This window comes from Ciconia boyciana, chromosome 13 (assembly GCF_034638445.1).
Source record: "Ciconia boyciana chromosome 13, ASM3463844v1, whole genome shotgun sequence".
Taxonomy (NCBI): Eukaryota; Metazoa; Chordata; class Aves; order Ciconiiformes; family Ciconiidae; genus Ciconia; species Ciconia boyciana.
In genome coordinates this window covers 14,042,956-14,331,313 of record NC_132946.1, presented here as the reverse complement: position 1 = coordinate 14,331,313, position 288,358 = coordinate 14,042,956, and the positions used below count along the sequence as shown (strand labels likewise).

General features: G+C 43.0%; 6 protein-coding genes across 20 annotated transcripts; 3 read left to right on the top strand and 3 right to left on the bottom strand.

The window, feature by feature from the left end:
• Positions 1–113,015: 113,015 nt before the first annotated feature.
• Positions 113,016–132,101, bottom strand: TMEM114 (transmembrane protein 114). Of its 3 annotated transcripts, XM_072878049.1 has the most exons (5): positions 131,806–132,079; positions 130,552–130,632; positions 119,955–120,092; positions 117,006–117,245; positions 113,016–113,137 (listed from the first exon to the last, which is right to left on the bottom strand). In XM_072878049.1, exons 1-4 carry the CDS (start codon positions 131,987–131,989, stop codon positions 117,013–117,015), a joined length of 636 nt encoding a protein of 211 aa, XP_072734150.1. In that variant the 5' UTR covers positions 131,990–132,079; the 3' UTR covers positions 113,016–113,137; positions 117,006–117,012. The 3 variants fall into 3 exon arrangements, with proteins under 3 accessions (XP_072734150.1, XP_072734152.1, XP_072734151.1); XM_072878051.1 differs by lacking the exon at positions 113,016–113,137 and having other exon boundaries at positions 113,313–117,245; positions 131,806–132,101; XM_072878050.1 differs by lacking the exons at positions 113,016–113,137; positions 117,006–117,245; positions 119,955–120,092 and adding an exon at positions 130,259–130,334.
• An 11,827-nt stretch (positions 132,102–143,928) lies between these two features.
• On the top strand, positions 143,929–157,283 carry METTL22 (methyltransferase 22, Kin17 lysine). Of its 3 annotated transcripts, none has more exons than XM_072878164.1 (12): positions 143,929–144,020; positions 145,207–145,291; positions 145,569–145,917; positions 148,115–148,462; positions 148,847–148,887; positions 148,973–149,117; positions 149,601–149,672; positions 150,280–150,333; positions 151,408–151,488; positions 152,489–152,591; positions 153,362–153,530; positions 155,089–157,283. In XM_072878164.1, exons 3-12 carry the CDS (start codon positions 145,788–145,790, stop codon positions 155,122–155,124), a joined length of 1,179 nt encoding a protein of 392 aa, XP_072734265.1. In that variant the 5' UTR covers positions 143,929–144,020; positions 145,207–145,291; positions 145,569–145,787; the 3' UTR covers positions 155,125–157,283. The 3 variants fall into 3 exon arrangements, with proteins under 3 accessions (XP_072734265.1, XP_072734266.1, XP_072734267.1); XM_072878165.1 differs by having other exon boundaries at positions 144,002–144,020; positions 145,196–145,291; XM_072878166.1 differs by lacking the exon at positions 143,929–144,020 and adding an exon at positions 144,032–144,995.
• A 6,682-nt stretch (positions 157,284–163,965) lies between these two features.
• On the top strand, positions 163,966–225,797 carry ABAT (4-aminobutyrate aminotransferase). Of its 3 annotated transcripts, XM_072878252.1 has the most exons (17): positions 163,966–164,094; positions 178,522–178,871; positions 188,220–188,348; positions 199,847–199,944; positions 200,800–200,829; positions 201,562–201,679; positions 208,681–208,730; positions 212,893–212,973; positions 213,484–213,576; positions 213,961–214,023; positions 215,684–215,747; positions 216,885–217,033; positions 218,571–218,708; positions 220,022–220,189; positions 220,929–221,075; positions 222,232–222,343; positions 223,643–225,797. In XM_072878252.1, exons 3-17 carry the CDS (start codon positions 188,279–188,281, stop codon positions 223,762–223,764), a joined length of 1,503 nt encoding a protein of 500 aa, XP_072734353.1. In that variant the 5' UTR covers positions 163,966–164,094; positions 178,522–178,871; positions 188,220–188,278; the 3' UTR covers positions 223,765–225,797. The 3 variants fall into 3 exon arrangements, with proteins under 3 accessions (XP_072734353.1, XP_072734352.1, XP_072734354.1); XM_072878251.1 differs by lacking the exon at positions 178,522–178,871; XM_072878253.1 differs by lacking the exons at positions 163,966–164,094; positions 178,522–178,871 and adding an exon at positions 179,849–179,863.
• TMEM186 (transmembrane protein 186) lies at positions 211,139–229,666 on the bottom strand. Of its 5 annotated transcripts, none has more exons than XR_012044969.1 (3): positions 229,502–229,666; positions 226,140–228,425; positions 211,139–211,782 (listed from the first exon to the last, which is right to left on the bottom strand). XR_012044969.1 is itself a non-coding variant. In XM_072878254.1 (2 exons), exons 1-2 carry the CDS (start codon positions 229,649–229,651, stop codon positions 227,688–227,690), a joined length of 888 nt encoding a protein of 295 aa, XP_072734355.1. In that variant the 5' UTR covers positions 229,652–229,666; the 3' UTR covers positions 225,835–227,687. The 5 variants fall into 5 exon arrangements, 1 of the variants encoding a protein (XP_072734355.1); XR_012044968.1 differs by having other exon boundaries at positions 211,139–211,779; XR_012044967.1 differs by lacking the exon at positions 211,139–211,782 and adding an exon at positions 216,367–220,569.
• On the top strand, positions 229,561–239,874 carry PMM2 (phosphomannomutase 2). Of its 3 annotated transcripts, none has more exons than XM_072878258.1 (9): positions 229,561–229,718; positions 230,178–230,289; positions 231,020–231,049; positions 231,259–231,335; positions 232,285–232,376; positions 233,107–233,206; positions 234,212–234,287; positions 235,457–235,572; positions 239,707–239,874. In XM_072878258.1, the coding sequence occupies exons 1-9, from the start codon at positions 229,650–229,652 to the stop codon at positions 239,719–239,721; spliced, it is 687 nt and encodes a 228-aa protein (XP_072734359.1). In that variant the 5' UTR covers positions 229,561–229,649; the 3' UTR covers positions 239,722–239,874. The 3 variants fall into 3 exon arrangements, with proteins under 3 accessions (XP_072734359.1, XP_072734356.1, XP_072734357.1); XM_072878255.1 differs by lacking the exon at positions 239,707–239,874 and adding an exon at positions 237,179–238,349; XM_072878256.1 differs by lacking the exons at positions 231,020–231,049; positions 239,707–239,874 and adding an exon at positions 237,179–238,345.
• Positions 239,875–241,030: 1,156 nt separating this feature from the next.
• On the bottom strand, positions 241,031–279,347 carry CARHSP1 (calcium regulated heat stable protein 1). Of its 3 annotated transcripts, XM_072878259.1 has the most exons (5): positions 279,285–279,347; positions 277,756–277,867; positions 257,819–258,011; positions 254,139–254,261; positions 241,031–241,362 (listed from the first exon to the last, which is right to left on the bottom strand). In XM_072878259.1, the coding sequence occupies exons 1-5, from the start codon at positions 279,330–279,332 to the stop codon at positions 241,200–241,202; spliced, it is 639 nt and encodes a 212-aa protein (XP_072734360.1). In that variant the 5' UTR covers positions 279,333–279,347; the 3' UTR covers positions 241,031–241,199. The 3 variants fall into 3 exon arrangements, with proteins under 3 accessions (XP_072734360.1, XP_072734362.1, XP_072734361.1); XM_072878261.1 differs by lacking the exons at positions 277,756–277,867; positions 279,285–279,347 and adding an exon at positions 277,459–277,601; XM_072878260.1 differs by lacking the exons at positions 277,756–277,867; positions 279,285–279,347 and adding an exon at positions 258,287–258,422.
• Between the last annotated feature and the right edge of the window lie 9,011 nt (positions 279,348–288,358).

Here is a 288,358-nt window from a genome sequence, read left to right as displayed (position 1 = left end):
GCCTCTTTCTTTATCCCTTTCCTGCCTGAAAGAGGATGCTAATTCATGCCACACTGTGCTACACGGGGCTCCTTGCTGCATCGCACCTGTTGATGTTTATGTGCCAAAGCACATTACGCCAACTGCAATGGCAAGGAAGGTATGACTGCAACTGCGTCTGCAAACAGGGCAGGTTCATCTCGGATCCCCCAGGAGGCTGCAGACAGAGCTCACTGCCTTGCTTGGTACCAAAGAGCAGGGCTCGCAGACACTGGGACGGGAACCCTCTTAAACACGCCCAAGCCACGGTGGGGGTGTGTACGAGTTGTTCGCATGCCTTAGGAGCCAAGGCGTATCACTCCTTTTGACCCTTTTAAAACAATGTGTTTTCTACCCTCTCTCATAGTCCAAGACAAGAAATGAGGCATTATTTTTCCACATGAGCCTTGCTTTCTACTCTGCCTGTACAATACAAGCTCCAGAAAACAGATATGTTATGGGGAGCTGTGCTCTGCCTCATAACTGATGGCTGTATGGGGAATTTGTTGCAAATGTTCGATTTGTAAGAGATGACTGGTGGTGAGCTGTATGCCATCAGAAATTCAGATTTTTTAGGTCAGAGTAGCCTTACTATATTATATCAGTGGCCTGTTTGGTTCAGAAATTATGTCTGTGACACCAGCCCGTACTAACAGTTGAAAGAGACTCTATAGGAATCATTTTTGAAAAACCTGCACACAAAAGAAAACATTTTATAATTGCTAGAAATTGTTTGTGCTATAGAGCTTGAGCCTTGAAGCATCCTAAATTAGTTGAGATTTTTTTTTTCTTTTTTTCTGACTTTGGCTGTTAGTGTAAGCATTAGCATTTCAATTCTATATATCTTTTAATGTTAATTATGTACGTGTCCAACCTTTTTAAAGATGTGTTATATATATATAAAGTGATTTATTTTTATACTAACGAATGCTGCTGCAGTGGGTACCTGAGACTAGCTGAAAACTTAGTCTGAATGATTTTGTCTTCCTTTAGGTTCAAAGGGTGTCTTTATTTCCACAGGGCGCATGCCAGAAGTGGCACACCTACTGACGATATTGTGCCAGCACAGCCCACCCTTGGCAAATGGACAGGAAAACACCACTACAAAAATAAGAACGTGAGTGTAATTGTTGTGTGTGTAGATCCAGTACACAAATACACAAACCAGCTGGAAGGAGTCTGTCTCAAACTGTTCACGCTAAATGGAAAGACGGCCATCAGCCAAATTAAACAGCTACCAGGGAATTATAAAATTAATAAAGAAAGAAAGAAAAGAAAAAGAGTAGTGATGGGCCACATAGCACAAAGCCAGCAGGACTGAGTGCCTCTTCCAGGGCACCACCACCCAAAAACCTCCACCAATGTGTTTCACTTTTTGATATACAAAGAGTCCCCACTTTTTGATATACAAAGAGTCCCCTCTTGTAGTCTGGCCATTTGTCTGGGCAGTGGTGTTCTGCAGAAGGAGCAGTATAAGCTTCTTATAGACAACCTTTTAGATCCTGTTGAGTCACAAATAACTCTTCAGGAGCTTTTTTCTTACTCACTGCTTCCCGTAAAGCAGATAGGAAAGCCACCCGGTGAAATGATCAGGCAGCATATTTCAGACAGGCAAAACTGTTTTAAGTTTGCCTACATGAGATAAGAGCCTTGATAATGAAGTTACTCACACTTGCCTTTTGCTGGACTCAACATCCCCTGCCTCAACACACGCTCAGCCCTGCCTGTGACATCCCAGACACTCGTCTGAGCTTTTCTGGAGCATCTGTGCTGCACCTTCACTGCCAGCCCAAGGCAGTCCCCTCCAGACAGGAGTTTTTCCCCATAGGTGAACTGGACCGCCCCTGCTGCAATTTAAAACGATGTACCCTTTTGTTTGGTTGCTTTGTGTATCCCGATTAGTGAATACCTACTGCACTAAATGCATGATGGCTGTAATTGTATCCAGGAGCTTGAAGAAGCAGCTGTATTTTTATTATGAACCCATTATAAACCCTGCATTAAACCATCATTTTTTTTGCGTTGACATTTCAGTTTCAGACCATTTCCTCCCAAATTGTAAACATGCAGCTCCATGAGCAGTGCAACTAATGAAGCCTGCTTTTCAATAGATTTATATCTCGTTGATTGGATTCCCTGGTGTCCAGGATGATGTAAGCTCCTTCTCAAGTTTTTATTGCAGTTAGGATTGGCCTCTCCCCTTTCCGCCCGCTCTCTACGCCTTCCCCTTGTGTATGAACTCTTTGTGTAAATGGTGTGCCATGCTGTAGTTTTCACCTTAGCAGGATCTCTTTCCTCAGTGAAGTTTGCTGTACTTGCAGATCGAGTAGACTCGATTTGGTAGCCATGCACCTCTTGAATATGGATCAGATCAGTCAATAGGTTCAGAAGGTATTTGGAACAGATGAACAAACACAGTGTAACTATAAGAACCCAGAATAAAAATACAGCTTCTTTCTTTTCTCTTTTTTTTTTCCTTAGTTCCAAGTTTGTTCCATACCCCAAATCTTTGCCTCCCCGATCAAGGTTTGGTGATGTCTCCCATGTAATAGCAGTTCAAGTGCACAGAACAAGACACCATTGCAATTGTAGGGGAAATGTATCAGCCTTGGCCCTTCTTGAAAACTGAATTCAATTATTTATTGATAAAATCCCCTTGACAGTTAATTTGCTTCAGTATTTGGCTTCCGCAGTGCAGTGTAACGTAGTGTTGGATATTGGAAGGAGAAAGAGATATAATGGAATACACTTTCTTTCTCTTACTAAACTGCACATAGGAAGAGGGTTCTTTTAATTTATTTTTTTCTTTCACTATGATGAAGCTTTCTAAAAAGCTGCCAAGTTCATTGTCATTATCTGTTTTAAAAGCCTTATGAAACACAGACAGTTCCTTAAGTTCCTTTCAAATTAATTGTATTATTGGAAAGTTAGCTTTTCAAGTCTTTTCTAGTATTTTCAAGAAGGAAAAGCTGAAAATCAAACAGGAATTTGTGTGCTCACTTGTTCTCTGGGCTTTTAACGGTTACTGCCAACTGTGATCAACAGTGAGACAGTGGATTCAGTGAAATTTATTTCAGCAAATATCTTACAAAATACCATATATTATTAAATGGAATTAGTTTCTTTCTGTTCAAAGTTCAGCAGATCAAGATTTTTCTCTCATCAGGTCCTTTGCTAAAAAGGACAAAGTGATTTGAGGTGTAGCAACCTCTACTAGCAGGAAATTATGGATAACCTATCTATAAAGAAAGCTTCATCTTAATTGGTATCCATTAGCACCCAATCCGAAGCTTACAGAAGTTAATAGAAAGTCTTGCACTAATTCATGTGGGCTTTGTGCCCACAGCCCACTCACAGGCTTTTTTGAAGTGGTCTTATTATTGTAGATGTTCTGGTCCACACAAATGTTCAACCCTTTTCTGAAACCTGCTAAGCTAAATTGTATCTACCTATTCCATACACATTGCTTAAAAAACAGAGTTACAGAATCTTTCTATATCGACTTTGATCTCCAAAATTGAACTGACAGCCTCTTGGCAATAATCACACTCATGAGATTTCTGATATTTCTGGCCTTTTACCTGGGTGGGAGAAACTGCAGTTTGCTTTCTTGTCCATCTCTGTAAGGATTTAGCTCTCTAACTTGTAGACCAGGTCTTGGAGAAAATTCTGTTGGAATTTAGCAAAGATGTGTGAAAAGGGTTTTAACTTGTGTGTGTCAGTTTGTTCAAGTCATTCAGACATCCCTAACTGTTATAAAATAAATATCGCTTTGTGGTCTTCTCAATAAACCTTGACATCATATTTACCTTTTGTAGATGATGAGACAAGCCAAAACACGAGGGAGTTGGTATATCTGGAAATGCTACACAATTTGTAGTCTTTGCTTAGCAAAATATCCATATACATATAATCTTTACTGAGGTGCTATATTATCATTGGTGTGACCACTCCGAAGGGAAGGGCTGCTGTCATCTCTGATTCTTGTAAAAATGAAGTGTATGAGCTTTACAACATCATTTACCCCATCCATATCGATTAACAAATTCTCTAAGAAAAAGAATAATATTCTTACAATAACTGTGCATTAACAAAGAATTGTACTTTTGGGATTCCTTGCAGCACATAACCTGAAATCCGTGACCAGACATTAGATCCGAAGATGGTCTTTACAGCATTTTCTGGAGTAAGGAATAGTAAGTACAGTACTGAGTATTGTAACCCAGAGAAGTTTTACTGCCATTCTGTTGTCAACAGACTATTGCACTGGCTTACAGGACCTGAAAGTTTGTCTACTGGCTTACGGGACCTGAAAGTTTGTCTAATGCCTTGTGCTAACGAGGTAGTGGGGAAAACACACAGGAAAGTGTGGCTAATCCATTTCTAAAGAAATATGGATGAGAGGATAGTATATGCTGCAAGAATGCCCGGTTAGAATAAACCAAAAAGCATTCCAAAGCTACATTCCTTAAAGTACATTTTGGGACAGGAATTTGAAAAGTAGTGTGGTCTAAAAAAGGAGTAAAGCCAAGACAGATTGTCAGTTGGGGTAAACTGACTGAGGGAAATAAAAGTAACTACCCTAATGAGCCATGGATTTTAGCCCATTGTTTTTATTAGCCTTCTTCTGAGACTGGTTTTAAAACAATGGGGAAAATCTTCTGTAGCGCCTGCATGCCTCTCTGCATTGCTCACCGTGTGCCTAGGCAAGAAGTCATGTCACCTCCATTCCTAAATTCTGATATGGGTTTTTCTTCCTTTCTTCAAGTTTAGACTTGCTGTTTGTTCCCCTGGCCCCACAGCAGCATTGGCTTCCTCACAGCCAGAGCCAGACAAAAGCTGCCACTGAGCAGAGCAGACAGCTTATTGAGTAAAGGAGCTGCTTGCTTCTGAAGAGCTGGACCTCATCCATAATTCATAGTTGCCTTTTCCTCCATGCCTTCGTCTGCCAGTCCAAACAAGAAGGCGCAACTACCCTGCATCTCCAGTAGTGAACAGCGGTTGGTGATGTTGGCCAATTATTCGCACTGCCCCAAAGGAAACTGGGAAAATCATCTTTGGAAGCACGCAGATTTTGCTTCCTGTCACCAGAAAGGTTACTTTCTTTAGTCTCCGAGGGCTTTGGTGGATCAATTCTTTTGCATGGGAAAATAGATTAAAAACATGCCGTCAGGTACACTGTGCACAAGATAGACAGATGGAGACGGTAGTATCTATCTGCTACAGGGAATTGTCAGAGGGGCACAACTCATCACACTGGTTCTTAGAGGGCTAGTAAATAATCTATTTTTTATTACCTCACATCCCCAGATTGTCAACATTCTCAGCTTTTTGCCACAGCTAATTAGACAGGCAAAAGCCTTATAGCCTAAAGAACAAGTCTAAGCTAAGCACCTGCCAAAATATCTGACTTTTTTTAAGAACTGGAATGTCAAAGAGTGAAGGGGCTGCAGATCACATTTAAACGCTTTGAGCATCAATAAGATGATTAGACCCATGATGCAAACGTTCAGAATTTCTCTTAGACTCACCACTGAGAGAAAGCAAGATAAAACTCTGATAGATAAAAACTACTGTGCAACAGTACCAAAGCTAATTATTCTGCTGAACTCTTGGAGAAATCTTGCAGGGATGTGTTGACATCATGCTCTGTGTGGCCGTTTCTGTTCAGGAAAGAAATATTTAATTCCATATTTGAATGAAGTCTCTTTGTATAAAGTATAGCTTTTGGAAAAGAATTTGTCTGAACCAAAACAAAGAATGACCTCGCTGTTAGCCAGACTTGGCAGATTTGGCAGGGAGAGGGGCTTTTTATTCTTTTTTATGGTGTTTTTTGCTTGTTTTCCCTATCCATTACTTAAAAATCCTGTTTTCAAACAATGAATATAGGAGTTTTTCCAAAGAGCTCTGCACCAAGGACGAAAGGCACCGAATGATGCCCCTGTATCAGGCTTGTCATGACCAAGGTATGCATGCAAATAGCAGGAAAGGTATCCTTGCAGTCTCTGTGTATCCTCAAGGGACAGACCAGCAGTGTTAACATCTCTGTGTCTCCGTGCCCCACTTTCTCGGTGTGCCTGTCCGAGGCTGGCTTTCACACAGTGTAGTGACTGCAGCCAACGCTGCCTGCAGCACCTTGTGGTTTTCCCCACTGAAGGAACAACTTGTTCTTCGAGACCAGGAGAAGCTATAGTGTATCTATGTATCTATAAAACTGATGAGTTATACAGTATTCATGTATTTGGAGGAAGAGATGATGGTAGAGATACTGGAGAGTAAAAATGGCTGCCAGGTTCTCCAGACCTGAATGGTAATTCAGCTTAGTGGGACTGCCACTATTTAAATAGAGTGGTGCAATCAAGCCACTGACTGCCTTTGACTTTCCATGGTTACGAGCCCTAGCACCTATTTGTGCCTTTGGAAGTTATCCCAGAATTTGCTGACTTGTGATTTCTCATCAGGGACCCTGCTGTCTCAGTTAAAGTGAATAACCTACTTTTTCCGTATATTAACTTTTAATGCAATAACTTTTTGGACTTTCATGTTTCTGATATTGCAGGGGTGGAGATGGAATGGAGCTCAAGCAAGGAAAGTCAAAATATATCATCTGCCCACACTGAAGTATAAGCATTCACCAGCTAATGCCATATATTGTTCGATGACGTTGATGTTGCTGGAAAAAAACTCTAGGACTGAAAATAGTACGGATAAAAAATTGGCAGACTGTGTGGTTTCTTTTCCTGATTGAATACAAGGTGATAAATTTCTTTTCGTTCCATTTAAAGGCAGAGTCTTGTTTTATATTGATTTACTGTTCTTAAAAAAAAAAAATTCAACTCCAAATAATTTAGGGATACAAGAGAACCCACTCCACTCTGTCAATGGATTTCCGAGTCACAAAACTTCAGGTAGCTCTTTCTTATTGTCCTCAACACTGCAAATATTCTCTCTGCTATGTAACTTCAATAATTTCTATCTACAGAGTTTTGATATATTCTGAAACTAGCAACACCTTGAGAAATAGATTAAACCTTCTCTCTTGTATGAAGGAACTCTGCTTCAAGCTCAGTCTCCAATGCAAGACCACCATATTGTTCACAGAGGAATCACTTATGCAGAGCTTAGGGTTATATCACCCAGACTATGCATAGGGAAGGATTTTTGACCATATATGTACAGATGATGTTTTATGGTAACCTTATTCTTCTACTACTGCATAAGAGTCTTTCACACAGTATATGATTTGGATACTGCTAGGCATTACAGGCTATCTAAACAGCTTTGTTCTGTAGACAGCCTACAAAATCACCTGCTGGGGAGGGGGGAGTAGGAGAGCAGCTGGGTGGGTGTCTGGCAACTGGCCAAGGTGAACCCAGCACGCATGGGTAACTCTGTCTGCATGGTCATGATTGAGAAGAAAAGTCAACATCCTGAAATTTTTCTTTCATTTTGCTAAGTTTAGGGTGGAATCATATTTAGTGCTTTTAGTTATTGTTGTTTTGAACTGAACTGTATTGAACTGAATTTTCAAAATTCAAGTTCTCTCTTTCCCCCCTTTCTATTGCAAGGAAGTGAGTGAATTCTTGTCATTATTCCTTTCTCTTTGAGATATTTTATAGTATTTTCTCTTCTTGGCAGAAATGTCAGTTAGAAAGTGGCAGAGCTCTACAGCCATGGTCTGGTTTTGCCACTTGAAGTTTATACTTCCACTGAGAAAGCCGTGAAGATTCCCAAAGCAATGATGTAAAAATGAAGGTGAGCAGTGGACAGACAGACTTAACTAAAATTGGACGTTGTATTGTATGCCCATAGCAGAAAAAGGAAGTTAAAACTGCAAAAACAAAAGACATTGTGGCCACTCTCAGCTTGCATTTTTCTTATCTCTGGTTTTGAAAGTCTGGCTAATATCTTTCTTCATTCAAGACAAGGTCTGCTTGAGATTAGGACAATACTGAGTCAGGCATAGCATGTCATGCACAAGTGTCAGTCTCCTTTGAGAAGTGCATCATCCACATGGGCAGTTACAGCAAAGGGTGGGAGAGGAATTAGTAGAAACTGAGGCAAGGAGTTGACGTGGTCTTGCTCTCAATCTCTCTCCTTCACACCTGCACACATACATATGCACACAAATACCACCCATGTATGCAGATGGTCTTTCATCCTTCCTGGTGTCTTTTCCATAGACAGCTCTGTCAACCTTTTTTTTTTTAATTAGTTAAACATTTCACATACCCAGTGAGAGTTTCTAAGGCTGACCATGGCTTGTTGTGCGACTGACACTGTGCTGCATGGCTTCCCCGTAGGTGCTGATGTTTCGGCAGAGGTGTTGCAGTGCTGCCAGGGTGCTTGGATAAAGAGCTCGGCTGTGGGGTTGTGTTCAGATTACACGCAGGGAGCCAAAGCAACAATTTATGCAGTAGGCTCTGATGCCCTTCCACCTTTCCTGGCAGTCAGGTTAAGCTATCTCAGAAATCCCAGCCTTGGCAGGGAAATCACTCAGTTTTCTGGTTCCCCTAGCCTGGAAATGCATTCCCTCTCTGCCAAGACTTGAGAGAAATGCATCCATAATCCACTGCTCCTGTTTATAGGAGCAAAGCTTGCTTTACTTTGCTTGAATTTAAATAAAGGTATTTGCACATCCCTGATGAATTTTTTCCACCTGTATTTTTATCCATAATAGACTGTCTCTATACTAGCAGTGACTGATCAATTGTTTGGGGGTTGTTTGTTTTCAAGGCAACGCGTGGGTGATTCTTGATTCACTCCTGTGGCAGAGCACGCTGTTATCAATATGTTACTTTCTTTTCATTGGGAACATAGCTTTCAGAAGGCATGTAAAATAAATGGGGTCTGTTTTAATTCAAGTGATGGTTTGGAAACGTGTCTGGTAAACCAACTTCCAAAGCCTCTTCCCCTTTGGAACCAGCCGGTGCAAGACCTGCACTTGCAAGGTCTGAGTTTGTTTATCTTTTTCTAATTAACAGGAGTTAGTCCTTCAAAGTATTTGCAGCAAGTGAAAGCCAAGAGGCTGGAATGAGTGCTCTCTGTGGTCTCAAAAGAAATGCATTTGCTTTTCAAGGGGAATAGTGAGATTAGAAAGAGGCCTGACTTGGGCTATCAGGTCTCTAAAGCAAAATCCATGCTGCAGTGGCTGCGCACTGATGGGGCCAAGAAAGTAACACTCACAGAAATGTGTGAGAACAGTGCGTTTCCTCCCCTTTGAGTTTAGCAGATGCAATGCTGATGAGAGGTACCTGAGCAGATAGAGACAAGGGCTCAGCCCAACAGAGATCAGGGGTGCCGGTACCACCCCGGAGCAGCAGTGAGGACACAGATGCAGGGCCGGAAAAGCAGCTCAGAGTCCAGCATCCCTTCAGTCCTGGGCAGTGTGTCAAAAAGTCGTGTCCTGCCACAGCCAGAGATGTGACCTCTGGCCACCCTCTCTGTATCTCCTTTTCCCCTTTCACATTTAGTTTATTTCCTTTATCTAGACATACAGACAAAGACTAGCCCTCGCTCAGTTTGTACCCTTCCTACTGCAGAGGGGTTTCAGTCTCATTTAGTGACTTTAGGCAGTGCTGAAGTTCAATGAGGAGGAGCAGGGACTCGGCTGGAAATGCCAGCGTGCCTGCCAAACTGTCACCCGAGGTATTTTCAGATGAGAATGTCTGCAGAAATTACACTGAGGCTTGGCATCACCAGGCAAAGCTACTCTCTTACATCTATTGCTGACTAATACAGACAGCATAGTCTGTCGCTCCATTAAGAAGCAGCAGCTGTACTAAAAGAAGAGTGGAATTCTTTAGGAGCAACTTTTATTACCAGAAAAGAAACATCTCTCACATAAAGAGTCCGTTGCTGCAAACTTAACTAATTTTCCTCATATTTCGTCATCCATTTCACTCTGAAGTGGTGCTTCTCCTGCCAGCGAGTGCTCACGGCAGGGACTGGTGCCATTGCCATGGAGGTATCTGCCCCGTGCCTTAGGTGAACATCACAGTGCAGCCTCTCCGGTGGGGCTGTCTGCATCGGCGGTGCCTGCAGGGCTGCCCTGCACGTGGGATAGCTGGCGCGCAGGCACCCGATCCTCTCTGCCACTGCTGCTCAGCACATGGAAGGACCCCTCCACACACCAAGCAGCAGTGGCAGGCAGGACCGGGTGCCGTCCAAGTCCATCAGTCCAAGTCTCGAGGCCAATCGCTCCAGCCGTGCAAGTAGCTGAAGTTATTCACGAGCATTGCTGAGCTCATGCTGTTGTTGGACTGCTGAAACTCAGTTCACCTTGGAAAGGGGATTTTGAATAAATGTCATTGTTCACCTCTGTGTTTAATGTCTTGCAGAAGTTTTTAGTGGGGAGGTTTTTTTGTTGTTTTATGTGTAAGGAGAGGGGGTTCCCCCCCACCCGTCCACAAGCTCAGCTTGGGATCTCAGTGTCAAGCTGTGCTCTTTCTGGCTCACACTTCATTACCGATAATAATGTTTTCTGAATGAGAGAAATCTTGAAGCTTTAGCATTTTTACCGTACAAATGTAAGGATCATCATCTCAGTTGTTCTTGCAGACCTAAATCTTCCTTGCCTGTGTGGCAACCTACCTCAGTGGCACTAACACAGCTGAGAAAAAACAAGCATGAGCCTTTCCTACCGTTACAATTTCAAGGGCATTGTCTCATCCAGTTCCAGCTTTATGTGTCGCTAACAGTGAGATTTTTCACACCAAAAATCACCTCTTCACAGATCATCCTGCAGACTTCTAGTTTCCTCCCATGCAAGTTTTTCCTGATAGTCAATCTGTATTTTACTGTTTTGTTTTGTGGGGGTTTTTTCTTTCTATTTTATCCTTTTGTTCTTAGTTTCTGGATTCCCAGGTTTCCTCCGAGGAACCATCTGGGGCAAAAATACATCTGTCGTCCCTCTTAGCTCTTACAGCTGAGAAACCTTCTAATAACAGAATTGCTGTGCTTCTGCTCCAGAGGTTTTTGGAGGATCGCTGCAGGGCTGGCTGCTCCCATTTGCTGAGGCTATCGTAGGAAATGCCTGGTCCTCTACCTACTCTCTCTCACTATGCATTGCAGTTGAAGCTGGTTTTATTGTCAGATTTAAAAAAGCAGGGAAAGGTTGCTCGTTCAGGGCAGGGCACAGGGGGTGTTGCTTGCTTGTTTGTTTGGGGGATGCCTGAAGTTTGTTTGAACATAGTGATTGGTAAGAACAGGACTACTGTAGATCAAATAAACCCTTGAGGGGTCCGGAGATTTTTTTTCTTTATTCTTAAGAATATATTAGCCTTCAGTTTACAAACAAATCACAAATTCCAGAAAATCTGAATCTCTTGCTTGAGTCTCTAAATAAATAAATAAACGTATACTCTGTTGCAGCATGTTTGGGGAGTTAGAGAGATGTTTTCATTTTCCTAACCCTGATGTCTGTGTGTGTTTGATTCTGTATTTACCTTAGCATATCCTGAAGTGTGTTTCATTATTTTGGGGAATGTCAGTGCTTTTGAAAAATTAAAATTCACACTCATATCACCTATTTTAATTTCAGTAATATTCCACCCAAGGGATGTTAAGCTATGTCACAGCTTTGTGTCCAGTAACAGCGTTTCAGGTATTTGCTTGCTGCAAGGCAGCACAGGACATTTCTTGCAATATCTGACTGGCTTGTAGAGTCCAGTATTGCTGATTTTTTGTGTAGGCGGAATAGAATAAAGGTATCCCCCTCTATAATTGCAGATATTTATATTTAGACCTGAGTTTCCTAGTCTTGCTTTGCTTGTGCATTGCCAGCAGCACTGCTGGCAGCAGTGGTGTGAATGCATTAACTAAAGGGAATACTCAGCTCTCCAGATACCATTCGTATTCTCAGTGACTAGTGATTTTGGTGACAGGACTAAAGAAGCCTAACTATTACAAAGTACTGGGAACCGAGTCTTTGGAAATCTTTTAAGTACTTTTTAGCTGGACTCTAAGAGATGTCTTACTGCTTCTGACACATGCTGGAAATTTTACTGTCTGGTTTTCTATAGAAATGAAGTGTATTTACTTTCTACAGATGATTTAGTCTGTGTGTGTGTTTTTCTTCCACTAGAAATTCCTGAGCCCAGTGACAGACCTCAGTCAGATACAAAAGACTGGTGTTTGAGCATTCCCACTAATAGTCCTAGTAACTTCTGAACTCTGCTTCAGCATGGACTTAATGATCCCCTCATATCCTCCCCAGCCTAATGAATTTTATGACAGCTAAAAACCTTAGTATAATTTAGTTGTGGGGTTTTTTAAAAAAATCCTCCAAGAGACACCAACAAATAACAAGCAGGAATTCTCCATTTCTTTTGCTGATTGAACAGATCATCTTTCTTCCGAAGTGCCCAGGGAATTTGGATCCACACAGAGCTGATGAAAAGCAGTCTTTGGCACAGCTCTCAGATATTCTTCAAGCTCTTTCAAACAGACCTCTGATTCCACCTCTTAAGTCATTTTGGTTAAATTTGTCTTTCAGAATTAATTTTAAACCCAAATAGTAATTTTCTAGTTGCTGAAATAGCCTATCTAATTTTTTTCTTCAAAAAACGTTCATCCCCAAAGCTTAGACGGAAAGAGAGAAATGCTTAAATAAGTCAAAGATGCCATTTGGGGACTAAACTATTCTCAGTATTTAAGAGGAGAAAATAACTTATTTAATAGATCTATCATCTGTGTTAGTAAAAGAAATTCACACCAAGGCATTTACGGGATTGGGGCTTTAAACTGTACATTCCCTGTGGCTTTTTGTTTCTATCTTTAAATCCTCAGCAATGATGCTTATGGCACTTGAAATGGCCCTGGAAGAACAACAGTTGGGAGAGCCCGCTTGGTAATTCCAGGTGCTCAGTTTGTAGGTGGTAAGCTAGCAAATGCGAACCCCATCCAAAATGACTGACACTCATAGCCCACACTGCACATGTATTGACTATTCTGCAAGACAGACGAGGGTATATGTACGACATTTGTCACTGTTAGGATAAAAATATGTTAATCTTTAAGGACAGGGTTTCTTTAACCAAAGTTGTCTGTAATACTTAATCAAATGTCACATGCGATAGCTGGAAATACTCCTTTTTTTGTCATTCCTAATGAATCTTTCTGCACTGTCTCTCTTGTTGTTTATGACTGCTTAACATCGACTATTGTCTTCATATATTCTGAAACTCTTGATTTTAGCATATGAAGAAAATTCTCCAAATCTTGAAACCAAAATTGTATTTAGGACAAATGCTATTTGCAATTCAACCAGCAAAGCTGGGAAATGCTTGCTCTGCTGCCCAACCTGAGTGAAGCTCTAACAGCCACCAGATACCGGCTGTGCTGAGAAAGAAATGAGGTTCTTTAGAATTCAGACTGGAAATCATCTGAGGACAAGAACGTGTGAATTTGCTTCACTTTATGCATGTTACCTGCAGTCAGACGGTCTCTGAAGAGCTATAACTCATAGCTAAGTGTTTGCAATATTGTAATACAAATACCAGGCACAGCTGTACCAGTGTGATGGCCTTTCCTGCACAGCATGGCCTCTTGCAGCAGGGCAGATGTGGATGCTGTGCTGTTGTGCACAGACCTGGGAGGGCTTGGGCTGATGCAGCAGTGATCATGCTTAGCTGGGGCTGCCCAGCGAGGCCCCACACCACGGTCCCAAAGGAAGGCAAGGAGCGTCCTCACAAGTGAGGCAGCCCAGCAGACTGAGCATCCCGTGGAGAGCAGGCTGTGAGAAGGTGCGGAGGAGGAGGGGCATGGGTAGCACCAGCGTGCCTTACTTTCTTGGCCATGCATAACTTTGAAAGGAGTTTTGCGGTTCAGCTACTGCCAGGAGTTTTACTTAATGGATAGCTACTGGTTACTTTTTGCCAAGTTTCTAGTTGAAGGCTTGGGATGTTTGAGCTTCAGGGGATTTAGTGATTTTTCAACCCTGCCAAGCCCTTTTTCCTATGAACATGACCTAGAAGAAGTGATACTTCACTGGGTCAGCAAATGGCAAACGTGAAAACTGCTAGGAAAATAATCCCTACCAAAAAAAGCTCATGAAGTTTGGTTTTGGAGTGTTTTATTATTTTTCTGTTGCTTGGTTTTGGTTTTGGTTGTTTTTGTTTTTCCCCTGCAAGGAACAATCTAGACAATGTGGGATTGCTCCCAAATCTGAAATCAATTTTGCATATCTCTGCTCCTCAGCTTTCCCCCCCCGCCTCTTCTGGGCATCTTCAGAAGGACAATGAACATAAGAGAATTGGAAGGAATGGGTAATTTGTTACAGGTGACTGAAATATGTGAGGAACATTAGATGTACTTAGTAGACAAAGGTCAGAATTAACATTTAGGTATCTGAACACATACATTTAGAGGAAACGGTGTGTTAAACCTGAACCTCTATTAACAATGATCACAAAATTCAAATAAAACATTTTCATATTAGGAAACAGAATTTTCTCACCAATTTGTTGCATGCTGGCAGTTCTGGTATCCCCATCTATTTGAGATAATCTTCAGAGAGAACCCTATTTCTGAAAACACCAGTCCCAGGTGAGCATCCACACTCAAGTGCTTTACTGAGCTGATTTTCAGACACTAGGTCTGAAGCTTTTTATTTTTACTCTGTGTGCAGACCCTGAATCCCTGAAACATTTGTGATTCACTTAGCATTAATTAATCTTGTATCCCTCCACACTGTTAGTTTCTCAATAGCTTTATTTCCTTTTTTTTCACAAAAAAAAATGAACATAAACTACACTGTATAAAAGGTAGTCACTCTGACTGGCACAAAACATGCAGAGCTTCATTTTGGTGTGAGGCTCTCGCTGACCACTGCAGCCTTTCAGTGTACTGACCCTAATCCTACAATCCCCTCAAAAATACATCTAAACCTGCCTGTCTGATTTCCGTCAAAGATTGGGATTCTCAGGTCTGGTTTCTTGGGTTTATTTATTTTGTTCCAGTTCAGCTTTTCAGCACATCACAAACACATTTACAAATACCTTGAATTATGCATTTCCCATGGGATGAAGAATCTTTAGTCTAAACCCTTTGTATTTTCTTTTCTTATATCTTATTCTGGTACTATTTCTCCCCAAATGGAAGGTAGCTGTAAAAGCTAATTTAACACAGAACCATGATACAGTCAATGGTTTCTGGGGAAAGGAAGGTAGGGGTTGCAATGCTGGGGGGTTTGGTGGTTGAGGGGTTGCAATACAATGAGACTTCTATTTTCCTCTGCAATAAACCATAAAGCCCAGAATGTATAACCCGCCAGGAATGAATTACCCACTAATTATGTAGAAGTGATCTGTGATTTGTAGGCGCCACCATCTGGGCACAACGCCTGTTTGCAACTGGAATAAATGGAATCACCTAAGAGATTATAAACTTTTTCAAGCGTAGCCAAACCTGAAAATTGTTCCTACTAATAAAACAGCATTTTTCTCTAAATAAATATATGTGCGCGTACCCCCCCAACACACACACTCAGTCTGTGAGGGTTTAGAGATGATAAATGCTAGGTAGTAAAGATGGATTAATCTTTTTTCTAAAGATTTAATTACGTCCTAGACTGTTGGGACTAAATCCACTAAATCAAGATGGAATTTCTAATCTATCAGCATGTCTATTCCAAGCATGCTGGTCTGCACCACAGCCAGCTAATCCGTGAGATATAACCCCCTGGCTCCAGGCAGTGTGGAAGCAAATGCCCATGCACGGCCGTGAGACTTCCTAGGCTGTTGATTCTTCTAGCCTTTTGGGTATTGTGCTCACTGGTTTTTTTCACCAATATCTGTTGGAGAATGAACTAGGGTTAAGTGGAAACCCAGACATCATTGTATGCCCAGGAGTTTCAATCATTTATCTGATGGTGAGGAAGGGAAGACCTTTGGTGGTCAAAGAATGACCCTTTGTGCACCCGTGCAAAAAAAGGTCTTTGCTCCCAGTGCCGCTGCTCCTTCCTGGGACAGGAGCAGAGGGTGAACCTGTGCGACTTCAGGCACAGCAGCCAGGCCAGGTTTCAGCAATTTCCTTCTGAGATAAAATCCTTCTGAGATAAAAGTCTCTTCCACAATGAACTGAAAAGACTGGGTTTGGTTTGCCTTTCTTTTTTTAAACTTTTCAATGCTTTTGTGGGGATTCCCTCTGGCAGAAGAGCTCCAGGGCACTGGTGTTTCACAGTGGTTTCCACAGTTGTGACAAGAACAAGGCAACGGACAGTTTGACCCCAAAGGTAAAATCCTGGCAGTTTTGAAGTTGATAGGACCTCCTAATGCCTCTGCTCTAGACATATTGCCCCTGCAGGGTAACCTGAATGAATAAAATATCTAATGAAATATAAGAAAAACATGGGATTTTTAAATGAGAATCACTCTGAAAACAGCAGAATCGGTATGCTGGGACAAAGCAGATCATACGCACATGTTGTTGCTGTTCCTTCCCTCCTGCTTTCTTTTCTAAAATTCCTATGGGTCCCACGAGGAGCAGGAGAATAAACCTGTTGTCAGTTTTATTGCAGAGCTGGCTGCCTAAACTGATGTCTCACTGCAACATGGTTATAAAAAGGAAAAAAAGAAAAACTGCCAAAAAGCCTTGCTGATGTAAATGATATTCCTGTTGGAAGACTCTCCAGGAAAGGGCCTGTAAAACAGGAGAAGCCTAATACATACAGCAGTATTTTCAAAACACCGACTTAAAAATTTAAAGCCCTATAGCTTTTTTTTCACTGCTGTAAGCTGTAAGGAGAGCTGCCAGGGCTCTACTCTGAAAAGGATGGAGAGAACAGACCAATATAAAGCAAAACAGAGTGGTCTGGTGGTGATATTAATTTAAAATCAACCTGTGAGACAAATAATTTTCCATATTTTGGAACACAGCCTGACCTGAAATTATCACTCACATGTTCACTATAGCTTCAGGAAACTGCCATCGCTGATGCCCCTGATTTTTAGCATCCAACGTATAACGCTCTTTCTTCTCTTTTTCTTTCACTGAGGCATTTTGATTATACAATTCCTTGTGTCATTCTGATGGGGCAGATTGTTGATACAAGTTGTCCCAGGGTCTGGCATGATTGCTCAGTCATAGGCTGCGTGTGCTCTCTTCCCAGTAAGCACTGCATTCCTTCCCAAAGTCAGGTTTGTCATGTTGTATTTGAAAATGTCAATACACTTGGAAATTTCATTAAAATCTTAACGTTGTCTTGGGTTTGCATAATTAGGATGGAAATCATGAGGATATTTTTCCCTGTGACGCTGCCTATATTTCTTCCTTATAACCAGGCAGAGAGCAATACCGATACAAAGCTAACTGAAGTCATGTACATTAAAATGAAAAATAACCAGAGAAAGGTACTGATTTCTAAATTTCCGGAGTTCAGTTTGGTTTATTTTGGGACCAACATACCGAACTGTTCATTTGTTACTTTCATTCCAACTCACCTTTCACTGATGAGATACCAGGCTTCCCAGAACACAGTTCAAGGGGTAAGTCATGTTCTCTCACAGCCCTTAATGCCACCTGTGAGCCAGAACTACTGCTTCTGTGCAGTACCAGCTCTTGCCTATTCTTCATTGCCAGTGCTTCATTCAAAGGGGATTTAATTACTGACTTTCACTGGTCTCTGCTTGAAATTTTAGGAAAAATAATGTGTAAAGATCCATTTGACCTCTCTTCTGAAAAGTAGTGATGTGAAATGAATATTTGTTGGGCTATTGATCTGTGCTCGCTCTTAAATGCACTGCAGCCTTGATAAATGCCTTTGGCCCATCCCTCAGCTGGTGTAAATTACCACGCCTCAACGAAGCAAAGCAGATTTACATCATCTGAAGGCACAGTCCTTGGTGTGTTGTAGCAGCCTGCTCTTTAAGAACGTGGCAGTTAGTGTGCCATATGTGGCATTTACAGCACATCTTATACCGCACGTGCAAATCCACAACTGGACTGTTCTGATCACCGGGTAATTCTTGGTGAAGAACGGCAAGAACCCTTGCTTTTTGTGATGGTTTTGTGATGGTTTGTGTCCTGTTTTGTGTGTTGCTTTGCTCAGCTAATGTGAAAAAGTAGAGCGAGGGTGAATTCTGGGGAGCCTGCACACCCAACAGCCCTCATGCCCCCGGTCAGGAAGACTGCCTGTGCTGCCCTTGTGCCTGCCGCTTCTCACCCGTGAGCCAAGCCCATTTCCAGAGTTATTCAGTGTGCAAGTGCTCTCACTTTTATAGGCATTTTATGACTCTTATGTTTGGAGCATATAATTTTAATGGGTGGAAACCAAATTAACTCTAAACCCCACTTGACTAGTGCTTCTTGTGAAGACAGTGGAAATTCTGTTTGCTGCATTCCTGGCTCTCCAAACCATGCTAACCTCTTGGCCTCCTGTACTTGTCATGTGCGATGGGAGTCCAGAAATTAGTGCCATTTAATTCTGCTTTGCTACAATGTGCTATTTCACAACAGTTTGGATTTTCATAAAGTAAGGAACTTAACTAAAGACCTGTAATACTCTCCCCACAACACCAGCGTGTGTGCACACTGATGGACTGAGGAATTATCTCTATTTGCAAGCTAATTGTGAAGTCTTGCAATATAACAGGGATTGTGCTGGGTTATAGAAATTCTCAATAAGACACACATGCAGACCAACTTTGAATTTTAAGAAACCTTTGTCCATTATTTGGATGTATTCCTCTGTCATTTGAGATAATCAAAGGGAGTTGGGAATAATTGATCACATATAAAACTCATACTCCAGATACCCGCCCTAGTCCTGCACGTCTCATCTCTTCTTCCAGTCCTGCTGAATACCTCTACATTGTATGTATTTCTGGATATGCTTTTACCTCTTCCAGAAGATTTCTGTTAACTAGTTGTAATACAAGCAAGAAAATGCATTTAAATGTTATATTGATTTGCTCATGAGGTACTGCAATTGTGAGATAACTATATGTTGGTAAACACTATTTGGCATCTGTAAAGTGAAAAATAGATTAAGATTAGAAAAGGCCATAAAAACATCCTGAAGCCTATTCCTGTATCTGTTGGAAAGGCTTGCAATGCACAGTTATTTCAATAAAAAGATGTGTGGAAAAGGAGGGGGGTCATGCTTCAGGTCTCCAAATATTGTAACACTTTTATTGCCATCATATTATGCATCCCTCTGTAGCTTTTCCTCTCTCAGATAGTTTTTCTGTCCTGCCTATGTTTGAATATTCACTATTTCTTTTTAGGTGCATTAATTTTACCTTTAGTTTGGTTATAAGCCAAAATAGCACATTTTGTAGGTGGTCAGGGCTCGTGGTTTCCTCATGCGAAGAATGCATCACTGCTAACTGGCTCTTTTTTTTAATGATTCTTGCTGTACAGGTGTGAACACGTGTGAAGGTGCACTACTACATGGACTTGCAGCATCTGTGGCCTGACGGTTACTCCTCTCTTACTTAATGCCAAGACGTGGTATTACTTACGTGCCCATGTCCCTATGGTATCAGCAATGTGGTCTTGCTGTCATTTGGGAGGGTACTGGGGTGGTACAAGGCAGTTTGGGTTCTTTAGCTCCCATCACAGGATGTCATTTTTTTAGCTCTGATGTAATATTCAGCTGTGAAGCAGTGGCTATGACATACAAATACGCTTACAGGAAAGTGAGTGGAAATTGTACATGTAGCCAAGGACAGCATTTGGTGGGATGAATGCACAGGATAATCCCAAATCAAAGGATTTCCGGTAGGAATGACAAGGTGCTGTTATACTTTTATTATTGGTGGCAATTTGCAGGTTTAGGGTTGTTTGTTTTTTAAACCAAGTTTAATTTTTCATACAGACTCTACCACCCTCCCCTGAGCAAGCAAGTAGCAAGATTTCCAGTTCTGCTTTTCAGTTCAGTTTAAATGAGCTGAGCCAAGCGCTCAGACCTTGGTGCAAATGTTACTTCCCATTGAGTCAGACAGCTGTAAAGGCAAGTCTGGGTTTTAAGGTCTTTCCAGAACTGAGGACTCCTCGTAGCTAATCCTTCGGTCCTTGTCCCCTCTTCACCCTTCTTAGGAGTATTTCTCACTTGAAAGTTTCAGTTCCTTTCACATGAATCAAGCTTCGGGTCTCCAGCGTTGCATACAAACAGCTCCCAGGCAACTGGGTAATCCCCATTGGCACCAGTAAGGGACGCTTATAAGAGGAAGGTTTCAGGGGGATTAAGTATGATCTGGAAATCATACAGAGAGAAAGAAAGTGGAATTCCATGGCATTGTTTTAGAGAATTGCTTTTTTTGCTAACGCTGTGCTTTAGTTAGCACAGATAGGAATACATGCTGACACTGCAGAGCTGAAGTTTGAATCTTTTCCAAACTTCCTTACTGACCAGGAGCCTTAAAGGTTTTTGAGAACTACAAAGGAACATCTGGGTAACAGAATTCATTGAACAGAAGTCTGCTAGGGCCTCTCCAGGGCTACCTGCACCCTGCTTGGTTTCCTGGTATAGATTATTTTAGAGGGGGTTTTGGCATCCATCCGATACTGTCAGATCTTCCAGCAAAGGGTGTCTCTTCTGATCTCATTCATTGTGTTTGTTCTAGTTATTTTTCTGTACACTTCCATCATTCACAGGTTACAATTCTGACTGTATTGGAGTGCAGACTGCGGTGTCTTTTACCCAAAATATTCTTTTATATTACGTACCTTTGACTCTGGTACTAGTCCCATAGTTACCCTTATCTTAATCTCCTCTATTCCACTATGCAGCAACAGGAACCAGCACAACTTGAACTTTCTCACGTGTAAACTTGCATCTAGAGTGTGCTTGTTATCCTTTCCAATTTTCAATATTTACTCTGCCAGCTGTTTATTAGAAATACCTTTCATCTTTTTAGAAATCACTTGCATTGGTCTCTTGAAAGGTACTATATCTATGATTAAATGTCTATCATGGTGCTTAAGGGAAAAGTCTACTGCTGATCTCTTGCCAGTTGTCTTTGTAGGATTTTCAAGCTATTGATCAACAAGGTTGGGAATGTCTCAGTTCAAGTTGGTATTATATTTTCTGGTGTCATCTTTAATCTTTCTGGTGTCATCTTTAATCTTTTGATTCAGATTTCCAAAATCTTGTCTTGTTAAACCATTCTCTCAAATTAGTGTCTCTCTTCATGGCATGTCTCTAATAAAGAAGTTTAATATTTTATCCACAAAGCTTTTACTTCGAATGCTTCACCTTTGTACCTCCTGTTTTCTATGACCTGTACTAAGTCCTTGACTGACACGTCTAGCAACCTGACTCTGGTTCTGGAAACATTGGTACAGACAAGGTTTGCTGCTAAACACAACTGCACATTGCCACTGTGCCGTTTCCACTGTGACAGCAGCTAAGGTACTGTGAGATGAAAACTGAGCTTTTTGCTCCAAGCTGTTGTGCTAAGGAAGAGCTTCAATACCACTTTGGTGTCATAAGCTGCAGAGCAAAGACACGTAAGAGCAAGTGGATGCTTTAGTAGTGTCAACTTAAGTCTTAGGTTTAAAACACATAGATAAGAGTCCTAGAATGGACAAGTCTATCCTTCACCTTTTTGTTCTTAATAAACAGAATTCCTTGCAGGTGTGGGTCTTTCAGGCCTGACTGGAAAACAAGGGCCTGTCTGTTCTGCCTATGAAATTAAAGTTCTCTTCCTGCATAAAAGCAGTCTTGTGTTAAACCTGGTACCTTTGGTCAAACTGCCATGTTTCTCAGTTGTGTTGGACACTATACAATCCCCTTTTATTAGTGTGCTGTCTTCCATGCAGCGTTCAGAGTTGGCTTCTGTGTATCTTATACTGCTGCAACAATAGTAATAGCATTCCTATAGGAAATCCGGAATATTTTCCTTGGGAAATGTCTGGAGCCTATGATGCCTAAACCCATGCTTGTGTAAGAGGAGAGCGGTGTGATCCTTCAGATTTACACTCGGCAGTGTGCTTGCACGTGATAGCTCTATTCTCAGAAGGCCACAGCTAACATTATGCCACTCCACACGGGGTGGGGTTTTTTTGCTTACCAGGGATGATTTTAAGAGCATCCTCAAAACTAAACAAGTTCAAATAGTCTCCTACATGTTGTCCATCATGGAGAGATTCAGACCAATAATGTGAAAGACCTAATTAGAACTCTTCTGGTGTATTGTGGTTTTAGTGATCACCCTGGTAGAAAATTTTCCTAATGCTATTTATCTTTCCACAAATGTAGACAACCATCACCTTCTCTAAATGCTCGTGACCAACATAGCTTTATCTGTTTTCAACTTAAGATGTCCTTAATGTCCTTATCCTTAAGAGGATAAACTAGCAATTTAAGGGCTTGTTAGCCTCAATTCCAATTCTATTTGGTGTGATTATACCAATGAAATTGGTATCTTCAGGTTCTAAGAGACGGATCATCATGAAGTTTGTTGCAAACTTCTGCTTCCTACTTTTTTCTGAAAAAAAATCATCTATGCAAGATCCCCCCTCCTTGGTACACGTTAGGCCTTCTCTGATTCCTCTGCTGCCATCTTAAGAGAGGAAAGCATTGCATTGCTGCAGCTGAGCTTCCCCTAAAGAAGATCTAGGAATATGGGTAGTCCATGCAGATAAATAGAAAGAACCCAAGTCTTTGCAGTCTTGGCACGTTGCACTGCTGGGCCTGCAACAGAAACTTTTGCAAGGTTGTGAGTATAGAGTTTAATACTGGCATCAGCAAGCAACTTAGCATAGTGCTGTCCCCGACAGCTTCAATTTAAGTTCCTGTCCAATGACTATGAATAATGTATAAGACTTTCCCAGGGGATGACCAGCTGTGGCGAGGGCAGCAGCTTCAGAGAGCAGCAGGATGGTTTCCCTGGGACCCAAGAGGACCCAGAACTCATGAAGATCATGTTAGGGGGAAACTTCAATCCTTTGCTTGTGCACATAAGCTACTCTGTGGTGTTTGGACTGTATGTGTCTTCAAGACACTCCTCTACGTGTGAGTATGTGTGTGTGGGCTAGTGTCCTGCTTGTGTGAAGCTGGTGTCATACTAGGTGTATGGAGTAAAGAAAGCTTACCACCTCACCTCTTAAAGGAAATTTAGTAACTGATTTATTTCACAGGGAAGGAGGAAAGCAAAACCACAAGCTACCAAAAAGAAAAGATATATGTATAAGTGACTAGGTCAATATGTGAAGCCTGTAAAGACTTTTTTTGATTTTTTCATAAAATTGAAATTAGCTGCAAGCATTTCAGGGTAATACATAAAGCAAGATGGCACAGCTGTCAAAACCAAATCCTCTGCTGATTTATAAGATTATGCTTCATAGTTACGGGAATGATCTTTGGGAGGGATGTGGGAAGAATGAAGAGGGGAGACCCCACCGTTTCTCTGAAAGAGAAAGTATGTCTTTCCCACGTGGTTTCTTGCTGCAAGCTTGCACCATGATCTGTATTTATGTGACAGACTGGTGAGTAGCTAGCTCCACTGGAGCATTTTACAAATTAAACATTGGGGCTTTGACAAATTCAAGCACAATTGGAAATGTAAAGGACACAGCTTTGGCTATCTGTAGGGTAATGCTAGCGTGTAAATAATTTGAGGAATTGTATGTGAACTTTCATGTGAAAAACAGAAATTCTGATAGATGCCTAAGCAGAAAAAAATACTAAAATATGTTTTGTATGGGTATAATGTGGGGAAAATGCTATGACAGGTTGTTTTGTATCAGAGACACTATGAACTATTAGCAGATTTCCTCCACCTCATGTCTAACACTCTGGATTAGGTTAAGTTTTCATCTAGTAAACTGAAGACGGAGGGCATGCTGCTTGATGCTCCTTGAGTAGGTATCTGTAAAGAATGGGGAGAAAACCTCACCAGGGATCAATTCAAGCCAGGCTACATGTTTCGTTCCTAAAGTTGGGGGGGGGGGCGGGGGGGGGGCATTGTTAGGAGAAAGCTTTTCACTGGAGAGAGAAATACTGAACTTCATCATGAGGGACAAGAGGAGTTACTCAATGATGTAGCCGCTGCCTAGGTATTCATAGTCTGAACCTTTCCTCAGTGCACACAGAATAAGGCACCTCTTAGGCATGAGTATGCTGACTCCTTGTTGACCCTGCTTTGAGTGGAAGGTTGGATTAGATGACCTCTTGTGGTCCCTTCCAACCTGAATTATTCTATGACTCTATCTATCTGGGTTTTTTTCAAAGCTTGCAGCAGTTGTCAGTATTCCTGACAAGTCACACTAATGTAATAAAAACTGGAAATTTTCAAGGATGGTTTATTGAATGCCCAGGAAGGCACAATTCTTCAAACATGAACAAAATTATGCTGGACATAAAAACATCCTAGTTAGAAGGAAATGTGGAAGCAGATATATATATATATATATACACACACATATATATATATATATATATATATATAAAGAACAAAAACCAAACCAAAACAAAAAAACTTATATAAAAATACAATACAGAAAGAGAATGGGGAGAGAAAGGAAGTAACAATTTGGTGGCCACAAAGATCAGACACAGAGACTGTGTCTGGATATTCATGTTACAGTTAGTGAATAATGTTTGATGGCACTTGAAAGTGGAAGAGGTTTTGAATGGGTCCAAGGAACTCCCAGAGCCTTTTGAAGCCAGAGGCAGAGATAATGAGTCTCTGCATGTGTTCACTGTTAAGCTGTTTTAGTTGCAAGATAAATCAAATGTAGAAAAAACCCTTTAAGCCCCTAGAGTTAATGTTGCAGCTGAAATAATTTCTGCATTCATTCAGATATAGGGTGCCCACTGAATCTTTGAGGTGGTAGAAGACAAGACTAAAATGGTAGTGAAGGACATCAGTCAGGATATTTGTATGGTGGTGTGGTAACTGCTAAAGCCAATCTTAGACACTGGAAGTTTTTTGGGTTTGGGGTTTTTTTTTAACAGTGCCTTGTAGGGATCAAGAGATTGCCTGCAGGATCACTCTCTCCCAGTGTACCAGGCTGCTCTTTTCAGAAGTCCCTGGCGTATTTCTGATGGCTTTCCTCTGGACCCTGAAACAGGGCGTTTATCAGAGGTTTCTCACGCACTGGAATGCAAAAGGGAGTAGGTCTCAGTTGATGGAGTTGGGGGGGTGGCGTGAGGCAGTGACTGAGGAGCTTTTTCCTGACACGGCCGATCCCTCACTTTGCCTGCTTAATAAATCAGACGTAGCCACACCACGCTACTCGGTGGTTCTTTCCCCCGTGGCAATGCAGAGTCCAGCTGCCTGCAGTATCACCGCATTGTGCAAGGAGCAAGGCACATCTGCTGTGACTGCACGAGCTTCTAGTTTGTGCGTGCAGTCCAGGGGCTGCTTTTTGCAGTTCTTTGAACAGTCTGCATTTGGTTTGTTAGCTAGTTTAGTATGAGACTCCTTCTCCAGCAGCTCCACAGGCCCATGTCATTAGCTACCTAGTCCTTAAAGCTGACAGGGATCCATTTTCTGGAACCAAGCAGCATTTTGCAAGACACAAATCTGTGAAGGTGCTTGAGGAGGGCCAGTTCCATGAGGGCAGTGAGCAACCCTTTCTGCTGCATTGGACGTGGGTTCGGATGGATAAGTCTGTTTTGCAGCTGGCTCAGTCTCTGTCCTGGGATATGGAATTCTTTGCACGTGTACAAATGATGGAATGGGAATGTTTCTGTTCATCTACAAATCCAAATTTCTCATTAAAATTGGTCATTAGTGAAATTAGTGGAAGTATCTATTAATATCTGCATTATCATTTGCAAATCTGCTGCAGGCCTACCAGTTCCAGAATCAATTTAGATGGCCATTTCTATGGCTTTGGCTATGTAATACACATGGCTGAGTTAATTCACATTAAGCATTAAACCCCTTACAGTTTTTGCTCTTTTTAACAAGTGTTAGCAACGCATAGAAGATTTTCTTTTTAATTTCAAGTTTAAGGGCTAATTTTGGCTTATTCCAATTTTATATTTAAAACTATTTTCTTCTTTAACATGTTTTTGAGGATAATCTGTTATTGAGAACACTAACGACCTTGGATATTAATTTCTAACTTTTCTTTCCTTGCGGCTGCTTGCTGTATCAAAATGGAGGTGGTACAGGGCAATGTTGGCAGCTCTTAGGCCTTTTTCCTTCGAATGGACTGATACCTAATGCATTTTCCTTTAGATTGTTTTGTTTTCCATGGTGTTCTTCTGAAAATTGCATTCCTGTCTCATCCCATGAATCATAAATTATGTCTTCTGTGTGGGTTTTAGTATATGTTTCCATTTCTTGCGACTCCCACATATAAGCGGATTTTGATTACTATTGTGCTAATATTATGATTGCTGCTGGCTGTGCTGTCTCTGTATCAGGTAACCTTATTGATCTTTATTTCACCTCAACTACCAGCAGTTTTGCTGCGCCTGACCTAATTTCAACCACTGAAGATGCTCTAAAATATTGATGTGAGCAGAAAGGTTATTTTTCTTTAACCATGACAATAAAAATAAGTCTAGCATTATCCTAGGAAGATCCAGATTCTGATAGTTTCATGTAACTGTCTGAGCAGTACAGAGGAACTGAGAAATTATATTCACTCCTGTGGAGGTTCCTGGTCTTGAGGGACCCAATATTTTCAGAGAAGAGAATAAGCACTTTAGGAATGCATAAGCACACACACGCATGGGTGTCTTGAGGACAATCCCAGATAGAGCTAGACGAATATAGATTCCTGAAGGCCAAGAAATCATTTAATTTAAATAAGAAATTTCTCCAAAATACATATTTTTTAATGGAGGTGCAGAAGCTTGGTAACAAAGTAAAACTCTCTCTTCAGCAGCACCTGTAACTACTTTTTTAAAATGCTGAAAGGCTCACTGGCCTTTTTTTAAAGACTTTTTTTTTTTTTAAAACTGCGCCCCCTCCTCCCCCCAATTTACTGCATTTGTTGGCTGTGAGCAGTGCCTGAACTATGAGGGCTGTATATTGATCGCACCAGCCTCTGTTTGCATTATTTAGCTCTTGAAGAGCATCTGCTGAGCATCCATCAGTATGGGGTGTGTGCCACCACCATATGGACTGCCAACTGCTGGTGGAGCCAGGGAGGTGCCGTTATGCTCCCATATATTCCCATACAACAATACCATTAACAGCTGGCGTACCATGGCACACACTTACTTTTGTGGTACAATAACAGCAGATTATTCATTCCTAACTACAAATGAAGATCCTTAACGGGAGTGACGGTACTGACTCAAAATGAAGTTAGGGAAACAGTGTTACTGCAACTAATCTAGCTGCGTGGAGCACTGCATGTGAAGGTCACTTACTGGAATTTTGTTCCTCCTATGAGTGCAAAAGTAGTCCTTTGGACTATTTGAATGGTCCTTCTAATACTGCCTTCTGCCTCTGGCCGAGACACAGGAAGGCAGCGACTACAGGAAAGGTTTTCTCACAGTCAGTTGGAAAGTGGGATTAATATCACAATAGCCTGATACTTCAAGGCATGCTGGTCTGCAAGCCATTCATGTAACTGTGAATACATTGTCCACAATGTATTCACATTCACAACTGTGAATACATTGTCCACCAAAAAAAAAAGGCAATTTTCTTCAAAATTCAGTAATATTTTGGCTTGTATCATGTTTTACTGCTATAAGGCCCAAAGGTCTAATTAGGTGTTGAGTGACCACATGTTTGCTAGTAGCTGTTAGAAATGTTTTGCTTTCTGTTTGATGACCATAATTCCTGCTCTCCAACTATGGGCAGAAGGCAGAAAGGATCATGTGGTTTCCTTTTTTTATGCTGTGTACGCCTTTCCACAGCCCTGAAGTTACTGTATGCTTCCAGTTCAAATTCATTCTCATGTGTTTTGCTGGATTTGGGCTTAAATGTGAATCCCTCACACTCTGGCAGGATGAGGTTACAGAAATGTTTCAGATTTTCTTGGAATGTATTTCTGGCTTACAGAAATTTGCTGACAATTTTTTTCCTTATCCTCAAGTAGCTTCACAGTGATCAGAGGACCATTTGTCCCTCTGAAGTTCCTGAGGGCCCTTGTTATGAACTTATCTTTCGTTCTTTATCACTAGGTAGCTGCCAAGGCACGTGAAGTAGCTCTCTCGCACGTAGATTTGCCAGGGGATCTCATGGTAACATACTAAACATTCATTTTTTTACACTCAGTAGTATGTGATTTATGGAGGGACCCCTGCCAAGAGAATGCACCAGTGCAGACTGTCAGAAAACGCTATTCAGATGTAACAAAGTATTTTCTCCTGGGATTCAGCCATGTAGTTCACGTAGGTAACTTCATTTGTTTCCCTAAAAGAATTCCATTTTAACTAAAATTTGTTATATGAACTCAATTAGCAGAAAAAATTATGGTTTATTTCCTATAAGCTACCGAACAGATGTCAAAAGGGAAAAACAGGCTTTGAAAGTGTTTGTCATACATGCAGCACCCATTCAGATGTTTAAAAAACTGGACGGATATTCAAACTAGCCTAGTTCCCAGAGCGAATGCCCCATTTTCCCACGATCTGACTGCTTTACGCAGGCAGCTCCATAAGCATTCAGACCCAGCTTTTCAAATGTTTCTGGGGCTGGACTCCTTTTAATGTCAGCTGGATCCAGATGCTAAAATGCCTGCTGAGAAGCTGGGTACCAGCTCTTCTGGAAGTCTGTTCTCAGCTGCAGTACTGAGCATTTCTGATGCAGGGTTGCACGGGTCGGCCTGTAGCCAACCATCCCATAATCAGAGTTCAGTGCAGGCCAATTTAGGATTGATTTTGCACTGAAGGGAAAAGAAACTATGATGCAGGAAACTCTGCTGCCTTTACTTTAGGAGAGGCAGACTAAGAGAAATGCAGTAGAAAAAAATGACTCTTTCCTGCACACGGAACCGTAAGTGCAAACATCAGTAGTGGGATATTTAACTACCAGAGCTTGGCTGCACCCCACAAGATTGTCTATAGTAAGCAGAGCACCCTCCTTGTCTAGTAGGAGTGAAATGCAGGCAGAAGTATGATTTCCAGCTACAGCAGAGAAGACATTCAAACTTGACCAACCTTGATATTCTCCCAGTGCTCTGAGGGTCATCTTCTGCCAAAGACACATTTAAATGCCCCAAAGTGCACTTGCTGCCTCTCTTGACACCCGGGTCAATTCAGAGTAGGAGGCTCCTCTAAGCATAACTAAAGGACACGTGAGTCTGGACTTAATCTGGTTCAATACCTGGTATAAATGGGCTTTTTAATAGCTTGTTTCTTTATAGATACTTCTAGTTTGTGCTTGCAGAAAAATACTTCCCAGCAGCTGCTTTAGATGTGGAGGAACATGGATATACTCATCCATTTGCTTTGTCTCTTGGTGTGACCATAAAATGAGCCAGGGAGAGGAGAGGCAGAGGAGATGCAGAGCAGGCAGTCTGGTTTCTTTCTGTAGCTGTGAATTGCTGTTTAAATAAAAGGCCAGTGTGGGAACCCCATGCCCTGTATTTTTGTAACCCCATAACTATACACTCCTTGATAAAGCTGATTTGTATACTGTTGTTGACTCATATTTGAGTCAATTTGAGATTGGTGGAGACAGCATGCAGGTTTGAATTTGGTTATAATTAATTCCTGAAGAAAAACCTAGACTACTAAACCTTCTCACTCGAAGACTTAAGGCTGCTCATCCGGTCTGAATAAGTTAGAATTAAAAAAAAACCCTCCAGTGAGGTTTTCCCAAACATAAAGGTGACAACCGTTGCTCTGGTGCCTGGAGGGTAGCAGCCCTGTCCGTATAAATGGCAGCTACAAATGGAGATACCAGAGGAAGCAAACATAGAAGTCTTTGATATCTTCTAACCTGCAAATAGGTTAATTTTTGAAAATTTGTTGGCCTCCTTGCATCACAGAAAGAATAAAATGATTTACAGCTATTTTGTCAGAGGCAAGTCATATTTCAGAAGAGGTCTTTCTGAAAGACCTCTTCTTCTCAGGCTGCCTCAGGTGTGGGACACCTTTCTGACGATACCACTACTCTCATCTCATCTGAATGTACTGCCGGCATCCACACCCCCTCCAGTGCAGCCCACGGACTCCTGCTGAATTGCTTATCAATTGACGTTTCGACCAGGAAGTTTGCGTTTCCTCCTGAGCATCTGATTCCTGCAGTCGTTGCCAAAATCCTGTCAGAGAGTCTGGACAAGGTCATGACTGCAATTCCTCTGTGGCTGGCGAAACCACACTTCTCAGCTCATTGGTAGACTCCTTAGTTGTCTTTAGGAAGGTTATCATCTCAGGGAATCGCTGCTATCAAAAAGATTATTCTTAAAAGCTGTGGAGTTACTTATTCAGTCTGTCAAGGCTCGTTACATTAGAAGACTCCATGACAGAATATCTAAGAAATTTATCTTTTTGTTCATGGAAGGAAATTATGGTCCCACTAAGGAAACTGCAAATTTAATTATACAGTAGATTTCCTCACAGACAAAATTTCCAAGGACCTCAGTATGTCAGCGCTTGCTTTCAAATCTTAATCCTCAGCACTGACTTTGGTTTTCGCTTGCTAAAACACTTCAGGTGACACTGTTTATCCAAAGCAGTTCTCTAGGTCCCAGGTCTGCACCCCTAATTCACTGAGCTGTATTTACTTCCCAAGGAGGACAGGGGATTCCTCATTTAATGTAAAGTTGGTAGAAGTGTGCTCTTAATGGCTGCGTTAAATTCTTTATTAAGCATTATCTGTTCGCGTTGAGCCGAGAGACCCATGTGCTATTCCTGGAGCTGCCGCTGACTTGCTGTGTGCCTGCAGATAAGTCGCTCAGCTGCTCAGTGCCTCACCTCCCTCATCCCAAAATAGCGGCGCTTTCCCTTTGCAAGCACTTTCCATCTGTGGTGTGAGCTGGAGTCAAGGGAAAGACTTCACAAGGTTGCTGTCATTAGTCCTGTTTTGCAAAGGAGAAACTGAGGCAGGCAAGGGCGTAGACTTACCCCAGCACTAGCAATTCAGCTCTGGACTCATCGTCCCACACCACTTCACTCACTAGGCTCGCTGCCTCCCCAGATTATTCCTTATAACGCTAATCATTGGCCTCCGATTAGGATTCACTGCTAAATTTCATGTCTTCTTCCCTGTGTCCTTTCTTTGTGTACGACTCTGACTTCTGCAATATCCGAGCAGACACTTTTTGAATAGCTGTTAGAAAGAAATTCCTGACAGGTTTGAAAAAGAGCCCCTTTGGACAGCAATTGCAAAGCTTAAGCTAATGACCTCCCAGTTGTATTTGCCTGTTCCTTTGTCTCTAGAGAGGCCTGGATTTTCCTCTTGGCTCACAATAATTATTAACAGATCTTTTTCAATTTAGGAAAGAAAGATTTAGTCTCTGTATTTGTAATTCTGGCCTTTCAGAGAAAGCCAGTATAAACAGCACTGTGTCCTGGCCCAAATCCATTCTGCATTATTAGGGTGGCATTGATTTGAGATCTCACTCCATTAAAATTTGAAGTCTAAAGCAGTTCCTGCTACAAATGGGGTCTCTCAAGGTTTATACATTAGTTTAGCCCTTAACATTGCCAAACGGTCAAAAACTAGAGTGTGTCACAAATGTTACTGGTGCCCTTCGCAAAATGATGCTTTCAAATTAGTTTCCATTTCCATACATTTACTGTAAGGTGCTACTTCCCATATGTAACTAAATAGTGATTAATTACTCCACCAACAAAGGAAAACAGATTTTGTTGAAATGTATGAATAGATCGCTCCGGTTTTCTTTTCTAGGCAAATGAATAAATATTTTCCTGTCTGCTAATTGGGTTTTTTCAAGTCACTTGCATGCTTATTATCCTGTCCCTTCCCAGTGTATCAGAAGAGAGAGGTAGATAGGAAACCCCCAGTTCCTTCCTCGGTGGGGTACAGAGGGGGTGGCCTCCCGGCAGGAAAGCACCTGCCTGCACCCTCCTCCACCCCAGCTCCCTCAAGATCTGGGTCTCCGCGAGGCTCAGTGCTGCTGAATAAGCATATGAGTAGAGCTCATTTACTTTTTTTCACTATGAATTTCAGGTTTGGAATCAAGCTAAGATTACTTGGAGCTAAGTAGACTCAGCTCTAGTCCACAGCTTGTAATATCTTTCTTTAATTTTTTTTGCTTCCCGTCAAGTATGTTCCCACTGGCACCATTGCTACCATGATCCACCCCAGGACTCTTCTCCAGGACAAGTGGGTCCTCTATGCTGACCAAAGCAACCTTAATGCTGGTATCACACTTATTCCTGTCAGATTCCCTCATTTCTGCTCAAGCCAGAGATCCTAAATGTTGAGGAAAGCTATAAGATTAGGGGTATGTTCACTGCCTCTTCCCCACATATAGCTCCTCACTGGTAACCTCTATGTTGATGAGATCCGGCCTTAATGCAGGCAGACATGTTGTCAAGTTCCCCAAAATTTCAGCCCTCCAAAATGTAGCGAAGCTGTAATTCTGGGTAGGTTTGCGTATACATGTGTTGTTTTGTTTCTTTTAAAACACTGTTATATGCTGTATGGTACGTGATGAAGCAAGAAATTCCTGAGCTTTCACTGTGTCTAGCTCATTGATTTTTAAGAGTCTGGGAGTTTGGAGCCTCTGGAAGCAGCTTGACACGTAATGTGAAACCTGCAAGTCCTGCCAATTGCCACGGAAAGGTGAGAGAGGTGAAAAAAATCATTTTACACTGTAGACTTTGGCTCATTTTTTGACACTGAGAAAACAACTTTTGCCAGCAAAAGCAAAACCTGCAGAGCATGGGGTGGGGAACAGAAAGCCAAACAGATAGAGTTGCACTAGCTGCAGTCCCGGGACCGATCGTGTGTGCCCTGTGTACCCTGGCCACCGCAGTGAGGGCAGCCAAATTTTCTCATGCAGACCCCAGTTGCTTCAGCAAGATTTTATTTGCAGAAGTCTTTGAGGCAAGAAGGTGACAAGGGCTGTCAAAGCCTGACACACTGCAAGGACAAGTGCACCACATTTCAGTGGCTGTAGCTCAGTATGGTTTCATTCAATTCAGCATTAACCTAATATTTTCTTTAACAGCTCTGTGATGGGCTTCTTCCCTTTTTGAAATTTCTCAAGCAAGATGCAATTGTGATTCTATAATCTTCCTGCTGACAGCGACCATATCATTCTTTAACCCCTACTTTCAGCATTATCCCAGTGTCAACCTTTGACTCCTACTGATAACAAACTGGTATCTTGCTGCAGCTTCAGTGATCTTAAGGACATAGGTAGGACAGGGTTTGTAAGTAGCGATGATCTCTTTCATTAGCCTAACTGGTATAGCTGAAAAAAATTAGACAAGCTTTTCAGTGCACAGATAAACAAACGCATATGCTGCACTAATAAACCAGTCTCCCTAAGGAACTCAAAGCACTCTACGGAGATGAGTGAAGTGACTCAGCCATTTCTGTGTGATTTGCTCACCCATCAAAATGCATGGAAATTTTTGTCTCTTACTTCACCAGGACCAAATTTCAGCTGCTGTGCAGTACAGTGTAGCTCCATTTCCTATCTCACTGCAATACCAGGGAGAGAGGAGCAAGATAGCATCTCTTACTTGCAGGGTGACTCCTCTGACAGTACATAAGAGGGGAAAGGAACACCAGTTCCAAGGGAGTTTATCTTATTGCATCTAAGATGAAAAATGGAAGACAAGAAGAGGAGAGGGAGCTAAAAATCGAGAGCCAAAACAAATAATCTGAGAGCAAAATATGCTCCTTTCTGTGAAAAGCCAGGATGTTCTTAAGCCTATATATTGACATTCATGTTGAAAAGTAGTTAGCCATTATTAAGCGGTTCCTGTGTTTGTACAGGAAATGGTGTCATTCACGTGCCCCGCGTTCTCTGTGTCTCTCTGTTCCCTGTCTTACTTGCCACGTTCTTCCATGTATCTGCTTTTAACAGCTTAAGATCCTTGGGGCAGGGCATTCGATGGGTCACACTGATAGTTTGAATCTGTTTCAGTAGCATCTTACTCTGTCAGTGGTCCCACTGAAGCCAGCTAGGCTCTTACTGATGCTGTTCAAGTAAAGATATCATTGCAACTTGCAGCCAAATGACTGTGGAACATTTAAATGATACTGAAGAACAAACAATTGTAAGCAATAATATTATTTCGAAGAGCAAACTAATGCTGAGTATCCTTAATGTTGTCATCCTCAGCTAGGACTCCTGGATCTGTGCATGCCATGCAAACTAAAATGTTCTTGTTTGAGAGCTTTGAGAAAACCCCACTAGAAAATACTGCAGTTGCACATATGCCAGACCTAACCATTCATATCCTAACTCAAAATCCACTGAACGGATCGTCCTGAGACATCTTTTGTTTTTCCTTCTTCAATAAGGGCAATAAATCAAGCTAAGTTAAAAATTTTATAGCTACAGCTGGTTTTGACTTATGCAAATGCAACATTTCAATCACAACATATGGGAAAAGCATATTTTTCCCTTCCCTCACATAACTCAAAAACCGCTATCCTGAGTTTTCTGAAGCTCCTCAGAAATTACTGTCTTTGGGTGGAAGCTACAGACAGGAAATACAACCCAGTAGGAACTTGTCCAATTGAAAGGCCGCTGAGCAAATGAAGAAGATGGAATCGGAGATTTTTAACTACTATTTGTTTGCTAGCAAGAACTGTAACCAGTAAATATTTACAAGATACCTCAGTTTCAAAATTATGATAATTTATTACCTGAGCTTCTCTCTAAAAGAGCATGCCTGAAAAAGTTGCAGTAGATCAGTGAGAGGTTCATTATTTTTCCAGCTCCTCTGTTGCTCATTGTGCTTAAAGCCGCTTTGTGATGTGATCTCTTTGTTGCAGACACAATTCAAAACCAGACGAACTGAATTGCTTCCTGTGGAAGTGAGTTGTCATTATCTCATCGTTTGCTTTTGAAGCGTCAGCACATCGGAGCGGCTGGGAGCACCAGTCACAAGGAGGGTTTAAAGCGTCCTCACCTGCCTGCTAGCGCAGGCTGGGCAGCTGCCCAACCGGCTTGTGAAGTACAGGGGCTGCAAAACAGCATAGGGACAGCACACACCCAAAGCTCACTCAACTCCACAGCTTTTTTGGTCTCCTCTCTCTTATTACTTAATTATTCGAGAGTTGTTCTGGAGGAACAAACCCTGCAGCACTGAAACACATCCAATTACAGGCGGCCTAATCCTGAATAAACATGTGCTAAAACCTTATTCCTGAGAACCTCCTCTACAAACGAAGCACCACATCCAGCCCTGATTACCTCCTCCTCCTCCTCGCGTGCAGGGGAGGACGGGAGGACGATGGTAGCTGATTGCGAGGGAATGGGTGGCGTGGCCGCCGAAAGCCCGAGCTTCACCGGCCGCCGCCTCACCGCAGAGCAGCACGCCTGATGGTGGAGGAGCCCCTGCTACAGCAGCCCTCGCAAGAGCACCGCTCCCTCAGCACCTTGCTTTATGAAGGGAAAATCTACAGGATAAGCCTGTTTCTGTAATTATAATGATATGCTTTATCATTCTTTTGCAATCCAATGTAAATCCCTTATGCGCTGTGCCGTGCCAGAGAAAGTAGCCTGTTCGGTGAAAGCCTCCTGGCAACAACCGAAGGGCTGGTGTTTACGTTGGGAGCGGCAGAGAAGTCAGCTTTGGGGGGGGTGCAATGAGAGGAGGGCAGGAGGTCCTTAAAACACCAGACAGGTTAAAAGATGAAGCAGATTAAGCATGACACAGGAAAACCAATCCCCACTCTGCTCCTTCAACTGCTTGTTTCAGGATCTCAGCAAATCACCCGGGTTTCACTGAGGCACATCTTCTAGGAAGTTATGGATCTCCAACCTCAACAAGAGGAAGCAAGGAAATACTTTGGTGTCCACTCTAGACAAAGGGCCTGCGTTTATGTATAACAATTAAATACTTGTGTGAGACTGTACACTAACGCACACACGTGATTTGGCTTGGGAAGTGACTGTGCCATTTGTCTGTCCCGCACTGGCAGGGTGCACGATACACAAAGTCCCTGTACGGCGTGTCCCTGTCCGGGTGTCGGTGGCAGCGGCCTCTGTGAGGAGAGGCCGGGGCTGCCCCGGGCCGGACACAGCCGGTTCCAGCCGGTTCCAGCCGCCCCAGCGCAGGGCACAGCTGAGCCCCGCAGCCAGGCCGGTGGCAACTCTGGGAAAACACGGGTAAGACAGGGCAAAGCCCTGCCCAGCTGGGAGGAGTGAGGGAAACTGTGTGAGAACCAGCCCTGCCAGCACCCAGGTGAGAGCAGGAGGAGGGGCAGGAGGTGCTGCAGGCGCCGGGCAGAGATTCCCCTGCAGCCCCTGGGGAGACCATGGAGGAGCAGGGGAGAAGTGTGAGGAGCAAGGAGTGGCAGAGAAGAGCTGGTATGGGCTGACCGCAACCCCCATTGCCCTGTCCCCCTGTGCTGGTCAGGGTGGAGGAGGTAGAGGAGATGGGAGTGAAGGAGTGAGGCTGAGACTGGGAAGAAGGGTTTATGTCTTTGTTTCTCGCTATCCAACTCTATTTTGATTGGCAATAAATTACATTAATTTTCTCCAAGTCAAGTCTGCTTTGCCTATGACAGTAATTGGTATCTCCCTTCTTCATCTCGACCCACAAGCTTTTCCATCTTATTCCCCCCCACCCCGTCCCATTGAGGAGGGGAGTGAGAGAGCGGCTGGGTGGGCGCCTGGCAGCCAGCCAAGGTCAGCCCCGCAACACTCCCCCTTTCTCACACTGTCTCCAGGGAGAGTCCAGCTGGACTCCAGGCCCAGCTAAAGGACTAATGGCTTGTGTTGGACCCTAAAGCGCTACAGAATGCAAAGCGTGTGCTTACAAGGTTGTTGGTACAGGTTAGAGGACTAACTGCATCTCAGGCTTCTTCTACACATCTCGTTAAGTGTAACGCACAACCAAACTGTGGGACTCCTTTCCTGAGGCTGCCATTTATAAATGGGTTCAAATGGAATTTAAACACATGCATAAAGGGTACAGATATTACTGCATATTAACTATTGTGGTCTGAAGGCAATTGCTGGCTCAGAAAATGCTGAAACACTGGGAGGTGGAAGTCAGGAGCACTGTCTAGAAGGGGGATAGCACACAAGGGAGTGCTCAGGACCTGCCTGCCCTGGCGGCCTGCCCTTGCAGCCTGCCTTCAGCACCGTTGTCGGCCAGTGCCAGCGGCAGGCTGCTGAGCTAGACAGACCTTTGATCCTGCAGTTTTATAGCTGATCTTGCAGTCTGATATTGAACAGGAAGGTTTTCTACAGCTTTTTTTACATCCCTCCGCTTGAATCAATGGGGTTCAGTCCCTCTAAGATGAGTTTTGGGAGTCTTTTATTTCTCACCCATAATAATGCAGGAGTCCCATTTGGGACCTGGAATTCTAAAATAATATCTTCAGAAAAGAGCGGTATTTATTTCTTATTGTCCTAAATACAAAGCATATAAAATGAGGGATATATGGATCTCTCTTTCCTTGCTGGGTTTGGTAAGTCAAGGGTTCATGCAGCCCTACCTATTTATGTCTGCGTTTATGACAGCATGGCCTATAGGCACGTGAGACTTTGCGGTGTCCTACAGGTACATGTGTGCCAGCTTTCACTAGCTCCCTGTCAGCTACCGTCCTGTGCCTGCGTGTGATGCACAGCCCTACGTCTGTAGGCAGCTGCATGCCTATGTCTGAAATGCTGCCGCCATGGGACTGCCTGCTCCTCCGCCATGTGCCTGCTCCAGGGTAGGCCTCTGTGCTGCTGTCAGCGTGAACCCTGGCTGTCTGCTTATTCCCAGCTCCAGGACCTGAGTATTAGCCCCTTTCCTCTTTTCTTCTCAGCTTTGGAAATTATCATGCTTGGGACCAAGTAGTTGTGTCTTCGTGGCTACTGTCCGACTATTGTTTAACTAAACCAGTGTTAAATTGTCCCTTTCTCCCCCCACGTTACTTCTTTCTATTACGTGTCATATGAATGCGTACACGGCTCTCATATCACACCCATGTTTCCTGGTTTGCCACAGACCTGAGGAATTAGCAACTTGCGAAGGAGCTCATCTGAAAGACCAGCTGACGCTCAGTTGGAGCAAACAGACGGTGTTTTCAGGGGGTGGCAGCTTGCACACCCTCTGCCCCAACACACACACCGCTGGCGCTGAACGTAGCGGTGCCAGAGCCCATCCCCACTCAATGGGTATCTGGTTGCAGCTCAGTGCTGCAGGGTGTAGAAAAAACTCCCCACCTTTTTGGCTTTCTGTTTTTCCCTTTTTCTTTGCTCCCTTTTTATAGAGGGCAGAATTTTCCCCACAATAGTAATATCTAGCTCTTCATGTAAGAGAACAGCTGTATTTACTTGACTTACGAGTATCTTTACTGACAGATTTATCCTTTGCATCATAAAATGCCTATTTGGGCCTTAAAAAGTGCACTGACTGCTTCTTTGAAGCTTGCAGCAATAGGCCATTCTCATTTGAAAGACATATTATTACCCCAAAACTAAACATATTATTTTACACATCCCAGCTACCCTGATTCTTTGTGCCTAAGGGCCTCTGAGCAAAAGGTGTCATTTCGAGCACACAGCAGAGAAAACTCAGTTATGCAGGTATTACGTTTCTCTGCTCCTTCTGTTCCAGAAGAGCTGTACTCACATCTCTCACCGGGAAGCTGCTGGGTTTTTCCTATCTGATGGGTAAGTTGTATCTGTGTACATGGTATTGTTATTTTTGGCAGGCACATACTTCACATTCTTAGCATGAAGAACGAGAGCTGGCAGCCAAACGCATTAACTAGCCCCTCATGTTTTGTTTTTTGCCATAAGCCAAGTCCTCGGGGAAAGCGTGTGTCAGGGTGATGCATCGCAAGGCTGCGGGGGAAAGCATCCAGGCGGTGTACGGAGCTGGGCAGCCCTGAGCAGAGACGGCTGCGGGGCCGCGGGCCAAGGGACGCAGGGAGAAAAGGGGAGGGTGGGACGAGGCTGGGCAGGCTTGGGCAAAGGCAAGGCTTGGCTGAAGCTTTATGCTGCCTGACGGCTAAATGCTTGGTCAGAGTGCTGGGGAGGTGTATGGTCAATATTGTACTTACCTTAATCCTGCACCCTGCTGCCACCAGAGTGCCAGCACCGCTGCAGCGTGCAGGCAGCCCTGCCAGGAAAGCCTCCAGCCCCAGGCACAGGGGACACCACACAGACACCCCCAGAATCCAGCAGTTTTCCAGCACAAGTGATCCACAGACCGTGGATCCCTACGGCCATAGAAGGGAGGGAGTGGGGTCCGACACCCTCCGGCTCCAGGCCAGAGTTAGAGAGATGTTGCCAGTGAACTGCTTCTGCCTAATGAACTGCTCCTTTTCTCTGCAGCAGCAGATAAGAGCAATTAAACACTAGATAGTAGATTAATGATTACTGCAAAATCGTGCTAGCTCATGGTGACAAATCTGTATAAATATTCACTACGGTGGTAGGCGAGGTGTTCAGGCAGTGATGTACCCTCTGTGTGGCAAATCATTCAAAGACGATGCAAAGAGAGAGCGTCTGGTGCTTGTCAGATTCATTAATTATCCCTGCAGATTAAATTGGAAGAAAGACCAGCTTACGTACATTACGTTGCATTTGCCAAAGGTTGTTTTGGCAAATGCTGCTGCCACCCAGCAAACAAGGCAGGCTCTGGATGTGGAATTTCCACCTTGGGAGGACGCTTGCTTTGTGGTGTGATGGTTTGCTGCCGTGGAATATCAGTTTATCTTAGAGCTGGCTTTAGTCTTTGTCTTTTTATTGGAAATTATGAGGAGAGTTATGTGATGACACATTATACCCGTGACCTCCGGCTCTCACTTTCTCTTCTGTTCACCTCTTGCTTGCTATCCTTGGAGACAGCAAGCTGGACTAAGTGGATTCGCGGTCTGATCCCATCTAAGAATGCCCATTAATAAAGAATGGAATGGAATGAAAGAAAATAAATTTCTGTCACTTACATTGAAGTGCTAGCTAAATCTTTGTGGGTTTTGAAGTGCTCTGATATACAGCCCTTAGTAGTGTTTGAGATACCCAAAGTGTAAGACATCACCTGTGCTGTAATTTGTATAAACAGGCTTGATTGTGGCCTTTTTAGTATTGCATGCAAAAATGCCTACAGACTACTGGAAGGGCAGAGAAAGTAAGATGATAACTGGACTGGGCTGAAGAAGATCTGGATTTCTGCTCTGAAATCTCTGTTTGATCAATAGATTTTACAGAGCAGCTGTATTCTGAGGGGTTTTGCCTTGAAGAGTGTTTTGATAGTGTCTACAAGAACCTCATGTGAAGCATGGGTAAGAAATTTAATAGATTGCTCTAATATGGTTAAAATCTTCGAAAATAATTCAAGGATTTTAGCTGAGTTCACATCTCAAAAGTCAATATGAAGTATAACAACGTCCTAGTGTGCAAGAGATGGTTGTTTAGCACCCTCTGCCACACCGGCTGCTGCAACATCTCTCAGGGTAGACAGGGTAGCCAAAATAATGAATTGCTGTTTGGAAATCTTGCTTTATTTTAAGTATAAACTTAACCAATGGCTCATCAATAATAACAGAAGATAGCTGGGTTTGAACCGATATCGCTTCCACCATCCAGAACATTTCATATACCTGCATTCACATATACGTATCCGTATGACAGGGAATTTAATTAGACTTATTTCTTAAAATGTCAGCTAGGTCCCCCATCAAAGGCATTTAAGTCTTTGCAATATCCTCGATAGTTTTTGGATCTGACCTATGATGAGTACAACCCTGAAAACAGACAGTCCTTGAATAGTGCCTGGTAATAAGTATTTCAAAAGATGATTGTGCCTCAGAATGAATCATTAAATCCTATAAAATGCATCTGTCACTGTAGTGTTTAAAGTCTGCTACCCCCCCATTTGCACTAATTAGTGCGGGATGAGCTGCTGCCTAAAAATTAAGAATTCTAGAATATTTAATTGATTTTAGTTCCTGTAAATACCACGCCTGAGGAGTCAGTAGTAAAGACTCATGCAAGCATGGCTCGTATAGGGACTGCATTTACGGTGCCCGCCAAGTTAGGGAGGCCGGGGCGGGGGGTGGCAGCCCTGCCAGGGCTGGGGTCCCAGTCGGCTGACCCTGTCCGAGCCACCCCATCTCGTCCTCCTCCCGCTCCCCCGACCTGCCGCAGCTCTCGCTGTCCTCACACAGCAGGTCAGCGTTTGGACAACTGTATCTCGCCCAAAGTCACCCGAGAGATGAGTTAGCTGAGCAATAATGGTCTCCTGGATATACAAGGTGTTTCAGTGCATGGTAAGTTTTCACACCCTGCTTTTTAGGATGCAGAAGTTGCCAAGGATTATGAAGTTTTACTCTTAAAAGTGACATAATGTGGAATCGTGCTTATTGCACCCCAGTGACTCTCTCCTAAATGTGCTCAGCCGGTATATAAAGATGTGAGCTTTTTTTTCACTCATCAGCTCCGAGAATTTACCTTGCATTCCTGCTTTGTCATCCATAATCTATCTGTTTTAAAGGCTCCTCTGGGCAAGTCGTACCAGGAGCCTTATTGGGGAGTGCAGTGCACATAAAGCACTGCGGCCCCTCGAGGGCTGCTCAGAGCTCCCCTCCCAGCAGCCGCGGGGGGGCATTTGCACTTCTCTCTTTGACAGTAAAAGTCCCCAAATGCCCGATGCTTTCCTGCTGTGCATGCCTCAGCGCTACTGCATCTGTCACACCCCAGCACGTATTTGGGATTTGTAATAATTATTTGTAATTAGGGACCTCTTTCCCAGCTCTGCGCTGTGTGAGTGGGGCAGCTCCCAGCTTGCATGGTGTGAACGGCCAGGAGGTACCAAGCCCGTCTGCGGCTGAGCGCGGGACAGGAGGATGCCTCACATGCTGCATTAGCCCCATTCAGTCCTCATTTCTAGCGGGGTAAATGGACCCCAAAACTCTGTTGACAGAACCGCAGGCAGAGGTAACAGCAGACACGTTTTGCAAGTCACTCCGCAGCATAGAGAGCTGAGCACCTGCTCGCAGCTTCTCAGGGAGCCGAGAGCAGGAGCATTCAGAGAGATGGGCATAGCAGAAATGCCACGTGAATCAGGCTTGTTCTTGTATTTGTATTTGTTATGGCATTTGGTTCAAGCTCTCTGCAGACCTAACCCCAACAAAGCCAATGGAGCAAAGAATTTAGCTATTTTATTTCATTTAAATTCTTGTCAGAGCTTTTTGCTTGCCTCCTCGACTTCCCCTCTCCCTTTGCTGGGACAGCTGCTTAGCTGAGCTGATGGGGCGCGGGGCTAAGAGGGCAGGCCCAATTAACTGCGCTGTGATCAGTTCTTCTGTCTTAAAATCCCACACGCTTCCAAATTAATTTAGAATAGATTCAATCATAGTCATTTACAAGGTCTGCTGCTGGGCGCTGCAAGGAGCAATTTGCTGGTGGGATTCTCATTCATTTCAATGGCAAATTGCGTAAGTTCTCCATACCATTTTCCACAGGAATAAAAAGCTGGAATTTAGACCTGATGTGGCTAAGTGCTAAATATGTGTATCTATTTACATTGAAGCATACTTCATGGTACCTTGGTGAGGTCAAGGGGCTAATGCCAGACAAGGTCATGGAAGAGCTGCTTCATTTTCATTTATCTACAGCTAGGGAGGAGCAGGCATAGACACTCGGAGGAATATGTCTTGTAGCACCGCAACCTTCCCAAAAGTCCTTACTTATACCTCCATTTCCCTAAGCTGTGACTGTCCACAAAGCAAAGCTGTCCACACCTCAGGGTGTCCTTTCTCTTTTTTCTCTTGTTACACCACTGTCTTCAGTGAATCTAAGGCCGAATGCCCACTTGTGTGTTCTGATTGCAAATGCCTTGTGCTTTGCCCTATAAAAGAGAAGTGCCCCCTTCAGACTAATCTTTAAGAAGCCATGTTTTCTTCTTTACGTCCTGCTTTAAGTATCACTTCTTCTCTACCACGTCCAGCCAAGTTGACCAGCTTGGACCTCTCCTGTGATATGGAGCAATTCCTAAATAGAAACATCTACCTTGTGAAATTGTATGATCTCCTTGCCATAACCCTTATTGTTTGATTCCCCTGCTGCCTTTTATTCCTTCAGGGCCTTTCAGCATGTGATTTCAAGAGTAAACAATCTCTTTTTTTTTTCTGTTTTGTTTTTAGACCTAATTGATGACAAAGCTCTAGTTCAGGATACGGAATTTCTCTGGACATCAACCAGCAAGAAACAGGTGCATGGGAACTGCCTTTTCAGTTTAATAATTATAATGTAATTTCTATTTTTTCATCTGCCAGGTAGCTGCTGAAGTAAGGAAAAGTTGTTCACTTTTTATTAAGCAGAAAGATTGTTAAGCGGTCTTGGGTAAGGCAGGCCATACCACTACCACAAGGAAATATTTCTTTCCCCCTGGTCCTGACTCCTTACCTCACACTTTGAGCATTCGATGGGCTGCAGTCAGTGACCTGAAGGCTGCCGTGCTGGTGCCCAGCAATGCTGTAGGTCCTCTCTGGCAGTTGGCACGCGCAAGGAGTCATCATTGCCTCAGATGTATGGACATGTATATATAGGCAGTGAAACCAGGCTCAGGTTTAGGGCTTCTCTCTTAGAAGCTCTAATGACTTCAAAGAATTCGCATCCACTTGGCTAAAAAAATGGCTAAGGGTGACTGAATGAATGTAAATGAGCCAAATCCTCATCCTGTATTTCTTTATCTGAGGAGCAGTTTATAAATTCAAGGTAAGTATATCTTTCCACCAGCTTTGCACAGTTCTACTCTCGCAGGGTGAATAAATTTTTTTGATGGGTGAGTTAAAACATCATTATTTTTTTCATTATCATTGTCATCAGTATAAATGGCAGAGGTGTAGGGTTTTTGCCCAAGCTTTTAAATTTTCATGACAATTTTACTAAGCTATTTTATACGTTATTAAGCACACTTGTGATTTGTTTCAACTTATACCTTAATGTGATGTTTTAAGTGAGTGTTCCCAGAAGAGGGCAAAGGGAGCCTGTACATAGGGGACCCAGCTGAGGCCTTGGGCTTCTCCGCTGCTGGGTGCCAGCATTGGGGCCCACAGACAGGGACGGCCAAGGTGCCTGAGAGTGCATTTTTCTTTCACTGAGGTTTTCTTTTGAGATGCTTTTGAAAATCCCAGCCTAAGGGATTAACGGTGCTGATCATTCTTGAGAATCAGGACACCTGTTTTGCTAAGACTCAAAAGCAATGGTTTTGTGAAAACAGGATCTGTGCAGGTTTCTGCTGGGAAAAAAAAAAGGCTGCAGATTGAAGCTCTTGTTTACCCAAGCACAGAAATAATTCCTTCTTGTGGCCATTTCTGGAAACCGAGGTCAATGCTTGTACTTATTTTTTGAACAAGACTTTTCAATGTGGTTTTATAGACAGCTGCTTTTTGTAAACCATTGAAAGAGAGAGGGGCACCAGGATTTCAGCACAACCCTCACAGTAACATTTTTAGAGGAGCTGAATGGGGCCCTACTCCTGAGTGAAAGTCTATTTTCATGGTATTACCCTGTTCTCAGTAGTGTATTGGCCATATTTCTTGGTAAAATACTGATTTCTGTAGTATGCAATGAAATTTGCCTGACCAAATCCTGAGCTGTACAGTTGTCTGTTGTCAGTTTATAACAGCTACAGATCTGCCTCTCTAAACTGCTATGACCACACCTTCCAAATGTTGGGTTAATGCTAAGTCTGTACCTAAGGCACAGGGGACTTTGCAGGTTTCTAATTTTTTCTTGTTTGCAAAGGAAACTCTCTGCCAATAAATTTAGATTTCTGCTTTCCCAAATTTGTCTCCCATAATAAATTTGATTTTTTCTTTTAACTATTGTCACGTAAAAAAAGGTCATCTTGCATGTACAAACTACTACTCCCTTCCCCCCAGCCCTCAGATTTCACGTAAAGGACCAAATCCTGAGCATTTCTCTCAACTCTTGCTGAAGTTAATGGGAGTTTTTCCTGCCAAAATACTTTCTGAAATGTTCAGGGACTTCAAGATTAGTTTTGAGTAGCCTTCCAAGGGCAGGATAATGCATCACGCTAGAGGCAGATGCTGGCCTCCTGGTCTAACCGGACGTGTTTCCAGTCTAAACACAGAGCTTCCCCTTACTCAGCCCGAGGATTGTTTAATTTCCACCACATTTCTCTTCCCTTCCCCATGTATTTTTGTACTAGGCACTCAACATTTGTGTTACTGTTTCTTTACAAAAGTGCCAGTTACTATCAGGCTATTCCCCTCCCCTTCACCTCAATAATTTCTTGTTTTTCTCATAAGAGATTTCAGGCAGAAAGGTTTTTTCCTCTTCTTTTATGCTGTACACTATGGTGTGTCCACCAGGCCCTTCAGATCTAAAGCGCACCATTAGAAAAACCTAACACTCCATATCCCAAATGGGTCACTTCCCAAGTCTAGTGCTGAAATCCTTTTAGCTAATACTGTTCAGGTGACTTAGTACTAAATTATATTTTAGAAAGATATGGTCTGCCCTTTACTTTTTCATGGGGCTACCATTCAGTCAATTTTAAAGCTGTAATTCTTTTTCAGGGTTGCCATGGAAACAAGTTAGTGTTCCACTGCTGCCTTGTGAAAACGAGAAGAGTGCTCATACATCATTTTACTGCTCCCGGGTCGTTATGCAGTGTGGCTGTTCTGGGCTTCTCCTCTCCTACGCACGCGTTAGCAGGGGCAGAGCCTCATGCTGGTTTAGCTCTTCTAGCACCATGAGTCAATTAGTTCAGCTGGAGTCATATTTAAAGTGTGAATGCTCCATTCGTTCCTTGCTCCTGGTGCTGTTAGCACCAATCTTAATATATGCTCCAGTTTTGGGATTCTTGGCCTTTGAAGAACAGCTTTCCTGAAACCTGGGCTTTATAGCCTGTAGTGAAAGGATGGTACTTCAAATCAAGGTTACATCCGCACATGTGATATTGGGGTTAATACCTGATTCCTAGAAGGTATAAATGTACTCGGCATAAACAGTATGCCTTACAGATAGTTACAAGCACATCAGCAGAAGACAGACTATAAGCCATGGTGGTAAATAACCTGTTGACCTGGCTGGCCATTATAACAGCAGCTTAGAGAGTGATCAAAATTAGTAGTCTTTCCTTCACCTTTCGAAATCGCTCTGGCTATGCTTTGAATAAGAAGCTTTACCAAACCCAAAACATAACAAAGAAAACCCCTCAGGTATCTCCACTGACTATCTTTGTGTGTACTAGACATTTCTGTAGTCTGTATATACATTTTAGAAAGATATCTATAAATATGTATATAATGTTAAATATGTAATCCTGATATTCCATTTATGTTCTTATACCCTGCCTAACACCACAGCATTTAAATACTTCAAGTGGTGTAGTTAACACCCATCACATCATTTTTTTTAACTTTTTCTCAGAAAAAAATGTGCAGGGGAATATTTTGGAATTTGGATTGGGTTTTTTTAAATATACCACTGTAAATGTTTGTTGGGGAAGGCAGGGACAAAAAAAAGATTGTTGTTGCTTTATGTTGTTGTTCACGCCACAGATCTGGGATTTCTTGAAGACTGGTCTTTTCTGAGAAAGCATCCAAGAAAATATTTGATTAAAATCTTTCTTATGTATTGCTGAAGCTCTGTTACCTTTTAAGATCATAAAAAATTATTTGGGGTGCGGTTGTGATGTTACTCTTTTACTAGTGTTGGTTAGGTCTGTAATTAAGGTAAGCATAGGGGTTTTTATACAGAAAGGTGCCACATTTAAAGACCAGGCTTCAAAGCACTGTTGAACGTAGACAACAAACACAGCCAAATAAGGCTCTCTCCTGTGCCTCTGAGACGAAGCACCATCAACGAGATGCATTAAGATTTTATCCTATCATCTTATCGTTAAGTTGATGGCTTTCATTTCACTGATTAATGTTGATCAGATGTGGGGCACCTCTGTTAAACACTGCTTTAGCAAAAGTGATCTCACTGCTTTTGCAAAAACTAATTAACGAATGAAAAGCATGGTGTGGAAGCACAGCATATGTGTGCTACAGCACAACAGCAAAGCTCTACCAAGTAAGCATGTGGCTCAAAGGAGGACAGTGCTCCTTGTTCTTTTCTCTTTGATTTTGTATGTCCCTTGGATCTATATCTTGCTCGTTGTAACACACAAAGAATTGGGGTCAAGGAAATTTTTCTCCTGGAAAACATTTTTTCAATTTCAGCTGTTTCTTCCATGCCTAAAGTCTATTAGGACTTTTTCAGCAGTAGATGTGCACTCAGATGTGCCCAAGCAACCTACCTGCCTTCTTGCCACCAGGGGTGTATTCAGTCAGACAGCAGTGTTTTTCCCGGCTGTGGGAAGTTACACGCTTATACCAGCCAGATTAGGAGCAGTTTCACTCCCTTAGGTACAGTCACCAACACCTACACCACTGCTCTCCTTCCAGCAGCTAGATAAAAGCCCAGAGGCAGTGTGAATCGTGGCAGTATGGGCTGCCTCGCCTGCAGCATGCAGCTGGTGGTTACTCCACCTGCAATCTGGGTCGTGAGCTCTAGGAGAAGGAATAACAGTCTCAGGTTAAGAAGTAGGCCTGGATGTCATGATTATTTCTCTTTCTTTTCTGAACATCTTCCTCCAGATTTGGTGACCTCGATCACCATGGTTCCTCAGAGTACCAACACCTGTATCACTAGCTCACAGACCTTGGCAGACCAGAGTGAAGCACAGGGCCAGGTTCTTCACTGAAGTACGTTGTCTCAGTTTCTTTATCTGTCCAGTGATATCCAATGAGATGCTGCGAAGGTTAAGACCACTTGGAAGGCACATCGACCTCACCAAACACAAGATGCTACCACTTGAAAACTGCTGTTCTTCAGAGTTATCAAGCGCTAAATATACACAAAATGGTTCTCTCTTCTAGAAATGTGCAATTCCCATGACTCTGACCCAAACACTCCTCAGATACCATGGACTGTAGTTTGGTAAATGACGTAGGAGCTTGTGTAAGGTGAACAGGCTGATGGCTGCGTCATACAGGTGCTGTAATGTTAGGTTTTGTTAAATGTTTTAGTGTTGCCCAAGCGAGTCTTGGACCCAAGAAGGTAGAGCAAGGCTGCATGCCAAACAGCCAGGCAGCAGAAAAGCTTGGAACAGGGCACTGCCAGTCCATCCGAGCTGTGAACTGAAGTTTGCCTGCTTCTATGAGTAAACTTGACCCTTATAGAAAGTGACTACCTTCATTTTATGATTGTAATGTACTAATAGCAACTCTTGGTATAACCTGCAGGGCTGGAAATAATGAGGGAACTGAATACAATACTCCCAGGGCATGGGCTTAAAGTGATAACTATTCAAGCGTAGCCTTTGACTAATGCAGTTGCTCTTGCACATCAAATAATGTCAGAAATGCCACACTTCATAAGAAAGGGCTATAAAACTTCATTGTGATCCTTCAGCCCAGAAATCCATGCTCAAAGGACTAAAAAGTGTTTAAATCTGCTGTATTACATATAGGGAAATGAACACAGGAATGAAAGATATTCCAGGTCACCTGCATTACATTAAAAATGTGTTCTCCCTGGTCAGTGTTTTTGCAATACCATGTCCACACACATTGCTTTTTTTATCTCTACAATTTTGTTTCTGCAATCTTATATTATCCAGATAAGGCTACTGGAGAGCAGCCAATAGAGTGATACCTAGAGAACAGCATGGATGCCTCTTAAAGCACTTTGAGTCTTTCGCTCCAAGCAAGCTATCTTGCAGCAGTGAGTCTGATCCATCACGAATTTAGCCATGTTGGCAGCCAGGATAGCAACAGCTGAAGAAAATGCAAACACAAGCATTTTCTGCCCAGCAAAGGAATAGGGCAGCGGAATGAGTCCTCAGCGCTGACTCTTGCAAGGAAAAAAAACCTGCTTTTGTTGTGCTTTCTGGGACAATTCCTATGATAATGATGGTGTAACAGAAATAGTCATTCAAAGGAAAAAAAAATCCATCTCAAGCGTGGGCACAAGTAGCATGTATGTTTGCCTGGTGTTTGAGCATCTAGCACAAAGTCCCAACTGTAATTTGCCATAGACTTACAGACAACAAAGCAGCTACTAACTACGCCGGCTGATTGAGGCAGGTGCTTTTGAAGGGCATGTTGGCCAGCCAGTGAGTTTAACAAGACATTACAGCCTCTATTCCAGGTAAATGGTATTGAATTCACTCAGATGGCAAGACGATGTTTTTTATCTTTTATAAAAAAACTATTCTGGTCTCTTTTCATTTTTTTCTCATAGCTACTAATAGGTATTATAAAACCATTTATGACTGATAGTTCAGGTAAATGAATTTTCCTGTTTACCAAAACTCAAAGGTGCCTACCAGTCTAAAATAAAGAGAGTCTTTTTATTTCATAAAGTTCAGGCAAGCTGTTGTTTGCAAGTTTGCTACCACTGCAAAAGCAGCACTTCCCTACATGATGGCAGAGCACATGTAGTGCTAGTCTGGCAGGTGCCTTGCTTTAGCCTGCAGTCCTTGCTCTGCACAAAGCCCCTCTCCTGTGTCCATACAGCACCAGCCTAATGGGACCTCAGCCCAGGTGCACTCTGCTGTAACAAGTAAAAACCACTCCTTGAGACCATATCTACTTCCTTTCATGGTTTTTCTGAACTACAATAGCATTTTCGAAAATGCCACAATTTGCCAGCAGTTGCATTGCATCTTAAATATCCAGTTTTTCTCTACACACGAAATAGGCAAGCTCTTATTCTACCTTAATGCCTGACTTTTGTTGATTTGTTAGTGCCTTTTGTCCTGTTCATACAATGCATCCAATTCAGCAACACCCCAAGCAGTTAGGTCCAAAATGTTATTTATTTACAATGACACTCCAAGGATGTTTTGCAGTAACTTAAAAAAAAAAAACAACCACTAAACCTGTTTGCTCCTCTCTGCAGGTTGTTGTCTACTGCAAACAGTCCTTAACCTCTTCTTCCCTCCCCAAATAGGTAACCACAGTTTGCTGCGGTTCTGGCTCCTGCTATCATCAGTAAACACCATGGCTTACTAAATCACTGTTGCTGAAAGGCATTTCCCAGACTTGTTCATGCTCCATAGGATGCAGGCAGAGGGTTCCCCTGCTTGTGTCTGAAGAGAGTCTTCTGCTGCCTCTGTAGCATTCTGCTCACTGGCACAATCAGATGGCAAAGCCACGACGACTGTGTCTCACCTATCACTTATCTGATCTGATGGAGATGGGGATTCTTGCTGCTATTCACAGGAGCAGATGATGGGCAGGACCTCACCCACCATCCCCTCAGTGCCTGCTGCCGTCAAATGCCCGGGCAGAGCTAGTCCCTGGACCCTGCTGTCACGAGCCCCAGCGCTGTCCTTCGGTGGCTTTTGCCAGCCCCAGACAGTCCCAGGGAGTGTGCTGGTGCTGCAGGACTCGTGGCATGCAGAGACAGATACTGTGGCCTGGTGTGCTTTCATTCAGGGCATTTGTTCTAAGTACAAGCAAAACCTGAAAAAACTCCATTGATGTGGGGTTTTTTTTTTCTTTTTTGACAAAATAAAAGCTTGTTTCAATGCCTTTTTTTTAAGTTTTATGAGCTGTTTGTTGCAAAATAAGCATTTCACAAGAGTGATTTCAAAAGGAAAAAAATCCATTTTAGCATCCAATCCTATCATTCCATTCCCAAATTGGGTGTATACCAGTGCTGTCAGACCTTCCACCCTCCTCTCCCCTGCATCCCACTCTGGGTGTGAAATTTCAGCAAATATTACACAGCATTTTGCAAGACATTTTCAGTTTGGTTATCCTCTGAAAACATAACAGGTTCTTTGGCTTTCTGCGTACGTCCCCATCCAGCCCAGGAGGCGGGCAAGGCTCTGCCTGGGCCGGCTGCGAGGAACTGCCACCCAGTACCTGCGGGGATCCAATGGGTGTCACAGGTTTGTTGGAGTCCGAATCTTGTTCTCACCTTTCACTCCTCTACATTTTCTTCCCGGACAATATTCAATACTGAGGCAATCGTTTGCTCTCATATTTATTACCCTTGGCTCTTCTCTGTTATATAAGCCAGCTAATTTTCAAAGTCATGAACTGACATATATGGAGATACAAGCTGGGCACAAAAATGCTCTGGGCAACGTTTCAAAGCAGTGGCAAGGCTTCTTGATGGCAGCAAAGTAAAGGCAGCCTCTCTCATTTTTCCATCTTGCAGTACCCATTGTTTTGTTTTGCTATATAATACAACGGAAAATTTATTTTACCACTAATACTTTCTATCAGTAGCGAATGAAGTAAAAAACCAACAGTGGTATCTTTCAAGGGCTGTTCTTTGAATCCTGAACATGGGCAGCATAGTGACTAAAATTCATGCTGTCCAACACTTGCTGGAGTTTACCCTAGACCACTGCCACAGAAACAGGGCTCTGCTTAGAGCAGCAGAGGATATATATACAAAAGGTATATATATAAACTTCATAAAGTTTTCTGAGTGAAATAAAACCAAATACTCCATAAGAGCTGAAAGCAGAAATCTCATTTCAAACTTTCTCTTTAGGGTAGTGGGTTAAAACCATCTAGATGGTCACATCCTGTGTATTGGTATACTTTGTCATCTGAAGAGCTGCTAAGCTACAAATAAGGGTCTAAAGTTCTTGAAACATCTACCTTTCAAACACTGTTTTTTATTATTGCTGGTTTCTTTTATTATTGCTGTTGTCTTGGCATGTACGAGGTATCATCACTGAGCAGGGTCCCACTGGGGACAATTGCTTTGCAAGCACAGACAGTGCTATAACCAGTGTGACTCAGGTGTTGCATTTCCAAGCTAGCATAAAGCTGCCACCAAGAATGTGGAGTCAGCATGGTAGAGAAAAGAGAATGACAGAGAAAACTAAGCCGTTAATCTCAAAGGACCATGTTATGCAATATTAACTCTTCAAAACCTGGTAAGGGAAAACTATTAGGAACATGATTGACTAGAAGGCTGCAGCCAGAGAAGCTTTCAAAGCATCCAACCTGGGCCAGTGACTGGAAAAATAATATCCGTATGCCCTATGAAAACAAAAGCTATACAGTAGAGAACAGCTTTATTTGCCATATGGTTCTCTTTTCCACTGACTCTTCTTATATACCATCAAGTATGTAGGGTTTTGTAAAAAATTAGTGTGTGTCTATACAGACATTTACATAAAAATGTCTCATTTTAAGAAAAACAAATCGTTCCAGACTGTTACTGGACTGAGTGCCGTCATTAAGCATTATACACTGATAGCTTATTGTTCACTTACGTGATAATTTTACTTCCAGTTATATCTGGGTAATGAATAAAGACAGTTAAGATTTTAACCTATTTTCAGAAACCAGAGTTCTATCAACATACAGTTATTTATGCTAATGAAAATAATGATCTTTTTATAGTGCTTGTCACTGAAATGGAATGATGTCCTGCCAACTGTGCATGTTTGCCAGTGGCTACAAATTAATCAGCTAAACTGGAGTGGTAATTGGAGTAAAGACAAGTCAAGGGGCAGCAAGGCCAGCTCTGGCAGAAAAGCTTTTGAAGATGAATACCCTGTTCAGCGCACAAAACAAAAGAACTTGTTTATATAATGCTGTTGTTTAATTAAATCTAAGCAGCTAAGCAGCTGTTTCATCAAGAGGTCTCTGAAGATAAATGTGGAAGGTGATGGGCAGGGGAATCAAAATGTGATTGTTTATCCGGATTGTGTTATACCGGATTACACTGTACATTTACCTCACACCTGCCTAATGAAATTATTTCATAGAGCTCCTGATTATAAACTGCAGACAGACAGCCGAGCGTAACCCCTGGCACTGCATCCACAGAAGGACCACATTTGGAGATGCTGGCTTCAGAGTTCAGTCTTTACCTGAGCACGTACAAAGCTCTACCTTGGTGGTCCACGTCTGACTGCCCATGACAGATGTCCCTGTGTACAGACACCGAGCAGGTAGGTGACATCCTCAGTAGCCTCCCTTGGTTTGTTTTGGCTCCCCGTAAACTGTAGGGTGAAACGTGGGAAGTGCTTGTGCCTTGCTTTGCTCAAAAAGCCTTTTTTATTTTACCTTCCTTTTTTCACCTTCTTAATTTCTTGCCACTTTCTCTGCTGAGGTTCTTTATTTTACCTTTTGGGCACAACTAGTAATTGCTTTGAGCAAGACATGTAACTAAGTAGTGGTCTGTGCTGCACATTTCTTTCCCATCAGGGGTGGATTCCTCCTGACAGCTACAACACCGTGGCTGGGGAGAAGCTTGCAGTGAATCATGATGGTCTCATAACGTGCTGCAGAAAAGGGATGGGTGAAACCTCCTAAAGTGCATGCTCCACGGGCTGAAAACCTTTCTGTTCTCCTTGTTGTGGTTTAACCCCAGCCAGCAACTAAGCACCACACACCTGCTTCCTCACTCCACCCCTGGTGGGATGGGGAGAGAACTGGAAGAGCAAAAGTAAGAAAATTTGTGGGTTGAGGTATGAACAGTTTAATAACTGAAATAAAATAAAATAAAATAAAATAATAATAATAATGATAATAATAATAATAATAATGAAAAGGAAAACAACGAGAGAGAGAGAGGAACAAAGCCCAGGAAAAAACAAGTGATACAACCGCTCACCACCCACCGACCGATGCCCAGCCCGTCCCTGAGCAGCGATCGCTGCCCCCCGGCCAACTCCCCCAGTGTCTATACTGAGCATGAGGCCATATGGTGTGGAACAGCCCTTTGGGCAGCTGGGGTCAGCTGGCCTGGCTGTGCCCCCTCCCAGCTTCTTGTGCGCCTGGAGGAGCAGGGGAAGCTGAAAAGTCCTTGACCGGTGTAAACACCACTTAGCAACAGCCAAAACATCAGCGAGTTATCAACATCATTCTCTTCCTAAATCCAAAACACAGCACTGCACCAGCTGCTAGGAAGAAAATTAACTCTATCCCAGCTGAAACCAGGACAATGCTGATCCATTCTGGGAGGTTCTTCCCATTCCCTACCCCTCATCCCGCCCTGATCTTGTGCCAAGAGCTACACCAATTATATGGGGCGTGTTCCTTAGCTGAGGGCTCAGAAGCTGTGGTTGGTTGGGTAGGAATGAGCAGCCATGGATAGGAGCCTGGAAATGTCATAGGAATAGTAGGAAATTGATAATTATTCATGCATACAACATTTTAAAACACACTTTTAGCCTCCACAGTTGCAAAGGAAAAAATAGAAAACATGACACTAGTCTACTGTAAAGACTGAGAAACCATAAGGCAGAGAAAAAATATGCCAGATTTTCACCTTCCCTAAGTGTCCCATGATTTTCTGCATTGACTTTGCGTAACACAAAATTCAGAATTTTGCCCACAGAGGAGTTTGGGATCTGGATGCTGAAGGCTTCCCTTGTTTTTAGGTCCACTCTGCTGCAGCTCAAATCTCATCAGTAGCTGCAGACTCCCTGCCTTGAGAGACAGGGATAGCAAGGAGCTTCGCTGACACATCAGTCCTTGGGGGGTCTGATACATACGTCTTGCCCATGTTTAATAAATATTTTGAAAGGAGTTTTCATAGGCCCATTAGTAAAAAAGGCACACTTTGTTGAAGCGTCTGTTTTTGAGATGATGAGATCCTTAAGCATTTTTGCAATACAAATAATAATAATAATTAAAAACTAGCACTGACTGAAAAAGTTCTCACAAGGGTTTTAATTTGATCCAGAAAATGATATTTCATAACAGTCAAAGCATGTTATGGGAGTATTTCATTTGGACTTCCTTCTTTTATTTTGTTCAGACTCAAAGAATACTTCCTCAATGATAGATGTGGAAGCTTTTTGCTTAGAGATGAAAAATAAATTTCCAAATTTTAATTTTCCAATCAAATGTATTACAAGCAATTCAGCTACTGCAAATCATGTAGCCATTTTCCTCTGACAAGCACAAAACGCTTACATGATGAGAAACTTATCCTATCACAGACTCAATAGGATCTTTGTTTGTCATTCATTCCTATTTAAGAACTTTCTATAGCCCTTATAAGAGCTGCCGCTGCTGTGCGTTGTTAAAGGCAGAGACCACATTGCATCCCAGAAGACACCGCAAGTCATTCCCTTGTGAATATCTTTCTTTCTTTAATAGGTCAACAATTTTGATCTGTGCTGGATGGGAACAAGACAGGAAAAAGGAGCTTACTAGCGCTATTTAAAGAATGTTTAACACGCTATTGACAAGTCAATTCTCATCAGAGATCATCAGGTGTCTTTGTGCTGTTAGAACCCAAATCCTATTTCTCTCGCCATACAACACCACTTCCAGCCTAAGAGGGTGTTTTGTGATCCTTAAATTCAATTGCCTTTCCCCAGTGTCTCGGGATGGAGAACGACAGGTACCCTGCAGCCCTGTGCTCAGCAGCTGCAGGTGTGATTCTGCTGTCCTTTGTGGCAATGAAGGTGAACTTCTGTAGGATCAGGCCTTATCTGAGTAAAGCAGTGTACCGTATCATCTCAAACTGGCACCACTGACTGCTTCTGTGAGCTTGGCCCTGTGCAGTTTTCAATAAAATGTGAGTAATTATTTTAGAAGGTGTATAAAGAGCTTATTCAAGGCACATGTTCATTAAGCTCTTTCAGTCATCATTAACATCAACCCCTAAAGGACAACAATGGTAATAATGCGATATGGGGCTGAAAACTGTGGCATTTAGTAAGAGAGCACAGTGGAGTGATTTAAAAGCACTAAGCCGCTCTTACAGCCTTCTGCTAGGGCCAGGAGAACGTGAATGCTTGGAATTAGTTAATGATTCTTATATTACACTTGGACTAATCTGGAAGCTTGGTGTTTAATTGGAATGAGTCTAGCCTTCCAGATAATTTTACGGTGATACACGAGAACGAGTAGTCATTCCAGATCAAAATTAAGAGGCAAGGTGCAAGACGTTCTCTGTTTCAAACAGCAGAATAAGCCACCATCACACAAGGGACCTCTGGTGGCCCTTCAGCTGCAGAGGAGCTGGGGAGCAGCTCTGCATGTGCGGGCGTATGGGAAAGCTTAACCCAGTGGATTCAGCAAGGAGCTAGAAGGGTGACTACACGTGGAGACTGATGTGCTCCCATTTGTTCTTCACCACAGCAGAAGAACAGGTCATATTTAACAGGCTGTTCCAGATTTGCACTGCAGTAACTGGGACCAGATTCTGTCCTTTAGGCTCCTGCATCATGGTGGTCCCCAAATCATCATGGCTCAGTGTTGTCACAGCTGTCCCCTGTGAGCTCTCAGAGACCAGTATGAGGTCCTGGACCTTTTCCTTCTTCCAGTTTGGAATTGCAGTCTCTCAGCTTGGTCTCCTCTGTCTTCCCAGCAAGGCATCAGGGCTGTAATATCTTCTAGACCAACCTGTTGTCACCCACATGATCCACTGCATTCAGAAAAAAACAGAGTAATTCTTCCTTGATCCAGAATTTGTGAACAGTAAGACTCTCTGAAGGCTTACCAATGAATTGTTTACTTCAGAGGAAAAGCAAAACACATGCAAACTTCATTTGCTTGCAGTCCTGCAACCGGAGCAGCCCAGCACAGCGCCCGCGGCCTGAGCCCCGCTGCCCTTCACCACTGCTCTCCCCGCTGCCTGAGCAGCTGCACCAGGCACGCCTGGCAGCCCCAAAGCCTGACTGCCCCCTCCTTCAGTGGGGGGCAGGAAAGGCACTGTGATTCCTGAATTCACGGCCTGGGCTTCCTCACTTGCCAAGTACACCTGACAGACCCACCAGGCATCCAAGTCCCCACCTCGCCCGGTGGCTCGAAGGACAGTCGCTGTGCAAACGCGTTCAGTTAGCTCAGTAAGAACTGCAGAAAACTGTGCCCCTACAAAGGAGAAACGCTTTGTCTGTATGAGGATTGATGTCCAAGCCCACTGGGATGCTCTGTACAATGAGAGCTAACTGGCCGTCATCCACATCTGCACCACAGGTTTGACCACTACCTGAAAAGCAGAGGCCAAGGGGCAGAGCTCACTCTGCAGGGACAGCTCTCTGGGTATTGCAAGTTTAACAAAAGTCTGGAAATGTTTTATAGAAAGATGAGGAAGGAATAGGGGAGGCAGAGGAGGACCATTGTGGACCAGAAGTGGTTGGTAACTGACAGCTGAGCCAGAAGGGAATATGCAAACCACAGTATCAAGCCCGGCTTGGGTGCTACTCCTGTGGTGCTGTCCTCCCTGCCCAGCTCCTCCAGCACCACCCAAGAGACCTGCAGACACCCTCGCCTGCAGTTGCCGGGGAGCAGCGGCTCAGCACTCCCGTGGCCTCGCTCACTGCCCCTCGCCCACTGCCACCTTCTCTCCCATCAGGATCAGCAGCAAAGCTCCTCCCGGGCATTACAAAGAGGCGGCTGCTAATGAGCATGCAGCCCTGAAGTAAGGGGCTGGACTAACAACAAAGGTGGGAAGAAACATATGCTTTCCTCAGCTCTAGCACTGCTGAGAAACCTTTTTCACATGATTGATAGGTTTCATCCACAAAGGCCTGCTGGAGCCCAGATGGAAAAGCAGCGCTACTTCCCCAGCTGCCTCATCTCACTCCCCAGCCTCAACTCCCGCCCAGTAGAGGCTGTGCACAAAAGCCACTAATCAAGTTAAAAAGCCAGCTTGCAGTGCCAGAGGAGGGGCTGGCAAGAATCATGTAAAGAAGATGAAATTCGGCAATGGGAAGGGACAAGTAATGAGGGTTAGAAGTTGAACCGATGGGTCTCTACCCGTTTGGCTGCTCCAAGGTTAGCTTCTCTTTTTTTTGTTTCCTCCGGTGTATCTTTAATATCCTCCTTCCTCTCTGATACAAATCATTGATTCCTGCTTGGGTACTCGGCTCCTGTAAGATTTTAGAGCAGAGCTGAAGGCTACAAGGTTACTGAACAACAAGCAGAACCTGCTTTATTGCCAAGCATTTAATATCCTCTTTCCAACAGTGGAGGCTTAGAGGAAAAGTATGGCATGAGCCTTCTCCCAGCATATCCGCTGTGCCTCTAGCATAAAGAAGGTGAGGAGAGGGGGTGGGTTCAGAGCCATCGAATAAGAAGACATCCTTCTCATATTAGTCCCTTTTTCAAATAAATCTGCACCTGAAAAGCCATTCACAGTCAAACAAGGCCAAACCTGTTTTCCCAGTGATGTCTGTCACTCCCAGTCTTACCACTTGCTCATTTGTTGCCCATGTGCAGTATTGGATAGTAAGTGCAATGAGACAAAGAACTAGTCCCAGAGTTGTCCACAAAATGCCTAAAAATTTGGGCCACTATTAAAAAAAAAGTATTTATAAATATATTGTGTGAAACAAGGGGTTTTCTTTTTTTTTTTCAACAACTGATGCTGGTTTTCTACCTTTTGCTTATGTTTTTTATTAAGTTCTTTGCTCAAAGATGGAATTTTTTCTTATAGAAATTACTCCTTGTCATCTGCAAAATGTTCTGTTTAGCTTTCAGGAAGGTCTTCTGCTTGTGACCTTCAAAACAGAGGTCGTGTTGTCCAAATATTATTTTAATCATTTTACTTCTAGATACATGCAGGTTTGTAATATGGAAAGCTGTGTATATTGCATATTCGCCACAGCTCGCCAGTAGCTTCACGCTGCATACCATCATTACTACAAAAAAATATACAAAATCTATTGTGATCAGTGTTTTAGGACAGGGGTTTGTAAGGGTCTGAGTGAAGAGCTGCCTTTATTAGAGAGCATGTAGCCTGAGGAATAAACATTTCAAGACAACCGTGGAGTAGATTTTGTAATACCATGAATTTGCAGCGGCTCGTGGTGCCTATAGCTCATTTCATGGTGTGATGCCTCTCAGGATACTCCTGCCCTGCCGCTCGCTGGTGCCAGAGCAGCACAGATGGACCTTCCACCCTTTACACGCTGAAGTCCCCTGTGGGGCTCTTCTCCCCGCGCCCGGTGCCTCCCTGCAGGGCCTGGGGCAGCTGCAGCCCCCAGCCCAGCCGGGGGCTCCCCATCCCACAGCAGCCCCGTGCCCGGGCTGGCACTGTCCCCATCGCTGCCCGCACGTGCCTCCGGGACACCTCACTTCTCAGAAGTCCACAGCCTTGTGCTTGTCATAATCATTCCCCAAGTTATTTTCCCATGTGTAGGGATCGGATATGGCTCTGGTTCAACAAGGTATTTAACCATCTGCTGAACTAATCAGTTCCTTCAGCTGGAATTTGCAGACTGTGATGCAGAGAAAACAGCCTGAGCATTCATAACTTCCCACAACAACTAACGTCAAACCTTTCCCAAGCAGAGAACTTGCCGACTTCAAGATGAATTTTGTGTCGCCTCCGGGGCGGCCGCTTGGTCAGTGGAGAAGCCCCATGAAGTACAGCTCTCAGCGGCACTGCCACCTCTTTGGTTGAAGCTGCAGATTGTGCTCTCAGCTCTGGAAAGCTGCAGTTCGTAGTTTCAGCTAAGGTGACTGTCACTGCACCTGAGTCACAACCCACCGCTTCTGCTTCTCTGCGGACTCCTCTACACCCAACTTCTGCTCAGCTGGGACTTTTTTCTACAGCTGAAAAAAAAGGCTTATTATTTTGAATAGCAACTCAATTGATATTCAAAACAAAGATATGTATGTAGTTTGTTGTAGCTAAACGCTAAAGATTTTTATTATTAAAAATATTTCCAGCTTACCATTTTCCATTCTTAAGGTGTTCATTTATGGATAGGCCATTATGTGCTATATTTAGCAGTAAAAGTGAATTTGAAAAAAATTACATTTTAAAGTAAAATGTGGTGAAATTTATTTACCTAGAGAAACATTTATGTAGCTATAGATCGACAGGCAAGGGAGATCATAACATCTCAGGGCGCACTTGTGTGTGTGAAAAGGTATGCATGAGTAAAAAAAGACAGCACTGAATAACATATATATATATATGTATACATAGAAATCCAAGGAACAAAGACATTCAGGCTGAAACCAATGCATATATTTTTGCTTATATTTACATTGTATTTGGAAAAGCTCATTAAAAAAGAAGACAACTAGAGAGACACAGGTGCACATATATATGCATGCCTGCACGCAGGGCTGATGGCAAAATGTCACAAACTGACTTTGCCCCTAAAGAAAAATCTTCACATATTTAATGCTGAGTGGTTTTCATTGCCCGCTGTTGAAGGCATCTTTTTCTGGTCATAAAACTATTTTAGCCATCTCAGTCACTAACAAGTGTCTATAAAATGGGGACAGTGTTCCTCCTGCTAACACTCTGAAACCTATACAGGCAGCTGCCACTGAGAGAGACGTTCTGTAAGAGCTGGATTCAGACGCTAGATATTTTCTTAGATCCTAAGCTCCTCCAAAATCAGATAATACTGTACGTCTTAACGTGAGGACTCAGACCCTGAGGCTGAATGCACTAGAAACCCATGGAAGAATTGGCGAGAACTGTTACAGATGCTCTTTGGTGAACAAATTACCAAGCTGTGCCCCAGATGAGCATCCTTGATTCATCTCTGTGTGCAGTGGGGGAGCAGTAGTTAAAACAGCAGCAGCACTTCATGGGTTAAACTAATGAGACCTGAAGACTGCGCCATGCAAATAATGATGTATCTGAATAGCTCCAGTGAGCTGAGTTAAACTACTGACACGTGTGGTTGCAAGAACAAGGTCTGCGGCTAATGCCCAGGAGAACTAGGTAACACCATGCCTGCCTATGGCTCCCTGATAATAACTGCTCAGGGCTTATATTTCAGATAGGAGCAGAAGCCTTTAAAGTCTTACATAATTCTGCAAACAGAATTAGCTGTTTTCCAAGTTTTCCACATACTGCAAGGAAATGACACTGGCTCAGGGGTAGGACATTTGTACTCACCTCGGCACTCCGGGACTTAGGGAGGGCAGCAGGTCAGGCACCCTGTGTGCCCCAGCGATCCTCGCCCTGGGGCAGGCGGCACTGCAGGCTTGGCACCGCACACTCAGAGCTTTACTCAGTTTGGCACTTTTTTACTTTGGTCTATTTTTGGGTGCCTCCATTTTTCAGGCCCACCTTTAAAGAAAGCAGATTTTTCAGACGATGAGCAATTAGCTTTTGTTGTCAGTGAATAAATAAATAATGCTTTCTAAATTGTTGCTGGTTTCCCACCAAAGTCCTCATTTATTTCTGAGGACATAAGTCCTTTGAGTTTGGACTTCCTTGCAGTTCTCCCAGCAAACGCACAAGCAATACGCCACGCTGCAGCTTGTGTGAGTGGAGCTGAGCTCTGGGCACGCTGCTGGACTGCTGAGGGTGCCACAGATCAGATGCCTGTACGTATGGGTATGTAGCCGTTTCCTCACTTGTGAGGCCCCTAAATACAATAAGCACCAGCTGGAAATGGAATGCCTATCTCAGACCTTCACTTTCTGGTAGTTACATGGGGAAAAAAATCACGTTGTTTAGTCCATTTTTGCAAAGTAAACTAAGGTAACAACAACAAAAAAATCAGTTTCCTTTGGGTTATAAATATTCCTGGGCAAAAAGCACAAGGAACTCCATGCCATGCATGATGTCCCAAACAACTGTTCAATTACAGATAATAAATAATAACATATAATAATAAATAAAAACATATAAACACACATTGACTGCAGAAATATTCATATTTTGCCATACTTAAATGGAGCTTAGTCCAACTTGCCATGGCAGATGAACAATCCTTAGGGAGCTTTAGGGACTGTTGGGTACTAGAAGGTCAGGTTTCTTTTAGATCTGGACATCCTAATTTAATTCCAGCTAAAGCCTGATGTATGAATAATTCATTAGTATTTCTCAGTTTGGAACTAAACTTCTCCGAGAATTTAGTAAGTGTGAATGTTGCTGCAGTAAACATATGCCGATTATTTTTTTAGAAGCTAGAAAATGAGGTTACTCCCAAAAAAGTGGGTAAAATAATTAAAATGTAAATTGAAATAAATTATTCACACTACTAAATTTAAATAAATTACTCGAACACCTAAACTCAATTAAGGCATGTTGTTAGTTAGAATACTCAGTATTGTATAGCAGATGTACAAAGCCAAGAACTGGCACCAAAAGTGTTCAATGTGCATGAATGTTTTATAGGTAACAGAGTGTATACCCTAAGGGCCTTGAATATTACATTAAATTATACATTTCTAATAAAGAAAATATAAATGAATATGGAACAAATGTCGACTTTCAGCTTAAAACACCGAATACTTCTTTCCAGAGCGAGCTTTACCATTGCATAACAGTTGCAATATTATCTTGTTTAATGGCTTAAACACTGTTGTCAGCTAAATAGCTGTGTGTGTATGTACGAGAAGGCATAAGTGCCATTGGCAACTGTTGTGTAGTGTTATGGAAACCATTCTAAAATAAGACCACATTTACTGTCACTTCAAGCTCTTTTAAAATTTTAATAGAAATAACATATTCAGCAGAGGAGACATTAATTTGCTGCAACTCTTTACTTTCTTTTTTTTTCTAATGGCTCACTTGCAATCACAAAAGCAAGCTACTGTCAAAACCCTGATATGGGGAGGGAATATTCCTAGCTCTACAATAGGTGCCTAGTGTCAGGAGCAGGACTGAGGGGGAGGAATCTGGCAAGCATTCAATATATTTTCTTTGCCACGGTTTTATAAAATACAGTATCTCATGTTGAAAGTTCGTGTATATATAGTATTTAAGCCTACAGCCTAAGCTCCAAAATAGAAAGAACCCTTTGTTTCTTTTTTTGGATGAAGAGGGGGAAGAGCAGCTACAAAGGAGTTTTGTTAAGGTATTTGACATGCCGTGCCATCAGTCACGTCGGGACGCACGGCCTGGCTTCAGGCGCCATGCGGGACGGGCAGTTGCAGGTGTGCAGAGTGAGCAGGCAGAGCCCCGCTGTCGGTACGCGCCCCGCGCCAGCAGCCGCAGCATCCTGCGCTCGCAGGGAGGTAGCTCAGAGCTGGGCCGCGCTGGGACTCCTGGGCAGTTTTAAAGACCGCCGGAGCCACAGCACGCTGTCGTGAAGCATGCGTTCGTTAAACCCCGCGTGGGCTGGAAGGAGCCAGTGATGTGACCGCAGAAATGCCGCTTCAGGCCAGACTGCGTGACTCGGACAGCCTGCAGGAAGTTACCAAGCAGTCCCTCTGCAAGAGCACTTTGCCTTTGCTGGCTGTTTTGCTTGTTTACATTGCTGTTCAGCTGCTGAAGATACACACGTAAATCCAAGTACTTTCAGAGACAGAGGAGATAGATACACTGGGAAAGAACTTCTGAAAGATTTTTTTCTCTAATCAGGTTCGAAGTTAAGATGTAAGCCAGTTTTGGTCCTCTGCAAAGCAACGTAACGGATATTGAACTCAGCCCTAATGGGATCTGTTAACTACCTAGCGAAGCCATTGCACATTAACCATTTTCAATTACAGCAGCTAAGAGTAAAGATCCAAACACAAGTGCAAGTGAGGAAAACAGCGTGCAGACATTTTAGTCCAGGGAACCAAACTAAATAGGGGTATTGTTTTGAGAGCATAACATCGGGCTTTAAGGAGAGGGAGCAGTGGGGAACATCAGCTTGTTCTCTCCCTCGAACTGAAACAGCAAGCAGCCTGAACCTGCTCCACATAGACACAAATACCTAAAGCAGCTTATTCTCTCAGCCAGCAGCCGAGTGAGCAGGAGTGCTGCAAAGAAACTTGCAAAATGCACCCTATTAAGAAGCCGAGCTCTGATCCTTTACCTCCAACATTAGCACAGGCTTGAAGCCAGCCCAGCGCAGAATTCAATGGGGAGAGCTTCCCCTTGACGCCAGGCAACTTTGGGGCAGAGCCCACGGGGTCTGAATGAGTCCTTCATAAGTCCTACAGACCCCGTCAGATGGGTGATAAGAAGAGGGTTAATGCTCTTTGCCTTGGCAGAGGACACCTCACAGCTGCCTGTCCTCATTTCAGGGACTGCCAGGGAACCTTGCCATGGGGGAAGGAGGAGGGAGGGGGAGTCTGTGCCTGGGCCCAGCTGGAGTGAGTTGCCATATCCCACAGGGAGCTATAAAACTCCTCTGGTGAGGCTGGCATTTATCCTGGTTTAACTCAGCAGCCAGGTCTTTCCTGTAGGAAGGATGAGGAACCTTCACCAGTGTTGTGGTTTAATCCCAGCTGGCAGCTAAGCCCCACCCAGCCGCTCACTCACTTCCCCCGGTGGGATGGGGAGAGAATCGGGAGGGTAAAAGTGAGAAAACTCAAGGATCGAGATAAAGACAGTTTCACAGGTAAAGCAAAAGCTGTGTGCACAAGCAAAGCAAAGCAAGGAATTCCTTCCCTCCTTCCCATGGGCAGGCAGGTGTTCAGCCATCTCCAGGAAAGCAGGGCTCCAGCATGCCTAACGGTGACTTGGGAAGACAAACGCCATCGCTCCGAACATCCCCCCCTTCCTCCTCCTTCCCCCAGCGCTATATGCTGAGCATGAGGCCATAGGGGGTGGGATATCCCTTTGGGCAGTTGGGGTCAGCTGTCCCAGCCGTGTCCCCTCCCAGCTTCTTGTGGCCCCCCAGCCCACTCGCTGGTGGGGTGGGGTGAGAGGCAGCAAAGGCCTTGACTCGGTGTCAGCACTGCTCAGCAGGAACGAAAACATCCCTGGGTTATCAACACTGTCTCCAGCACAAATCCAAAACATGGCCCCATACCAGCTACTGTGAAGAAAATTAACTCCATCCCAGCGAAAATCAGCACAACCAGAAAGGAATACTTCGGTGTCAGAAGTGAATGAATCAGTTTTATGTGTGATTTTTGCTTATCTTTGATGTGCTCTTGAAGAAAGGGAAAATACCTACACTGAGGACCAGTCTTGGCTTCATTATTGACCTACAAGTGGTAATAATTCAACTAATGTTGCTATATGCAAGCAAAATGAAGTTTGAACCAGTACAGTGGTGCCTTAAGAAAGTTGGCTTTATAAAGCCAAAAACCATTATGAGCAAAATCAACTAGAAGAAGGAAATAAGGCAGAAAATATGACAGTTTTGTAAGAACTGCTTAAGAATATCGTATTTTAACAGGAGAAAGAAAGTTGTATCTGTGTAAAAACACAACAGACTAAGCTCAGCATAATAAATCACAAACCTCTGCAGCAGGAAGGAAGTGAATGCAGCCATAAAACTAAGTTTTCCCAATAAGGAGGAAAAAGATGAATTTGATAGTAAAAGAGGATAGATAATTGACAGGAAAAACAAAAATGTGCAGTTGAGAACATTAATAAGGGAACAGTTTTAGCAAAACATTTCTGGAGTGGAAAAAAAACCCCTTGAAACAGACCAATAGTCTCTTCCCAAACAGAAACAATAGGTACTTCTTTTTTATTTAGTAACAATGCAAGAGAATTCAATAAAGATGTCTGTTCTGTACTGGGGAGAAACGATGATGTATTTGTTATATGATGATGGTAATATACTTTCTATTCCTACTGTAACTAAAGAGGATATTAATCAACAGCTACTGTAGTTAGACATACTTAAATCACAAGTTCTGGGTAATTTGCATTGAGGAATTTTAAAGCAGCTGGCTGAGGAGCTTTTTTGGCAGCTAATGTTGATTTTTCAGTAACCCGTGGACAGGGGAGAATTCCAGAAAACTTAAAGAATGCTAGTTCCTTGTTAGTTCATTAAAAAGTATGGGCAACATGGCTGAGATGGCAGAGGCTGTCAGGCTGACATCAGTATGGGAAAACAAAGGAAAAGCTCCTATTTAATTCAATTAACAGAGACCGAAAGGTGCATGCTACTGTTAATGCTGATCACCAAAGTATGGAACATACATCTTCTCGAGGTAACTTTAATCTTCTTAGAGAGTTTATTAACCTCGTTGATATAGGAAGAGCATTTAATAAATATACTTAGGCTTCAGTAAAACATGGCTATACAGATGACAAAATAAAACTATGAACTTAGAAAGTTTAAAAAAAAATCAATAGGTGTACTAAAAGGTCAAACAGAATAGAAAGATACACACTAACTTGGCTATAGAGTAAGAAACTGGAAAGGTAAAAGCCACCAGAAAGCAGGAACCTCTGCTGAACAAGGAAATCTATAGAACCCGAATTGCTTCACCTTTAAGCAACCCAAATTGTGTATATTCCAGACATATATTTCAAGTTGCTAACAGTGAAGCTTCCTAAGCAGAGGAACAATTTAATGAAGGCTGTGATAGTTTTCATCACTAGGAATCTTTCTATTAAAGGTGGGTATTTTTTCCATCTGAGGCTATAGTTCCACTATCACTACTGGGAGTTAATAAAGCAGACAAAATGTTTCAAGCCCAGCAGGAAACGCAGTTTGCCCCTGTGGCTCTGGATGCTCTGTTGGGCTACAACATGCATATTACACTTGGAGATCCTCACCTCTCCTAGCTTTCTTTTCTTCTAATTGCTTTTTTTCCAGCATGTGGCATTGACTCTTGCAATAGTATCCTAAAAAGTTTATTTATAATGTACTAAAAGATGCAGTCTTTGTAGCTGAACCAAATTTACAGTAGCAGCATTTTGGGTGATGAAACTGCAGTGCTCCAAGCCTTGTGAGTGATGCTTTACTTGGCTTGGGGTTTTTTATTTGAACTTAAATAGAACGATCTTACTTATTTTACATCAAAGAACGGTGGAAGCAGAAGTGACTAATTTGATTGCTCACACAGAAGCTACTCACACCAACTCCTAGAAATTAATATTCTTCAATGTTAGGAGATACAAATTTCAGCCAGCCATACAAAATCAAACCTCTTTCCCAGGTGAAATTGTGTGACTCTTAAGCAGTAAACAGATGCTGAGCATATGAGCTTTCGGGACAAATCAGCTGACCTTTAATGATTCTTTAAGCCCTTCCCTCATTTTCCATCAATAGCATATTTATTGATCACAGAGCTGGCTGGTGCTGAATTCCTCCGGAGAAATTCAGTATCAGAAAGGCTAAGAAAAATCTTTAAAGTGCACAGCTTAAATCTCTGGTCTGTTGTCATCAAAATTGAACCCCTGAAACTGCACTTTACTAACTAAAAAGGAGTCTCTTCCCTTGACTCTAACAACTTAGTATTGCAGCTTTGGCTTCCAAAGTAAAATCTGCCCTTCATTTTAAAGCTACTTGTAGGCAGAGTGACTCAGCGTGACTCCCCAAACTCCCATCGCTGTTTGGGAGCTAGGATGCATCAGTTCTTCGGGAAATTTCACTCAACATTAACCTATGAATTATGTCATCTGAGAAGACTTCAGTGAAAATGTCACCGCTGTGATGCCTTACATCTGTATAAAATTCCGGTGAAGACAGCTGCCAAATGAAAGAAATAAGGAATAAGAACAAGGAATGAGGAATATCTTCAATTTTCCCCTCCAATTACTTGGTCCATCTGCATGCATATTAGGTGTACTATTATACCATTATTGCAGAAGAGTTGGTTGGTACTCACAAAATAGTTTGAGCGCCCTCCGGCAGTAATCACTGTCTTAGGAACAAGCTGAGAAGCAGTCGCAAATTAAATTGAAAGCCTGCTGACCCTGGCCTATCATGCCAAGGCTCTACATATCCTTTTGCTGTATAAATACTACGAGACGCAATCACCCAACACACTCACATTGCGATGCAGGATGGTGGAAAACTGGAGAGTTGATTCCCAAGCAGCTCCATCACTCGATGGTCTTAAGGGTCTTTTCCAACCTAAATGATTCTATGATTCTAAATGATTCTAAATGATTCTATGATTCAACCTAAATGATTCTATGATTGTTTGAACATTCACATTCCCTTTAGATTTTAAGTATTCAAATGAGTAAGAAAAACCCATATATGCAGTATACATTGCATATATAGTTATTGCTCAACATACATACACAGTGCATACGGTACCTTATGTCGTACACCGTGTTCAGTATATATACATTGAAGTTTGCTTCTTCCACTAATGCTTAAACTCCGTTGCCTGATGATGTATTGCAATAGTACATCACCGGAGTGATGACGATCTGATGGTATATTACCATCATTTATTACTGGAATATCATCACTGGCATATTATTGCAATGTATCACCACAGCAGCAGCCAGCAGGAATATAGCTGCAAGAGAGTCATGTTATATGTTTTATTAATTCCTAAGTGATAGTTGTAGAATTAGTATGACACGGAATCAGCATATACCCTGCTTTCTTCTCATTCACATACTTGCAACATGAGCTGGTATATTTTGTTTGCTATTTTCAGCATAGCCTGTTATTTTCCAGGTGTGAATCATTTCCTTGCTGAAATTTTAGAGTGGAACTCTCATTTTGAAAGTTTTGTTAGCAATTATGAAATAACAAGAACCAAAAGAAAATGGAAATCTGATCTTGACTGTCTTGTTTTATCACCATCTCTATCATATATTTTAGGATTATTTTTGTGGCCCTGACTAGGAAATTGTTTCATATTACCCAAGGTATTATACAAAGACTTATAAAATGGACAAGCCGTTAAGGTATGATACCCATTTACAGTGATTTTTTTTTTTTTTTGCATCTGCATGTACATTTTAAAATTCAGTATCTCAGTTGCTGCCAAAAATAAAGTATAAAACCCACTATATTCCTGCCACTCAAACTGGCAAAATTATATCAGATATCTAAACATCTTCATGAAAACTGAGTGTGCTTTCTCCCATCAATGTTAATTCTGCATATCTCACTGTGCTTCGCACAAAGCAAGAGCATACTCATATTACAGTCTCTCTTCCACAATCATTGCCTGAAGAAACTCTGAAAACTCTCCTGCAAGTGGCCCCTGGAATTATTTCATTGTACCCCCAGAAAAAAAATGTTTGCTGCAAGCTTTATATGGAGTGACTTCTGCAAAGTGATCTCTGTATCAGCCTGTCTGATTCAGTCAGGAGGACTCTGTTCTAGTTAGTGATAAGGCTCCTATCTGCAACCCACTAGGATGAGATGGGGATATTGGATAACTACAGTTAGTTCTAGCTACCCACTGGAGGGTTGCATTAATCGTCTCTCTGCTACTTCTGGCCATTATCTATCAGTACATAAATATCTTCATCTTTTTTAGTATCATGTATTTTTAGGCTTAAAAAGTCTGATAGACTACTTCAAATTTCCATCTTTCATCTCTGCTATATTGTAGTAGAACTATTAGGAATGAAATTGAGAGCTATGCATGCTGTATATTTTAAAAAAATACTGAGCTAGTTTCGAGTTGCTGCACTAGCCAAGACAGTCAGCTTGCTTGACCGTGATTGTACAGGCAGGAACAGGCAACCTTGGAGGGAAGCTATGTGGTTGATAAGATGTAATACCAAACTAGAGGTAAGTCATAACAGCACAGCACCTTCTCTGGAATTAATTTTTGCCTAAACCCAGCACTGTGATAACTGTAATAAACCGCACGCACCGGAAGGTCCTGAATAGTAGAGCAAACAGAGAGAGAAGAGGTGGGGAGCAGTAGATGAGAAACGAGAGGGATACAGACTCTCTGGAGAGGTGCTGAGAAGCACTTTGGCAGGAAGCAGCCCTTTTAGTGGCACATCTGGCCGTGACCAGCTCCCTGAGAGCACCACTCAGGACTGGCCACCGTCACTGAAAGCACGGGGCATGCTAGTGATGAAAGTGCAATGTCAAAGGTTACACCAACCTGTCTTGTTGCTGGAGAAAGACTGCCAACATTTTGTTCAAATTTTCCCTTCCTCCCTCCCAATAAATGGTTAATGCTCATGTAGCAACATGTAGACCAGGAGTTTAACCCTAGCATGTGCAGTGTATTAGGTAGGACAAAAGTGTACGAAACAGCAACATCTGTTTCAAATGAGTGTTAACAAAAATGGATTTCACTCAGCAACAACCCTACCCTAGATTAGTAGTTTGGAAGCCCAGGTCCTCTTGCCTATTGTCAACTAGATTGTCCCTTGCTGAACACAGTGACTTTCCCAGGACCGACTACTACCATAACGGACATTCATTTAACCATGCTGCCTGACACGTTGAAGAGAATTCAGTAAAAACTGGTGGAGGGATACAGAACTAATGGAAATTTAATGTCTCTTTCTTCTTTTTTTGTGTGTTGGCTGGATGAAAGTGTTTAAGCTCAGCCTTAGATGTTGATGTCATCCTCTGACCATCAGTAGCTGTACTCTTCCAGTGCAGTCTGGCTTCTGTCATCACGAGAAAACATCTGGAGGACGGCACAAAATTTGGCATCCCTTCAGAAGGATGTTTAAAACCTTTTGTCTTCTTTCCCCTCAAGACCCCATGTTGTGGTTTAACCCAGCAGGCAGCTAAACACCACACAGCCGGTCGCTCACTGCCCCCCACCCCCAGTGGGATGGGGAAGAGAGTCGGGGAAAATAAAAGTAGAATTTGTGGCTTGAGATAAAGACAGTTTAATAGGACAGAAAAGGAAGGGAAAATAATAATAATAATGATGATAAAAGAATATACAAAATAAATGATGCACAATGCAACCGCTCACCACCCACCAACCGATGCCCAGCCCGTCCCCGAGCAGCGATCGCTGCCCCCCGGCCAACTCCCCCCAGTGTCTATACTGAGCATGAGGCCATATGGTGTGGAACAGCCCTTTGGGCAGCTGGGGTCAGCTGGCCTGGCTGTGCCCCCTCCCAGCTTCTTGTGCCCCTGGCAGAGCAGGGGAAGCTGAAAAGTCCTTGACCAGTGTAAACACCACTTAGCAACAGCCAAAACATCAGCGAGTTATCAACATCATTCTCATCCTAAATCCAAAACACAGCACTGCACCAGCTACTAGGAAGAAAATTAACTGTGTCCCAGCTGAAACCAGAACACCCCAGTACAAGACTCAGAGAGGATGGGTTGGGAAATGAAGGAAGGTTCTGAATGTGAGTTCAATAAGAATTAAAAAAAAAAAAATACACAACACAATTTGTACACTGCTACCATCTAGTGAATTAAAAGAAAACAAAATCTTCCTCTGAAGTAAGATGAACCATATCTAAGGGTGTGAACCTTCACCACTGAGGTCACTGGGACTTTTGCCATTGACTTTACTTGGAACAATCCTTAATGGAATAGGCCATATTAAACATCAGGCATTTGAACTTCAAGCGCAATTACAGAAAGTATCAAAGACTGTTAAATATATTTGTGATCTAGATAATTGCCATAATTTGTCCAGAATAACACTGAACCAAAAGAATCATTAGCAATTACTGCTTTAAGCCAGTGCAAATAGGTTCCACTGGATGAAAAGGCACATTTTAAGACTGGAACAAAGGGAAGCCACGGGTACTGCATTTTCTGTTTTAAATTAACTTAAACCTTAGGAAAAAGGTTCACACAGCAGCTTTGGAAACCTCAGTTCTACATTTATGCAAATAATTTCTCCATAGACTTTGGCCAGTTTGTCTTCTTGCTCTTTGGTGCTTCCCCAAAGCAGGAAGGAACAAGTCACTCCCATTCAGTCTTTAGCTCTTACTTAGTGGGCATTTTTCTGAATTAGATTGGCACATGCAAACTCATCTCACAAGTCAGTCACACTAAAATGTCAGTGCTAACATCCAGTGCTATTAAAATCCACAATGGTTTTGACGCTTCCTTTTGCAGAGTCAGCATTTTATTTGCCCCAGGGCATACTTTCACTTGCAATGTGAATCAAGGTACAAAGTGTCAGGATTAAATGATCTGTACCATACTTGCAGTACTTGATCCTTTCTTTCCTATCCTATGCCAGGAGAAATCCCTTCCAAAATGATCTGCAGGTTAGATATGAAACCAGATGACTTATCCCACTGCTCAGCTGCCCTGTGACTTTAAGCAAGATGTCTGGAGGTGCTAAATATAATCACGGCACACAGGAAAGATTAGCAGAAGAGGGTTTTTTCAGCACTTCTGAAAATGAAGGTATCAGTTTCACTGTGATTCCTTTTACCTATCTGTAAGCATAGCTAGGAAGAATGCAAGGACCTTAATTACCTAATATTAGTAATACAAATGCATTTCTATGCAATCATGCTTTAATCACTTTCACAATATTTATCATCATTAGTCTCATATCATAGTTCAGCAGACCTTAAGTGTACTCATAACTCAAAGCACCAGCATTTTACCCTTTACTTCTCAGCCTGAAAATTAGGGACATTATTTGAGGCTGAGCCTAGAATCTGATCTCACAACAGCCCTACTTTTCCTGAATTCTGCTGCGTTTATCTGGAGCCCGGATATGTTCAGAAGAGAATCTTCCTAACAATAAAGAACACCTGATTAATTTCCTCTCTCTTTTTTTGTTTGCAATTGAAATTGCTTATGTTAAAGCTAGTATCAAAACAGCTCTGCAGGACCTTCTGCAAAGCAGTTTTCTGTCACAAAAAAATTACTCTTTCAGTAATTAAATCTTCCATAAGTTTGATATTTTAGAAAGATTCCAATGTATATATCATAAAAATCATGTTTTAGAGGAAGAAAAGAGCTTTAACATTTTATCAATGTTACTTTCATTTTGAAAATAGGTTCTTAAATAGTCTATATTAGAGAACATAAAGTTGAAAGCAAAATCCAACCTTTGATGTTTTTCCTGAGTTTTCTGGAATGTAAGTTTTCATAATATAGGGGATCTCATCAAAAACCTAATTTTGATATCTTAAAATCTTCTGTGAAATCACAGTGTGTACAATCCTCCTTGCATAGTCCTCCCAGCTTCCTTAAAAAATCCTTTGTTTTGAATCATTAAGGTTGGAAAAGATCTCTAGGATCATCTAGTCCAACTGTCAACTCAACACCTCCATGCCTACTAAACCATGTCCTGAAGTGCCACATCTACACATTTTTTTGAACTCCTCCAGGGATGGTGACTCCACCACCTCTCTGGGCAGCCTGTTCCAGTGCTTGATAACCCTTTCAGTAAAAAAATTTTTCCAAATAGCCAAACTAAACCTCCCCTGGTGCAACTTGAGGCCATTTCCTCTCGTCCTATCGCTAGATACCTGGGAGAAGAGACCGACCCCCACCTCTCTACAACCTCCTTTCAGGTAGTTGTAGAGAGCAATAAGGTTTCCCCTCAGCCTCCTTTTCTCCAGGCTAAACAACCCCAGGTCCCTCAGCCGCTCCTCATCAGACTTGTGCTCCAGACCCTTCCCCAGCTTCATTGCCCTTCTCTGGACACGCTCCAGCACCTCAATGTCTCTCTTGTAGGGAAGGGCCCAACACTGAACACAGCATTCGAGGTGCGGCCTCACCAGGGCCGAGTACAGGGGCACGACCACTTCCCTACTCCTGCTGGCCACGCTATTTTTGATACAAGCGAGGATGCCATTGGCCTTGGCCACCTGGGCACACTGCTGGCTCATATTCAGGCAGCTGTCAACCAACACCCCCAGGTCCTTTTCCACCAGGCAGCTTTCCAGCCACTCTTCCCCAAGCCTGTAGCGTTGCATGGGGTTGCTGTGGCCCAAGTGCAGGACCCAGCACTTGGCCTTGTTGAACCCCATATAATTGGCCCCAGCCCATCGATCCAGCCTGTCCAGATCCCTCTGCAGAGCCTTCCTACCCTCAAGCAGATCAACATTCCCACCCACCTTGGTGTCATCTGCAAACTGACTGAGGGTGCACTCGATCCCCTCGTCCAGATCATTGATAAAGATATTAAACAGGACTGGCCCCAGCACAGAGCCCTGGGGGACACCACTTGTGACCGGCCGCCAACTGGAGTAAACTCCATTCACCACCACTCTTTGGGCCCGGCCATCCAGCCAGTTCTTTACCCAGCGAAGGGTACACCCGTCCAAGCCATGAGCAGCCAGTTTCTCCAGGAGAATGCTGTGGGAAACCGTGTCAAAGGCTTTACTAAAGTCCAGGTAGATAACATCTACAGCCTTTCCCTCATCCACTAAGCAGGTCACCTTGTCGTAGAAGGAGATCAGGTTGGTCAAGCAGGACCTGCCTTTCCTAACCCCATGCTGGCTGGGCCTGATCCCCTGGCTGGCCTGCACATGCCTCTTGAGAGCACTCAAGATGAACCGCTCCATATTTTTCCCCAGTACCGAGGTGAGACTGACAGGCCTGTAGTTCCCTGTGTTCTCCTTCTGGCCCTTCTTGTAGATGGGCATCACATTGGCAAGCCTCCAGTCGTCTGGGACCTCCCCTGTTAACCAGGACTGCTGATAAATGATGGAGAGTGGCTTGGCAAGCTCCTCTGCCAGCTCCCTCAGTACCCTCGGGTGGATCCCATCTGGCCCCATAGACTTGTGAGTGTCCAGGTGGCATAGCAGGTCGTTAACTGCTTCCTCCTGGATTATGGGGGGTTTATTCTGCTCTCCGTCCCTGTCTTCCAGCTCAGGGGGCTGAATACCCTGGGGATAACTGGTCTGACTGTTAAAGACTGAGGCAAAGTAGGCATTAAGTACCTCAGCCTTTTCCTCATCCTTGGTGGCAATGTACCCCCTGCATCCAATAAGGGAGCGAGATTGTCCTTGGCTCTCTTTTTGTTGTTAATGTATTTGTAAAAACATTTTTTATTATCTCTTACAACAGTGGCCAGATTGAGTTCTAGCTGGGCTTTTGCCTTTCTAATTTTCTCTCTGCATGACTTGACGAGATCCCTGTACTCTTCTTGAGTTGCCTGCCCCTTCTTAAGGATCTGTTTTAAACACGTTGAATACACCCTCACAACGGCTGATGTAGCATTTCACAGCAGTGCTGGGTTGCTGGCTGGTTCCCCCTGAGCCTCCTGTAGTGGCTCACCCATATTCATTTTAACTTGTACTTCGTGTTGCTACACAAAGCGTTATTTTTTCTTTCTTCAGGGCAAATGGATGGGATCTGTAAAGCAAGTGATTTTTGAAATGCATCTTAACTTCCAGATCAGCCTTTGAGAAATTAATTTCCACTTAGTTTTTGGAGTCGTTCCAGCTCATCCTCATGAGTGAAATATGGGCATCAGAAGGTGGAACAGAAAATACAAAGCTAATGATCTGGTTCATGTTAGTTAGTTCTCTCTTAATCCTTTGAAAGATTGCATTTCCCGTCTCTGGAATTTCCTCTCACTGACAGTTTTTAAAAGAAACAAGACAATATTTGCCATGCCTTATATATCAAGATTAACTCAAGAAGCAAAGATGATCTATTCACCGTCCTTATAAGCCTCTCATAATTAGGTCTACCAGCTTGCAAGGACAGGACTATCTTAGCTTTAAGAATAAGAATTCCCACTGAAATTTAAACTGTTTCCCAGAGTAAAGTTAGAAAGGACAAAGGGACTTAATCTTCACCCCTTATCCACCTGTCATTTTTACTGTCCTGAGTCATGAGTACACAAGAGCTGCAGACCTGCAGTCACTTTGCTCCTGAAAAATGGACACTGCTCCTTCCCAGCCAGCCTTGCACCACAGCTTTCTTCAGTTCTGATGTGCCCTACAGCAGGGACTACATTTGAATTTCTACATGCTTCAAGCCTCTCAAGTGTTGTAGGCTTTTCATTCAGTTTTTTTGCAAACCTGCGTTGCCTTCAGCTGAGCCATCAACAATATTTTTGCTAGAAGATCCCTCAGGAGAGGGAGGTAGGAGTCTGTGCTCGCCTTTTCAACAGTGTTTGGTGGATTTTGCATTACAATACCATGCAAGACGAAGAGCTGGTAGTTGAACTTGTGCATAGCTATATCTTGGGAGCTCTCTGCGTTTCTGTCATTAGTGGGATTAAGAGCAGGTGATGCAATGTGGTGTGGCTTGGTGGCCCATCAGTTCGATCAAGCCTGAGGAAGGCTCCCCTTCTGGGAACCTACCAGTCACTCAGAGAAGCTTGTCCTGACAGTTGAGCACCTTCCTCTTGCCCACAGGCTGCTGCCATGACACAAACGGGGGATAGCAGTTGCCCCTAGAAGAGCCGGGGGGGGTTGGTCCTTTTGAGTACCTGAAGTCCACCCATACTTGTCGCTCTGCTTTTATCCTTGTGGTGGGTTGACCCTGGCTGGACGCCAGGTGCCCACCAAAGCTGCTCTATCACTCCCCTCCTCAGCTGGACAGGGGAGAGAAAACATAATGAAAGGCTCGTGGGTTGAGATAAGGAACAGAGAGATCATTCAACAATCACTGTCATGGGCAAAACAGACTCAACTTGGGGAAATTAGTTTAATTTATTACCAATCAAATCAGAGTAGGATAATGAGAAATAAAACCAAATCTTAAAACACCTTCCCCCCACCCCTCCCTTCTTCCCAGGCTTAACTTTACCCCCAAGTTCTCTACCTCCTCCCCCCGAGCAGTGCAGGGGGACAGGGAATGGGGGTTGCAGTCAGTTCATCACACGTTGTCTCTGCCGCTCCTTCCTCCTCAGGGGGAGGACTCCTCAGTGTCTTCCCCTGCTCCAGCGTGGGGTCCCTCCCATGAGCTGCTGGACAATCTCTGCTCCAGCACCTGGAGCACCTTCTCCCCCTCCTTCTTCACTGACCTGGGTGTCTGCAGAGTTGTTTCTCTCACATATTACCACTCCTCTCTCTGGCTGGAATTGTGTAGGGTTGGGGTTTTTTTCCCCTTCTTAAATACGTTATCCCAGAGGTGCTACCACCGTCGCTGATGGGCTTAGCCTTGGCCAGCAGTGGGTCCATCTTGGAGCTGGCTGGCACTGGCTCTATAGGACACAGGGGAAGCTTCTAGCAGCTTCTCACAGAAGCCAACCCTGTAGACCCCCCACTACCAAAACCTTGCCACGCAAGCCCAATACAATCCTCCTGCTTGCTCTCCCCAGCCCCATGTCAGGCCATGCCTAGGAGAGCAGCCATTCTACTCCCTGTCCTTCTCCAGGAGCAGCCTTGCTCCCCGGGGCCGGTGCACAAGTGCATGCTCAGCACTGCTGCTGCCTACGGAAGGCTGCCTGTGGCCCAGTACAAACCCCAGGTACAATTCCTGTGGCTAGGAATTTTGAAGCACCCCTGCAAGCTGGCTGGAGTTGTTTTTGATGGATATCCTGGAAAGATATTCAGTAGAAGTGCTACCTGAACAAGAAATGAGAATTAAAATAGTATCAAGTATTTCTCCTTCTGCCCCCAAATTTCCTCTTTTGTCCAGCCAGCTCTATCGACAGAGATAGAACAATAATGTACTAATGGAAGTTAATAGCAGTATTACTGATATGCAAAGGTAACAAATGATATTTGTTTGATGCCTTGAAATGAACAGTAGAATTACAGAGCTAGCAAGATTTTCTGTTTACTTACAAATATGTATGGGGGACGGTATTTGCATGAAACCATCCCAGACATCATATTTTTCCTCTCATATTTACAGTCCTGGAGAATGTTTTCAGAGATCCATCCTCTTAAAGAAATAGCATCCTATCACAGTCAGATAAAGAAGGATAAATTTGAAGAGACAGTCTATTCAATTTTATTCCAATAGAATTGCAAGCACTTTACTTTTTTCTACTATTCAAATGTTGGGCTGCAAAATTCAGTCCAGCTTCCAGTTCTGGTACTCAGAAGCTGCAAAGAAAAGAAAATGTATTTGTTCATTTCCAAACAGTAAGGAAGATTTGGGGTTTTAAATGAATGAAAGTCTCTTGGAAACAGCTAATTTCAGTCTTCATTACTGGAGATCAAGCTTTAGCATGGAGAGACTTTCATCATTTCTCTCAAAAAAGGTAGCTTGTGTTCAGATTTTCAGAGTTTCTCATCTTTCTTCTCCCCTCCCCCCCCTTATATTATACAGCTGGTGGGGCTCTTAGACTATAAAATAAGACATTAAATCAGAGAGCCTATGTTTGTCCTACTTTCTCACTTTTCTACATTCAATTCCACACTTAATAGCAGGGAAGACAAAAGAAGGAGACATTTTCAATACTCAGACCCTAATAATATCCCTCCGGGATTACCTGCAGCTCAATACGTCATTCAAAAGCAAAGATTAAAAGTAATAGTCATGTTAATATTATTTCACAATCCACAAACATAAATCCTCATTTGTTATTCATGAGCTTATCACACACACCTCTTAAGGAGCAAAATACTGCAGCATGTGCAGAAAATGGTAACACAAAGTAAACAGTGAAGGAGAGGCAGACAACTTTATAGCTCATTTAAGGTAAAGCTATTGCAGGCATGTTTGCTAACAGAGTAGAATTGTTCCTGCCTGGCTTTGTCGATGCACCATGCAGTAGTATTTATTGTCTCCCTCATCATTACTTAACCAGATCCCAGTCCTTAAGTGCCTATATCCTAAGTGTGCTGCTTTTTTGTGATGGGTACTCGTAGACGTGACTTTTCTGTAAGGCGTCTGAGGTGGTGGAGGGCACCAGCGCCTTGCACCCCCCCCTCATGTGGGGTGGCAGACCCAAGTCTTTTACATGCAATGAATGAGATGGACTACCTTTCTCAAGGAAATTCAGAGCTAAATCAAAACCTTTTGCCCACCATCTATCAGGATATTTCTGCTTTCTGCATAGAAATGAGCTGCTGACCTTGAGCACCGCATGTTTCCTGGGCTTGTAACATGCTGCTTTCTGCACACAAAGCTATTCACAGAAAGCTTGGAAGCAGAAGAGGCTGCAAGAATCACTTGCAGGCAGGCATGGATGGGCCCCCGTCCAAACACCCCGTCGCTGGCCAGAGGCAGATGCAAATTCAGATTTTTATTTCACAAGTGATCTCCTTCAGGTGCTAACTCATCTTTAATGCCCGCTGTCTGACCACTCTGAGCTTTGAAAAGTTCGAGGCGCAGCAAGTGGCACTCTGTATGTGACGTGCGTAGACTGCTTTTGCTCTGTAGCCACGCAGTTTTGAACCACTATGCGTGAACCCCAGCTAGAGTAAACACGTACGCAGTCCTCCTGATGGTGGTTACTGTAGAAACAGAAAGAAAACTTTCACCAATGTTTCTCTCTTATTTCCCAATAAATAGCAGCATCTCCCCTAGAAACTATATCGATCGCTAGTTGTTCAAATAACTACTATTATAGAAGTAGATGAACTCTCCCCTGATAGACCTGTCAGACTCCCTGCTGATGAGAAGACTTCCATGCAATCCATATCCACGATTGCTTTGGAAGTAGACGACTGATGTTCCCTCCCTTTTCCCCCTCCAGCTATATCTCTGTAGCTTTTTTTGGTTTCCTCCGTCTATTCTTTTTTAAGCTGATGATACTTGTTTTGAGAAACTGCTCGAGTTGTGACAGAAACTTCTGAGCTATCCCAGTAATTGGCCTGCCTATGAAGAAGGGAGAGGTTGAGAATGACAGTGCAAGGGAAGAGAACCATGAAAACATCATGTCTTGGGAAGCTCCTATCATAAATAGGGTCGTGTTACGCGAGCTTGCTGTGCGTGTGCAGTGCTCTGTACAATGAGTATTTCCTCTCAATGCAATGTCTTCTCACATATTTATAGATACAGGGTTTGATTTTACATATTAATCCTATTATGCCAGTCTTTTGTATTTCTATAAGTATTGCAGACCATTTTCTCCAGCTCAGAGGAAAAGGCACTAAATACACAACTCTACTTAATTGGAACTGTTGCCAGTTTGCTGATGAAGACTCAAACACTGAAGAGTTAACCTAAGCAATCAAAATCTCATTATTACCTGGAACTACCAAGATACCTAACAGTAATCATGTCCAAAAGCATTTTATTGTACAAGGTTTCAGCAAAAATTAGCATAGGCCATATCCTCAGCTGTTACAAGCCAACAAAGTTGCATTGATTTCACTGTAGCAACATCACTTTATGGAGCACAGACTCTGGCCTGCAGTGGAGCTGTCCTAAGCGAAGACAATTTGCATTCCTCCTAAAAATAATTAATTGAAAGCTGTTTGGTAGCTTTCTTGACAGATGGGTAACACAGTCCGCTGCCTGATTTTCTGATGCTCATGGAGTGACCTGACTGAGCCAGCAAAGTTCTTAATACTTCACCACCTTGGCATCCAGGGAAAGATTCAGGCATCTAGCTTTTAAATGTGTTTTTGTTTTCTTAGCTGCTCAGTGAAAGAGACAGAAAAACAGTACTGCTTATGCTCTTCTTTTCTGGTGACAAAAGGGATGAAGGAGCACCCTCCTGAGCAGGGTTAATGGCACACAGTCTGAGCGTGGCTGAACTAGAGCTGTCAGCTTTCCCGCGCTCTTGTTCAGTCCTCCCACACCTGACCCGATGCTGCGCAGGAGGACAAGGCGACCTGCCGCGCAGCACCACCTCCAGCTTCCCAACAGCTCTCACCGCACCGAGCAGTCACCATCCTGAACCTTCCCACAAGAACAGCCAGAGGTGGGGTGACAGGGAAAATGAGTGTACTCAGCTGTCGCCTATATGTGCAGGTAACAAAACCCATAGACACTCACCTTGATGCTGTTACCTCTGTAGTTGTCCTTAAACGGTGTAGAAAACTGGTTGAGTGGTGGAAATCTATTAGATCGCAAGGGAGCTGGATACACCGATTATTCAGTTTCAAACTTTATTATATAGAGTTGAGCAACGGGGAGGTTATAAACATACTATGACAACAAAGCTTTAAAATTCTTCAGGTGTTAGCAATCTGCTGACAAGCTCCCTACTTAAACTGTCATTTAGCAATGGTTTTGGCATTGGTGTTTTCCTAAGTGTACTTACCTATTTGTCTTCCAGATAATTTCATTATCTGCCTGAGTGAGGCTCAAAGAAAGATTTATGTAAAGGTTTCTCATACCTAGACACATCCCAGTTCGGACCTGACTTTTCCAGCCCTTTCCAGGATTAAAACCAAGTGCTCACTCCCAACCTTTTCTTCTCTTCCAACATAACAGACCTCCCTTTTCCACACTTGTTTTTAAATGTAAAAAATATTGCTACTAGTCAGATAGTGGAGCCTGTCCCTCTCTTATCTTAAGAATGAGCAATTTTGGTGCAGAAATTAGTGCTTTCAGACACAAGTAAGAATCAGCAGATACATCTCCAAGTTTTTTGGTTTTGTTTCAAGTGATATCTCCTTGAAAATTTTCAGGTGTCTGGAAAATTACAATAGGTCTCCTGCAAATGAATTAATAGGCCACAGACATGTGAGGCAAAGCTAAATGCTAAATAAGATACCTCACCTAGCACTGCAGTTCATCATGTGGGTTCCCATACCTGCAATAAACCCCTCCAATCTGTGCCTGCCAATACAGCTTACAAAGTTCTCCAAGGAGGGAACTCCTGTCACAATAAGGTCAACCCTGGCACAAATGCTTTAATATTATAAAGTACTCAATTCATTTAGCAGAAAAATGGCTGCCTCTGTCTCTCAAAAGTAGAATGAGCAGGCAAGGAGTAGGTTTTTCAGTAACTAAATACCCCAGAAAGTCAGAGCTCCAAAGCCTGTGGGTGGTAATGCACTCTGTTTTTGCTAAAAGGCTACCCAGTTGCCTACGCTGTAACCTGGAAAATACTGTCTCAGTATTTGGCACTCAATTACTATTGAGGGAAGACTGAAAGATATTATTTCTAAGATATAGTGTAGTGTGGTCTCCCTGTGTTTATACTGGATGTGTTGAAGGATGGAGGGGACTGTTGCTAATGCTGTTTGAGAGTCTGACTCAACAGTGCATGGCTCTTCACGAAGTGTTGGGAGACCTGTATTTAACTTCAAAGAGGTAAAGATAGTGGTCTTCTTCCCAGGCTTGGAAGGACGGCTGAGCTCATCCTAGTACCACCACCTTAGCTGAGAATCCAGCCACCAGATTCACTCACTCAACACAGAGGTGAGCTGTGGCATAGAGACCAACAACTACTGGCAACAGGAAGAGAGCAGATCATGCTGTTCACTTACGTTGTTGGTTAATACATCAGTTACTGAGCTAAAATCACGCTGAGATTACATCTCATAACCACCCCCACCCCCCACCCCAGGGCTGGAGGGACCTCAGCATATCTGGAGTGAAGGTTGCTTCCCCTGGCAGCAAGCGCACAGCCTCCATCTAGCAGGAAGGGATGCACAGATTCAACAGGAGCTTCACAAGTGTTACAAGAAGTAAGACACAAAGGTGAAATGGCCCAGCAGCTTATGCGCTGAAGAGAGAGATCAGGAACACCAGGGAAACCAAATGAATGGAGATGGGGAACAAGTTCTGAAAAGCGAGAAGAACTGTAGGGGAGAAGGAGAGAGAAACTGTCCCTACAAAGACACCTAAATTAATAAAACAGAGGGTTAGGCCACAGCTGCAGGAAAGAGGGACTCTTTTTTTTCCCCCTACATGTAATAAGAACAATTAAAATAATTACCCAGTTAAAACAGTGTTAATTCTATGGTGACCACAACAGAGTAGCTTGGCAGCCCTGCCCAATTCTAATTTCACACAGCTTGTAATACTCTGCCACTCCTTTGGCGATGCCAGATACTGTTTTTACTGGTTGAGATGCCTGGGTTAGCAATTCAGAAAATTGCAGACATTGACATCAGAGTAGCATCCTCCGCAGAAAGTACAAGGCAGCTGAGCTTAGCCTGCCTCATTCAGTCCAAGCCCATAAGCAACTGGAGGGTATTTTTCCTGAAGGATGCTCAGTGCACCCATCCCCAAACCAATAAAATTCTTACGTACTGGCTTAACATTAACTCCAGTGAGCCTATTCACATCCTTAAATCTAAAGTCTGTATATAAGTACTTTTCCAGACTGAACAGTGGAGTGCACATCCCATGTCAAATCAAATCTTTACTACATGATTTGCTGCTTCATTTTGTGCATATTAAAAAAAAATCCCTCCAACTCTCATGTCTTTTTATGTTTTTATATCAAAATCTTATAAGATTCTTTGAGATCCCCAAATAAAAGGCTTCATATGAGTGAGATTTCAACCTGACAGGCAAATTCTTTACTCAGTCCTTGTCTGCATCAGTGGTCTGCCTTAAAAGCCAGCCATTAGCCTGTTCTTCTGTTGTGTACCTCTAGAGAGCGATGCCACATGGACGTGACTGTATGGCACCTTCCATGTGGCAGGAGCTACCAACTGACACTGCGAGAAGTCAGCAAGGAGCTCCCTGCCCATTTAATGCTCTGGGCGTTGGTGTGTGGGCAGAATTCAGCAGAATCGTACTGTTAAGCCAACGACCTCTTACAATTTTTCACAGACACTTGATAATTACAAGGGAAGACACGCTGGTATCTAGGACCGTGTTTGCCTGATGTTTGATCAGTTCACAGAAGGGTAGCAATTCCAGTTCATGAACAACAGCAATATACCAAAGTTTCATTCAATTCACAATTAACGCTCCACGCTTCAAACTTCTTCCACGAAACCCTGAATGACAGCCTAACTGGCTGTATCAGACCACAAACCCCAGTGACAGGCACCAACAAGAGCAGGGCTGCCCCACGAGGGAAGGAGAACCAGAAGGCAAGGCAGCGCAGGCAGGCTGTGCCTGCACCAACGGCACAGTTCCGCAGTGCCTGCGCAAGCAGGCAGGGCTGAGGGCGGATGACAGGGTCCATGAAGAGTCCCAGACCAGGGGAGGGGATGAGCCATGGGCAGAGAGGGAGGGTGGAGGCCCCACATGAGGATGCTCAGGGCCATTGAGGACTATTAGTGCCCCCAGGGCCCAGACGTGTAGGTGGCTGAGGTGAAAAATGGTGAAAACAAGGTCTCCAGGTTCTCACTTACCAGGCAGGTTGCCATGAAGCAGAGTTGCTGAGGTGTCAGGAATCAAGGCAGAGATCTGTAACTCTGGCCTCTATTTTAGAAAATCAGATTATTTCCATGCACTGTTTAAATTTTATTGAATTGGCTAATGGCCACAGAAACTCCTTATTTTACCTCTTTTTCTCTCTCTCCAACCAGCTTTATCTATAGCCCAAAGGAGGGGAGTGATAAGAGAATTAATATTTATTGTCATTATTTCCCTCTTTGCAGACATCAGGATAGAGACTGAATGAGGAGCAGAACCCAGAGTGCCCGCATCCCCCTAGCCACATCATTCAGTCCATGCTTGCACCCACGTTTCCATAAATAAGGATCATATTACTTTATATGCCAGGCATGATTCATCTACTGTTGATTGCCCTATGAAATTATTTCTGGGTTAGAGTTAGCCTTGGATCTTGTGAAAATGTCTATCTTGTTCAAAGCACCACAATGTTACCTGAACTGAGCTTCTGCTGGCTTGACTTCAGCTTTCAGACTTGCTCTAGGGTGGGACTGAATGCTGCCTCTTTGACATCTTCAGAAGTGTGATTTTGATGAAGAAGCCACAAGCTGAAGAAAGAAAGAAAAAGCTCCATTTTTTTTTGTTTTATTTTTAAATGTTTTCATTAATTGATGATTGTTTGAAGCAGATGAAAAAATATTGAATTTTATGTGGGAATCTCAGTGCAAAATAAGGGACAAGTAGAGAAAGGGATTTTTAGTAAATCCAGTTTGGAACCCAGCTCTGTAATTCATTTGATGATGGCCATCACATATGTTATGCATAACTGAGTGCACTTGTGTGTGCATGTGTATATAACGCATAACTTTTTAGTTTGACATATTGATTGAAATCCTTTCAGTTTGATGAATGAGTGCATTATGCAGTGAACAGTGAAACTAGCCTTGATAAGTCATTGGCAGGATTTTTCCCAACTTTTTGAAGGCATCCTCTCCCGTGGGCTAGAAGTCAGAAATGTCCTCCCAGCATGTCTGCTCGAGCTCAGTTTTTGACTGTGACAAGACAAGCCCAGGTATTACTTCAAGCCTGTCAGTTCCTCCCACCTCTTCAAATCCCTCTACACATATCCTAATATACACATGGAGGATCAAGGGATGGAAAGTCTCTCAGGGTTCATTTGGACTTGCAATGCAGCTCTTTCACGTTAATTTTCCCTTTCCTTTTTCTTCACCTCAATTCACTCTGACGTCTTGCCACAATATTGTCAGTCTCAGAGAAAACAACAAGCCAAAGCAGATGTGCTGAACACATGGTCACCAACAGGAGCAGTTCCCAAGCAAAGTTAGCATGTGAAATCATTCCAAAAGAGGGATGTCTTATCCAAAAACTAATCTGCATCTGCTCCTGTTGTTTGGTGGATTGAAAAAAAAAAACAATCTTCCATGTCTAAGTTTATAGTTTGAATTTATCCAATGCTCTGAAGTTAGAAGGGTTGTGATTTTAGACCATCCCCTCTGATACCATTATAATGAATTTCTCTTTTGTTGAATAACAGAGCCATACAACTTTTCTAGTGTTTTTTTATAAACAGTATAATATTGCAACGGCCCCTTATGTTTTGGTGTCACAGAGGTTGTGATGGATAACTCCACATTTCTGCAGGTACTCTAAGAATATGAAATCAGATAAAAATTATTTGAAAGAGAGATGTGGTTTTCCAATCAAAAAAAAAAAAGTCTACTTTGCTTCTATTGTTTCTCTGTTCATTTTCTTTGCCCTATAGAATTTAGGTGACTAATCTTAAACTGGGCTGTGAACTCATCCAAAGGCAATGTATAGAACAGCAATTATAAATTTTTACTGCTATTTCTATTCTCTTTGAGATCTGTAGTCACTGAAAATGGGACAATATGAAATAAACCCCCTGAAGAGTGAGACACATCTGGCAAGCTCTAAAGATAAGCTCAGCCTGCCAAGGAGAGAGCACAGAGTGCTGAGGTCTGGCTTGGGTCTGAAGAAAGACAAGGAGGCAACTTTCTAGCTGAATCCTGAATTTTTAGCTGAAGTTTTATACTGGGTAAGCCCATTCACTATTCTCCCTGATAGAGGCCATCACTGCCCTGCAATATAAATAGAACAGGTACACAAAAGCAAACCATAACAGTTAAAGTAATGTGACAGCAAAATCCATGCCCATGTTTGGGAGGAGGAGTGGCCAGGAAGCTCAGAGAGTCAAAACATGCAGCCTCTGAATTTATGAGGACTTGTCCAACTTCAACACAACACCCTGAGAGACTTGCCTATTGCTATGATTTGATTACCCATACATTCACATGGAGTATGCACCACCTGTTAACATACAGAACAAAACACTTCCACCAAGAGCATTTGGTAAATAAATGACTTGGAAAATATTATTAAGCTCAAAAACAACATCTTACCATGTTTGATTTGCCACCAGATGCTGTGAGATCTGAAGATGGGGGGGGGAGAGGGTCAAACAGTGGCAATGAGAGACTAAAATACAAGGAAAAGGCAAGTTTTGTTGTGAAATTATGGTCAGAAATGAATGCAAGGCTCTTATGCTACTCTGGACTATGTCATTGTCACGGTTTAACCCCAGTCAGCAACTAAGCACCACCCAGCCGCTCACTCACCCTCCCCCACCCCCCTGGTGGGATGGGGGAGAGAATTGGGAGAAAAAAACTAAAACCCGTGGCTTGAGATAAAGACAGTTTAATAGGACAGCAGAGGAAGAGAAAATAATAATGATAATGATGATAAAAAATGTACAAAACAAGTGATGCACAATGCAATTGCTCACCACCTGCCAACCAATGCCCAGCCCAGCCCCGCGCAGCGATGGCTGCCCCCCGGCCAACGTTTGTATAGTTTCCATACTGAGCGTGAGGCCATATGGTGTGGAACAGCCCTTTGGGCAGCTGGGGTCAGCTGGCCTGGCTGTGCCCCCTCCCAGCTTCTTGTGCCCCTGGCAGAGCAGGGGAAGCTGAAAAGTCCTTGACCGGTGTAAACACCACTTAGCAACAGCCAAAACATCAGCGAGTTATCAACATCATTCTCATCCTAAATCCAAAACACAGCACTATACCAGCTACTAGGAAGAAAATTAACTCTATCCCAGCCGAAACCAGGACAGTCATGTACAATAAACCTAGCCTATTCATGGACAGTAAGCACTCCTGACAGTCTTTGCCACATACCTTATGAAGGATATAGTGTCTCATTCAAACAGTAAATAATATATTAACATGATACTATTTTTTCTAGTGCATTGCCCCACATGTTGGGACAGGTTGATGTACAGATTAGTGGCAAAGAGGCAGTCTCTCCTGTTGAAGACAGCTCATAAGCCTTCAAAGGGTGTTTCTTGCTGGGAAGATGGATGCCAGTAAGAGCAGCTGGTAATAATGCCAGTTAAACTTTCACATTTTTGCCCCTTTCCTCTTCTCAAGTTGAGGAGGAGGGACTGTTAGTATAAACAAGCAATAACATTCCTCTTAAATACTGTGAGTTTAGCAAATGCGTACAGCACTTTCAGTCTTCAGGGCTCCTTCCTTTAACTGATAAACATTTGCAGGTTCCCTTTCAGAGTGACAGGTGCATGTGATTCCTGGAAAATTCAGTCAGAAATGTTAGTAACGTGCCAAAGACCATGGTTAGAAATGAGCAACGGCCATTGAAAAGAGACAGTAAGAGCTGTTTGAGTCTTCCCAGATCACTCTGCTTGGCACCTTTTCACCCTAAACTGAGTTCACAATGGGGCCAACAACCCCATCACAGTCCAGACAAGACCATCGTGCACGGTCCAACTGTCCTCCTACAGCCTGGAAAGAGAGGTAGCATTCTCCAACATCGCTATGCTTCTAGCAGAAGGGCACTCTGCTTTCTCAAGCACGGAACTGTTAGCATTGGACAACTCAGCCTTAGTATTGCTGAATTATTTTATTGTTCTTAACCTAAATCCAGGCTGCAAATTCAGATGTAGCTCTAGAAACCTGCAGTAGATTGAGCTAATTCCACTAAATGCCTTCAAAGTGAAATATGTACAAAGATGCCATTTTTTTAAGCTGATACGGTTCCCTTACGACTGTCCACAGCACTGTTACATGGTCATACCAGAGAGCACCAAAGGTGGCTGGCCAGGAGCACGTGCTTCACAGCCAGCTCAGCTAGCTACCATGCCAGTTTATTCTTTTCTGATATTTTTCCTCTCTTTTCATTATATTGGAATGGAACTTTACTCCAAATCAAACTGACTCCAACACTGACAGGGAGCTAAGACCTCCTGCAAATACATGACCGCAAAGTGGATGTGTGCTAAACAAACCTAACTATGTTACACTGAAACCAAGGCCCTCACTGGAGTCCTTGCTGTTTTCCAAGTCATAGGGTACTGCATTTGGCATCTTGGTCCCCAAGAAAGACGACACGAAGAAAGACTATTTCGTCAAGTACCCAAGTTTTAAAGTTATCTAGTGACTTGGGAAGGAGAGACTTTTTTTTCCCCCTTTTGCTTTAAAGTGAGTGCAGGATGAGGTTATATGACTAGTTGGAATCAATGCAGGTTCTTAATGATGCATGAAATGAAATATTGCTGTCCAGCGCACAGTGAATATTCAGTGTTCTGCTCTATGATAGAAACATCCTGTGCTGATCTGACAGGGGAGAAACGCCCTGCGCAGCAGCTGCAAACTCTGCCCTGCACCTCAGCCCATACTTTGTGTCAAATGGGTTGCTGTCTTCTGCTGCTACGTGCTCTTCTCTAGGCTAATACATCTGGCAGCCAGTTAAGCTCCTTTAGCCAAGAGGCAAATAGAAAGCATTTTCCACGTCATGGTTCCTGCTTTGGGAAAACAAAAAAATCATGGTCCTTATGGAATTTCTAAACAACTACATATCTTTATCTGGGACCTCTGCAGTCCAGGCCTGAATTATTTGTACATGGTACTCCAGCTTTTTGCCCTTTTAATACCTGTGGAAATATTGCCAGTTGAAGCTGGACCTAGATGGATTAAAGCACTGCTCAGTCAGGGCCAGAGTATCTGTAGTTCAAATGCTGAGTTTCTGAAAGCTTTCCTACATCAGAAGGGAGAAACAGCATGGAAAGGGTTGAGTTACTACTTACAGAAGATGGCAGGAACATACGTACCTGTAAGAGACAGACTGGAGCAAAGAGCAGGGATACAGCCTGTGAGTAGAATATAAGCTGTCTATAGGTTTGTGTGGTTTTAAAAACATGTGATGCTCTATTTGAAATAGAGCAAAACTTTCACAAACTGCTGAAAATGTAAACCACTTCAGGTCTTTTTACCCAAGAAAACTGACCAGCAAAGATATAGTAAAGTGGAACAGGACTGTCGAGTAATAGTGGCTACATAGCTTCTGAACAACAGCTGCCTTTCCAAAGGGAAAATGTCCTTCTGGATTTATGCCCACAAGAAGTATTACTCTGAACAGTTTGTTCTGCTTTAATTGTGCTTGTTTTCTTATGCAGACAAGTGGCATCATCTTTGTCACCTTGTGGAGATGAATTTGGTATAAGAGAGAGAAGAATTAGAGAATAAACAAATGAGAAGAGAAAGGTGTAGGTTTCCCTTCAGTAGATCCCATATCTCCAGTATAATTTCCTCCTTCTTCTTAAAGAGTGGACACAAGTGACCAGGGGAGACAAGCCTTTAAAGACCTAGTACCAAAACCAACTCTCTATCTGATGCATGTTGCTGCAACATTTTAGATTCGTAACCTGAGCATGGCCAGATGGCTCTGAAACACTGCAGGCAAATCCTAAAATGAAGGCAGAGAATTCAGAGGGAATCTGCATAATTTCAGAAAGAGAAGTTATTGCCCTTTTGCCTGTGGCATAACACGGCAGACTGGGGCAATTGCAGCAGAGATCTCTAGCTGTCAAAGGGTGCATCTTTGCACTGATTTCAGGGGCATCAGCTGGTTCACAGCAGCAGCCAGGCAGGACTGGGTCACATCTGGGAGGAGCACGCATGGGACAAGCAGTGGCATGGGACACTGGCAGCTGCTGCCTTTTACTCCATCTTGCCCCTATCTGCAGGACTGCTTTACCTGATAAACACTTTGAACGGTCAATGGTACAGCACCTAATGCAACAGGAGAACCTATTCCCGGTGCCTTTCATATTTAATGGTACACACAGATTTCCATATTTCTCCTGTTGATAAATAATCTGGATGCTCCTTCTCACTGGTTTTATCCAGGTACAAAGGACAGTGCAAGCTATATGCTGTGCCTCATCTTTTCTCCCGATCGGCTCTATTAAAAATGAAAATCCAGCCAGAGAAAGGACACCAAGGGCTGCTTGTTCAGTACTCCCTCTGCAATTACATGATTACACCAGGGAAAAGGAGGGACAGTGAAACCAAATAGTAGGAAGCCAAGACCCAGTAGTAGGGGAGAAGAAACATTTTTACCCCACAACTAGTGCAGAAAGTCAGAAGAGGAGCTGTTAACTGAATTGCAATTTGTTCTCTCCTCTCCCTTGTCCAGGGAAGATTGTAGTTTTAGTATCTTATCTGAAGTGTTTCAGCCAGTCTATGTTAATTCTCCATACCTTCCTCCCCACCCCCATCAACTCCTGCTCCTACACACCCGACTTCAGCTTTATCATCATCTTTTAAAGCAGCTTGAATCGCCATTTCAGACCCTCCAGATTTATGGTTAAAATTAAAGTTTTGGCAAGCTTCCGTCACTACGTTGCCCATTACTGTGGTACAATATAATGTAATTAATGTTTTTATGTTTAAGAGGAGGCACATATGTTCCTCAGCTGCTGATGAACAGATTTATAGATAACACATCTGAGTCAGTGCCCATGTTTAGACGTTAGCCTGATGGATCACTAATCATTTTCTAAAAGCTGTGCACCACTGCCCTGCTTCCCTAGATTTGCAAGCAGGACTGCGTTGGGATACCATAGTGAGATGATAGATTTCAGGTGACACAAGGGGAGGAAGCAAAACATCAGTAAATGTTTCAGCATATCTATCTCTTCATAAGCAGATGTTCTTGCTTAACACGTACCATTAAGCTAGAGTACACCGTGTGCTTTCTTAAAGAGAAACCCAGCCTGCTCAGGGTAGGCAGTTTGCAAAGGCGCCCGAGCCAGCCTCTGTTCTGGCCCCAGAAACTTAAGCTCTTATCCAAGCAAAATCCTCTCCATGAAAGAGGGGAAGCTGTAACATCCACAGTTGTACAGGAGGAGTGAACTTGTAACTTAGATGGATCCTTTCCATCTCTTGTTGCCATTCCCATTTTGATTAGACTTAGCTGAGGGGTACCAGGTTCATGGTGCTGGGACTCAGCTGGTGGCACTCACCTGGGCAGGGTGGTCCCCAGCAAAAAGACAGGACACACAGCTAGAGGTAACCAACCCTCCTGCTGCCTCGGGAAGATGTTCTTGACATCTGTCAAAGCACAGTCCAATGTCTCTGTTACAAGACAGAAGTGTGCATGTGTTTAAACACCATCAGCTTTCACGGCATTTCTTCAAACTTGCGCTGATCTAGCCAAGATAAGGCCCAGCACTGGGCTGACCTTGGCCAGATACCCACCCAGCCACTCTCCCACTTCCCCTCCTCAACAGGCCAGGGGGAGAAAAGCTCGTGGGTCAAGAGAAAGAAGGGAGATCACTTACCAATTACCATCACAGGCAAAACAGACTTCACCTGGGGAAAATTGATCTAATTTATTGCCAATTAAAAATAGAGTAGTATTGTGAGAAATAAAGACAAAAACTAAAACACACTCACATCCCATAACCCCCTTCTTCACTGACCTCAGCTTCGCTCCTTCATCCTGGACTCATGCAGCACGCATCCTGGCCCCCGGCAGCACAGGGGGTGGGAAACACGGGCTGCAATCAGCCCACAACAGCTCCTCGCTGCTGCTCCTGCCTCCTCACGCTTTTCCCTGCTCCACCATGGTTTCCCCAAGGGCTGCAGGAGGATCTCTGCTCCAGCACCTCACACAGTTTTCCTCACTGCCTGGGCAGGGGTTTGCCCTGTCTTAGACCTGTTTTCCCAGAGGTGCCACCAGCCTGGCTGAGGGGCTCGGCTGTGTCCCAAGGTGAGGCAAACGGCTGGAGCCGGCTGTGTCCGGCACAGGGCAGCCCCAGCCCCTCCTCACAGAGATCCCTGCAGCCCCCAGTGCCAACTCCTGGACAGGGACAGCCAGTACAGTGCTACATTTCCACCATGAAGTAAACTGGAACTCCATCCAGCTGGATAATTGCAACAGCAGAAGTGCAGTGGGGAAGTCAGACCTAGAGCATCCAGAAGCACAGGGCGCTGCTGCACCTTCTGCTGCACCTTCTGCTGCTTGTACCAGTCTGCACCCAGTGAGGAACTCGTTAGAAACACACTGATGGCCTTCCCTGGGCAGTGACCTGAAAGCCTGTATGATAAACATGTGTGACAAACACAGAGATTTAAGTAAGAGAAACAAATGTCTTGCAACAGAGGAAAATCGGGAGCTTCTGTCTCCTTTGCAACAGTCAAGTTTTCCTTTGGTTTTTTTGGTTTTGTTTTAGTATTTTATGGACTCCAGTGAAGGGAATCGGTAACCTAGGAACTTTCTTTCCTTTTCAGTTCTGTCCTCAGGGGGAGCAGATTGGTAAAACAGGGAGATTCAAGGCCTCAGCCCACTGCCCTGCACACTAGAAAAGGGAATTCCTCTTCTTTCGAAAGGTGCAAGACTAAGCTCTCATTGAGGGATTTAATTAGCCTAAAAAAATGTGAGTTTTCTCCTATACTTATAGCTGGGGGCTGTTTATGTATTTTGGTGCATTATCCTCTACTTCCAAGCACAGGCTGTCTTTCAGAGCTCAGTGTATTCAATCTACTAACTACGGACCTAATGGCATGAAGAAAAAATAATGCAATTTAAGAAAATCTTTGCACAGAGCAGATTTGTTAACCTACACTAAAGCCCATTCTGGGCACTCTCATTCAGAATTAAAGTGGCTTTAATTCAAGTTAGTGTTTGAGTTAAATCTAAATTAAATTTGAATTTAAATCATTAAATCTGTGCAGGGATTTAGTGTGGTTTACATAATCAATTTTAAGTTCATACCCTTCATTAATTTGGATGACTATCATCCAGTCTTTGCTTACTTAAAAATAGTTCTAATGCATTTATTAATATTATAATACTCAAACTGGGTTATTCGTGAAGAAACAGAGTTTGAGCTTTCTTTGAAGTTTCACAAAATGAGAGTATCTTGCTGAAGAAACTCATTTTGTTCTCACGCATATTAAGGGCAGGAAGGGCTTTTAATTCCACTTGAAGAGCTTCTGTGTTGTCACAGCCAGTAGAGCAGGCACAGGGAGCATGGCTCTTCCCTCATTAGCACCGGCTAGGGAGCCCAGGCTTGCGTCGCACTCGCACGGCCTCCCTTCCCAAACGGGGGTGGCATCCGTTCTGCTCCAGCGTTAGTCCCGCCTGTGCCCAGCTCACTCCATCTAGCCCTCTGCCTGCGTTAGTCCTGGAAGGGTCCCCAAGTTGGCGTTGTGCTGTGAAGACCACATTGAGTAGGTGGTAGTAGGTCTGCAAAGTCAGCCTTGCCAAAGCTGCTCCCACAGCTTCGCATACCTCCAGCCTGGCCCCTGCGCTGACCCCGCTCCACGTTGTCCTCTTCTGGAAGCAAGGACCAAATGCAACCAGGCTGGGCAAGAAACACAACTCCCACCTCCTGGAGCAAACTGCTGGACTAGAAAAAGGGGTTTATGTGGGCACTGTGGATCCATCTCTGCCAGAGAGATTGAATTGCCTTTGAAAAATGCAGCCTTCATTGTAAATTCTCTATTTTTTCCCCTTCTCCATGAAATGCCAGCCATTTTTTGATTAAAAACCCACCTGTCACCAGATTTCAGAGGAATGCAGAGTGGATTCATTTTACAATATCAGAACCAGCTGCTCACAAAAACAGCTTTCACTCTCCCAAGCTCTACTAATCATTTCAGGAGACAAGCATAGAAGAGGATATCTCAGCTGACACTGGAGAGCACAAATGTTGACACAAATATGAATCTGAATTTTCTGACAGTAGTTGATTGTGTTGCTTTAGAAGGTTTAACAGACATGCCACTCAGCCGACAAGACCCTGTTTAATGCTTCACTTTAAGTATTTGTATGATCTTTGGGGTTGTCAGTTCTGGGAATTGCGGTTCTTTGAGAGCAGTTTCGGCAATCTCCCTGTATGTTACACCTGTAAAAGTACAATGCCTGCTTCTTTGTCAGGCTGGCCTGCTGATAATCTGAAATCACATGACATCTCCTTGCAAGAGTGGTTGCTAAATCTTTTTCATGCTTTCCCTGCTTTACAGCAGCTAGTTTTCATTGGTGCCAAGTGCTTATTATGCCAACCAGGTGTGTGCAAAAGCAGCAGTTGTGTCACATGAGGATGTGTCCTGTCCACCGTCTCTGGAACTTCATCTCAGATTGCTCATGCTTCAGGGCCTCAGACTAGAAATCCCATATTAACCTGTTTTGTGGTGCTTCTAATTTTGAGATGATCAGGGAAATCTAGTTTCAAACAGTTCAAACAACATTGGAATGTTTCAGTATAGTCTTTTCTCTTTTGTCCAGCCAAAAATATTTGTCATGAATTCATAGATAGTCATAAGTCTCCTCAAATTACAGTTTGGGGCAACCAGAATACTCAGATGAAGGCTAGCCTGTTTCTAGCAGGGGTAAACTGCTGTGTTATACTTGTAAGACTGCATTTGTGTATTGCTTGCTTCTGGAGATCTGAAATTTCATGGGAATGCACTGAAAATGATTAAAAATTAAACTTTGTATCTGCTTTATATGTTCGGCATTAACATTGTCTTCCACTGTTTTCTAATAGTGATAATTAGGTGTTGCATTACTCTAGGGTATGCCTTGTAGCACCCCTGGGAAGGCTTTTATGCGCAAGATAAATACTACTGTGTACATAAAACTAAGTTTTGTTGAGATAAAGCCTCTGTTGGTTTCATTTTCATAATGTTCGCTTTCACCTTCTTCCTCCAGACCCACAAGATTCTTTTAGAATTTCCCATTATCAGCTTTTTTTATTCCTTCTACATCTGAGCTGCCGTTTATCTCAGACCTTTCATTCTGCACCAGTGTCATCCTCACCACCTGGGTGGACCTAACCAAGCAGTTAATGCTATTACACTGGTGGATCCTCCTGTACCGGACTGTGCTAGTGCACATCAGCATCGGTGAGGACGGACGTCTGACAAGCACATGGGAACTGTCACATAGGGACCCATGTCTGTTGGTCTGTAACTGATATGTTCCCAGCGTCCTGTTAGAACAAATGACTGTAGAGGCGAACTCTCCTCACAGTAAATATAACAGCAGACATTTTAAGTGCCTAACAGTGAGAGCTATGAAAAGTGCATTCAGCCTGACTCAGGGACAGGCCGGGCCATCTCTGTATCGATGAGCATCTTCTTCCACAAGTAGTCCTCATGGTCGCTAGTGCTCTTTAGTGGGGACAAGGAAACAGAAGTTTGGCTATATGTAATAATGATGATAAGAAGAAGAAGAAGGTGGGCCAATAGTGACGGATATCTGCAAGTTTTCAGCATTTCTGGACACCAAGAGATTTTCTTAGCCTAACTTCTGGTTTCCAGTTTAAAATTCCTGACTGCTACATGATAATCTGAATTCTTCACATGTATCTACACAGACACAGTGTCATAAAATGCTCTGAAGTGAATGACCATTCAGTTCTTCCCCCACCCAGAGAGATGGACATAGGGAAGCTAACTAGATCAGTTAATATTTAGTGAAGCTAGGACAAATGCAGTAAGAATACTGCTGTCAGACATGCCTATTTTAGAAATTTTTAGTTATGATTCCTAGATGTTTTAAAGTGGGTCATGTGTTCCTACTTTTAGGGTTTACAAGACTAAAAAATTCACTCTAGACAAAACTTGGTGCAGCAGTCGTACAATAAAAAGGCACCCTGGAGCTCCAGGAAAGTATCTATCTGATCTGAAGGTCTTGGCTACAGGGACACAGGGATACTAATCCTAACTTTCAACAATAGGAAAATGGAGAAAGTGATGATGATAACAAAGCTGCAGGTAATAATTGTCTGAGCATGAATTGTAAAAGTGGATCTTCACTATTCAAACCCCCATGAAAAAACCACATAGATTGCTGAATGTTATTTAGTATTATTACTATAGCTATTATTATGACAACCAGCATGAAAGTCTAGAGCTGAGTGACCACCTGCTGTTTGTGTTGATGCTCAATTTGCAAACAGTCAAGTACCATTTGGTTTGTGCCAGCTTGCTGCATTACTTCAGCCATAAAAGATATTGTGTAACCTAACAGCAGCTTTTTAACTAAAAATAGGTGTTCTGCTTATATCCAGTAGAAAACTGGTATTTAATGATTACAATACAATGTATTCAGATTCTTTCAGCTGCTTCAAGCTGAAAGAACAGGTTTTTTAGCTGCACCAAATGGGGTAAACCTCCTTAGAGGAAAATTTAGTAACGCCAGCAAACTCGGAGACAAGACAATTGGACAAATTTACTGCTGCCATAGCACTGCAAAAGGCTGCCTGTGTGACCTTGGGCAAGCCTTCAGATGTGGTTTTAGAAAGGCTGAGCATTCAAAACTCCTCCTGAAGTTACTAGCAGGCCCAGGGTCTAAGCACCTATGAAAATCAGACCCTTAATCTGCACTGTTTCTCTTTCTGATACCACACAAGGGTAAAAGGGATCTTCCGTATTGACCTCAGAGTCAGACCAGGCCCTCACTCACAGGATCCAGTCCAAATTCAAGGGGTTTTATTTTTCTTATGATGACAGATCACCCATCCAGAAAGAGGTCAGTTAGTGCAGTTACCTGAGAAAGGAAGTGTGATCTTGTGTTTAGAGGGAGAAACTGAGAGTCAGAGCTCTTGGGAGCTGCTATTATATCACATTGTGGCTTTGGGCAAGAGGCTTCACCTCTGTCTTTCAGTTAACCCGCCTGTAATACTTCTATCACCCGAGCGTGGTGATACTTAATTGTTATTTATAATGTGCTTGGGGATCACTGGAGATATAATCCTCCACAAATTAAAACCACAATCATTTGCAGCAAATGTACAGAAGTGGGAATCTGTGTCTGGGCAGACAGAAAAGCTGTTCAGATCCCCGTTGCCGCTGCTTGGGCACAGAATGTGTTAAACCGCAGCACGCAGAGACGTTTCTTATTCATTAACAGCCTTATTGTGTGATGAAAGGAAAGGCAAACTCTGCGACCATTTTGCTGATGTTAAGGATTTCATACACATAATAAATTATACGTGAACGTCGTTGCCATGCATCCATCCCAGAATTCAGCCCCTCGGGGACTCAATCATGCTGTTCTCCTGTAGCTAGGAATATCAATGCACTGAAACAATGAGCTAAATCTACGCGTATCTCATCAGTGGATGCTATGAAGATAACATAAAAGGGGAGTGAAGGAATGTGGACCTCGCTCCCTACCTGATCGGGGGAGAAGGTTACTGACCTCATCATCTAATGTAATAAACACCATCCAGGTAGGGAGCTATCACAGAGCCCTGAGCAATATGAAGCCCCGTGGAATGAGATACAGCACAGTACATGCAACTTTCATAAAGATTTCCGTGTGGGTAGTTTTTGTTTTTGATAAGAAGAAAGGAGGAGGCTGTGTGCCCAGTCGTGAAATATGGGCCAGCAGCACCGAGCCTTTTCTCACAGCACCCTCGTGTGCTCTCAGCAGAAAATGCTCTGTGTCACAAGGGGAATGCTGTGTCTTTCAGCAACACTGTAACTTGCTGAAAGAACTAATTTAAATTAAATAGGACAGCCAGTACATATTAATTAAGTATCAATTGATTCTTAAAAGAGTACTTATTGAGGGTTCTCAAGTTGGGAAGGGATAAATCTGGCTGTCATGTAATTAATTCAGAATGACACAGGCAACAAATGCATATTACATATTTTTCCTCTGAATATTAACTTGTAAAGAATGTTTACATATCCAATTAACATTTAACAAGATAACCTTATACTACGTTAATTAGCTATCTGCTAATTAAAAATGTACCAAAATTAATATAGACATTAGGCAAGTCAACTGTATAACTGCTTATGCATAAGGGGAATCAACATGAAATATTTGGAAAAGCTCTTTGAGGCAATTTTGCCTCAAACGTGAGGATCTAGACCTATTATGTCCCTGCCACTGACTCTGGAAACCAGCATCTGGCCAAAGTAAACAAGGAGCGGTGAGGTTTACTTTTGCTTATGTACGTGACTAATGACCTGCTTTCTGGCCACATCTCATCCCAGTTTTGTTGGTCTCCATGTTTTGGAAGCCTTATGAAACTAGATTGGATGCTTCTCTTTGTTTTTGATCTTAAACATGGTGGATCAGAAAAAAAAGGCATTTTGAGAGCTATGTGAAAGACAGATAAATAAAAGTGAATAAGAAACTCAATTGTTATTAAACTAAACACCTTGATTGACCTCTTAAATACATCAATACTGCAAACATCTGACCAGCCCCTGTGTACGTAGAAACATATCCTCCCTGCAGACTTACAATAAACCAACCGCTCAGTGAACAATGAAAGGAAAATGAGTGGTTGTCCCTGTGTTTTAAAGGACAGAAACAGTTCTTGCCCATTAAAATACAACATTAAATAATACTTATGTTTGTGTCTATTATTTCACTGATTTTAGCGTTTGAGCACTTATTTTGGCACCTGGGAAGAATTATATACCTCTGATGGAGGGTGGTTTTCTGAGGCAACCTGCCTTGCCTTTACCAGTAATTGCAGCTAACTGGAAAATCAAGCCTGTTTCGATGCTAAAATGGGCTGTGATAATCTGAAACATTGTAAATTGGCCTATTTTTAAATGAAGTAACTCTGAAAAGCAAAGCAGAACTAGAAAAAATTCACCAAAGCTTTGTCTCCTCTCTTGCACTTAACAGACCTCTTGCTTACAAAGGCCCACATAGTAGAATTGCAGCTTGCAGCCGGCACACAGATGTGGATAGTCATCCATGTGGATACTCCAGTGTACTGTAAACCGTCAGGAACGTGTCTTACACTCATCAGTTTAACAGTTGACTCAGTTATGTGTACTGCATGTGTTTTATTTCTGAGTGTGTATGTGCATACATACATATGTACATATACACACATGCACCTCTGAATGTTTCTGTAGAATTACTCTCTTTCCGAACTGTAGCGCTAATTAAAGTACTTTGAGATATAACTGATCTCTTTAATACCATTGCCAAGCCGTTTACATTCAAACATTACAATATTCAGTTTTCATCTGAGTTTAGTCATAATATGGATATAATTTAATCCCTTTTGTAAGATTTTTAAGACCTCTGTAGTTCAAAACCTGATAAGTTATAATAGAAGTGAAGAAGAAGAGCAAATGCAGAGCACTGAGGGAACTAAAATTTTATAAGGAAAAAATAAGAACAATTAGATAAACAATTAGATAAACACTGAGATGCACCAGTGAAAGGGAGTGGATGAAGATGCCACAGAAAGTGCGAAGGAAAGCAACTAGGACGGGAACAGGACAGGAGGTGGAAGGTATGTGCAAAAATAATGGAAAAGCTGAAAATAGAAAGCGATTCTGCAGAGTTTAAGAGTGATCAGCAGAAAGACAAGGAGGACATGGGAGAGGAAGACAGATGTCATGTTCTTGTAATGGAACTGACTGTGCTAATACCCCTGCAAAGCCTCTCAGCACACCCCTTGTAAATGAGATGTTTTCAGAAGCCTGAGAATAATCAGACAGAGTTGACAGCCTATGTGGTCAGAAAAAAAAACCTCTGGGTGGAGTCTGTGGCCCCTCTCTGTCTCCTGCTGCTCCCTGAATCTTACAAGAAAGCACAGTCCTCCTCAAAAGCATTTTCAGTCGACCTAGGTATAGGGACCCGTGAAGAAATCTGAAGATTTTCAGCATACATGCACTACCAAAGAAGGCTGTTGGTCATTCCACTGCCATATTTTCAGCTGTGTGACCAGTGACCAGTTCAATTCCAGCTCAATAAAATCCAAGCAGCAGGGATAAACAGCAGAGTTGGGCTGGAGAAGTGTAACCAGATGTTGGAAAGGTACAGAACAGTGCTGAGCCCAGTGAATAAACAGAGGCTACTAGTCAGTAGCTATGAAGACATGTTATTGTTGGTACTTTGAAGTACTTGACTTACAGAAGCATCGTTCACCACTAAATAGCATGGACAGGTAAGCTTGGCTCATGCTAGTGCAGCACCAACATTTCTTCAGGGTGAAGGAGAAAGTCAGGCTGAGCACCGAGCATCATATAGACTAGATGTTTTCTAATAGTAGAGCAAGATTTCTTGGAAGAACACGAAGAGCTAAAGGGCAAGCTGAAATTAGAAAGAGACCCCACATGAAACCATGCGAATGCAATAGGTCATTCTCAACAGGTTATGAAGAACTGAGTCTCCAGTGAAGAGGCAATGCTGCAGCTTACTGCTGGTTAAGTGCAGAGCAGGTAGAGATGCAGTGTGATATAGCGGAAGGAAGACTAGGAGTCACAGTGGTGCAGATCAGGAGCCAAAAGCATTGGCTCCAAATGCCTTGACAAATACAGAAAGGGGACAGATAGAAAAGGAGGTTTTGGCAGCACTCTCTGGAATGGAACAATTCCGTGACTGGCTTTTGGCACAAGGTGGATATGCTGTCTGATCACAAGCTGTTAGAAGGTATGATGGAGAAACAAATGCTCACTGCTTCCGTACAACTACAGACAAAAGCACTTTCATAAAAGGTGAAGGCATCATTTGGGAAATCCAGTCCTGGAGGAAAGGATATCCTTTTTAATGTTCCATGGAGAGGAAGAAGTTCTGAGTTATGTGGCTGTCTGAGATGAACATGATAGTGGACATACTACACTTCTAGCCAGAAGGAAACCATTTTTCACTTCTCTTATAGAGGAAAGAGAAAAGACACTGGGTAGGCCTTGATCTTTCTATTGGTGAGCTGCTAAATCCTGATTTTAGATTTGTAAGCATTGCATGTATTACATCGATGAAGTGCACAGCAGTTCTAAGCCCCACTTCCCAGTTTGTGACTGTTATCTAGGACTGATATCTAGGATGTGATTTGCTCTAGAGCTCAAGACTCTAAGAGCAAAAACTTTTTTTTTTAGAAGAAGGATGCAGATAATTAGCTTAATATGAGGTCTCTTCGGGCCTTAGAAGGTTTTACCAGCTTCTAGGAAGACCAGTTTTGTCCTTCACCAAACTCATTGCAAAATTCAGCTTTTAACTGTGATAGGCTTCTCATGGACTTTCACAGTATACTATAGCTCAGTGATCAGTAATACATTCTTTACTAGGAGTTAACCTAACAGGCTTTGCCTTTCTAAAAGACTGCTCCAAAACCATGGAAAACAGTATGTTCCCATTCAAATTTTAAATCACTGCAACCTTTTGAAGGTTTAAGCACCTATTTGGAAAACAGCAAGCAGGTAGCACGTATCTACATTGCTGAATTCTGTTCCCAGATTTAGGAGAGAAATGTCAGTTTACATGTGAAAGAACTGTCAAATAACTGGGCATGGGTATTGCAGTGGGGAAGAATGTTATCTTTTGGAGGGTTTCTAAATGTTTTATTACGATTGAGCCTGGTCTGAGATTTGTGATCAGCTCAGAAAACCTCAGTGTTCTTTACAGCCTCTGAACTACTTGTACCTTTGTGTGGGGTGTTCTGGTTCTCTGTATTTTGGTGTGAAATATGATCCAGGATTTTTTGGGGGGTGTTAGTATTCCACTAATTTCAGGCAGTGAGCTGAAGTAACAATATCATTTACTAGTCATTTTTTTGTTTTAATCGCCGCCAGTCTTTTAATGTGTGCTATTATTTGAGTTTCTTGGTCTCTCTGGATGCCATTTCTCCCATCTGAACAAGAGAAATAATGATAGCTACCTTACAGATGAGTTATGAAGTATAGTTATGTTCATGTTTGTAAAATACTTTCAAGACACTGAGTGTCTTGGCTTGGCTTCTAAAATGCTTTGCTATTATTAGATGTTCTGTTATCCTCTTTTCCAGAAATATACATGAACATTTTAAAACAAAGAGGGCGAGCTGCTACTCACTTTTAAAAGATTATGTATGTACATAATCTGCTAGATTCCTCACTTCTCAGCTGATATATCCACTTTCCTATACTCCTACCAATCACAAAAATTGCACAATGAGGGATTTTTGATTGTATCTCTACTCAGGGGGAAACTTTAAATGAGAATCTCCCTGGAAAAGAAGGGGCAGGAAGTGGAATGGAAAGACAGACAAATAATAACACTTTTCAGTTCTAACACACAAACATTTCTTACCTATCAGGTGTTTTTAAACCTAGAATAATTGGGAGGAGTGGGCTGCTTGGGATTTTTAAAGTGTTATTATTGCTTTTACGCAGAACTGTGTTAAAAGAAGCAATCTAAGATTTCAGGTTAAATTATGTGTGTTTCAGTGTTTTTCCCCAGAACTCATAGTAAATGTATGGTCTCTTACACCTCAACACAGAGCAGGATGACTCCTATTTGGAAGCATGATAGCTGTAGTCCCAGAGGAGACAATAGTTATTTGCTATTTATTGTTACAGACGGCTGCATTACCAGAGGGATTTAAGGACATTTAGCACAACACATGCACTCTATAACTGAGTGAACATGCCCTTTTGCAAACACATCTTCCCCTCTCAGTGCCGCCTGGAGCACTGAAACTTTCAGGCGTTGCCTTATCTGCGATTGCTGACACCTGTTCTATGGGAACAGATAATTCTAGAGGCCTGTCATTTTCTTCTCCAGCTGCCATCTCACCTTCCAGTCTCCTAAGGGCCCTGTCACCCTTAATCACAGTTTTCTTTGTGATGGAAACCACAGGTGAAGAACCAGACAGGTTCCAGACTTGCCCACAGCAGAATTGTTTTCACTTTATTCCCTGAGAAAAGGATGGGGAAAAAATGGGGAGACAAGGGCGAAAATGCAGATGTACTACAATAGACAGCTACACCAAAAGCAAATGAGCATGAATAACTCTCCTGTTGGATTTTCTTCCTCATTAAATTCTTTCTCCATTTGGAGTTCAGGTATACTAATACTCCAGGCAAGGATCATGGTGTCATAAGGTTTGGGCTGAATTAAGTACTTGTCTTTGCAAGACTGAGAAATGGATTTTCATTCAAAGCTCTCCAAACCTACGTATGCCAGTTCCACTCAGGTCAACAACAGCAAAACCCTGATTTACCTTTGTGGAGCCTGAATTCCCATTTATTCTTCAGAACTTTTCAGCCAGATTTTAAGTTGCTCATCATACATCAAACCTTTTCTTCCATTTAGGTATCTACATGAAAGCAAAAATAAAAAACAGAAGCCAGTGTTAGGACAGTGCTGGCCAGACTCTTCCATACACATACAATACATTAAATCCTTGGAAAACATGGCTGTACTGATGATGTTAAGCCTTTTGTGAAATCTAGCCCTCAATAATAATTCATTGCTTCTAAATTAGGACTTAATCTAATATACAAATATTGGGACGGTTACATGCCTCTGAGAAGATGATATAAGATTTTGTCGAGACTAGGGCCAATGTGATAAAGAATTCCTTCAAATTTCACAAAGTGGAGGTTGGAATGGGTAGAAGTTACATTAATCATTTTTCAGGTTCACTGTTTTGGCATCATAGCTCAATTGTTTTATTCTGATCAGATCCAGCATTAAATGAAGGACTCTGCAGAAACAGCAAACCTCACCCAATTGCTCCTCAAAATAATATTCAGTCCAGGTCTGCTCAGGATTTGGACCTCAGTCACCATGTCCCACACTATGATTTGTGGTGGGAGTTTAACAGTGTTTTCATTGTCTAACCTTACGTCACAAAAAGCTGTGTAGCTGAGGTAGAGAGTAATACTCTTCTTTGAATGTCACTCTATGCCATTTTTCTCTGCTGTCACATTAAAAAAAAAAAAAGAAAGGCATGTTCTGGAGTATAGTATGCCTAATTTAACAAAAACTGTAAGAATATGTACTGTGCTCCTACTGCAAGATTATGTGCATTTGCTGAAACTACCCTGTGCTTGTTAATGACTTGGTAAAGACTCCTATTACCTTCAGTGGTCTTTGGATCTGACACTAAGTGAGGCAGCATAAATAGATCAGGATTTGGAGGAAGGTTTAACTGTGCACCATCAATTTTATAGCACCTTTAAACCAATATTTACAATAGCTAGCATCAAGTGATTCACTATTTAAAATGCTCCCAAACACACTATTGACAAACCTGCAATTTGCCTTCCATCTCCAAACTCTGGATGGGTATTTTTGGCCCTAGCTTTTTTTTATATATTGACACTTAACTTTTTCAGCGCAGAATGTATATTGACGGAGCCATCAAGAGAGCAAACACATTAAACCTAAAACAACAAGCAAAAGCTCTAAATAATACAAAGCTGGACCTACAAGCATGTATGCTGAAAAGCTTTAGATAACTGGGTCTGCAAATAGATCCTCAAGCTTCCATTTGGGCTCATGTAGCAAACAAAACAAAGGCAAATCTCGCAATTATACAGACAATAACAATTTATGATGTCAGGTCAGAGCCGGACTTGGCTTCTCTGGCCCCAACCATTCAGCATTATGTTAGTCACACAAAGAACTTGAATCTCTTCAGAGCTGCCTTGCTAAAAATTGCACCAGCAAAGTCTCTGCTAAAATTTTTGTCCAGTAAAAATCAGGTATTACTGGTTTAAACGATAATTCTCAGCTCAGCCAATGGGCAAGGCAAAGCGCAGCTCTTCCGTAGCCCTGCCTGGGGAATGAACTTGCAGTCAATTAGGCTCAAGAGCCAGCGGGCACCAGGACATTATTACTCAGCAGCTGTGACTCCCCAAGGCCCCACTTTCTCTGCCAAGGCTTCTACTTGAGAGGAGAATCTGGCCCATCAATTTTGTCAGGTTTCTTTCGTCTGCTATTTGTAGGAGAGAAAACAGCTGCAGGTCAAGTATACTTAGGGCAGTACAGCAGCAGGGATCATCTTGACCAATGCATGCTACCGTGAGTTAGAGACCAAGACATCTGAAATTACACATCCCTTAGCAGCACAGGAGTAACACACAAAATGGAGAACAAAAGTTGCAGGCAAAGGTAATGCTGTTTTCTCACAAAGTCTGAAGAAGGACGGACATTTTCAGTCCTCTGCCTTCGATTCTAGACTTTGATTCACTTCTGTGTCCCTTCACTTCTTCACTCAGCTCAGCAATCTTGAGGCAACTGTTTTGATCGCCGAGCCGTGTATGTTTTCTCTTTTATAAATCATCCCTGTCTCAGTAGGATGCAGTGTTACAGCCCAGTCATTTGCTTCAGGAAAGGGTTTCCTTCCCTCTGGCAGTATGATCTCTTCTCTTCTCATGTTTGTGGATCTGGACTTATGAAATAAACATTGGTTTCGCAACCTCAGAAACAAAACTCCTTGTTCTTGTGCTGCATGAAGAAAACTGGGCTGGTTTTAAGCCTCTCAAAGGATTAAGATCACGGCTGGAGATTGCAGGACAATTTATTTTTGGAATTTTCTTCCTTTCTGTGACACAGGATCTACAGCCGCACTCAGGTCAAGCATGCAGAGGCTTAGCTTCTTCATACAGCCAGAGAGATGCAGGTATTTCTGTGTCTGCGCAAGTGTTCCCAGTGTGGGAAATGCCAGGACTCAACCTTACAAAGTTGGCATCTGATTGCTGCTACAAGAGAGGAAAAGAATGCTCTTCTCAAGTTGTAGCTGTTCTGCAGACTGGAGATGTGGGAAAGCATCTGTGAAATAACTGTAATCATCACAAATCAGGCTAGTATTATCAGGAAAAACGCAGTGGCATGGGAGGCATCATGCGCCGCACAAGCCTGGCAGGAACACAGCTATTCCATCCTGAAATTTGTCCCTCAGCTTTGCTGCTGAAACTGGAGCTAGATGAGTAAACCTGGCTTGAGTATGTCTGCATGGCACCTCAGTGTCACCCGCAGCTAAATGTTGCTTCGTCCTTATGATCCCAGAGCCATGGACTGCCAGCCATGTGATGAATTAACATGCCACCAGCAGCCAGGCTGGGCTGCAACAGTAGGATCTGGTAAGTACAGCTATCACTGATGGGTTGCAAGCACAGTATGAAAACCCATGGATGGGGAACTATTGCTTTTAGTCTGTTGAGTGCTACAGAAGATCCCACAAGGTCCCTACATTTTCTGATAAGTTTACATATGTCTTCTATTGTTAATTCCCCTCAACATCTTCTCATGTTTTTGCTTTATTTTTTATTTTATCCTTCAGCATCTTTCTTTCTACCCTCTACTGGAATTATCTCTACCAGCAGTTTCATTCCTCTTGAATTGTTTTGTATGAAACTATTTAAAAAGGAATTAAGCCTCCCCATTGCTCTCAAAACAATGTGGCAATTGCTGAAAACCTGGAAAAAAAGTCATGTGAGGAACTGGGAATATTTCTGTATTTTCAGTGGCAAGCACTGGAAGGAGGAGCTTAGTGCTAGTCAGCTTATGTGACTTGACATAGGTGTTGACAAAGCTTTCTTAGGAGTGCCGTGCTTCTAGAAAAACATCGGTCAGACCCCTGGTTGTAGCTGTCTTTTTAGGCTTAACAATCATGCTAAATTTGCAAGCTCTTTATTTCTAAAATTGCAACATAATTTCCCCTTCGCTTTAAAGGAAGAAATGCTCCAAATCTAAGAAGGTCTGCATGATGTTGCTCTACAGCAATATCTGAGCATCTCATACCTTTAATTTCAGACCTCGCAGTAATGCCATGAGGCAGGGCATGGTGTCATTGCTGCAGAACTTGAGCATCAAGAGGTTTAGTGATTTGTCACAGTTCACACAGGGCCTGTGAAGAGCAGGCAATTCCCTCAGGATCTTTGTGTCCCTGGCTAATGACCATTCCCCTTTTACACCTTTAAAGAGAAAAGATGGATAAAGCCTTTTTGCACAGGCAAATGAAAAAGCAAACGAGCAACAGGTATGGCCTCCCCTCAGTCCTGGGAAAAAAGCCCCCCTTGACTTCAGTAAGCTCCATCCCTTGGTTTGTAGCACATTTTCTTCCCTTGCTTGAAAAGGCAAATAGACTCTCCGAGTCTGCTACCTGCTCACGCAAATGAGTCTCTTTCGACTCTTCTGTGTGGAACAACAGTGACGTGCAGTGGCTGCTCAGGCAAAGCACAGCAGTATAGAACTGGGAATGCTGTTACCACAGGGACTGCTCCCGTACAGTAGAATTACATTCATACATAACAGCTACCAGTAAGCTGGGTGCCCATGTCGTGATAACAGTTTATAAATTAGTTTGGTGAAATGCCAAGTTATCATTATGTGTGTTGCAAAACCCATTTCAAGCACTAATTTATACTGTATCCTTATTTCCCATGTAACAGTGCTATTTAGAGGGTAATCACATTTTAACCTAATTTCCAAATTAGTAGAAAATATTTGTATTGACTTGCAGTGCTTGTATGGGTTGCAACTGACAGCACAGGCTAAAATCTCTACATATAATGAAAGAAAATCTGATGAAAATGATTCAAACTCTAAATGAGCTATTGAGGAGGTTTAGTAAAGTCATTTATTCAGCTTGAGGCAATTGAGTAGGAACAGTGCCATTAAAGATGGTGAAGTACAGAAACGGATATCAGTTAGTCCAGCGTCACAAAGTTAGTTAGTGGCTAAATAAGATTTTGGGGATGCATTTGTCATGTTGGAGGGACATGCTGCTTTCTAAGAGCTTTTAGTGTTTTAATGCTTGTCACGTTGTCTAAATTCCAAAGGAATTGGGAGTTACGAGGGGATTTGCTATGTGAGCAGTTTGCTCTCTGTGGGATTATTTTCTGAACTCCTTGGGGCAACTGTTCCCACAGGCAAACCCAAGACAATGGGGTTAATCACAGGGTTAGCTGGTCTTTGAAAAGACTAAGGCTTACCTGTATCAAATCCAATCTTTTTCCCAAATGGCTGACTATATGGTTCATCAGGCTTTTGGAAATAAAATGGCAGAGAAGCAGCTTTAGAAAGAGTGGGTGTGGGAGTTACTACTCCAGTAAAGAATGTAGAATTGCTCAGGGAAGGATTGATGAGCTCTAGACGGTGTGTAGGAAGAGGCCCTTGAAGTTAGAGAGGGCAGTTTGAATTATAAGACAGATATCCCAGTTGTTATGGTGACAGAGGGTCCCGATGCACTGCTATTACTGCCAAGGAGGAGTAAAAGGACTTTCTGGTGAACAGGAGAGCAGGAAAGGGAGCCCAAGACAGACTCTGAAGGGCAGGTCTGTGCCCAGGAGGGGCTTGGGAGCAGGAGTGTGGTTTTTCTGGTGGATATCTCTACAGGAAGTGGACTTTTTTCTCATTTATGTTGCTGATGTAACAGCCTCCTGGCTACCCATGCAGTGAGCGAGCCAGAGACCCCTGAGGGGGAATAACAAATCTTACTTTCAAGAGGAAGCCAGCCCAGCAGAGCTCCCTGAATAGAGTTACAGTGATGTGTATGCTGCATGCTAATGTGACAAGCAAGCGTTCACTGAAGTAGGACAATAAAGATGCTGTACTGTGCCTTTTGGTTAACCAGCCCATTCGGCAGAGATGTTGCTATTCAGCTGGATTATTAACACCAGCTTCCACTTACAGGTTCATCTGTGGCACACCACAAAAGTCAGACAGAACAGTTCTCTTTAAGACACGGTCACCGGTGATGTTTCTTCTACTTGCCTGCACGCGTTATTGCAGTGATGCCTGCAGGACAGTCAGTTACAGCTGGTTCAAACCCTCATTGCTACTGTGTGCCGAGTGCCTCAAGACTGAGACCAGTGTGTCTTGTTGATGCATCTTGTTGGTGATCAGGGGGACTGAATGATTCAGGTGAAGACGTTTTTTTCTAATTGTCACCTGTTCAGCAAAATGAAACTCACAGTACTAAGTCCTGTCATTTGGGTGTTGGCATAAATTATAGTAGCAACCTAAACAATGAATATCTGAGGCAATCCTGTGGCCTGAATCTAAAAGATATGCTTGTGAATGTCTTGATTTCTGTTGGCTGAGAAAGCACCTTGTAGCTATTTCTTTCTTCTTTTGTTTTCATCAAATATTGCATTATTCCTGAGTTTTGAGAAATATTTACACTTTTATGCTGCATACTGTATTAAACAGGTCTTTCATCTGTCTCTTCACTGAATGAAACAGGCCTGGTCTTCTCAGCTACTTATGTAGAACTTTTCCATTTTAGGGCCTTGGACCAAATCAAGGTCCTGTCATATGTGAAGTTTGCCACAGACAGGAAGGAGAGAAAGCTTCCAAGTCTGCTGGCTACAGCTGTTGCCATGCCTGTAATGTACTGTTTATAAACAGAAAGGCAGATAACTCAAAAGACTTGTTATTGCAAGTCCTACAAAGTTTGTTCCTTCTATGGATTTTGCCTGACAGTTATAAAATTCTTTTTATGTGGGGTTTTTTTGCATAATTAAATGCTTCACTGTATAATACTAGGCGAGTGGGAGCTGTGGCAATAAAAGGTTTATGATGCCAAAGGGTTTTCACAGTGCTGATGCAGCCAGCTCCAAAAGGCTGTGGAAATAGAGACTCCTCCACAGTGTAATTCAGTTCAGCCTCTCTGTATGCTGCAGGCATTACAGACAACATTAGCTTATAAATATCTGAGAAGGCCAGGTTGGATGGAGAAATATGTTAGCTCCTTCAGCAGCCAGATGTGTTGTCCAGAAGCGTAAGCCATTAGCAAATGCTGTTCAGCTACTGGCAGACAAATTCCTTTCCATACCTAGGGAGCATTACACTGAGAGAGTCCCAGCCTTCCATGACATGTGTTTGCCTTGTCCTTGGCAAAAATGAAAACAGTAAAATAATGAGCCAAAAGCTCTTCAGGGAACTGCCTGCCATCCCTCCAACCCCAACCAAGAAGTCTTTCAGCTAGCTTTGAAATGAGTGGTATAAGCGGACTATGACAAGGACTAAGATGCTACTTTTTAATACTTCACTGCTCATCGGCTCTGGTCTGCTCCAAATGAAATATTAAACCCATTAGCTTAAACCATCATGCAAACGGGACCAGGCTGTAAAGGTGGTGTTCTGAATAAATGCATTTTAATTCTCAAGAGTGATGTGAGATGACGAGAGTGTAAATACATTCAGCTTTGACAGCTTGGCTGATAAGCAGTAACTCATTAACTGATGATAACGTGCCTACTTACAGTCCTACATCCCTTCCTTTCTGACAGTTTTACAAGTATTAACTTTAGTGCCTTCTCCTCAATGGTGATGGAACCTGAAAGGCTCCTGTAAGATCACAAAGATGGGTTTTCTTAGGTGATGGGCTGAGAAGCTAGGTCACACATAACAGGAGATTTCAATCTGTCAATGCCACTTTAGTTACAGTGGGGTATGGCACTGCATCCCTCTTCCTTTCCCTCTAATACCTGACTCCACATACCTGCAGATTGTTAACCAACTGCTGTTTGTCTGCTTAGGGACTATAGTTCAGGGATGAAGGAACTATTCCCAAGTAGTGTTCATCCAACATATAAGCCTAACCACCTGATCCTGCACCACAGCTAAGAACATTTTTTTAGAGGAGCCGCTCTATCTTAGTACTTTGGCTTGGAAGAATTACGGATGTGTCTGAGTAGTCTATGCAGAGGTATATTTGTAGATCAGGAGTGGACAATGCTGCCACAGTTCCCAGGAAAGGAAGACTGAATCTAATAAATGTGAGAGGTTAGAGTTGGTCTCTTCTACTTTGACAGTTGTCGCATAGTTTCAAAATTCAACAATGTCTTGGTGAATCTCACTGAAGTTGCTCAGCTCATACTGAAAGCAGAACTTCTTGACTTTGTTGGAAAAAATGTTTTTATTGGAGAGGGTAAAGAAATTAAAAGCCACAGAAAAATGTAGCATGCTGTTTCCTGCAGAACCCCTCTTACATTTTCCGGACCAACCCTGAAGTCTGTCCCTTTCAATTGTTCAATTCTTAGACAGTCTGTCATATTCAGGAAATAAGCCATGATATAAAGCTATTTATTTTTTCTCTTATTATTTGCACCCTCAGAGATTCTATTTGATTAGTTTCAGCTTAATAATTTTGACATTTATGCCACAAATGTAAACAAAAAACAATACTGATTGATCTAATCAAAACATAACTGTCAATGGAATGGCTATAGCATCTATCTCCTAAGAACAGAAGCAGTAAAAACTTTTAAGAATGTTTTGTGATTAATTTTTTTAAAGAACAGGGAAGGTTAACAGTACCTTTCCCATCACCTGACATTTTAACTTAAGATGGGCAGCAGCTGGAAGATGTTACTGACTTGGATTCAGCAGTTTCTAGATGAGATTCTCTGAGCTATAAAATACAGGAGCTAGGGCCTAGTGAGCATGACAGTCTCCTCTGCTCTTCAAACCATGCAAAAAATAGTATGTACAGAAATTGTTTCTTTCCAAATACAGTCAGCTGCTTAGTGTAGCCATGAGATGTCAGCAGAGACCGCTGTTTCTGTGCAAACCATTATAAAACGGAAAAGGTCTCTTAAGTCAGAGCATTCAAACTATGATTACTAGCAATACAAACACCAAAGTGGGATGCGACCCAGCAGTATATACTGCCACTGCTAATATGCATCCAAAGAGTGAATGTGACAGTGATATGGCTGTTGAAAGGACTGGCAAAAAGGGAGGGAAAAGTTTGAGGGCCTAGTTAGGGTTAAAGCTGACATGTAAAACATAGGAGAAAGCTATTACAGTAAAAGAGCACTATAATGTTTTAGTAAAAGTAAAAATATCTAATTTTTTGTAACCTAACTAGAATGTAATCCAATAGTTAAAGACCTGTAACCTAAACCAGGGATGGTTAAAACTCTGTGGGTTGAACCTGGCCTTCAACGTACTTTTGTCTGGCCTCCAAGAACACCTGGCCAAATTCCTGTGAGCTTGCAGTTGCTGGGCTAACAATTGTGCCCACTTAGCAAACAAGTACTGAGTACTGAGGCACAGAGGAGTCTCTCTTGAGCATGGTTACACCAATGCTGGGGATGGTTTGATTCTCTAGTACAAAGCCAGAGCATTCATTGTAACCTTCTTGTTCCTGAGCTGGGGCAATTTAGTCTCTTAATGTGAAAATGACAGTCAGGAGACCAAGCAACATGTGTTTTTTACTGATATATCTTCGCAAACTATGAACTGCTTTGCTGCAAGGAATTTACAAAATGAACCAGAGAAAAGGATAACTGTATTTATGAAGTAGGCTCAGATTTCTTCAGATTTTGTTTTTCAGTTTTAAATCGTTTGAGATCATTGGATCTCATTTGCAAAACAATGCAAAACAAGTGATAGAATTGGAGGCCAAGATTACTTGGTGTCAATCAAGCTTGGGAAAATCTAAGTCTTTTGGATCTATCTCATGGGCCAATTCCAGTTTCCCTTAATAGCTTCAGTGGGCAGGCACTCCATGCCTTGCTGTGGTCACCTTAGTGGAGAGGTTCTGGGCAGATTCTGGCTCTCTCTGCCTGATGACCAACCAGGCAGGTTTGGTCTCCAACCTGCCTTCCTTTTAAATTTGGAAGAAGGAAATTATGAATCACGTGTGTCTGCATAGAGTCAATCAGGTCTATTGGCTTTGGATCGGTGATCAACAAATGCATGGAGCTACTTTAACTGAAGCTGTGTCTGAACCAATAATGTCCCCTTGGTCATCAGAGGCAGGTATACGGAGACATCCAAGCTGCTCTGCAGGAGCCAGCTCAGGAACAGCACAGACCCAGACTGAATCCATGTCTACATTATATTCACCAGCATCTCCTCTGAATGTCTTGTGTATCTGCAGTTTTTTCACCCTCAAGGATTCCTTTGACCTCCCCTATCCTTCTCTGTTATCCCTTGAGGAAGCCTTTAAATTAGTGACTAGTATTGGCCAGTAGCTCCGTGCACTCTACCCGCTCAAACAGTACTGCTCTGCTCAGTACATCTGTTTTTCTTCACTTTAAATGTGGCCAATTACCTATGAGTTTGCAATTCACCAGAAAGTAATGGGAACAGTCAGTGTCCTCATCTCGGTAATGCATTTTGGGGAAAATACAGCCAAGAACTGGGTATTAAATAAACACTAGTTTCAGTAAGAGGAAGAAGCTGATAAGGTCACTTGTATCAAATTACATAAAGTCCTTTCCAGGATGTTTTCTCTTTCTAGCATAATTCTTCAAAATGTTCAAGGTTTGTTTGACTATTCCAAACCATCCTTTTTTCTTTGTATTCAGAAGGAATTCCAGAGAAATTCAGGTGTTATACAAATATTCAGGAGCAGAAGATACTCTTTATTACCATTGTGACAGATACTGCAGGAAGCCAGAATGAGAAATTTAGGAAAGCCTTGGAAATGAGAATTGCTCTAATTCAATAACAGATTAATTGGCTTTCTAATTAGATTTCATGACTTGAGTATTTTCTCTTGTAGCTGCATAAGTGTCTTATAAATACCTACCACATGTGACACAGGCACTTCAAAAGCATCATATAAACTGTAGAAGAGATCTGCAGAGAAAGTTAAAGAAAAATATATGTCTTAGTTCGTCCATGTCTCTGTAAATAATTCCCAGCTCTGAGATATCATTTTATTTAATTTTACAAGATTCAAAACCACTATAAAATAACATCTGTAATAAACACTCAAAAAATAACTCAGATGGTATTTTACTATTACAGCTTACAGTAATGTCTGAGTAACATCATACAAATTCTATTATAAATAGCTTCGCCAGCACCAAAACATAGAAATATTACATTTTACATGATTCACTTAAGCACACGGAATATCTGACCTCAGTGCCAGGGAAGGTTATAGAGCAGATCATCTTGACTGCCATCATGTGGCACGTACAGGACAACCAGGTGATCAGGCCCAGTCAGCTTGGGTTCATGAAAAGCAGATCCTGTTTGACTAACCTGATCTCCTTCTATGACAAGGTGACCCGTTTAGTGGATGAGGGAAAGGCTGTAGATGTTATCTACCTAGACTTTAGGAAAGCCTTTGACACCGTTTCCTACAGCATTCTGCTAGAGAAGCTGGCGGCTCATGGCTTGGACGGGTGTACTCTTCGCTGGGTAAAGAACTGGCTGGATGGCCGGGCCCAAAGAGTGGTGGTGAATGGAGTTTACTCCAGTTGGCGGCCGGTCACAAGTGGTGTCCCCCAGGGCTCTGTGCTGGGGCCAGTCCTGTTTAATATCTTTATCAATGATCTGGACAAGGGGATCGAGTGCACCCTCAGTCAGTTTGCAGATGACACCAAATTGGGCAGGAGTATCGATCTGCTTGAGGAGAGGAAGGCTCTGCAGAGGGATCTGACCAGGCTGGATCGATGGGCTGGGGCCAATTGTATGGGGTTCAACAAGGCCAAGTGCTGGGTCCTGCACTTGGGCCACAGCAACCCCATGCAACGCCACAGGCTTGGGGAAGAGTGGCTGGAAAGCTGCCTGGTGGAAAAGGACCTGGGGGTGTTGGTCAGCAGCTGCCTGAATATGAGCCAGCAGTGTGCCCAGGTGGCCAAGAGGGCCAATAGCATCCTGGCTTATATCAGAAACAGTGTGGCCAGCAGGACTAGGGCAGTGATCATGCCCCTGTACTCAGCACTGGTGAGGCCGCACCTCGAATGCTGTGTTCAGTGTTGGGCCCCTCCCTACAAGAGAGACATTGAGGTGCTGGAGCGTGTCCAGAGAAGGGCAACGAAGCTGGTGAAGGGTCTGGAGCACAAGTCTGATGAGGAGCGGCTGAGGGACCGGGGGTTGTTTAGCCTGGAGAAGTGGAGGCTCAGGGGAGACCTTATTGCTCTCTACAACTCCCTGAAAGGAGCTTGTAGCAAGGTGGGTGTCAGTCTCTTCTCTCAAGTGACAAGCCACAGGACGAGAGGAAATGGCCTCAAGTTGTGCCAGGGAGGTTTAGATTGGATATTAGGAAAAATTTCTTCACCAAAAGGGTTGTCAAGCATTGGAACAGGCTGCCCAGGGAAGTGGTGGAGTCCCCATCCCTGGAGGTACTTAAAAGACGTGTAGGTGTGGTGCTTGGGGACATGGTTTAGTGGTGGACTTGGCAGTGCTAGATTAACGGTTTGACTTGATGATCTTAAAAGTCTTTTCCAACCTAAACGATTCTATGATTCTATGAATTTTGGCTACAAAGGATTTTTTTCCTACTCTTATAGAGCTGATTTGATATGCTTTAACTTGTAAAATGACTCAATTACACAGTCCCAACATAAGCCAACATGGAAAACGTGAAAACCAATATGGGAGCAAGTGAGAATTACAAAATTGTACTGGCTATTCACAGGATTTCTACTGCTCAGTCTATTCAGAAATTCTAGCCTTATTTCATTCTGATAACAAGAAAGGTCTGCCAACTAAGGTTTTAGACTGGGATTCAGAAACTCTGGTTTCATGTGACCTTGGGCAGTTTTTCTGCCTCAGTTCTCCATTCACAGCATGGTAGTAATAATGTTTCCTTATATCTCCAAAGACTGTAAGCTCTTGGAGGCTCCCTGACACTATTTTTTGTAAAGTAATTGGTACTGTGGGAGTAAGATCAGAGCTGAGCTCAGTAAGAGTAAATGTGCAGTCTTTAACACAAGACAATGATAAAGTTGTTCTGATGTTTAACAGAGGTAGGTAAATGATGCCCTTTGCACTACTGGAGGAAGTACAAGGGACTTGCCCAATGACAGAGTGTGCCTTGCTGACACAGCTCCTGAGTCACAGTCTTGAACTGTAATATGCTGAAGTCCTCCAGAAACACATGATCTAACGGAAATTTAGTGGAGCTGTTAACACATTCAAGTCTTTATCCCAAGGCACAGTGGTCAGGGAAAATTTCTTCATTAACTTCAGTGGGCACTGGAGTACATTTTCTCTTAAACGCTATTACCCAGATGAAAAATTAATAAAGAAAACTAGATTGCTTGGCACCTGAGATGAAATTCAGGTATCCTGTCTGTTCAGTTTTACTCAGCAGTTTTCAGCACAAGTTACACATATTCTAGCACAAAGCATGTTACTGATTTCGTGAAAAGGAAACATCATCAAAATGGCTACGTAAAATCTGGGAAATGCATCAGATACATCTTCTGCATTACAGAATTGAAAAAGCAGCTAGTAATAAGCTGAAAGAGATAAGTCTGTAGCCTCAGCATCTGATAGATTGGGGCTGGCTACAGTAGTTAGTTACAACATCTGGAAAAGCAGCTGTAGCTTTCTCTTGTTACGCTGTTGCTGCACAAATGTGGGTACACTCACCATTGCACTGCACTTGAGGATTTCACCATCATAGTCACTACCGTCTGCCGGATAATATCAAGTTATTCACAGTATCTAGGCCTTAGATCCTTTCATTTCATCATAGCACCAAAGCTCATTTTTAGAAAAATGACTCCTTTCTTTGTTTTCACCCTATAAGTAATGATTTTAGGAAAGAGAACGTGATGCTGTGTCTCTCCTTAGACATTACACATAGCTGACATGGATTAGGCTTCTGGGGTTCTCTAGTTTCTCAAATCATCCCATTTTTGTGTGTTGTCACAAAGAAATAGTATGATTGTGGTACAGGAGACAAGAGGATCTCTTTGGGAATACATGAGGGAAAAGAAAGACCTTATAAATACAGAAAGTGCACACCAGAGTAAAGATTAATATACCTCACTAGATGTCCTAGCCATGCCCTAGTGCTGGGGATTATCACTGGAGTTCTCCAGATAGACTGAAGTTCTTCCTATTCTGGATCTTTACTTTTGATTTTACTTTGTGCAACAAAACCATGTTACATATGCAATATTAATTGAGGACGTTTACGCCTCACACTTTCTCCCTGGGTTCAGGTGTATAGATATCATATATCTCTGTGGTCCTCCAAAGGCAGTAGGAAGGTCACACTACCTCACAAAGTAGCCACCTCAGAGCAGCTCTGCTGGTAGAGGCTGCAAACATGACTGGAATCCCAGGCATACTTACTAGGAGTCTCAGAGGAGAAACCAAAAGCTAAGTAGACGACACAGACTGGCCTGCAAGGTACTCTGAGGCACTTTACTGGGACAGCAGAAAGGAGAAAAGAAAGCAAGAAATCTGTCTTGTTCTAAGCAATGAATGGAGATGTCTTATGAGCTGCCAGCTGAAATTATTTTGGAAACACTAACACTGCAATGTACTTTCTTCTAAAGTCACAAGGGTTTCCTTATTGACAACACTTGAAATGTTTTACTGATTTATCTTTGTGTCTTATAGCTAACTGTGAGGAGGGTTAATGGCAGCTGGCAAGATACTCAGTCACAGCCTTGCCACTTTTATTACCCCTAGTGACCAGATGGACCAAGCAATCCACGTTTCTAGGCTCTGCAGGGTTCTGTTGTTGCGCTGATACCTGTTGTTCATAACGCTTGTTCACGTCGCCTTTTCAGACCCACAACTCTTGCTGCCAGGAGAAACACAGCCCCGGTGAGCACTTCTGTGACAAAGGAGATCCAGACTAGTGCCAGCGACCAGCCAAACCTGATGTCGATTTCTACCAGGAGATCCTTACTCCTCAGGAGGCAGACAGCTTCTTCGAAGGCAGCAGCTGAATATGCAATATAGACACTGATCCCAGTAAGTGTAACAAGAGCTGGGAAAAAAAACCATATTCAGCTAGTTAGTATCCACTGCAGAAATAAAAAATAATTAATCTGATAACTCTTAGGGCTTCTTTGCCACTCCTTCTTATCTACTGAGGCCAGATTGCCACTTAGCCTCTGTTTATCTTTGAAATCTAGTTGAGGCCGTTTTTTGGGGAAGGGTGAGAGGGAAGTAAATGGAGGGCTATTTCTGTCCATTGAGTTTAATGTGTTCTCACTGTTAAATACTGAATCAAAATGTGTAACAGCAAACCTCCCACAATAAAAATCTAGTCATGTCTTTTACAGATATCTAATGCATGTATACCTCTGTTTTCACTACTGTATTACAATGCATCCTGATTTGTCACTGCTGTGCACCACGTACAGTTGTCTACCTCTATGCAAGAAAGCCCATGGAGACAGACATTCTTGATTTCAGGTCAGTGACCTGAATTTAGGCTGGTTTCTAATTTTGAGTATCATAAGTTTTGAGTGTTCAATGTAAATGTGTTGGTCTTTACTGTCACCTCCCACCAAGTGTTGTGGCATCATGACTATTCATCACTTCCAAATAATTGAGCCAAAGACACCCTTGGAGCAGACTAAAAATAAATTAATAAAGGCACTCAAACAAGAAGCCAGACGTTTTCAGAATGAAAGGACCATATAGAAGCTAGCAAAATTAGGGAATGGCACATCTAGCACAAGTACATGCTACACCCTGGGCCTGGCATCTATGTCACTCAAAAGGACGTACACTAACATGACTTTACTGGATCACTGGCAGGAAAGGTGCAATAGAAAGGCCCTGGATAAAAAGGACTGTAGCCCAGGGAAAGTAGATACTGGAACCCTTGTAGGACAAGATAAGTGTCTTATCTGATTCTGAGGGAGAAAAATTTTGGTCTGCCTTTCTGTTAAATCACAGTGTAAGTCTAGATTGAGTCTGCATTTTTGCCAGAAAGACAAGTTTGAGTAAAAACAAACCAAGACAGAAGTGTATTGTGTTATCCAACAGTCAAAATTCATATTCATATTCCTGATTTTAACCATGCTATGATGCCTGTACCTTACCCTAGTCCTCTGCAAGGGGAGAAAAAATCACTTCTCTATACCTTTTGTCTGCAGAAATGGAAATGACTGTTTTGTTGACATTTTCAACATGGTACGCTGAGTTCTGTGATCCCCCTTAAATGTGTCTGCATTTCAAAAAAGATGAGGAAGCATGTAGGATGTCCTGGGATGTGGAAAATATCAGTTTTGGTATTTTCAAAAACACCCAGGCTTCTGGAATTGCATCATAAAATATTTCTTTCTGCTGAGACAGAACTATCAATACCTACCTTCGTGAGCTGGAATATCCTATAAAACTCTGCATCCCCGTTACATGCATCCCCTCAGTGCAGCCGAAACAGCTGAACAATACCACCTGAGCAGGAGGAGGGTCTGCTCTCACAGCAGAGGACACCCTGCAGTCTGTTCACGCTGTCCTGGGAAACAGCTCTAGTTGCATCTTCAGGACACATTCAGGCACCCCTCTCCTAATACTGTCTTTGTGTTTCCTTTCCCTCTTTGCAACCCCAGGTGTCTTAGAAAGGCACAGTACTCCAGCCCTCAGCAGGATAATCATGCTTTGCACTTCAGAGCTTTTCATCTTTCACTCACTATTTGGAGTAGTTTTCAAATAGCCTAAGCCTTTTTAGTGCATACAGCTTTCTGATGTTCTAAGGAAATAGAAGTTACTTTTTTTTTTCCTTCCCCAGAAGAAAAGCATAAAGGGGGATGGTTGGTCTTTGTAAGAGCATTTCAGCCTAAAAAGGTCAGTCAAGTTTTTGAGACAGCAGCATTTGCTTCCAGCAATCTGTTATCATTCTCTTTTTAGAAACAGGACTGTATGATCAGGTGATGAGAGCCAATACTGAGGATCCCCTTTTCTGTTGGGGAAAATTTCTATTTTAAGTTACATTGTGAAACAGTACTGAAAATCTATTTGGAGAAGAAAATGAAGATGGATTTAAACCCAGTTTTCCTACTTCAACTGAATGTTTTTAGTTTTAATTCATAAATTACTTTCTAAAACACAGAGGTTTTGGTTACAGCAAAAATAATAAAAAACAAAATGTAAAAGAATGTTACTAGCTTCAAACTGAAATGTTACGCTCCAAATAAAATAACTCTTTGGGGTTTCCTTTTGTGACCCACAGTTTGGGGATACCACTCTAGTTCAAAACTAGCAGGAGCTAACCCAGGAATGCCTAGCAAGACCCTTTTCAGGAACATGCAAATGCCTTTGAAAAAATGTCAGTTTTCTTAATAGTTCTAAGATCTGTGCAAGGCTGTCGAACCCTATGCTTTACTAATTCCAAAGTCATTTCTCCATTATTCCATTACCTTGTCTGTAAAGAATTTGGGCACTGTGCTGAGAAGGTATTAAATCTTTTGTGTTAATAGGCACAGCAAACACATTGTCTTCAAAGTGTGGCTCACTCCATAAGGATGTATGGTTGTGTGTGATTATTTGCCTTTCCTGACTCTAAGTGGCAGCTTTCTATTCCAGAATCCTGTCAGGAGCTGAGCAGACACCAAATGAATGAACACCAGCATTATTCTGAAAGCAAACGCTTGCTTAGCTTTTTTCCCCTGGAAGACAAAGTGATGTTTCCCAGATATAATCTCTCATTATTTGAAACGGTTAAGCCAGGAGTTTGATATAGTACCTCCAAAAAGAAAAAGCAGTCCCGTCATTAGAAGCAGTAGGTAGGCCCTGGCAAGAATACTGATGAATCCAGTCATTCCTCCAAAAATCATCAATATCAGGCTGAGAGGCATCAGGATGACAAATGTTCCATGCATGTCTGGAGAGAAATGAAGAAAGTTAATATTTTAATATTTTATTATGGTGTCATTGGATGTACTAATAATTATTGAGTGCAGAGCCCCTGATCGGGATCAAAGCCTTATTCTGTGCCGCACAAACAAGGAGTTGGACAATTTCTTGGTTTTTCAGTTTAAGTTGGCAGGACAAATATATGATATGGAGAAAAAGGTAACATACAGAGCAAGCCATTCACAGGATCGCAGCCTGTATTTCAAACAGGGACCACAAATAAAAAGAATATGTCTACATGGATATATTTAAGCAGTTAAACCGTTCTCAGATATTAAGCCTAGCTGGATAACAGGTGAGGCACTGTCTATCGGGTAGTCACTGACAACCTTAATAAAAAGTAGTCCTGGTTATCTGAATCATACAGATCACAGTGAGTGGCATTGTTCTGTTCGGGTGGTGAGATCCAGCAGATGCTTTGGTTAAATACCTTCTTTTCTGTCACATGTTGTCTGCTGAACTGACCTAGTAAATTGTTGACCTTTTCCTTTGTTGCAGCTGACCATCAATAGAGGTAAAGTTTCCCATCCAGCTCTGATTCTGTGTCTGTCATTGTTTTCTACAGCAGCTTCACTGAGAATATTAGCCTATCCTGGTTGCTTCCTCCCATGTTAAATGTTTCACATTAGTCTTTATTGATCCCTATAAGATTTTAATGGCTGTGTAAACAGAGGGTTGCTATGTATTTTTTCGTATCACACTGTTTTTTTCCATCATAAACCATCTTTGTGCCATTGTTCCCTCTCATGCAATCTATCCACAATGTTCAACCTAACTTTTTCTAGAATAATAACCAAAAAAAAGTAATTTCAGCTTCCAGTATCCATTTATTTCATACCAGAGTGAAGTGCAGAGTTACTGAGAAAGGAAAACTTAAAATCAATTTTCTGAAGGGCTCTGGGCTTCAGTGTCTCATTTAATTTCACAGAGGAACAACAATACACCATTAGCTGGTTCCCAAGGAAAAGGAGTCAGTGAAGAGATCACAGTTTGTGTGTCAACAGACGATAATTTTTTTAAGTCACTGTAACTGCCCACTGAAGTGGAGGTACTCCATCTGCCACTGGCTAAGGATCCAGCTTATCCTCTTCAATATCATTATAAAGATAAGACACAATTGTGTATGTATCTCTGTTCAGTTCTAGAACCTTGGAAGGTCAGGAACAGCCTGCATGGGATCAAGGCAGACACTGTTGATTTCTTTACTTGAGTGGAATGTGGTTTCAAGACATAATTATTTGTTTTGTGTAGTGCAGAACATGCTCACAAGAAAAAATGTGGCAAATGACAAAATTTTGGGAGGTGACCCTATTGTTCTTCCATTTCCTTTTATTTACACTGGTATTATATTCTCGTACTTAGTCCCACATGCACCCACATCAGGATCAGGTGATGATCAGAAAGCACGAATTCAGCATTCTCCATTGAAGGGAGCACTTTCCCTCCTTGCTACTGAATCTGAGGATACTCCATGGGCTTTCCTTCAGCAAAATTGGCCATGGCTGCTGTTGCTGGCTAAGAAACCCAAATCTATAGCAATTCTCAGATGCTGATGGTCAAATTAATCTTCAGCGTACTGTGTATAATCATAGAATCATAGAATCATAGAACACTGTGGGTTGGAAGGGACCTTTACAGGTCATCTAGTCCAACCCCCCTGCAAGAGCAGGGACATCTTTAACTAGATCAGGTTGCTCAGAGCCCTGTCCAACCTGACCTTGAAGGTTTCCAGGGATGAGGCCCCCACTACCTCTCTGGGCAACCTGTGCCAGTGCCTCATCACCCTCATTGTAAAAAATTTCTTTCTTAAATCCAGTCTAAATCTGCCCTCCCTTAGTTTAAAACCATTGCTCCTTGTCCTGTCACAACAGGCCTTGCTAAAAAGTCTGTCCCCGTCTTTCCTATAGGCCCCCTGTAAGTACTGGAAGGCTGCTATAAGGTCTCCCACAGCCTTCTCTTCTCCAGGCTGAACAACCCCAACTCTCTCAGCCTGTCCTTGTAGCAGAGGTGCTCCAGTCCTCGGATCATTTTTGTGGCCCTCCTCTGGACTCGCTCCAACAGCTCCATGTCTTTCTTGCGCTGAGGACCCCAGAGCTGGACGCAGTACTGCAGGTGGGGTCTCACCAGGGCGGAGTAGAGGGGCAGAATCACCTCCCTCGACCTGCTGGCCACGCTTCTTTGGATGCAGCCCAGGATACGGTTGGCCTTCTGGGCTGCAAGCGCACATTGTCGGCTCATGCCCCGTTTTTCATCCATCAGTACCCCCAAGTCCTTTTCCGCAGGGCTGCTCTCAATCACATCATCCCCCAGCCTGTATTGAAACCGAGGATTGCCCCGACCCAGGTGTAGGACCCTGCACTTGGCCTTGTTGAACCTCATGGGGTTCACACAGGCCCACTTCTCCAGCTTGTCCAGGTCCCTCTGGATGACATCCCGTCCTTCTGGTGTGTCAACTGCACCACTCAGCTTGGTGTCATCTGCAAACTTGCTGAGGGTGCACTCGATCTCACTGTCAATGTCATTGATGAAAATATTTAACAGCACTGGTCCCAGTATGGACCCCTGAGGGACACCACTCATCACTGATCTCCATCTGGACATTGAGCCGTTGACCGCTACCCTCTGGATGCAACCATCCTACCAATTCCTTGTCCACTGAACGGTCCACCCATCAAATCCATATCTCTCCAATTTAGAGAAGGATGTTGTGAGGGACCGTATAAAGCTGTTTGCAAATCTTAGTTGAATACCAAGAGGAGAAATAGCCATGGAACTTAGTTCAGGAGTTGTATATAGTTAGAAGTGGTTGTCAGGGATGTGATGCAACACGATGTGACAGAACAGAGATTTGGCATACAATTTAGTTCTCATATTTTAGAGAGGCAGCAGGAACAGGCTAGTCTTCTGCCCTGTTTGTGCTTCCTGAGGGCATTAGGCCTGATTTTGATTCCCCACCATTTTGACATCCATGTGTCCTCTTAGATTTGGTCTTGCATGTAAGAGGTGAAGAGGCCTTGAGGGGATAAAATCTGATGCAATTAATACTTTAAAAGTAAGAATGTAAGAATGGTGCAACTCTGTCCTCAGACCTGGCTTTGCTGGGAGGGAAGAAACATAAACAAGGTCATCACTGGGCCTGTGCTTTGTGATTTTCCACATGTCCCTCACTAGTCAAAGTTGCTGCTAACCAACTATAGCTCAGGACAGTAGCACTAACAGTTGCTGTTTCTTTGACTTTCCTTTTCACGGTGTGATTTCAAGTACTGCAGCTAGGACTGTAACCTCAGCCAGGACAAGTGCAGGTGAAGAAGATAAGGCTCTGAATGTAACCTTTTCTTTTGAAGCAAAGGGAAAACAAATCCATACCAGAGTATTCTCCTGGGGAGTATCATAGATCACATTAATGATCTATGACAGCTGCATGTAACATCAGAATAACTCTGATTTTTATGCCCTCTTCAGTGAAAACACAGGTTTTAGGGATATCTCAGCTGAAACCCACAAATACCACTGTGACATAGCCTTACTTTTCCTACACACAGCTGGGAACACATTGCTCATGAATCACCTGCAGCTTTTTAAAAATCAAATATTTAATGGATTGTATTTGGTTAAAAAGCACTTTTATCACCTCCAGTGTTCTAGTTCAATACCTAATACCCATTTATCCTTCTTCTATGAAATCTGCAACTGCCTGGGAAACTTATTCTAAAATGCTGCCATGGAAACCGCTCAGGAATCCAAACTCATGCCGTCTGGCATATGATATTATGCCATTATATTCCTTGATTAGAGGGACAGAATTAGTTTATAGAAGGACATGAGTTAAGATATCTTTACTGTGTTTCTGTCTTCAATAATCATCTGTGAAAGAAGTTAAAACATTAATTTTGCAGTCATTTTAGTGTTTTAGGTTGTGTTGAAGTACATATTTATGCGTTATGTATTATACATATAACTGTCTTCATTTTGATGAAATTAATCTAGTATTAAAAAAAAACCAACTAAGCATTTTGCACAAGAAGAGCTATGTGCACTTTCCTGTAAAACAGAATTCAGTTTCCCATGTCTATTTCTCAATGCTCGAGTTCCCTGTCAGTCCAACACAAAAGATCCAATAGTTTAATCTTGAAAATACTGAAACAAACTGATGAACATTTAAAAACACTCCAGTTTTTTGTAGCAAAGAATACTTTAATTGCTTGATCTGAATTAATGAAGTTTTACATCAGCTAGCCCAAGCTGTTTTACCAGAGGTCTGACCAAACATCTGTAAGAATGACACCCGCAGTGTGTGTCCAGATCTGTGAATTTGGCAGACATTTCTAAATTACCACCCAACAAAGTTGTTGATGAGTTGTTTGGAACAGAAATTTGTGGAATGAACTAGAAAAATTGAATGGTATCAAAAGTAACCAACCACAGATCTAGCAGTTTTGTTAGTCATCTCCTGTTAACATGCTGGAGCTTAATTGTTTCAAACTAACTTTGGATTTGCTTGCACAGCTTATAATAGCAAATAGTCTCTAGAAATCTGTAATAGTCACTTCATCAGAAATACTCCAAATGGCAGCAGCTCAGAAGAGCTTAATTAAGGACCTGTTTATCTTCCCCAGCAGTAACTAAATAGCCAGTTAGAAAGACAAAAGCCTCTAGCTGAAACAGAATGCTGGCAGTAGCTAAAACCAGTGGGGCTGCTTTGGAAAGACTTGGCAAAGCCAGGAAGAAACAGTGCACTGAGAAAGCCGGACCTGCTTGCAAGGAAGGAAACAACTTAGAGAAACAAAGAGCAACAGAAAAGAACTGCTGTCTGTGGCTAAATGTGAGACTTCTGGGCTTGAACCCCAAGGACATGAAGGCCTGGATTCCTTCCTGTTCAGTAGAGAAAAGATGATGGTGGATGAGAGCGCACAGGGTTAGGGTACCCCAGGATAATTAGCTAAGCTCTGGACTTTGTGTTACACGTTTTGGCTTTGTGTTCTTCTCATGCAACAAGTCTCTGAGCTAAACTGGAAGACAAATTGCAGATAGTAGAAATAAAATTATGCTAGACTTGGTACAGGGGGGCATTGATGAAAACCTTCAATACTAGGAATGGGTAGAATGCTAAATGTAAGTGATGCACTGTGGTTCACATTATATTGCTACGATACCAATGAATTTGAAAATTAGAACATTCATCAGAAGTTGTCATTCATTAGGTCTCAGCTGCAGTGATGTTAAAGTTATCTCAGATTTCTGTATATATTTATTGTAATATCTACTGCAAGTACTGAAGCAAATGTTCATTGGAACCTCTTTGAAGGACCACTGCACTGTTGCTCACAAACAAAGCAGATCTGTTTAGGTATACACCTACCATATCAATTAAGTTAGAATTTCTATGTACACCATTTGGGTCTTATTTCACTTGGCCTCTGAACTGGCTCTTGCCAGGTATTCCAGCCCTAGCTGTTTCCTTCTGATAACTTAAAACCAAAAGGAAAAATTGTGAAGAACTGTAAATCCCCCAGGGAAAATGTAATGGCAGCCAAAGAACAAGGCATTCTGGGATTAGGAGCAGGAGTACAAACATGTAACTCAATAAAAATTAAGCAGGCCCATAAAGAGTGGGGAGAAGTCTGAAAGCAGCTGGCTAGTGACTGTTACAGGGTCCACATGCTGTAAGGAAATCTAGTCTAGTTCAACTGTACTATTAAAGTAATTTTGTTGAGGAAGAAACCAAGGCAGCAGTTACATTATAACAACTGAGGTATCAGTAACTGCCCCTACTGCAAAGATTGTTTCCCTACAGGAAGCATTAACTTTCCTGCAGGAAGCAGTAACTTGTCTGCAGCCTCATGGTTCCAGCTACATTGTTGTCTAAAAAAGAAAAAATAAAAATACTCTGGGGAGAATAATTTAAGCAGTTCTGCATGGACAGCTGCACAATCCAGCCTTGGTTTTATAACAAGAAAAACATTTTCTCCCAGCCATATATAAATGGAAACCACATCCATTAACTGATCATCTCTGGATGGCTCAGGAATAGAGGAGAGCACTAAAAAGTGACTTGTAACAGGAAAACAATCACTGGCCGTGATGTTCATGTCAGTAACAAGAAATCACGATTGTCAGAGGCTTAATCGCACCTTGTAGGTACCTAATGCAGCTGGTTTGTGTGTCAGGGGCAAACCAGGCAGCCATTATAAGAAATAACAGTAGTTCCTCTCACATTATTTTTCATAACACTAGCCCCAGCTCTGCAGTGTAGATGGGACCCCACACCAGTTTGGGGTGCAAAGCTAAGATTCAAGATAAATTATCTGTTTTGTAATTTTGCAACTGTTTGCACCTTTGGACCAAAATGGCCTCTTACATTTTGGCCAAATAACACGTTATAGATGTTGCTTTGATGTGCCAAAAGAAAAAAGAAAAAAAAAAAGCTTTGTGGCAATTTGGTTTTAAACTATAAGAGAAGGGAGGGAAGTCACACCAAAAAAAATCTCCACATTTTAACAAATTTCACCATGCTTTGAATAAACCCTAGCCACAGCTTTCTAGGATCAGCAAATCATAGCATTTAATTCAGAAGAAGTAATTTTTATGTTACCAAGCAGGGGTCACTGTCCAGCCATAACTGAGACACATAGAAACACGTTACTTGAGTTTCCAAAAAGTCACGCTCATAGAAGAGTTTTGACAGGATACATTAGTATCCAGGAAACACATTACTTTCTTCTTTTGACAGCTCATCTGTCCTGCAAGAAGGACTTGAACCAAGTCCAGAGTACAAATGGATTTTGATTAGAAATATTTACAAAACTGTTCATTTTGCAGGGATTACACTGGTGCTGTCTTTAGCTAAATCTACACTAGTATTTACTAATTATTAACAATACAGACTATGGTAAATGAAAAATATTTATATTACAAAAATGCCCAAGAGTAACCTTTCCCCAATGTCACTTGTTGGGTTTGGGTTTGGGGTTTTTTGTTTTGTTGTTTGGAGTTTTTTTTAATAAATTATTTTACAAACCTGCAACTCTTGGGCAAAATTTTTCAGTAGATTAAATACTGCCATTCCTTCTATGTACCAGCTTCCCTCTCTCTGTATGTGACCCTCAAACTCTTAAATGTGATCTTGAATGTTATGTTTCTTCCTTTGAAGTCAGAGTGACATCCTTCTTTTACCATTTAGTGAGAGATGGATTCAGCTCATCATGAACAAAAGTTGCTCTTTCTGCTTGTCTCCCATAGCTGGCACAGGAGAACACATGGCAAGAGATGATATCTGGGGTGTCTTTGCTGACAGATTTCAGTTTTAAAGGTGACTTTCAGAGGACTATCTTTAATTCTAGTGGTCACCAAGAGACCCTAATAACTGTCTAAATTGTGAAAAGTGACACTTTCATTTTAATCCTGTATGGGACAGAGGAAAATGTACATCTCCAGTAAAAAGATTTTTTTTTAAATGCAGAAATTTCAGAAAAGCTAGTGGTAAGTAGTCTAGTGGTATCTTTCTTTAGACAGTGGCTGATGTTTTAAACAAATATTAATATTAAACAAATATAACCATGCCATAATGTAATCTGTAGTAGGAAAATATTTTATACATTGTGGGTTTGAGGGAAAGAGAGGATATATGCCATATGTTCAGCTGGAGAGAGTGGTAAGAAAAGAAATGGAAGCTTAATGTACATAAAAAGGCATGCTTATGTCTAATCCATTAGAGAAATTTCTCAAGAGTACTCCCGTGATGTGAAAGTACATCCTACTCTCAGGCTTAACAAGACTTAGCTTGATTGCCTGAATAATATTGCTGGTAGCACAGAACTTTAACTTGTATGCCAAATTTTTTTAATTTGCCAGGAGCTCTATTTGAAGTACACAATAAGCCTAAAAGGAATCTGCTGGGGATGAACAGGAGAGAGATTGGAAATGTGGACGGAAGTAATGTGAAGGCTTTTCCTTCTCTAATGAAGAGTTTGTCTTCTGGCAGTCACCAGCACTTCTGTTTCTACTTAGACCCAGCTCTTTGCACTCAGGTATAGACTTTCTCCCATCTTTTTGGCAATTGTGTCTAGTTAAGACATGCCAGGAAGAGTATGGGAACTCTGAAGAATGGGGGACAGGATTCCCGATGTGTTACTTAAGTGCCTGCATTAGGAGACAGCCCTTCTAAACCTTTTTAGGAACAATGGGCAAGAAACACATTTGATATTGTCAGAGCTCCTGAAATTCAGTCTGCCAATCAAACAGTGAGAAATATGGGTTTACAGCTAGACAGAATGAGATTAATTCCATGTGAATGTGCCTCGCCTGCACAGACACACACAAAGAAAAAAATAATTTTTTTAAGTAACTGATTGAAGCTGTGCAATTAGCCTGTTTGCCCCATATAGCAACACATGAAGAAATCACTGCAACTACACTGGAATCCATGATCCCAGAATTGTCCTCTAAAATTCTAGTTAAAATGTGTTGCAGATGAAGATGAAGGTTTGCCTTGATCTGCCTAAATATGATTCAGTGACCACAGTCAGAAGATATTTAAGAAAGAAGTGTAAGGCTGAAGTAGAAGATAATATCTCAGTACTTAAACCTAGATGTCACTTAGAAATATCTGTATTTCCTAGAAGTAAGAAGTACTGACATGGCACTTCCTATGTTCAGCTGTGGGTCTGTAGCCTCACCACACTGAAACTGCATTGAAGTTGAACATCTAAAATATCAAAAAGTCCACTCTGTAGGGCATTCTAATCAAACCTAGTAGGTTCTTATCTCACCATTTTTAGGCAGACTATGCCTGCTTATAATAAAATCTGCAACTGTCTGTGCAGACTTGAAGTCTTTGTCCAGGAACCTAAAAATAGTACTTGATATGACAGTGAGAGATAAAAAATTTCTCTGAGGCTCTGAAGAGCCTGTAAACATAGTTATGAATCCAATTTTTACTCATATTCACTATTTTCTTACACTTCATGACTACCAAAGAGCTGTCCTTTGTTTCCAAGCCAACACCATTTTTATAACAAAGAGCTCTGTACAGTCTCTGCTTTTGTTTTTCCAGAATCCAGCTTTCATTGAAGAGCTGTAATCTAAAATCTCCTCGCCTGAGAAAAATTACAGATGTATCTTTTGCAAATATGAACACAAGTTTTGAAATGCTAATAACTTTATCCTGAAATTTTAGACATCCCCAACATAATAGTTGAGGTGCCCACACTTAAAACGTGATCAGTCTGGTTAGGTGCAATTAACTTTGAACCCTCAAAGGCTTAAGTGATCCAGCAGACAAGCATTTTCACTGATCCTCACAGTTTTCAGCAACATGAAGCAGCTAAGGCCCTTTGTCTTAAGCAAGGAAGATTAAAGAAATGGCACCTTTCAATTTGAAAGCACAAAGAGACAATCCGTGCTGTTAGTCTTGAACTTGTCAATATGTTTGTAGGCTGTTTCAGTAGTCCACTGGGATCTTATTCCTACTTTAACTTTCCAGTTACTGTTGCAACACAGCTACATTAGCATCAGTACCTCATAGGCTTACTTTGCCATGTTTGCTGCACTTTGAGCTATATCATGAGATGCTACTCCAAGAGACTAAAGACACTCTAAGCCTCTCTGAAGGATTGCTCAGGGAAATGGCTGGTTTTGAGGGAAAGAGTACCATTTTAAGACACAGGACAAATGCATATATTCTGCTTGCAAGGGGAAAACAGCCAGAGTCAGAGAGGAGAGGTAAGTAAATAAAAATTTTTTTAAAAGTAAGCCCATATACTAGCATGTATGAGCAAAGCATTGTGGAGAATATGATGCAAAGAAGCTAAATCATCTTTTAGGAGAAGCCTAAAAGTATTTGAAAATGTTTAGTTTGGACTTTCTGAAAACATTCTGACATTGACAAATGAATGTAAAGAAAAAGAAGTAAATACCAACCAACACAGTTAGAAACTTAAAGTAACCTTTTTGAACACGATGTTCTTCAAAGACTTCGAACACTGCTTTTAGTCAGATTTATTTTCTTAAATTCTCGCATACTTAAGGTTTTTTTCAGTGCAAGGAATCCCACTGAAAGGGTAGATAAGTAGCTCTCTTAAAGATTAGTTTAAATGTGTGCTTAAGCATTTTCAGTGATTAAACTCTTTTGAGGGGATTTGGAACATTTTTGCCTTTTATATTTAACAATTGTGTACCTTCCTGAGCCATTCCAGGCAGAAACATCTTGCTCCTGTGGAAGAAATTAGCTGAACTTGACATCAAATAGATGGTTATTTCAACAGTAATCCCACTTAAAGGCCACATGCAGTGACAGATATTGTACAGAAGCAGAGTCAAAACACTGTCTCAAAGAGCTCCCCCTCTGAATCAGAAATGGGACCTTGTAAGTGGCCAAGGAGAGAGGGAAGGGTGGATGGAAGTACAGAAATAATATAAAAGTTACTCACACAAAAGCTGTCTGTGTGAATCAGTGATGTTTGCATTCTCATGCCAGAAGGGGTTTATCAAAGGGTAACATTCGCTCCTCACTGATAGAGAAGGGAAAAAACAATGAGAAAAAAATACGCTATAATATCTTATTGCAATATATCCTCTTTTTTTGAGTGTGTACATATAATTCATATAATATTACCTGCTTTAAAATCAGTCATTCCTAGGTAGGGAAGGAGAGCATTTTCAGTACACAGCATTGGCCGACTTCTGCTCCCTCGGGGCCTGACCACTGAAGTCAAGAGGGAAACATCTGCTCTCTTCAGTGGGGCTCAGGGTACAGCAAAGGGGAGAACGCCTTTAACCTGCTCCTTCTCCCCTGCTCCACTAGAAGTAACATCCTTTCTTGCCTATGATGAACATTACCTGCTCCTTGTTTTTAATGGTGGAATCAAAACCAAAAGTAATATGCCTGGCATACAAGTTAAACTAAATGGGGAAAATCCTATAATATCCACATAGGGTTTATGGATCTTTCATTAGAATCCAGAGCTGTGAAATACCAAGTAAGATCAAACGCTGTACAATTACCTGGTGAACCTGGTGAGTCTTTAGTCACTTACCTTTAGTTAGTATGGGATTAAGTTAATTGCATTTGTATTTATATTATTTATAAATGTCAAACTAACAATGTTTATATTTATATCATTTATATTAATAGTACTTATATTGTTTATGTATATAAACTATTAAATGTTTAATATTATTTATATTGATACTCTTTGTATTATTATTTATCATTTTAATGCCTTTAACCCAGAACTTTTGCCCCTTAATTCCCCCCGAGTCGAAGGCAGACATCTCTTCCCTTCTAAACGCTTAACGTTTATTAACTTAGTTTGAATTAAAAGTTAATGCAAGATTAGGTTACAGCAGCAGAAGATTCGCTGTCCCCATGGCTCCTTTGGCAAGTAACACAGGAGGTACTCGACAAAGAACTGCCGGTGGGTGATGAGCGCCAAAGGGGAGCGGACCGGTTTCCCGACAAGCGAAGCCGAGAGAAGCAGCTACCGCGCCCGCCCGCCCCGGCCCCTCCGAGCCGCGGGTCCTGCCGCACGCCGGAGTTGCCCCCCGCGGCCGGGGAGACTCAAAGCCCGCTCCCACCCCGCCGCGGCCGGCCACGCGTGGGACGCGGCGCCCCGCGGCAGGAGGAGCGCTCGCCGGCGGGGCGGGCGGCTCCCCGCCCGGCCCGCCCGGCCCGCGGCACTCACCGCGGCAGGTCCGCCACAGACCCGAGTGGGAGCTGAGGGCGTCCGTGCCGTTACGGGACGTCTCCAGCTTGGAGGCATCGATGATGTACCAGAAGTCCGTCGCGATGGCCACCACGAGGAAGACGAAGCTTGAAACTCCCACCAGGGCCACGAAGAGGGAGAGGACGCCCAAGTTAACCTTCATGGTGCCGCCCGCCGCCGCCCCGCCGCGGCGAGACCCAACGGTCGCGCCCGCGCCGCCTCCACAGTGGCCGCGCGCCGCTGCCGCCGCGCCTCGCCGGGCCAGCGGGGCCCGCCGCAGGTAGCCCGCCTCGAGCCCCGCCCCGGCCGCCCGGCGGGAAGGGCTGTCGCCCGCTGCTCCTCGGCTGCCGCCGGGCGGAGCGCGGAGCCCCGCGTCCCGCCGCAACACCTCAGACTCGGCCGCGGCCCCGGCCCCGGCCCCGGCCCCGGCCCCGGCGCCGGGGCGCGACCGGGCCCTGCTCCTGCCCCGGCTCGGCCCCGCTCGGTTCGCTTGCCCGCCCTGCCTGTCAGCCCCGACCGCTGGCCTGGCCCTCTCCGCGAAGGTCTGCGGATGAGTGTGCGTGGGGAGGGGGGCGCTGAGCCCTGCGCGCTTCGGCGTGGGTAGGGCAGCCCTTGAAGATAAGGCTGCCTTCCTAGAAGGGAAACCTGCTAGAAACTGCGGGGAGGGGGGTATCCTGGTCGCTTAGGCAGCTTTGAAACTCTCGGATGGTCTCACCTCAGGACAGAAGCTTCTTTATTCCAAACACCCCACGAGGAGAGGAGGGAGCAGAAGCCAAGGTCCGGGGAGCAGTAACAGTGCTGGTGTTCTTACAGCCTTTCTGTTGTTTGTCTTTACAAGAGATTTCCTCTTGTTCTTTGCCTTCCAGATGCCGACCTCAAAAGGATAGATCTGACCTAATTTGAAAGGTGGTGTGAGAGAAGGCAGTAGCATGGCAGTTGCTGCCTGATGCAGTGATGTCTGTATCCTGCTTGGGATCGTTTTCCTGTCAAAGTATCACTGATGGAGGGAAGCAGTATACCCTCTTCCAAAAATGTTTGGAAGACAAACAGTTACGCAGTTTCCAAGGGCACACCTGTTCATGAGCCCCTAGCCTCCTGCTGATCTTCAGGCCGCTGAAGTCTGTTGGATAACAAGGTAAACTGCAGTAACACAACCTTGTTTTTAAATATGCAGAGCATTTACTATGGGGTTTTACTGCATCACTTGACTGGCATAAAGATACAGTGCAGGTAGGGTCAATAGGGCATCTTGTTTTCTTACTCGTAATTCACTTCAGGCCTTCCAGGGAATTGCTAAGTAACTCATAGTCATTAAAAAAGTCATTCTCATTTATTTCTGGCATGGACACAGGGCAGAATGTGTGACATCATTACCCAGCCATGGCAACAAGCTATCGTGAACCAGTAGAGTTTCAGCAGTAGGATCAGTCAAAGGAAAATATTCCTTGAGAGAGAATGTTTATTTAAACACAGTAATCATCAGCACTACAGACCACATTTTGCTCTGCAAAAGTACTGAAAGGCGTATATTGCTGGGATTATAATAGTCTTTCCATTCAGGAATACACTTAAGCAGCTATAGCATTATTTTGAGCTTTTGCCATCTCTTTCTTAACATCTCCAAGTTGTATTTGTAATATATGAAAATGCCTGTGTAGTTCTACAAACTAAGCAGCTGTTACCTTGTTGTAATTGTGATGGTCACGTGACGGAAGCCGTACGAGGTTTATGAAGCAAGGTGAAATGTTTTGTTAGACTAATTGATGCAGTAAGAAAACATGAATGAGCTTTGGGGCACATGAGTCTTAACTGGGACCCCAAGCTGGTCTGTTTTTTCCAACTATATTTGCAGAGTTTACTTAGCCCCACAAACACCATGTATCGAGCAGATGTTCTATCAGCTCTCTTCTCATAAATCTAAACCAGAGGCATTCATACATCTAAACCATTGTGCCACTGCAATGATCAGCCATTGTCATCTTCCAATTAAAATCAAGGGAAAGCAAAAGGTGTAAAGCTGCAGGAACATTTAACCCAGTTGGGTCCAAGCTGTTAATCAGGTATTGTATGAAATGCTTACTACCAGTGATGATCTGGAGAGTTCTTGTCCTAGTCTTGGGGCCCACAAAGTTCTGGACACATGCTTAGCTTTAGAAACATTATTAAATAATTTGTTTTAGCCATCAAGATATGTGGAGGTCCTTGTAGAATCTATCTAGATTAACTTTACAGTAAACAAAAGTCAGAGCCTGCTAACCCCTGATCCTTTTGTCACCAGACTGTGATGACAGAAAAGTTTATGTCAAGAGTAAGTCAACTCTACATGGAGGTTTAATTTCCACATCAGTATAATTTATTTAGGCATTCATTCTCACGCTGAGGAAAAATTAATTCCTACAAAGTCAGAAAACTAAAAAGGTAGAGTTCATCAAAACATCTTGATGTATTTGTTAGGAAAGGTTAATAATGAAAGGAAAAAGCCAGTAGTACAGATTATCTTCTCCAGAGATTTAATTTCCAATTTACTGAGGTCTCTAAAAAGAAGACAAGACTTGGAAAGTTAAACTAGATTTTTCAGCATACAAGACTCAAAATTTTAATCTAGTCTTATCTTTGTGGAGAAGGAGTAACTCACTTTGCATATAGACTAGCTGTTGGTTAGATCTGCTAACATCAATCTGCTGCTCAGAATATCAGTGATAATTCGGAAAATGCTCCCAAAGTTGCAGTCAATTACTAGTCCACAGAGTGCGATGCAGCAAAATTAGCAGTATTCCAGCTTGAGCAGAGCAGAGCTTGTGTAAGTAACTTTTACCCTATCCTTTCTGCTTGCAAGATTACATGGGTGCTGAAGGATTCAGAGGGCATTGTGCTCTGGAAATCACCAGTGTGGCTTCCCAGGACTCTTACTGGGTAAAATGCATCTATAGCATATACAGTTCCTTCTGAGTTGTTCTGAACCGGTACCTGTTCTGAGCCTCAGCACAGTTATGTTTAATGATTGAGAGCTAAATCCAGACGAGATCCTTGAGGTAAAGTTGCTGTGGAAGTACTATACTAATTGTGTTAATTCTGGAAAGTGAGTGAAAGCCAGAGAAAGTGATTTGGTACTTTATGGTCAATCATTCTAAATGGTTTACTGAATATCAGCACTCAAAGTAGGAAACAGCATGTCATTAATCGTATTACAAACACGCTTGCTATCAGCAAAACATCCACCTTCTGTCTGGACTTAACTTCTGTCTGGATTTAAAAGAGCAATTCCTCTCATAGGTCCAGTGTTTGTCTTTTCAAACTATGTAAACTATCCATGTAAGTTCGGTAAGAACATATACTTTTTAAGACATTCATCAAAACCTTTCTTTTTAAAAAAGACTCTTCTTACAAGATAAATTCCTCAATTTTCCCCAATATTTATTTTATTTCATTTCCCCTGCTCTGTTTGTGTTTGTGAAAGAGGAGATTGAGTTACTAAAGGTAAATTATATGTAAACTGAGGAAGGGAGGGATTCCCACAATGTTTACCCATACAACTGCAGGAAAGTAAAAGCCAGTCAGCATAAATGTGCACCAATGACTGTAATTAATTGCTGCCACAGAAACAAGTACTATCAACACACCTGAGGTCATTCACAATCTTTTCTGGGCAAATATCGTATTTTTTCTCCTATTCTTTTTTTTCATTGTCTGAAGAATTAAATAGAAAACCAGTTTACCATTCAGCATTCCAGTAAAGCTAATTGGATTCTGAAATTTATTGTTATTTTAAGCTATTAAAAGATTACCACAATTACTTCCCCTGCGGTTCAAAAGAGAAAAGCAGAAAGGCAATGTACAATATCACAATTTTCAGATTTGCTGACCTTTGAAATTACTAGCTTTTGGCTGGCTTATCTGAGATTTGACCATTGCTTCTCAGATTTAATCTTTACATCATGCAGTTGTACACGTCCATTTTTTGAACAGCCACAACCTGCAGTCAATTTAAAGGAAGATTGACCAGTCACAGATTATCTCTGATGAGAGAATACAGGGCATATATCACAATGTCCTGAGTCTTACTCAGTATTACCTGATCTGCCAAAGAAACCCATGGAGTGTAGATATGTCGTATTGAATTAAAAGGGGAATTACAGGAGGGACATGCCTGAAGTACCCAGCACAGATTATCACAGCCACCTATTTTTTTTTCAAGTCTTCTCATAAATTGTTTTGATGGAGAACTAGTTGTTGAGGTTATAGTAGGAGGGTTATCTCCTTTTGAGCCAGCTGGCTAGATTATATTCTGTGACCTTACTGTAACAAATTCTAGCAATTTTATTCTAGCAAATTACAGCAACAAAAAATCTGTAGTAGCATCTCTCATTTCGCTTACCATTTACCAGGGAAGAATCTATGTCTACACATACACAGCACCATCGTTTCTAAATGTAGGTAGAATAATATCTCTACAGTGATGCTTGCATGGATTGTAAAGAATCCATGGTTAGTGTTTTCATTTGGATGGTCTATAATCTTTTTCATGATGTTAAGTGTAAATGTTTTAGTCTCAGGTTTAGTTCCACTGTGATATGGGAGTGGCTTTTCTCCAAGGTCACTCAGGAAGTACACTGCCAAGGACACCTAGGAAGGCTCGTTTTAATAAAGTCATTGCTTTTAGATAAAGATTGCTAGGACATGCTGTGGAAAAATTAAGAAATATACCTATCTGGCTTTCTGATACAGAAAAGGAGATGAGTATTTGTGGAGTATTAAAAGCAGTATTTTTGAATGGCACAAATCAAGTATGTGCTTTCCTTTACAAAGTTCAGGTTCTAATGCTTAACCATGTACAGAGAGGGAAAGTGCTGGAAAGTTACATGCTTTGTGCAGTGGCTGCTTGTCCCCTCGGAAATAGACCCCACTACATGAGGATTTTCTGCAAGCTGTGTAACCATCAGCAAGTGCTAGCATTTGATATGTATAGGAACACTGGTGAATTCTTTGGGCATGTGTTCAACTGAAACATTTAACAAACTAGAATTTAAGTTTGTCTTGTATGTATCTGCTGCAGCTGTAGCTCCTGTAATCCTCTATTCAAGGTCACACCACTAAAACAAGTTGCAGTTCTATTGAAAAATATCACTCTTTAGGCAAAATCTAATATACTGTCAGAAACTAACTTTCCTACTCAGTTATATAAAACCTTCCTACTGGAGTCACAAGAACAATCAAAAACACTGCTGTAGGCCATCTGCAGTCACTGATCAAATGGTGCCTCAGAATGCAGCTCAAAACCTTCTTCTTCAGTATTATGCCATGTTAGTTTACATCACAGTGGTTTCCCAAGTTAAAAATCCTAGTGATGTTACTATGGCATGTACATTGGATATAGGCAAAGTCCTGGCAGAGCCATTCTGGGCTTTAGGATTATCTGGCAAAACTATGGCGTGTAATAAGTTACTGCTGCTGCATACAATATAGAATTGTGTTTTGGTGCAAAAAAGGAAAAATATGTCAATAAGTCCTGTAAACTCCATACTGGATCAGCTAAGAACATTACCAACTTATGGTGTGCCCCATAGGGTCTCAGGCAGTTGCTTTGACTATGTGTACCAAAACTTAGTATTTTGCTGTCTTTAGAGGGTTTAGCTTTCATGCAAGCTATAAGCAAAGCATATAAGGAAGGTTGAAAACATGCTGAATAAGCTCCCTTGGCAGTCTTTATGTATTTGTGTGTTTCTGTATTTCATCACATGATACCTAGGCTTCCTCCTTTGGACTGGGGTGGACTGTAAGTCCCAAGTTTTCCTGTTTTCACTATGTGAGAATATAGAGTGTGGGAAAGCTTTGATTATCCATGCTTGTGCTTGGTGATACCATGAACAAAAACTGGACTGAAGAAGGATCTCAAGAGGCTGGTTCAGGTAAGCTTTGTAGTTAAGATTTTCCAAATACTTTTCTGCTTGAAAGGCAGTACAAAACACTCAACAAAGAGATTAGTCACATCTCATCCTTTTGAAAGTTCTTGTCTAGAGCCAAAGAAATAAATTCTATTTTTTAATCTAGCTTTTCTTTGAAGAGGGAGCCAGTAGCTGTAAAGTATGCAAGACAGTTAATCCAGTGCTCTGAACATACAAAGTGTTAGCTCAAGTATGTGAAAGGAAAGCTCCTGGTTTAGGCACTCTGCTTCTAATCCTACCTAATGACATCTGAAAATGATCTCATTGTTGTTGTATTGAAGATAAGATTTCCTAACATTTTCTTCTGGGCTTGATCTCCATCAATGTAAAACACCCAAAGATCAATGCTGTTCTTATGTGTCACTTTTCTCAGTAGTAAGGCCTCCACATCATCCACTTGACAATCCCCAGTGATAATGGCACTGTGTTTCACCGTGGGGCATCCCAGCTCAAATATCATATTTAAACATACCCCCAAAAGAGTAGCCTTAGCCTCACATCCCTCAGATACACAAGAAAGATGCCAGACAAAAAAGAAATGAGTATTGAAAGTTAAAAGCAACAGCTGGTCTCATTTCTCTTCTCTTGAAAGTTTGCACTCTGGAAACTGATTTACAGAGCACTGGTTTGAATTCTGACATGGCTACATACAAAGAACTGCATAAAACTCTGAGAAGCATAATTTGATTTACTGGAAATTGCTATAGGAAACACAAAGTAAAAAAGGAAGTTTGTGTTACTTAATCTTAGTCAAGCAAGTATTTATGTAGTGTGTCAAGCAGAAGAAGATGTATAGCTAGTAAGAGCGTACTGAGCAGGTAGAACAGATGCTGATAAGCTCAAACACTGAAAGTGACAGGCCTGACAGGGACAAATACTGTTCAGAAAGACTAGGAAAAAGAGGGCACAACACAAAGGCACTGCAGGAAAAACAGGGAGGAACCAATCCACCCAGAACAGAAAGATTTTTGACTGCTGAAGAAGTATTTGGAAAAAAAGATCTTGAGAGAAATTGCCCCTTAGTGTCTCAGCTCCCTGACTTGCAGGATACATTAACTTTGGTCTCTAAGACCTACCAAAAAAAAGGAGCAAAGCAGCTTTTAAAATAAAGAAATCACGTTAAAATATGGGACACTTATTCTCCATCTTGCCCATTGAGACTTTCACAGGGTGGGCCTTTTCCTTTTGCCTTGCCATGCAGTCTTGAAGTGGTCTCCTGCATTGCAACACTTTGCACAGCCTTTTCTAGGTTCCCAAGTGTGTCTCCCCATCAGCTCTGACACCCAGTCAGGCTCTGTTCTCCATCCATACCCAGGCAGGAAGTTCCCTACGTGTGTCTTTCAGTTGCTGTTTGTCCAGCGTATGCAATTCCCAGCTGAACATGTCCATTTGGTCTCTGAAAGGCTGCAGTCTCTTTCTTCTTCCACAGGATCTAGTGGTGCATACGTAGCAGGGAAAAACAGATAGACATGTAGCAACACTGAAACCTTCCTTCTTGGGCGTTATCCGAACATTACTTATCCAGGCATTTTTTTAAGATAATAAGGCTCCAAGTGCTTAATATATGGATGAGAATTATAGGAGTCTTAAAGAATAGCCTGATCTGAATCCTCAAACTGTGAACAAAGGTTGTATTAACAGCCTGCCTCTAAAACAGATCAGGGAAGAAATGAATGAGGTGGATGTGATACAAAAACTTTTCATAGTATCAAGGTCAATGGTGATGCTAAAGTGCTTAGTTTAATAAAAGTGTCTCATTTCCATTGCACAGTTATGATTTGTTACAGAGTAAGTGAAATACTGCCCACTTGGAGCAGATTATAAAGGTGACCTCGTCTGTATCACTTTGCTTCAAAGGGATTACAGGACACTCTTACAGTCTTAATACCAGTAGACAAGATGGTGGATTGTATTAAGCAACAGGAACAGTAGCATTTTATGGCTGGCCCAGCTGGCTCAGAAGAGGATGTCTGCCACAGTATGTGCAAGCAAATACAGAGGAGACGCAATGAGAGGGAGGTGAGAAGTACAGGATGGCAGAGGGGAGCAGGTCTAATGAGAATCTAAATTGAGATTAAATGACCCCTGATGATGATGTGAACAACCTGTAATAAACTGCTGTATTATCTAATTATTACTCTGTCTTGAATAGGCCCAGTTTATCTCTAGCATAGACTTCTTGGGACTCAGTCAATGGATGAAATTGGCCCAATTCATCATTTAAAACAAGCAGTTAAACCTCTGTAAAACGGTCTGGTATGTGAGGTAAATTAAAGTCTTTACCTTCCTCTTTTTCATACACTACAGGTCTAAGGCTGAGAAATGCCTGAGGCTGATTCACTGCCTTGTTAGGCTGACATGCTGGAAAAAGTAATGAAAAGTAGTGCTGAGCAGAATGGACGGGTGGAACTTTCTCTTACTTTCTGGAGCATTGATCACTGTTAAAGTCTTTGCTAAAATTTTAAGAGAGCATTTGGTGTAGAGCACATAAATATAAAATACTTTTCTGCAGTGCTTCACTGTAATCTAGTGTAGAGATACTGATTTAAAAGACAATTGATGATCCCTGATTGCTGCTGAAGAATCAGAGTGCCTTTTGTATTTTGTGGATTTCATGTGCTTGGGAGAGAAGGAAGGCTTTTCATTTACCTTAATTTTGCTCCTTTTCCCCTGACTAAAGAGAGATTTTTTTGGTGTTTGCAGTTGTAGTCACTGGGTTGACATTGTTCTAAGAATCACCTGAGACATTACATACATGCCTCTCTTCGAAAAATTTCTGTGCGAATCAGCTTGTGTTGGACATGAGAAGTAATGATGGGGTGATGTCAAAGGCATGCAAAGTATTGTTCTGAATAAGCCCATGGAGAAAAACGCTATAGTCAAAGAGTGTGAATGTATCTGATAAACAACCACAAAATAGTTAATGAAAAAGAAATCACTGTGGATTTTAGCTCTGTGCTGCTAATGTTAGTGCTTTGTAATTCAGTGTTCTTGCTTGTGAGGCAGTATGATTCTTAGCTTCCCCTGGGAAGGACCAATGGATATTCAGGAAATGTGGAGACAAAAAAGCTGACAGCTGCAGTTTCCCTTTTTAATTATTTTTCCGTTATTCCTCTCACGCACTTTTCAACTTCAAGCAGTTATTTAGGAATTTTCAACTTGGTGACCAACACTGAGGAGCCATACATGCTTGGAGAGCAGAGCAAAATTCTTCACTGAGTTATCATCTACACCTACAGTCTTTCTATTCGCTGTGTTGCCTGACATTTCTCTATGCTGCTTGATGGCTTAAGGAATTTGTCTCAAGTACTTTGCATAGCAGCATACCAGTAAACAAGATGAAGTGAAAACTAGTTCAGCATATCTCCTTTCAACAGCCCCAGTACAGTAGGATAGAAATGATGAGGGCTGATACATTTTTTTCTTCCTGACAGCCTTCAGTTTGTTGTTTTAGTTTTTGTTTTTACTGACCTAATGAAAGCACAGAATGTGCTTCTGTCTGTAGACATATAATGAAAGAAAAGAAGACAAGCAAAGAGACAGTACAGTATGTACTGGAAAGATATCGTGAGCTATCAGGGATATACTACTGCACAGTACAAGATCAAATATGTGGTGGTGTATTAATTCATCTGGTTATTCCTGTCTTCTTAGAATCGGCTCTGTTCTCTTATTTGTTCCTAAGGAATTAGATTTTCCCTTGATACATATTTTTCAGGGGTGTCTGCATAGTTTTCTTCTTCCCTGAGCCTCCTGCAGCAGTGCTGGTGTTTTAGAAGGCACTCTGTAAGGAATTATCCTAGCAATATCCTTTGGGCCATGAAAGGATTGGGCAAAAATCATGTGGGAAGCAGTCACTTCCTTTAAGTCCCCTAATTCCTCGTGTGATGTGACTAAGGGATGCTCTTGGATTACTTTCTTTAAGCAAATTGCTAGCTCACATGGCTGCGAGGAAGATTGGAAATGTAACTGAGGTGCATCCTAAAGTCTTTAAAAAATAGGTAGATCTCAGGAATTTGCTGCCAAAGCCTTCTTGTGTGTCACACAGAAACTGCATCTCCAGAGCTAGATTGTCCCTAAACAACTATCATTAAGTTATCGCCCACATTATAATGTCTGCAGCCACACTGGCTCCTTTAAGACCTTCTGCAGCCACAAGATGTTCCTGCTTTGCCTAATGATTATATGTATGTGAAACAAGGTAACTGCATTTTTTAGAAAAGAAATGATAGCAGCTCCATTTCTCATACAATGTACCCTTGTGTTTAAAAGATCCTGTGTAGTGTAGTGAAACACCTAGGTTTTTAGCTGCTCCTCTAGTAATACTTAGTCTGCATACCAGTAAGTGTCTCTGTTGCAGACTGGTAAGATTTTGTGACAAATATAATCTGCCTTGTCTGCATGTTGTTAGCACTTTATAGCAGTGGGGAATATGCCAGCAGAGAGAGACTGCAGTAATAATTTATGTGGCAGTGTATCACCACAGGAAGTAAAATAATATTCTGCTCTTTCACAGGAGCCAGATAAAAGGAAAACAAATCTCCAAAGCATTTTTGTCAGATGTTCATCCAATAGAATTCCCCACAGAAACTCCAATGAGAGATCTCAATGGCTCGCTGTGTTTTCCATCCTTACCACTCAACACTCTAGACTGTAAAAATAAGGAAAGATTACTTCATTCTCTTAATAATTCTTAGCCTTTATAGAAGGATGCAGATGACGAAACAGACATCTAGAAATAAATACAGACTATGCATTACATTCCAAGGTTTTTTACCAGCATTAATTCTTTAATTCTTCCTTCCCCACAAGCATCCACTCAAGAAAAATACAAGGATCATCTGTAGCAATTGACAGTAGTTTCATATAACAAGTAATTAATATGTAAATGCCTGCTTTTGAACTGCTGAAAGATACGAACAACTAGCCCTTGCAGACTTGCAGAGGAACTTAACCAGAATACAGATGGGAGTCTGGAGCCTATCTACGTCTATGATTTTGCACAGAGACCGGATTGCAGAGCTCTGGTCAGCCGCAGCGAGTCCAGCTGCTGTGGTGTCCTGTGCCCGCACCCCACCTGCGGCCTCCCGACAGCACGGCTGGGCGACACGGCCCCGCGTTCGGTGCCAGGCCAGCAGCCAGCTCTCGGCCGCAGAGGAGCTCAGCTGTGCGATGACTACCTAAGGCACCAAGATCCAAGAAGTAGATACTAAACTCTGCTGGTCAGCTGTTGCCTAACTCTGCAAGTTAGATAAATTCCTATTATTAAAGTTTCCCAAAGCATTCTGGTGTGGTGTTCCAGCTCAACACCCAACTCAGACTTCTGCTTATTTTACCTGGTTCATGATACGTAGTTAAAAACTCTGCAGAATTAAGCAGCCAAACCCCCTACCCCCAGAAGTGAGCAGATACTGCTATTGCTTCATCTAATCTCGCGGTGGTAGTAGAGTTCTGACGTTATTTGGGCTAAGGAAGAAATGCCCGCTTGCCTCCATACAGTTTTTTCAGTTTTTGTTTCGAAGCTGTTTGGAGGTTTTGCACGGAATTACCTATGAACTGAGACAGGGTAAGTAACGCTGAAACCAAGTAACGTAAGAATGGGGGTAAGAAACGTGGGTTCAAACTCCAGGCAACTGCTGTGGATGCTTTAGTGGCAAGACTAAACTCGGTGTTTAGCGTGGCTGCTGTCTCCTTTTACTCCTTGACTCCCCAGATAGACTTCTACCCAGGGCTTCGTGCTGGGCAGTTCTTAAAGAAGAACCTCGATGAGCACAGGGGTAAGCCCACGGCACCACCTGCAGCCTAAGGGGACGGTCGTTGTTCACGCTCTGCCCCGGGAAACGAGGAAGCGAGGAGCGGCTCACGGCAGTGAGCAGGGCAGGGACTCGGCGCAAGGCCGGGCCTTGTGGTGCCTTCAGCACGAGGAGCTCCGCAGCCCGGCGGCCTGCGGCGGCTGCCAGGGCGAGCGGCGCGACGCCGGCGGCACGGAGCGCGGCACGGGGCGCGGCACGGGGCGCGGCACGGGGCGCGGCACGGAGCGCGGCACGGGGCGCGGCACGGAGCGCGGCACGGAGCGCGGCACGGAGCGCACGACAGGCCGGGCTCCCTGCGGCAGCGGCGGCCGCGCGTGCCCCCGCCCGGGCGCCGCGGGGGCTGCCGGGGAGCGGGGCGCGGGGCGCGGCCGCGGCGTCAGCGGCGCGCCGGAAGGAGCCGCCGCCTCCGAAACGGCGGCGGGAGGCGCGGTGGCGGCAGGTGGGGGCCGCGGGAGCGGCGGGGTCGCTCCGCCGGGCCCGCCGAGGGGACGCGCTCGCCTTGGCGCCTTCGTGCCCGCGTGCGCCGTTCCCCGCAGCCTGCCCTGCCCTGCCCTGCCCTGCCGAGCCGCTCCTCCCGCCCCGCGGCTCGGCCCTCCCGGTCGCGGGGGGGCTGAGGGGCTGCGGCCGGCCGGTCCCGGCGGGGAGGAGGGGGGGCGGCTTCGTTTGGAAGCCTGCCGGTGTTGGCACGGCTGGGGGCCTGCCTGCGGGCTGCGGGAGGCTTTGGGTGCGGGCGCTGCGCCGGGCAGGCCGAAACTGGAGGCCTCAGGCTCTGCCCTGACTGCCGAACGGCGCCCAGCCTTCCCCTGCCAGCGCTGCCTTGGCTCGGCTTCTCCGCAGATGGTGGAGGAACTGCGTTTTCTTGCTTTGCATCAAGTTTGGATGTAGCTTGTGCACAGACTTCTGCTGGCAAGGGGCAGGTTTGGAGGCTGGGTTAGGTTTTGCAAAAGTTAACGGAACCTGATAACTAAAGTTATGAAGGCCGCCTGTATCACTTGAAGCATTTAAGCCTATGTACTTGTGATCTTGTTCAAGCACAAGCAGATAATAGCAAATTTAGCGTAATCTTCCAGCGTGTTAATGGCAACGCAGGAAATGTCATCAACAGTTTTTACATAAGGGGCATTGGGGGTGCTTATACCTGGTGAGACCTGGGTGTCTGTTAACTAAATCATTCATACAATGCTTGGTGATTTCTGTGTGTGTGTGATCTAAGCTTGTCATCTCAGATTTTAAAGACATAAATTTTGTTTTCAGATCTATGATTCATCAGTGTTTCATATACTCTTCACAAAATGTCAAGTTCTGTAGAGCATAGGGAAATAAATAAGTATCCTCTTTATTTTTCTGTTCATAAGAGGTAATTCATTTGTTTGTGCCTTAGGACAGAGAGAGACAACTCAGCCTTGGACATTAGGTAATCAGGATGATTTCAGATGTTTATATTTTTTTTCTGCGGAAGGATAAAGAGCACCAAAGACAGGAGACATTAACTGCCCAGTTAGTGGAGGCATATAAAAGGAGCTGAATTTTCACCAGGAAGGGCAAATACTCCTTTTACAAAATTTGGGGGACTGACCTGTGATAATATATTTGGTAATTGTGTCCATTTCTGAGAAAATTCACAGATTCCTCTGAAGAACAAGAGCCCCTAAAATGGTGAAGGTGTGCACACAAGGCCTTATGTTCCTTTGAAGACCCTGACTTAGCATTGTAAGTCTGTGCATTCATGATAACATCTGGGTTTTTTCAGCGGGGGGGTGTTTTTAACACAAGCTAGTTAGTAGCTCTTCCTAAAATATGTGATGTCTGCCAGTGAGCTACTAGCAATTATGTATTTGATGATTCTTTGGAGCATTGTAAAAGAGAGCACTGGAGCATTGCAGTTTTATTGGACAGCATGATCTGATTTTTATCTCCTAAAATATCGCTGGAGCAATGTTCAAACAGTGTCAGGATGTCACTCAAAGCTGTCTGTGTTTGGCTTTAGGTTGAATATCCTGATGCGCAACTTGTTGCCTTATTGGAGCTTGGTGGAGCTTGCATGGTCACATCTTGCCTGAGATCTCAGAAACTACGTCATGAGGTTATCTTGCTGAGCAAAACTGTTACTTGATGCCTGTTAATAGAAGAGTATCATTATCACTTTGTGACAGCACTTCATAGGGGACTATTTGGGTACTGTAGATGTTCCTCTCACCAGCACATCATGGTAGATGTAACAGAGAAGGAGATGGATAACCCCACATTTAGAAGTGACACTGTACTTTCTGACGTTCACTTACACTGTCCAAACAAAAGACATCTCATGGTACGATTGAATGCAGTTGGACAACCAGGTAATGTATGTTTAGACTGATGGAGCTATATTTTAAGTGTATTCTTGTCTTTGTAATCTCTGAGTCCTCCTTTGAATGGTTGATAGTCATTATTACATATTTTATTCCAGTTAGAAGCAGAAACACTTCCTACTCAGCCTTTAGGAAGAGGGCTAGCTGGATTCTCCTTATGATATTAACTACAGAAATGAAAACTATTAATGTAGAATTTGTAGACAGCCTATCTTAAAAAAGAAATCTTAAATTACTTTCTGAGAAGTAACCAAATTAACGTGCAATTTTATTTATTTATTTATTAATTTATCTATAATCTCAATACAGTACTTTGGGAATCATGTTAAAAAGTTGGGATGTTTCTTGCATATGAACAAAAGTTGAGAAGCCAGAGGTTTTAAATAGTGTAACTTATGTTTAAAATAAAAATTATCAGTAATTAATTTATGAATTCTTATAAAATCTTTTTGTGATGATTTACCATCTATTCCAGAGGAGCCTAACAGCTTTGTTTGGTTTTTTGTTTTTAAAAAAATGGGCAACAAGAAAGCTCAGAATAGCAATGGTTTTGACCAAATTAGACAATTTGAAGAGTCACGGCTGTAGTGGAAGTGAATTGGCAAAGGCCTCTGACTGATTGCCAGCTTGTCGGTTTCTATAAAGTTGTCAAGGAAACTGACCTTGAAGCTGCTGGTAAAATGTTCTGTAGAAGAGTACTGCTCCTGCTGTGACAGCAGTGTTAACTGTTTTTTCCAACCCAGTTGTGACATAAAAAGAAAAACTTTTGCAGCTGTTCTAGCATATGGCAATGTAAAAAATTATAAAAGTAGGCTTGACAAAGAAGTGGATAATAATTTTGACCCTGATCAGGTCAAAACCAGGTAATTAATGCTGTGGTGTGTCTTCATGCTGTTCAACATTTGTTTGCTTGATGCAAAGCACCTTTCAACAGAATGAAATGACAGCATGTGCTACCTACTCTGAATGTACTTGGTCTGGGAAATTCCTTTATTTATTAAGACAAGAACTGGATTGTAGTATGACAGCTTTTACTCTAACAAATATGACGACAATCTACTGCTGTCACTTCGCTGTGTTTTAAGGAACCTCATGGGAATTTAGTCTCTACTGCTTTGGGTCAGTTTTACCTTACACCTTTTGAAATGCTATAGAACATGCAGAGGATCAGAATGTACTTTTCTCAAGTCTCAACACGTTGTGTGTGATTTTGGAATAATAGTACCCAGCCTAAGATGTCTGCAAACACTGATTTCATACCAGAGTAGGTGAATTGAATTCCATGATTCTGTGTTACATGACTGGCCTATTTAGCCAAGCACAGTGCGCAAGCACTGCTGTAGAGCTGAGATTGGGTGTAGATGGAAGGACAAATGTTTGTCTTCCTCATGTGTTGTATTCAGACAATAGAGATTCCTATAATTAAAATTGCAAGGTCCATGTTTGGATAACTGAAAATTTTTAATAGATGCTGACATCACTAGATGATGGTTGCAAAAGGTTTTTAATTAATTGGTTTATTGAGAACAAAGGCCTTATTCATTTAATCTCATCAAAGATTCAGTTTGAAGACTTAAAAAAAAAAAAAAAAGTGTCAGCATGTCTAGCTTCGTCCAGCTGTCTCCTGTGAGCTTATTTCTGCTCTCTCACGCTCCCACTAAGCTGATTTCAAGGCTTTAAGTTGCTTGAATTCCTAAATACTTTTAAAACAATAAAAAAGTTCTACTTGCTTTTTACTAGAACATGTTTGTTTCTTATAAGATAGGAATTAAATCTTAGCTGAAAGAAACAAGTTCTAACTTGTATTAATTCTTCTTTCAACTTGGTTTGAGCTTGTCTCAACAGACGATCCTTTGGAGGGTGTAAGAAACCATCCCGTCTGCCAATTGTTAAAATAAGTGTTACTAAATCAGATGAAAGTGTGCGTTGTGACTGAGCAGATGCTGAGTCAGCCAGTAGGCTGTGAAAGTGCTTAATTTATTTCTACTGACAGAACTTAATAACAGAAATATTTCTTCATAGCAAATTGAACTATATTTTAAGCTATCTGTATGATTATTTTTTTTATCCTCTAGATTTTTTAATATGTGAAATGCATACCAAAATTTCATGCATGTGGAAGTTGCGCATAGATTCTGTTCTTACCTGGTGTTTAACGTTTTTCCCCCCCTCTGTGTTCTTACAGTATTCCTGTCGTATTTCAAACTCCTTTGGAACACAGAAGATTTGGCATCTGAGAAACATGTGAGAGAAGCTACAACAGAAGAACACCAGTACAGAAGTGGAGATGAACTGTGTGACAAGGACAGGAATAATCTAAAAACAGAAAGAGAATTAAATAGTGAAGGAGTAGAAGCTCTGCTAGATGATGATGGAGACTTGGAAGTGGTCAGAAGACCTCGAAGTGCCTCTGATTTAGAAGCGGAGGATCTTTTGAGGGATAAAGTGTATCCTGTAATTCTGATGAAAGGGAAAGAAGATGCTTTTGAAGATGAAGAACAAGAGTGCACTTGCAGTGATGTTGTTAAAATAGGTAAACAGTAGGCTTACAGTCAAGGAGAAATGGACTAAATATGTTTGTGTAAAACAAAAGAAAAACAGCTTTTCTTTAGAAATGGAACAGCAGTTGTTAAGTGAAAGGAGATAATAAAACAAACATAATACTGTGATATTGTAAATGTTTTAAATTCACCTTTTTTCTGCAGAAGTGATTTGGCAATAGTATACAATGGGAAACTCAGTGCTCCTTAGTTAGGGTGGGGTTTTCAGCATTATCTACCATTATTGTATAGAATGAAGAGTGTTTAGTTCTATATTTGAAAGGGAAGCATGACTTGATTTTCAAATTTGCCACTATGGAACTTGATTTAAACAACACTTTGAGATAAATATTTCTACTCTACTTTCATTTTCACAGAACATACTATGGCAACCCCCTTAGAAGATGTTGGTAAACAAGTATGTATTCTGCCTTGTAGTATCTTGCTGTTCATGGATTGTGCTTCAGAATTTACTCAGTTTTAACTGCTTTTCTTATCCACAGGTCTGGCGTGCAGCCTTTCTTCTTGCTGATTACATTCTGTTTAAACGGGACATGTTCAGGTGTTGCTCGGTGCTAGAGCTTGGAGGTGGCACTGGAATTACAAGCATTATCATGGGAACAGTTGCCAAGAGAGTTTATTGCACAGGTAAGGCAGTTATTTTCAGTTAAATATTTTCATGAAGCTTCACGAAGCAGTGCTTTCATCCTGGGATTTTCATCCTCATCTGTTCAATTTTAGTTCATAATTTTTATTAATGTGTATGAAGTTGTGTTGTTTATTGAAAAATAACAGGAACTTTCTCAACAGATTGAAAAAGCAGTACTACTTTTAAGCACAAGTGTTTAAAAGCAAAATGCATTGCTGTGAACTCAAGATAGTGTGCCTAGATTAAAAATAGGTAGTATAGGGATCTAACTTCCCTCTTCAAGGGTGGCTCAGAGCTTAGTACTGAAAGACAAAAGCAAGAAGGATAGTAGGGAAGCAATCATCAGTGGATAGAGTTGCTCTGAATTTTCCTTAATCTCGTCAGCTTGAGAGAAATTTAAGAGTATTAGTCTGAGAGGTCAGAGGCATGCACAGCCCATGCAAAATATTCTTATTTTGAATATCATTATTGCTTTTTTCCAGATGTTGGTGAAGATCTTCTGGCCATGTGTGAGCAAAATGTTGCATTAAACAAACACCTGATGGAGCTGGGAAGTAAGTGCTATACAGTCAGTGTTTGTGCAATTGCCTATACATGAACTACTTTGGGATTAAACGGCACAGCCATTGACTAGCTAGCACAAGTAAAATTAAATTTTTGTCTTGGTTGAAAGTGACTCATTTAAAAAGAAAGATGCAAGATATCTCTATGTGGTCCATAATGGGACAGCTTTCTTTTGAGAAGAGCAAAATACTTACTCTTTCTCTGGTCAGCAGTTAAGACCAGCTGTAGTTCCTACACAGTCATTGTGTGAATTTCACTGAGGTTCTTAGGAGCATCACAGATATCCACATGCCAAGGGTCACATAAACAGAGTGTAAATGACAGAGGTAGAACTCTGGAAAGGAGAAGTATTTTGCAGGTGAGACATGTAAAAGAGAACATAGGTTGTCTTTCTGACCCTTAAGTTCATCCTGTTCTCTTGTGAGTGGGTAACTGGTTTTGTACAGTAAGTGGTTTGATGTTCAACTTTTACTTGTTTCATATGTCCTCATAATACATCTTCATCACTTGTTTCAATACAGATTTTGACTCTTTATTTTTGCTTAGGTACTGTCTGAAAGGCTATTTGTGACTGATGTGATCTTTCTTCACCCACAGGAGGAGAAGTTAAAGTAAAAGAACTGGACTGGCTGAAAGATGAATTCTGCACTGGTAGGTGGTTATAATAGGTCCTTTCAGATCGGGTTTGGTATTTTGTTTTGGTTTTTTTCCCTTCAGAGCCATCAAGAAATGCTTATTCCGTTGTTTGTGAAGTAAGTCTTCCAGCACACACACCTCTGGAAAAACAGTTGAAAGTACATGATTGACTTTGGGTGCATCGTTGCCATGTGAATGAGTAAGGAAGGGTTTACTGACAGGTTGAGAATAGCCAAGTGGTGGCTGTCCTTCACTTAGGTCAAAATCCAGAGATGCAAACAAGATGTGTCTGTTATGTGGTGATAATGGAATCCAGGCACAATGACGTGGATTTGAGTTACTGTAATCCAGATTGAGATGTGATGGGATTATGTGGTTTATGACTGCATGAATACAAAACTATAAAAGGTGGTGGGGAGGGTAGGCGATGATTTGAAGATGTATAAATACTTTTAGCACTTGGTTATATGAAGCCTACTTTATAGTTTTTTATATCATCAGCTGGATTTGCTGTAATGCTTCTAAAAATAGAACAACTATTTAAGCAAGTGGAGACATTCTTTATGCATCCAAAATGCATCTTTGGGACCCATGAATCTCTGGGACCTCAAAAAATTCTGGTTAATGAAAATATTTGATACTGACAGTTGAAAAGGCTTTATGTTTTTTAGACTTTCAGATAAAGCTTCTGTGTTTTAACAAGGCCTAATTTTAAAAAGCATGATGAAGTAGAAAGATTAATCAAAACTTACACAACTATACATTTAGTTTTTTATTTCAAGCAGTATTTATTTTAATCTAGTTAAATCTGTGATCTTGCTACAGGGTAGTAATTGGTTGTAAACTCTAAAGTCAAAGAAAACTTACTCTTGCCAGTCAGCCTTGGGAGGATTGGCCATAATGCAGAGAAGGCAAAGGGCTGCAGGGAACTTCAGCGAATGAATAGAGGGAGGTTTTGGTTTACCTTCAGTGGGGTGCTCCATTTATGGAGTAGCAGATGACCATGGGAGTTAAGAAGTTTCTTTTTTCCAGCTATCAATCATTTGAGACATTTAATCATGTACACCAAAGCCATATTGTTTGTTACAGATCCTGAAGCTCCTTATAGCTGGTCTGAAGAAGAGATTGCTGATTTGCAGGACCAGTGTACTGTGATAATGGCAGCTGATGGTAGGAAAATATAAACAGTAAGCTTTTAAATCAAACACATGAGCATTATGAGTAATAATTTAAACATACCTAGTTTGCTTTTAAAATCTAATAGGTCAGATCCTTACCTAATTTGTCAAATCTCTGCCTTAAGTGTTCCTGCCTGTATTTTTTTTTTAAATTGTATTTACATTCTGAATTAGCAGTAAGAGAACAGATGTTGAAAACTGCTAGCTTTTTCTTTCATTTGGTGTGGTAATTATTTGAGACTAAATTACTTAACATAATCACAAGTAAATGATTAATTTGACTTTCAGAAGAGTTTTGTTGTCCTACCTTTGTCTTGCATCAGATAACCTCTGTGCAAATAATGATAAATAGGTGTTTAGACTAATATATTCTATAATGTGAAAAACACTTTCAGATGCTGTGCTTGCCCATAGAATCTATGCCTTTGGATATCTCTTTTTTTTTTTTTTTCTGCTCTTTTTCTCGCTTAAGTGAAAGGCTGAAAAATGACAGGCTAGTTTATCTGCAGAGGAAAACCATTGTTGTTTTGATACATAAATAAAGGAGGATTGTTTTTAGTTGTGATATTGAAAGGCATTGCAAGACTGCTTTCCTAGGAGATACGGTTATAATGGTATATTAGTTACTGCCTTTTTTTGTATTTTTGTAAGAAATCAGGCCCTATACATTGTGATAGCCTGTCTTTTTTAGCTGTACAGTAAGATATTTCCAGGCTGAGAGAAAATCTTGTTAAAGTTTTGTAAGTTGTCTGACAGAAGTGATTCCCACTGATACAAGAGAAATCTTAAAGAAAGCCTGACATAAACAGCAGCAGTGGATACTATTACAGGGTCAGTTGTTGCCATCAAAAATATACTTTGGGGTTTAGTTAAAATAGTGACTTGTTTGATTAGAACAATCAAACTAAGGCGTGTTGTTGTTTCATACCTGAGACTTAAGTAGATAATACACTTAAACATACATATTTTATGCTCTTAATCTTTTTTTGTAGTGTTCTATGACGATGACCTGACAGATGCCTTGTTCAGAACGCTGTATAGAATCACACACAATTTGAGAAATTCTTGCACAATTTACCTAGCATTAGAAAAAAGGTAAGTATTACCAAGAACTTAAAATAAAAAGCACTTAAAACTTCATGTGCTTTCTTTATTTGGAAGAAACATCTGATTTCATTGAAGGTTGGCTTCTGATTTTCATTGTATTAGTTGATCACAGGCTGCAGTGTATGCTCAGGACAAGCGTTTGTTTTTATACATGCTTAATTGTTATCAGTTCAGAATTTGACTTCCACAAGAGTTTGGTTTTTATTGTCCTACCTTTGTCTTGCAGCAGATAATGTCTATAAATAGGTGGCTAAACTGATGTATTCTGTAATGCCTGACAACATTTGCTATATATTTTTGAAGTCATAGAGTGGAATGAAAGGGCTTAGAATTAGGGTATATGTTTCCCAGCTTGAGTAACTCTATAACAATTTCTCTTGTGTTTTCTTTCAAGGAATCGTTGAGTGTTTTTAAGTAGTCATGTGTTGCAGTCCATTCATAAACTAATATATAAATAGGCTTTGCTTAAATCTTTGGAGATATGTGTATTATTCAATCAATAGCTATTCATATGATTTGTTGCTAAGTGCTTGTCCAGGAAGCCAAGCCAATGATTCTGTTGTGGCAAAGTGCCTTAAAATCAATGGAAAGATTCATCGGAGAGTTACTGGTGTATTGATGCTAACATAAGTCTTGTCCGCTTTTCAGGAATAGTGGGTGGGTTACTTTTTTTTTTTTGGCTATCGAAGTTATCGAAGTTTGGCTAGCTAAGATGCCAGTATGGGAGAGACATTTTAAATTCAATATTCTCTTGCCAGGCTGAACTTCACTTTAAGACATATGGATGTTACATGTGAAGCCTACAGTCATTTTAGAAATACTCTAAATGATTTGGAGAACCTTCAAGATAGAAAAAGGAAATATACTGTGGAGCCTATTAAGCTTGATTTCTGCCAGTTTCTCGTTTATGAACGAACTGAGCAGTTGGTAAGTGGCATTCATTAAAATAAATGTAATGTGTTGGACTAATCATCTTAAATGAGTTTTCAGCTGTTTACTTAACATAAAGTAAGAACAGGAGAATAAACATTACCTTTTCATTTATTTTCCTTTAGCTTTTTGTTGTTTTAAAATGATTCTTGTTTGTGCTTACATAATCTATACTAGATTGACATAACATACACTCTTCTATCACCAGCAGTACAGTGGCTTAGATTGCACTCATTTCCTCAAAGGTTAAGAAACAATCTCCATTACTTTGTAAAATACAATTTTTGTGATTGACTAGAAAATGGAACAAATATCTCTTTTCTCATTTTTTTGCTTGTAAAAGAGCTTTCATTTCATAGTTTTAGTAATTCCTTTCCCAATTCAGGGTTCAGGAAATAATGTTCTAATATCTGTGAAGAAGTCAATTAGTTGTAAAATTCTGTTTTTCAGAAAGATGTCAGATATAATTTTTGTAGTTACCTAATTACCTCCTAAGCACTTATGGTTCTCTTTCTCTATTTTTTTCTTCCAATTGTCTGCTCTTATGAATATTATGCAGGGTAGCTAATAGCTTGCTAGCTTCTAGAACGATACAATCTAACAGATCTTTTTAAAGAACTTGCAAATCTTGTACTGGATTGCAAATCTGTTACCAAGAAATGATGTTCCTATAGTCAACATACTATTGCTGTGTCTTCTGCAGAATGTATGCATAGTAAGATTATGGGGACCACAGTTACTTCATGAGATTGATTTATCTTACTTAATGCTGATACCTTCAAGAATAAAGCATGCATGCAAAACTTTAGAACAAGTTTTACAAGTATATAAATGTAACCTGGATTATACCTAAATATGTAAGCTCATTCCCTAGCCTTTTTGTGGAAGGCTACTGGTCTTTGAAATATATGCATTTTTAAAATGCCTAAGATTTTCATTTATCATGAAGTATATTGCCACAATTCAAGATGTCATGGTGAAAAGTATGTGATAGTCTGCTTACTAATCTTTTGTATAGCAGACAAAGTATATACTAATGTATTCTACAGAAATAGTGGTCTGTTTTTCATCTTCATTGTCCAATAGATAGAGAAGCGTGTGTGTGTTTGTATAAGACATGCATTTGTGAGACTGTGATTCGTCAGTAAATTGAGTCTTTTTTCAGTTGTATTTTTACTAGCATTATTGAAAGCATTTGTCAACACAGGCTAAGAAAAAGAGCAAGATTATCAGTCAAAATACTGCAGAAGGTCATTCAGGCCAATGAAATTATTTTAAAACAAATTATTTGAATGATACTAACGTTTTATTTTTAAAAATCGTGCTACAAGAATGAAGAAATCAGTTCTATTGCTCTGTCTCAAAGATAATTTGGTGGATGTTCTAGGAGATTACACAGATGGAGTTAGTATCCATCCACAGATGGATACTATGTGTAGATGGAGGTATAGGGTGCATCTTAAAACTTATCTTCAAGTGGACATGTTGAACTTTTGCATAATTGCAACCTACTGATCTGAGAAAATACCTGTATGTATTTTTTCCACTCCTACAGGAATTGTGGAAGATCATTGCTGAACAGCTAACATGACAGGGACATGAGAAAATAGAAGATCTTTAAGGATAAAAGCTTTTTTGATGTTTTATTAAAAATGGATTTTCATTCCAAGAAAAACATTTTCCTGGTGGAACTGTGTTCTCAGAAAGTATTGCTATGCAGATTTGTTTTACTTCAGTAAGTTTTGGGGTTTGGCACTTAGGACGTGGTTTCTTTGATGTTTCTTTTACAAAACTGTTTAATGTTGATCTTCAGAGTACGTGCTGGATGCCAAACGCTGGCAGTGACACAGTGGCTTGCTCTTCGGGATTGATGACTTGGGTTTTAGAGTCTGACAAAGAGGTATTTTAACCTTTTCCATGTGGCTGATTTGCAGATGTCATGCATTTTTCTTTTTAGTTTTCTGAACATGGACACTGTTCTTGGTCTCATCCTAGTTCCACATTATTTATATTTATGGACATTTGTGAAACAGTGTTCTGGGCAAGACCTGATTTTCTTTCTTGGACTTTTCTTTAAGCAATCTGTTTATGAAACTTAGTCCTTAATGTTCCGTTTGTCCTATCTAAATCATTCTAGTTTAGGGCTACTGTCTGAACTGAAAGGAGACAAGATGCATTTTGTTTGAGCCTCTAAAAATACTGCACAGGGGTCTTGGAGCTATATTGTCCTGCTGGAATTTTAAGCTATTCTGTCCTTGCTGGGTTGAGGGTGGGAAGGTGCCATGTGAAGTGATATGCTGCCACTCTTTGAATGTCTTGCCCATACACATGGGGCCTTCAGTATCTTAGCTTTTGGATTAAAGTGCAACATACTGATCAAATCTCTCCTGTGTTATTAATGAAACCAAAAACCTGTTTGTACTTTTTATAAATTTTATGTGCACTGTTATGTTTATATCACTCGCCATATGTACACTGTCACGGAAATTCTTGTGCCTGCTGGATTTTTTTAGCATTATGAGAGTGTCGGTGATGAAGCTGTTCCGGCCTGTGACTCGTGGGAGTGTGCATACATTACATTAGAAGCATCTGGCTGACTTCTTGAAAGTCTGTTTTACATTTGGTTTAGTTCAGTTGTTTTAGGTCAGTTGTTTCATAACCTGCGTATGTGTATGAAGACATTTTTTTGGTGTTCTTTAATGAGGTGGAAGATTATTAGATGATGATGGCCTTTTCCTGTGAGTATAGTCCGAGTAAAAATTACATTATGTTAGCATGTATCTGCCTAGATTAATACAGAACTTCTCTCTCAGAACCCTCATTTGAACTTCAAAGATAAAAAACTGTATTTTAATCCAAAGATTCCCAAACTAGTGTTCTGTTGGTTGGTTGGTTGGTTTGTAATGTTACTAACTTTGGTAGAGTAACTGAAAACAACTGGTTGGAATGTAGCTGCTTATTTAAGTAGTAATTTTTTGAAGGCTGTAGCAAGAAATTAATTTGAACTGATGTGAAATAGCATGTGCAGTTAGAGGAGATTTTTATTTGCACAGGACTTCTGAAAGTCTTTGGAATTATCAACAGAAACTCATCCGGGTAGAGGGATACTGTAGATCTTTTAAACATAGAATTCATCCATTTTACTGCAGATGGCTTAAATTAACATCTGAAAAATATTTTTATACTTGTATCTGTGGGTGACTAAATACAAACATGATGGCTGCTTGGGAAGCAAGCTGAAGTAGAATTTGCTCCTAAAGAAACAAAGCTAATCTTTCTGTTGAAGGGAAGCAACAGCTTCGGGGGTCAATGACTGAGATCTAAAGGTCAAATTGCAAATTTGGATATGACCCTTATCACTGATAATAAGGAATAGTCAAAAACAGGCAACAATTCTAAGAACACAAGAATCACCCAATGCCTTAGCTTTGCAGTGTTAATGAGAGATAATATAGCCTGTATGGCCAGAGAATTGTCCACTGCTACTTAAGGATATTAAGCACAGATGCCACCTTCTCAATTTTGACTTTAACCATACTTTAAATATGTCGTACATGGTAGTCGTTCTCAGAAATCATCATGCAAATTTACACCTTTAGCAGTTCATTGTTTATTAAGATGATTAAAAGTGGGGAATTGTTTAATCTTGAGCATACAGATTATGATTGGAAATCAAGTTAGTGCCTAAGATGATAATGCCTTGAGCACATTATCTGTATTTATGTAATCAAGAAGGATTTTTTCCTAATAAAGCATGATTTAAAAAATAGTATGCTCCTGTGGTGATGTATCCAAATTTTGAAAAATTGTAACAGGTAATGTTCTTCCATTTTCACACACACACACACACCAGTCCTGTCTTATACTTGTTCTTCTGCTGTGTGTTAGGCACAATTTGCCATGATTTTTTACCAGATGAAAAGGAGAGAAAATATGATTGTAAGGGGGAGAAGATGTTAGTATGTATACAACAGTCCAGTGTAAATTGCATGAGGCTCTCAATTCATACAACTTATGGAAAAGTCAAGTGATTCAACATCAGGTTGGATGGTCTTGGGCTTGTGAGCTTCTGGGAAAGATTTGCATATTTCCTTGTAAAACCCTTAAGAACTCTACTGGCCTATTCATATACTTGTTTTTGATCACCTCATAGCTAGTAGGGAAAAAGGGATTTAGTAAATGTTTGTAGTCAGTATTGCCCATTCCTGCAAGTCCTTTATTTCTGTGAAGGGGAAGGAAGAGAAGGTAGGTGCTTAATCTCAAATTTATTAATGTTTCTATTCTGCTGTGGAGCTGAGGTTGGAAAGATTTCATTTGGAAAACAGACTTTCTCCTCTGCTAAATAAAACCATTCTGCACTTGGGAACACTTCTGCATCTGGTTGGCATAGTCCGGTTGGTCAGCCAGATGGATCGTTTTGGGAAGAGAGGAACACAGAGGGGGTGGAGGGGAACCTGTGGAACTCTTGCAGTGCACTTATTTCTGATAAAGCAGAGGAGTGTCACAGTTTTCTTGGGAAGTGTGGTAATGGATGGACACGTGATCTTCCAGGAGGAATCATGTTTGAAAGAAACTGATTTTTACTTCTGTCACTGGTGTATGGTGAAATAACATGGCCTTTCTCAGTCCCCACACTTCAGATGAAGATGGCAGGCATCCCTGTCCTGCTTTTATCTTCTTTTAAGAGGAGCATGGATGACATAATTGTAGATATTGGTCAAAAGAAGAACTTGAACTTTTATGTGACATTTGAATGAGCACTGCAAGCTGATTACATTATTTCTTTTCAGTCTTTGTTGATGTGAAACTTGGGGAGCTGCTTTGTTGTGAACTTTTGTGACCAAAAGTGAAGTTCTATGTGTCATTTTGCAGTAGAAAGAAAAGTTGTTTAAGATAATCACTTGATGGGATGCATTATGTATATTTATTATCTGTGTGTTCTCATGTGTGGGTGGCTATTCATAGACCATACTTGTAGCTCCATCTGCTGTACAGCACTTTGAGTCAAAACATTTTACAGTTTGTTAAACACCCTGTTCCTTTCTGTTTTAACAATATTGTATTTTAGAGTAACAGTTTAGGTTGAATACGTACTTCTGCATTTCTCACGTAGACTTGCAGATGTGTGTATTAGAGATGAAGTTACTGTGGAAATAATCTTGGAAAAAAAAGTGATGTTTAATTACCTACTTTTTAACAGTAGCTTTAGGAGGCTGCCTCCAGTACTTCTGGATTTTCAGGAAGCATTCCAGGAAGAACTGGATGTAACTTTTTGTGTGTGGTAGGGACTTCTCATTCATTTGAAGATCAGGACTTAAATTGGATCTCAAAATTTTATAGCAGATAAATCTCATGAGATTGTCTATTCATTGACTCAGCTGTTCTCTTGAACATACATGAGATTCTACATACACCACTAGCTCCAGTCCTTTCCTTCCAGTCCATGAAATTTATTATTTTGCAACAATAAAAGTTACTAGAGTCAATTTTGGAAAGACTTAAATACACATTAACAATGGCCTTGCAGTATTATATGATTTTATGAACATTCATTACACTGTTTCTGAAGCACAGACCCACGTCTTGCTAGAGGTCTTAAATAGCATAAGGGGAAAAAATAGCAAAGAGGATTATTGTACTTTTCCTGGTGCTATACAAGCAAATATTAATTACAAAATAGAAAAGGGAGAAATCCTGGAGAGAAAATGAGATTCCCTGAAATGGGGGGGGGGAGTGATCCATAGTGGTCCTAGAAAGCAGCACAAGGAATTCCTGGAAACCCAGAGGGATTTGGAGGGGCAGGGGGATTCCTACAAAACGGAGGGAAATCCTAGAGAGTAGTGTTGGGGTTTTCCTGGAAAGCCAGGAATTGTGGGGAGGTTCAGGCCTACACAGCAGTGTGGGGATTGCCAGGAAGCAGCACAGGAAACTCTTGGAAAGTAATGGGGGGTGGGAGTTAATTCTTAGGAAGTAACTGGGGGACTCCTGGGAAGCAATAGGGGAAATTCAGGAGCCCAAATGTCTAGATGATGCATACAAGTAAGCTTGATCGTGAAGTATTTATATTTTTTTTTTTCTTTAATGTCCTTTTATGTAGAGGTACAGGCCTGTCAAAAGATGAAGATGCAAGTTATAATGCTCGTGGAGAAATAAAATGATAGATTCTTGCAGACAGAAGGAGGAGGGTTTTATTCCATCTGTGCAAATGCCCTATTTCTTGCATTGAGCAAAGTGTTTTCAGAAGCAGCTTTCTCTGTAAGCTGAGTTTTCGCTGCCCATCTTTGAAGAGCCCTTAGAGTCAGAGTCAAGCTCATGGCCTGCTGTGCTATAGCTGGATCACAGTCTGTCCATCTGAACCATGATCACTGAAGCATATATGTGTTTTTCTCTATGAGCTACAGGTGAATGGTATAATTTTGTATTATGCTTTATTTTGATATAAGAATAGGCAGCTGCTGTAGAAGCAGTCCTGCTTTCAACCCCCAGTGCTTATTTAATATTCTAGTTGTATATTTTGTATGTTTTCCCCTTCCATAGTGTTGATTATAGCAATTTTGCAATCTGAGTCAGATTTTTTGATTCCAAGAAAATCTAACTGCAAGTGTATTTCTCCATTGGATCAATGACATCTAATCCAACTGACTCCTGTGATCCAACACAAGGCCATCAGTAGAGTTTTGTTGCTGGGGCTATAAAGAGAAGCAGACCAACTATTTTGGTGGCAGTGGATACCTGGGTCCACTTTGGAGTTATATGAAACTGTACTCGTAACACGTGGGGCAGCGTGTGGCATTTTAGCAAGCTGATTTATCTGAGTCATGTGCCTGAGACCACGATTACCTGTAGTCAGATTGCCAGAAGTGTTACGGCCAAATGCTGCTGTTGATTTTAAAGGAGTTGTTGGTGCTGAGTGTTTGGTACAGAAAGCTAAAGACTGCTTCTGAAAAGTGGATGCTGAATTCCGGTGTATCTGCTTGTTGTGAAATGTCAAGAATAGCTGCCTGCCTTGTAAACTTGTAGAGATTTTTCAGTCTGAAAGTAAATTGAGAATTATTCACTTAATGCTTAGCAATATGTCTTTAAAATGCAATTCACTTCCTGAGTGTGATTGTGGTGTTCATAACCTGAAAAATACAGCTGGCAGAAAAGAGCTTTCCTGTAGATTAATCCCAAAGGTTAGGGACTGAAAATTTTGTTAAGAACCATGTGACAAGAAATAGAAAATGGGGAAGGAGCAGAGTTAGGGAGTAAGTAATAAGTCTCCATTTCTTCTTGCGTTCTGAAACTTGTTTTCATTTATTTGGAGACATTGTCAAGAGAGAAACTAATTATCGTTAACCAAAAATAATCGGGCTCTAGTCCTGAATGGCATCTGCCACGGCTGCTAGAAAGAAGCTGTTTCTTTTCAGATTCTTCTGTGTCTAGTTACAAATCCTGCCCCTTCTTCACTTTCCCCTACCCTCTAGGGAGAAGATTATGCAGTAGTTTTCATGGGACAAAGTATAAATTATTGATTAATGTGCTGTTACCTAGAGAGTTACACCAGACTGACCCGGTAAGCACGGTGTGATGTGCGTAGCTAAAACAAAACAGCGGAAGGAGACAAAAGAAGTCTTTGGAGGTTCAAGTCAAGGAGTAGGATTTGAAAATGAGCTACTTCTTGCTGCTAGGCTGTCACATGCTTTGGCATGTGACATAGGTCCATAGGCTTGTATTTCCTTAGAGACTTGGTCCTGCTTTTGTCCTGACCCTGACTTCCTGTGTGTCCTGTGCGTCTGTGCTGCAAGTTGGTGCATTAACAGGGTAGAGGTTCGTCTTGAAAAACACTGCCTCGTTCGACTGCCAGCAGAGTGCAGTCCGCTGTGTTGGTACGGCGTGTTGCCTCGGAGTAAGATTTCTTCCAGCAGATGGCATACGGAGTTGCTTTTAACAATGCCAGCACCCAAATGCAGTAACCTAGGGTGTACCTACGTGCGGGCGTTCACAGGTTGCTCGCCTAAGCAAGTGCGGGTGATGTCGGGAAGAGGAGATGCGAAGGACCATCCCTAGCTGCTTCAGCAAGGTGAGTGTATTCTCTAAGCTCCTGCTTCCTTTGTATGAGGGATTTTCTTTTGTAATAGGAATAGTGTAATAGGGACAGCAAATTGTACTCTGTAAAAATTCTCTTTATTCGATGGATTTTGTTCTCTCCAGTTTCTTATAATAATTGTGAAAGAACAAGAGTCTTGTTTTATGTTTATACTCCTAGGACTTGAGCTGATCAGGCAATGAAAATAATACACTAGCACCAAGTATAAAGAAAATAAGTTCTTTGGGAAAGGAAGGAGAAGACAGAGTTTATTGTGGGAATACATGATCCAAAAACGTCTTTCTAGTCTTTGAGTGCAGTTTGTGTGACTGCACCATGTAACCCTTGGGAACTTGTGAAGTGGACTACCTCTCAATTCCTCAGGAAATGCTGGTTTTTCCCTTTGAATGCTGGGTATATTTGATAGTGAATCAGATAGTGACAAGCAAGATGCTAATCAATAATAATTAAAGAGTAAAATTAACTCCTGCCTCAAAGACAAGGAAAAATATATATAATGAGTTAGGCAAGAAAGTTAACAGTGAGTTGGACAGAAGATACCATGAGAAAAGTAGAGTTTACTGCTCTGTAATGGCCCAACTTGATTCCTGCTATGGGATATCAGCAGTAGCTTTACACTGTAGATTGATCAGAAGGGACACCAAGACATTATCTGCTCTGTTTTCCTCTCAAAGCAGAATCATACTCATCTGAGAATCTTGGTGAGTGTTTGTCTTGCTTCTTTTTCAAGCCTTTCATGATAGAGATCTTGTATTTCTCCCAGTAATCTGTTCTAGTGCTTCATTATCCTTTCTGCTAAAAATGTTTTCTGAATGGCTCAACTGCCACCTTTTTTGCAATTTTGGACCATTAAATATTTTTATTGTAATAAACTGTGACAGATGTAAGAATTCTACCCAGGATACTCCTTGGAGCCTTCAAGGGAGGTGCTTGAGGGCTGAGCAGGGTCTGAGGGCTCCTCTCTCTTGTGACTATGCGTGCATCTGTTATGAATCCCAATGCAAGAGTTCTCCTGTGAAGTCCTCTGAAAGGGGAGAGGATGCCTGCATGTTGGTCACAGGAGAGGGGAGGGAGGTGTACATTCAGAAGCTTCTGTTGGCCTTTTGCTAGCCAGGTCTTGGGTTTTGAAGAAAACCAAGACTTTGAATGAGACCTAGAATTCTGTGAGATGAGAGTCAAGGCAGGATTCAACATGCTTGCAATAGCTTCTGTTGCAGAGGAGATACATAATAATATTTATTATTGGGTGGGAGTTTCAAGGGTAGCTTTGTGTCTGGAAATACCACGTTGCTGTAGATGAACTAAGCAGCAACAGAAGAAGGGGTCATCATTGCTTATGGATAAATTGTTGTGAAAGCTTAATATTGGTGAGCAGTCCCACTCCCACACGACAGAGAGAGTTGATTGATTGCCGATGTCTTCAGAGAGGATTGAATCCTGGCTATAAACTTATTGATGCATCAGCTCTGCTGCTGACATAATCTCATCTGAATTCTGGACTGTATCAGTGGTAGGGACGTGCGTGGTGTTGGGTAGGAGGATTCACGTGCCATCAGTGTGTCACTGCCATGTGCATCGCATCCAGCTGCTTCGGTCCTGTCCACAAACACCTGTCCACAAGAAACAGGTGTTTGTTCTAGGTCGGGCCTAAATATTAGTGAAGACTTGGATTTTAAATTTGGAGCTTGGCATCAATACTATATTTAATTTGAGTTTCTAATGTGAGTTAAAAGCCCAAATGACTTTCCCCGTTGCTGTGTTTGCTAAATTAAGTATGTCCCAAGTGACTGCAGGTAAATATTAGGAATTAATGAAAGGACAGTAGGTCTTTGTGAAGCTGCAATAGTGCAGACCCAGATTCCCATCACGCTGAGCAAGGAGGCTCCCCTGCCCTTCTCCCGGATGCATCACGGCCTACGGAGCTGGGCGAAGCAGAGCAGTCCAAGGGAAGGGCTGGCAGCTCCTTTTGCAAGAGGGAATTAGCTGCTAGGGCCAGCAACGGGATTGTGGTTGCTCTTCCTTGTTTTCCCTGCCAGATGTGATGGCTACCTACGCTGCGGCGAGGGAGCGCGCTGCGACGGCGGTTACAAGTGGGGTCGGTCTGCAGCGGTGCGTTCCGTCCATCAGCGGGGTCCTCAACAAGCCATCCGCGGGAGGAGACCGCCCCTCCCGCCCGCGGCGCCGGCCCTCGCCCCTTCCCCGATCCCGCTCCCCAGCGCATCCCCCCGCCAGGCCCTGGGGCCGGCCCCCGCCCCGCCCGCCGCCGCCGCGCGTCCCCATTGGCCGCGCTGGGCGCGGGGCTGCGGGCGGCGGCGCGGATTGGCTGCGGCGCGCGGAGCCGGGCAGAGAGCGGCGGCGGAGCCGCGCGGGCAGCGAGCGCGGGGCCTGCGGCGGCGTCAGCGCGGCCCGGCCCGGCCCGGCCCGGCGGCAGGGAGCGCGGCGGCCGGAGGAGACGCAGCCCCGCACCTCCCGGTGAGCGGCCGAACCGCGCGGGGCCGGCGGCCGGGACGCCGGCCGCTCGGGGAGGGGAGGGGGGGCCTGCGTGAGCCCGCTGGCGCTCCCCCCCCCCCCCGCGCGCACCCGCTCCTGCCCGGCGAGCGGGACTCCCGGGGGACCCCGCTGGGCTAGGAGCCCCGCGGGCTGCCGGCCGCCCCAGCCCGGCGGCACCTCTCTCTCACCGCCTCCGGCCCCGCAGGCGGTGCCCCTCCGCGCCGGGGGTGCCGGGCAGCCCGGCGTCGCCCTGCCGCTCGGCGTGCGGTGGGGAAGGGGAGCAGGCTGCCCTCGCCCGCCCCCTCGCTGATGCCCTTCCCGCGGCGAGAGGCTGCCAGACGCCCTTCCGTCGCTGTCCCCACCCCCGAGGGCACCCCTGCGGTGCGTGGGGTGACGCTGCGGCTTCCTGGGGGATCCGGCCGTGGCCCCTCGCCCCTCGGCTCCCGCTGGGCTAGCGCGTACGCGTGGGCTGAGCGGCAGAGGTGCCGAGTGCCGCGGGGGGGTTGGTGGTCCTGCTGCCGTCGGGGGATGCTGACAGCCTGGGGGAGTCCGTGGTTTTTTGTTGGGTTTTTTTTGGGGGTCAGACCTGAGCGTGGTTCTGGACCCCGCAAGTGCCGGGCAGGCGCAGCCGGCGGCCGTCCCCGATGGATTCGGGGGACCGTCCCGAACAGGAGGACCCGTTGTTTCCCGGAGCTGCGCTGCAGAGGGGTGTGTAATGCTCCTGCCCCGGCAGCTGCGCTGTCTGTGGGGCTCGTGTCCGACGAGCGGGTGGACGTGACACAGACCTGCGGAAAGGAGAGGGGGGAAGAAGGGAAGGCGACGGCACAAACCCCATGAGAAAATATATGCATACCGTGGGGAAAACACGATTGGCTTTGCATATAGCTGTCCCCTTCTTAATATGTTGCAGCCAGCTGAGTGGAAATCTTCAGTAATGGTGTTTATGGAGGCCTGCTGCTGCACTTCCAGCTGAGATTCACCAGTTCTTTTCAGTTTCCTGTGCTCCAGCTAATGTCTGTGATGCAAAACCCAAGCTACTACCTCAGGCTTTGCCTTGAGACCTCCCTGGCTTCACTTCCCTTACCTTCATTTGTGCTTTAAAGTAGTGTGCGGCTGTTTAGCCAGAGCTTTGCCTTTGCCTAGCTTGGCTTTTGCCTCTGTGATTCTCCTTCTCTGTTTATAAAATATAGTGAAGGGAATGATATGCAAAGAAACTGAACTATTGTGGGAGACTTCCAAGTAATTTTGTAATCAGTAATGAATATTCAGGCTTTCAAAAACTGGATTTTGCCCTGCGGTTCAAAGGTGTGGCTTATGGGTGTGGGCTCTTAGAAGAGTCTTTGCTCCTATAATGTGGGGCAAGGAATTCAGTAGAGGATGAAAGCCAACTGGTATAAAAGGAGGGTGCTAGTTAGGGTTACCTTCTAGAAGCTCTACAGTAAGGAAATTACTTATTGAGCCCTATTATAGTCTGATTATTGTATTATAAATTGAATTGAGGACATTTTTTGCAGCTCTTGCTGCATTGGTTTGTTTTTACGGCAATTGGTCTTTCTGTGTAGTTGAGTAGTGTGAGTGTTGGGCAAATTGTGTCTGGGGTAAGTTTGTCTTCTCTGACTGGCGTTACTTGCAGGTCAGTGATTCTAATGCTAGATCATAGCTCACAGTACTAAAGCACAGCATATGCATAGAAGGATAGTATCTGGATGTCATAGTGTTTCTCATCCTTAGTGTTTAAAGCACTTCACAAATGAGATAAACATCACTGGACTGACTGTACAGATGGGAAAACCAAGACAGATAGAGGGAAAGAAAGCTTGTATTGCAAGTAACCTGCTGGGTAGCCTTTTGGACTCAGGATCGGTGCTCAGGTCTTCTGTGTCTGCAGTCAGCCAGTGCTCTGCCATTACACTGTGTTGTACCTCTTGGACAATCTGGAGTGCAAAAGACTGTGATACAGACATCCCCAGATAATGGAGGCCTGAGTCTGTAAGCGTATGGTGTTATTAGACAAGCTGACCACTTGTAAAATGCATGGGGGAAAAAAAAGCAATAGAACTGCTTTCTCCAAAGCCCAGCCCCTTAGTCTTCTGAGGAATAACAGGCTTAGAGGCATACTGTACAGTGAGGTGTCTTGTGCATTTAGATACAAAGTAAACTGAAATAAGTGGATAAAATTGGATATTTATGCCCAGGAGGCAGTAAGCAAGCACAGCATGCAAATAAACATCAAGCAAATCAGTAGGTGTCCTGCTGGCAGCTGTGCTGTCATTGGAAAAGGAAAATGTCCTGATCTGGATTCTTTCAGAAGCAGGGAGGAATTAAGATGCTCACAGGCCATGTGTATATACATCTAAACCAGTTCTTGCTGCACCTGCCAGGAGCTGAGAGGTCTCCAGGTGGTTCCCCTTGCCCTGTCTGGTTTGTATGGTGCTTAACAGTGAAGCTTCAGAACAGTTTGTACAATGCCTTGTGTACCCCACAGCTGTATTCGTCAGCAGTCTAGCAATAGCTGCCTGTGTGTTCAGGTACCACTGCACAGATCTCAGCCCTGCCGGGTGTGCTGGCAGGGACGGCTCCTGCCCTCGGAGGTGTCACTTGGACCGCAGTGCTCCTCCTGGTTTGTGCTCTGATCACTGGGCCTGAATTAAAGCAGCTCATGTCACCTCATGACGTATACCTCTACTACTGCTTAACTTTATACTCACAGTGATTATAATGTCAGGGTTCACAGAATTAGGAAGATGTCGCAGCTGGTCTAAGACAAATTGGATCTAGTTCTTGGCTTCCCAGCTCTGTTTTATGACTTCTAAGGATTGAGAGTCCATTCCAGAAACACTTTTTTAAAATTTCAGATGTTTCAAGTACAAATTAAGATTCCCTTCCTTTCTTATCCAAGTGGAAACAGCTTGTGGAAATGTCTCAGGAAAAAAAGAGCTGTTTAGTAGCGGTACATGTATGTACTGTATGAACAGGATAGCATTCATTGTTGTATCCCTGTTGTTTCAAGATACAACAGGGTTGTATCTTAAAATCTTACTGTATTGGCTGTATACCAGAAACTTTTAATCAAATGGTGAGTCTGAACTTGGATGAATCTCCTTTGCTCTTGGCTTTGCCTTGTGAGAGGGAGCAGGGAAAAGAAAGGAATACGTCTTGATGGGGTAATTCTCAGATTTCCTGTAAGACGTTTCTCCTCTTTATTGTTTTCAAAGACCATTTGATTCTGTCTTGTATGTTGCAAATTGTCAATCTGTGTGCACCATTTTTGTTTGAGCAGGCTTTTCCAGTAGTGCCTACTCTTCTTTTACAGTTCTTTATAAGCTCTTAAGAGTTTTTCAAGCATAATGGTAAGACTAAATCAAATAGTGAGGTATCTTATCCCATTTGAAAGCACAAGTAATAGAAAAGAGCTGGATTCCATCAGAAGGAGAGCAGCTAGTACTGACATGTAGGAAGCTGTGAAAGTATAGGTAAGTAATGCAAAAATGACACATCAGGAGCACTGCAGCTTAAAGACCACAAATACACTACACAGGTAATTATCAATGTGGGCCTGTCACCTATGGAAGGGTGGATATGCTTTAAAACTTGTGTAACAGATTTATCTTTCAGGAGGCTGAAAACACCCTAGTCTTATTCCAGACTGATCTCCTTTCAAGTTCCTTTTCTTTATGAACAGAAGATGTTGCCTTAGGGGTCGGAGCTGCTACCACCTTAAAGCAGATAATTCTAGCAGCCACTGCTCTGTGGCTTGAAAGCCATATATCTCTGTCCGCTCTTTGTTTCTGAATTTTGTGATCTGTTTTATCGGATCACAGTCCTGTTTCCTGAAATGACGGCTATGGGCCAGGAAAACAGAGAAAGTGATATTTTCTTAGCCATATGGTGTTTGTGCAAAAATAACAGTATTCTGGGGGTTTTCCAAAGCATGCAAACTGTATAAAACGGAGAATATTGTCCTAAACTGTTTCTGTGGCTTTCGGGCTCTTTTCTGATCTGTGGGAGTAGGGTTCTGTACTGCGTCCTTGTATTAGATTGTTTGTCTTTCCTTTTGCAAAATATTTTACTGTTCATTTTGCATCTCTTAGTTAGCCAAATACTAGAAATTCAGCAGAAGAATCAGGTAGGAACCTTGGTTATGTGTTGCAGTTCTTGGTTATATGAAAGAAGAAGGTTGTCTCTCTTGCTCTCCAGTGGAGGTGTGTCTGTTTGCAGCAGAGAGAACATTTTCAGAGAGTATGTTTTTCTTTTGAAAAGATATCCCACTTTTTGCAGCATGAAGTTTATGCTCTTCCATCCTAGTTTGTGGATTTGGAGTATTTCTGCGTTTTGTGCATGGCGGCTTCTACAGTTGTAAGTTCTGTTGAGGAAATGAATACATGTTCTAGCTCGGGCTGGATAGTCATTTAATTATTTTACCGCACCAACTGGCAGCTGATCTCACTAGCTGCCATTGTGAAGTTATATTGCAGTCGCTTCTGAAGCTGTACTTCTGAAAGCTTGACACCTGCAGTGTCAAGGACACAGGCCTGCCCTAGTGATGAACTTACTTTTTAAAAAATGATAAAGCTGTACTGTGCTGGTTGATGTGAGAAAGCACTAAAACCACTCAACTAAAAGTGCTGCATTTAGTAAATGAACACTGCCAGCTTGAAGAAAAGGGCCAGGAATGTGAACTTAGCTATTCATACTTAAGTGATTCCCCTTTATATTGTCTACTGCAATTATTTTAGTGAATCTCTGTCAGTTTTAATGCAGGAAAAAAACATTTGTGTAGATGAGTGCTTATATTGTACTGTAGCCAACTCTTATTTTGGCCTCTGGCTGAAAGGCGGTGTCCTGTGTAACTCTTTCTGTGGCAAGGCATAAGGCACTTTAAAGGCAGTAAAGCTTCAGACTTGGCGAGTTTCCCATTTAGATGTTATGATTTCACTCAAATACAACTCAGCATTGACAGGGAGTGGAGCTCTCTGAGGAGTGTGTATCTTCTTGTGATTCTTGTGAAATTCAGTAGTTTAAAAATTAAAATTAATTCTGATGGTGTTTCTGAGGGCAGTTTAGAGTAATGCGGCTTGCTAAAGATTTCATGTAAGAAGTCAGTATGTCTCAAGTACACTCCGGGTGACAGGATGAAGTGCCAAACTACTGGTTTAGCTGTACAGCTGTAATTCTGAGAGTAAAACAACTTCTAAACCTGTCTCCAGCTTTCCTTATCTCGAACACTTAAAAATATCCCTTATTCCAAAAGGAATTTTCCTTGCCGTCCCCAAGCAAAGTTCAGTTTTAATTTTACAAGTGAAAATACATTGCTTTGCAACTGTTGTGCCCATATATAATTCTACTTTACGTAGGAATTTTTTAGCAACGTTCTCAAAATGCCTCTAGTTTGAAACCTAGCATAGTTCAAGTACTTTTTTTTTTTTAATACACTCCTAGCTAGATCTGGGGCAGAAAACTGGCTGGATAACAGCAAAGAGACCGAGTAATCACTGAGCAATTCTTACCTGGCACCTGCTAAAATACCCTAGTAGAACCCAGTGTAGCCGTGGCCCATTCGGGATACGGCAACGTACCCTTTGCCAGCCCAGCTTGGCAGGCGCCGGCGGCCGCTGGCAGCCTGCGCACAAGGGCGACAGCACTGGGAGTGAGAGCATCAGGAGGTGTGGTCTTCCCAAGAGCGGAAGGCTGTTCCTTAGCCACCGGAGGAGAGGGCTGTTGTGGAAGAAACCTGCACGTGCTTCCTTTGGTTTATAGCGCCTTCATATTTTGTGCTGACTCCCTTATGATACTTTTCGCCGAGTCAGCTGAGAGATTTGGATTCCTGTTCCCGTGTCAAAGTCTGCTCTCCGGTCCCCACTGACAGTGCTGCTTTCACAGCTGTATCGGCCGTGTTTGTGAGCATGGATCCTGGCGTCAGGATCAGCGCGTCTTTCTCGTGTTTCCTTTCATCTCTTCTGCCATCTGCATGTCACGAGCACCAGATTTTCTTTTCCTGAAGCCTTTTAGCCTGCCCGCAGTGTCAGCATGATGTACTCTCTATTTCTACTCGTCTTCCCACATAGCTTTCCAGCCCCTGTGTCTGCTGTGCCTCAGATCTGTTTTAAGGACTCTTAGTCCTGCCTGTCAGCTCTAAAAACAAATGCTTTTGACTAGAAGACCATTATAGCTGTGCAGGAGGTATAGCAGAACATAGGCTAGCCTGTTGGATAAAAGACCTGCTCGTGTGGAAAGGGAAGCTGGAAGGGTGGACAGGGTAAACTAAAGAAGCGAGGAGAGGTGCTGTCCTGCCAGTGATGTTAGCCGGCATCTCAGCCTGGAGTACACAGGTTGCTTGTGGGTCGGTTGGATGGCTAGAAAGCACTGTGATATATTTATGGGTGCGGAGAGTGTTACCAAAGAGTGTGGATTTCCAGCACAGGGTTTTCTTTCTAGTTGTTTCTTAGGGGTTTTTTGGGTTGGTTGGTTGGTTTTTTTGAGGGCTTTTATTTTTTTCCTCCCCTTGTAAGCTTGGTTTCATCACTGGTTTCTCACAGAACAAAACAGTGGGTGTTGGGAGAAGACATAAATTAGTGATGATGTTTTCATGATGTCCTATTTTTGATGTTTGGCTCAATTTTAAAGTATCCAGCTTCCATCTGTAAGCTTCGTACCAGGCAAAGCACAAGGCAGCAAGCTCTTCGTGGAAATCTGTACCCTACTGCTGGATGATTTCATGCTAGCTTTCTTGCCTGTAATCTTGGTATTAAATCCCTCCTTCCTCTTCCTCCTTCCTACCCAGCAAATGAAGAACCCTACAGATTTTTTTCACAAGAGATGTCACCTCTTGCCCTTCCAGCACTTTTCCTTTTTGAATGAAGTAATGCAAGAATATAGGCTTTCAGAAGCCACTGAGGAAAACAGGAAAAAAAATAAGTAGTTTGCAAGGAAAGGAAAGAATAATATCCCTCATTTGTATTTGTATAGCATCAGGCTCAATCTTGATTAAAGACTTTGAACATCACAGCAGCATGCCAATTTTGGCTTCCTCTTTTAGTGAAGGATAGAGTGTGCGGAGGTTCTTGGCAGCATCCCTTAACAGTAAACACAACTGAAATCAACTCCTATGTTTTAAATTGGTCTGGCAATAACTCAAAAATGTGAAGAAGTAATATAAATAACAAAAATTAAGTATTTTAAATAAGCTTGGTGTCACTTATTAGCCATCATATTTTTTGTTTGTATTATGTTTCCTCCAAATCTGTCTGTCAGGCTTTCTTCGTGTTAGATGCCAAATAATGGGGACCAGCCATCTTGTTCTTCTCTGTCACCTCTCTTTCCACATCTGGCATGAATGGCACATTTTTTGCCAGGCACTTGCTTGATACTAGTGTTGCAATGTATACCAAAAAAAATTAGGACACTGGGACTAGGATGGAGGGATCAAGTTTGTATTTAAGCGTTTTTAACAGCTCACTGTTTAAATCTGATGATATAAATGATTGCCTCAGTGGGAATTAGAGAATATGGCAGGTTAAAAAGCTGTTTAGAAACCAAAACAAACTGCTCTGCCATGACAGAACAGATTTCAGGCATAAGATGCTTCCTGGCCACGGGCCAGAGCGTAATCCGACGGCACAGTGCTGCGGACAGGCTCGGGGCCGTGGCTTCTGAGTCCTTACCGACTTCACCATTCCAGGCGAAGCACGCTGCTGAGCCTGCTGACAGCGACGGTCCCCAGAGGGTAGGGACAAGGGACCTGTTTTACCTCTGTGGACCATACTGTCATCCACCTCAACGTTCTCTCATCCCGGCTCCAGTATAAAGCAAACCTTGTTTTTTGCTCCACAGCTGTTGCTGCAATGCAGGTTCCTGGAGAGGGAGATAGGATTGCGCAGTCAGAGTGTGCTGGTGGAGGTAGGAAAGCGGAGGATGAGCTTGGCTCAGATGAACTCCACGCTCCTTATTTGCAGTGCAGTTTTACCGGTAATGGAGTTGCGGGGAGGACGATCTTCAGTGTGTTCCGTGGTTTGGGCAGTGGGTATTGTAAGGGGCTGGCGTAACTGCTGTAACGTGACGCTTCTGCCTTGGCTGTTGTAAAAAGCAGCTGAAGAAAAACATAAAAAGGGCTAGCTTGTGTTATTAAGAGAGGAAGTAGAGGCAAATGGAGATAATGACAAGCGGTGCTAGGGGCTGGGTTCAGGAAGTTTTGGGGCCTTTGACTGGGAAGAACTTTCGTGATCCCAGCAACCATCTGTGCGTTGCAGTAACTGTAGCTAACAAATCTTGTTGTGCTTTTTTTCTTCCAATTATGAAGTCCAAAATGCCAGTTCTTTTAGAATTGCCTTTTAGCAGTAGCAGGAGATCAGTGAGTACTTGCTTAAATTCTCATCAGTAATCTTTATTTTTCCTTGGCCAAGAAGGTGATCGGAAAATACTTCTTCTGATGCAACCTGTAAGATTCCTGATGTTAATTTATTCATAAAAATTGGACCATCACATGATCGTGAATGAGTTCAGAGTTTGTTCTTTTGCTTCTCTGTAGATTTTGGTGCAGTGGGACTTTGTTCGGTCAAAATGGTAGGGCTGATGATGAACATGGGTTCATGGGCAGGTGATGTTTCAACAGTGAGCCAAGTGTGGTGGCTACTCTGGCCGGACCTCTTGTTCCTCACACTGCTCAGTTGTTTCCTTTCACTGGTGTACCTCGTTTTCTCTGAGCTGAACTTGTGACTACACTGCATGCTGTGAAGAGTTTGGTGATGTCTCTTCTCCAAACTGGGAATCCCTTTGGTGTGGGTGGGAGACTGAGCCACGCAGGTGGCAGGAGAGCTAGGTGAAAGTGGAGCTCTTCAGAAGAGAGGCTAAGAAGATGGTCCTACCCTTGCAAACCCAAGGTTGGTTGGGTGGCACCATACATCCTCTCTGGATGCAACACTTGCATAAAGTGTATTTTTTTTGCGGAAAATACACAGAGAACATCATGTTCCAGAGTGATCCGATAAATGATGGGAAACAACTCATGGGTCCAGTTTTACTGTTCTGAATGGAAAAGGGAGGAGAAAGGGACTGTTTGTTACATCCGGTCAAAATCCATATGCAGCGTTGCATAACTGATCCTCTGCTCTGGCTGGTAAGCAAGCTGTGCAGGCTTGCAGCCGCATTCCTCTCATCTGTTGCAAAACTTCAACCTCTGGTTATCTCTTTCAGCTACTGTCACTAGTTAACAGCAAAAAGGGAAAAGGGGCAGCTTGAGATAATGCGGACATAGTGCTTCTAAAGGCTAACAAAGCACATGATTTAGTAACTTCTGTGAAGAATTATCTGATTACTGATAAATCCTGCAGTTGCATCCATGCGGTGAAATCCTGATTTTATGAAGGAGAAGAAAAATTTGCCCCTTTTTTTTTTTTCTTTTTTCTTTTTCTGAGCTGCTATGACAGTGCTCTCTTGGGGCCTTTTGAGAGGGAGAGGTTAAGTACCACTGAATGAGGATGGAGGACAGCGCTCTGAAGGGAAGTGCTCCGCTGTCCCATTGTGCTAGCACTGCTTACTTTCATGAGCTATCCTTAGAAAGATAAATATTTCCCTTAACAGATTTTTGTTAAATAAATAAACAAGCTGTTTAACCTAAGTACCAGCTCCTTATTCCATATTGACTGTATTCATCCTGGAGTAACTTGGGGGAGCTGCTTAAACTTACACCAGCAATGGACTTACCTTGACCTCTTTTTGACACAGTAGTCATTCCAAGTGTTTATGAGTGCCTTTGTGGCAATGGGGTAGTTACAGAGGCAGGCTTGTCGGACAGTGCAAAGAGGGAGGATAGCTGCTGCCCAAAGCCACTGGACAGCTTACGTTGACACCTTTCTCTGCCCTTGTTACAGCATTTTTGTGGTATTTGACAGAAAGTGCAGTCTCCTACCTGTCCCACCACACTAAGGCTAGTGGTATTGCCAGCGGATTTGTTACTTAATATTCATCATTACAGCCTATATTTGCACGATATTTCCTTGCAGCACCCGTGGATGTTCCTGACGGGATGTTCGCGGAGCTGCAGGACGCCCACTGGCTCTCTTGGTTGCTGGAAATGAACAGAGCCAGCACAGAGCTGCTCTGAAACCGTTGGTGCAGGAGCTGAGGTGCGCGGTGGTGGCACGGACGCTGGCTTCGGGTACTTCTCACAAGGTTTCAAAACATGCTTGGAGTGTGAGTGCAGGTAGATATTCCAGAAAAAGTTATCTCCCAAACCCTGAAAAAACAGTTGTTTTCCATTCCTGCTTTTATCTTGTCTGCAATTCCAGTTCAATGGGCCTTCTCCTTTATGAAATGGAAATAGTGGGTATCTTCTGTGATTCCAGAAGCAGCTGACAAAATATCCCGGGTTTCTGTCCCCACTCCAAATGTGTGCAGCCTCTCTGAGCCTCGCACTTACACGAGGATTCCTTCAACAGTTTCCTGATTGCAGGTCCCTCTTCTCTGACCCTAGCAACTAAGCTGGACTTGCTCAACTCATAACAGAAACTTTTATAAAGATTTTCCCAGTACTAGCAGCCTTCCCAAAACTGACCAACACTTTTTAACTACCGAAATGTGCCGTACAGAATCTTCACATTCATGTGATTCATAGCTTGTATGTACCAGACTGAAAAAACAGCGCTCAGTCTCTTAGGCGGGTGTCAGTGTTACCGTGAGAGTAGAGACTGCAGTATAGATGTACCTTGACAAGACTTCACCAGTGAGTTTAGCCAGTAATACACTTAGTAAGGTCTAATTTACCTCCTCAAATTTGTGTCCAGGTATTTAGTACTTGTGTGAAATCTTGTAATGCAGCAGCTTCATTTTTTTTTGTCAAATAGGCAATATATTAGGAGTGAATAAGCACAGTTTATGCAGTAGCCATGTGTTTGTTCCCGTAGTGGGTAACTTTTGTATTTTGATAACCTTCAGTGAGTCTTCCAGTTACCAGTTTTCTACCTTGCTTTCAGTTCAACAGAGTGCTTTGGCTCATTCACAACTACAGTTTTGTGAATGGGCCCAGTGAAGTAAAAGGGACCACTTGAGAAATATGTATCTTGCTGAATCAGATTGGCACTAGTTTCTTTGTCCATCTGGAGCCCAAAAATAATTTACAAGACATACTAGGGAATTTAGCCACAGAGTCTATTGATTAAACACTGTGTATGTATCTGTGTTCCCTAAACTGTTCTGAAAACTGCCCGACTGCTGTTCTTTTTACCCTACTGCCTGAATAAACAGGCAATAATAGGACTTTTGAATAGTAGAAATTCATAGTAATTGTGCTTAATTCCTATATCCTTTTCCTTCTCCTCCTTCTGAAAGTGAAGTTCTCATGTTTAATGGGAATTAAAGGAGTTTGCATCTGAAGAACAGAGGGGGTGATCCCTGTTCACCATCATCACACTCGCCCTGTGTCAGTGTAAGCTATACCAGTTACTGACTTGTAATGCAGGTGCAGTTCAGGTGTGCCCTTGCACACATGCAACCTCTGGTTTTTTTAAGCTGAGCATCTGCCCACCAAAAGAAATCCCTGGATGTTAGTGGTATTGATTGCAGTGAATTCCACTCTGTTCATGAGGCTTTTTACTTCTTTCAAAGAAGAAAAACTACCTCTGTACACTTAGTGTATAGTTATTGAGAGTGCTAGGGTAGGAAGCAGTCTTCTGACTCGCCACAGGTTGGAAAAGCTGCCGTGTGTTGGGTTTCCCGCAAAGCTAAGCAATCCCAGTCTTTCCCTTTATTTTCTGTTTTGCCCTTCATGATAATCCCCTTCGTCCAAATAAGATTCTTATCCTGCTGTCTGCGAATTGTTTGCTCAGATTTTTATAATTAACTTGGGGTTAACATTTATATAGCCTTACTTTATGTTTTCTTCCAACTGCATTGAAAGATTTTTTTAATAGATTTTAAAGTGAAACTAGTAATTACTGTTACTGTTCACAGTACCTAGAAGTTGATTTGACATGCCAGTTAGTGCTTCATTCCTTCTCTGAACATGGCAAGCCCTTGAGAGGGGTGTTGCTTTTCCTCTTCATGCAAGTTTGGGGTCCTGAGACCCTGATTTTTAGTCCTGTGGCAACTGTTTTTTGAAGGAGGACTAGGACTTGGTGCCGAGTATCCTGGCTTGCCTTGCCCTCTGCTTTGTGATACTAATGTGTTTTGTTCCCGTTTCTTGCAGGCGTATATGACGTTTAGGATTTTGACATCTTGTCTCTACCCTAGAGCTGCTATTTCTGGATACTGAATTTTTCTCAAGTACTGTAGCTCTGTGTTGTTTGAAGTGCTTTGTTTTTCCTAATAAATTGTGGCAGATGCTTTCTAGAGTGTGAGGCAGGGATTAAGGAGGGCTATAGAGTTGCTTCTGGAGGAATTTGCCATCATTTGCAGTGAAATCCAGCAGTTGATAACATAGTTAAACCTTCTAATATTTTCCATAAGAACAAAATATCTTTTATACTGACCTTGTGCTTTTACTTGGTCTTGTGGACCAGCCTGGCCAGAATCTGATCCCCATTTTGCCTTGTATCATCATAATATATTTCAGAAGAATGTATGTAGTATTGATACATAAAAATATATGTGTCAGTGGAAAGACATGCTTTTGATTCTGCTAAAGCAGGAGATTATTTTCTAACAGCGAAGGATTGTGTAATGAGTCTTCCTTGGAAAACTGCGTATCAGTGCAGATTGTATACTTATTGTGGGTGGTTGGCGATGTCCTTTCCAATGACAGACTATTCAACTAAATCTCGTTACCAATGTTCTCTTGATTAAATCAAATGGAAGTCCATGGCTTTCTTATTACAATCCACAGTTTTGTGAACTGCACGTTTTTAATACATCTTAAATAAGGGTTTAGCAGTTATAGTTGCTTCAAATCACTGACATAAGAGTGACTGGGACTTCTGCGTTCTTTACCCTGCACCAGGACTTACATGAGTCATTGTCATCCTCTTTGTGCATCCAGCCTGCCAGGCAGGGTCATTATGGATATGGAGGGGCTGCGCTGTGCGTGAAGGGGCTGAAAGCAGCCATATGTAACAGCAAGAACTTACATCCCACCTAGGAAGTGACGGTTCAGTGTCGAGCCATTTGATACAAGGGTTGAAACAAACAAAAAAATCCACTACAAATAAAAGTCTACTACGGAATTGCTCGCTCCCTGGAGGATGAGTTTCCAAGCAGTTGGACACGACATGGCGTAGCGTGATGGGGCATGATGCTGACTGGAGTCTCTAGATGATGTTGTCATATAAATTGTTAGCACCACTGTAGCACTTCACAGTAAGAAGTACTTTTCATCCAAGATAATTTCGTTTAATGAGTTTAGCCTCACATGATGTAAGGTGCCTCAGCAGAGGCACAAGAATTTCTTTGTTATACCTCAGTCTCCCCAGAGTGCACCCTTAGGAGCTGTAATCCTGATTATTCACTAAATAAGTGTAGTAATAAATTGCTGATACAAAGCATTGCCTTGAATCCAATGTTTTATATGTGGTGAGTGTAAATACCGACAACTTTTCTCAGTCCTTCCCCTCTACTTTGCGATGTGTCCCTCTGCTAACCATCTGTCTGAATAGGATTATTGCACTTTCTGTGGTAGATTAGCTAGTTAATAAGTTCAATTTAGAGTCAGCAGTTTGTTTTACTGTCTGGCAACCACTACAGGCCAGTTTAAATATGTAATTTACAGTCTGTGCATGTAATTAATAACAGATTTTAGATTATGAAGAAGGTGAGGGATCAGCTTCAGTCTTTAATTTGGATCAAACCAACAGCTTGTTACTTAGGAGTAGTATGGTATCTGTCTTATAAACGACTGCAGTCTGAGCTCCTTTCTTGACAGCTGCTAGTATTCACATGGGATCCCAGGCCACAGTCTTACGGCGAAGGAGAAGGGAAATGACACCGTGTTAGCCGCGTCCGATTCCCTTCTTTATTGGTGTTAACGGTGTTTTCATTAGCAGTTTGTCTGGATGGTGATCAGTTGTCCATTTTGCGTAGAAGAGCTCTGGAGAACAACATGGTGACTTTCAACCACGTGCTCCTGCAATGGATATAAACTGGTTGTGTGGACGCTGGCATCACATCTGTTGGTGTGTAAATTATCAGTGTCAGGATAATGTTGCAATGGAGGGAGACTGCAGAGTGTGTTTGGTCTACCTGAAGGACTTTCTGCCCCTCGTCATTCCTGTGTTAGCATGGTAATCATCACAACATCCACCCCAACCAAATAAATACTGCTGCTGTTACTGCACTGAGAGAAGGTGGAAGCAGAAAACGTGGTGCTGTAATAGCAGCACGAACTGGCGTCACTAGATTGCCGGGACCTTAGCTGCTTCCTATAAGCATTGCATCTTCTATCTTTGTCGCTTGCTTCTGATATCTGTCTTTCCCTCTGTCTCCTAGACCCTTCCTTACGCCGCACTGTGCTTGCGCTGAGCCAAGGCAGCACAAGTCTTGGGCCCGCTCTGGTTCCCCGAGGACCAGGCTGCTCCCTCGTCTCCCTCCTTGCAGCAGGCGGGTGCAGGAGCTTTGGCCTCAGCCCCTCGGGCAGGCTTCAAACCCGGCGCTTAGGAAAGCATCCTGCCGAAACGCCGCATCCCACAGCTGGAGCCTACGGAGACAGGGCGTGAAGCAGGTCCCACAGCTAGGATCCGGCCCCTGGCTCCCTGCTGCAGCGCAGCCCTGCCTGTTGGGGGGCACGGAGCACCCCCTCCTCTGCCAGCGTCGTTTTAATGCCCTGATTACTGAAGCGGGTAAGTCACCATCTCTCTTGTAATAATTACACGTTTCCTCTGTGATTTTTCACTCGTCGGTTGCCACAGCAACCGTGCGGTGGCTCAGCCGAAATGCTGTCACAGGGATTTAAATCTGAAGCGGCTCGGCCTTTTCCTGCGCTCTGGCGCATCTTCCCTCGTGCCCCCGGCACCATGGCAACCTGGCGATGGCATCCCTGCCTCGGCGGTGGCACCCTGGGCTCGCTCCCCCTGCGTCCACGGCCCCGAAGGGATGCTGCCGCTGTTCTCTGCGCGTATCCGCGTCTCTCCCGTTCCCCGTCTCGCGCGGTGCGCGGCGGGAGGTGCCGTCGGGGTGCGCGCTGGCTGTTGAACTGCCTGTGCGCAGCCTGCAGGAACTGAACGAACCGACGTCAGTTTATGACAGTTGTGTGCCCAGGTGTCACCCTCGGGACATTTGCAAACCAGAGTAAAATGAAGGGTTTTAAGGACAAAACCTGTTCTTCAGCTTCCACAATTCTTGAAGGCTAAGGGGCCGTTTCAAGCATTAATACAGTCTGGCTGTGCATCTCAGGAACTTGTTTTGAGCAACCTGCCAAGCCGGCATTCGGGTGAACTCGGACTCCCAGGGGTCCGAGCCGATGGGCTGCACCCACACGCCAGAGGTCCTGGAGTAGCACCGGGCAGAGCCAGACGATCTCAGCTTGAGCCGAGCTGGGTGTTTATTACTCTCGGCTGGGCTTGGCTGAGCACGGGGTATAGCTCGCAGGAGCTGGTTTCGTTAACCTTCATTAACTGGGGCATTCCCTCCAGCGAAGCTGCAGGGTCACAGCTCGGGGTTTCCTCTGGGTGATGCCTGTCCTCGCTGCCGGCAGTCGCGAGCGGCTGCTGGAGGGAGCTGACAGCAATGGCATTTCTCACAAATGCAGCCGGCAGCAGCCTACTCTAAAGTGAAGGAGAGAGCGGCGTTCTCAACCAGCAAGCTGGCTGCAGGGACTTTCCATCCAAGTCATGTAAGTGCCTTTGCCTTGTGCCTGTGTGCGGTAGGGATTAGCGCAGACTCCGGCCGAGCCTGCAAGGGCTGCACTCCCGTGCTTTCTCTTCGGAGGTGAACGCGTGTGTCTGTGTATGTGCAGGCATGTAACATGTCCCTGTCTTGGATACGCATGCTTAGCTGTTCCCCGGTTTGTTTGCTGGACCCCTTGTAAAAGAAATCTCCCGCGTGCGTCTGCTTTTCTGTGTTTTCGGCTGAAATGGGGGTCACCTTGAGAAACCAGAGCACTCGCTCCCGTTTAAGACGTTTCCCTTGGTTTGGTGCAGGCTGCCTCCAAGTGAGCTATTTTATGACTTCAGGAAGCAGAAGAATAAATTGTGCTTTTACAGTAGATTTTATTTGATGCTATTTATCTATCTATTTTAATGACCTCTGAGGAGGCGGTGGTAGGATGCTGAGGAATAAAATCTTACAAGGGAATATAACTGAATTTCCTTGGAGGAAGCTCCACTTGGGGGTATTTTGCAATACTTAAATTTTTCCAAAACTACAGAATGCTTGTGGAGCAACGAATCTGAAAAGTGCGGCTGTGTTATAATTTAAGGTGTTTAACCTGTTGAGAGCTGGACTGTTTTGGTGTGGGAAATGTGTGGAAATTAACAGGCACGGTTTGGATATGTTGTTGCCGTCTGCATTTAAAATAATGGATTCAAAATATGCAGGCTTGAAGAGAGGTTCTTATGGGTAGCTCACTAGTAAAGTTCACTGAAATGTGAAAGTGCCATTTTTTTCAGTGGGAACTATCAAGGAGTGACAAACTAAAAATTTAAAATTTTTCAGCTAACGTTAGTTTAGTTGTGCTTGTTTTTTACCAACATTTATGTTGGTAAATCCTGAATCCTAGTGTGCCATAATTGCAACATTCCCACCTGTTCTTATTCATTGGATTATGGACCAGGAGTCTTTTCTTCGTCCAATATTTGTTGGAGAGAGGGAAAACAGAGAGACAAGGGCAGAAAGATTTTTAAAAATAAAAAAAAAGAAAAAAAGATCTATTCATATCCAACACCAAACCCTGCTTAGAAGACATCTAAAGAGAAGAACCTGGACACGTGCATGTAATGACACTTCTGCCTGTAGACGAGTTTTAAAGCTTGATGGAAGGTCTGAAGGCTTCTGTTCTAGCTTCGCTGCTGGTTCAGCTCTGACCTAATTGTTGGTGTCATTAGGCAGGTGGGCATTGCCGTGTCATGCTGGATACCGGACAGTACTTCCAAGCTATAGACGTGAGGTTTTTGTCTCAGGTGTTGCATCTTGGTTTGGTCTTTTGCTGCAGTTTTCAGAACAGACTGACTTGAATGCCAGCTGAAGGTGGAGTGAGATAAGGTAGCTGTGCAAAAAGCCAGTTTATTAAGAAAGACTTATACTGTTGTGTGCAACATTTACTGTTTTGTCAAGACTCGAAAGACAAAACCAGTCTCCCCATTTCTCTCCTTTTGAACAGTAGTGAGAGTGTTTGATCCTGCTGGTGTCAATAAATAAATAAGCAACCATGAATAACAGACACTTGAGCTTTCCTTGTAACTATGACAACTGTGTCCTTGACAACTTAAGTACAATCATGGAGTTTCCAATTACATCCTGTTCTAGACAAAGCTGTTAAGGTTATTAGAGGAATAAACAGCAAAAGCAACTGTCAGCTTGTGAAGTGTTTTCTGGCAAAATCAATTTTGGTGGTAGATACACGTTTCCATTTGCAGGTAGCTGTCGCTTGTCTTGTTGTCGGTGTTGCTTGGTGGGAGATGCCTTGGTGAGCTGTGCTCTCCAAGGACAAACTCGCCGTTCGTTGGTGAGGTCGCTCTTTGCGCTGACTTTTTCGGCTGCTGCCTGTGAAATTGTGCCAGATAAGTGTCGAGCTTCGAAGTGCTGGGGGGTCTCTTTTCTGACATGTGGGTTGTCCCATAGACCCAGCCAACCTCTTCCGCAGAGCGTCTCAGTCACTGTAGTGATCCTGATACGTGGCCTTGGTGTCCTGGGGTGCTTGGAACCACCTTTGCTTTTGAAATACGAGGCTGTGGCCTTTGGTTGACCAAGCTGGGTGAGGAGCAGCTTGTTTCTCTTTTCTGTGCCATCTTATGAGGATGGTGCTGGGTACTGTTCTTCCTGAAGTCAAGGGTTTCAGCTCTATTTTGTGCTGGGTTTATAGATGCTGGATGGAAAATCTAATGCCGGCCTTATATGAACCCTAGAGGTAAATTTTCTTGCAAATACATCTTAACAGGACTTTCCTATTGCCATGATGATTTGAGATAGTCTTAGTCTAGCTATCACTAGAAGTTCTTGGTGTTACTCCGGCAAACTTCTCTTCCAAATGCTGTTGTAAGCTAACTCAAATTTTTTTCAGAGCTATACCTTTGAAAAAAAACCCTGTTGAAGTAAAAGGACCTGTTGTATTTCATTGTGTGCACTCAGGCTTTCATAACTACCTAGTGTATATTGAACTCAACTCTGCTTCTGGGACCAAGTGAATTGCAGTTAAATACATCAACATGCTGGCAGGCTTCTTTATTTATTTACTTCGTTGTTTACTACATTTAAGTGGCTAAAGCAGTAAGTCAGGATTTCTAATGTCACCCAGCGCTCTGTCAATAGCAACTGGTTAAGTCATTCAATTTTCTCCTGCGTTGATCTACTGGATGTGGACATTGTCCGTCTCCCCAAGGGAGGGTGGGGTGGTGCTTAATGATTGCAGTGCATTTTCAAACAGCGAGTGCTGTATACATGGAACCTTTTTATGTAGATACCAGGATGCCATTAGGTTGCCCCATTCTTCCTCAAATGCAGACTAAGGAAGGACATGATTATGTTTAATGGATGACAGACTCGACTGTCTTCCACCTCACCCATACTTATATTTCTTTGTGAAATTGCAGGGATGTTCCAGACTGTAGGATCTCCTTGAGCTATTTTTAGAAGTAAAACACTTGAGCTGCATCACCTAAGTCATGACAGATGCTTGTTTATGAACACTGCAAACCAGGAGACTTGCCCCCCTTTAAAAATCCAAGGCTGCTTGTTATCATTTTTTTTAAGACAGGGCCCTTCAACTCTCTGTTTTGTGGGCCCCAGACATAGAACACTATCTGCCAGAAGTTGGTGAAAATAATACAAAATGAGTAACAAGGGATTTTCAGGAGTTTATGGGGTGCAGAATGTAGAAGGACTAGTTAAGATTCTTCCTCCTAACTTGTCATGCCGTTGCACAGTGAGAGATGGTAGGACTTGGGCGGCATGGATGAGGCTGGAAAGCTTGTCCCTGTTCAGCTCAGAAGCTGCAGTCCCATCCGGCTGTGGTTCTGGCAGCCTTTCTATCTTCCCTCTTTCCGAACTGCTTATCTCATCTGTGACTTACCATACGGTAGTCACTGCTTATGTGATTGGGTCTGTGACTCCCTCTTCTTAGTGCCCATGTCCTGGCCCCGTTATCCAAACTCTTTCCAGCTTGCCTCTGAGATATTCCAGTCAGATTCTCTTCCCGAAAAGCTGTTTGAAGAGCCCTGATGTGCAGGTGTGGGAGCATTGTGGAGGTTAGAAAAGGAGAAACAAGAGCTCATGGAAGATAAACAACACAAAAAACTGGACTACTAAGGCTTTGTCATGTTGTGGGTCTTCGTAACAGTAGCTGGACTGGCTATCCTGTGAAGCCAAGGAAATCAACTTTTTCTTCCAACGGAAAATCAGCTTTGCAGTGTTTTCCCACTTTCAGCACAGCTACCTGGGTACTGCCAGGGTTTTCAACATTGTTCTTTTGTTTTAGTCACAGGAACCATAGCTGATTTTGCCTCTCAATTCTCAGTTTCTTCCACTGTTAAAAAACAGATGCAGAAAATGCAGTGTCAAAGCACACTGAGCTGTGAACTGAAGGGCCTTCTCACCGCTTTGAGAAACACCCTCCTTGCAAACCATCTACACCAGCTCACTGCCAGAATGCCAGGGCGGGCTGGGGTGTAGAAAGGGTGGTTTGCTTTCAGGCGCGATGCTGGTGCTGCCACGGGCTCCCGACAGAGAGGCGAAGCGTCCGCCGTCTGCGGGGTGGCAGAGCTCCGGGACCGTGGGCTGCTGCCCCTGCGCCCGCCAGCAGAGCCTGCACAGCTCGCAAAGCAAATAAGCCTTGCGCTGTTTTCGCATTGAGATGGATCCAAGCAAACAGGAGTAAAAGATAGTTTGAGATGTTTTAAATCTCACAACAATTAACACGTAGCACGACGATGCCCTCGGTGCTGTGCGTCATAGAAAAGTCAAGCGAAGGAAAACAGCAAAGAAGGAATTAATTTGCCTTTACCTCCCTGCTCCCCTGCCCCCCAAATACGCATTGTGAAGACTTGTGGAGTAATTGCAGTGTGCAGCTTGTGCTGCTGTTTCTAAACCACTTAATTGTTCTGGTTAAATGGGTTTGGAGCAGCTGAGGGACAGATGAATGTGCCTCCATGAATTTAAAACAGGCCTCTGTGTGTTTGGCGTGAGTTGCAAGAAAGGGATGCAAATCCGCAGTGCTGACTTCTCAGCCGTGTCTTGCAGAGTCTCTGTTTCACCTCTTACCTCTGCATCTATCCCGAGGATGCTCTCAGAGGCAGGTTTTTGCAAGCTGCAGTCTGAAACACGGACGTCATGCTGCATTAGCTTCTCCGCTAGTAAGCGAGAATGTTGTACGAACTCCTAGCTTGTATATTTTCGCTCTTGTATCTGGATCAAGCCCCCCTGAATGTTGGGGTCCCTCTCTAATTTTTATTTATTTTTCCAGGGATTCCCTCTAAGAAACATAATCTTGTTAGTTCACAGAAACAATGCGTGTTTATATGTTCACAATAGGCTACTGCTGCTGAATGACTGTTGTCGTTCCTAGTAACTAATTTTGCCTGTCAGAAATAATCACTCAGTACAGAATTTTAAGAGCTGCTGTTGAAAAAAATACATCCAATTTCACATCGTGTGCATTTAAAAAATCCACGTATCCTTATGTTTCATGTGCTCAATAAACATAAGCTTCCTCTTTGAAAATAATTTTTCTTACTAAAAGAATGTGACTTAAACGGTATTTGCCAATGCACGTGTTTATGTAATGCAAAATTACATACAAAAATATATGCAGATATAGCTGTTTTGTACAGTTATCTGTAACGATGGCCTTCGCCAGCTCAGGCAGTTCCCATTAGACGAAAAATATTTAGAGAAGACTTCTATGAATCCCTTTTTCTGGAAAAGCCTCACTTTGAGGTCTAAGGTAGCTAGCATTTAATCACAAATCTAATCCAAACATTGTCCTTCACATCCCCTTTACAGTCTGATATCTGAAATTGGTGGATGTATTTTGCCTAGATTTTAAAGAATCTGAAACCGTAGGCTGTTGCTGCGAGGCAGCAGTGCTGATGGAGCGCGGCTTTGCTGCGGTTTTGACATGTGCACGAGAGCTGATTTCTGCTGGCTTGCAAACTGTGCTGCCGCTGCTCGCAGTGCTAGAACAAGCTAGGCCTGTGGGAATTGATCAAGAGATGGATTATGGAGGCAAAATTCAATTGGTTATTATGATAACCAAATAACATGTGCTTAGACAAATATACCAATCACACCAGCTGATCTCCTGTGAGAATTTGTGTGCATAATGGAGATGGAAAAGAAGTTGACTTTAGTTATACTCCAATGTGATATTACATGATTTATTCTGACTCTGGACTAGAAAATGGTAAAACTTTTTATATAACAACTGTCAAGGAAAATTAGGGCTAAGCTACTTTAGTTTTAAACCTCTTGCAATAATTCCTTTCTATGAGTGTTTCAGAAAGCTAATACCGTTTCCAAATATATTTTTGAGCCTTTTATTAATATTGTATTTTAACCATTAAAGGACTTAAGATAAACAGTAAATATGAGTAAAAGATAAAATAACATTCTGGGAGCAAAGATGTAGGAGTGGTTCACCTAGGCAAGGAAGAGTAGGTGCCCCTGCAGGGAAACCTGGCCACTGGCGGGTACGACCACGCGGCGTGACTTGAAGGTACGTTTGATTTGTATGTGAAGAGGCATCTCGTCATTGTGGGGAAGGTAGATTAGTCAGTTTGTAGCAAAACGCCCACGGGAGATGACTGAAGGGGACTAGAATGACGAAGCGAACCTCGGTGGGTTGTTGTAGCCTTCTGTCATAGGTACATTTGCTCCATTTGTTAGTTCCTGCAAAGCTATGTTTATGTTACCTTTTAATAGGCTCCTAGAGACTTTTGAAAAGAAATACTTTGCAGAGCAAACTTGAGGGAATTGTAGATTGCAGAAGTACAGAGCAGATAAATAGCTCTGAGCAGAGAACATCAATCAAGGTGGTTAATCATTGTGAGAGGTGCTGGGCTGATTCACCCTTTAACAGCTTTTTTCCACAGTGGTAATCTCACCGATTTAGACTCGCATTTGTTTTTCCTAGAGGATGGTCATGAGATAAGAAATTTATGGTATTGGGTTACTTCTTTATGCATTGATTATACAAAAGTTAGCACAACTAAAGAAAAAAGCTGAGAGTGAAAAATTAAGTAATTAATTAAATTAATCTTGCCTTATAAGTGAAGTTACTTTTTTCTGAAAAAAATTAACTAGTTCCCTCTACACTTCTGACCCCAAACCGTACGAAGCCAATCTAGCTTTTTCCGGAGTGCGCACGAATGTTGTGCAAGTGTTTGCTCACCTTGGCAGATTTCAAAATACCTTGAATTTTAAACTGAACTCAGAGCAAACGAAGTGAAACCAAGTGCTATGTCAATTGTCTGGGAAGGCCCAGGGAATTTTCTTTGTACCTGAGTATTAATAGGTCTGTGAATTAATAGATCTCTGTAGGCAAGGAGTTTTTTGTTTTCTTTTGCCAATTTTGAAAAAGCTCAAGCGTGAAGGAAAGCAAATGGTATCTTGGCTAAAGACAATACAGAAATTAAATTTCTGATGTATTAGTGTTAGGTAAGAGATACTTCCTATCATGGTAGCAATAGATCAACTGCTTCCCTGCATCTAGTCATCACCATCTGTTTGCATATTTTATCGATGACATAGAAATGACGTAAGCAGTAAGCTGTGATCTCTTTCAGCTGGAAGATCAGCTCCATTCTCAGAACGTATTTGTTAAATAGAGTTCTTCCCAGAAGGTTTACAGGCAATAGTGACATTGCATTTGGACTGCAAGCCTCAGTCCGTTGCTGCTAGATGGTCTACACCCACTGGGGGTTGAGGGACATCCAGTGGGGTGAAAAATGCCAGCTTCGTCTCTGTACAGGCAAAAAAGGCCTCTAATGTCCTACATAGAACACAGGGTACCACACTTCTAAGTGTAAAGTTTGAATTTAACCTGTATCCTGGATAATAATTCAATGACCTGTTTTATCTCTTTATGAATTCCAGCCAGGCTTTCTGCACAGGTGATCCAGAGTGAAAAGAGAGTCATGTTATTGTTCATGCTACTTGACTTTACAAGGTCATTTATGTTTAACTAGCTGAGGTAGAATCACAGAACAGTTGATGTTGGAAGAGACCTCTGGAGGTCATCTGGTCCAACCCTCTACTCAAGCCGTGTCATCTCAGGCAGGCTTCTCAGGACCATGTCCAGTTGGATTTTGAATATCTCCAAGCATGGTGACTCCACATCCTCTCTGGGCAACCTGTCCAGGGTTCTTCTATGTTTAGATGGAGATTACCGTATTTCAGTTTGTGCCCATTGCCTCTTACCCAGTCACTGGACACCACTGAGAAGACCCCGGCTCCTTTTTACTCCCTCCCGTCAGGTATTTATTACACATCGATGGGATGCAACCTGAGCCTTCTTCAGACTGAACAATCCCAGCTCTCACAGTTTCTCTTCAGAGAGATCTGATTAATTGGTAGAAACTGTTTTTTTCAGGGGATTGATTTTATTTTATTTCCTAGTGATTGTCCTGCTGTCTACTTGTATTAGATGAAATTTTTCTCATAAACTTAGACCGAATCAAAATAACAGATTGGCTTGAGAGACTGACTGGAAACAATTTTTTAAAAGTTCAACTTAGTCCACATACATAGAGAAAGTAGAGAAGAGGAACAAAGGAAAATAGATAATGATCTTTATGCCCTGACCCCGCTAAAGCTGGGTGATAAAAATTTAGCCCAGAAGTCATTTGCCTCAACAAGACCTAGCATCAGACTTGGGTCTCCATCCTGAGACTACTCTCAACATCAGCAGTAATCCATCAAAGCATGCTTTCAGTTTCTTTGAATTGGAATTAGTGAAAGGAGAAATTGAAATGAATGGCACAGTAATAGTGGCTGCATCCATAGGGACATGAATAAGTGTTTGCTTTTCTTCTTTTCAGAACATCAGCCAGAAAGAAATCTCTCAAGATTGAGTCTTTTTGAGTAAAGAAAGGATAAAATGGCGTCAATGTTGCTTAGTCGACAGCTGACCTGTTGCCTGCAGCAAAACACCAGGCTGCTTGTATTTGGTAAGTGGTTTTTTTATATTTTTTGGGTTTGTATTTGGTAAGTGTTCACTTTATGCTGGTGGAGAAAATTCCAGTGTGAACATTGCTGGGGTTTGTCTGGTGGTGTTGAATCTTTCAAAACTTGAAGAATATAATGTTCTGCATCTTAGATAATGATGCAGTTGTAGTCCAGAAGTGGCCTACAAAGGTGCTGTGGCTTTTTTGTTGTGTTTTTTTTTTTTTCTTTTTTTAATTCTGTAAACAAGAACTCATTTAGTGAATAATTTGCGCTGTGAACATGCTAACTGAAACGAAGCTCTTCAGCCCTTGGAACTCCGCTTTTACAGAGCTATTTTGTGATGCTACGTGGTGCAGAGATGAAACAACCAGCCATCAAAATTAGCCCTTTTTGTCTTTGTGCTATGTAGCATGACTCTGCCCATCTTCCCTTGTGGGGAGGTTTTGTGTGACTGACATGAAGAGGCGGCCCTCCCTGGGGATGTGTGTTTCTGCCTGTAGTTAGCTCTAGTGGGAAATAAAAGCCTACCGCACAGCATCAAGCTGCTTTCTCCTAAGTGCATAACGACAAGGTCTTGCTTGGCCCCGGCTTGTAATTTAGCATGTGTATGTGTATATTGAGCCTGTAGTCTCTGTGAAATAGATATAAAAACTAAATTTCTGTTGGCTTTGTTGGACAAAGCAGTGTAGAATGTAAGATCTAGCATCCATTTCATGTGCTCTTCTACTGAATACAGTATGGCTGAATGACTGTTTCTGTAACTGAGTAAATATTAATGTTTCTTCTCTCCTCCAGCCCTCCTTCTGCAGTGCCACTGTGCTCCTTCTGCCACTGCCAGGCAAACACAGAACCCTTCCATTTGCTCAGAAACTTAAACATGATTGATTTCCTTTTAAATAATACACTTTGGGGAGCAACTGACCTTTGGCTAAAGAACACAAAGTCTGGTCTTGTAACTATTAGGAAAGTATTAGGTCAGTGTTTCAGTACAGGGTGTGCTTCTATTTATGGGAGTGACGCACTGATTATCTGCGCTGTGCAAGAGCAGTGACCGTTTGGTCGATAGTGGACAATGGAAAGCGCTTGCAGCAACCAGACCTTCGTTAGTTGTCAGTTCTTTGCGCTGATTTGTCATCTCAGTATCACTGAATGCTCCCTGTCACTCCCAGCGTCTTGCACACTTCCATGCTGCTTCCCAACCACAAAGAGAAATATATTGCCGTTGCGTAAGATACTTGAGGTCGCCGGAGGGCAGATGCGCTAACTCACTCCTCCTTTCTCACCATTGCAATGAGGGGATATAGATCTTCAATAAGAAAGGAAAGCAACTTCGGGCTCCATTAATCCATCCTTGCTTTCAGGGAACTTGTAAGTGGGAAAGCCTGCTAAAATACTGAAGCAAAGAATAGAGGGCCTTGGCTGCAGGTTGTGTGAGAGACCTGTGGCCTTTGGGACTGAATGCTTTGTGTGTGTCCAGAGATTAGAAGAGATGGAGCAAGAGGAGAACCCCTCACCAGAAGGAAAGGTATCCTGGCAGTTTTTTAGCCTGCAACATACCTGGCTGACAGAATGGTCAGGAGGCTCTAATGCTTATAGCAAAAATGGGAGCTTCAGGCCATTTTTCTGGTGAGCTCCGGCTCAGGTTGCAGTGCTGCTGGTCTCTGCTGGCTTTTAGGGAAATGCTGAGGGCGATGTCCAGGAGCTCTCTGCCCCAGGGTGCTCTCCTCCAAGGTATTTTTGAGCACTCGAGTTCAGAGCTTTACAGACTGAAAAAGAGACTTGTACATTACTCCCACAAAAATCCTGCAGTGCCATTTGGTCTGCTAATTTTTTTTCTGTGGATACTGAAATGACAGGGTTTGCAAAGGGGGGATGGAGGTGGAGAGGAGGAGAGAATAGATTGCCTCTTGGTAGAAGCCTCTACGTCTGTGGGCTGTCATGTTTCAGTTGTGTGTGTGCATTAAGCGCAATAATCCTGTTCAGCTTGAATCTATGATAAATTTATTTACAGAAAGAGATTTTTTCATCCTTGACTATTTCTGATTTTTAAAGCAAATGTAGGAGTCAGCATGGTGCTGACCCTGGGCATGAAATAAACTGGTTACTGACAAAAAAGGGACATGTGAAAAGGAAGGATGTTGGCAAGTTTGCGTTCACTGCAGCAAAGAATTATATGCACATTCACTGTTGTAAAATGTGGGAACAAAGATTACTAAGCTTTATATTAGTCAAAATATTTCTAGGAACCTTTTCTCTAGTTGTACACGGGGGATAGTGTTTAATTCCAATTAAGATGGATTTCAAGTCCTCAATCTTTTAAGGAACATGGGACAAGAGGTAAGCATCCGGTTGGAGAATCATTTTTACTTAACCGTTGCTTGTAGTGTTCTCATTACTAACACAGTGCTAGCCTGTGGTGAGCTAACTAGACAGGGAAAATGAAAATCATTTAAGTTGACTGAAGTGCAAAAGCTAAGCAAAACATATGAATGTAATACGTAACTTAAGTCTTCCCTAAAAATGTGAAGTATTTGGAGTCCTTATGCGTTCCTTAAAAATAAGCCTTAATCAGGTATGTTTTTATTTTCCTGATGTATTCGATCTACTTGATAGTTTGGCCTCGAAGATAAAGTTCATGAGAATTTGAAGGATGGCAGAAGAACAACAATGGACCGAGTAGCTAGCCTAATCTTTTTTTACAAAGACTCCTGCGTAGTGCTGTCGGTACGGTAACAGCCAGGCAAATCCGGGAGAGGTGGCTGATGTTGGAGAAATGACAACGTACCTCCACGTTACGTCTTACCTGAATTGAGTTGTATTGCTACTGTCAGCCCAGTGTGCCGCAAGGTGATCACAACTGATAGTCTGAATGTACATACGTATTCCACTTTGTGCCGGCTGTTTTTATCAGCTGTGCCACTGTAGTAGGAAAGCTGTTGCAGTTCCATGCTTTGGAGGCAGATGAAGATGCAGTCGGTTGTTAGCTGGTAGGGTAGTACCATAATTATGAGGACAGGCTGGGACTCCGGAGATCTAGGTTGTTTGCTACCGATTACCCCAAGGGGTTGAATTTGTCTTTGAATCTTGAACTGGAAAGCATGCCAAAAGGTCAGTCTTCTGCCTTAAGGTAACATCAGTTTGCATTAGTGCATGCCCATGCCCTTCTAGGATGCTGACCTGTTCTTAAAGGCCCCCAGCAGTGCGGCTTCTGCAGCCTCCCAGGCAATCTGCCGTATTGCTGAACTGACTTTACCTTTAAAACTTTTTTCTAATATTTAACTGAAGTTTCAAAACATGAAAAAAATCAAATCCTTACTATTTGTCCTGCCCTCATAGGACCTGGAAGCTGGAATGTTTATTTTTCCTTTGCAGTAGCCTTTTGCCTATTTGAAACCTATTACCTCCCCCAAGACCTCATACTTTTTTCTCAACTGGTCTAAATACTGTTTCAGTCTCTCCTCATATGTCCAGTTTTATTCCTTCAGATTCTCTGCACTTTTATTGCAGTGCCCTAAATGGACTGACTCCGGTTGAGGCTGTGCTTCACTATCTCACTCTGTTTCCTGTCTCTCTACAGAGGATAATAATGTTTTACCTCACAGGTGTGCTGCAGAAAAGGCTGAGAGATGTTCATGTTAATTATTGACTTGTCCCCATCACAGTTACTGGAAAGAGGTTGGAAAGCCATGAGAAAGATTTACTCTCAGTCCTACTTTTGTCGCCAGTATTAATCCCTGCTAAGGCTTTTTAGGTTTTTTATTCGGTTTGTACATTAGGACCTTCCCTAGGAAATCGGAGAGGACAGCCTGGGTATGTGTGAGGGATGTGTGGGAGAAGCAAGGATCAGTTCCCTTCACTGGATTGTGGAGAACACGGACTTGAGGTCAGCCTCAGCGGACGCCCTGGGAACTGCCCGTTGATGATCTGGCGTGCAAGCTCTCCCCCTGGACTGAGGAGCCTTTACTCTTCTGTCTGATCAAACGTTCCCACAAAAAGCTGAGATGTATAAAAATGTTCATATAAAAACCTGTTGTTGGAAGGAGGCTCTGCTACAAGGCTAAGTTTGGACTTCAGTTCTTGGTTCCTTGAGCAAATGTGAGGCCTTTGATGTTCCTATCTACTTTTCTTGTTCTTTCTGTGCCGCAAAGGGTGGCTGTGGCAACGCTGGCTGTGTTTTCCCACCTGGGCGTTCTTTGTGGCTGTTCATCTGCGGAGGTGTCCTGAAGGGCTCTCATAGCTGTCACGCTGGCCTGTTGTGCTGCAAATGAGGAGGGATGTTACGACTGATTCAGATCACAAGATCTACAAGAAAACTAGCAGTTGGATGCTCCCGTAACTCTGCTGAAGAGTTGATTTGGGATTATGCTGTGATGGGGAGGGGGAACTGTTCTTACTCTTTCTTACGGGAGCTTCCACTTCTGTACGACCTGTTTCGTATCGGATTTTTTCTTCATCTTTGGAGAATCCTGTTTTGATAAAATCTTCAGTGTATATGTGGGAGTACCGAAACACAGACAATCTCATGTGGAACAGCTTCTGATCTTACAGTGTAAGCACTCTGTAAATAGCAATCTCAGTTTTCACAATATTGTGCAATAGCGATATTCATTTCCAAACATCTCTAGTTAGCCTGGCCTTTTGCCATTCCGTTTCAGGATCTGTTAGTAACAGATTCTACTTGCAACACCTAAAAGAGGACTTGGGGGAAATCGCAGTCCTCCTACTTTTGGCTGTCAGGGCCTCCACGCTCTAAAAATTCTGTCTGGAAGGTGGTTTGATAGGCACCGTGGAGTGGGAGTTAGAGGCGTGCATGGGAGATTGCCTTTCTGCACTTGCGCAGGGCAGCAGTGCTGTGGCACACGTAGCGTGCCTCCTCGGGGACTGGGGAGCTCTCACTTTACACCCCTTCACAGCAAAACACTGGCATTTGAGAGATCTGGTATGCCAGCGTTTATTTTCACCTATCTTCTTTTTTTTTCTTGGGGTAGGTCCTCCTCTTAATTACACTGGTGTAAAGTCAGTGCCTCCACTGGAGCTTCTCCCAGGTAATACCCAGTGGTTGTACTCTCAGGAACTGTGGTTCTAAGAGTGTTATTTGTGGTCAAACATACCAGAGGTTTAAGCACTTTCTTTCTAGGCCTGTGTTGAACCTAGCTCTTGTTAGCAGAGATCGCTACTCAGCACAGAGACCCGCTAACAGGAGTGCTCTGTGTGACTACCAACATCACAAAATGCTAGAAGGGTGTACTTATATTAATTACGTTGCTATAGCAATGTGGTACTTTGTTAAAAATTGCTGAGTGAGACACCTGGTGAGTGATGAGAGAAGCATAGAAAAGAGAAGTTGGAAAATGAGCTTTTCTGTCTGCTAGCACATGATGGCATCCTGTTAGATGAAAAGGAAGGATGTGATAATTTGCTGATGTTACTCAAGTGTTTAGAAAGACAACGTGTGTTGCATAGAGCTTTGAGAAGTCTGCAAGAAGCAAGAACAGTAGAATTTAACTTATTGTACTCACCCTCTTTAAATGGGATGGGTAGAAAATTCTCTGCAAATCATTCAGCCGATGTGCTCTCTGATAATTAGGTACTTTAATAGTATATAGATTTGGGTTTTGACTTTTGCCGTGATGTGAAGAGATAGCTTTGTTTACCAGGGAAAGGAGGGTGCTGTTCTCAGTCGTATTAGCGAAATGTAATTTAAGAGCTTTCCTAAAGCTTCTTCAGAGACGGACATTCTGCTGTAGCCCATTACCTCTACACACTTTTAAGATGAGAGCTGAGGTCAAGTTATTTGGTCCTGTTCTTAAGTTAAGCTAATATAACACAAGAAACTCTTTTTCTATTGCAGTTTGATCATAGACCTCAACAGAAAGTCAGTGGATTGACTTGGTTCATTGGCTCAAGAGCGTAACTTTAATTAAACATCTAGGTACTGATTTACATACAAGTTATAGTGTAATATGAATTAAAGAATATTAACATTAAATTACTTTTTTTTTTTTTTTAATCTGTGAGGATGTTTAGGCCAATAATATATTTTTGTTGAGCTTCCACCTTTTCTTTTGAAGAAATTGTAAAACAAAAAAGCCACACAGCCATCAGGCTGTCTGCATGGAGGAGTTAGAGCGGTACAGCTACGTCAGTATCAACAGTGACAGGTTATCACGTGCATACGCTGTCAGTCCATCAGTGACAAAGTCATAATAAACATACACACTGTGGAGATTTGTTGAAGAGTTTCGGCTCCCCCATTTGGGGAAATAGGGGTCTTGACCTTTGTGGCATTTTCTGTATTCTAGATCTTTTATTACAAAGGCAATGCTGTTAGTTCACTGAAGGACCAGTCCCCAGGGATTCTTAATTCTTGAAAATACCTTGTTTGGACATAATAAGAATCTTGGTTTTTATCTGTCCCATCTCTGCTGTCTTTTGGAGAGGCAAAGTGCAGCGTTCAAAACCAAGACCTGATGTGCAAACGTCTAAACTCATTAGTATCAAATTGGAGTAGCCTGAGTTACAGGGTGACTTCAGGGTTTCTGTTGCAGGGTAAGTTGATATTAAAAAGTCAAAGAGGAATAATTTGGGCTAAGTTGTAAAGTACATTGAGTACCTTCAAGACAGAAATGCCAGCTGAGCAGAGCGTGCTGCAGTTTACTAGCGGATAAAACACTACAGTGAGTGATCTGATTTACCTGCATTTACTTGCATCATTAGGAGGATGTGATACTGATACTCAGGGTGGGGGGAAGCAAGAGAGGCAGAGCATGGCCTCTGGGCTGAAATCCTCCTCAAGGCAAAACAAAGCAGGTATTGATGCGGCTGTCCGTCGCACAGTGTCCAAGTGCTTGGAGAAGCCTTTGCAGGAGCGCGAGCCGCCTCCCGGAGCCGTGCTCTGTGCGCGGGGCCTCGGGCACCTGGAAGCAAGAGGCAGAACCCATGCCCTGCCGTTACACGGGGCCCGGGGGACAAAGCGTTGCGGAGTAACAGGGCGAGGGATGTCCCAGAGCGAGGGATGCCAAAAAGCGGATGAGTCTTCATGCAAGGGGTGGCCAGACCATCTTTCACCAGGGCTCTGATGTCTGTGCCTTTTGAGAGTGGTCTGAGCTCCAGGTTTTGCCTGTACAAGGGCAGCCTGTGAGACTGTAGCGAAACGGGCCGTCTGCAGGGGAGCGGTGCTGCGGCAATACCTCTCTGTTCGTTAAACTCTGCAGCGTTAAGCTGAGCGGGAGTCCTTCGCTAGTAAAAACTGCTGCGCTTCCTTTCGTTTCATTTTCACGAGTGTTTGGGCAGGTCCCTGAGCGCTGATGTAGCATTAGGCTTCAAGAGTCTTCAGCCATGTGGCAATAAGACCGTTTGTTTTCTTGCTGTTACGATGCTCTTAGATGAGGAAAGCTCTTTATGTGTGAGTGCCAGTGACTTGCACAACCTGCGTGTGCCAATGCAAGTCACACAGAGGGCGAGCTCTTTGCAGGAGCTGGCCATTTACACTATCATTAAAATTTCTGATCAGAGTCCCAGTTTACTTGAATAAGAATAGAGGAGGAAAAAAAAAAGACTTAAAAGAGGGGAAGCAGGGGAACCATGTTTTTGTGTTCTTAAAATTTGGGTTGTTTTGTTTATTTTTAACCAACCCTGTGAACAAGTATGCATATCTGATGAGTAGTGAGTGAAGTGGGCTATTTGGAATAAATCTGTTGACCTTGCTAGAAATTGTGTGAGTTTGTGCCAATCATTTATGTTATACCCTCAAAGGGAGAAGAGCTTCATTAAAAAATAAAAAGTTTGAGGATTAACTCCGCTTTGGTTTTAGCTTTTGCTACCAAAGGCTTTATTTGTTAGTATGTTGAGGTGTTGGTTTTTTTGAGGGTTTTATTCTAGCCTGTATTCTTCATCCTCTGCCTAAGGGGAAGGAAAAAACCACTTTTCAAAATCCTTTGATCTGGTAATACAGGGCATTTTCATTTTATTTATGGCAAGCTGTTCCTTCAAATTCAAACCATAGCATTTGCCTGAGCTAGGAGGTGGAATGACTCTTTGGCAAGTATAAGGACCAATAATTCGGTAGAGCTGCCATTATACTGGTATTAATAAAATGAGATACTCTGTGGTCTCCTGAGAACAAATATATAAAATAAAGTTTGTATCAGTGAATCAGCCTAGAAATCACTTGCTTGTAGAGCCTGGTGACGTGTAGCATGCTTTAGGAGATAACAAGCAAATGAAGGGAAACCCATCACTTGTGTTGCTCAGTTTTTAGATGGCTCTGGTTCGCTGACTTACTGAAAATGATTGTGGTTTGGATAAGCTGCTCCTGAAGCTGTTGTTAAAAAAATAATGTCTCACAAATTGACCAACATTGTTAATGTGATAAAAATTATCTTTAAAGCAACTCTTCTTCTGGGAAGACCTGTATGTTTTAGTTTCACTTGACCGGTCTTTGCTGTGCATGAAAACCTGTCTATTGATAGACACGAGCTGTGCCAGCGTGAACTAGTGCAGCACTGGACAGCTAAGTACTGTTTGGTTTTAATCACCCTTAGCAAATATCTAGTTCAACGTACCTATGCAAAAGAGGCTGTGGCATTAACTGTAGCAAAAAGGTGCTGATGATCTATGAAGCAGGCTGACCGGTTTTGGTCTTTCTTTGTTACACAGCCTGGCTCATGGAAGCAACCTCCTCTTGACTTGTGGTGTTAAACAAGTTAGGACAATGGTAAAATATTCTCCAAATGTTGTACAGCTCTGTAAATATGTGTGTTTTCGTAGGGGAGACTCTGCCCTTTGCAATATCCACAACAGAACTTTCTTAGAGAAATAATTAAATTTGTGTTTAATTTAGAATCCTCATCTGTTAAAGTATTTCACAGCTTGTCCTTTAGGGAAGTGGAAGAGGGCAGTGTTATCCACACCTCGCAGGTGACGGCCAGGAAATCTTTGACTGTGGGGCTCAGTTTCAGAGCCTGGCGGTCAGGCGTCTTGCATGTTTGCAGGAGCGGCTTGGTTGTTAACAGAAGAGGAGATCTTTAATCACTGTCCAAACAAGTGCATGAGAACTCAGTTAAAAAGACTAAGGAAGGCAGTGTGCCTGCATAAGCTGCTGCTCGGGATGGGAGGACCCTGGGAGATGGACGGAGGGGATGCGGCAGCGCAGGGTCTCTGCTGGCAGAGCACCAGGCAGGGCTGGGGAGGAGGAAGACCACGCATGCAGGGCGGAGTTCACCTGTCTTAAATTCCCAGCTGTGTCAAATGATTCCAAGTATGCTGCTGGCTTTCCATATCTTTCCTGACTACCATATCTTTGCTGACTACCAAAATGTCCTCTATATTCTGTGCCTCTCTTGGTGGTTTCCCCTTTATCATACCAAGTAGCACCCAGAGCCTGGGGGTGGGGAGAGAAGAGGACACAGGAGAATGAGAAATGTTTGCCGCTGGTTTGCTGTGATCTCCATTGGGGAAGGAGCAGGGTGCACAAAAGGGTTAGTTTGGTCTCTTTTCCGCTTTTAGACTTCATAGCGTGTCTACTAAATCTGCAGCTTTATTGGCTATGAATTGTGTAGCTTTTGATCTTTTATATGCAGTAGCATTTTTTTTCCAGTGGAGCAGTTGTCATGCAGTCCCCAATTTACATGAATGCTAAATAGAACGACACAAAAATGAAGTGGCGTTGCCGTAATGAAAGCTATTAATAGCTTTGCGGAGAGGCGCTGACGCATCTCAGATACAACACTTAGAATTAAAGCTGAGGAGAACAATCATCTTTGCAGACTGAGTTTTCCCAAAATGAGCAGTGAATTTAAGCGCTCAGCTAGAGATGCTTTCAAAGGGCTGTGATTTTTCAGATACAGTTTCTCAAAATCAGGCTTGCTTGGGACACCTCAACTTGGGCTGACACAAACTGAGGCAAACGTCTCTAATCACTGCTGGAAATTTTGGCCAAACGGCTGTTTTTCAAAACACTGCCGAGCAGTATCACAGTATACTTTCTATTTTCCTTGATAAATACTTATTTGATTTGACAACTGTTGTTTCCAAACAACAAACCTTTTTCGTAGGTTTCTGGACTGAAACGCTGGCAGAGAGAGGTGGTTACGGTGGAAGCGCAGAGGGGCCGGTGCTGCCGGGGATTCCCGGCGGCACTGCCGCACCCCGCTGCTCTCCCTGCGCGTGGGTGCTGGCTGTCTCCCCACGCGTCTCCCCTTGCGGACCTCTGCGGATTGGGGTGCGCTGTATGGTTTTAACGCTTGGCAGTGCCGCCCCGGCGGGCGCGATGCTGGGGAGCGGTGGCTTCGGGCTTCCAGAGGCCCCCAGGCACGCGCTGCTGTCGCCTGCCTGCCGGGGCGAGCGAGGCACTGCGAGCTGCGGCTGATGCAGAGGGGAGCTGAGGATCTTCGTTCTGGGTTTTCCAAATTGCCCCAACTTAAAATGCCTATCACAGACTAAAAGGAGTTATGCCCTCATCTTTCGGGTGTTGATCTGGTACACGTGTGATACTCCTACGTTAAGCTTATTAAGATTAATTTGTTGATGATACCGTGCTGGCTAAGGGCTTGCGGGTGCTTCATGACAAAACTGTAATGGTTAAGAACATGTTTAGTTCAACACTTAACCACAGCGTACAGAGCAAGCGCTTGCTGGTTGCCTTGGTAGAGCTCTTGAGTCTGTACTTCTTTTGTTGCAAATGTACGATTCCCATATTATCCTGTAATCCCCTTAATGGAATATATACGTATTTGGAATATATGCTTACCAGAACTGTCTCTGTCCTATCAACTATGTCTAAACACTGTATTTTGAAACAGTTACTTCAGAAATGGGAGCAGAGCCTGTAACTGATGAAGCACAGGAGATTTTTGCCTTTTGATTTCATTAAGATGTCGAGTTTATTATGATTGCTCAATTACACACATGGATAAAGAACAGCAAGGTCAGAGGCGGGATCAGAGGAAAAACCATAACTATTTTTGACCCAGATTTCAGAGCTGCAGTGCAAGATGCTGGATTCGTGTGAGATTTTGAATTTATTTTAAACACAACCATTTACCTTTGAGACACAAATCCTTCCCAAACAATGTTCTTTGAGCTATTGCAGAACATCACAATGTTTTTTACCTGTGGACTCCATCAGGCTTTTCGGTTATTGCTGCTAGCAAACGAAACCAGCTCTGCATAGGAGTGGGGAATCCACGGCCAAGGCTTGCTCAAGGCATAATGGACAGACTCACAGCAGAGATGGAAACAGACGTGCTCTTAGTCCTCCTGTCCTTTACAGTAGGATTTGCCTCTGTGTCTCTAGGGTTGCCTTGTCATTTCACTCGAATTTTTCTTTAAAGCCACCTCACTGGTATTAGTTTTAACACTTGTCAAAGATGAGATATTTAGTTCACTTCAGACAGTACAAAGTAATTGCTCTTATCTGTCACGTAAGGTATGGATATTTATTCTGAGAGGAGAGCACAGAAAATATGGTCTGTACTCAGGTTTTCATTATTTCTTACAGGACACAGATATATCAGTCAAGCTGCAGCTAAAATTGATGTGGATTTTGATTATGATGGACCTCTAATGAAGACAGAAGTTCCTGGACCACGATCTAGAGTAAGTTCCCAAAGTATAATGGCTTGTATTTTTTATTTTTTTTTACTTTAGCTGTGTTTAACTTGCTAGAAAACAAATTTCATTCAAAACCTTAAATGTGATGGGAATAAACATCATTTCACAACAGTTGAGGCCTGGTTTTATCAAGATGCTGAGAGTGAAAAGCTCATGAATGAAATGCCCCTCTCTGAGGGAGAGATCTGAATCTCAACTGCCAACTTCCCGTATGAAGTAATTGAAAGCAAAAGAGCATCAGTTTGATGAAACATCTCATCAGACGTGGTTACTTGTGCTCCTGCTGAAACAGAAACTTAGTTAGCTTTTTATGATGGGAAATAATGCTTTGGTTTTGAAATGAAACAAGAGTTTCAATTTGCTGGACATTGTTTTACTCTGGGAGAGTCAGTATTTATATCTGTGGCGGTGGGTATTTTTGTTTTTTGGGTTTGGGGGGTTTTTGTTTGTTTGTTTGTTTGTTTTAAAAAGGAGCTGTCTTTCTAGAACCAATATGCCAGTATCCCTTCTGTGTGTTTCTGGCTTCTCTCATTTTCTGATTTCTGTCTTGTTTTCTCAGTTCAGTTGATCAATATAGAAGAGGCAGCTTTCCCTTTTTGGAGATTTACAATTAAACTGTGTATGCAGCCCATGTAGCTCTGCATGCCACAGTTAATAGTTTTGACTGTCATATTTGCAAGATGCACTATGAAAGTTCATGGGGCAAGTAGAGTTGCCTGGTAAGCACACACACTGCAAGTTTTGCATATGATTTATGTGATGATGAAAACAAAGCATACATTCTTCTCCAGTATTTGGTAATGACATACCTGAGACTCTTTGATGTTTATTTTTCTACAGGAATTAATGAAGCAGCTGAATGGAATTCAGGTAATTTGTCAAGTTTTCTGAGTTTGGGGAGTGTTAATACTGTGATTTCAGAACTTGTTTTAAAATCCTGTTTTGTATGTTTAATTCCATACCAAAACAAAGGTGAAACGCTGACTCTGGGTTTGCATGCTGAGTATATTACATATAGTATATATGTGCATTTGAATAAAATATTTTTCAATATTTTGAATACTGCAGCATTATTTTGCTAGAATCAGTGATTTTTCTTTAAACACTATACATGCCTTTTGAGTTGTTGTGAAGTGGCCAGTGAAAACATAGGTATATTTGAACTTAAAAGTATGTCAACCTACGTGCATATTGCCTTCCCAAGCTGAGCAATTCCTCAAAGTCTGTGCTTCTTTTCTGTAGAAAAAGTGCATACTTGCCCTTTTAACAGTCCCTCTTTATAAAAACAGCTCTGCAGTTAATTCCCATGCAATGAATATAATCACAGAATCACAGAATAGTTTGCGTTGGAAGGGACCTTTACAGGTCATCTAGTCCAACCCCCCTGCAAGAGCAGGGACATCTTCAACTAGATCAGGTTGCTCAGAGCCCCGTCCAACCTGACCTTGAAGGTTTCCAGGGTTGGGGCATCTACCACCTCTCTGGGCAATGTGTCTTTGTATCTTACCATTAGATATTTTTATCAGATTTTGCTGTATAACCATTAGTTGCACCTTCCTACACACTGCTACTTTTTATTTGTTGTTTGTTTTTTCCTTTAAGAATGCAGAAGCTGTGCACTTTTTTTGCAATTATGAAGAGAGCCGAGGGAACTACCTAGTAGATGTAGATGGCAATCGCATGCTGGATCTCTACTCTCAGATTTCATCCATCCCAATAGGTAGGAGACAGTTGTACCAAAACTTTTTGTTTTGTCCGCAAGCTGTTGTTTCCTTATCTCAACCAGTACCAAAGAAGTTGGTTGATTAACTAAAAAAACCAAAGCTGACATAATGTATGCCTTGTTGGGATCAGGGTACACCTCACTGCTGTGTATTATGTAGAGGTGTTTTTGAATAGCTGAAGAAACTACAAAGTCAATACTTACAGCTCACTTGAAGTACATAGTGGTACCTGGAAGAACCTCAAGCATTAATCTTAATTTGAATATGCAAGTTCCACAATTTAGGTTGTCTTTGCTTTTGGATTTTGTGTACTTTGTGATTCTGTAACAGGATGTTACTGTTTTAAACATTAACGAACATAACTTAAACTTTTTAACATTAAATTATGTGCTTTAGTTAACATTTCTGTCTCAAAAGAACTGAAAAAAGGAGTTGGCCATGTGGACTCCAGTAGAATGAAACAAGACCAAACACTGAACTGTGGTGCTGAGTGAAAGTAAAGGTGGCAGGTCAGTTGGGCCGAGGGACCAAACAATGGACTTGTCAAGTGCTTGGGAAAGTCAGTTGGTATTTTTTTGTGAAGAATTTCAAGAAGGCAGAGACGTAGGCCCCAACTGCAAGGAATATAAGTTTCTGTAGGTGTTCAGTTTGTTTGTTCCTTGTCCATGGTTCCTCTCAGTTGCTTAAAAATACAGTTCTGCAGAAGCAAAAAGAGCAGAAGTGCTGGGGTAATTTAAAAGGTAGATGTTGTGCTATGTATAGAAACAGTGATGACTCAAAATCACCCCTACAAGCATCTTTTATTGGGAAACAGAATTTAGTGATGTTCAGGTCATTACCAAATTTTTGGCATCTAAGACCTTGTGAATGCAATGGGTTTTCAGTTACCTCAATCTTCTTTGCAGACAGTTAATATTTTTGCTCTCATGTAGCCCTCCATAAATGTGTAATCATTTCAGAGCTCTTCAATATTTGTAGCTTATTTTCATCAACACAAGTTCTAGATTTTTTTTTTGTCTTTTAGAAGCTGCACTGAGATAACTTTGTCACCGCTAATGTGGAAATGGGGGTGAGACAAAGGAGCACAATTCTTGTATGCACGTGCTCATCTAACTTAAATGGGATTGGATTTCAGGTTTCTAGGGAAGGAAGTGCACTTGGTGTTCAAGACCTCCCATTCTTCACACAAGAAATGCTGATTTGGAGAAACTAGTGTGTGATCATGTAGTTGAAAGTCAGTCAGTGCATACTCCAAAAGAATGAAATTAAGGTTGTACAAACAGCTCACTGAGACTTTCTGACCTTCTAGTGCTTGATGGTGCAAGCACACCTCTTTTAATATAGTTTTTGTGTATAAAATATGTAAGTATTAGGGGGGAAGTATTTTCTTAATGGGCAGAAATTCTTAAAAAATATGTGCAGCTATTTATTAACAGCTGGACAACTTCAGTGTTTATATGTCCAAAATGCCATATAGCTTTTTCTGACCTTTTTTAGCATAATGGTAAGTTAAAAAAGCTGATGGCTAACCTTGTGGGGTTTTTTCCCCATTTTCTCCTGTTGTCTAAACGACAGTTAACATATACTGCAGTTGTCTGTTGATAGGATCGGTGTTATGACCAAAGTCAGAGTAAGATACTGACTTTTGGACAGCCACCTCTGTTTCATTTGGCCTTTCTCATTTCTTCTCTAGCTCCTGTTGACTGCCACCCTTGTGCCAAAGGTTTGCTATTCTTTGTAGGTTCTGTGACAGCATCTCCTGTTGGGGTTTGGACATATTTGTATCACGTTTCTGGGAACCCCTCCACCATTATTTTGGCTCCAATAGCAACCATGAAATGATTTATTTCTCTTAGCTCATTGTAGCTTTCTAATGATGGAAAACGTGTAAGAGGAGGTTGACTGAATGGATGCCAGCCACAAATATGAACTGTAGCCAAGTCTTCCTAACAGTCTTGGTTGGAAAAATGAATGAGATTTCATGATCTATTCATTTAAACCAAGAGGTGAAGCTGCTTGATACATTCACTCTAACATCCTGTCACATATTAAGGCATGGGACAGTGGTGAGTTTCAGGGTTTGAAAGGAGTGGAAAATTAAGTAAACAAAGTTCCTGTATTTGAAATAATTTTTCCAGGCTATTTAGCTAGTTGTGTGTATTTATTTTTCTTAAATCCTGTGATTTAAAATAGAATTTTGACAGTTCTCTTCTAGCTCAATTCCTTCCCCCCCAATGATAGCAAAACTTTTATCAAAGCAAATATTCAAGAAATAAAATGCAATCTGGAGTGGGAAAGCTACTTGAAATACATTCTGGATGCTGATAGGTAGAAAGGGAAATTCTCAGGAATGCAATATGCAGTCTTCTTGTCAGCTGCTGCTGATAATATAATGTAACTTGTAAGTGAATTAAGTATTGGAGAAAAGATGCTTTATGCTAGATATTGAGACTTGCAGCCTCTGCTTACAGCATAAGTGCAGCATAGGCAGCAAAATGGCAGTTCTTGCTAACATTTGCTTCAGCTGTGAATCAGAGAGGGGCTGAATTTGTACTGTCTGCATACGTTCATTCCCAGACAGCTCTTCCCAAGCCATGGAAATGAGAATGCAGCTCTTAGCTTATAATGCTGAATTCAGTGAGAGTGAATTTCAAAAGCATATGAATGTATTGCCTGCAAGATAGTTAACATAACCCTTAAACATTTGAATTGAACGTGCAATCAATTCCAGTTGTTCTAAGAGATCACTTAGTTTCTTGGAACCATCTGTAATAATGCCTGATTTGGTTAAAACTGTCTAAAAACCTGATTGTTCATATCTGTAGCACTATTAGATGTGCTTATAATGTCATAGGCGACCACAACTGAACTGAGACCCATTACCTCTCTTGAGATATATATACTAGTCATGGGATATAATAGCAGGGGCTTCTGCAGTTTACTTTCTCTGGTGATTGAAACTGGTGACATAGATATAAGACTCCAGTACCTATAACTGATCCTCAGCTAAGCCATCTAGCTCCGCCTTCATGTGTGGCAATGCCTTCTTGAGGATAAACTGGGGGGTTTTTGGTCCCAGAGGATGTGTTCCTCAGTCACGAAGGAACTATAGTACAGTGCTTCATAGTGCTTCTCAGATAATGGATCTATGATGTGTAGCAAGAAGAAGTAAATGGAAATTTAATACTTACAGGCTGACCTAAATCTAACTGAACACACAGCAGTAATTTATTTTTTTAAGTTGTAATGAATGACAAGACTGACTGTCTGAAGCTGCAGAGGTTGCTAATGATGTCCTTCTTGGTGACAGAGTTAGGTTCTAAACTGGGACACCAAAACAAGATCACAAGGTGCTTGCTAGTCATCTGTGCTTATCTCTCTGCAAGTAAATCCAATAAAACCTTTTATGAATCTGTCAGGACTCCCCAAGATTTAATAATGATCTGCTACACTAGAATATATTTACCAGCAGTGGTTGAGAAGTAATAAGTGCCTGTGCGGAGAGATAAGAATTAAAGTATAAAAAACCTCTAGGTAAAGATGTTCTGGGCTGCTTCTTGCTGAAAAACAAAAATTAAAACAGTTTTTTACCACATGCTTTTTGGGAAGTTGTAGCACAAGATACTGCTTTTAAACCTGTATCTAATCTGCCTAATAGAGTTAGAAACCCCATGGAGCCAAATGGAAGAGGGGATGCTATCGATGTGTTTACTAGCAAACATCCTGGAATAGCAAATGCAACAATCTGTTTCTCAGTGCTGGGAAGGTCTGTTTTTGTTTGGGGAGATGCGGGGAGGTGTAGTTTGGTATTATTGACAGCAGCCTGCTGCTCAGTTCAAATGGATTCTTTCGGTTTTCTCCATCTCATTATTTTAGCAGCCTCCAGTTTTTTTCCCTTTTGCAGACAGGCGCGTTCAGGAGCCTGGAGGACATGTACTTTCCTGTCGCATTGATCTAGACACACAGCAAGAGTGATGAAGCAGGTGCCCTTCTCTTAAGAGCCAGCTATGTCACTTCTTACAGGAATGTATTTGAGAGTGAATTCGTAAAGCTACAAACCCTTGCACTGGTCATGGCAATGAAACAAGTTACTGTCCGTTTGCCATCTCAGCCTAGAGCTTTTTGACTTCGTCTACCATAGTTATTTAACCGTTCACTTCTTCCTGGTGTTAGTTCTATGACTATGAACCCACGTACCAGTTCAGCATCTTTCTACACGCAGACCTACTCTTTCAGAAATAGTCAGGCTTTAAGAATTCTCTCTTATTTCACTGGGGGCTGTTTGAGGATGCACCTCAAACGGTGCCTCAGCACCTCAGCAGAATAGGGAGTGTTGGGAGGAAGACCGGGCCACTCGGCCTGAAGAGAAGAAAAGGGGAGAGGCATCTTGTGTGCGCGGAAAAGGATAAGTTGGGGGTAATAGAAGCCTTGAATTTGTGTTACATAAGAGAAGATGCAAAGGTCTCTGGTTTATTCATGCATCTTAACACCAGCAACAGGCTTACACGTTCTTACAAGCAATACCAGAGTTAATGGTTAAGCTTCCTAAGCAATGGTAGCTATTTATAAAAAACTTCTGTACGGTTTAGTTCGGAGATTTCTAAAACAATACATATGCTCTCAAAGGTGCTCTCAGCGGGAGCCACAGGTACAGCTCTCAGTGACACAGCTTTCAACTGTGTCATTCCCTCTAGCCTAACAACAGTTCTTCCCATGACAGCAGATGTAACACGGATTTAGTTGTCTGTGTCCCAAATAACCACTTGTATTAGCTTCATAATAATTTTAACAGATTCTTTGCAGCACGACATGCAGTTAAAACAATCTGGATATTTCCTTGTTTTGAACTAAAATATTCAAAATGGAATTTATAATCAATTTGTTAACGCAGTAGCCTAATGCTCCATTGCTCAGACAGGGTAATCAGGGCTGTTATCATTCAACTAGAATGAGGAGTTCAGAGGCATGATAAGCTTTTGTAATAAAATTAGAGTGGCCTAACTTCTTGAGCAGTAGGGAAGATGAGGTTTCCAACTGTTTCTACAAGGGAATATAAAAGATGATGTTAATCTCTGGCTTTGGCATTTCATACATTGGAAATCAGGCTTAAAATGAAATTTTCTGGGCTCCTTTGGTGAAGATTCCCTTTTTTTTTTTTTTAACATCAGATACGTTGGTTCACGTGTAAGCAAGCAAGTTATCCCGCAGAATGGGTATAAATTAAGCACCTTTGTTGTGTTAAACCTGAAGCACCCTTAGTATCTTGATGTTTCTGGTAAAAAGGACAAATAGTTGCATCTTTTTCCAACTAAAAGTTTGTCAAAGTAAGGAAAACGGGAAGGAAAAAAAAAAAGGTCATGAGAGAAAGTGAAAAGTGCAGAATCTCCTTCTTTAATACGAGACAGCAATTTCTCAAACAGGTTTTTTTATGGTGATGCACAGCTGAGGGATGTAAATCTGTGCCTGAGAAGGAAAGATTTCCAGACAGATGTCTTGGAATAACTAACGGGTTGTGGCGGGTTAGAGATTTGGGCACTTATTAGTCCGTGAGTTTCAAGTGTATGGCTGTCTATGTAGACAGCCTCTTCCTTCTGGTAGGGTTATTAATGATCATGCATGAACATCTGCAGTATGCAGGGGCAGAATATGCATCTTCATGCGTGCAAATAAATGTGCGTATATATAAGCGAAAGCCTCGATAATGTGGAGGCCAGTACGTGCACGTCTCAGAACAAGTTTGGCAGCGTCTTGCACAGAGAGAGTGTTTAGATCGCATTGTAGAGGATAGCGGTGATGAATGCCATCCAACTGCGACAGATGTCAAGGAGCGCTGTCAAGCCATCGGCAAAATTCTGCTGGAGTCTGAGGGCTTACCCTGCTGGGTCTGCTCATTGCACCTGCCATGGAAAACCATCTCTGAGAACAGCACTGCTGTGCTAGTAAGGTTACCTTGCACCATCCGGCTGTATCTGCTGAGGGACAAAAAGCCCTTGCTGATATTTTGTCAGTGCATTATAATGCCCTGGAATTACAATTGCTAAATGAGCTTTCTTTGGGAAGTCGGTAAATATGTGGATTTTTGCTTGTCTGTTTCTTATGGTCAGCTGCCAAAGACTGGGGAACTGCATGGAAGAAAAGCATAAAGGAGGGAATATATGTTTCTAAGTTGATTTTACAATGAGGAAAAATCCAATCAGTTAAAAAGCACGGGGGGGGGCTCTGTTATTGTGCTAGGAATAATCAGTCTGATATTCAACAGGGGTAAAAATTGCTGTGAGACCAGAAGTGTAGCACCAGCTACTGTAAATGGACACAGCTGCATGGGGAGGTTCCCTCTGTGGTTCAGAGCATCAGAAGCCGTTTCTGAAATGCGTGTTGGGTGGTCAGTGCTCGGTGAGAGCCCCCTGAGTCAGGCAGGTCAGGGTTACGGTGAGCAGGAACGGTACGCAGCCTGCTGCAGGCAGGAGAAGCTGGAGACGCTTCTGTACCACAGCTAAATGGTGACTAACAGAAACAACGGCTTGTGGGCTGCATTGGCAGAACGTGATTTCTGCTCTTAATTGAGGGGGAGGTCCACACGTACCGTACAGAAACCAAATATACGTGGGAAACCTAGAAAGGAGAGTGAGCAAGCATTGAATAATGTCGGTCCCGCAGTACTTGGTAGAGACTATGATGTTTCAGTTGGGTCCTGTCAGGCAAAAGATCCATGTCATGTTCATTTATTTTTGTGTTCAGTTTTTAACTTCCAGTACTAAAATATGTTTTGCTATTGCCTGACACAAAATTCGTACCAAAGTTCCAGATAATATATTTTGTAAAAGAAGAGAGGTTTGTCTTACTTCGAAATAAGTTCTATTATTAATAGTTAAACGTACACAAGTGACACAGAAACAGTTAAGCATTAAGTTAAGGTTATTCTCTAGGTTATGCTTTACATTAGTTTATCAAAACCAGATAGAAATAACTGTTTTCTTTCTTTGTTCTTTTTAATTAGGTTACAGCCATCCCTCTCTGATAAAGCTTCTACAGCAGCCACAGAACTTGGTAAGTGAATTAAAACATTAAGTACTTGAAAGAGTCTTCTCCTTCCTTGTGGCGGTCTTTCTTATTTTTTGTTAAACTGATAATGAATGCTTAATGACTCCATTTAAAGTATGGTAGGATCTGCTTGCTTATTTCTCACTAGATGAAAAGAGCTTGGTAATGTTTGAGAAGACACCAAAACCTCTGTGAAGCTTTACAAGAAGTAAATATTTGGGTGATGCAAGCACTTGGTATGTTTTGCAGCCAGTTTTAAATCATAGTTCAAGCAATAGTGTTTCCAGTTAATCATTTTAGCGATGTTCCTGAGTGAAGATTTTTGAGCCTGAAAGCAAGCACAAGTCCTTGAGTACTAAGTTGACTAAACCACTGACGTGTCCTTAAAAAATTAAAATCCTTAGACTAGAGCAAAAGGATTATTTCAAAACAGAGTAACTGCTTCTTAGATAAAGTATCTTCCTGTTTTCCCTAACAGTATCCTGATAGTGATTGGAAATAACCTGGATTAAATTATGGAAGCTGTTGAAATGAAGTTGCATTCTATTTCAAGCTTCATTTTTTCACAGCTTGGACAGAAGTTTTGGATTCCATAATTTTGTGCGGTTTTTTAAATTGTAACTTTTTTTTGGCACAATAGCTTATGTATATCGTATGTGGATAAACTGAGCTCGCTGGCTTGACTGCACGTGAGTAGATCCTTGTTGGTTGTACGGACTGTACTGATTGAGCCCCTGGTTCTGCAAACCAGTAGCGGGTGTCCACGCTGCCTGCGAGGGCATAGCTCAAGTGTGGGCCAGTTCCCTCTCATATCTGCATTTCCCTTCCTAAAGAGCCTGCTGGCTCACTCCAGCAGAGCGTAAATCCTGAGGCAGCACGTCAAAGAAGTGCAGGCATTTGAGTTCCCTGAGCTGATTTGCTTTACGGAGTTCTCATTTCTTCAGGATGAGAAATTCTGCCTTCCCCAGAACAAAAATATGTCAAGTTTTTAAAAAAACACCAGAGCTAGAAATGCTGGAGTTATCAAAGGCAGATCTGGATATCACAGAAGCACTAATATTTCTAAATACTTATATTAATTCATAAAAATTATTTCTGAGGAGATAACAATACCTTCACTACAGTGCAGCAGTAGACAAAGTCAGATTTAAAAAACAAAGAAACAAAAAACCCCAAAAGCCCAAAACCAACAAAAAACCGAAACCAAACAAAAAGTATTGCCTGGTGGCAGTTGCTAGCTTGTCCCCTGGAAGAGGGCGGTTAACAGGCTGCCAGCTAGAAGCCTGCAGTGGAAGGAACTGCCTCCGAAGTCCAAAATGAGCGGTGCCAGCAGGACCCCTCTCTCCCACGTACGAGCGCAGGCAGGATGTCAGTTTTGCAGTGAAATTTTGCAGGGCCGGGCCAGAGAGCTGTGAAGAGCCAGAACCTGTGCAAACCTCGCTGCAGACAGGAGTGTGTGCTGCGGTCTGACTGCAGATAAAGTGCCAGCTTTATTGTGAAAGTGCTTTTTTTGAGTAATACACACTGAGGCAGGGCCCTTGTTTAATGTTAACAATGGGATCGGTGTTTTCTTGTAAGGATTTTTTGTTTGGTTTGTTTGTAATGCTCCATGTACCCTCTTTATAGCCAGCTGTAAAGAACAGAATATGCATCTGTTCGTTTGAGACCGTAGCAGCTTGATGTCGATGTTCTGTTTTTCTCAGTACTGAGTATCTCATTAACAACAAAAGAAAAATACACTTTTCTGCTTAATGGCAAATGTTGTCAATTGACTGTGACAGCCCATAATCAAATTCATAACAAATTTATGGTCTTGTATCTCTAACTTTATAGACCAATTTACTGCTAAACTGAGATAAAAAGTCAAGTAAGATTTCTCATACCTACTAAACAAAAACTTTGTGTTAATCTGTCAGTAACATCCTTGCTTAAGTTTTTTTTCAAGCTTGAGTCTGTTGAAACAAACGTTGTTTTGGAAGCAACACACTTGTACAAGTTACAAAGTCCTAGCTCATGCTCTGTTATATCTTGTGCGGTATTTGGTTTTCTCCAAGAATTCCGATTAAGTGTTCTTACAGGTACAGCGTGACCACTCACGCCTCTTGCCGTGGTCCACACGTCCGAATAAATGAGTACTTGCATTGAGGAAAAAGATTGAAGGGTGCTGATAAGCGTGCAAGCTTGAGTTGCACTGCAAATACGAATGTTTTGGGGGAGGCAGTCTGTCCCCTCTGGAGACCCATAAAGACTTAAGTCATAGAAGCTCAACCTTTTATTTTAACGATGTCTTGTTACAACAATAACAAGAAAAACAACAAACAAACAAACAAAAAGGGCAAAAAATGCTGCTTTGCAGTTGGCAAATTTATGGAGCTTGTCCTTTTCTGAGCAAATTTAATTTAAAATAAAAAGTAGCACATTGTGAATCAAATAAGATTACCTACAAAGATTAAGACAATGATGAATCAATTTTAATCCATGACACTTAATTTAAATTAATTGCATAAACATGACAAATTCATCTCCATTAGTGGACTGGGGAGACTGAGGGGGTTTTCCCAGAGCTGCTCTTTAGAAACAGCTGTGTGGGCAGCAGGCTCAGCTTTCCCACCAGCTGCTGTTCGCTGACACCAAAATTACCTTTCTCAAAGGTGAGAATCCTGATGTGGCCAGTTCATAGGACCGATGGGACAACTCAGGTTGGAAGGGACCGCAGGTGGTCTCTTGCCCAGCCGCCTGCTCAAAGAGGGTCGGCTGTGAGATCAGACCCGGTTGCTCAGGGCTTTCTCTGGGGTCTTGAAAACCTCCAAGGAGGGAGACTGCACAACCTCTTTGGGCAACCTGTTCCACTGCTTCACTGTTCATTTGGCGAAAAAGCTGTTCCTTATACCCAAATCAGTACTTCTTGTGTTTTGATTTATGCCCATTGCTTCTCATCTTCCCGTTGAAGCCTGGCTCCATCTTCTCCGTCACCTCCACATAGGTGTGGGAAGGCTGTGTTCCTGTAGTCACTTCTGTGATTACCAAGGCTCTTGCACCCAAGGCAGATTCAGTTCTGCTGACAGACGGGGAAAGGGAATGGTTAGAGAAAAGACTTGTGGGAAGCAGACATGAGTTCCACCAGAGAGTTTCCCAGGAGTCTGTGGAATTCCACTGTTACGAGAGATCGCATTGCATCCATGAAGGCTTTTTCAGCATGAGTGGCTCCCTGGTCCATGTCAGACCTCAATCAGGAAATGGAAAGGAGAAAACTGGGAAGCTAGAAACCTGCTGTTGTAATGCACAATGAAGAAGGTACTTATAATTCAGGCTGAGGCACTGAGAAGGGTGACTGTGCAAACTGAAGGCCCTAGAACAGGAAATTTTCACCTGCAAATCAGCAAGCTTCATGAAAACAGTACACGGTTGAAAAGGAATTTCACCGACATGTCTGGATATATCATGGTCAATGTTCTTGAGCTTGATTAAACGCATGTTGCTGAGTAGTGAGGTAATAACATGCAGGGCAGCTTCTCACCGACCTCCTCAGTGCACTGCCCGTTCCTGTACATGCCAGAGGAGTCTAGAAAGGAGACAGCATGCCTGTGTGCATACGTTTTTTGCCAGGAATATATTTTATTATAGTGTTGTGTTGCTGATCCTTGCATGTGTGTTATCTTTCTCAGATATAGCCCCTATCATTTAAGTTTACCTTTGTCTTGTTGCCCCAAATCCCATTGTAATAGTATCTGGAGGATGTTTATAACCACAGCGTTCTGAAATGGTCTGTCTTGAAGCTCAGTAAGGAAGGAAGTGCTGCTATCCTACTTGAATTTAGATTTAGCTACTCAAACTCTAGGCAAGTAATTAAGATTTTAAAGTGTATTTCCTGTGTATAAGGAAAATTGAGTTGGGCAACTAAAATGGCAATATTGAAGAGGAAATGTCAGTATCAGTTAGCATGCACCTTTTCTGAGATGTCCTGCAGGAATAAAGTATTAAGGATTAGACAGAAAAAACATATTCTAAGACATTAATATTATTCCCTGTTTTTAAAACTCCTTGTGCCGTGACTACAAATTTATGGCTGGTATTTGTAATTAGAATAAAATGTAACTGCCTTGATATCAACATGATATTTTTCATGTGATAGTAAAACCTAACAATTTCTCTCCCTTTGTCTTTGTAGAGCACTTTTATCAACAGACCTGCCCTAGGGATTTTACCTCCAGAGAACTTTGCAGAAAGACTGAAGGAATCTTTGTTATCAGTAAGTTTGAGATAGCAGCGATGAGTTACCATGTTCTGTGTTTAGGGATACAGCCATATCAAGGGATGTTACGGATTTTAGTAGGGAACATTACAGATGAGCTGTTTGTCCACCTGCCTTCCCACTGCTAGTGAGACCAAACCTTTTCCCCTGCCTTGACAGCTGAATGTGGGAGGGTGACGTGTCTGCTCTGCGCAGATACTGCCTCTTTCTTTCTGGACTCAAGAACTGATGAGAAAACACATTTTCACTAACTTCTGTTCACTGTGCTTTCATAAGAGAGAGTGGAATAAGTGGCTTCTGTTGTCTTGCTTTCAATTTGAGGATCCTTGGGACTGAAACTGAGTTGAGCCCTCTCAGCTGCAGTTGAAATTGGCTTTCCTCATCCTAGGCACGGTTGGTCTGCTATTACACTGAAGCTCACCATCTTAAGGACTGATCAGTATTATCATCACTTTGCACGATACTTGTGCTTAATATTTTGGAGTAATTTTCTGTCTTCCTTGACAGGTGGCTCCCAAGGGCCTGCCACAGGTGATCACCATGTCTTGTGGATCCTGCTCTAATGAAAATGCCTTTAAAGCAATATTTATGTGGTACAGAGTGAGTAAAATATTAAGATGTTTTTTGTAGGTTTAGATGTAGAAATGAGTATTTATTCATCATCAGAACTGTTACTGTAAAGCAAAGTAAGGCTTGGAGGTTGTCTTGTTCATGATGTTATTTATATTCACCCTAGTATAAAATCGTTATTAAAAAGTCTTCAGCTGAGCATTCACTTTATATTGACACAACTTTAGAAACTATAAAGAAAAGGAAATGAAGAAAATGCAGATTGCAGTCAGTATGTAAGAGCCACAGTCAGTGTCTTCATTGGCTCTAATTTGGAATACCAGCATTACTAATTTGTGGTTCAGCCATAAATGCATTGATTACAACTTACAGGAAAACTATCTGTTGGGTTGGTTGTTTGGTTTTTTTTTGCAGAACAAGGAGAGGGGCCATAATAATGTCACAAAGGAGGAACTGGAATCTTGCATGATAAACCAGGTAACATTTGTTCTTTACCACACCTACAGATGTACCATTGGCTTGGGCTTATAAGGGAAGATTGGGCGGAAAAATTGGCTTTACTATCTCTGAAGTGGAATCTTGGTTTTGTAAATTTAGGAAATGGTGAAATACAAACTGCTCCCCACAAATATCGAGACCTGCTGCTTGTATTCTTTTGTATCCTTCCCAGTTGTGAATCTTGGAAAGATCTCCCTTTTTTCATGACATATTTGCTAGAGAGAGGCCCATGGGATGGATGGGTCCATGGAGATCATTAATACATGGAAACGTTTACAAATAATAACAACAGACCTTCTAATTTTTTTTCAGAAGTTGTGATTTTATGGCTTAAAATTTTTTTTAACCTTTTATGGTTAAAAGTTGACTGACTAAATGTTAACAACAGGCAGGATGAGGAAGTTGAGATGCAGCTGATAAACCTCTGAAGTCCTATTCACCTTCAACCGAGGTGATCTTGCTCTTGCCAGTCACAAATCTTAACATGCAACAATAGCAAAAAACAGAGTATTTAATCTCTTCTTTGAGATAAACATGTTAGAAATGAATAACCTACTGGTCCCAGCCTGATCTTTAGCACTTCTGTAGTGACAAGCATTCAGTTCATTGACATGGGATTAGGGAACTCATTTGGCTTTAAAAATGAAGAGGGTTCTTATAGGGTTTTTTTGTTTGTCTTCAGAATTATTTTTTAAGTTCTGTGATGTTGCTTACAGCATGGTCAGACAGATGGCTGTGCCAATACAAATAAGAGGATGGCACATCGTGACCTGAAGGAGCGGGAATTTTATAAGATGACCAAAGACTTGTAAAACTAATGGTCACTTTTTGTCCGAGTTTAGCCGTCTAAACATTGGGATTCCTCTTTGAGCTAACTGAGTTGTCTTTACAGTTGGGGGAGGGGACGAATCTGGGAGGGCAACTCCATCCCACTTTTGGGGGGGGATCCTCCAGAATCCAGTTACAAATATTGGAGCCTTGACCCCATAAGCGGTGTAAGTGGTGACAATCCTCTCACTTGCAGGATAAGAGAGAGCCATAAAGAAAGAGAATTTGTATTTTTAGAGGGGGTGGGGGCTAGCCCAAGTATATCCTCCTATTAAATTCCAGATAGTATACGGTTTGCATGTCTTTTGTCGTGGTTCCTTCTCATTCTTGGTACAGCGAGTCATCAGGAATGCACAGGGCGTCGGGCACGGGGCAGCCCCGGCCGCTCCTCGCAGAGCCCCCGGTGCGCACCTGGGCACGGCCGCCCCGTACACACGTGCTCCTAGTTTGTACGAAAAGGGGCTGAGTGTACTCCATGTTCAGGCTTTGTGTGAGCTCATGTGTCAAGGGATGGTATGACACTGCATAAATTGCCAGGTATTCATTAGTGTTAAAGACCTATTTCAGGAGGTCAGGCAGTTTTTAGGGGACGACAAACGTATTTGTTTAAATGGGTAAATATAACAATTTGCGGCGCCTGATGGTTGAAGAGGGAACCGGTCAGCGTGCTGTGAGAGGTAGCAGCTTGGATCCAGCCACCCCGCGGGGCTCTGGCCGCGGGTCTGCGTCGGGCACCCGCAGCCGCGCGGGCGGCAGGGCCACGGCCCACAGCACCCCGGGCTGACTGCCCGCCTGTCTGCTCTGCTTGCAGCCCCCCGGCTGCCCCGACTACGCCATGCTCTCCTTCATGGGCGGCTTCCACGGAAGGACCCTGGGTAAGCAAAGCACTGCCGGCAACACCTCCCTTTCCTTCCCTTCTCCCTTCCCTTCCCTTCTCCCTTCCCTTCCCTTCTCCCTTCCCTTCCCTTCTCCCTTCCCTTCCCTTCTCCCTTCCCTTCTCCCTTCCCTTCCCTTCCCTTCTCCCTTCCCTTCCCTTCTCCCTTCCCTTCTCCCTTCCCTTCTCCCTTCCCTTCTCCCTTCCCTTCTCCCTTCCCTTCTCCCTTCCCTTCTCCCTTCTCCCTTCCCTTCTCCCTTCCCTTCTCCCTTCCCTTCTCCCTTCCCTTCCCTTCCCTTCCCTTCCCTTCCCTTCCCTTCCCTTCCCTTCCCTTCCCTTCCCTTCCCTTCCCTTCCCTTCCCTTCCCTTCCCTTCCCTTCCCTTCCCTTCCCTTCTCCCTTCCCTTCTCCCTTCTCCCTTCTCCCTTCTCCCTTCTCCCTTCCCTTCTCCCTTCTCCCTTCCCTTTCCCTCCTCTCAGCCACTGCAGTAAGCTGTCATCTCACTGTAGTTTCTGAAAAGTGTTTTTTTCCTTAGACAAATAGTACCAGTGGAGAAGCTGTAGGTTTATTGAAGGTTTGTCTTGGAAGCCCCACCAGTACTGAAACAGAGTATTTGAGTGACAGTGGGGATTAATTTTACGGTTTTTGAAAACTTATTTTCAGAAGGTCTCTTATTTTCATTCTGAATCCAAGGTTTCCTGTCTATATTAGTAAAAATCTAACTCCTGGGGTAAAACTACCACAATATACAAACGAGATGTCACTCATTTTTACCATTTTATATCAACTCAATCCCTGTTCTAAACACGTTACCCAAGAGTGCTGTAACTCTGAGCTTTGCGAGCAGTTGTCTTTGGAGAGGTGAAACCCATCTCATCTGAGCAACCTGTTCAGACTGAGAGAGGTTCTCCTGTTCTTCTGGAACAGCGCAGGTGGAAACTGATGCTTAAAAGCTAGAGCAATCCACTTCAGCTTGACTAAATCCAATTACCCAGTATTTCAGAAAATAAAGTAAAAACATAGAGCAGTCAAGAGAATTCTGCAGTCCTGCTGTCAGGCAATTTTTCACCTCTTGGTAGCTTTTTTCCTGTATTGTTCCTAGACAGGTATTATTTTAATTTTTGCTTTTCTGGGTTTAGGTTGCTTAGCTACAACTCACTCTAAAGCAATTCACAAATTGGACATTCCATCGCTGGACTGGCCTATTGCTCCATTTCCAAGGCTAAAGTATCCTCTGGAAGACTTTGTGAAAGAGAATCAACAGGAAGAAGCCCGTTGTTTAGAGGAGGTAAAAAATTCACTGGCAGCTTTCTGTTGTTTTTGTTTTGAAATAATGGAATAGTGTTAGCTGCTTTTCACGAAAAGAATGTTTTCAGGGATTGGAACAGCATGTGATTAAATCAGCATTCACTGTTGTTTACGGTCAGAAGTTTGTCCCTGCCTTTCAGAAGAACAGCCAGCTTACTGTAAGTTAGAGGTCTACATGAATCATACCAAAGTGAAATTTCACATGCAGAAGTGCGTTATATCGGTGAACTTGTCAGCCAGATCTTGCAAAGGGACACGGACTGAGAGAGAGCACAGCGTGTATAATCCTCTGCAAAGAGAACCTGTAACAATATTTCAGGTTTTTCAGCTTTTCTGTGGTAGCCTTCTGGCATAAAGCTCTGACCCTGCCTGTGGCTGCAGGGAGCGGGCAGGGACCCTGTGCCTTCCCTAGCCCAGGAGAAAGGAAGGGTGGGCAGAACAGAGCCCAGGGGAGGCAAACCATCTCCAGGTACCAGAACCATGGGATTCCCTGTTGGGCTTACTGGGATCCAGGATCTGTCACTTGCTCGGGCTCACTCTTGAGAGCCGGTGGTGAGGAGCAAGGCATAGTGTGCCCGTGGCTGGAACCGGAACAGGGCACAACCTGGGGCATCGAAACCGACTACAGAGGAGGGGCTGTGGTGCAGAAGGGAGCACAGCAGCACTCCGGATGGCTGTGCAGAGCTGGATGGAAGAGACTTCTTATGCAAACCTGCCTAACATCAGAGAAAACGGAAAGCATAGCAAATTGCCTCCCGGTGCGTGCTCCACAATAGCTTGGGGGGGGGAGCAGAATTGTGGTGCAAAAAATCAATCCACAGGCTTGAAGCTGTTATTTTAAAAAAACAAAATGAAAAGCTGAACGCTTTCTTTGAAAGTCTGCAAATTGGCTTACTGGCAGCCCTTGGAAACCAGTGCTTTCTACAGCCTACGGAGGTTGTGGGCCCTGAAAGCTGTAAGTGGTATTTCAAGTACAAATGACACTACTAATCGCAGCAACTAGCACTACGAGGTTAATTAAAACTTCTCTGTAAGCCCCTTAGCAGCAGCAGGATTTCTGCACTGTTTCCTCTGATTAATTTTGAAGTATCTGAACAGGGTGACTAGAAAAAGCAAATTTACCAGATTACCTTCTTTAATACGTTAGCTGAGTTTTGTTTTCTGACACAAAATCTGGTTTCTTCTGTATTGCTTAGGTGGAATGACAATGGCATAGCAAGCTACAGTGGTTTCCACTGGAGTTTCAGCTGAAATTTTCTAGAGCTTTCACACCATTGTAGATAAATGTGCAACTAGTTACAGTGTGTTTAGGATATGATTTAAACTTAAGCATTATTCAGGAACAAGAGGGCAGTATTAAATCCTGGAGGAACTACTTGTTAATTCCGTACACTGACACCTTTATAGCCAGGAATGTCTATGAAACATTGAAGTTCTGTTGCTGAGATTTAATCTTTCTGGGAGGAAATGTGTGAATGTCCTGAAAGGAGAATGTACCATAAATGTTTGATTTACAGGTGGAAGACCTGATTGTGAAGTACAGGAAAAAGAAGAAGATTGTGGCTGGAATCATTGTAGAACCAATACAGTCAGAGGGTGGGGACAATCATGCTTCAGATGACTTCTTCAGAAAGCTACGAGATATTGCCAGAAAGGTAATCAAATACTTCACGGTTCACTCAGTGGTAGCTGAGCATGCAAATACTTGTTGGTGTCTCCAGAGGCCTTCCCCCCTGCCCCAGGCACTTTGAGAGCTTCACGGGTCTCCTTAGTAGCAGTTGGGGTAGTTCTGTACATGTATTCAGATACAAGCAACCCCTTGTCAGCACGGTATTTTCTTGTCCGTTTGATGCACACCTAGTGGTTTCCTCAGTCCAATAAATTTTCTTCCAATGTCTAAGTGAGAGAGAAATTGCTTTGATTCATTAACTATGGATTTCGCAGTAGTGTTCTTTAAATGGCAATGCCCATTTGTTGAGGGGGTTCAAACAATTTCAGAAGAGGCAGGTTTGGAAAAGGGTAATTTCTTGTTGACATACTTGTTTTTAATTGCAAAAAAAAGCTGAAACACAAATCGAGTCCAACCGTAAGTGCTGATGTTCCAGTTAAAACAATGAAAAGGACATACGTCTTTATACTTGGAATGTGAAGTTACCTGTTTGGAATTGATGACCCTCAATAAGACCTACTCCATGCTTTTTTCACCCTCAAAACATTTGTGTGCTTACAGAGAAGAGTGTAGGTGACATTTGGAAAATTCTGTTCTGCCATGAGAAAAAGCAGCTTTTCCCATTGTTAACAGCTGCTCATGCAAGGGTGATATAGTAAATAAGGTGAAATTAAAAGGTTTGCCTTCTCCAAAACGAGATGCTGCCAAAAGTACTTACCAATTGTTTTTAATTACAATATCATGATATAGCTTGATCTCCCTGTCCCAAAGTTTCAACAAAATAGTCCTTCGCCTAAAAAAACTTGCTGCCAGCTAAAATGAGTAGCTCTTTCAGCAGACTCATCTGACAAGCAGCTCTTCCAGGGTCATTTTAGGCCCCTAGACTGAACAGATCATGCTGCTGGTATTGCCTTTGTGCCACAATTGCCTGACTCAGATTGGAGGCAGAGACTTCTTGTTTAAAACAAACACCACTCCTAGAAGTGACGTTCTACTTCCCTCAGAGGCTTTGAAAATGCCACCCAGACTCCTCCCAGATGTTTTCCGGTATCCTCTAGAAATGTTCAAGACTATATAAAAACATGTAGGTTGTTTGTGAATTTAGGTAGAAAATATGTTTCTAGTGCCTTTCTGCAAAAACGGCTGAATTTTTAATTGTGAAATCTAATGCACGGTGAGTGGCATTGGTAGGGGGGATGTTGCATGTAATTGGCTTGTATTTATCTGTTCGCTAAGGGAGGTATTTTTGTTTTGGAAATGCGGACTCACATTCCCTGCTCTTTACATCTACCTTCGCAGCATGGTTGTGCATTCTTGGTGGATGAGGTGCAGACAGGAGGTGGCTGCACAGGAAAATTCTGGGCACACGAACACTGGGGCCTGGATGACCCAGCTGATGTGGTAACATTCAGTAAGAAGATGATGACAGGAGGATTTTTCCACAAAGAAGAGTTCAGGCCAAATGCTGTAAGATTTTCAATGAAACTTGAACTCTGTGCTAGTTGGTGGCCCGTTCATGAGGAACTGTAATGTCCATGGAAGAGACAAGCTTTCCGTCAGTAATGCAGGTTCAGCTAGATGGAGCTGCTGTTTCACAGATAGTTGCTTTGTGCCTACGCAAAAGCTGTTGTCACTTTTTCACTTTTATTCCAGTTGCTGTCAGTCACAAAGGTCATAAAGGTGGTGGGAGGGAGTGGAGAACTGGGTTTAGCCGAATGAACTAACCTTCAGTACAAAATCCAACCACAAACTGACACCTTTTTCCGTAGGGCAACTTGGTGTCTTCAGAGCTTGTATGTCAGCATTACAGACTCTGTCAGCAAGATTTCTTCTTCGCATTAATGACACTTTAGATGTAATAAATGAAAAAAAAAAAAAAAAAAGGTGGGGGAGAACATAAAACTTGAATGTAAAACCCATACAGATGACACGGAAATTGGCATCATCTATAGCCATGTTTCAATGGGATGTCAGAGCAGCAAGACAGAATGCACTAAATTTGTAGCATAAAGTAGTTGCCCTTTGTTTCTGCTTGGCAGGGCAGCTCTATTTTGCTCTTACAACAAAAAAAAGGGGATTGGTGAGATTAGTGCATGCTTTTTCATACACCAGATGTTTGCATTACCAGTTTGATGGCTTGCTTTTCTTTATTATACTGATTTGCCTGCTAACATGTTCCACAACTCTCTCTCCACCCCTTCCCAAGCCCTATCGGATTTTTAATACCTGGCTTGGAGATCCATCCAAGAACCTTATGCTTGCTGAAGTCATTAAGGTTATTAAAAGAGAAGACCTTCTAAACAATGCAACCCACGCTGGGAAAGCGCTACTGACCGGGCTGCTGGATTTACAGGTAACCATCTGGAAGGATTATAGATAAGAAGGAGAAATTTGCTGGTCAGGTAGGATCTGACCTAATCCAGTTTAAACACATGGACTGAGCAACTCTGGCTGGGGACTAGACCATAATCATAACTTGCTGGTTTAGGTAGTTCAGCGCAAGCCTGAATAACTGTGTCCCATTTTGAACTGAAGTAAACTTTCTTTTAGTGACTTAAGGATGCTGGTTTTATATAGCTTAATCCAAAGTAAAGGGTGACCCCCAAATATCTGAAAGTATCAACTGCAGCTAGTTAAATTATTTTGCTAGAACCCTCTGTTATCACAAGCAGCTAGCATTTCATTGTCCCAAAAGTTCTTTTTAAGGGAAAGTGCCTTCATATTTTGTTACAATTCCCTCGGGCTGTTGAAACAAGAAAATTGTAGCTTTCCCTCCCTTGACTAAGAGAAGTTCATTCACAGCTTCAGCTACCTGAGAAGGCAAATCAGCCAGGCATTTAAGGGCAGCCTTGCAGATGCTCACCTCTCAAAAGGCACTTTGTGCACTGGTAGTGCAGGGTAAGCCCAAATACTGTCTCTGCTCTCCCCACAGCTTCAAGGCATAGCAGGCAGGAGAACACAAAAAAAAATTAGTGTCTTCTTATTTTGGAGGGCCAGAATACAACTCATACTATCCAAAAAAGGTAACTCTTATAGAAGATGAGGATTGTAACTCATAGTAAGTGAAGCAGATAATACTAGCAAGCATCTTAGTGCAGCATAAGAATGAACTGGTTTCTAGCCCCATTGCAGATGATTTATGCTCAGGTTTTCCTGGAGTGCATTTGAGATGCAAGGGGCTTTACACTCGCTTCAGGAGGCTCCAAGTAAGATTTTACTTGACCCAGCTCAGGGGTGCAAATTCATTCTCCCTTCCTGCTCAGATGTTTGTCCGCTCTGGGAGGAGAGAACCTGCCTGCAGTTGGGCTCTGCAGTCTACGGCTATTCAGACCGTTGTCAGAAAGGGGTGATGTGAGAAATCCAGGCTCTGGAATATCTCCGCTCCACCAGACGGGAGGAGGGAGGCAGCAGGGTTTCCATGTGGCAGGATGCCTGGCAGAGCAGAGCATGCTGCCAGGTGCCCTCTGTTGCAGCAGCTGCCATGCAGACTTCCTCACCTCTCTTTGCAGGCTCGTTACCCCCATCTTATCAGCAGAGTGAGAGGAAGAGGAACATTCTGTTCGTTTGACACTCCAAATGATGCAACTAGAAACAAGTTAATTACAATAGCCAGAAACAAAGGTAAGAAAGTTTGTGTGTAGATTGGCTTCAAATGACAAACAGTAGCACATGTAATGCTTTAAATTTTCCTTTTTCCTATGGTGTGTGTGTACTACAATATCAGAGGACAGAAGTGAAATTATGAACAAAGCTGTATTTAGACTTTTCTGGAAATACTTGTATTTCCAGAGACATCAGACCAGTCTGTTGCATGGTGTGTATGTTTACCTTTCTCTATAGGTCTAACGTTACTGGAAGAGATTATGTAGGGCATGAGTTTTTGTGACATCACTTTCATATTCCTCTGCAGTGACCTTAGGTGCACCTAGGCATGGCTTGCTTCTAGAAACAGATCAGGAGAATTAGAAGAAAGTTAATGTACTGTCACTCAGGAAAACACAAGGAGAAAAACTATGAATTTTATGGAATACCTAGTTATGAAATATAGTAAGTTGCCTAAAATGGGCACAGATCTACAACTACATCCCTATTTTACTACAGAACTCTCACCCAGCTGTAGACAAACCCAAGTATCAGGAGGGGAACCTTGTGATCTGAAGCCTAACATTCTCTGAGTTCAACTGTGTGCGGGGCCTGGGTTTGCTGCTGTCAGTTTTTGCTCTCATCTCTTGAAAGAAGCAGGCATGATGCATCTAAGCTACCGTGAAACCAAAACGTTAGAGTGTAAAAGACATTCATGTTTTTTGTTCTTGGAAACTAAGCCAGCAGGGAGAGAAGGCAAGCAGTTTGTTTCATGCTAAACCAAGGCTATGCTTAGAGGCAAGGTAAGCTCAGCTCAGTGGTATGGATTTTCATTGCCCACAAACATTTCGAAGAATTAATTGATTGTGGGGTAAAAAAAATACCATGCATTTAAAGTACTGCAGGAAAAGTTTGCCAGCACTGAGATTTTTTAACTTTTTGTAATTAAAAATGAAGTAGTTTAAAAAAAAATTGCAGAGAAACTTACTGTGTTTTGTTTTGGCATTGAGGTGCTTAACCAGTAGAGTATTACAGCTTTGAAGTCTCAGATGCTGTTTGAGCTCTGCGCAGGATGGAGTCTTTACATGGATGTTGGGATTAGTCCCAACATTCTGTGTTTTACAGAACAGCTGTAGGCACCCCCAGTGTTGTTCTGAGTTGCTGTGAAGCTTGAGGCCCCTTCGCAGCACTGACTACGTGCTGTATCATTGTTAGCAGTGATTTGGGGAGTTTCTGTTGGCCCTCCACAGTGAGGTGAACCTCCTTCGGAGACCTGCATTTTCTGGATATTTGGCAAAGATGGAAATGACTAGAGGACCTATTCTATTCTCATTTTAGGTGTTGTGCTGGGAGGCTGTGGCGACAGATCGATTCGTTTTCGTCCAACACTGATCTTCAAGGATCATCATGCGCACCTCTTTCTGAACATTTTCAGTGACATCTTAGCAAACTTCAAGTAAAAAGCAGTTCCCCCGCACTGAACAGCTGATTATGAAATTAGTTTGCATTAATTCATGTCTTCTCTACTTACAAGATTAAGTGTAAAGTCATAAACTAAGGTTTGTGTTCTGTCTGTAATCCTGCCCAAGGCAAGCTGCTCCATGCAAACTCGACCCAGGCAGAGCATTGGTAACTGGTCACCAGCAGGTACGTGCAGCTGTCCCACACTGTGCATTTGTGGAAGCTGTGGCCCTCCATCTTCTGGCTTGGGTCATATTAATTGCAGAGTCCTCTCTACATTCATGGCCCTGACTATTTGGTGGTCTAAATATGACCTGGTACAGTCCGTTTTCGCAGGTAATCCCAGATTTACTCTTGCATCCAGAAGCAGCAACAAGTATGGCATAACACTTAAAGCCACATGCCTGCCGTACAGAAAGTGCCATTCTCTAATGGTAGCTGGAATACAATAGGTGTTTCAAGGAAAGCTCTGCTTTCCACCACTGCCAAGTACAGTGTCTTACAGGATAATTTTCAGCTTTATTCCCCTGAATACAGACATTTGCCACACCAGCTGGATCAGGATGCCATCAGCTACCCTATGCCCAGCCTACACACACTGCTTCAGAGGCACTGATGCACTCAGCCACATGTGCAGCACTCTGAGTGGAGCTGAAGTACATTTCTTCCCTCATCCTGGATTTTAAAACTTTTGACTTCTCTTACAATCAATCAGACTTGTACAGAGAAAACTATGTATACCCTGACGTATGTAACTTGACAAAGCTTAGAGAATCATGTGAAGCACATCATTTACACCTCTGTCAGCAATCTAGAATGATTTGACATTATTTTACCGTTTGCCCATAACACACAATAGCCATTAATGTATCTATCTATTACAAGTTCTACATGAATACTTGAGGTATTTTGTAAAACTACAGCAGAATTGCTTGACCTTAGCCATTACCTGACATCAGAGCCACAACAGCGAAGGCGTTGTCCTAATTGCACATCTATAATGCAAAGTAATTCTATTTTTGTTCTAATCGTTAATTCTAAGTCATTGATACTTCAGAGATCTTCTAGAAAGCCACAGGATCAAAAAGCGTCAGCAGTTCATTAATTTGTTTCTCTTCAGAGAACTGTTCTGGATGTCTCTTTACTATGTGCTCTCTGCTGTTTTTGCTTAAGGCTGACTTGAACTAGGTCTGGTGCCTTTTTTTTTCTTTTTCTTGGCTAGCAAGCATCTGGATTTTGCTCACTAAGTTTAACTTTCTGTTGTGCACCAAAAACCAGGGACCACAGTGGACTTTACAGTTGCCCTATTAGGATCTGACCACAGTTTTTTAAGTACATAATAAGAGACAGAGCAGTTAAAAGATTTACAGGTTTAATACAGCTACCACAATGTGAAAGGCTTCTTACCTGCTTTGAGAAGTGTTAATCATGGTTTTTTCCCCCCTTTTTTTTTTTTGAGTGCTGGTATTGTGAAACTCCAGTACACTCACTTCTGCTAGCTTAAAAATAATGGGATTTCTGTAAACCTCTCTGCAGAAACCAGAATTGTGGTACCAGCTGGTCAGAACTGGAACAGGTTTTTGAACAGAGGTTGTAGAATCAGGGGGAAGGACGGGTGAACTGGTGTTCAACAAAACCTCACTGTCATCGCTGTCCTCGTAAGCGTATTATCAGCAAGAGGAAAGTCAAACAGAGAACTGTATTTGACAGCACTTTGGGAATTAGTTTGTTCAACATATCAGTGCAGTAGTTTTAGTAAATGTCTCTAGCAAGTCTTGTACTTTTACAGAAGCAAAAGTCCAGTAATTTGAAGTCTTACCACATCTTCACTTTTATTATGAATACTCTAGGTGTTTTTATAATTTTTACTGACACTCAGTAACTGTATAATTGCGTACAACATGTTGATGAAATCATGTTAGAGAATACATAGAAAGCACTGCAGCTGAAGCGTATAAAGTTAATATTGTTTACAGCATACTGTGGACAGTGCCAAATAAATGTTTAAACAAATACTTAACTACACTTCATGGTGTAACTAGTAACTGTACACAGATTCATAAAAAATGACATCTCATGTGTAATCAGTATTCTTAAATAAAATATTTATAATTGAACTTCTCCAGGGCTTTTTCTTTTACACCTAGTACATACCTAAACTGAATCATCAGTGCATACGAAATATATTCTTAAGAAGATAAGCCTCCAAAAAACATGCTGTATGCATACAGTCCACTCTGTTTTGCTGCCACAGTGTTTAAGCCAAGGAACATTTCTCTCTTCCTTCTGATACTGCTGTACCACGCAGTATCAGCCAGAATTTAAAATAATGGAGCCTCCATTAGGAAAAGTTCAACATGGCAATTTTACTTACCTGCATGTGCTGATCAGATGGTTCAACAGAGGTTTCAATACGCGTGAGGAAGAAACAGGGAAAAGAACGCTCCACATTTCTCTGTTGCAGAGGGTCAGTTTATTTTCCATTGTTTCACATGCAGTAACAGCCAGAAGAGCAGTGTAAGGAGTTAACTTCCTTCTGACAATTCAAAAAAAGTTTTACACATTACAAGTGATCAGGTTTGAGTCTCTCAGGTTTAAATCCTGCTCCTCATTTCTCCTGAGGTTTTGGGTTTGGAAAAGGAGGAATCATACTAACACCACAGAAGACGACCACCGTCCTTCACAGACACAGCTGCTTAGGTGATCAACCCTGCAAGTCCAACGGAATACAAAGTACGCATATTTTCAGCCTTAATTCAACACAGCTTTTAGGTGTCTTTCTTACCTTTTTTCTTTTCAGTTTAGGTAAACCCAGACTGGGGGAGTAGGGAGTGGGAAGGGTACTTGGCAACAGAGCTTTTGATGTTATAATATGCCCAAACCAGTAAACGCATCAAGGGATACAGATGACTTGCTTCCCAGCCTAAATGGTAATCTTCACAGAAGACTGCTTAATTCACATAGTCTAAGATAATTTTGGTAACATTTACTGAAGTTTTTGCAACTCAGGTATTACAGCATTGATTAAATGTCATTTGTACATACAAAAGAAACATGACCATATGCAAAGAAGGACAAGTAGTTTCAAATTTTCAGATAATTACTAGGATCCAAACTGAACAAAGGATCACAGACTGTCCCTGTAATTCACAGTATCATAGTTTAGGTATGTTCTTCCTTTATTCCAATGGGAAAGCAATGTCTATGAGAGGCTCCTAAAATGCTGTCCTAGCCTTTAACCTACCCTTACAGCTGAACTGTCAATGTGTCTTGCAACACGCACCCTTGTTTTGCCCAGTTATGTTCACATCCTGGGAGGCCTTGCCAAGAGACCCCACGCACCTTACACAGCATTATATACCGCTCTTTCCAGTTACCTCCCTTTCATTAATGCATAAGCATGTATCTTGCTGACATCCAGCATTCTTTATCATATGTATGTATGAGTCAAGTTTTAATTTCAAGAGGCTTCCCAGTCAACCTAAAATTCAGTAAGAGAAACCATGAATTTAAAGTGAGGATGTTCCAGCAGAGTTACTGCATTTCTCTCCAAGAGTTTTTCCTGTTTAAAAACTATCTCCAAGGCCAGCTGAAACAGTCAGGGTCGGCATCAGTAATTCAGCGTCCTACTGCACATTCCAAGTAGGACAGTTTAGACTTAGAACTGCTGTGACAGCGCACCGTGCACATCACTGCACCCAACACAGAACAGATGCTGCTCACACCTTAAACGAGCTGCCAAGACATTGAATCCAGTGGATTGTTCTTCACCACTTCTACTTTCTACACTGAGTGCACTACCAACAGGCTGTGCATAGGAAAATGACAGAAGTATGTCAGTTTGGTAAATTAATTAAACTTCACAGAAGAATAAGTACAATGAACATGCAACAAAGAAAATCACTGGAAATTAGCTGCTGTATCACTCAAGTTTTCCAAATATTTGAGTAAACTTCTGTCTGTCTACAATCTGGCCAAACTTAATCGTAAAATATAAAATATCTGTACTATTATACCGTTTGAACTGGAGAAGTAGCTCCCCCTTGCTATCTCCCACTTCACCCAAAGTCATCACTGTCTCTAAGGGACAGTAAATGTCATTCCGTCTCCCCCAGAACGTCAAGTGGGCCACTTTGACAGTATGGCTGGTTTCATTTAAGTAGATTAATCCAATAATTCGTCTGAAAAAGTAGCTCATACCATACAACATTGCACCAGCAAAGAGTGCAACGCCAGTTGTATACAAGAGGACATTCTGAGAAACCTGGTCTTGCAGATAGAGGTAGCAGATGGGAGGCAGCATGACCACGGTGGTGGCAGTCTGTAACAGCTTCAGCCTGGACAGTACCCTGCAGTACTTAATCCCGGGAAACCTGTAGACCAGTTTGAACTCTTCTGTTTTCTCATCCGCAGCCTTCTGTCGGACCACAGCAGCAGGGGCTGAACGGCACAGACACACGGATGGCACTTGCTGTCTCCCAAGATAATTATTAACACCATTAACTCGCCAGTTTCGTGACTGCAAACACACCCATGTACCAAAAAACCAGGGTGGGCGAGCATCTTCCTTCTTCCATGACCTTGTCCAGAACTCATTTTGTAGACGTCTCCCAAAAGGTGGTGCCACGCAGACGTTAGTCCTAATTCTGCAGAGCTTAGCCTACAAGGCAATATTCCCACAGGTCATCAGTTGAGTCTCCTTCATAACCGAATCACATTTAGCTCAGCATCTGTTCCTTAGGCACCTGAAGACAGCATAAGCCTCCCCGCCCCGGCTCACTCTACCCTTATACTCAAAACCAGTGTCACTTTAGGAAACTGGTATTTGTGCTTGCACCCCTCCCTGCAGATGAGGAGGGAAAATACTTTTGGTAACATCGCTGATACCAAAGTCAGCTTACTGAACGTAACCTTACGGCATCCCCTGCCTCCCTCTTTTTTTGAGCAACATCAAAGTGAAAACAGCAGCACTACGGGTTGCTTCCGAGCAAAGAGGGTAAGAGAACCCGGGGCTGCTAGCCAGGGAAATAGCGAAGTGTTAAATAACCACTTACATAACAACTTTAGGGAAACAGAAAAAAGAGGACCAAGTAGCATAAAGGGGCGGAGAGCATGAGTAGCACTGAAAGAGGGACTAGACATCGGGACCGCGCAGAACAGAAGATAAGGGGAAGAACGGGAACGCCTGTGCTGCCCTCACGCTGTAAGGCGCTGGCCTTCCCGCCCGGACAAGGACGCGCAATTAAGCGGACAGCAACGGCCACGGACTCGGGCCAAGGGACGCCACCCCTGCTCCGGCGGGGCCTCCCTCCGGGGGAGCCCGGCGGAGCCCGGCGGCAGACGTCGCGGGCAGATTACCGCGGGCAGATGATTGATTACCGCGCCCAGCCACGACGCCGCTGCCCCCGGCGCCCGCCCGGCCTGCGGCGCTCGCGGCGGCGCCTGCTCCGTGCCCGGTCCCCCTCCGCCAGCGCCGGCCGCCGCCAGCACGGCGCTCCGGCGGGGACCGGCCTGCCCCGCAGCCCGCCCGCTACTCGGCCGTCAGGCGCCGCGCGCGGCCGCCCCCCGCTCCCCCCCCCGAGGCGGCCGCAGCCGCTCGCGGCCCAGGCGTGCTGCCGGCGCCTCACGGGCGGCACCGCTCTCCCCGCGCCCGGCCCCGGGAAGGGGAGCGGAGGGAGAAACCACCCCCCGCCCCCGCGGCGGCAGAGCCCCCAGCCCGCGGCCCGCCCCGCTCACCGCCGCCATGGCTCCGCCGTCCGAGCGCGCGCCGCGCCGCAACGCCCAGCGGCCGCGCGGCACGGCGGGAGGGGCGGCGCCCCCCGCTTCCCGGCGTCCCCCGCGGCGGCAGCGCGCGGCCCCGGTTCCGCCGCCCCGGCCGGGCGCCATGGCGGCGCCGCAGCCCGCCGCGCTCTGCCTCTTCGACGTGGACGGCACCCTCACCGCCCCGCGCCAGGCGAGTCCCGCGGCCGCGGGCGGGCTTCTCCCTCCCTCCCTCCCGCCCGGCTTCGCCCGGCTTCGCCCGGCCTCGCCCTCGCCCTCCCTGGGCGCCGTGCCCTGGCGCGGGGCCGTCTGAGGTGCTGAGCACGGCTCGGGGCGCCCAGCCCGCAGGGGCGGCTGGGGCTGCCGGCCCGGGCTTTGGCGCTCCTTTGTCCTGTGAGCGGGCAGAGGCTTTGTCTGAGGGCCGGGAGCCCTCAGGGAACAGAGCGTGTAAGCACGCCGGGCGCTGCGTCCGTTTCCGCCATGCTCGGTGCGCAAACTTACTTTGCCGTTTAAGGCAAAAAACAAAAAAAAATCCTCCCTTTTTCTTAAAGCTCTGCACGGTGCTGCTGGTTTCAATAATTACTGCGAAATAGAGACGCTGGTCTCATGATAAGAATACTGACAGACCTAATAATTTTATTTTGGAACCTAGAAAATCACAGCAGAGATGGCCGCGTTTCTGCAGAAGTTGCGTCAGAAGGTGAAAGTCGGAGTCGTGGGCGGTTCAGACTTTGAAAAGATTAAGGAGCAGCTTGGCGATGACGGTAAGGATCGCGGCTGATGCAATCCCGTGCACTGAATTGCTCACAAGGAAGTGGTGATGGTTAAACGTAGGTTAAACCTTTTCATTCTCCCCCTTCCTTGCTTTAAACTTTTTTCCCATTTTTGTTGCGTTGCGTTCGATCTATGAAAAGCTGTTTACAGGCATTCAGAAACTGCAGCCTGCGTTTGCAGTTCACCGCTATCTCGGTGTCTTATTAAGGGAAAGTTACTAATAGTGAAATCCTGACTTTGTGACAGTACCTTAGGAGGGCATTTTCACGTTGTCTTTTTTAAATGGAATCCTGTACCCAGCATGTCTGTGCGCAGGCTGCTCAGGTGTCTAGCTCATCCCGGAAGGATCTGATTTTGCTAACCGGGGTTACGATGCAGAGATGGACTCTTGCTTTAGCCCTTTGGGAGGCATTTCCTTTTCTGTATGAAGGACCATCCTTAATGGTCTTCACTTAATTGATGCCTCTGATAGCCTTCCATAATGCCCAAATAACTCAGAATTTGTTTGGCTGACAAGTGGTCTCCAGTAAGCCATGTCATCTTGCGTCGTAGTAAGATTCTCACAACTCTTGGACGTCTACTGTAGATGAGTAACATTGAGAAAAACAAACCTAAAATGCTAGTATTCGATGTGCTCTCTAGCCAGGCTGCGTGCCAGGTTTTTGACTATTTGAGGTGTTCAGTCACTTCCTTACATTTAATGCAGAGGCTTACTTGCAGGAGAGGAAGGGCCTGGAAGCAAAACTACAGGTAACTGGAAGACTTCATGTGATTTGAGGTGTGTGTTTGTCTTGGTGAGAAATGAGAGTGGCTTTGATCTTGTGCTCGATGTTATGCTGCTGAGCCTTTCATGCTTTATGATCTAATGTTTGCTGTATTTTAACCTATTTAACATGTAAGACAATTCTCCATTAAACGTACGGGGAAATCATAAGTTGCTATCTCTTTTTTGGTTGCAGTGGTTGAAAAATTTGACTACGTTTTTCCAGAAAATGGTCTTGTAGCATACAAAGATGGGAAATTCTTGAGCAAGCAGGTAAGTGTGAAATTTCCAGTAACATGAAAGAGGAATTTTCCAAACACGATGTTGCTTTGTTGCTACAGTGCAGTCCTCTCTAATCACCCTTCTAACTAAGGCCAAAATTGCTGCTATTTTCATGTGTTACTGCTATAACAGATCATTCATTTGGCGCTCTGATTCATGTAATGACAATCTGCACCTTAAGCTTTATACTTTAGGGTGTTCTCAAAACCACAAGCTATTGGAGTCTGGAGTGTCTGATCGAATAAGAACAGTGAAAATCCTGGAAGAGCCTTTCCCTCAGCTTATCCATAGGAAATGTGGCCAAGCCCTCTGCTCCTGGAGGTCCTATGGAATATGGCGTTTCATAGCTGATATCTGCTGGGCCTTAGGGTTCAGAAAGTTTCTTGTAGATCTCTTGTAGCTGCTTTGTAGTGTTAATTCAGAGTGCCCTTTCTGATATGTTGCATAAGCCAGAAGGTAAATACTCTAAATTAATATAAACGTACATCTGATTCTAGATACCCTAATCGCCTTAATTGGTTCAACATAAGTAAAGGAGATTAAAAATTTAAAAGAGATCCTGGCTGAAATTGCTGGCTTGAGCAGTGGTTTCCAGTTTACTGCAGTAACAATCTCCATTTCTTCACGCTTGGCTACAGTAGACATTAACTGCAACATTTTGTCTGTTGTCTTTGCCCACACTGTTTCCTCCTAAGGCAAGTACTAGTAGGGACCATATTAAATGAGAGTTTGGTGTTGTGGTTTAAAAAAACCAAAGTAAATAAAAAGAAAAATGAGAGCCCTTAGTACTGTGTGTGCATCAACTGAGAGCTAGTTACTGAAGGCATGTTTCTTTCTGAGATTAACCATGCCTGATTACCCAATGTCTGTGTTTTCCATGTGACTTGTTTTTAGAATCTCAAATTCTGGACCCTTGGTTGAATGGTATTTATTTTGTTAGAACATTCAGGGTCACCTGGGCGAGGACATACTTCAAGATCTAATCAACTACTGCCTGAGTTATATTGCGAAGATTAAACTGCCAAAGAAAAGGTACGTGCATATGCGCATCTCAGCGTCACCATATTCTCCATGGTAGTGTTCAGCATCAATGTGTAAAGCAGGCTGCTCAGCAAAAAATGAGCCATTTGTGTTTTAGGAACACTGTATGTGTGAAACAGAGCTCAATCCGTGCATACAAAGACAAGCTCCCAACTGGAGCACAGGATTTGAAATACTGATTGAGCATTTTTATTTAAGAGGGAAGGAAGTTCAATTTGGAAGCAGGAGTATTTCCTTGATGTGTTTGGAATTCAGCAGCATAATGTTTTCCAGAGATTAGAAGCATGCAGTGAGATCAGTTCTGTGTGACACGAGGGTGTGGCTGCTCAAGGCATTAATACATACCGTATGTGAGGCTAGCTAGAAACACTGCCAAGGCTGCTCTAAATTTTGTCGCTTCACCCCAAAGCTGACAGACTGGCCTGTCAGGGTCTGAGAATTGGGTTGACAGGATGCTCCAGTCATACGTTTAAAACCAAATCACACTTTTAAAAGTCAGTAAGGATGATGTGGAGGTTGCCAGATTCAAATAAAAGTCCAAAAGACTCGTCGATGCCAGAGGTATTGGTTCCTACACATTGTTTTTTATGCATACAATGAGACGCTGAAGGAGACACCTGATTCCCGTTGTCTTCAGAATTAAATGAAAGTTCTTTGTGATATTCAGTATTTTGAGCAATTCTTCATCTATTTTCTGTCTCATTAATCAATTCTTTTTCAGGGGCACTTTTATTGAGTTCCGAAACGGGATGTTAAATGTGTCCCCCATTGGAAGAAGCTGCAGCCAGGAAGAACGAGTTGAGTTCTATGAACTTGATAAAGTGAGTTACAACTCTTGAAAAATATCCAAGTCTTCTGGAAGAGGCAGTTATGGCCAGGTTATGATTTTCAAAAAGCTTTTATACTGTGTGCAATTTTTTTCATTCTAATCTGTTCCATGTGGTTTAACTAACTTCTAAGTTCAGACTTCAGGAAATATACAATAGGTTTTTTGTTGCAGTCATTAACAATGATTACTTGCAGAAGGGGTGGGTTTGGTTCATGTTTCTTTTAACCCTGTATCCAGAGTACCAAACGTCCTACCTCTACACACAGGGTTCCTGAAAAACCCTCTTGTAGATAAAACCATACTTATCTGGAGTGCTCCTTAGTATACCAGCCTATATCCATTCAAATCAATAGAACTACTACTTTTCTCGTCAACTCTTTAAAGCCTTTTAAAGCAGAATTTAAAAGCTGAGGTCAAACTATCCACCATTTATTTTCCTTTGTACACAGCTGAAATGAATCTAAGCCATGATATCAGAGTTCTGTTCCCTGCTACACCATAACAACTGTTTCTGACTGGATACAAAAACTGAAATCTATTTCCTCAAAAGCAGTCTTTGCCCGTGACTCAGTTAGTGGATGCCGAAAGATATCTAAGCCCAAGGCGTTCTGAAAATGCTCCACCCGTTGTGGAGTGTATGGCATCAGAAGATTAGTACCGGTTTTGAGACTCTTCCTGTGCCTCAGTCTCCCCATTTGTAAACCTGAATTTTACGGGGAGTTGAAGCATACTTCCTCAGTATTCTAAGATGGTCAGATAGAAAAGCAAGTATCACAGCATGTATGTGAAGTTTTGCTCTCATTTTTTACAAGTTGGTAACAGATTAAAGTGGAAATATTCTCAGCATGCTTTCAGCAATAAAAAAATATAGGTATATCACACTAGTCCCGGTACTCAGACCTTTGGATGTTTTGGGCGTGGTTTTTGGGGTTATCTTTTTATTGATGAATTAACACAGTATGTAACTGATGTTTGGTTTTGTTTTGTTTTCAAACAGAAGGAACATATAAGAGAGAAATTTGTAGCTGATTTACGAAGAGAATTTGCAGGGAAAGGCCTAACATTTTCTATAGGTATCACATTTAAAAGAATTTAATTTAAAACATCATTTAATTTGAATTTCACTTAAATCATATCCTCTTATGGATACGACATATCCTGTCTCATTTGTGTGACAGTTATCTCTCTGGGGGTGGATGCAGGCATTGCATGCACGACTAAGCCTCGTTTTCCTCTTGGGCTTTCACTTGGTACATTTTAATTGAAATCCATCAACAAAGAGAACTTCATTGCTTGTCATCAGTTCATTGTCTTTTAATGTCAGTTGTGTGACTGATTCTGCTCATTTTGAAACATATTACATGCTTCTGATTAGTCAGGGTTGTTTCTGCAAATCAATTTTGATCAGAAATACTTCATCAGTACTGTTCCAGTAGCCCTTGGTTCTTCAGTTCTGTAGCTGCATTGTGTGGGAGGAAGGAGAGGAAAGAAAATCTAAAAGCAAGTGCAAGCTTAAAGAGAAAAGTGATAATAAGGGGGGAATTAATTTTCCATGCATTTTTCCTTTTTTTCCCTCTCCCCCAATATATTACCACATTATTATTTTTCAGAATTACAAAAAAGTATGGTTGCTGTTAGAACTGTGGTATTGAAACACTAAGGCAGCAATGAACTGCCAATATAGCTCTCCTAAAGCACGTTGTAAGTACCTTTTTGACACCCACTTCGACTGGGAGTCATGCTTTTATGTATTGGTAAAGTCCAAGGATTTGGAAGTGGAACAGTTGTTGTCCTGTTAGGCTGTGCTAAAAAGCCTGATTTCCTCCTTTTTCTACTCTGAAGGCTTTAGAAAGTCTTTTGCATAAGACTTTATGGCTGTAGATACACCGATGGCTGTATTCATTCATGTAGTTTCTTTCTAAAAATAAAAAGATTACATGTAATTTTTAAAAAAAGGTTCAGTTTGTTTCAGAGCAGTCAGTGTTTGGGAACATGCTAAGACTTTCATATTTGTTTAATGGGTAAATAATAATCTGTAAATCGCAACTGTAATAACTGATACCCTATAAAACACTTTCTGTACTTCTAAGACTTAACTCCAGGGTCTCATAACATTTCTGTGACTTCTGCAAAGCTCCCTCTACCAAAAATCTTACCCAGTTTAGTTTTTCCTCACTTACTCTCCTCTCAGGAATGTGTTCTTATAATACAACAAGATTTGCTTGGTTCATGTCTGTCCTAGGAGGCCAGATAAGCTTCGATGTATTCCCAGATGGCTGGGATAAGAGGTACTGCTTAGGAATCATTGCCGACGATGGATACAAGACTATTTATTTCTTTGGAGACAAGACTATGCCAGTGAGTATATTGTTTTGTGTATACACTTCAGAGCTTCTGTTTTAAACCACAAGCACTGTAGGTTCTAACCAATTGCCTTATGCCTGACAAGAATTGAAGTCAGAATATAAATGTGAACACACGTCCTTGTTTAACTGGCTGTGCATAACTGGTCAGCATAACGCTGGGCGATAGCCGTGAGCAGGGATTTTTCTTCTGTTGCGTGAAGTGAACGCAGTGTTGGTGACAGACTTAATACTGGAATATGCTTTTAAATTGAACTTCTGTAGTTATGTTAAAAACCTAGATGACATGGCTATATAGAACTCATTATCCTGTTTGGGTATTGTAGATAGATGCTTCTTGTTGGCTGGTGATTATTGAACGTATTTATTTTTCCATTGAATTTAATAGTGTTCCTTTGCTAACCACTCTGTCTGTCTCCACATTGGGGAACTGAAATTATATATAATCCCTGTCCCTAGTCATTGGAGAGAGCTACACAACTCTGCAGGGCGATTCAGAGGCTTTTGAAGATAGTGAGCAGAGACCTGACTCGAGCTAGCGAGGGCAACGGCAAGCACAAGGACTTGGATGAAACTAAGGCTGTCTGAGCATGGCCAAGGGACAGTGTCAGGCTAAGTTTTGTAAGAAAAGGCTTAGTTTTATAAGAACTTACAGTTTTATAACTATAGTTTTATAAACTTAAAAAGGCCAAATTTTATAAGAAAAAGACAAGCTTTAGATGAAAGGGTTTTTTTCCCCCTTGGGACCAGCTGCAAAAGTAAAAGTAATCACCTGTCCCTCTGGCACAGAGTTTATGGACAGTTGATTTTAAACCCTGTAATGGGCAGTGCAGCATTTTCAGAGTTTCGAAGTAGCAGGAGTTGCTGCGGACTCACTGGAAAGCCGTGTGGCAAACAACGTACACAAATTAGATACTGCTTCCTGTAGTGCACAAAGCTGTGGCTTTCAGGGGTCTCTGCTCATGCAGGTGGCAGCGCCTTTGTTCCCCGAGCCAGCTGTTGAAAGGATCTTTTTCATCGCTCTCCTGTGATTAGAAACCAGTCACAAATGTCACATCAGAGCAGTAGCTAGCAAGGCCAAAACAGTACTGCAATAGCAAAGGATCAACAGTCTTAACAATGGTTTAACTAAAAGGAAAGAAAACCAATCTGGAAGGAAGAGGATAATGCAAGTAAGTTACAAATACCATGTGCTGGTATAGTGCTCTGTAACCAGCTTTACACCTTAGTATTAACAAGTAAACAATTTTTAAAAGTCAATACTGTGTTGCTATACTAAACTAAAAACATGGCTAAACTTATCCTGAGAGTTCTACTCTTTCATTACCAGTGCTAACATGCAGGCCAGGAAGTTCTCACCCAAGTGTTTGTGGTGTTCAGCAGAAGTTTCACACAGGTGTGCTATGAACACATTATGCAAAATCTCAAAATGGTGGTTTGCAGATTTTTAGCTTTCTGGAAGGCATCTCAGACATGAATGTGTTATGTCCCTTTTTTCCATAATTTCCTTTATGTGTTCCTTTTCCACCCCAAAACTGTGACTATATGTTAAGTTAAATAAAATTAAATCTTCCTCTGCTGTTTTCCTCGTCTGTTTTCAGGGAGGGAATGACTATGAAATTTTCACAGACTCCAGAACACAAGGCCACAGTGTCACATCCCCACAGGACACAAGAAGAATCTGTGAAGAGCTATTTTTTAAATAAAAGACTTTTTGAATTCACATTTGCAAAATGGTTAAGCCAGCTTAATAACTCAAAACATCTTCCTTCATTCTGTATTGGTTTTTATAATTGGTCATGAATAGCAAGTGCTTTGCAGGTCAGTCATTACTGAAGGGAAATGTTTTAATTGAAGGGAGCCTTGCTGGCTGGTGGAATACAGCAGAGCTCATTTAGCACCATCCTTTCACTGTTTCCATTCACACAAGTACTTTGTTTTCTTTTTTGTTTGGTTGGGTTTTTTTGTTGTTGTTGTTCTTTTTTAAGTCATCAGTAAACTTCCTTAGCTCATTAATTACATTGCGGGGAGGGGAATATAATCTGCCTGTAGTTGGTTTATGGTCTCAAAATTGGCCCGCAAGGCTTTATCCCTAGTTTTTATTTTGAAGCTGCTATTTAAAAGATGAATGTTTGAGAGTTGTTTTTTAAAATGCTACCTGGTGGTATAAAGACATGAATTAATTATAAGACAGTTGGGATTTTCCTATTTAAAACTGGAAGATGAGTAAAAGAGACAGGTTTTCTTTCTTTCTGGGGGTGGGAAGGTAGAACTGAGCCAGAAGTCCCTGATCTCATGGTCAGAAGGTGTGTCGAGTCTACCACCACTGGAAAGGCTGGACCAACTGGTGCTAAAGTTACCTCCTCAGTACAATTGCGGTGCCAATGCACAGGACAGTTCATGTACCTACACTTTTTGCAGACTGTTTTTAAATCTAAAGAATAAAAAAAATTATAAAACTTAATTAAAACAACTTGAGCATAGTATCAAAATGTATTTCGGTCACTAATTACATTTCTGATTTTCCTGGTGAAACAGTAAGGGTAGATGAGATTTTAGTACTGAGAAAAATAACCTAAATGATGTTTCTGTTAAAATTCAAGTTGAAGCATGACAATCGGTGTAACTGTTAATATTACTTTTCTTATCTGGCATTAGGAAAGTAATCTTGTGTATGAACAGTTTCATTTACTAAAGGAGAATAAAATCTCATTTTATCATGAAAAATTACTATTTCAGTTTGTCATTTTGGCAAATAAAATATGTAAAGCAGACCTGTTGTATGCTGCCTGGCTGTACAAAGAAATTATTGACTTGCCTCTTTCCAAGTTTATGTGATACTTAGACAGTAAAAAAGGGGAGAATACAACCTTTGTGTACGAACCAAAATCCCCTGAAGGGCTTACAAAAAAGGAGGGGAAGCTGTGATGTCCTCATGCGTCAGAACTGTCTTGTCTTCTACCACCCTTCTCGTGTGCCTACTTCCATAGGGTAATTCAGCCTCAACCATTTTAATGGGAGCAGACTTTGGACCAGAACCATTTGTAGTGCAGGAAGGCTCTTTAAAGATGGCCAGATTTTAATAGCTGCTGCTTTGTGTGTACGCATATGTGATGTATCTGATTATTTGGTTACTTCACTGCATGGTTGTTTTCTGTATTTGCAGAAAGCTACCTATGCAAAACATCCTGTGCAGGTCCAAACCCAGATTTGGTTTCAGCCTCAAAGACAATCATCTGTGTGCACATACCTGCATACGTTCCAGTGTTAAAAGTTAGCTTGCTAGTCAGTCTTGCACAGCCATTGCTGATAGCTGAGGTTTATCTTCTGCCTCTCATGCCAACAGATGAGAAGCAGACAGTCTGTCTCTCTGGGGGGAGAAGAAACGAAACAAAGCAAAGCAACCCGCAATCCCTAGTCCCTTGCTTCCATCTTACTCTCTCTAGTGTCAGCTGAAACAAACAGGGCAGGGACAATCTTTCCTGCTTTTGGCAGCTCCCGCTTGGCTCCCATCCCCTGAAGCCCGACTAAAGCTTTGCTGTGACGTGTCTGAATACTGGCTGCTCTGTCTGAGGAGGCCCTTCTGAAATGTTCTGGCCTTCCTGCCCCAAGTTTCAGATGAAATGACCAGGCTATGCTATCCCTCCCTGTTACCCCCTACTGTATGTTAATATAAATAAGAGCTAATATTAAATATATAATGAAAATAAATGTATTTACGAAGTAGTAGTATATATTAGACACTAACATATTAAGCAGCTAGAAAACCTGCTAAATTACTCCCTACTTGTTCTGGTAATGCCAGTCAGTTGATATTACAACACTTTTAAAAAAAAAAATTTTTAAATATCATCATACTGGTGTGCATATGCAGGCACCTGCATTCTCCTCTGGTTTTAATGCTAATCATCTTCAATGCCAACTTCGCAGAGAGCAGACTGAAGACATATGTTAAAGCATTATAGTGGTCGCATTTATTGTAAAGGAAGCAGCGTGTGATATTCCAGCAAGCTGGATAGTGTTAAAACCACAACTACTAAGCCTTATGGTTAATAAAAAAACCCCAAAAAACAAAAACCCCAAACCCCGCTACAGGCCGGTCGTTAACGTGCACTATCGTGTAATACAGGTACAGCTGCGGTAAAACAAACAAGCCATCACAGCAGTTACGGCCCTCCACACATCTGTGCTCGCCCCAGGCCAGACCTCGGCACAGACCATCTGCTGGGAAGGAGTCTTGAGACATTTCATGACAGCGAGTGCCTATTGTTAAAACTGAAAACGGGCAACTGAAGTTACCTTGTTTCACGCAACTAACAGAAGAGTATCATGCCATCTTTTAAATTTTCTTTTATTTGCAAAGTCAATAAAAATCCACTGTTAGGAACATAATAGAGAAAAACGCTTCGTTTGAAAAAAAGATGTGGAAGGCAAATAGGAACAGAACTAATTTAGTTGCACTTCAACTACATGAAATCTTTCAGGCAGAGAAGAGTCAGGGCAAGGGTGAGTTTGTTATTTGCCATAGCACATCCTGCCAAGCAAGTTTTCCCGGGAAACAGCTGCAGAACCTACTTCACCGAGACAGCCGAGCCTATTAAGTAACTAACTCACACAGTATTTTATACACGGTCATCTGAACAGCACAGCACTTGCTTTTCAGAAGCACAGTTATTCTGCCTGCCCCGTGAAATACCATGGCAGACACCCAGCTATAGGCAATCACGAAGGTAATCTTCAGCTTTGTCTAAATTCAGACACAGAGGCTATGAAGTATCCACTACTTTACAGCTTTCTACCACTTACCTTGAAGCAAATTTTTTAAAATTGGGGTGGGGGGTTGGTTTGTTTGTTTGTTTTTAATACTGGCCTATAAAATCTGTTGCTAATCAACCGTCAAGGCACCTAAATAAATTCACAAACAATCCAGGCTTTAAAACCACAATATTCCACACACACGCAGACATGCCGTTCGCAAACGGTGCACCTGAAGGGCACCCAGCCCTGGCCGTCCGAGCATAACCACCAGATGGAGGTTTTCCACCCTGCGGCAGCTGCTCTGTTGCGCGCTTCCTTCCACAAGGAAAACAAATCACAGCAATGAACGCCTCTCTCTTCCTCAAGCCAAGGCACTCGGGCACTGTTATCAGCCATAAGTGTACTCCAGCCCTTACAGAAGAGCAGCTCAAGGGACCACGGTGCTCACGCACCTCCAGGGCCTCGGGGTCGTGCCTCTGCTGCGGCCGTCTGCGCTAGAAGAGCTCTCCTGCAAGCCTCTCCCCCGTTCCCCTGGGCATTTACTGGAATCAGTTCACAAAATTAAAGAAAAACCAAACCTCCCTCCCTCCACCAAGCACACAAACTCGGTCTCTTTAAAATACATTTTTTGTAAACATGTTACAATAGGGTTTTTTCATTAGCATCTGAATTGCCTTTTTTTGGTTTTGTGTTTGTTTTTGTGTTTTGGTTTTTTTTTTGAGGCCAGCGGTAAAAATGGTAATTTTGGCCTACTTCTGCTTTATTGACAATGCAGTATTTCCTCCCGCGCAATACGTAGAATTTTCTTAGGACAGGTCCCCTGCAGCCAGTTGTTGAGCAGCGGCCGCGCTCCCCCGGGATGCCTCAGGAGCTGATGACGTGCCCCGACCAGGTCTCGTGCTTGGTTCCAGGAGCTAGGTGGGTAATCACCACCTCCACCGCCTGAAGCTTCTCGTTCTTCGGTGGGATGGTGCACATTTTGTAGGTGACCTCGTCGCCTGCCACGGGAACGTACTCGCCTTCGATACTGTGGAGGGGAAGCTTCAGTTAATCATAAATCACATAAACACTTTTACTCTTTTGCAGCTTATTTAAATTTTTATCATAATGATTATCTTAGGTGCTCACAATACTTGAGGTTTTTTTTACAGAGCCCATCATCCACCAAAGCTTGAGTTTGACTTTGGTTGTCTTGCAGCAAAATCCTATGAAAACACTATAAACACCACCACCACCCTAAAACAAACAAAAACAAACACAGAAAACCCCACACTCTAATATGCCTTAGCTGAGCACAGCCTTGGACAACATTGCTGTGAACCATTCAACCTCTTGCTCTCTGGCAGCACTAGAGGGCAGGGCTGACACTGTTTGGCACTTCGTTTGAGGGTTTGGTTTTTTAAACTCTAGAAAGTTGATCTTTTTTATTTTTTCCCCCTCCTCTCACACTTCTGAAGCTTTTTTTTTTCTTTTAATTTTTTTAAAAGAAGGATTGTACCATGTCAGTCACTGATTTTACCTTTAGGTTACTCCACCATAACTTAGTTCATCTGAGGTATGAAAAAAAAAAAAGAGCCCAAGTAAGACACAGCGGAATACTTCAAAATTACTTGCTGGGAAAAAAGAGAGTTCTCTGACCCTGACGCGTTACACCGCAGAAACTCTCCTCCAGCATCCAGCACTTACTTAGAAAGATTTCCAGGAGTCGCCCACTCCTACCTACCCCTACCAGCACGACGACGTGGGATGCTGGAGGACTCGCACCGTGCCTTTGTTACTGCATGCAAGTCCTTACCTGGAATCAGTGGGAAACGGCAAAAGGGCTGTTACCTTCTGTCCAGAACTACGTACGGATGAAACAGAGAACTGCAAAGGGTAACAGCTTTCCTGGCTTCTACCACTGCATTCAAGAGGACAGATTTTTAATAAAAATCCCAGCATGCACCAGTGAAGACAGGCAGAGATGCCTTCCAACCTGCATTGCCGTGATTCTCCAATAGTAGAAAGGATGCTACTTCACCTTTCTTTAAATATACCTACATGATCGCATGCTCAGGTTCCCCTTCTCTGACAACCTTGCCTCTAGATTTCTTGTTGTTTGAGGGTTTTTTCAGTGTTTCTCAGCAGCATTTGTATTTGTGAACAGAAACAGCACTGAGTTTGTTATTTGCCTTCACTGAGAGCAAAGTGGGAGCATACTCACGCCACCCAGGAATTTTACCCCACAAATGTTTCCGTTATTGCAGGGACCTAAGATTTTAGCAGCGCCCTTTGTATCCACTCTCATCTTGTGACCCATTATTGTTATGGCTTCCCTATTGCAGGAAAGACTGGCAGGACTGATAGGAGGTAAATATACTGTCGCTTACTGCTAGCTGTAACCTCACATCAGATCCTGCCTCTCCCCCCAGTTCTGCAAAACTGCCCCAGCTTCATCTCCTGCACTGCCTCTCCCCCACCCTTCCCCCCTTAAGGGCTGCCCCAGCTTCTGCTCCCCTCTGACACGTGCATCGCGACTGCTGCTCAGGGAGCTGGGGCATCGGGCTGTGGCTGAGCAGAAGCAGCCTGTATGCAGGGATGAGACGGGGTAAGCAGGCAAGTACAGGGGAAGCTAAAACTGACCCTTAAATTATAACTTCTCCCATGGGAAATGCAGAAGAAAAGTCATTGTTTGCTAACTGATTGTATCAACATGATATTGAAAGCGCTCCTCTATCTAAATGTGGATCTAAAACCTGCTACGAGGAGTTAAGGCATTCCCGAGGCCTGTGGCTTGAAACACATGTCCTTCAGACCTTATTTCCCTGGGCTAAACCCCTACTCCAGAGCTGCCTGTGACTGCGGGAATCGGACCTGAGAGGGCATGTCCTAAGCTGAACTCTTCAGAGCAGCGTCTGGGAAAATGGCAGTAAATTGAAGGCAGAAAAAATATTTACAGAAAAGTCAAGATAAAGCCTCCTTCATTAGACCTGACAGCCCTTTCCTCCCCACGCAGGCTGATCCGACTGACCTTCATTTACTTCCAAAGTCTCCAGGCCAACCTGTCAGCCCAGCCCGGTACCATGCTGGACAGACTACGTTCAAGCTCCCACATCTAGACTTGCTGTGGCTGCCCTCTTCAGTTATTGCCTTCATTTATACCCCACCTCCCCCATTTCTAACAGGTTTAAGATTTCTTCAGGTGCGAAGGGGTTGCACACCCAATACTCACTGCCCTTTCAGTAGCAGAGATTAGTTTACCTTTTTTACTGCCAAAGGAATTTGCCACCAAATTTTCTGCAGCTTACCCTGACTTCGAAACAGGATTTTAAGCAAGGATGAGAAGATGCTACTTGTACTGTCTCAGAGCCTGACAAGTGGACATGAAGCCCCAAGAAGAGATGCAAAAGAGGGTCAAACCATGAGTGAAAATAGGAGTGCAATGTAAAAAAATGACATCATCTTTCCCTCTTGAATTTCTTGAATGGTCCCTTGTTGCCAAAAAGATTGTTGCTATTGAGCTCAAACCACATTGCCATGAGCAGTAACTCACAACACAACCCATGCGGGATGTCAGTCCCACCTGAGGAAGGTAGCACCTTTCAGTGGAAGGCAATACAGCACAGACATTTTATCCGTACAAAGGAACACAGGACTAGCAAAACACAGTGAGCAGAAACATTTCCCAGCTCAGATGTAATGAACATGGACAATACGAGCCAAAGCGGAAAGTCTACACTGACTCAAGCACAGCGGAGCCACTGGAACAAGGCATCATGAAACACCTTTCTTCATGCGGCCTTGAGCACTGGGACCAGCTGCGGACAGTGTTTCAGGGAGCACAGGCAGAGCAGTTACATGGGGCTGGAACTAAAGCAGCATCTCCTCTTGACATTACAGCCGCCCACTCCACAGCCCCAGGTATTGCCTTTGATTCCTGCACAGAGGCTGAACACGCACAGCGAGCGGTGAGCTCAGTCGCCGCTTTGCAGGCATCAAATGAAACGGATGCCCTGCCCAGGAAAGGATCTCATGTTTGGCTGAAAGTTTTTTTTAACAAACAGGAACCTAACATTAAAAAGCTCCTGTAAAACAGGATGAGATGCAGTTAGCAAAAGAAACACTTGAAATCTGCAAAAGATATCCGTAGGTATGGTTAATGTAGAAGGAAAGGAGATTCACACCATCTCCTGAAGCACCTAAGACATGCCAATACACAAAGGCAGTGTTGTAAGCTCCTGAAAAACAGTGATAAATTAGTTCTCACTTGAATCTTCAAATTCAAGTGAGGAAGAAGTACAGCTTGAGTGCTAAAAATGATGGGGGTCTTGTTGGGGTGAGTTTGGTTTAAAATTTAAATATGAATATATACCAAGATGGGTTCTGGTAAGAAAGGTGTTGTAGCTGTACTGGTAACCAAAGTGGTCCTGTTAAGAACAAGTGAATCAGTATACACAGAAACGGTATGCCTAACGTACAAGGGGATGCAGTCAGGGAGAGGAGAAGCCAAGGGACTGCCCTGGACTGGAGGGCTCACTCTCAGCCATCACCGAGAGCCACTGCACCCCTCAGCACTTGTTAGACGGCTGGCTGGAATGCTGTCTACAGCCCCTGGTCTGCACAGGAAAACAAAACAACACATTTGCTGACCCAAATTTCTTGCGCTTGAATCATGAGGCTAATTACTCCTGTTCCTTCTTCTAAACGGACCACATTAGCCCCAAAATCTGCACAGCCCTAAGCATTACCCAGAAAGGTACGCTTTTCTCCACTAGAAAGCATGTCTTACAGAACCAAGTACTATGCTGACAGCATCAGATCCTTTCTTGGTTCTTTCCTTATCCAAACTGACACTACAAGAGACTGAAGTTCATGATAAAACCTCATGCAACCCCAACGTGGCTTCTTCTCATCCCCTAGTTTGTCTTATTTCTTCCCTTGCTTGTTGAGGTGACCTTACCTCATCAAGACCAGGCCTGTCCTTTGCACAGCTGTCTAAAAAGATTGTGGCTACACAAACAGCTTGAATTTCATTTTCTGCTTTTGGCCTTTAAACTGTTCTCCCACAGATCAGGTATTCTTTTCTTTCTTGCAGCTTTCTGATTATCAGTTACTCTTGGTGCCTACCAAATACGAGATTATTAACTCACTGCCCCCAGTGCACATGAAAAGCGAGAGGACAAACGTCTTCGTTTGCAGCCTGAATAAGCCTATTTGTGAGCGGTGTTCCCAGCACAGTGTTTGCCCACCAAATGCTGCTTCTGGGATAGATGCAGACTTACTCCAGCATTGTTACCACTACGTGATGCTTGGAAGCAGGAACAAACAACATCCAGACTGTACAGTACTTCTGAGGGAGTCAAGAAAGCACAATATAATGGCACTTGAAAGGCGATGGGATGGGATGGCACTGGAGGCATAGTCCTCACAAAGCTGTGGGAAGATGCTCCATCAGGAAGCAATTGCCTTAAGTGCTGGGAGGGAAATGAACGGGAAAAGATCAGAGAAAGTAAACAGAGCTCTTAGAACAGATTCAGCCTACAACCGCCACGCTACATACAATTTAAGTTACCTGGATAATTTGGTAGAGGAAGTTAAACATGGACTTTTTTGATGTTATATATTGATTGAATATTTTTAGAACTATATTTTTTACTTTTACCCTAACTATATATTAAATGTGGATCTAGAGGAAGGTGGAAATTTTCACTGCTATTAAGAGATTGGTATGCATGTTCTATTCAAAATAATGCATATCTATGTATCCAGGAACCTTAACACACTTCAACAAATTAAGCTAAAAATAGGAAATGCTTTCCTGATGTTAGTGTCAGAGTGAGACACAACAGAGTGAGTTTTAGATTATCCAGCAACTCCCATTTCCCAGCTCAGTGCCAGTCTGGTATGGTGGAGCATTTTATCCTGCACTATTTTTAGGGAACTGGGAGGTTATTAGGAAATTACCTAAATAAGGAATGTTCTAGTTCTTCCTTCTCACAGCTGCTATTCATATTCCAGGGCTCTAGTTAAGCCTCTGGGGACAAAGACTAAGTCACACGGAAACATTTTTGAGTAAGAGTTTTGAGTGAATTCAGGGCCTTGCTGGTCAACAAGCCTGCCACGGATCGCACCAGGTAGCCGCTTCCCATGGATCAGCGGGCTGTATTATCTTGCGGGCTTCTTAAAGCTCATTTAACACCTTAACACACCTCCCAGGAAACCCGTATTTTTATTAAACAGCAGGACGTGACAGAGTAATGAACTATTATGAGTTACTAATCCTGAATGCCCTCCCATGCAGTCCCAGGGTGAGCTGACAGCTCCAGCATTCATCAGCAAAGCCAGTGATGACCTTATCAGGTCGGCTGGCAGGCAAAGCAGAAGCAGGGCTGCCTCTCACCCCCCAGCCACACTCGTAACTGGGACAGGCAAGTGTGAAAGAGGTCCAAACACTGAAGAATCCCAGCTGTTAATATCCAAGGTCTCTGCTACGGGATTGTGCTGGTCTCTGTGCCAGTCTCTGTGCCATTGCAGAGAGATCTGCCCAGGAGCTGCCTTGTCTAGGACAGAAGCTGCACTTCCCTCCCAGTACAGCAGATGCATCATCCTCTTGCCCAGTTTTCTACTGAGATCTCTAGTCGTGGTTTTTGAATCCACGTTCAGGGATAGTTATGGGTCTGTATTTTCAGCAACTAGTTCAACATCAGCACCATGAGGAAGAAACTGGTGACCACAAGAGGCAGAGCTTTCCAAGGATGCCTACGTGGACTCAGTCAGAGGTACAGAAGATGCCTGTTCCTGCAAGCATCCAACTTGGATCCTGTCACAGTAATACCTACTGTTTGCATCTGGAAACCAACACCCAGGGCAGTTATGTTCTGTGCTCACTAACCACAAAGAACCTCCATCCTCGGGCGGCCACAGTCTTCTTCAATGCCCACTGCCTGGCTTGCAGGTAGAACGTAAGTCTTGGTTTTGACCAATTGCAGTTCATATCATTTAGGTGGAGATTCTGGGAAGGTTTTGCTACAATCACGACCACAGCAAGCTGGCTCTCCTGCATGCACCAGTGCAACATGTGAGTTTTCTGAGCCAACTGGGGGGGTGTGGGGAACCCTTAGGAAAAGGCTATCCACATTCTATTAATTTCCAACCCCCTCTCAATAAGATCTGGTATTCTGCTGCCTCTCTTCCCTGCCCCAGATAATCTACTTATTTCAGACACTCCTACAGATGCAGCAAGGCACCAGAAAGAGAGCACATCAGGAAGTGTGCAGCCCAAAGCAGGTAAGTCATCAAGTGTTTTAAGTATTTTGAAGGAAATCAGAAAGCTCAGATTTGGCTTCCCAGCAGCCCCAGAGCAGTCAGTTGCATCCAGCAAAAACTGTTTTGCTGCTAGTTCACAGAAAAGGCAGAGAGGCCAGAAAGGTTCATTCTCTCAGCTCAGAGTCAGCTCTCAGTTTGTGTATAATTATCAGTTAATTTCCAGCCCATATTGTTACACTCCACCAGAAGAACAGCATCACAGAAGAGCCAGAATAAGAGATGTGGCATTAATGCTTTGCACTAAACATAGTGATCTGGCAGAAAATCAGAGGAAAGAAAGGAGCGTGAAAAGATGATCTCTCCATGGACATGAAAAGCTCAAAGCCAGCACCTCAATGCAGCAGGATAGCAGCAGGGACGCAGCTGGGTTCCTCCCCGCAGGAAGATGTGGCTGATAGTACATCTCCAGCATAGCCAGAAACCGAGATGCAACAGCAGAATGGGACCGTATCCCCACCTGGGAGCCCACTGAGAGACACTTCTGTTCTGTTCAGTACTCCTGAGTTACAGGCATTATAAGCATGATCTCCCGAGATCACAACACAACGCACAAGCAAAGCACAGCAAACTCAGCATCTCCAGGGACCCAACGGTGCTGTGTGTCAACGTCTCAGGGGAAGTACAGCAGCAATTCTCCAAAGCCATCATTAAGCATGGGGTCAGGAATCCAGCCTGAAGGACAGCCTGAAGGCCTCTCTGCAATGCAGCATTTTCCCCTTCAGAGTCAAGCACTAGCAAACTGCAGAAAACCCACAAGCACTGCACATGTTTTTTCTGTTCCATTAAATCAGCTGCTTTTGCAAAATGAAATCTTTAAAAAACCAACAGTGCGGTCATTCATTCGTCCCTGCTCTCTGGTGAACTACCTCCTTGCCTTGCCCTTGCAGCTACACAGGCTTCAGGCCATTCCCAATCAAATGCAAAAGCCTGGAGAGTAAACGAGTATCCATCACATGCCCACTCCCAGATACACTGGGAAAGCAGAAGAGTGGGATTCTTATGCAGTGCTCTAAAGTACATCATCTGTCTGCCGCTACGGGCACCCACACCCCACCCCTCCCCATCCCCCTTGCTCCGTGCCCTCGGGACCCCCTTTGGAAGGCGAGCAGATATGGACCTGCCTGTACAGGCAGCCACCCCCAGCACAAGGCGGGGGACCTCAACAGCCAGCACTGCAGGGACTCCGTCTGCTCCCGGAAACATGCCACATCTACAGGAAGAGTGGCAAGAGAGTGGAACTGAAGCCACCAGAGCCGTTACGTTTAGTTACAACCAGACCGGCTCCTATTTGTGAGAGCTGACTTACTCTCGCTGTGAAACAACAGCAGAGGAGGTAAGATATCAAGGAGGATACAGTTTTCAGCACTGATGCTACAATAATACCGTAAATTTGGTGACAACGGATCATGACACAGGCTGGTGGAAATGAAAGCATTAACAGTACACATCACTATTAAAAACATAGTTAAGGGCTTTCTAAAAATTTCACTCCAGGCAAATGCATTTGCCTTTGCTTCCAGCTTTCCAGAGACATTATCTGGAATTACCATCTCAGCAACCCCTCCATCCCCATGCTTGCCAGCTAGGGTTTTACACTCACTACTAGCAAGCACATTTTGCTTTCTGTTCTGGAGAAGGGCAAAGTATTAAACTGAGAAAAACAAAACCTCACCGCATTCAACGAGCCATAACATTTTCCTAGTACAGTTGTTTATACCAACTTGAGAAGCGTTTCCAATAAACACGAGGAAGCAGACTCGCTGTGCGTGCAACGCAGAAAGCAGCAGGGAGCCTGCGGCTGGTGCCTTTGGCTGGGTGGCAGGGGCGCGACAGCTTTCTCGCGGCACCAGGCCACGCGTCTGCAGGCAGGAACGGCCCCTCAGGTCAGTGTGCGCGAGCTGGCTCTAATCCGTCCATCTCAAGCGCCGACAGTGTCGACGCTGTGGTCCAGGGTTTCGGCCGCAGATGCGTTACCCGCAGACCAACCCAAGAAGGTGCCGTGAGTGCTGCCAGGAAGCTGCCGCCGCCTGCGGTGACTGCCACCGGCGCTGCCACAGCACCTCGACCTGCCGCACGAGGACAGCTCAAAAGGAAACGCTACCACCTACCAGTGTCAGCATTTCCAGAGAACTCCAGGCTGCCCTGGTTAATTATACAGTTTTGCACATTTGTACCTAATCAGTTAAAAAGGAGAACTGGCTCCACACAGGTGTTATCAAAACCCCAACCAAATCTTCTCTGCAGCCTTCAGAGCTGCTCATCAAAACAAAGCCACACAGACAAAAAACACCTTTAAAACCTGCATTTCAAACTGGCATTTCTTATACTGTATATCTACCCACACCTGACAAGTCCAACTTCACAGTAACACAGCTCTGCTGCAAGTTCCACTCATAAAACATGTCCACATGCCCACATTCACCTTAAATTCTCGCACAGATACTGAAATTCAAAATTTTGCAGATGCAAAGTGAAGAAGCTTTTGAATGCCACATATATTTGCCCTTATTTTTAGGCTAATGCTCACTTACAGAAATGGAAACGCCATGCTAAGTGTTGTTATCTTACAAAAATAAATGGAAAGCTATGGGAAACAGACATCCCATTTTACAGAAGACATTTTCACTGAAGTGTAACCTTACAGCTCCCCAAAGCTTAAGGAAGAAAATAATTAATTCCTCAAATTAAATTTTTATGTTTAAAATCATATTAATCTGCAAGATAGGCAGCTGGTCCCAATGCTCAAAACCTTCACTAATCATCACAGCTTAGTGATGAACACAGAGGAACAGTCTATCTTGCCGAATCCAAACTGGCGTGCCATTTTATCCACGATCCTGAAATCCTAGCTTTCAGGCAGAACTGATTCAGGAGAAACAATCCTCTTTCATTTCACAAGTAGATGCCTATACCGTACTGAGACCGTGAACAGACTGACGTGTCTCTTACATTGAGGTTTAACTGAGTAAAATAGGTAGAAAAGAATCGTGTGATACACATAAGCAGTGTCTCAAAACTCACACTATGCAAACCAGAGTCATTGGAGACCACTGAGCCACAGTGATGGTCACAGAATGCTGCTGCAGTAAGCAATTCCCATTAATAAAGAGCAATGTTTCTAAGTCACTGTGAAATAAACTGAAATGAAAGGCATTATTAATGCATCTTTCCAGTGCTGCCTTGCATCAGAATGAAGACAGTGATACCATCACCCCCTAGCACTAAAAGCCATTTCCAACAATTCAAATAATACACTCAGAGTAATTAAAGAATACAATGTGCTGAAACCTTCAGTACTTCAATAATAGCACTTTTTACTAACAGGTTGAGGCAGAAACATCAGCTATTTTTGAATTTAAGTTCTGAGAGAGTACCTACATAGGAAACATTTAAAACAGTGCCCCAGTCCTGGTTCAATAGGAAAAAAAATGCTGTTGGCTTCAAAGGAGCAGAATTGAGCCTAGAAAAGTTGCACAAAGCACATCCTTCAGTCCCACAAAATTCGTATGAACTAACCTTGCTAAAATGTTTCTGAATGAGCAAGGAAAACAGTCTTTGAACACATAAATGATAGGCTTAAAGAGGTGAGGCATCATTTACCTGCTGTGGAGATGGAAGGAGGAGTGAAGGGCCATGTTGAAGGCAAGGGAGATGTCAGTTAAATATCAGAAACAATTAAGAGCCAGGCCTTTTACTTACAGGAAGAGATCGCCCAGGGAGGCAGTGGATCCCCAGCACTCGAGTTGTTAGGCGTGCGTTGGGTAAAGCATCTGCCGGAAAGGCACAGGTGCCTTCCAGCAGCAGGCAGGGTAGAAGAGACCCCTCCAATCTTCCCCTCTACGGTAAACTTAAGAGAGCTGCCATACTGGAGAAAGACTGCAGCGTACTGCAGCATGGCATACGGAGACAGCTCCCCACCCGCGTGAGCATTAGATTGAAATGAAGTAACTAAAAATGAAGAGAAGCAGCCTGGTCCAGCAGGGCGGGCACTCAGGTGAGACCCGGGAAGCCGGAGCTCAGGCTGAAGGCTGCACATGAGGGGCCAGAGCCCATCACCCCCTGCCCACGCAGCAGCTCTCCCCCTCTCATCCTTTATCTGCTCCAGCTTGCCCACGCAGGGGAGGTCTGAGGGCACGGCGGGGTGAGGGTGGGAGCAAGCAGAGCGCTGGACACGCGTCAGCGAAATAAACATGCTGAAAATACATCAAGAAGCATTGGTTGCCCATGAACTTTTACAACCTTGGTGACACGTTCAGTAGCGGTTTCAGGATAGATCAAGTGGGTGGAAGAACGGGGAGGGTGGCACGCCACACTCAGGGCACAATTACTCAAATAGAGCTTATCGATGGCTCACAGTCAAAGCATTTTGAAAGCACACGGGATCGATATGCCAACTAGCACAGCCCACGAGAGGGGACTCCTGGGAGAGGGGGCCTCTCGCACAGCCCACCAAAATCACAGCAGACAAAAAATGTTTTTCATAAAGCATTTCAGTATGAGAGACATATGGGAGTCTTAAATAGCCAAACAGAAAATCATCACTCGAGTTTCTACGAATTATAGCTGATTGGAGGGGGACTGACGGTAGGAGCAGTTCGTGTACCCAGAGTCAAGTACTGGGGCTTGGGCCCAGAGAGAAAGATGTGTTGGGCCATAGGATAGGAATTGGGGAACACCTGAAAGATTAGTTCACATTTTGTACAGACAAACAAAGGGCAGCCCCAATCAAAAAGTTCCCTCTATGGTTTTAAAAGGGTTAATTTCACATAACTGAAGAAAATTTTACCAAACTAATTGGAAGAGAAAATGTAGAGGAAAAAAACAGGGCTGAAAATAGACAGTTCTTTAAAAAGAATTCATTAGAGGGCTGAGAATTCATGTTTCTGTGAGAGGGCTGTTTTAACTAAACCCTCGCTGATCAGTAACTGTATAGGTCAGACTAGATGTTCACAATAAAATTTTTAAATTATGGTATAAGAAATGTTATTTTTAAGTTATTCACGAAATAAGGAGAAATCGTGCGTTCATATTAGATGAAAGAAAAAGAAGATATTAAATAACATTCCCTTGGGTTGAACACATAAGTCAGACCACTCAGCCCCTTTGCACCCACGAGTCCTAAAAAGCTTTGCCTTGTCAACGCCCATCATGCAGTAACATTTCAGAAAACTGGAAGAAGGCCAATGTGCTCCTCCTCCAAGGACACGTGCTACACACAGAAGCAGGAAAGAGAGCTGGGGCAATGTGAATACCTTTGGTAAGGCTTTTGTTGACTTATCACTGAATAACCACTCCAAACAACAAATAAGGATTATGCAGCTTCAACACTGTAAACAATATGTAGACTAAAAACTGGTGATAGATCTCAAAGAGAATTAGAGCATAAACATTGAGCGATCTTAATACACGCCCTCAGAGACCAGCGTCAGGCCCCATGTTGGTCAACATCTCCATTTAGAAACAAATACAAAATTGCCTATGAAACCCTGCAGATTAGCCAAGCAATAAATAACAAAGCACAGGCACAGAGCATGATCTGGATCCCTTGGCAGGCAGGACCTATTCAAGTAAGATGTGCTGCAGTGCAACCAAATATGAAGTCAAACATCTAGGAACAAGGAATGGTAACATAGTCCGGCATCCCCGACAGCAGTATCTGGGACTGCACCAAACTCTGACGCTGCAAAGGATGCCGAGGTCAGAGCAAATAAGCAACTCAACAAAAGACCAGGGATGAGAGGGCTAATGCGATTACGGGATGTACAGAAAGAGAAACAGCAGGAGTCTGGAGGAGATTTTATCTCCATATACTGAAAGTATGTGTACAGTGCATTGTTTTAAAATGATATTTAAATTCTACGGCACACTTTGAAAAGAGACTGGAAAGACTTTTAGACTGGACAAAAAAATTCTCAGTGAGGGACTTGAAAAGCTTACTCTGTTTAGTTTATCAAAAAGTAGATTCAGAGGTGATGGTTCTCAGTGTGTTCAAGGCAAAAAAGTGGAGGTACTAATGAACCCTTTAACAGAGAAAGCTTTAGCTATAAACCGCTTGAAACTGAAGCTAGATGAATTCAAGGAAGTAATAAAGTATGACTTTTCTTAACAGTAAAGGTAATTAACCTTTAGTTTAATAATGGTACAAGCAGTGCAAAGTAAAAGTAGTGAATTTTCAGTGTTATAAATCTTTAAATTAAAACTGGATACCGCATCCATGATTTGCTTCAGGTAAATGCAAGTTTCTGGGTCTGGGTGAAACTGCACAGCTTATTCTAAGACATTTGACAGGATCGTCTTCTCATTTTTAACTCAACAGATTTATAATAATACAGGAAAAGAACAGCATAATCTATCGCTGCCAGTAACATCTGCATAACTCCTCTTTGCTGAGGTAAGGGTGACAGATTATAAACCATTCTTGTATCTGAAACGTCAAAAGCATTCAGTAATTAGGGCAAACCAAGGCTCCAGCCTTCCTTGGCCACCCAGACAACTTACTCAGAGATGTGTACGAAAATGTCGGGCCCTCCATCTGCAGGGGTAATGAAGCCATGGCCTTTGGAGCGACAGAAGCATTTACAGACGCCTTGGTAGATGGGACCCTCTGATGCCCTCACAGTTCTGCAAAAGAAAGCACCAAAAGAGCGGTTCATTGCTGAGCATGGATGCGACAGCTCCCAGGTGTGTCAGCCAGAGCACACTACGCAAATGGGCACAATGGTCCAAATACTCGCTCCCTGTGAGTATGCTCCTCTGTAGCAACTGCTTAATACTCAGTTTCATACACGGCACGTTTTGCCTGTAGCCTTTTTAAGGGAGATAAAGATGATGAAGATGTTTGCTAGCATTATAATGCATCAGTTGCCATCCTGAATCCATCTGCTGTATCACCCTGCCAGTTTTTCTTTTAGACACTATACTAAAGGTAAGCATGTTATACCTTTCATGAGTTTGGGAGTACCAATGTGCACCTAGGTGTTGTATGCGCTTTCACAAATTCAACAGTAAGTGTGTGCACGTAGTTTCAAGAGAATGCAGTGCATGAAGACATGTATAAATGTGTACACATGTATGTATATACATATACACACACCCCTTCTGCATGCATGTCTATCCTTATCCTGCCAGACTAGGATCCAGTGAAGTCAATATTTCACTTCCAAATGACTCCAGCAGGCTACGAAGCCTAACTGGTATGCATAACACCAAGACTCAAGCCTGATCTCCTCCTCCACTATCATGGGACCTGTATTTTAAAACGAGACAGATTTGAAGACAAACCTTTAGGATGATTTACTGCCATCAAGAAAAACAACGTGCATGAACTATAGCCCATCCTGAAAACTGCATGATTAAGTCATTTTCCCCATCTAAAATGCTGAGTTGAATCTCCAGGGATCCAAACTCACTCAAATACTTTAATTAATGAAGCCAACTGATTTAGACATCTTAACAGGGTTTACACAGAGGCCATTACTAGATCAGGACCTTCTCAAGCCATGAGTATCCAGTACGTTGCTTTCGTGTTAAAAGAGGATTTTGGTGCAATTCTTCAAACTCAGTAAGTGACTGCGTTGCCATTTGGTTGTGTTGCATTTTTGACATCACTTTCCCTAATGTTTAAAGTTTACTGAAGTCTAAATAAAATTACTAAAAAATGTGGTAACAGCTCTGCTCCTAGTCAAACTAACACCAAAGAAATACAGTTGAAAGTGTTAAAGAAAGAAGAAATCTTCATTAAATCACTTCATTTCCAGCTCTATAAAGCTGTCGACACACCTGACCCCACAAGTGCTTGTTACACAGAAAAGTACTCACTGCCCTAAATAAGCCATTAAAGTTCAGCTGCATCTTTCAAGGAGATAAAGCACTGTGGAGGATAAGGCCCCACACTTGCAATGAACCAAAATTAAATAACCCCACTGAATAAGCCACTGCCTGTCACATTCATCTTTTCCATACAACTGTGGGGCCAGAGCTCACCTAGAGCTCCTCTTGTTTAAAGAGGACACTAAAAAAAATAATAAAAATTTAGAGCTATTTTGATTTTCAGAGCAAACAAATACTGCAAGATTTCTACACTAATTAATGATTAAAGAACTGTGGAAGCCAAATAACAAATCCTTCAGTTTTGTAAGAAACAGACTAGGATTAACAGCTGAGAAGAATTACAAAGAGTTCATTATTAACACAGCACTGAGGCAAGCTAGCTTGGCATCGCTTTTCAAGGGCCATCCCAATTATCAAGTCAATTATGTCCCTTTTAGCAATCTACTTCCATTACAAAGTTTAGGGCATTTGAAGGCTTTTGGAACTGACAACATATAAATTTTTCTTCTGCTGCTGCCGTTCTTTTTCGCCTCATTTTGAATACAGAAGTAATAATATGAAGCATCACTGAGATTGATGCTATTTAAATCCGCATGGATAACTCTGGAAGAAAAGAGCTGGGTAGCACTGCAAGAAGCAAAAAGGAAAAAGCATGCCAACTAGATTAAGCAGCACAAAAAAGGCTAGCTGCAGGTTTGAGATCTTCCACATTGTTTCACTTGGCATTGCCAGACCTCCCTTACACAGAAGTAATTGCAAGACTGTGGCAGAAGTGCAATGGATTGACCACAGCTTCACGTTACACCCTCAGACCCTGATTCAAAGGCCACTGAGATTAACAAAGAAGCCCCACTGCCTTCTGCAGGTCAGCACCTCACTGGGAGGCCCATCACAGGCACTGGGAATTTTTTGCAGCGGCCAAACCTTGCAACACCATCCTCTGCTGCTGCGCTGTGGAGGAGTCCCCTTTGGGCACGGGGCTCCCGGGAGCCTGCATGGCACCACGGGGCCACAGGAAAGCTCAGGGAAAGCCAGCTCTGCTGCAGGATCGCTACCTCAAATAATTACAAATAGCAACAAACCTCATTCATTTTTTATGGAAAATCTCATATAATCTTACAGAATCAAAGAGATCAGGGTCATACTGTGAAAACCAACATATTCTTTTACAGGTCTATTTGAGCCATCTTAAGATGGAGTGTCCTGGTTTCGGCTGGGATAGAGTTAATTTTCTTCCTAGTAGCTGGTATAGTGCTGTGTTTTGGATTTAGGAAGAGAATGATGTTGATAACTCGCTGATGTTTTGGCTGTTGCTAAGTGGTGTTTACACCGGTCAAGGACTTTTCAGCTTCCCCTGCTCTGCCAGGCGCACAAGAAGCTGGGAGGGGGCACAGCCAGGCCAGCTGACCCCAGCTGCCCAAAGGGCTGTTCCACACCATATGGCCTCATGCTCAGTATAGACACTGGGGGGAGTTGGCCGGGGGGCAGCGATCGCTGCTCGGGGACGGGCTGGGCATCCGTCGGCGGGTGGTGAGCGGTTGTTATCACTGTTTTTTTTCCCTTGGGTTTTGTTCCTCTCTCACTCTCTCGTTGTTTTCCTTCTCATTACAATGTATTATTATTATTATTATTATTTTGTTCCAATATTAAACTGTTCTTATCTCAACCCACGATTTTCTTACTTTTGCTCTTCCGATTCTCTCCCCCACCCACGGGGGGAGGGTGAGCGACCGGCTGGGTGGTACTTAATTGCCAACTGGGGCTAAACCACAACATGGAGATAAGAAAGCTGAATAGGAAAAGGAAACAAGCTGTCTGAAAAGTGACAGGGTCATGGACTATCCCTAAAATGTAACCTGGCTGATGGTAGCACAGGTGTCAGGAGTGAAAGAACTAAAACCTCCAGTGAGGTCTAGTCCGGTGCTTCAGGGGCGGTGAGAAGAGAGGTTGTGCCAAAGCAGGAGGTGGAGCTGATGAAGAAACAGCAACAGGAACTGGTCCTGAGAGCCACAACCCAGCGTCTGAAGTGAAGCAAAGCTTCAGACTAGAAACGCTGTTTTGAAAAATCTCAGTGTGTTTTCCCCTCCCTGTAAAACTCTGGTCTTAAAGAGTGGAAAAGACTTCAAACATCCTTGACACAAACAGAGCATTGAAAACCTACAGGCAATTTGGACTGAAAGTCTAGTGGCATCAGAATTTATTGGAGAAGAGATAACAGTAAAATACCAAAGCATCTTCCAGATACAACCGTCCCCCCCGACTCCCTTCACCTCAACAGAGGGCCAGTTGTTCCACCCAAAGGCAATCACTTGGTTGTGTCTACGCAATGCAGGTTTCCCAGTACTCACGCTGAAAATGTCCTGGTCCGTCGGGTGGGCAGCGGACTGGGGATGAGGTACCCTCTCATGGGTGATGGGGAGCGATCTCTCGCCCTGCGGTTTTCGGGCAGATGGAGAGAACTTGGTGAGGGTGGAGAGGCGGGGGACTGCTGTGAGGCGGATGAAGTGGGCTCAGAAGACATTCCTGATGCCTGAGAAAAACCTAGAGAAAGGAAGAGATCTGACTTAGCCCAAAATGGGAATTGTCATAAAAGTCACAAATTCTTCAGCGGATGATTTTTTAAGAATGACTCACTTCCTGCAGACGTACACACGGACACAGTTGCACCAAAAGCTCCTGCTCTGTGTCAGCGAGTTCATTTTTTTAAGTTTATTTATTTTTAGATCTTACAGCTTTTGTAAGCCGTACTAGGAAGCTCCACTGAAAACAGATTACTCCACAACTAACATGTATTTGGTTACTCCTGCCTCACTCACAGGCAATGGCTCCTGAAGCAGAGCTCAGCCCCGACACTAGGTATTGGTGTATTGGCGTGCCCCACGCAGCTCTCAGACAGATGGGGTTTGACCACTGACAGCACAGAGGAAGCTCCTGCATCTGCACACAAACACACGTTACAAGAAAGAAACGCTAGAAGAAGAAATGCTGAAATAAAGGCTGCCCCTCCCCTGCTGGAGGTTAGTTTCGCTGTGCAGTTACTCATGCTAACTTCCTTGCTGCTGCTCAGCTATTAGCACAGCTCTGTCATAGCTCATAACACCTTCAGCTTGACTGCAAGAAGAAAATCATACAAGTGCTCCTTAATTCACTCCAGACAGAGTCAGACAGTTAATTTTCTCTGCCAAGGACAGGAACACAGACAAAGCCGGGAGGCAGTGGCTGCCCACGAGGAGGTGACCCCTCCAGCCTGCAGAGATCTGGCAGACCCAGCAGTCCCCTTTTGTAGGTCTGAGTCTGCCACAACCTTCCAGCAACTAGGAAGCCAATAGTCCACATTTGCATTCAGACCCCCAGCAGCCCATGTCAGATTTGCTCTTATTCCTGTTCTACAGCAGAGCAGGAGAAGGTCCCTTTCTCAGCACACCAACAGCAACGCACGTTTCATCACCCAACAACCAAAACTCACAGAATCCACGGAAAGAGAAGGACTGATAAGAAACAGCAGCACTTCTACGTACACAAAGGCAGGGCTTACAGGTACAGCAGTGACAGAAAGCAGAGAAATCAATCAGCACTGCTCTGATATTACTGTGCAAGTCCCCGTCCGCACTGGAAGGGGAATAAGCTGTACGAAAATAACCAATAACCCAACACACTCTCACTTAAGAAAATCTAAAAATATCTGGATATCTGGATGAGTTAGCAAAAAGTGTGGTGTTATGGGTCAAGAAAATATCATGAAGGCAAGAAAAGCTGCCTTTAAGACCAACAGTTTCATTGAACTGAAATCTCTCATATCCATTACGCACCCTCCTTTTGACACCCACACTCCCTAGCCCATGAATTATGGAGTGGATCCTTCACGTGACATTTGAGAGATGCAGCCTTCTTGTCAATGACAAATTCCCATTATTTCTTCCCAAAAACTAAGGACTAAAATTAAAAAGGCCTCTTAAGAATGAAGTCACCAGGGAACAAAGGCTTTTGTGTTTAATTCCTCAGGGTGCTGCGAAGGGTAGAAGTGTATAGTCATGTTCCCTCGTGTACCAGCTTGAGCTTTCCACACTGTTCTCAAGAGCAATGACTCAGCTGAAAACAAAACCACAGCTTTACGGATGGCGTTTGCCACCCACGAGCTAATGCCCTGCCCAGCGTCATGGCGCAGCGTTCGGCTGAGACCAAGATGATAACACCAAAGGGACAGGATTTTCCAAACTTCCTCTTTCGCCAAAGAGACCTGCTGTGCTGGCTGGGACTGAGGAAGTCACCTCAGATTTCAAAAGACCTCTCCTTCGGGTGCGCTGCTTTCCAGGACTGCATGTCTGACATTGCAGGACTATAACTCTAATAAGTCACAGGAAAAATAAGAGTGAACAGTTAAAACCTCATTCTGATAACTCAGCACACATGGTCTGGCCTTCACACACGTGAAAACACAGCTTTCAGAATCGCACACTTTCTCTCCTAACCTAAATATAAACCAGCTTGTCAGGTGACAAGCAAAATGCAGAGCTATTAATCCATATGCAGCAATACAGTAGAGCCAACCACAAAGTACTGCCTGTCCCCTGCCTCAAACAAGGGTAGAGAGGCAGGAGAATTTTCCCTCCTTTCTCTAAAAGACAGATGAACCACAAAAATATTTACAAACAAAGAAGGCTAAATGGAGTTAGAAGTGTGCTGACGTACATTATTGTTCCCATTTATGTTATTTTTGTGCCCTCTGCTCTGTAAACATAAAACAGTGATGTAGAACATTCAGTGCCACTTCACTGTACAAATACCCTTTTTGTTCTCTGCCCACGGCCAAAGTAGATGAATGGCCTCAACTCTCATAATTTCTATTACACAAGTCCTAAATCGTGATCAGAGCTCAGTGAGAGCCGATACACAAATGCATGCAGCTGGAGGTAGCCAGGAACAGCTACGCGCAACTTCACACCCGCTGCAGCGAGCGAGTACAGCTCAAAAGAGGAGGGGATGCAAACGAGCAGCAATAGGAAGCCCGTGGCTACGCTACAGCTCAGCAACTTTCTATAGTGGCATGCATGTTGTATCACTGCATGTGCAAGTGCACCAGCACATCCGTTTGCCTCGTGGGCTTCTCCAACAATCGTAAAAATCGGGTGCAATGAAAAGGACTGGACACTGAATTACCAAGTTTTACTGTGTGCGCTGTATACAGTGGGATGACAGCAGCTCCTGCCTCCTGCAAACCTCCACTCAGCTTGCTCAGTGCAGAAGATCACTTCATCTGAACCTTCTCTAAGACAAAGTTTGTTTCTGCTTGTTCTGGCGTGGCCACTGTCTTGACATTCGTACAGGGGCTTACCTCACTTCCATCGGCGGCACTCTTGAAGGAGCAGAAAGGCTATCCCCGCTTGCCCGCGCAGCTGGAGGCACTGCGAGGCTGGGCAGTGTTTATGCAGGAAGCCTACAGCAAACACTCAAACCGAAACCCCACGCCCCCAGCCCTCCCAGCCTTCCTCTTTGCACAAGTTTTGCCTTCCAAATGCAGTTACTGGTAGCCTTCAAAGATGCTTCCCAGATGTTATCCTGGGTTCTGAACTGACCCTCTGCAAATCAAGAATCACCCTTGGGACGCAGACAGCTGCCTACCAGCCCTTCCGCAGCAGCCACAAATACCTTCCCCTCTTTGTGACTAGCTGAACAAACCTACTTTCTTACATCTCTCACCAGCCCACCACCTCCCACCCTGCTTCCATTAGTTTTCCTCTGTCCCTCCAGCCCAGCCACCACTCTCCACTTTCCCGTGGCGAGGAGGACATCACACGAACCCCGGACAGCGCTGACGGAGCACCCGGCCCGAGCTCCCCACGAGCATCCTGCTTGCTGTGCCTTGTGGAGGCAGCCAGGACTTCATAGCTACAGAAAGCCCAGCAGCGTGACATTCCAGCTGCGACAGAGATGAGGGACAATACAGACAGTATCTCTTCTGCTTGAGCCGGCAAAATATTTGCCTTCAGGTATTTACAGAATGAATGTAACGGGGTGCAAGGTGGTGATATTTTCAGGCTCTTTAGGAAACTCCAACCACGTGGCACCTTACCCTTAAATCTGCTCATGCTTCAACATGCATCATTTATCTTTCACCAACATGACTTTTTAATATTTTGTTTTAGACTGTAAGGATGCACCAAACTAAAATATAAATAAAATAAAGCACAGAAGCATCATGGAAACAATAGGTGAATTTAACATTTCAAAGCAAAAAAAAAATTTTTTTACCATACTTTTTTCAGAACAATTGGCCAATGTGTACACAAAGAGATCCCAAAATGTCATCTGTAACAGGTGACCTACAAAGCACAGAGTGCAATACATGCTGGAGAAATTTCTGAAATTCTCCATAAAATACTACCAAAAAAATCTGTTGAAGTAATTAAGGTTGGGGGTGTGTAAGTGCCACCATCATTTCTCTATACATCTATAATTTTTTTTCTATTCTTCTTCAAGTCTATCCCATACCTCTAAAAATACCCCAAAAATAGCCGTTCTGGGGAAGTTACCCATTCTGACCAGCACAACACTACCACGGAAATCTGGTCTCACTTTTAATTAAAGGAAATGCGTGGAAAAAAGTCAAAACGGACAGGGCAGGGTGACAGACTCAAGGAGATCTCTCCATCTATGAACGGCTTCTTTTTCGCGTGACAGACATTGCACCACCTCCAGCGGGCACAGAGCTCATCCCCAGGAAGCATTGCTCTGCGTGCTTCAGTGCTCCAGCACACAGAAAAAGCTCTTTCTAGCCCCCTTAGCCTGGAAACGACACTGTCTGGAGGAGCTGCTTTCAGAAGGTACCACAACGGTCTACGAACAGGACAGCACTGGCTACAGATGCCTGGAAAACCATGCCTTTCCTCAAAGAGAGCGCAAGGTTTCTGTACCCCAAGAGCAGCCACTTTCAGCTGGGTTTTGCTCAAGTTAGCTCTTTCATTTCAATCTCTAAGAGCAATGTGGACATCAAAAAATTTGTTTTCTGGGCTCTCCTTGGATTTAGAAACAACGTCAAGAACTCTTTTTAAGTGACTCACTTTTAAATGTCCTGGTTTCCAAATTTATTCTACACAGCTGCATTTCTCTCCTTCTCTAAGGAAGCCATACAGATAAACCCCTGAGCTTTGCCTGCTCTTCTGCTGACAGCCACAAGCTTTTCTCAGCAAGAGAAAAAACACGGCTCGATGGCACACGGTGAGCACTGCAGAGACTGATTCTGCTCCAAAGTGCCCTTTCCCAACAGTATGTCCCTTGCTCTCATCTCCTGAAAGAGCGAAGGCAGCAGGACGCTCTGCTCCCCGCATTACCTTGCCCTGATGGAGAGGAACTGGGGGTGCTTGGCTCCCAAGGGTGCCCCAGTTCTTCTACAGCAGCTCCCTGGCACCTCTCCAAGGCACCCGAGCACCCGCTCATGCTGAGCACCAGGCCGTAGTACTGCTCCCACCTGCAGTTCCTTTCCAAAGCACTTTCTGGCACTCAGACCCCAGTGTACACAAGGATCCCAGAGCCGCAGAGCATCACAGCGCTCCTCCTGCGTCAGAGTTACGCACTTACAAAAGACACACAATTACAAAACAGCTGGTTCAAAAAGCTTCCCCTTCCAGCTTAGTTTGCATGACTAACTTTCCACAATTAATACTGGTATTTCAATTAACATTGAAACTCAGAGGAGTTGCGACATGCATGTGACGTGTCAACACAAAGGGTTACCGTATAAACTTCACGCTCTTAGAGGCTGCAGAGGACTGCCCACACACTGTAGTGATTTGGCAGTTAATGGAGACCAGGACATTGCCCAGCCCTCACCGAGTCCAGTAAAAGCCTAATTATAAGGTAACCAAAATACAACACGGAAAATTCCTATTGCTTGTCTGTGCATACAACTTAATTTGGATTAAAACAGGCTTGAGTTTAAGCAGCAACAGCTATTTCCAAGCAGTCTCGGCAGCGAACACGTTTTCCCCAAACACTGTGGCTGCCCTCTGCTCTTCTAGCGAGCAGTTTGCTGCGTCTGAAAGCAATGCTGCCCAAGCAGCACAGACCAGCCCTGCACAGCAGGGACCACGGAAAGGGGTGCGGGGGGAACTAACTCAGCAGCAGCCTATAAAGTGTATTGATAAAGATGAGGACTTCTTACAGTCCAGTATTTTCCACTGTTCATGTAAGCTGCCAGACGCACTTAAAAAAAATGCATTTAGGTTAAGGAACAGAGTGGATACTTAGATTAGGTACATGCTTCAACTGGTTTATGGTTATACTGAAGGATATATGGTGATACCCTGTGGCTCATTCTATCAAAAATACAGAGGAATCAAGATCCTCTCTCACTGGAAATCCAGCATTTGCTGTGATTGATGCTGCACAAACTTCTTGCTCCCGATTGCCCAGAACAGAGTTAGACAGGGTCCTTTGCTTGTAAGCAAGCACAGAAGGCTGTAACCAGCTGCAGTGTGTCAGCTGCCACAGGTGACAGCACTCGCTAGGATCTGCCTAAAGGGAGAGCGTGCACAATAACATGGAGAGGACCGTATTTCATCCCACATCTTGTCAACAAGTATTTCAGTGGGAGCAGAACACAACGGCACCCAGCAGTAAGGTAACTTCCCCAGACAATGCTGGGCAGCAGTTGCTGAGCCGGGAACGGCACGGAGCTGTCCTGAGACCAGCACACCTCCCCTCAAGCTCTCTTACAGCACAAGTCCAAGACTTCAGCCTGCTTACAAAATCTCACTTATCTAACTCTTTTTGTTTAAAGAACAGATTAAAAGAGATGGAAAACTCTCCCCAACTGATGGCAAGCCTGGACAAGCAATAACAGGTCCCAGGCAAGCATCCTCCTCTGGGGGCTCTTCCTGAGCAAGGATGAAGATGATGGTGATAATTAGTGCATGCTAATCAGGTGCAAGCATTGCCCAGTGACTTAAGTTCCTCTGCACATATATTATTGGCTAATGTCATCAAGTATTTAAATGACCATCACCTGCAATGCTGTTCACTTTGCTTTGGTTCTCCCTAGTACAAATCAAAAAGTCCACAACAAGGCAGGGACAGCAGGAAGAGGGGGGATTCTCATGAGCACCCATCATGCCCACGCTATCATGGCTGCAGGCACAAGGCCATGAGAACAGTATGAGAAGGGCATGGAAACAGCAAGGGAAAAGTGCTGTCGCAGCAGCTCTGGGAAACCCTGCCTTATCAGCGGGGGGGAAAGACTGCAGCGCTGCTAAGAGTGGGCCCATAGCATTGCCAAGGCTAAGGCTGGAACAGACTGAGCTGTGCTCTGCACCGGAGCTGCTGTCTGCATGGCTTAGCCTGTCCTTTGCAGTGAAACCCCGTCCCGTGCAGTGAGCGTGGGCACCTCCAGCACCAAGCCGCATCGTACAGTAGAGAGGTAACCTTACCTGAAATGTAAGCCCATGGTAAGTCTAAAGATTGTGTGTACAGCTTCATCTCCTCGCTCATGCCAATCTGCAGGTTACCGAGCACCACGCTTGAAGTAAGCCTGGGAGACAGGCCTGCACATCAGCCCTTGCGCTGCCTGCACGCGAGAAGGTCACAGCAGCCTCCCACCAACGAAATAGGTGGGACAGGGTGGGAGCCACCACGGTGGGGACGAGCTGTTACACCCATCCACGTGCTGCTGGGGCAGCTAACGGCCCAGACCTGAGCCAGTCCAAGGCACGGCTGCAGGCAGATCGTGAATCATCACTCCTGGACTAGCAAGATCATGATGCTGAGCCAGCACAAGCCTGGGGTGTGATGCCCATTGTCTGGCCTTGCTTTCAGTCTGCCCACTGCTTTCTGCATGAACTGCCAGTCTACAAACCCGGCTGTTTCTGTGGCAGCACAGCGACACTGTGTCACAGCACTGCTCAGCTGCTTGCAAAATCATTGCCAGCAACACCCGCACTGCCAGAACCAGGAGCAGATGCATATACACCAACTCCCAAAGCCCTGCTTCAAGCGCTCTTTCCCTGGAGCCAAGTACACAACACGTCACGTCCAGCAGCAAGTGTTGGTTTCCCCAGATATGAGGTAGTCTTCACACGTCCCATATGGGCTGTAATAAAGGGACAGGGAAGCGTGAAGGACTTTTGCAGTGAAATGGGGAAACATCAGGATGACGTCAGTCTGATGCTGGTAGCCAGGTGCGGCTGCCTAGGCCAGAGTTAAGTATAAGGTGAGTACACAGTGGTGCTTACCCTCAACATCTGTCCAGCATCCTGATGTACAGTTAAAATAAATGCCAACTAAAGGTTGCGTAGTGGTATTCAATAACCTCTTATGAGCTTTTTCAGGCCCTTCCTGAGCTCATATAATGTTTTAGCACCCACAGTATGCTGTGGCAAGGAGTCCCACAGCTTAACTGTCACGTGAAAAAAAAAATCTCGTTTTAGTGGACAGTGAGGAGTAGCCCTTTTTACAGAGAAATTAAGGGCGGGCAGCAAGATCAAAAGACAGACCATAGCAAGTAAGGTAAGAAAAGGAAAGGGAAGGGCATAATATGCAAAGGACTGAATGGGAAAGAAGCATTAGCTCAGAGGAGCACACAGGGAAGGGTGCAGGCTTATTCATAAATTAAACCTTACATGTTCCACCAGAAGTGACATAAATGGGATACAGAGCAAGAGAAGCTACAAGCTTCTTTCTGGTGTTTACCCACCCCCCCTTTTAAATTTCGAAGTACAAAAGAAAAACCTTATGCCTTTTTAAAAATACTTCTTAGTACTTCTAAATCACTCCCCTGATTGGTCACTTGAATGGCTGCCATTACTCTTTCTTAGACAATAAACCCTACTAGTATCAAATATTTCTAAAGATTTAGCTTGTCAACAAGTTAGCTGGTTTTGGCCAGAAACCAGATATTATCTATTCAATATTTTATGGTCTCCAGCACAGAACCATTGTACTGATCCCTCCAGACTCCTGCTCCCCTCATCACACCTCCGTTAGCCAAGTCTGGGAACTCTGTTCTTGGATAGCAAAGGCAACTTTTAATACATCTCATCCTATTCTTGCTAAACAGACTTAATCACAGTAAGCTTATGTATTTCCCAGATGAAATACAATTTATGGCTGAACAGGGAACAAGCTGTCCCTTCCAGTGCTCGCTCTCAAGCTCCACAACTCAGCTCTTCCTTCAGTGCTTTTGGAAGTCTGAAGCTCTCCCTCTGCCATTACTTCCATGCTGGCACATCCCATGTGAATTTATTGCAGGATTTATTTCACTTTGGCAGAAAATATTTATACCAAAACATGAGAAATATCTCATGTATCTTGTGTCTAAGCGTCTTAGGGCTCATCTACAAGGCAAATGGGCTTATACAGTGTCATACTATTATAAAGAATAGTTATACATATGTAAATCCCTAGGCACTTTTGAAAAGTTCTCCCTTTTTCAGCCTCCTCTGACATAACGAACTTCAGCCACGATTATGGGTAAGTTTGTTCATGTGCAACTTTGAGCCTTTTAAGGCTACTGAAATCCCCTGAAATATTTATGTGGCCCAAGCATTACTCACAACAATTAGTTTACTGTGTTTCCTCCCTAATCAACATTTTCAATACGGGAAAACAGTTCACATTACAAAGATCTATAACTATGGAAATTTATGAGGCATACAGTATTGGCAAAGGAAAAAATAATCCTCTGAGGATATTTCATCTGCCAGCATTACAGCGAGAGCCAGATGGCAGGGTGCAGAGTCAGAAACCCCTCACAAATACCGATCACACCAGTACCATGAGGCACCCACAGACCCCAGGCTCCTTTTCGCCAGGCCTGGCTCTATTTTCTGGCTGTCCCAATGCACAGGCCATCTCCCAGTCTCACTGCCTGACACCTCCTACACATATTTTAAAGCATCCTAGTCTAATAACCTGAGTATATTTCAGTTAGATCTCTCAGAAATCAATTACACAAAAGGCTTGTGACTGAAATGTCATTAGGAACCTGCATCAATATCAATTAATGACCAACAAATATACAATTTACTGAAATACTTTAGGAAACAGAAAATCCTCTGTATCTGACACAACAGTGATTTTTGTTGAGCAACACAGAAATGCTCTTGATTTCCATTAAAGTCTCCTCCTGTCCTATCCTGTCCCACAGTTTCCTGCCTGCACCCTACTTCCCAGGCTCCAGCGGCACAACTGCTCCCCACACAAGTGGCTGAACCCACAATAGGTTTTTCTACCACAGCAAAGTTTTAAAACTACATTCCACCTGCATGAAAAGTTAGCAACTGGCTTCATCACTCCAGCAAAGACGGCTTGATGAAACGCATATTCAGCCTGTCCTGACAGAGCACTCGGAGGTGTAGAAATGCACATTCCATTAAAATCAAACAAAAGGGAACATTTTTACACACACACACTTAAGACAGGAGATGGGATGACAGACCTAAATTTCAGTGGAGAAAGTTAATATATATATGCTCACAGATCACTGGCCCATTTAACAATTGCATTTCTGTTTTTCTTCTTCCCTCCACCATATTTCTCAACCCAATTTACAGTATATCTCACCGTGCTGCACTCAAGCTTCTGCTTGTGACCCTGAGACCCCGCTCAGTGTCCTCATTTCCTCAGCTCTGAAGCAGAGATAACAACCTCCTTCGCAGCAGCATGGTGAGGACTAGCCATGCCCGCACCTTTGGATACAAAACCCTGACTGAGCCGCAGAGATTCCTCAGGCTGACGACAGCCAGCCGTGGTTCCCTGCTCAAATCCAGACTCAGTCTCGCTCCAGTCTGGATCATATCACAGGAAAGGAACGAGACCTGAAAAGAGACTTCTTGCAAACCAGCTTAACAGAGGGAGTTAATGCTCCCTCGCTTTCCTCTGCCAGCGTGCGACCGTGCTGTGCCTCCTCAGCCTGCGTCTCGATTGTGGCAAGGCTTCGTTACTGCTGAGCCCTTCCCAGCACCTGCCCCTCCTGCGGCCGAAACCTCTGCCCCGCAGCAGCAAGCAGAACGCAGCACACCCACTGCCAAGGTGCCTGCCCCAAGACCAAAAAACCTCCCTACGAGAAGTTCCATTCTGCTTTTGGTGAAAAGGAGACTGAGGCAGTGGCTCTTCACGCTCTGCATTCGTGAACGCCGCTCACAAGCAAAAGTCATACTCACACTCCACCAGGAGACAAGTGCTTCATCAACACTATACAATTAATGCTTAGCTCTTGACTCTCAAACTGAAATTGTCTTAATTTAACTAAAGTCTATAGGACAAGCACTAAATAAATATACACATTGCACAAATCTGTTTTTTCTTACATAACCAAACTACTTGCAAAACAGAAAATGTTTTACCTTACCTCTTGTTAGACCTCCCCTCAGCTCAGCCTTGGCAGCACAACTATCCCCACTGTGAGCTCCTGCTTTAGATGGATCTGTGTGGTCTACTGCACTGACAAACAGGTAGTCCCTATATGGTGTAATCAAATCTGTGATTGCGTGAATAGTAATATAGCCAAAGCACACACCCAGAGCTCACAGCCTCCAGAACTGCTTCAGGGACAGCAGCCACTTCAATAAACATCCTGAACTCTCTGGAAACTACACATTATACAAATCCTCCATCACATCCCCTTGACGTGTTTTCCACTTTGGAAAACATCACTGATAATACACTTTAGACTTCTAGGAAAAAAATTCTTTTTAGTCTCAAAAATGGCTTACAATACCAATAGTCCAGCAAGTCTACTGTAGACAATGCATAGTTCTTAGCCAACTAATGAGAAAATGGACCTACAGGGAGTTTGATTGCTTTCCCCAATTACCATGTGCACACAAACTTGTCTTTCTTGCTCAGCACATCCACTGTCTATGTTCAGAGCCAGCTAAATGGCAAAAGGAGTCGTATTGTGTTTTACTGCCTGCAAAACCGCAGTGCCAGCACAGGCACGTGTGCGAGGCTGGATTTCGTGCCTACTTACACATCAACAAAACTATTTACCACACAGTGATTTTGAGAGCCGTGGCTCCAGTGATGTGCTGGAAGTGTATGGAACAGGACAGAGCTGTCCAGAATCACAGATGCTGTTGCTATTATTTATGTCTACTGTGTTAATGCTCCAAAGCCAACAGACCAAAGCAAGGGAACGGACAACATAAGCTTTTCAGGGAAGGTAAAAATCAACTGTTACAGTTGAAAAAACGCAGAGGAATCTTGAGGCATGTATGTTCTTCGGGTATAAAACCAAAAATCAATAAATATAGAAGCACATGTTTAACAGAATATTGTACTAAGCATTGTATTACAGCAGTCACTAACCCAAACAGCTGTATCTACTTCAGTTGCCAACACAGAGGGAATGGGACACACAAGCAGAGCAAACACTGCCCACAGCAATGGCAGTGAGTGCCTTTATGAAAGATTATTTTGATTCAATTTACCTGTTTGGCCATGTGCTAATAGTTACATGACCTTAAGAAGTTAACATTTTCCAGATTTGCTCACTGGGAGCTGACAGCAGCCTCCCACGTGCACGTAGCCACACACACCAGCAGCACAACAGGGTAACCAGACCTACCAGCTAGCGCCAGGGCTCCTGCACCAAGCCTGGTGGAAGGAGCCAAGAAAATGGCCAAACCTAGAAAACCATATGTACTGAGGGCAGGGTGCACTGACAGCCAGCTGGCAGTCTTGACGGTGACGGATGAAACCCAAAAGCAAGCTGGGCTTCTGCCTGCCACACACACCCAGAGCACAGGGCGAGCAGCCCAGCTGGGAACAAGCCCGGCGCACACACCACGGGACACGCCAAGGATGGAGATGCATCTTCAACGCACCCTCTCACACAGGGCTCTCTGGGAAGCGTTTCCATATATCCAAGATTTGCAGCCCAACACCCTACCCTGTGAGCTGGGACCCACAGCCTCTCCTGCCAAAAGCAGGCAGGAGTCACGCTTGCCATCAGGAGAAAAGGGCTGCTGGGGTGCTCTTTCCTACAGCAGCCCCATGCACACAGCACTGGGGGGCAGTCCTTCCCACAGGGGTTTAACACGGTGCACAAAGGGCCTGTACAGGAGTGACAGAAGCTGAAACAGACCCACAACCAAGAGAGATTCAAGATCAGCAAGAAAACAAAGGCGGGGAAATGTGTAACGGTGCCTTTGTCATTTTTATCTAGATCAATGTTTTGCATGAAACCTGGTGTTACACATGTAAGAAACCTCAGGTAAGCCTCCACGTCCACCTGCCTCAGGAGCAAGCCGTAAGTCCAGAACAAGTCATGGCATGGCACTGGGAAACCAGGTGCATGCACGTCTGGTGGGTTCACCCTGGTCTTGGTGAAGTCAAGATCCCAGGTCTTGAAGAAGTCAAGATCCCAGGCTGCACAGCTCCACATCGGTGGGGTACAAGAGAGAGAGTTCATCCTCGGGATCTGTGCCAGGGCAGAAGGCAGCACTGCAGCCCAGCCACACTAAAATGTTTAAGAACGAATTTGATAAGGATCCCATACCTCAATTATACCAGCCTAGCGAGTGACCAGCAAAACTACTTTTCTCCCCACAGGGCCGTGATAAATGCCAAGACAGCTCTGCACTACCTTTGTTTCTTATTTTATTCCTCTGGGAGGATTTTCAGGAGAGGTTTGTCTACATGAAAAGCCTGAGGGACGGAAAGGTGGGAAAGGTCAGCATGTGAAAAACTGACCGTGCAGGCAGCAGTATGGTGACACCGTGACCGGGGATGATGTCGGCAGTGCCTGTGCAGCAGCTCTGCCAGATTCAGCCTGGCCTGGCTCCAGCAGTGAGTTTCTTTCCTGAAGACCCTGCTACTGTGGGTAAAAGACAATGCAGTGCATCTCATGTCCCCAGGGAGAGAGACCTTTCTTGTGTAAAACCGGTACTGGGGAAAAGTAAAAATAAAATTTTAAAAAATAATATATCGGAAGACAGTAGAGCTGCACATATATATATATATAAAGATACATTTTCTCCTCTGGAACCTGTGTTCTAAACATCAGTGAGAATAATTTTTAGGACTCTGCCGGAGTTCCTGGGATAGGGAAAAGCAGCCTTTCTGCATGGAAACAAAGTGCATGTTTATGCAGAAACTGAGGCTTGTGTAAGTTCACTTTTCAGACACACTTTCCATAACACCATAAAGCAGAAAGTGAATGCAAATATTCACTCTTATTTACTCTCTCCCCCACCAGTAAAATGAAAAACCCACCATGTGAAATACTTTGAAATACTTTAAGAACTCTTTCTACCAGTCTCCATCACAAACAGGCTTTATGAAAAGGCTATCACCACGTTTCATAGTCCCCATTGCTAGACTTTCTCCAAATATGAGGAAACAGAGTCACAATCTACACAGCCAAGTAAATTCTGCCTTTCCCGGCTGCTGTCAGCAGAGCTCCTGGTCTGTACATGCCACTGCACAGATAGGCACTGCCTTGCTGAGCTGGATGAAAAAATCTGAATCATTTATTTATACCTCAGTAACAGGTGTAAATTTTGTAAACAGGAAATTCTTTTACGTTGCTTTTTTGGCAAGAAGTTGTAGTCATGCAGTGGTTTACTTTAATCAAGTAACTGACATAACTGAAAACAAGCGAATGCCTTTGACCAGCCTTCTGAAATCATATCATGAAGGGCTTTTCCTTCGTGAATGGAAAACAATAATCACTGAGAAGGCAGGAGCTCATAAAACAATATAGTCCATATCACTAGAGTGCCTTGGTCAACCTGACTGGCTGTGCAATGTAAACAAACCAAACATTAAACGAGTAGTAACATAAAAAGAGAATTCCTCCCCAGCTGGACAGGCAAGATTAAATGTTTATTTCCTGGACACAGACTACTCTTTGTCTGGACAATCTCTTAAATAGCAAGTGGCAAAGAATTTGAAAGCTTGGGAAAAGCAGCGCTTCTACAAAAGGTTTAAGATGCAGAGTTGTGCCTGAAGAAAAGCAGCATGACTCCCTATGGCAGAGCTGCCACCCTGCCCAAATTGCCCAAATACACCATCCCTCCCACCCTGCCCAAAACCAGCACTGGGAAGGCAAGGTGAACGTCAGATGCTGGATTGGCTACAAACCTCCCTTATCTCAACAGTCACCTGCATAAACAGCCTTTTGGAAGCAGAGGTTCACATTCTGATCCTCAGAATTTTTTATTTATTTTTTTTTTACTGTTAGTCATCAAAAAGCTGCAATTGCAGGAGGCAGCTGCGTCTCCACACCAATTGGCAGTCTGTCCTCCACCACGGGACATACACCGCTGCTAATGTGACATGCAGTGCACTACACGCAGCTGAGCAAAACAGAGACCCACTGCTACAGGGTCCTACAGCGCAGCGTGGGAGCGCTCATCACGCTGGCCACGCTCCGCTGCTGTCTCACGGCTGCAGCACCTTCAACGCTCGATCCAGCTTGGCTTCCCACCCCAGTTTCGCAGCAGTCCCCAGCGTGTTAGCTCACGAGCTCCCACGCAAAGTAGCAACAACAGGTACTTTACTTTCCTTCTTGGGATCAGCCTTAGCTCTTAATGCTCTGCCACTTCCGAGGTCATATGCTGCTCATGACGCATGGCAAAGGACCAGCATAGTTTAATATTCAAGAGAAACTATCAGGTCAAGGTTCTCTGTTTTCCTTCGTGCCGCACAAAAGGGTCTGTGATCAGATTAGGCACAGAGCCATCGGGGTAAGGAACACGGCCGTGCAACGCGGCACACGCAGGCTTACTTGCTTTTTCCAGAAAACTGTAATAGAGCCCTTCCCTGCAGCGCTGCTCTTGGTGGAAAACCACCCAGGGATTTAACTGCAGGTTATTTTGTTTTCTGTGTGCCTTTACCCCTCCGCTATCTGGTCACCTTTCAAAGGGGGGCTGCAGCTCAACCCCAGGCTTCCCGTCCCAGACCCCGTTGCTAGGTGAAATGTCACAGGGCACCAAACGGAATTATTACCCGAACAGCCCGGCAAGAACCCAAGGGCCAAATTCACATTTGCTGTCCTTGAAACACCCTAGTATTTAAACATCTGTCAAGACCTTCACCCTATCTCCAGCTCCTCCCTGGAGAAATGCAGAATTCAAGGCAAGTGCTAGATTAGCCTGCGGAGCCTAATGCTCACACCGTGGATAATGGGTCAAAAATGTAATGTTCGTTTGCTTTAGACTACTGTTCAGTTTCTAAATTGCATTAATAATGCAGCAACCTCTTAATGCGAGTGTCATTACCTCCAAGCTACTGAATCATTATTTAAAAAGGATTTCTTAGGTTACTTCATTATTTATCTATATTTTAAATCATCCTAATGAAAAAAGCAGCTGTGCAACAGCCTCAGACCAATGGCAAATAAAGAACCAGCAAACCTCTGAAATCAGTCAGTAAGACTGCAGCATCGGAGGAGCCACTCAAAGGAAACCTGATTTAACTGAAGCAGGAGGGGGTTTCCAGGCTGCTGAAGCCCCGTCCATTAGCGCGAGGTCAGGCTCCCAGGGCAGAACCCACGCCCCATTTCCCCGTAAGCCCTACGGCCAAGCCTGAGAAGATGCGACTTGACTTGTATGGTATTTTACAGCTTCCCTGGGGGAGAGCAAACAACAGAAGCACCACTTTAACATACTCCACATGCCCCAAAAATGACAGAAATGGAAGCTAAGTAAGTGTCTTTCTGCACCGCGCAGAGACAAAGAAAGCGTCAGTTTGGTTTGTCTCCCAGATGCACCTCACAGCTGCCACCAAGGCAGGGATGGTATTCTGAGGTGCCACCTCATGAAAGAGTGGTTCCCATCTCTGCATCTTCTGTTCCTTAATGTCTTTTTTTCTTAGTAACAAGCTGAGGGGAAAAAAGCAAAGTCTGCCTCCAAAGCGGTCTCGCTCGTGCCTGTTTATGAACACCAAGAGGCAGCTGTTCATTCTCAGAAAGGGGAGGCTGCGCAAGCAGCAATGCTGCAACAGGGCGAGTCCAGCGCCGCGCAGGCAGCACTATCTCTGTTAGCTACTGCACAGACACCATTCAGCGCCCCGTTCAGTGCTCCTCCTGGTAACACGGGTTATATCACCAAGCTATATCCACACGCATCATGAAAAAGAACAGGCACAAAGAAAAATCCTGAAACTGCTACCTAGCTAGCAGAGGTCGGCTCAGAGGAACAGAAGTACAGAACTGAAAGAGCAGAGAGCAGCGCAAGGCTACGGCAGCTTCACCTGGGCTCCGAGTTACCCCCTGCAGCCCCCAGAGACCATCCAGGCAGGCAGTGATGAACAGAAATGAGCAGAGATTGGTGCGGAAAGCAGAGGAAATGAAGATTACACATCTGTCCAGAGGGCTGCCTCAGACATGAGGAAAAGACAGTATTAGACTGAGATAGAAGGAAGCAAAACAACTGTCTCTACCCTACCCTGAGGGAAAAGAGAAAGCAGTTAGTCAGATGAATGCTCTCTATTTTTCATTTTAACCAAACTACGCTGGGGAGCGACACATCATGCAAACCCAAATCACCACTCTGCATCTCTCGTTTCTCTACACAGTGTTTCACCTGTGTCTTTTTTGTTTGGTACTCTACATCAACCTGTTGCAAAAAGCAGGATCTGAGTTTTGTTTTTTTAAAACTGTTGCATAGAAAAAAAACCAAACATGCCATTTCATTCCTTTTTTTCTCCTCAAAGATTGCCACCCCTGTGCTGTGCAGAGTGCTGCTCCCAGCAGCCCCCAGAAGGCAGCTCCCAGCCTAGGGAAGGGAAGGGATCCCGGCTCACACCGACGCGCTCCCCTCCCCTGATCCAAGACAGAAGTTGATCGGTTTTGCACTTTTCAAACTCAATTCCTCTCCTTAGTCTCTCTCAGAAACTTTCCAGATGAGGGGCAGATTAACCATCAACTCTTCTCATCAACATCCAGAATATTTATCAACATAGACTTGAACAGTTACAATCTCATTAAATTTTGCCAATGATGATCCACAACAGTCTTCTTCCAAGTTTCAAGTAGTTACTGTCAATCCCTGCCAAGTCTACCCCATGGCCAGTGATACAAAAATGGTTCCTGATAGAAACTTGAGACAAAAACAGACAAAAAGGTGAAATCAGTAACAGCTTTCACCCTGAAGCCACCCTAGCCACAACCAGCAGGCCCCAACTGTTTCTGCACCCCACAACCCACTCTCGGTGAAACGGAAGCAGAGGAAGGATTTCTTTACTTCTGCCACTGCCAGGCTTAGCACCAAGAACAACCCTGGCCATTGCCTGCTGGTCCTATCACCTAGAAATAATCCCCCACACCGCATTGCATCCAAAGAACCACATTTTGTGTAGTGAAACACCAACATGGCCTGGCAGTTTGCTGTAAGGGAGCTTTACTAGCAGTAGATAACATTCATATTCAAGGTGCGTTTAATTCTTCAAGTGTATATAAAGACTGGATTCACCAAAAGTACACCACTACCCAGAAAGCAACAATCTTAAGAGAAGACAGAAGTCAGCATTACCTGGCCTTATCTGGCTACTTTCAAATTACTTGTATGCAAATATTTCTATGCTTACATGCACGGAATTAAAGGAAGGGATGATGCTGGTCAAAATATTTGCAACCATGGGCAAGCCACAGTGACAGAAGCTCAGGGCAGTGGAAAGGGTCGCTGCAGCCAGAAGCAGGTGCCCAGGACACAGGGGTCAGAGAGGCAGCACAACCACACAGCTGGCCACGTCACACGTGGGTGTCACAACGCACACAGTGCTGTGGGGCGAGCTCCAGCCTCAGCTCTGCCCCTGCAAAGGGCCACTTGCAAGAAACATGTTTTCTCTCCTTTTACACCCCCACATAGCATGCGAAAAGAAACCCATTGCCAGAGAACAGTCACATCTTTCCTACATTTTCTTTGGCGCACACAACTTTCTTCTGTAAACACACAAAGTCTTCATATATGCATACTTTTTTAAAAAAACATTATCCTTACTACCGGTTAGTTAAGCCTCTTTAGATTTGACAAGATACTAAGCTGCATTTGTGAAAGCGCAAGCCCTCTACAGCTACGTTCACAGGATTTGCTATCTTCCATTATTAATCACCAACAGAAGAAAACAAAATACATTTGCCAAACATAATATAATAATCAGAAGGTGAAGGTTAAGAACAGTAGTCCAAAAAAAAACCTCTCAACCTCACAAAAAATAGTCATCAGGAGGGTCACGTCAAAGCAGCCTTAAAATTTTCTCAGACTCTCCAAGAAATCAACTCTGGCACCACAGAAGCTTTTGCAAACATTCCTCAGAAGTAGCTCTGCAGTTCCAGCAAAAACGGTGTCAGAAAAGAACTTCAAATCCCCTCCCTAAAAGCCAAATTCAGAGGCACAGATCCAAAAATTAAGCTTAGAGGCTTCTCTACAAGGGCAAGAAGTGTCAGGGATACACATCCTGCATGCAAAGAGAACACGCAGTAAGAGTTGTTTTCCCCAGTTTTAATGAACAGAGGCGCTGACTGTAAGAGCAAACCGTTCATGCCGCAGCAACACACTTTCTGGCAAGACTGTAAGAAGTTTTGCAGTATCCCTCTAAGCAACCGGTGCTATTAGACCTATTTCCTCCTAGTGGAAGAAAGCTCGCATTTAGCATGCTCTGTCTTTCTCGCAATTTATAAAATAAGTAATTCCGAGTGTACCAGTAACACATCCCCAGTTCCTAAGTGCAAGAAAAAGCAGAAATAAGTATTAAAATAAAATAAGGAAGCGAACTAGCCCCGATATCTTAAGTGAAGTAAAGCCACTGAGGCGGAGGAGGCGAGGCAGCGCACGATGCGCACCCAGCAGACACACCCGGCCCGGCTTCCCTCCCCGGCCAGCCGTTTCAGCCCCGAGAAGGGCTGCCCGAGCCGGCCACGCCGCGCTCCCGCCGCGGAGCGACAGGACCTGCCCGCCCTCGCCCCCCGGCTCCGCTCGTCACTCGGGAACGCACGCCGGCCGCCACAGAAGCAGCCCCAAACCCCCCCGGCCCGGCCCGGAGCCCCGCTCACCTCGGGCGGAAAGGGCTCGGCGGCGCGGCCGCGGCGGCCCGGGCTGGCGGGCGGCGCTGGCGCTGCCGCGGCGCGCCCCGCGCTATAAGGCGGGTGGGCCGGGCCCGCAGCCCCGGCCGCCCCGCTCCGCCCCGGCCGCCGCCTTCCCGGGCCGCCCCGCCGCCCTGCGCCGGGCCGGGGCGCGCTGCCCGCGGCCGGGGGCATGGGGGCTGCCCGGGGAGGGCAGGCTCGGGAAACAAAGCCGCAAGCCGGCGCCTTCGGATGCGACTGACTAGCCCGAGAGCTTCGCTTTTTTACCTTTAATTGCATTGCCCCTCCGCACGCAGTTCCCGCGGCGGAGGGCACGCACAGAGCGCACCTCACCACACGCGGGCTTTTCTCCCGGCAACGGCCAAGGCGACCACCGCGTCTGTCAACAAATAGAATTACAATAGTGAACTGAAAATGGTGTTAAAGAAGGGATGATACGGCCAGAGAGCTCAGTAAAACCAGTTGAAGTTACAGAAGAATAATCCCGGTAAATTTTCCCCAATTTTGCAGTGAGGAAGGATGAGGCACTGAGCTGTGGCGCAAGCCGATGAGAAAGGCCACGCGTGTGCTCCCGAGTCGCGTCAGTTGCTCGTGTTTGGCATCGCCTGCGTGAACCAGAGCTGCCATAACAGGGCCTGAAGTGGAAGCTGCAGCAGGACAACTGATGAGACAGTACAGGACAGCGAGGAGGACAAACTCTCAGATAACTGTCACGGACTTTAGTAGGAACACAAGAATCGCTGAAAGACGTTAGGGCAGAGAGCTGTCTGCGTCCGGTATCCGGCCACCAGTGTTTTAGCAGTGCTTTCATTTGTGCGCAATTTTCCTAGCTGATAAAAAACCACAGTATTCTAGAACATGGTTTTAAAAAGACAGCTTAGACGCTGAATTCTTTCTGGTTCTTTTCCACTTTTAGGTACCAGACAAAGCGTGTCCTCATATCATTACAAAGGTGAGATTTATAGGAGATAGAAGTATACACTCTTTTAGCCAACCATAATCACAAGAAACAGCAGTGTGCAACTTCTGGTAAAACTGCCACAAACAGGTTTTAGCAGGGCTTTTTTTCACGAGGAAAAATAAACAGAAGTCCTATAACATACAGTGCTTGATCTGAGACAGGGGATCTGGAAGAGGTCGCACAATATGAAGTAACCAGCTTCCTATGTCAACCACATGGTCGTCTTCCAAAGTATCTTACTTCTCTGTCCACTTCCATTCTGCACAAGATCTTACCCCTTTGTAAGATACATAGTAATGGGACTGATGACTTCGCTTGCTTAAAGCATTAATTTTATTCCTGGAAATCTTTTCTCTTTTGCTTCGTGTGGCAAAACTGACTGATCTTTTCGAGGTGGAGGAGGATGAAGGGAAAGCACTACGTAAGTAAGCACTGTTCAGAGCAATCTCCCCAGACACACGGTCTGGGATTACAGCCGTGCTTTCCTCAGAAGTTCAGCACTCGTGAGTCATCTCTCTTCCTTTCCCTTCTCTCCCTCCTCTTCCCAAACAGAAATGCACGGCCTATGGGAGATACGTGACAACGTATGTCCACAGTCATGAGGCTGGTTTTCAATACCAGATTGCGGACTTGGGGGACCCTCCATGTGAGTGTGCGTCCGTGTGTCCCCAGCTATCACAGTTAGGAAATGTGATTCTGCCTGCTGCTTTTTTCACCAGCTGCTGGAGACAAGAGAGGTTCCAGCTTCCCCCTAAACTCCAAGTTGTCTCCCTCCCCTTCTCCTTTCCGTACAATTACTAATGACCAGTTAACCATCCTCAGCACACATGCCTACCTTGCTCTCTCTGTCCCTGGTGTGGGGTGGCCGGCAGCAGGGTGGCATTGGCTCCTTCCCAGGGTGCAGGCAGGGCTGGGAACCCTCCCCAAGGCCACTGCTGTGTGGCTGGGCCAGCAAGGGGCACCTCACAGGAGGAGGGCAGGAGGTGGTCCAGAGCCGCCGGGCTCTCCTGCCTCTCTCCTTTCCTGCTGGCTGGTCCCCTGCTTACTCAGACACAGCTCCGGGCTGTTGCAGGGACTGAGCGCTCCCCTCAGCAGTCCTGACAGGGAAAAAACAGAAGGATTTCTTGATAGCATAGCATCATTATACCACTTTTCATTCATTTCAAGTATTCAAAGTGCAATTACTTACACAATTTGAGTCAAGGAAATGAGTGTGTAGGGGGGAAATGTATCAGCTAATGTGATTCATTAGTAAAGGGGGGTGATATACATCCCTGCGCAGCAGCAAGAATGAGGTAGCTTGAACAGCTCTTAAAAAATTAGATGGGTGCTGGTACTCAACACAGGGCAAATACTGTCCACCTCTATTAGAAGGACATGAAGTAGTCTAGCACAGCTCCACACATCGCAAAGGCAATCCTGATCTCCAACTCTGGCTTCTGGACTGCTTTTTGGAACTATTTAATATAAAAGATATGGTTGGCACAAGCACAAAGAGTGTAGGCTGGACATGAATGAACTGTGCCTGGCAATTAGAAGCAGGCTCTTAATGATTAGAGCAATCAGATTGTAGTAGAGAATAATAGGAGGAAAAATACCCTTAAGTCCTTGAATATGTGGCATATTAAGTATGCTTCAGTCCAGAGTGCTCCATTGCACTTTATGTTCTCATGTCCAGTCGCAATGCCAACTGGAAATTGAGCAATGCAACACCACTGTGCCAAACCGAAAGCATGTGATCTGCCTTTCACTTAAAGCTGTTTACTATACAACAGGATACAGTCATTCTATTTTATAAGATCAATTTTTTCATACCAAGTATCTGACAAGTTATTGTGTGCCCTCACTATCTTAATCATCTGTAATTTTGAATCATGCTTCAGATGGGTTCTGTTCAGTTTGCAAAGCATAGGAATTGAGGACATCTTTGCTGTTCTCAGATCAATCATAGCAGCAAGGCCAGGGGAAAAAAATGGTCGTAAAGAAACAAATCTCCCTCTGTGGTTAGGGTTTAGAAGTCAGTTAATGCTAATTACAGATACAAATAACCTTGCAAATACTTTACAGAGATTTGACATAATGAAAACAAAGTCCCAAATCGCTGTATAGTCATCAATAACACCGTGTAGTAAAAGTAGCACTAACACAACCTTCTCAACAAGAACCCAGTCAAACATCTTTCCACCTTTCCCTCAGGGGGAGGATTTAGCCCCCAGACTTAGTTATCAAATCCAGAGCGTTCTTAAGAGCAGGGTGAGAAACGAGTTCCAGAGCCTCACAGCCAAACTTGGGACACTATGTCATGGACAAGGAGTAAGTCAGCTCCATGTTGTAATCACCTCCCATTTTGTACTCCTGGAAGGTGTACCAAAACCCTAGCGAACAGGTATGGCTTAACTCTTAATTTGGCCAGTAGGCTATTTCACTTGGCTAGTGAAATAATGAGAGCTGGCATGAGCTGGCCTTTAGCAGGCTTATCTTCTTATGTTCATTCTTCCTTTTCTTATACTAAACCAGTTCCATGCTCTTCCTCCCATGATTTGCATGTAGGTGAAATTTAGTCATCCTTATTAGGAAGCACGGGACTCCATACCAGTGCAGGAGTCATCAGTGAACACCTTGGCAGGAGGCATAATCCATCTAGTTGCTGCAGATCATTTTTTTCTCTTGGCTAGCATGTCTTCAGGTTCTGCTCCTTCTAAAGAACGATTATGTTCATCATGAGCAGAGGAATCTTTTAATGCATGAAATCAGACAGAAGCTACATAGCTACCAAATATTTTAGGGTCAGTCATGTTGTCTGTCTATTGGTCCTGAGGCAGTCACCTAATATTCAGCTCTCAAACCTGTTCTTTCAGATCACTTGTCTTCACAGTCAAAGGATACAGTTTTTTACTTCAGGAAAAATAATGTATATGGATTGTCCTGAAGTAGAAACACAGAAAAGCTGAGCTTTTCAGCAAGGTAAGCTCCAGGGAAATTGTGGTGTTTTAAGACCAATATGTCTTGTCTTGTCTGTGTTTTTACTGCACTGCAATAGGCATCCTTAAAATAACCGAAACCCCATTCAAGTTGCAAAACAGGGCCTTAAAGAAGAACTGTTTACTCTGCCATTTGCTTTTTATTTTGTAAATACTGACTACCTGTCAGAAATAAAATATTCTCCCCTGCTCCCTCTTCAGTTAGCATCTTCTGTCCCTTACTGCTGTTTATATTTACTCTCGATCGTTATCACAAGTTGCCTCACTGGCCACTCTGCTTGCCCGGCTGCTCTGTGGAGACTCACATCCTCAAGCCGCCTCAGCCTCTGCCCTCCCTGAAAGCCACACCTTTATTTTCAGTTGATGCCCTAGCAGACTCAGCACTGCATTCACGATCAGGCCTGTTTGCTATGAACTTGCCATAAGAAGTCAAGAAGCCAGCTTGATTGCCGTTCTTTACAGGGATCCACATGTGAGCTTGTGCCAAGTTTTGCATTATGCATGCCAGAAGGTCAGGCCAGGAACTGATAGGCAAAGGGCATTAACATTTGAAGACAAGATGCAGCATCCCAGCTGAAGTTTCCTTTCTAAGGTACAGTGGATTAAGGAGAAATTAATCTACAAGAGCGATGGAGGGCACAAAGCAATCATTAAGCACTGAACAGTGGTTATCCTTCTGAGTATACAAACTACAGCGTGTTATTAGAGACACTAACATATTATGCCTCACTGAATTAGCACTGGATTAGGAAACTACTTTTTGGAATACAAAATATAAAAGTGGATGCTCAACAAACACATTACTATGGCCTTTATACAGATTTCCAATTTTAAACTGGAACAGAGATCAAACTGACTCATATTTTACTAGTTCTGACAGATGTCCTGATCAAAAGATGACTGCTAGTTAACCAGTCAGACTACTAAACCAGTCTTTGACAAATGTAGCATATATATCATGTTGTGTTATCTGTAGTTATTTAAATACATTTGTTCTACCACACACTGGATGATAATATTCATAATTCACAATGATGAATAATGATGATAATGATCATATAATTCATAATTATGACATGCTGATAGTTAATTATAGCAAAAAAAACCCCCCACCAAAATGGAAGCTACGCTCTGTCCAAATGAACACATAGCAAAATCTTATCGTAAAAGGGTCTACAAAACAAATCTATCACACAAGTGGGTTGGGTTGTTTTTATGACCTGCCTCGATAGATGGCAACTGCCTGGAGGAAAACCACAAACACCAAGTGCGTAGATAGCAGCATCACTTGAATGTATGACAGCTGCAGCTGTTGGAGCTGAAATACAAAGGCTGGTGATGTTTCTTACTCCCTCGCTACCTGGCTGTCTTTGGAATATGCACCATGGTCCTCTTTTTCCAGCTCATCTATTCTGTTCAGACCCCAGACTGCACACAGAGGTCATGTCTGTGCTTAAACTTTACATCCTGCAAAGAGCTCTGTTCATTATCAGTTGATTCTTTGTGATAGCTGTGATTAAACTGGTATAAATATCTTTACATCCCTAGGGCTGAGATTACTATTTCTTTTGGAAAAAGACTGGCTCTTACTAGCAGTATGACTTGACTGGGCAGCTAGATTCTTCCAAAACGCTTGTAAATACAACATCCTGCACAGCAAGAAAAAACTGTCAACAACTGGAATTTTGTTCTTGAAAAAAGGATTAGATAAAAATTCCCATGGTGCTAGAACTATTAAGTGAAAGAAAACAGAGATGGAAAAGAATATGATGGAGAGAGAGCAGTACAAGACTCCAATGTCCTAGCATCTAGAGGATTCTCTGTACTTCTGTATACAGAATTTTGTAGCAGAAACTGCATTCACAGTCCATGTAATAAGATACTATTTCCTGTGTTTGTGATCAATGTGATAGATGGGTTAGAATATTTGTGTTTGTTTCATTTTGGGCACTGATCCCATTAGCATTTTCAGTCCCACACCAGGGAGAGACAAATGCATTCTCCCAGCTACATTTCTTAATGTATGATTACTTGTTCCAATTTACAAGACACAATTAAAGGCACACTCCTTGTTTGCGTCTCTGTCCTCATTTTCTCTTAAAAACCACTGGATATAAAATTGCATGTACACATTACCTCAAGTCTTCTGAAAACTAACAATGGCAAGTTAGATCTGGTGAAACAAGGGTGTTTTCACAGGCTAGCAAGCCTGCCACTTTTGAAAGCCTGCCAGGTTTAAATATTTAATGATCAGACATGGCATTCGTCCTCCTAATCAATTCTTTTTTTAGATACAAGTCTGAAGAGTCTCAGAAAGTGCAATCAGGCGGTGCTGGAGACCTGCAAAGGCTTCTCACACCAAACAGTAAATAGTTACACTTGCTAGAAAATGAATAGGAGAGGCAGAATTCTTTGCCCTGTTCCATTAGAGGCACATTGAAGCCATAAAAGGGGTAGATTGCCTTGAAATAAATTGGCTTTTATAAAGCCTTTTCTTTAGATCCTTCATGTTGGTAGCATTTTTTACTTAGAATTAAATGAAATGGAAACTTTTACAAAGTTGAAGTAGGCAAAATTCTTTCTTGGAAGGCAGTGGACAGGTATGAGTTCCACACGTGCAGAAGAACACCTAGGAGATGTCTGCTTACAGACCTGGCATGTGTGAACCATGCAGTGGGTGCATGCAAAAGTAGGCATGGGTTTGGGGTTCGGCCAGGGAGTAGGTTACACCATTTGTTTTAGAACCACATGGTGTATGCATTAGCTCATATGATAGAAGAAATGTAAGTGACAGAAAGTCAGAAAACTGTGTCTTAAGTCACCTTTTGAAAAGAACTTAGGTACTTTCAGGCAAATGCTCCTCCTTCTCTGATTGGGATTCCTAACCCTCCGTCCCTTCAGGAGCCAAATATCTATCCCATTCCTTTCTGCAAAACAATAGCCAGAGGAGGGTTGGTGCTTTTCCCCTTATTTAGTAGCTGAAGGGACAGAACACTCAAGCTGAATGTGGGAACCTCTAACTAAGGTGATTCCCGGGGGAGACAAGACTCTTCTTCAGTGTCTGTCTCTCAACTGGTCTCTGTTGGCCCAAAGAGACTGTACAAGTCATCTGAAGAGGGTCTTGAGTACTGGAATCCCCTCATCCAGAAGATTCCCCTCATCAATAGACGATACTGTAATTCCTTCACAACTGGATTAATAAAAATTAGATTATCCTTAGCAAAAGGAACTGCATCAACAAAGAGCTCCAAGACTGAAGACCACATAGATCCACAAGAGATATACATGCCAGATGTAGGCTCAAATCCATTCAGACAGAAGAATGGACTAAACCCCATTTCTCCCATATCTTTGGTGAAGTGTTGAGTTTTATGACATCTTTTATTGCAGAGAATAGTTCCTAGGAAATTATTTTGCTCTAACTGAAGCCAATAATAAAATTTCTATTGTCTCCCAATGTGATCCGAGCAAGGCTCATAATGCATTCAACAGCTAGAGAAAAAATTTGTGAGGATGGCTATGTTAACAGATAATAGTGCTCTCTACCCTCGCCTTTCTTTTATGGGCCCCATGGATGTAAGTTTAACTGTGATAGTTCATTAGCACAGCTTTCCTTTGGGCCCAGAGTTTTATACTCTGCATTTGACACTTAGATCATGATGCAAATACTGATGTCTAAACAATAGAAGGGATTTATTATGTGATGACTCAAAGAGCATAAAAAATTAGTTTGAAAGAGATTCAGCGAGAATTCTGGTTTGCAGAAAGAGGGGAATGATGTACGCAAGGATAGAAAACTCTCCTTACAGAGCAACGGGATTGATCTGACTTATTATGCCCACTCAATAAACAGTGGTGCTGTTGTTTTTTTAACTGCAGCTTGTCCTTATGAAAGAAGCTTGTTTATGCTTTCCCCAGTGTTCACAGGTTCTTCTTATGGCACTTCATATTTCTCTACTGCACAACAGAATAGAGGCTAGGAAAAAAATGTAGCTGTGCTTTATTTCAAAGTGCTGTACAATAAAGACTATTGTACAGTCCTTTGGGTGAAGTCCAGGATAGTGACAACTGATGTCATCTTCTTGCAAGGAGATGAATAGGATGAGCTAATAAAGGTGAACATGCTTAAATATGATTGTACAGTTCTCAAGAGAGTGCTTTTATAGATCAGATGCCTGATAAGAAAGTAGATATTAGTTTATTGGGACGGAAAATGCATGGGGACATTAGCAGTCATGTTCTTGTATAACTGCATACGTCTCCATTTAAACTGCTGCTGCATCCACCTCGGAGGAAATCCTTCCAATCATTGTATAAAGAGGGTCCCAATACAACAAACCATTTAAGCTTGTAAGTCAATATTTAGTTGAATGCATGCGAGTACTGCACTGCACAGGTACTGCACTGAGTGGGTACAGATGTCCTCACTTTCCGTATTTGATATCGGCAGAAACATTCACATAAGGTACAGGAAAATGTAAACAATCCTTGATGCAAAGAATTCAATGTACTTTCTGCAAGCCTGTGTACAAGATAAGACCAAAGGCTGACAAAGAACTTGACAATTAGAAAACTGAATAAAAAGTGTTAATCTAATTTTGAATCTTCATCAGGAGATCAAATATTGGAAAAACTGCTCAAAAATGCTGCAGGTGGGGGTGTCAAGGACAAGTCAAAATCTCCTGTACAAATTTGAAGGAGAAAGGGAAGAAATGTTGCAATAAGTAAACAAGCAAATAAGATGTAAAATTTTCAGGCAGTGCCATCTCCATTAGATGAATGTGTATTGAGAATGCCCATAGTCATTACTGGGGGAAGGATCTAGAACAACTGTGATGGTGCTATAGCTCGTCCAGGAAAATAATCAGTTACTTGAATTGGTACCTGCTAAGGTCAGTTCTTACTAAGTTTCACTGTGTTAGTGTGACGTTATTTCTGCAGAAGCTATTATAGCACCAATGAGCTACTAGAATATTTTGCAGCAGAGTGGGCTGGTTACAGTTATTCTCAGCCCTGGTAAGCCAGAAAGGCCCTTGTGATTATGTTAAACATACCACATTTCCCAACAATGTCCATGATCTCATCATCAAGAGGAAATACTTTCCAACCCTTTTGTTGCGAACAGATAAAGCAAACAGGAAATACTCAGCTACCTTGCTCCCAGTCTTTTGCCATCCATTTCACTACTTCCTGCCTATGTCTATTTTGGGAGAGAACTGTTTAAGAAAATCGCTTCTTTAAAAGTTCAGATTTCGCTTACGCAGGCAGCTTGAGCCTTCAGTATCTCACTGGCTTCTCCCTCCTCTACCCTTATGGTGGGGGAAAGGGCAGGAGCAAAAGGAGGATTAAAACAGGAGTGTTCACAACATCTGCTTCTTTTAGTTACCGCCTTTCCTTCCTTTTAACTAAGGGCTACTTTTCATAGCACAGAGAAATGGTTCATGAATATTCTCTCTGTAGTAACGGTCTGGGATCCTTTGACAGTGGGAACTGGGCATCCAGGAGCAGGCATCGCAGTATTTTTTTTACTCTTTAAACTCACAATTCCAGGTGTCTGATTCCATTAGTTATTTGAGGAAAGTTAACCCCTGGCTCTGTATTTTTGAAAAAAACTCAAAGAATTTCATGCAGTCCAACAATTTCCTGTTGTTTTCAGAAAATTTGGAGGCATTAATGCAACATTAAAAAAATAAAAGAAAGAGGAATTCCTGTTTGTATGATAAATGCAAGGATAGAAGGATTTTGTGTTTGTATCACACTAGTGTATGAAACAGGAAAATAAAAGAATGGGAGCATAAGAAAGATCTTCACACAGAGATGGTAGCCTAAAAATGGTTGTGGTTTCTGCTTATGATGAGCTTCAGAGAGCTGGAAACAGTGGTGCAGAAATGTCACATCTTTGTTGTTTTCTTAGGGAATACTGCTTTTTTTTTTATGCCAACATCATGGCAGCTGACAAGGAAAAGGCCAAGATAAGGGTGCTCTGATCAGGGAATTTTCTATACTTACTCTCCTTCCACCAGTCGTATTTCCTCAGGGAGGGAAAAAAATCAGTGGGAAAGGATAAGAAATTCCCAGATACATTGTTTGAATTAAATTATATGTTTAAAAGGAAATCAATTGAACACTTCCTACTAGTTCATCAGGTCAGTTTCCACCTCATCCATCTCTCTCTTATTTTACAGCCACATAGCTGTCTTCAGGTGTTAATCTCTAAATATCTTTTGACACTCTGGAAAAGATTTCACAGTAAGTCTATAGATAGCCACTCCTGTATGATAATGTTCAAGAACAATAACCCCACAGGCATACATACTCAGTATTATATGTATTAATGACGAAGACAGCTTTGAGGGGTGTTTTACATCCTTAAGCCTCTTGAAAACAGAGAAAATACACATGAAGCAGAAACACTTACGAGCTCTGATTTTTTTCAGAATGACACTGTATTCAGTTCAATTACAGATTAAGATGATCCCAGGACTTACTCCAGTTTCAGCTGAAGTAAATAGGAGTGTTCTCACCAGGGGAATCAACGTCACATACAATAAGCACCAAAGAAAGAAGAGGGCTCCTGTTCTTCTCTAGGGTTTCTCTATGTATCAGAGGTGTACCCAGGTGACTACAGTAATGCAGTACTCCTCTTTGTCTCTTTTTATAATTTTCTCCTGGTAAGCACAGTAGCCTTATGTTTTTCCATTAATCCTCCATGTGCAGCCTCAAATTCCAGACTGATGGACTAGAATTTGCTGTATGAAGAATGCTTTTATTAATCTTATAAATCTTCGTATGTGGTGCAATACTTAGCCCAGACACATAAATGTTTCAGTGGGCATGAGAGAAATAAAATCTTAAGGCTGACACAGAAAGAAGTGCTCACTGAAGTCATTACAGTGAGCAATGAGGTGATTCCCTGCTCTGATGTTAA

Bases quoted from the DNA above. Each gene is read 5' to 3' on its own strand.
- TMEM114 (XM_072878051.1), bottom strand. From the start codon at position 131,989: ATGAAGGTTAACTTGGGCGTCCTCTCCCTCTTCGTGGCCCTGGTGGGA. The intron at 130,633-131,805 runs GTGAGTGCCGCG...CTTCTCTATCAG, and splicing joins TCTGTGGCGGACCTGCCGCG to TGAGGAGCGAATGTTACCCT. The intron at 117,246-119,954 runs GTACTATATCAA...TTTTTTTCCCAG, and splicing joins ACTGCTTTTTCTTTTTGGAG to CTCTTGTTACACTTACTGGG.
- METTL22 (XM_072878164.1), top strand. From the start codon at position 145,788: ATGGTAGATGTAACAGAGAAGGAGATGGATAACCCCACATTTAGAAGT. The intron at 149,673-150,279 runs GTAAGTGCTATA...CTTCACCCACAG, and splicing joins ACACCTGATGGAGCTGGGAA to GAGGAGAAGTTAAAGTAAAA. The intron at 152,592-153,361 runs GTAAGTATTACC...TTCTCTTGCCAG, and splicing joins TACCTAGCATTAGAAAAAAG to GCTGAACTTCACTTTAAGAC.
- ABAT (XM_072878251.1), top strand. From the start codon at position 188,279: ATGGCGTCAATGTTGCTTAGTCGACAGCTGACCTGTTGCCTGCAGCAA. The intron at 200,830-201,561 runs GTAATTTGTCAA...TTTTCCTTTAAG, and splicing joins AGCAGCTGAATGGAATTCAG to AATGCAGAAGCTGTGCACTT. The intron at 212,974-213,483 runs GTAAGTTTGAGA...CTTCCTTGACAG, and splicing joins TGAAGGAATCTTTGTTATCA to GTGGCTCCCAAGGGCCTGCC.
- PMM2 (XM_072878255.1), top strand. From the start codon at position 229,650: ATGGCGGCGCCGCAGCCCGCCGCGCTCTGCCTCTTCGACGTGGACGGC. The intron at 230,290-231,019 runs GTAAGGATCGCG...GCTTACTTGCAG, and splicing joins GGAGCAGCTTGGCGATGACG to GAGAGGAAGGGCCTGGAAGC. The intron at 233,207-234,211 runs GTGAGTTACAAC...GTTTTCAAACAG, and splicing joins AGTTCTATGAACTTGATAAA to AAGGAACATATAAGAGAGAA.
- TMEM186 (XM_072878254.1), bottom strand. From the start codon at position 229,651: ATGGCGCCCGGCCGGGGCGGCGGAACCGGGGCCGCGCGCTGCCGCCGC. The intron at 228,426-229,501 runs GTGAGCGGGGCG...ATTGCCTTGTAG, and splicing joins ACGGCGGAGCCATGGCGGCG to GCTAAGCTCTGCAGAATTAG.
- CARHSP1 (XM_072878259.1), bottom strand. From the start codon at position 279,332: ATGCCACCCTGCTGCCGGCCACCCCACACCAGGGACAGAGAGAGCAAG. The intron at 277,868-279,284 runs GTAGGCATGTGT...ATTTGTTGACAG, and splicing joins CCAGGGACAGAGAGAGCAAG to ACGCGGTGGTCGCCTTGGCC. The intron at 258,012-277,755 runs GTAAAAAAGCGA...TCCTTTCTCTAG, and splicing joins GAGGGGCAATGCAATTAAAG to GTTTTTCTCAGGCATCAGGA.